Here is a 288358-nt window from a genome sequence, read left to right as displayed (position 1 = left end):
TCTGTTTTGGGGATTCTTTTGACTTTTTTTTTCCAGGCAAAAGTCAGAAGAGTTTCTCCTGACTATCCTCAAGCAAATTTCTCCACTTTAATGACTTCAATAAATGTAAATCTGATAACCTATAAGTATTTGTTTTCTATTTATAACCCTCATCTAACTAACACACAAATATCCAACTGCTTCTATCTATACACCTCTTCAAACTCAATAAAGCTCAAACTATATTAGTAATTTAGTGACTCCCAATGCCTCCACAAATAAAGCATACACCCTGACCATTCTGCAGTGTTTTATACTTCAAAACCAGAACACTTATCCATGCACTTGAACAAGACTTGAAACAGAGATTATCTTTTCATTTTTTATCTTTCTGTCATTGCTGTTATTGCAAACTCCTACTGAGTCTCTCTCATACTGTAGAGTCTCCCTCAGAAATAGGTCTCAGATACGTCCACTTTCCTCTATTGCTGTTGCCACTACACTAGTTGAGGTCATCACTTTTTCTCATCTGTATTACTTTAATGCTCTGTATTTGGTGTTCTTGTTTTCTGTCTTTTTCCCATTGTCCTTCTCCACTATGTATCTCTAGGGATCTTTTACTATGTAAATGACTTGGTATCCTTCTCCCAAACAAGCAAACACACCAACAACAATAGGGGTTTCATATTTCCTTTAAGATAAAATCCAAACTCTTTAAGCTGCCTGGTGCTGCCTGGTATATATCTTTACTCCACTAACCTTTGTTGCTTTAAGTACTCAGAAGAATTAATGATTGAATCTTAGGTAATTTTCCTTATATTATACTTTTCTCAGTGGAACTAAAGCTATAAAAAATTTAGATTATATTCCCCAATAAGGACTTCATTGCATTTTTTTCATATTAATAATTGAGGATAGATTATTAAACTTTGAAAACAGAGGAATATTGTAGGATTATACTTTAGCATATACTATATGCTAAAGATATATTCCTTAAAATGAAAATAACTACAAAGAGATACTAGCAAGCAAAGCTTAGAATTTTTCTTAAGAATCATATTTGGATATCATTCCATACATGAACACACAGTTTTCAGAGAGTATTGAAAGGCCAAATAACTTTTTTGTTTAGAAAATTTTCAAAGCACTTATCGTGTCCAATTATAGCTATAAAAGTATGTCAATAATACCCTCAAGCATATTCTTATTTTGATATCACTTAATGCCTTTTAGTAAGTGACATATATTCATATTGTCTTCCAACCCACTCCAAACTTTTTTTCTGCAATGATTTTTTGTTTGTTTTGTTTTGTTTTAAAGTAAAAATGCATTAGCTGGTTCTCATGAACAAAAGCAATCCTCTTCTTTTCCTACCCAATTATTTGGATAGTCAATCAGGTCTGCTGTTTGAGCAAACAGTTTAAATGTTTGAAAAACTTTAATCCTTGTATTGTGTAAAGTGTGAATCCTGCATATATGTTAAACTTATTTAAAATAGTTACCTTCATCTTCTTTTCTTCTTTTACAGTTGGAGCATATTGCAATTGCCTTCTTTCTTCACCATTATTAACTTTGCCCCTTTTATCAGAAAAAAGATCTTGCTTTCTTTGATTCTCTTGCTGATATTTTAAAAGAACTTTTTTCCCTCTCTTGCTGTCTCTCTAATGCAAGTCACATCTCAATTGTACTTTGTCACTCATTGTCAGTCTTTGTGTCCATTCTCTTATCCCAGCCTGGTTTTTTCCTTTTTCTCTTTTTGCCAGGAGGGTTGACACTGGTGTTGGGAGTTTTATATCAGTTTCAGACTTTAAGCAAAATGCATTTATTTCAAATGGAAATTGCAGTTTGAATAAAAAAGCAAGATTTATTTGTTTCAGTAAAATGGAGTCTTATGCAACACATATTCATCTAAAGAAATTTCAGTGTAGCACTTCTAAATAACTAATAACTGAAAAAGTTCTTATCTTGGGTGTTAGTTACTGAAGATAAGGAAAGGCATCTGCTTCGATACCCCCATCTGGCTTTTGCACAGGCATTTAAGACTCAGTATCCTCTTGCTCTTTCTTTTATCTGTGCCCATCTGCTTTATGCTGCGTTCTTACCCTAACATATTTTCAGACCCTTGCCATAGGGCAGAAGTGCCAAGCAATTATTTGTTGAGATAGAGAGTCCACATAATACTGTAAGTGACATCTGTTCTGTAAGAAATCCCTCCCTTGTGGTGGGAGTGTCATATTAGCAGCTCATAGGAATATTGGAATTGATATACAGGAACAATTGAATGTTTTATCTTATCCTGAATTCTCACTCAGAGAGTATCTAATACCAGATGTTATAGAGAGTTGTGTAAACCCTTGACTGTTTCTCTTGTTCTCTTTACATCTATGTTAATTGGCAACACTATACTATAGGGAAAATTTCTTCCTGACCCAGCTGGTAGCCAAATTATGCCCTAAAGCATAGAGATTGACATATTTTAAAGTTTGCTGTAGTTAAGATTTTTCAAAATGGGATGTTTTTTATACTAATGTGCTTACTGGATTGTTTGATCTAAATGATAGCTTGAATAATATATTTCTACAAATTGTTCTTAATACCGTATTACTTGGCAAAATTAAAATGACAGATGAACATTTAATCTTTTAAGAATGGTGATCCCCATGTCGGACAGTTGGTTCTTTAAAAGATTTCAAACAGATGATAAGAAAAATAGTTCATAGTACATAATGATTCAAGTCTTGAATCTTTGTATAAAGATGTATTTGGCAAAACATTAATTGTTTCTGAGTAAACTCTTAAGTTACTGATTTTCACCATTTGATATTAAGAAGGCAGAGAAAATTTGGAAACAAAATTATTACTGGCAAACTTAAAATATAATATGAAAGGTATGTTCCAAATAAATTCACACATAAGTCAAACTTCTAAATCTACATTTATGCTGTTAATGAAGTTGGTCTTGGGACACCAACACCAACTTCAGATTTAAAATAGATAGAATGGGTTCTTCGTATATTTTGGAGATTAAACCTTTGTCTGAGGTATCATTGGCAAATATGTTTTCCCATACAGTTGGTTGTCTTTTTATTTTAATGCTATTTTCTTTAGCCACACAGAAGCTTTTTATTTTGATGAGATCCCATTTGTTTATTCTTTCCTTTATATTCCTTGCTCTAGGGAATATATCAGTAAAAATGTTGCTGCGTGAAATATCTGATAGTTTCCTGCCAATGTTCTCCAAAATATACAAAGAAGTCACAGAACTTCACTCTAAGAAGACAACTAACCCAATTAAAAAATGGGGAAAGGACTTGAACAGACACTTCTCCAAGGAGGACATACAGAGGATCCAGAGACACATGAAAAGATGCTCAATATCTCTTGCTATCAGAGAGATGCAAATTAAAACCACAATGAGATACCACTTTACACTGGTGAGAATGGCTATCATAAACAAAGCAATAAACAACAAATGTTGGAGAGGGTGTGGGGAAAAGGGGACTCTAGACCACTGTTGGTGGGATTGCAGACTGGTACAACCATTATGGAAAACAGTATGGAATTTTCTCAGAAAACTAAAATTGGACTTGCCTTTTGACCCAGCAATTCCACTGCTGGGATTGTATCCTAAGAACCCTAAAACTCTAATCCCAAAAAACATATGCACCCCAATGTTCATAGCAGCACAGTTTACAATAGCCAAGAGTTGGAAGCAACCTAGGTACTGGTCAGTAAATGAATGGATCCAAAAACTATGGTACATATACACAACGGAATTTTATGCAGCAGAAAGAAAGAAGGAGCTCTTACCTTTTGCAACAGCATGGATGGAACTGGAAAGATTTATACTGAGTGAAATAAGCCAGGTGTTGAAGGACAAATACCTTATGATCTCACCTTTAACAGGAAGCTAAACAACAAAACAAACAAGCAAGCAAAATACAACCAATGACACTGAAATAGAGAACAGGGGGACAGTGACCAGAGGGGAGAGGGGAGGGAATTTCAGGGGAAATAAGGGAATGATTTAGAGGAACCTATATAAAGGGTACATGGACAACAACTAAGAAGAGTGGAAATGGGAGGGAGGGAGGGAGCACGGGGGAGGGTGGGATGGGATGGGATTAATAGACAGAAAACTAATTGAAAAATAATTAAATAAATTAAAAAATATAATGGTATGATTATTATATTAAAGGTTTTAAAAATTAGAATTGAGATGATACTCAACTATATAATTCAACCCATTTAATTAATATCTAGTGATATTAAGCTGTATAGTTATGCTTTGTTGCAATGCCTACTACTATGAAAATTAGTGACCTAATATACCAACTTTTTTACTTCTTTATGATATGGGCTGGAGTTATTCTAGTGGTTCTTTTGCTGCTCATTGTAAATACTGTGATCACTGTCCTGGAGATTGAGGGTCTAAAATAGCGTCATTCAGAAGCCTGATTTGTGTTGGCTACCTGCTAGACCATTTGCCTTTAATAGGATAATTCAGCTTCTTCATATGTAGCAAGGATCTAAAAGCAAAAAGGAAAGGGACCAACATTAATGTGGAAATTACTTTAAATTTCTGCCTGTAAGATGTACCATTGGTCAAGCCAAACTGACAAAGCCCAGAGACAATGTAGGAAAAGACTATGTAATGGATGAATGCAGAGAAGTATGATATTTTTTGGCTTTTCTAACTGTAATAATCTATTGCATTTTACTAACAGGATTATCCATTAGCAGAACCTTATCTTCCAGAATACCCATCAATAGAATTTTGGGCTACGTTCTATAAATCTACAAGAAAAAATAATTGGTTAAATAACATAAAAATCAAACTAATTTCTTTGCTTGTCCCTCTTTTAATATATTTTAGACACAAGTCCATTTTTATGTGTGTGGTTTGCAAATATTTTCTGCAAATCTATAGTTTATTTTGTTATCCTTTTAATAAGATGCTTCACAGGATAAAAATTTTAATTTTAATAAAATCCAATATATTTATTTTTTAAAAAAAATATCGTTGAAGTACAGTTTTCTGTCATTTACTCCAATCCCAACCCTCCACCCAGAGTACTCCCCACCTCCCTCCCATTTCCACCCCTCTTAGTTGTCATCCATGTGTTCTTTATACTAGTTTCTGTGAATCCTTCCCCTTTTCCCCTGAAATTCTCTCCCCTCTCCCCTCTGGTCACTGTCAGCCTGTTCTGTATTTTAGTATGTTTGGTTATATTTTGCTTACTTGTTTGGTTGTTGAGGTTCCTGTTAAAAGTGAGATCATATGGTATTTGTCTTTCACCGCCTGGCTTATTTCACTCAGCATAATGCTTTCCAGTTCTATCCAAGCTGTTGCAAAGGGTAATGGCTCCTTCTTTCTTTCTGCTGCATAGAATTCCATTGTGTAAATGTACCATAGTTTTTTTTTATTTAATTATTTTTCAAGTACAATTTTCTGTCTATTACTCCCATCCCATCCCACCCCCCATGCTCTCCCCTCCCTCCCATTTCCACTCTTCTAAGTTGTTGTCCATGTATCCTTTATATAGGTTCCTCTAAATCATTCCCTTATTTCCCCTGAAATTCATCCCCCTCTCCCCTCTGGTCACTGTCCCCCTGTTCTCTATTTCAGTGTCATTGGTTGTATTTTGCTTGCTTGTTTGTTTTGTTGTTTAGCTTCCTGTTAAAGGTGAGATCATATGGTATTTGTCCTTCAACACCTGGCTTATTTCACTCAGCATAATGCTTTCCAGTTCCATCCATGATGTTACAAAAGGTAGGAGCTCCTTCTTTCTTTCTGCTGCATAAAATTCCGTTGTGTATATGTACCATAGTTTTTTCATCCATTCATTTACTGACGGTCACCTAGGTTGCTTCCAACACTTGGCTATTGTAAATTGTGCTGCTATGCACATTGGTGTGCATACATTCTTTTGGATTGGTGTTTCAGGGTTCTTAGGATATACTCCTAACAGTGGAATAGCTGGGTCAAAAGGCACGTTCATTTATAGTTTTCTGAGAAAATTCCATAATGCTTTCCATAATGGTTGTACCAGTCTGCAATCCCACAAACAGTGAACTAGGGTCCCCCTTTCCCCACAACCTCTCCAACACTTTTTGTCTGTTGCTTTGTTTACGATGGCCATTCTGACCAGTGTAAAGTGGTATCTCATTGTGGTTTTAATTTGCATCTCTCTGATAACTAGTGATATTAAGCATCTTTTCATGTGTCTCTGGACACTCTGTATGTCCTCTCTGAAGAAGTGTCTGTTCAAATCCTTTGCCCATTTTTTAATTAGGTTTCTTGTCTTAGAGTGGAGTCGTGTGGGTTCTTTGTATATTTTGGAGATTAAACCTATGTCTGAGGTATCATTGGCAAATATGTTTTCCCAAAAAGTTGCCTCTTTTTTATCTTAATACTGTTTTCTTTAGCCATGCAGAAGCTTTTAAGTTTGATGAGATCCCATTTGTTTATTCTTTCCTTTACATCCCTTGCTCTAGGGGACATATCAGTAAAAATATTGCTGTATGAAATATCTGAGATTTTCCTGCCAATGTTCTCCTCTAGGACTTTAATGGTGTCGTGGCTTATATTTAAGTCTTTTATCCTCCTTGATTTTATTTTGGTGTATGGTGTAAGTTGGTGCTCAAGTTTCATTTTTTTGCATGTAGCTGTCCAGTTCTCCCAACACCATTTGTTGAAAAGGCTGTCTTTACTCCATTTTATGGTGCTGCCACCTTTCTTGAATATTAATTGACTGAAAAGAGTTGGGTTTATTTCTGAGCTCTCTGTTCTATTCCATTGGTCTATGTGCCTGTTTTTGTGCCAGTACCAGGCTGTTTTGATTACAGTAGTCTTGTAATTCACTTTGGTATCAGGTATTGTGATCCCTCCTACTTTGTTCCTCTTTCTCAAAATTGTGGCTGCTATTTTGGGTGGTTTATAGTTCCATATACATTTTTGAAGTGTTTGTTCTATGTCTGTGAAATATGCCATTGGCACTTTAATAGGTATTGCATTGAATCTGTAAGTTGCTTTGGGTAGTATAGACATTTTGATGATGTTAATTCTTCCAATCCATGAATGGGGTATATATTTCCATTTGTTTGTGTCTTCCTTGATTTCTTTCTTCAGTGTTGCATAGTTTTCTGCATAAAGATCTTTTACCTCCTTGATTAGGTTTCTTTCCAGATATTTTATTTTTGCTTTTGCTGTATTAAATGGGATTTTTTTCTTGATTTCTCCTTCTGCTGATTCACTGTTAGTATGTAAAAATGCCTTTAATTTCTGGATATTGACTTTGTATCCCACTGTTTTGCCAAATTCATTTATTAGTTCCAGCAGTTTTTTGGTAGAGTATATAGGATTTTCCATGTACACTATCATGTCATCTGCAAACAATGACCATTTTGTTTCCTCCCTTCTGATTTGGATGCCTTTTATTTCCTTTTCTTGTCTGATGGCCGTGCCTAAAACTGCCAATACTATATTAGATAGAAGTGGTGAAAGTGGACAACCTTGTCTCATTCCTGATCTTAGTGGAAAAGCTTTTAGTTTTTGCCCATTGAGTATGATGTTGACTGTAGGTCTTTCATATATGGCCTTTATTATATTGAGGGATGCTCCCTCTATTCCCACTTTGTTGAGTACCTTTATTATAAATGGGTGTTGAACCTTATCAAAATCTTTTTCTGCATCTGTTGATATGATCATGCGGTTTTTGTGTTTGCTTTTGTTTATGTGATGTATTACGTTTATTGATTTGCGAATATTGAACCATCCTTGCATCCCTGGGATGAATCCTGCTTGGTCATGGTGTATGCTCTTTTTATTGTATTGTTGGATTTCATTTGCCAATATTTTGTTGAGAATTTTAGCGTCTATGTTCATCAGCAACATTGGCCTAAAGTTTTCTTTCTTTGTTGTGTCTCTATCTGGCTTTGGAATAAGGTTGATGCTGGCTTCATAAAAAGAGTTTGGGGGGTCTTCCATCCTTTTGGATTTTTTGGATTATTCTGTTAAAAATAGGGGTTAGCTCTTCCTTAATTGCTTTGAAGAATTCTCCTGTGAAACCGTCTGGTCCAGGACTTTTGTGTGATGGGAATTTTTTGATTACTGCTTCAATTTCATTCTTCTGTTATTTGTCTGTTCAGGCTTTCTGCTTCTTTTTCATTGAGTTTTGGAAGATTATATTTTTCTAGAAATTTGTCCATTTCACCCAGGTTTTCAAATTTCTTAGCATACAATTCTTCATAGTAATTTCTTACAATCCTTTCTATTTCTGTGGTATCAGTTGTAATCCCTCCTCTTTCATTTCTGATTGTGTTTATTCGTGTCCTCTCTCTTCTTTTCTTAATGAGCCTACTTAAAGGTTTGTCTATTTTGTTTATCTTTTCAAAAAACCAACTCCTGGATTCATTAATCTTTAGAATTGTGCTTTTAGTCTCTATGTCATTTAATTCTGCTCTGATATTGGTTATTTCCTTCCTTCTACTTGCTCTGGGCTGTCTTTGTTGTTGTTCCTCGAGTTCTTGCAGGCGTCAGGTTAGGTTGTTTGTTTGAAATGTTTCTATTTCCGTTAGGTAAGCCTGTATTGCTATGAACTTCCCTCTCAGGACTGCCTTCACTGTGTCCCATAAGTTTTGGGTTGTGGTGAGTTCATTTTCATTAGTTTCAAGGAGTTTTTTGATTTCATCCCTAATTTCAATCTTGACCCATTCATTGTTTAATAGCCTACCATTCAGTCTCCATGATTTTGGGTGTTTTGGGTTTTTTCCTGTGGGGTTGGTTTCCAATTTTAGTCCCTTGTGATCAGAGAAGATGCTTGGTATGATTTCTATTTTCCTGAAGTTGTTGAGACTGGTTTTGTGTCCTATCATGTGATCTATCTTTGAAAATGTTCCTTGTGCGTTTGAAAAGAAAGTGTATTTAGTTTCTTTGGGATGGATGGCTCTATATATATCAATTAGGTCCATTTCTTCTAGAGTGTCGTTTAATGCTGCTATGTCTTTGTTGATATTTTGTTTGGAAGATCTGTCCATTTTTGACAGTGGGGTGTTAAAATCCCCTACTATAATTGTGTTGCTGTCAATATTTTTCTTGAGGTCCTCTAGGATTTTCTTTATATATTTGGGTGCTCCTGTGTTGGGTGCATATATATTTATGATGTTAATGTCTTCTTGGTGGATTCTTCCCTTGAGTATTATGAAGTGACCTTCTGGGTCTCTCTTTATAGCCTTTTTTTTGAAGTCTATTTTGTCTGATATGAGGATTGCTACCCCGGCTTTTTTTTCATGTCCATTTGCTTGGAAAATTTGTTTCCATCCTTTCACTTTCAGTCTGTGGTGGTCTTTTGTCCTCAGGTGAGTCTCTTGTAGGCAGCATATGTGTGGGTCATGCTTTCTTATCCATTCAGCTATTCTATGTCTCTTAATTGGTGCATTTAATCCATTTACGTTTAAAGTTATTATCGAAAGGTACTTATTCATTGCCATTTATGTACCTGTGTTCCTCTCTGTCTCTCTCTTTTCCTTCCTTTCCTTAAAGCAGCCCTTTTAGTAATTCTTGTAGAGCAGGTTTTGTGGAGGCGTATTCTTTTAGACTTCTTTTGTCTTGGAAGCTCTTTATTTGGCCTTCTATCTTGATTGAGAGCCTTGCTGGATAAAGCAGTCTCGGTTGTAGGCCTCTGTTTCTCATTACTTGGAATATTTCCTGCCATTCTTTTCTTGCTTGGAATGTTTCCGTTGAGAAGTCATTAGCCAACCTTATTGGGACCCCCTTGTATGTTACTTCCTTTTTCTCCCTTGCTGCCTTTAGGATTCTCTCTTTGTCCTGGAGTTTTGCCATTTTAATGATGATGTGTCTTGCAGTAGGCCTCTTTGGGTTCCACCTGCCTGGGACTCTCTGCGATTCCTGGATTCGTGTGACTTTCTCTCCCCTCATCTTAGGAAAATTTTCTGTTATTACTCTTTCAAGTAGGTTTTCTATCCCTTGTTCTTCTTCTTCCCCTTCTGGTATTCCTATTATTCGGATATTATTACGTTTCATATTGTCTTGTATTTCTCTTAGACTCTCCTCATTTTTTCTGATTCTCTTTTCCATTACCTCGTCTGTCTGGGAGATTCTTTCCACCTTGTCTTCGAGCTCGCTTATGCGGTCCTCCGCCTCATCAATCCTACTCTTCATACCTTCTACTGTGTTCTTCAATTCAGAAATTGTATTTTTCATTTCCTCTTGGCCTTTGCTGATGGCTTCTATTTCCTTTTTCATGCTGGTATAATTTGTGGAGAGTTCATTGTAGCTCCCCTGTAGTTTCTGGTAGTTCGTTGTAAGCTCTTTGAATTTCCTGATAACCAGTGCTTTGAATTCCACATCTGATAGTTGACTGGCCTCTATTTCATCTAACATTCTTTCTGTGGCTTCCTCCTTTTCTTTCATTTGGGGATTGTTTCTTTGTCTCCCCATTGTTTGTGCTGCTCTTCTCGTTGGCCTCAGCTTCTTAGATTGATCTGTTCTGGTACCCTGAGTTTATGGCGTGAACTCCTGTGGTAGGATACCTGTGGAATTCAGTGGTGCAGTCTCCTGTAGGTATCTTGGTCTTCTCTGCTCTCTCTACTCCTCCGGTTGGTGTCCAGCGAGTCAACCCGTTTGGTCTCACTAACTGCAGCAGCCTGAGGGGCTGTTATTGTGGCTCTTCTCGCGCCTTGGTACACTCAACTCGTCTTGCCAGTACCCCCCAAGATCCAGACTGGCGCCTCTCACCCGCACCCTACTGAGAGCAGATTTTCTCCCAGGCTTCCCAGCCCTGGTCTGACATGAGGGTGCACGCTCCCAGCCTGGCTTTCTTGTTCTCGTAGGCTTGGGTGTGGACCTTTCCCTGTGTTGTGGCTGAATACACAGGGCAACTCACAATTCTCCCAAACCCAACAGCAACAGCCCGACTCCCTGTGTTTCCCTGTCTGCGCCGACTGAGTAGGGGTGAAGCTGGTGACTGGCTCTCTTCCAGGGGCCCAGCCAGCAGCCAGAGACTCCCCGAATTTATTTGCCAGCCAGTGCAGGTCCTGTGCCACAGGGATCACCTGGGCGACTCTCAATTCCCCAAGCTGAGGGTCGGCACAGACCCCGCCCCACCGGAAAAGCACGGGCGACTGGAAGTTCCCCGAGTAGACGGCCTGCTCGGGGCCCCTCGGGGGGCGGGAAGGCACGTGAGACCCAAGGCCGATGAAGCCGGGGGCCGGGGAGGCGCGCACGGCTGTAGGAGCCCAAGCCGGCGATGGCGCGGGCCATTCGGGGACGGGGAGGTGTGAGCGACTTGCAGCTGGTCAAGCGGAAGATCAATGCATGACTCACAGTGTCTCCTAGTCTTCGGCAGCTGAGCAAGGATGCAGGCAGTCTGCGCAGCCTCGCCGCCAGCGAGCAGGGATGGAGCTGGTCTGTGCCGGCTGAGTAGGGATGGAGCTCGAAACTGACCCACTTCTGGAGGCCCTGACAGCAGTCCGAGATTCCCTGGGACTGCTCGCAGGCAGGCACGGGCCCCTCGAAGCAGGGAGTGCTCTGGCAACTCTCAGTTCTCCCAAGCCAGCAACCTGACTCCACGGGTTATCGGAGCTTGCTTCCGAATGCTCACTCCTCTCTCTGCCACTACTGGAAGACTGATCTCTTATGGTGTTTTCCAATCTGCACCCTGCCAGACAGGGGTGGTGCTGGTGACCAGTTCTCTCCCAGAGACGGTGTTGCCCACCCTCGGCTCTCAGAGACCTGGGCGGCCAGCCCGGGCCCTGGCTTGGCCTGGCAGGGGGCCCCGCCACCGCCTCTGTGCTGCTCCCTCGTACCTTGTTGATCTGTGGTCGTCTCCTCTCCTCAACCTCTGGTCATTCAGTGTCCGCTACAGTCTCTGGAGTCCTGCCTTCTTATATGCTGAGTCCCAGTTTAGCATCTGCTGTGTTCTTCTGCAGATCAGCCAGGTCCTTCTCCGGCATGTGGAGAGAAGCGAAATCCTTTGTCCTACTCCGCCGCCATCTTCCCCGATCTCGGTTTTCAAATTTCTTAGCATACAATTCTTCATAGTAATTTCTTACAATCCCTTCTATTTCTGTGGTGTCAGTTGTAACCTCTCCTCTTTCATTTCTGATTGTGTTTATTCAGGTCCTTTCTCTTCTTTTCTTGATGAGCCTACTTAAAGGCTTGTCGATTTTGTTTATCTTTTTAAAAAAGTAGCTCCTGGATTCATTGATCCTTACAATTGTGCTTCTTGTCTCCATGTCATTTAATTCTGCTCTGATCTTGGTTATTTCCTTCCTTCTAGTTGCTGTGGGCTATGTTTGTTATTGTTCCTCGAGTACTTGTAGGCATAAGGTTATGTTGTTTGTTTGAAATGTTTCTGTCTTTTCTAAATAGGCCTGTATTGCTCTGAATTTCCCTCTCAGGACTGCCTTCACTCTGTCCCATAACTTTTGGGTTGTTGTGAGTTCATTTTCATTTGTTTCCAGAAACTTTTTGATTTCTTCCCTAATTTCATTCTTGACCCATTCGTTGTTTCATAGCATGCCATTTTATCTCCATGATGTTGGGTGTTTTGGGTTTTGTTGTTTGAGGTTGGTTTCCAGTTTCAGTCCCTTGTGGTCAGAAAAATGCTTGGTATGATTTCAATTTTCTTGAATTTGTTGTGGCTTGTCTTATGTGGTATCATATGGTCTATCTTTGAAAAGATTCCATGTGCATTTGAAAAGAATGTATATTTAGCTTCTTTGGGATGAAGGGCTCTATATATATCAGTTAAGTCCATTTCATCTAGGGCATTGTTCAATGTCACAATATCTTTATTGACATTTTGTTTGGAAGATCTGTCCATTTTTGAGAGTGCGGTGTTAAAATCCCGTACTATAATTGTGTTGCTGTAAATATCTTTCTTGAAGTCCTCTAAGATTTTCTTCATATATTTGGGTGCTCCTATGTTGGGTACATATATATTTACAATGTTAATGTCTTCTTGGTGGATTCTTCCTTTGAGCATTATGAAGTGACTGTCTGGGTCTCTCTTTATGGCCCTTTTTTTGAAGTCTATTTTGTCTGATATGAGGATTGCTACCCCGGCTTTTTTTTCTTGTCCATTTGCTTGGAAAATTTGTTTTCAGCCCTTTACTTTTAGTGTGTGTAGGTCTTTTGTCCTGAGGTGGGTCTCTTGGAGGCAGCACATTTGTGGGTCATGTTTACTTATCTACTCAGCTGTTGTATGTCTTTTGATTGGAGCATTTAATTCATTTGCATTTAATGTTATTATTGATAGGTTCTTTGCCATTTTTGTACCTGTGTTGCTCTCTGTCTCTCTCTTTTACTTTCTTTCTTTAAAACAGTCATTTTAGCATTTTTTTGCCAATCTAGTTTGGTGGAGGCGTATTGTTTCAAATTTCTTTCATCTTGAAAGCTCTTTATTTGGCCTACCATCTTGATTGAGAGCCTTGCTGGGTAAAGTAGCCTTGGTTGCAGGCCCCTGGTTCTCATGACTTGAAATATTTCTTGCCATTCTCTTCTTGCTTGGAGTGTTTCCATTGAGAAGTCAGTAGCTAACCTTATTGGGGCACCCTTGTATGTTATGTCCTTTTTCTCCCTTGCTGCCTTTAAGATTCTCTCTTTGTCTTGGAATTTTGCCATTTTAATGATGATGTGTCTTGAAATGGGCCTCTTTATGTTCCTCTTGATTGGGACTCTCTGTGATTCCTGGATTTGTGTGACTTTTTCTCTCATCAAATTAGGAATGTTTTTCTTCATTAATTTTTTCAAATAGGTTTTCTATCCCTTGTTTTTCTTCTTCTCCTTCTGGTATCCTTATTATCCCAATATTATTAAGTTTCATATTGTCTTGCATTTCTCTTAATCCCTCTTCTTTCTTTCTGAGCCTTTTTTTCTTACTCTTCCTGGGAGTGTTTTTCTACTTTGTTCTCCAAGTTGCTGATTTGATCTTCTTCATTGATCCTGCTTTTGATTCTTACTACTTTGTTCTTCAGTTCAGAAATTGTATTCTTCATTTCCTCTTGACCTTTGCTGGTAGTTTCCATATCCTTTTTCATGTTGATATAATTTGCAGTTAGTTCATTGTAGCTCCCCTGTAGTTTCTGGTAGCTTAGTGAGATTTTTGAACTTCCTGATAACCAGTGCTTTAAATTTAATATCTGATAGTTGACGTGCCTCTATTTAATCTAACATTCTTTCTAAGGCTTCCTCCTTTTCTTTCATCTGGGGATTGTTTCTTTGTCTTCCTATTGTTTCTGAGACCTTCTTGTTAGCCTCAGCTTCTTAAATTGATCTGTTCTGACTCCTTGGGTTTATGGTGTGAATTTCTGTGGTAGAATACCTGTGAAATTCAATGGTGCAGTCTCCTTCAGGTATCCTGATGTTTTATGCTTCCACCTACTCTTTGTGTGTGTGTATGTGTGTGATCAGTTGAAGGGGGAGGCAAAATGGTTTATGACAGCAGGATTTTATGATATTTACAGTCACAGCCAGTAGAGAAGAGATAGAAGATCTTTAGGCTATATATAGTGTTAACCATAATCTTCAACCCAAGTTGCCACTTTTAAGAAAGGATGGACAGAGAATAAGTCTCTTGTTGGGGAAGGAAGGCTTGGGAGTTGTATCTAGAAAGCAGTGAGGTTGTGGGAGGTAAGGTGAAAGTAAAGGATAGTAAATAGTTGTAGTGTGTAAGCAAATAGAGTTAATCACCAAAGTAATAGAATTCAGGAACATGTAAAGTGGGCTAAGATCCAGGAGATGTGTTGTGATGTATTTACAGTTGTATAGAACAGCTCTTATTTATGATAATAGTAGAGCAACAATCATATGATGGAGTCTATGTGATCTGGATAACATGAATAGGGGGTATAGAACTTTGGGTAGTGTGCTAAAGAAAAATAAGTGGTGTTAAAATAGAAAATTAGAAATACACAGTGGAGAAGAACAGGAGAAACCTGTTAAATGATATGATATAACCAGCCAAGGGTAAGAAGCCTATACAGAAAGAGGAAGAATACAAAGATACTATTAAAATATAAAAGAATTGAGAATAATGAAAAAATTATAATAATTCAAATATGCAGCAACTTGTGGCTTCTCTGTTATAGCAAAGTGAAATTTTTCTCTCTGTCTCTCCTGTTGGGATGCCCCCTCTTTGGGTCCAACTCTGGTGTTTTTGCAGTTCCAAGTTGTTTGTGTCCCTTGTGGGTGGGTAAAAGAAAAGAAAACAAACAAACAAAAAAAGTCAGGAGAAGGGAGAAAAAGTGATCAGTTTGGAAAGAAAGGAAGAAGGAATAAAAGAGGAAAGAAGAAAAGAGGAAAAAATATTGAAAGATAAAACAATAATAAAATTTAAAAGATACAAGATTACTAGATAAAATTACTTAGAACAAACAAACAAACACCAAAAGTCATCTGTTGTTGGTTTCAAACTGGCCAAACCAGTTTTTGTGGCTGTAGCAGGCTGAGGGTCGATTGGTGTGGTCTTTCTGCTAGTGCTCTCCCAAGAGCTAAGCCTATACCTCTCCCCAGTTCCCCATGAAGGCTATCTAGGTTTTTCTCAGAGCACTTTCCCCAGGGGTCCTCTCTGTGGGCTGGTGTAGGGGCATCCGTGCTGGCCAGTCAGGTTGTCTGGGACCCGCAGGATCTGGCACATACCTTCCCAGTTCTGTGGGGGAACTCAAGGGCTTCTGCCCATCCTCTGGATCACTGCCAGGCTGGGTGGGGAGCAGGCCAAGCTGCTGTTACAGGAGAATCCTTCAGTTTACTTTCCAAAAAAACTTCTCCAGAAAGTCTGCCTCTCAGCCCAGCCTAATCCCCCAGGCAGACTGGTGACTATCGGAATCAGAGCTCGACAATGCACCTCTCAATTCTCCCAGGCTGATGACCACAGAGTCCATGGTTGAACGTGGCCCTTTTTTCTTATTATCCTCTCTGTAAACTGAAGTAGAGAGGTCTCTGCCTGGCATTGCTCAACCTTGCTTAGACGGGGAAGGAGGGAACTGGTGACCTGGCTCCCTCCCAAGGATCCTGCAGGAGGTCCAAGGCTCCCAAAGAGTCTGCCATAGACGTTCTGGGTGCTGGGGCTCCTAAAGTGTCCATGGCAGACACTCCCGGTGCTGGCCACCAGCTGAGGCTGCTGGGCACCAAGGCTCCTTTGGCAGATGCACCGGGCGCTGGCCACCGGCCAAATCCGCTGGTCCCTGAACTAGGCCACTGGTCTCCAACTGAGGCCACTAGGCCCCCGCCAATGCTGCTGCTGCTCTTGTCTTTGTAGACCCTGTTGACCTGCAGCAGTCTCCTTACTGTCTGGTCCTTCAGTGTCCGTCATAATCTCTGGTCTCTTATTTTTATAAATGCTGGGGAACTGTTGGCTGTTTGTGCTGTTCCTCCATAGATCTTTCAGGATTTTCTTCCATGTGTGTGGGAAATGGAATCTTCTCCGTCCTACTCTGTGGCCATCTTCCTTCCTCCCTCTGGTGTTTCTTTTGAGAAGTCAGCTGCTAGCCTTGTTGGAGTTCTCTTGTGTGTTACTATCTGTTTCTCCCTTGCTGCTTTAATATTCTCTCATTGTCTTTAAAATTTGGCATTTTAATTATTATGTGTCTTGGAGTAGACCTCTTTGGGTTCCTCTTGATTGGGATCCTCTGTGCTTCTGGAATTTTCATGGCTTTCCCCCTCTTAGATAAGTTTTCTGTCATTTTTTCAAACAGGTTTTGTATCTCTTGCTCCTTTTCTTCTCCTTCTGGTATCCCTGTGATTCTTATGTTATTATGTTTCATGTTGTCCTGAAATTTTGGTAAGCTATCTTCATACTTTTTGATACTTTTTCATGCTGTTGCTCTACCTGGGTATTTCTTTCTAGCTTGTCTTTCAGCTCAGTAATTCAGTCCTCTGCTTCATCCAGCCTGATTTTAATTCCCTGTAGTGTATTTTTTATTTCAAATACTGTATTCTTCATTTCTTCCTGGCTCTTGTTTATAGTTTCTATTTTCTCTTTTATGCTGTTGCAATTCCCAGTCAGTTCTTTGTAGTTGTTACAGAGTTCCTTGAGCATCGTTATAAACATATTTTTGCATTCTGTATCTGATAGCTTGCTTTCTTCAATTTCATTTAGCTCTTTTGCTGGGGATTCTTCCATTCCTTTTGATTGTAGATTCTTTCTTTGTTGCCCTATTTTAGGTGCCTCTTTTTGTTTTTTTTTCTGCATCTCAGGCTACTCTGCTTTGCCTGCCTTTCTTTGTGGGTTGAATTTCTATGGTAGGAGTTCTATAGAACTGAGTGTTGCAGTCTCTTTGATCTCTTTGTCTGGTTGTTCTAGGGTTGCCTTTTCTCCCATTTGTGTGGGCTGTCTTGTTTGTACTTGGTCTTTACTCATTAGTGGTGTATTTATTGGTGGGTTCTTCCCTCCAGCAGGCTTACTGGTAGTCACAACTCCCACCTTGTCTTCTATGCACTTATTTTGACATATCCTCTGTACACTTTGGCTTCCAAACTTCATATCACCCAAGATTCTGTTGGCTGTTCATTTTGTTTTTTGGAAGATAATTTAAGTGTCCCAGTTGGAGGTATGAGCAAGTTAGCTCAGCTCCCACCTACTTGGCTGCCATCTTCTCTCCTCCAAATATTCCTTTTACTCTCCATGTTTTCTTTTACTTGCATTTCTTAAGGCAAATATATTTTCTAAAATGCACCGCAGAGTTTATGTGGATGTCACATCTTTCCTCTTCTAGAAAATTTTCTCTTGAGGACAAGGTCAAGTCTATATCTTTGTTTGAAATTTCAATGTGTTCAGTCTGCTGACATGTTAACTTGTTACTCAGTAAATACTAACTGGTTGAATGAATGAGCCAACTAAAGCAGTGCAAATTTTTGTCTTTTTAAAGAATTGTTAATCTACTCTTTCTTTGGACTGGTTTTAATTGTTTTCAGGGCATTTGTTGGAGCTGTTTGTGTACTTAGTTGCTTTCTGTTGTATAGTCTGTGGAAGGTGGCTGGTTTTCTGGTAATGACCATACTTAAATCTGGCAATTACTTTGTGATTCTTGAAGTGACCTACATTTTTTACATTAAAAGAAATATATATGTAAAGGAAGCAGTAGTGATCATCATGGAAATCTGCCTTGTTTACTTGGTAGATTTTTAAATATATTAATGTGGTATTAGCTTTAGCCATGCCTTGATGTTAAGTTGGAAGAATATTACCAAGAATGTGTGTATGTTGAATCTAACTTTAATTCACACCCACAGACACACACATACACACACCTGTCACTCTTTCTTTTTTAACTTTAGGTTTTAAAACTTCACCACAATGAGAAGTCATACCTTAGTTAAAATGTACAGTGTTTCAAATATCTGATTATTTTACCTCAGATAAAATAATAATAAATAACATAACATATTTATTTTTGAATTAATGGGTACATGAAAGATGTATTTGCTGAGTTTTGTCTATTTAAGTCTGCAGTTCCAAGGCAGTGTTTTAATCCTCTTAAAACTAATTGAATGGAGCTTGTAGGCTTTGTCAGTTAGGCAAGTTCCATTTATAACTAGTATTAAATGAAGTAAAATGTAAGAACCAAACAGTAACATCTAACTTGTAATTTTTTCTTTCCACTTGGATCTTAGGGTAATGTGAAAGAGTGCTTTCAGAATTCACGGGAAATTCACTGGAGACATTGGGATGAGCTCTTCTTATCTTTGAAAAGAGAATTAACAGTTAAAAAGGTCCCTGTGGTATTGGGAGGTTTACATTATGTCTTTATGGGGCATCTCCTAACTTTATTGGACAAAAGATCCGACAATGTTTCCATTAAGACACCTTTTACAGACTAAACAATGTCAGTGTAAAAATTTGCTCTAGGCTAATGCTGGCATCAAGATTCTAGGCTTGAAGCTATTTTGTTACAGAAATTCAGTTGTGCCAGTTTAGCTTATTAAAGAGGATAAATATATGTGTCTAATTGCTTTTTACTTTTTCAGTTAGTTAAGAATTTTTTAATGTTTTTTTCAAATGTACAATTTTTCCTATACAACTAAACAGACACATGTTTATAATTTGGGGCTGAGGCACATTTTTAGTCTTGCATGACTTTGGAATTTGAGTTAAGGATTAGAGTTCTTGCTTATTTTTATTTTAAAAAATCATGTTGGAGATGTTTCTCCACTAGAAAAAATTGCCAATCAATTTTGACATCCATTTGGAAGCCATATATTTGTTGTAGGGTCTTGCATCTTTTTTCTTATTCTCCCCTTGAAAGATATTGTTAATATAAAATGCTGATTATCTGATGGCAGGGACACTATAAACGTTAATGAATTGACTATATAAAGGCTCTCCTGTTAATGATGAGTTAAATGGAAGAAAAACAAATGGAGAAACTACCATCCTAAACTTTTGTATGAATGGCAGTCCCAAAATCTTAATTTAACATTTTCCCAGTATTTGCTTTTATTAAGAATCTTCATCATTTTATACATTTTGTAAAAAAAATAAAGCTCTGTGTATTTTAACCTGTGAGATTTTAGAAATAAAACTATTCTTGATCTTGAAGCTCTCTCCTACTATATTCAGTGTTTTTCACACAATTCTCATCTATAAAATGAATTTTTCTAGAGAATTTCTTATGCATAAGGAATTGGAAGAAAGAGTATTTTCTGTGTATTCTCTTTTAAGTCCCCAGCTCAGATCTCTAGAATGCCCAATCTTTGTAAATGTGTTTTATGACATTTTAAAATTTATACTCATAATATTATACTATTTTAACTTTTCTAATTGTTACTAATTATTTTTCAAATAAGAAAGTTTTATCTTTGTAGAAAAAATAAACAGTAGAATATTTCTAGTAGCTTCTCTTTTCATTTCAGTGGTAAGACTTCATTTTAGAGACCAGCATCCTCGATATTGGCTGCCACTCTGTGTGATAATTTGATCCATCTGGGATAAGCCATGTAGTCCTCTGGGGTTAGGAATCTCTGCAACTATATATCCCAAACCTTGACATCTTGGGCCTCTGAACAAAGGAAAAGTTCCAGATACTGGTTAGGATTGCAGAAGGAAGAATTTATACTCTTAATTTTAAAATAAGCTTCTCCATACATTCCTGTTTATGTATGACCGTCCTCCATAGCTAGTGAGTGACATAAGCTCAGCTTTAAGGTTCTTTTTCAGAGAAATTTCCTAAGTTTTTCCACCCTCGGTAAGAATTAATATTTCTTTTTTAAATCATCTTTTGAATTTCTATTTTGAGTGGTCATAGATGCAGTATATTAGTTTTAAAATATATATGCATATGCATATATATATGCATATATACACACACATATATATTTCTGAAACTTATGTTTGTTTTTTAGTTTATAAGGCTAGTATATATTTCATCAATATATCCCCAACAATGTTAATGGTTGTCATTTGTATCTGAGAGTTATTCAGTAAACATTTTTGGCCAATCTCTTGCTCAAGCTAACACAAAAACTATTAACTGACCTCCTTGCTTAAGAGTCAACCCCTTTCCATAATTTTTCGTATTTTGACATATTATGTTCCTGAAGTATATCTCTATTTGTATAATTCTCCCACTGAAAAACATTCATTAGTTAGTCTTCTAATTAAGTGTACACTGTTCATCTTTGTATTCAAGGCCTTAAATAATCTAACCCACCCCCCACCTTTCCAATGTTCCTTCTTTACTATGTTTTATGTACTACATTTTCAGGTCTCAATATGATATCCTCCATTTCTCAGATATATTCCATGCTCCTCTGTGATAAATGTTATGAGCAAGTATAGGTTCAAAGGATAAAGATATTTTTGCTATAGATTTAAATAAATATATGACAAAGGTATTGTAATATATTGATCTGGTGATGAGGTGCTGTGATGAATTTATAGTTAACTGAATATCCATACACAGGGAGATTAATAGCAGAAAAGAGTAAGCAACTTTTCCAAGTTTGTACAATCAGGAGGTACAAGGAACTGAGATTTAGAAATAAGGTTGACTGTGTCCAAAGTTTTTATAATTGATTAATAAATTTCCCTCTCTATCTGCTCCTTTTCATCCCTTCCTTTCCACCCTGATCTCTCTGTCAATGTTTCTCTTTGTGTGTGTGTGTGTGTGTGTGTGTGTGTGTGTATATATATATATATATATATATTATCTTTGAGAAAAAATACAGTAGTAAAATAGTGAGTATTTTCTACTTTCACCTCAGTGAAGAGACTTCACACACATACTTAAATATATAAAACATACACTATGTGTATATAATATATATATATGTATGTCACTTATTCATATCTTAGGTGAAAATATTAAAGACATTCATGTATGTCATCTGGAATAACTAAAATGAAAAGTAACAAATATAAATGTTAAGGTCTTCATTTATATTTTAAAAATTAACATTCTAAATAGAAAAATGTGTGGACATAGTTTAAAACTAGCTTATATGAAAACAAGAGATGTTTTAGTTGACCATAAAAAATAATAACCGAGATTTAAAAAAACAATATAGTAGAAACTTTTCTTAGAGTTTTATATATGTTGATTCAATTACAGTATGCCATAACCACAAGAGTTTATATTATTCTCATTTCTATTTTATATACAACTGAAGGACATAGTTGTTCATCATCCTGCCTTATTCTTAGGTTTTCCAATTATTTCACAAATATTTATATGCCTTCTATCATGTGCTCAGTTTTGGAAATATTTCAATGATTAAGACACTTCCTGTCATCAGTGAGTTGGGAGTGTAGTTGAAAAGACAGAATAAAAGGAGAGAATTACAATACACTATGAAAAATTACATGATTTTTCAGCACCCAATTCTATAGCGACACTTAAGGTAGAGGTAGGAGTGTTTGTCTAATGTATTCTTTTAGAGCCTTAGAAAAGGTTTTCCAAAGAAATTTACCTCTAGGATAAGATCTGGTGAATGATAATCATTCTGGAGCAGTAAGAGGCCAAGAAATAGTGCTTCAGTCAAAGGAACAGTAGGTGTAAAAAATGAGATGAAAGAGATCCTGAAAAGCTTGACAACAAAGTCATATAAATAATAATAAAGGGGACTTCTGCCAAGATGGAGGCATAGGTGAAAACACTGTGCCTTCTCCCACAACTGAGTTTAAAGACAACAAAGTTTTAGTAAACAAAAACGCAGCCAAAACACAGAAAATTAACTATACAGAACTCTGACAGCAACGAACCATTCAGCCAGACTGGTAAGAGGGGTGGAGCCAGCAGCTGAGCAGGGTTGGGCAGGAAAGATCCCCTGACCCAGGCACACAGGCAGCTGTTGGCAGATCCCAGGTGTGGGGTAGCAACGGGTGGACCCAATGAGGGCGTAAGGCAACTGGCTGACTGTGGTCACACATTCGCCTGCAGATAAACAAGTGAAGGAGCGAGCAGTGAGACAGACTGCTCAGGCCCCAGCAGCGAGAAGCAGCAGAGGGGACCCCCATGCCCCTCTTTGACCCCGCCCCCACATAGAGCATCACAACCCAGTGACTGGGTCGCCCAGCCCTGGTGAACACCCAGGGCTCTGCTCCTCATACGTAACAGGCACAAACAGACCAAAACATGGCTCAAGAACTCAAAGCCCCAGAGCCAATAACTCTAAGTGACCAAGAAATAGCCAACCTCTCAGATGCACAGTTCAAACCAATAGTGATGGAAAGGAAACTGGGACTCATATCAAGGGAGTGGATCAGAAGGAAGAAAAAAATGACCCAACAGAAAAGAGTTAAGAAACAAGAATTCAAAAAAATGAGGAGAGGCTTAGGAACCTCCAGGACATCTTTAAACATTCCAACATCCGAATTATAGGGGTACCACAAGGGGAAGAGGAACAGCCATGAGTGGAAACCTTATTTGAACAAATAATAAAGGAGAACTTCCCCAGTCTGGCAAAGGAAATAGACTTCCAGGAAATCCAGGAAGCTCAGAGAGTCCCAAAGAAGCTGGACCCAAGAAGGAACACACCAAGGCACATCATAATTACATCAGCCAAGATGAAAATGAAGGAGAGAATCCTAGAAGCAGCAAGACATAAGGGGACAGTCACCTACAAAGGAGTACCCATCAGACTGGCAGCAGATTTCTCAAAAGAGACCTTATAGGCAAGAAGGAGCTGGAAAGAAGTATTCCAAGTCATGAAATCCAAAGACCTACAGCCAAGATTGCTCTATTCAGCAAAGCTTTCATTTAGAATGGGAGGACAGATAAAATGCTTCTCAGATAAGATCAAATTCAAGGAGTTCATCATCACCAAGCCCTTATTATATGAAATATTAAAGGGACTTGTCTAAGAAAAAGAAGATAAAAATATAAACAGTGAAAGGACAGTAAACTCACAGTTACTAATAACCACACCTAAAACAAAAGCAAACCAAGAGGACAGCTAGATCAGGAGCGGAACCATAGAAATGAAGATCACATGGAGGGTTAGCAACAGAGGAGTGGGAGGAGGAGAAGGGGGGAGAAAGTACAGAAAATAGTATAGACAATAGGTAGAAAATAGATAGGGGGAGGGCAAGAATAGTGGGGGAAATATAGAATCTAAAAAACTTGAGACACGTGGTCATAAACTAAATTGGGGGAATGGTGGGGGAGGGGTGTGCAGGGTGGAGGGGAATGAAGGGGGGAATAGAACAACTCTAATGGCATCATCAATAAACTATATTAAAAATAAGAAAAGAAGTAAGCTATGAGAAAAAATAATAATAAAGGGATAAGTACATACATCAGAAATTGGGTTTAAGAAAATTGTAATAGCAAGTGTTTTTCTTTTTGAAGGATTGCTATATAGAGAAAATAATCTTATTTTATGTTATTTCAGAAGGAAGAATGACTAACAGAAATGAACATTAGCATGTTAGAATGTAGTTATTTACAGTTAAATATTAAAAATGAACACTTAGGCTCTTAGATTGATACAACAATAGAATGGTTTTTGAGATTTGTGTTACTGGAGGCACTTAATTACAGGTTGGAAGACATTTCTTTTTCATGAACACTGGCAGATTATTTTTTTCTTTCCCTCATTGGAAAGGAACTTTTGTTTGCAGAGATACCTTTCAACTCACCTATCCCTGAAACCACCTACTAGATTGCAAAGGATGATTTTAAGAATAGATGAGAAGTGAATGTAGCACTCTAATTTGCTGAGTTTAGGATTTGTAGAGAAGCAGATATATCTGATAACATTTGAAGTTCAGTTTGTGAGGAATTTTTAAATCATTTTTTATTGTTATTCTATTACAGTTGTCTCAGGTTTTCCCCCTTTGCCCTCCTCTGCCTATCCCACCCCCTGTTTCCACAGTGAATTCCCACAAGTGTGGAAACATGAAGCAGAGTGAATTTTATAGTTCATAGGCCAAAACTGCATGCACTTTAGAGAAATAGTGAGGAATATAAAATTATGGTCTTTGTTATAGCTATTTTCAGTTTAGATATGAAGAGTAGGACAAAACACAGGCAATAATAATCTATGCTTCTTAGTATCCTAGACATTCTATTTTTGTAAGATACATGTTTTAGAGGCCCTAAGCATTATTGCAATGATTTTTATTTTTAACCTTTACCTGAAAAAATCTCTTAAAAGAGAAATACTTTTATTGGATATATAAGTTTTAGTAAAATATTTAACACAGTTTTTAATATAGTTTATTCTAAATAAGTGTAATTTAAGCACAGTTTCATTGGGATAAAATTATGGAAAGGAGTTGGTGGCATCTAGGGTTTAGTTGGAAGTTTTTAACATTGACTGAAACATCTTCTCCTCCCTGATCTTTAACTGATTGTGAATCTACCAATTTTACCATAAAATTCCCAGTAATTATCCAAATAGTGGCAGATTGAGCCATAGGGTTAATAAATTTACCAATGAAAAAAATAACTCCACTATTGTTGGTATGGCTGCTCTAAGGACATCACTTCACTTCTTTTATAATATTTCGCAGATTCAGAATTATTTCACCTATAGATCCAGAAGGAAATCTGTAGGAGGCATAATTGTATGAGATGTGAAGAAGCAAATATGGGAGCAGAAAGTACATAATTATATAATTTCCATTCTATTTCAGTGTAAGCAGTTTACCAGTAGTTTACAAATAGAGGATAGGAGTTTAAAATCATGACTTGGCTAAACATTCCACTTTCTTTTCTGTTGAATGCTGAATTACCAGTCTTCTGGAATTTGACCCCTAGAGATAAGGTTGAAATTGCTCAAAGTATTGATATTGTCACTTTCCATTTGCTAGCAATTCATTAGGGTATAGACAGTGTCCTGTAACATTACAACTTGAGAAAGAGTGGGAAAAACAATGATAAAGAAACAATCAAAATATTAAAAAGTGAGTATAACAATTGAATCATAATTTTGAGTTGGACTTCACAGAGTTCCTGGTCCTAAATATAGCATTATTTTGGGAAAGTACCTATTACACGACAAACCAGAATAGAGAGAGAGAAATAGATAGTTTGATAAACTGGGCCTAAAGAGATGAAGAGGATTGGAATGAAGCAATAAGACCTTTGAATTCAGGGTGTTAGGGGCTAACATCAATCTAGAGCACCCCTCTTTACTTTAAACACTTTGTGTTTAAAGAGAAAAATAATTAGAACAAAACTATTTTTTATAATGATCATTTATCTTTTACTTATATAAAGAATAGCTTAATATCTTCCTAAATCATATGTGAGAAAAGTTAAATTTAGAAAAGAATAATTGGTATTCTAAAAATAAGAAATAGGTAAGCCACAGGTCTGAAAGATGTATTTTTGCAGATGTTGTATAAGAGTTAATTCATGAACCTATTTTTGCCATCCTAATATTAAGTTAAGGCATCTTATAAAAGAGAGGTTAAAAGGATACATTTAATAACTTTAGAATCACAGTTGGTTATTTTTGTGTTGGCTTTATCAAAAAGTCAAAATGGAAAGTTCTGTCATTGATGATTCTATGAACTAAACAAATGCATTTAATATACAGTTTTAGCCAAAGATGATATCTGTCGAACTTTGAATGAATAGTTCAGCTTCACTAGAGCTAATAATTTTATTTTAGCTTTATATTAGACTTATTTTATTCTTATACCATTTAATGAACTCTGTAAATGAACTTTAAAAATCTTATTCAGCAATTGTGTAATTTCGGATTTTAAACATATTTTTATTTAAGCCAAAAGATTATTAGACTGTTCTTCTGACACAGCTGCTGGTAGAGTATGGGGTTTTATCATGCACCTAATGGTTATTAACAAATACAATTCATGTGGTCAAACTAGTTCTACAAATTAAACTTTAAAAAAAATTTTATGCCTATGTTCAAACAACACTCTCTACCACAGAACTAATTAGAAGATTTATGGAATTCCTACTTAAAAACTGATCACTGGCTTAATTTCTTTCTTAAATTTAAAAGCTATTTCACATATTCTTCTCAGCAGTACAAAATAAGTCACATAACATGTCTTGTTCCTTAAATAAAATAATTTCTTATCACTATCTAAATGTCCTGCATAATCTAGTTCTTATCTATCTTTCTAATTTAGTCCCCAACTGTTATTTTCTCTCACTATACTGCAAACAACCTTAATTCAGTTTCTCAAACTCAGCTTGCTTACTTATTTTTTGTATCTTATTATTTTTCTAATTTTTACTTTGTTTAAATTACAGTTTATATTCAATATTATTTTGCATTAGTTTCAGGTGTACAGCATAGTGGTTAGAGAATCACATACTTCACAAAGTGTTTCCCCTGATATTTCTAGTACTCAACTGACACCATACATAATTATTACAATATTATTGACTATATTCCCTGTTGTACTTTACATCCCCATGACTATTTTGTAACTTCCAATCTGTACCTCTCAATTCCTTCAGTTTTCACCCAGAACCCCAACCTCCCTCCCCTCTGGCAACTATCAGTCTGTTCTCTATGGGCTTGTCTCTGTTTTGTTTGCTTATATTGTTCTTTAGATTCCACATATAAATGAAATTATACAGTATTTGACTAACTTATTTCGCTTAGGTTAATACCCTCTAGGTCCATCCATGCTATCACAAGTGGTAATTTTCTTTTTTTATGGTTGAATAATATTCCATTATATATATATATATATATATATATATATATATATATATATATGTAAAAGTAATGGTATATATATATATACCATTTAGCCAACCATCTATTGATGGGCACTTGTGTTGCTTCTATAACTTAGCTATTGTAAATAATGCTGCAATGAACATAGGGGTGCATAATATTCTTTCAAATTAGTGTTTTGGGTTTATTCAGATATATATTGAGAAGTACAATCATTGGGTCATAATGTTACAGAACAGACCCAAGAGGGGTGTGCAAGAGGGGTATACTATTACTGAAAGGATGCCCTTTTTTTTATCCCCGAGGGTCCCACCCCTCACTAGGTTCACTATGCCCACCATCAGAGGAAAGACATTTCTCAATGCCAGAGACTTGTGCAAAGGAAAGGGATTATTTATTTAAAAGCTATACAGACTTAGAATCATGACTTAATGTCTTCATTAAAATACCAAAGTCCTTTAGAATACCCGCAGATGCACACAGTCCTTCCTTCTCTCTATGCCCTGGTCTGGGGTACCATCTCTCAGGAAAAGTCATAGAAGTCCGTGATTTGGGCTCCCACCACCATCCACTATGTCACTGCCACAATCTCCACCCTAGTTAATCCAAAGCCACGTGGCACCTTCTTGTGGAAAACTGGCAAGAGTCCTTTTACCTCTTTTCCTTTAGGCAAAGGGTTTTTTGCTTCCTAAGGCAAGTGGCAAAAGGGAGCACCCCAAATCCATGGGGTCCTCACTGCCAAAGCTACATGGTTCTTCTTGGTATGGCTGCCTTACCTGGGTTTTAAATCCCTGCACCAATCTTCCTCTGCAGTCCCATTTCTGACTCCTTCCATAATCAGTTACACCTGCCAGCGTTCCTGTATTCTTCCAGTTTTTCTGGGCTGCCATAGTAATTCTGGGCAGGTGTGGCCCCATGCATGGAGCCAGTCATCTCCAAGCTCTCTCACAGGTGCTGTGTCCAGGTGAGTTACCTCCCAGTTACATCTTGGATGGAAGTCACTCCCATCCCCTGGCTCAAAGCATGGCCACAGCTATTTAACATACCCATGAAACCAGTTAAAGGTTATAGATATGTTAAATGACCATGCCAGAGGTTAGCTGCAAAGATGTTGCTGTACAAAACAGCTCTGAATGGCCCTGCTCCATGTGTCCCATCCCCCATCTCAGACTTGTGGGGGATGGTGAGGGCATCCTATTTTTTTTCTAATATTTACTAATATTGAGTTCTGGACCCCATTACAAATCCCTATTTGGGATCCCCTCTTGGCTGCACCCTGTAACAATAAGGCAGTTTCATTTTAATTTTTTGAGTATCCTCCATTCTGCTTCCCTCAGTGGTTGCACTGATCTGCCTTCCCACCAACAGTGCACAAGGGTTCCCCATTCTCAGCATCCTCACCAACATTTGTTTGCTGATTTATTGATGGTAGCCATTCTGACATGTTGAAGTAATATTTCATTGTGGTTTTAATTTGCATTTCTCTGATGATTATTGATCACTTTTCATATGTCTATTGACCATTTGTCTGTCTTCCTTGGAGAAATATCTATTCAGTCCTTTGCCTATTTTTCAATTGGAATGTTTGTGTTTGGTGTTGAAATTTAAAAGTTCTTTATAAATTTTGGATATTAACCCCATACGGGTGAATATGTTCTCCCATTCAGAAAGTTTGCCTTTTCATTTTGTTTCCTTTGCTGTGCAAAAAGTTTTTAGTCTGATATAGTCCCATTTGTTTCTATTTTCTTTTGTTTTTCCTTGCCCAATGAGACATATCAGAAAACAAATAACTAAGAGAAATGTGAGGTATGTTATTGCCTGCATTTTCTCCTAGGATTTTTATGCTATCAAGTCTTACATTTAATCTTCAATTCATTTTGAGTTTATTCTTGTATATGGTATAAGAAGGTGGTATGGTTCTTTCTTTTTTTTCTCTCTCTCTACCTTTCTTTCTTTCTTTTTTTTCTTTCTTTCTTCTCCTCTTCCTCTCTTCTCTTCTTTCATTTTTTTGCATGTATCTGTCTGTTGGGAACCGCTCTGCCTAGTTTCAGGAGTTGTAACTGCCCCTCATGGCTAAGGCTGAGTGAGCAACCTCTGGAACACGAGCCACTAAGGAGACAAAGCTTGTCCCCTGCCCCCAGTGCTTGGTCTGTTAGTCTATGACAGGTACAACCCCTCAAAGGGGGGGGGGCAAACTAAGCCAGACACAATCACTTGGGAGGCCATCATGGAAGAGCTCGGGGCTTTGAGAAAGAGGGTGTGATAGACCCTCATCCTCTGGCTATTCTGACATAGCCTGAGTGCCCATTTCCATCTGGGAGAAGCGCTTCCTGGCTCTAATCCACATAAGCCTAAAAACCTATGACTGGGAAGAAGGTGCAGCCCTTTGCCAGCTAGAGCAGGTCCCAGGGTGATCAGGCCTAAGAAAGAATATGTAAAATCCTATGAAACCTGCTTTGTTTAGAATGCTCTCATTTAAATGATAAGGGTCCAAGCAAGAAGTTTGTTCCTCAAAGTTTTATGGCTCTTTAGCTATCTGACCCTGACTGAGAATAAGCCCTCATAGTTCTTTGAAGGCTATCTATTGTTTGATCCTTACCTGTATTCTTGTGCAAATAAACCCAATAAAAGCCCCTTGAGGAAGGGGCTCTTGGCCCTTCTCCTTTGAGGGATCAGCCACCTTTCCTCCAGAAGCAAATCATGTCTTGATAGTTTCACTTTCATCTGTGGTGGACAGGAGGACTTTGTGGGCAAATTGCCCCCATATCTGTCCAATTTTCCCAGCACTGTTTATTGAATAGACTGTCTACCCCATTGTTTGTTCTTGCCTCTTTTGTTAAATATTAATTGACCCATGGACAGGACAATGGTGAGGGGATTGACTGTGAAAATGGGGCAGTGGGATAGATTGAAGGGGGTGAGGGAGGAAAATTGGGACATAAATAATAAAATATTTAAAAGGAGAAAATTTAATGGGCCTCCTTCTTCTTCAGTTAGCATTTAACATTTTTTATCTTTCGACAACCCCATTAGTCTAAAGTTCTGTGAAAGCAGAGACTCTGATTTACTCATCCTTCATCCACAGCAGTTAGCAAATGCTTGATATGTAGTAACTTCAATAATTTTCTAATCAATGAAAATACCACTGCAATAACAAATAAAGTACTTAATTTGTGCTTAGCTCTGAAATAGATGACTTCAAACTATTAGCAGATACTTGTAAAAACTGAATCTTCTTAGTTCCGATCTTTGCTAACAAATGTTCTAAAAGTAATCTTAATTAGAATAGGCTGTGACTCAGTGTAGGACAGCAGAATGAACAACTTAATATTGCTAAATGTTCAGCAATTGGTTAGTTAAGATATTTTATTTATTATAGATAATGTATTTATGAAGTAATTGTCATAGAAAAAATAGAATTATATCATTAGAAGTTTAGGAAACATTATATCATGATATAAGGTTTAACCAAATCTTAAACTTTCATGGTTTATTCTGTAGGTTACCCTGGGAAGTGATTTTAGGCAAAATTAAAAAAAATGCTAGAAGGCCAAGCAAAAAATGTCAAGAAGTGGGTTAATTGGCATAATGCAAAGTGGTTGGGCACAGTTGGGGAAAGTGTCAAAGTAAGGAGAATCCTTACTAAGAAAGATGGTTTGTGCAATTAGTTCTCTGAACTTTAACCCTTCCAGAATAATTAATGACTAACAGAGGGGATCAAGACAAAGACACAAAGTGATATGTTGGGTACTAGCATATAATACATCAGAGAATGCCCATAATTGGCCCTGTGGCTTTCATTCTTTACTTATTTCTTTCAATTCACTGATTCAAAATAATGGGTTCAGGTTCATTATCAACAGGCTTTTAACTGTAAGAATACAATGTGACAACAAAGTTTGGATTGTGGCAATGTTGATGGCTGAGTAAAAAGTTGTAGCTGATAACCACTCTCTGAGGAAGGAAAATAGGTTTCTTCTGAGTGAACCAACAGCTTTTATATACATATTTGGAATCTTGAAAGCTTTGTATTATTTAACTCTGCAATGCTGGAATATGGTTGGTGTGGGCAGGTATGTATATTTCCATTTGAATGATGCTGGAAGTTGTGGTGAAAGATTTATACTTCATATGGTATTTTAAAGGATTGAATTACTGCCATATGACACCAAGAGTTTTGTCACTCCAAGCATGAAACTGTAGATTAAGTCATGTAGTTTTTAATTATATAGTTTTTTAGATGTTTTTATTCCTTTTTATTATTTACTTTAGTTCATACTTAAAGAAAACATGGAAACTATTCTGATAAATTTAAAGGCAATTTTTCTAAATTCTTTTGATTTAGTAAGCTAAATTTGTTTTATAAATGGAAGTTTTCATAGCAACTGCTGCAGGAAATATGCAAATGTTTTCAAGTTTCATGCTTTGTTTTTTAATTTTCTGTGGCCATTATGTAAGACAGTATAAATTTTCTTTCTGCACATAGGTACCTGAAAACTATCTCTATTTTTATTAATTACTCTAAAGTCTTTAGAAGATAGAATGCAGTTATTAATCTACATTTTCATACTAGTACAGGTAATTCAATTTTAGAAATTACATATAATAATGCAATTGCAAACATAAGTACAAAAATAACTAAAGCACCTGTTTAACATTTAAAATTCTAAATATCTTCATAGAACTTAATGAGTTATTTATTATCCACTTAATTAAAAACTTAACTGTATATTTTAAACTAGCATTTTATTGAAAGCTTCTATATTTTTGGTTATATTTGTTTTTCAAAAGCATACTGTATATTTGTAAATAAGCTATATATTTGTTTTAATGTTTCAATCAAATTTCCCTCAAACTTTAGAGACAAATAGGAATCAAATACAAAGTATGAAGTTAATCGAGTTAGACATTTACTTTTGGGATTCTCATTAAACAGATATTAAAATGTATTGAAGATTATTAATGGGAATGAGACTAATTTGAAACATACACACACACACATATATTTTAGGATGTATTTACTGAAAATATAATTTGCCAACAAAAAATAAAATTTTTGATATACTAATTTATGTAAGCATACTGTTGAAAATCATTATGATTCAATATAAATACATGAATCTACAAATTTAGCTTTTATATATATTGGTTTAACTTTGCATATTTTCTTTTGTTTTAGATCATAATGGTGCCTTAAATTTTAAATAAGTAAACTTACTTTTTTTCCTCTTCTTTATATGTAATGGAAAGCACCTTTTAATTTTGGTTAATAAATAATTTGTCAATACATAATATTGACCAAATTTTCTCATGGTGAGTTAAAATATTTTGTACTTAAAATTTTAAAGTTAAAAAATTTTTAGATGACACCTTTTGACTTTAGTTCATTAAGTTAAACTAGTAAAAAGTCCTTCTAGCTCCAATATGCTATGTTAAATCTGGGTGAAGTAGAAAAATTTAGCAGTAAAGTTTTTGAAGGATGTGTTTCCTGTGTTAAAGTTTTCATTCATTCTGAAGTAAATGCATATGTATACACATTTATTGCTCCTGTATATATTCCTTGCTTTAATAAGTATTAACTAAGTATTTTCTAATCTAACAAGGGTTTTAATAGATGGACTAGAAAATCAAAGATGAATAAAAATATCATTACTAAGCTCACAGTCTATTTGTGTGTAAACACATAATATCATTATAATAATGATTAACACTATAATGAAGATATGAATAAAATTCTTCCCAAGTGGAAGAAATGAGTCACTAAATATGCCTGAAGGGAATCCTAGAAGACTTCAAAAAGGTCCTGAGAGAAACAATCAGGCAGTTAAGGTAAAAGATGCAAGGGATGTATTAGAATAAGTTATGGAGGTATAAAGAGCACGTGCAGAGTGTTAAAAAAAAGCAAGCTAGGTTGCTTAAAACACTACCTTGAGTACTGAGTACTCATTGGAAGTTGCAGGGATATCGCGTAGGGTCAAGTTGGAAAGTACTTTGTATTGATGATAAAGACTTGAACTTAATTATGGGAGTTATTGGGGAACTTTGAAACATCTTTAAAAGTGTGCGCATTAGGAAGACAAGAGAGTAGGCAGTGAATAAGCTGATATGAAGAGAGCAGAGAATGGTGGCTTGGAGCAAGAACTTCTGGGAAGTTGTGATTATTTAGACAGTAAACTATCACCTACTCAACAAGGCAGGGGCAGTGGACATGGAGCAGAGTACAGCTGATATTAAGAAGACAACTGTGAGAGAGTCCATAGGATTTGATATTGCCAAATAAAGAATTTGCTGTGGTGGAGGGAAGTCCCAAGATTTACATTTTTGGTGTTTGGAACATTGAAGGTGTAATATATCTTTGTAGCAAGATAATGGGAAGCACATTTTAAAAATAGCGTCATTGAGATATTACTTACATACCATTCAGTCCATTCACAAGGTGAAATTTAATGTTTTTTAAAACACATTCACAGAGTTGTGCAAATATCAAAATTTAACTTTAAAATGTTTTCATCATATGCCCCCCAAAACACCATACCAATTAGCAATCATTCTGTGTTACTCCCATTTTCCCCAATTCTGGGCAACCAATGCTATGCTTTCCATTTTTACCTATTCTGACCAGTTCATATAAATAAAATAAGTAATCTTTTCTGACTAAATTTTTTGACCCAGCATAATGTTTTCAAGGTTCATCCATGTTGTAGTATGTATTAGAACTTCATTCTTCTTTATTGGCAAGTAATGTTTCATTGTATAGTCATATTTTATTCACCCATTAATGGGTTAATAGATATTTTGGATTCTTCTATTTTTTGATAATTGTGAATAATGCTACTATAATATACATGCATAAATTTTGTGTGGAAGAACGTTTTATTTCATTTGGAGATATATACAAGGTCTGTCTGGAAAAGGTCCAGCCATTGTTGATCTAACAAGAATGATTTGGGTGACATCGGTGTAACCTGGAAGCCAAGGGGAGTACTGGTGTGTGCATGCATGAATAATTATGACTTCACTGCACTAGTCAGTGGGGGCATAGATGCTATTGATTGAGCTTGTGTACTGTGTGGTCATTGCATTCAAAATGACTAAGTGAGTAGATCAAAAGATTTGACTCCAATTTTGTGTTAAGCTTGAACACTCTTTGACAAAAAACTATTCAGATAATTCATAAGGCTTTCAGGGATGATACAATGAGTGTAGCACAAATAAAAGTGTAGTACAAATACTTCAAAGATGGCCAAGAATATGTTGAAAGAGATCTATGTTCTGGAACATCTGCAACAAGCAGAACACCTGAGAATGTGTACAGCCTGAGATCAACAAAGATCATTGATCCAGGTGACTAAGCCACCCTGTAGCCCAGAGTTGGTCCCCTGTGACTTCTGGCTTTTCCCAAAACTAAAATCTCCTTTGAAAGGGAAGAGATTTCAGACTGTTGATGAGATTCAGGAAAGTAGGACAGTCAGCTGATGGCAATTCCAACAAAGGAACTTGCAGTGTTCTGAACAGTGAAAGAGACACTGGGAGAACTGTGTGAGGTCCCACGATTCCTACCTTGAAGGAGACTGAGGCATCAATGTTCTATGTACAATGTTTTTTTTTTTGTATCTTATATCTTCTTCAATAAATGTGTCTATTTTTCATAGTACATGGTTGGATATTTTCTGTATAGATCATGTATATATTATATATACAGAATATAATTATGCCATAGCTGCTATGATAAGCTTGAATTTCATAGAATCTCTAAACTTTAATAATAACATTTGAAGCTTTGTATTGGGAGTAATTTTAGTTTCACTGAGCTGTCTTATTTTAGCATCACCTAAATATAGTAAAAATGTTAACTTGTTGATCAGCAAAGTATTTTATTTTACAAATTCCCTTTCTAATACAGTAATCACATAAAATAGTTTTTTTGGATATTAATTTTTTATTTTCTTTTTCCAATTTTTTAATTTAATTATTTTTCAAGTACAGTTTTCTGTCTATTACTCCCATCCCATCCCAACCCCATACTCCCTCCCATTTCCACCCTTCTCAGTTGTTGTTCATGTATCCTTTATATATGTTCCTCCAAATCCTTCCCCTATTTCCCCTGAAATTCCCTCCCCTCTCTCCTCTGGTCACTGTCAGCCTATTCTCTATTTCAGTGTCTTTGGTTATATTTTGCTTGCTTGTTTGTTTTGTTGTCTAGCTTCCTGTTAAAGGTGAGATCATATGGTATTTGTCCTTCAACCCTGGCTTATTTCACTAAGCATAATGCTTTCCAGTTCCATTCATGATGTTGCAAAAGGTAGGAGCTCCTTCTTTCTTTCTGCAGCATAAAATTCCATTGTGTAAATGTACCATAGCTTTTTGATCCAGTCATTTACTGATGGGCATCTAGGTTGCTTCCAACTCTTGGCTATCATAAATTGTGCTGCTATGAACATTGAGGTGCATAGGTTCTTTGGGATTGGTGTTTTAGGGTTCTTAGGATACAATCTAAGCAGTGGAATTACTGAGTCAAAAGGCAAGTCCAATTTTAGTTTTCTGAGAAAATTCCATACTGTTTTCCATAATGGTTGTACCAGTCTGCAATCCCATCAACAGTGGACCAGAGTCCCCCTTTCCCCACACCCTCTCCAACATTTGTTGTTTCTTGCTTTGTTTATGATAGCCATTCTCACAGGTGTAAAGTGGTACCTCATTGTGGTTTTAATTTGCATCTCTCTGATAGCAAGCGATACTGAGCATCTCTTCATGTGTCTCTGGATCCTCTGTATGTTCTCCTTGGAGAAGTGTCTGTTCAAGTCCTTTCCCCATTTTTTAATTGGGATGGCTGTCTTCTTAGAGTGAAGTCATGTGAGTTCTTTGTATATTTTGGAGATTAAACCTTTGTCTGAGGTATCATTGGCAAATATGTTTTCCCATACAGTTGATTGTCTTTTTATTTTAATGCTGCTTTCATTAGCTGTACAGAAGCTATTTATTTTGATGAGAGCGCATTTGTTTATTCTTTCCTTTATATTCCTTGCTCTAGGGGACATATCAGTAAAAATCTTGCTGTGTGAAATATCTGAGATTTTCCTGCCAATGTTCTCCTCTAGGACTTTAATGGTGTCACGGCTTATATTTAAGTCTTTTATCCACCTTGAATTTATTTTGATGTATGATGTAATTTTGTGCTCGAGTTTCATTCTTTTGCATGTAGCTGTCCAGTTCTCCCAAAACCATTTGTTGAAGAGGCTATCTTTACCCCATTTTATGTTACTGCCCCCTTTGTTGAATATTAATTGACTGTAGAGAGTTGGGTCTATTTCTGGGTTCTCTATTCTGTTCCATTGGTCTATGTGCCTGTTTTGATGCCAGAGCCAGGCTGTTTTGATTACAGTGGCCTTGTAACACAGTTTGATATCAGGTATTGTGATCCTTCCTACTTTGTTCCTCTTTCTTAACATTGCAGCTGCTATTCGGGGTCTTTTATGGTTCCATATAAATATTTGAAGTGTTTGTTCTATGTTTGTGAAATATGCCATTGGTACTTTAATAGGTATTGCACTGAATCTGTAAATTGCTTTGGGTAGTATGGACATTTTGATGATGTTAATTCTTCCAATCCATGGACACGGTATATGTTTCCATTTGTTTGTGTCTTCCTTGATTTCTTTCTTCAGTGTTGTGTAGTTTTCTGCATAGAGGTCTTTTACCTCCTTGGTTAGATTTATTCCCAGATATTTTATTTTTGTTTTTGCTATATCGAATGGGATTTTTTTCTTGGTTTCTGCTTCTGCTGATTCATTGTTAGTATACAGAAATGCCTTTGACTTCTGGATATTGACTTTGTATCCCGCTGTGTTGCCAGATTCATTTATTAGTTTGAGCAGTTTTTTGGTAGAGTATATAGGATTTTCCATGTACACTATCATGTCATCTGCAAACAATGACTGTTTTGTTTCCTCCTTTCCGATTTGGATGCCTTTTATTTCCTTTTCTTGTCTGATTGCTGTGGCTAGAACTTCTAATACTATATTGAATAGAAGTGGTGAAAGTGGACAACCTTGTCTTGTTCCTGATCCTAGTGGAAAAGCTTCTGGTTTTTGCCCATTGAGTATGATATTGGCTTTAGGTCTTTCATATATGGCCTTAATTATATTGAGGAATGCTCCCTCTATTCCCACTTTGCTGAGTACCTTTATCATAAATGTGTGTTGTACCTTATCAAAAGCTTTTTCCGTGTCTATTGATATGACCATGTGGTTTTTATCTTTGCCTTTTTTATGTGGTGTATTACATTTACTGATTTGTGGATATTGAACCATCCTTGCATCTCTGGGATGAATCCCACTTGGTCGTGGTGTATGATCTTTTTGATGTACTGTTGGATGCGATTTGCCAATATTTTATTGAGGATTTTAGCGTTTATGTTCATCAGCGATATTTGCCTAAAGTTTTCTTTCTTTGTTGTGTCTTTATCTGGTTTTGGAAGTAGGATGATGCTGGCTTCATAAAAAGAGTTTGGGAGTTTCCCATCATTTTGGATTTTTTGGAATAGTCTGTGAAGAATAGGGGTTAGCTCTTCTTTAAACGCTTTGTAGAATTCTCCTGTGAAACCATCTGGTCCGGGACTTTTGTGTGATGGGAGTTTTTTGATTACTGCTTCAATTTCATGTACTGTTGTTGGTCTGTTCAGGCTTTCTACTTCTTCTTCATTGAGTTTTGGAAGATTATATTTTTCTAGAAATTTGTCCATTTCACCTAGGTTTTCAAATTTCTTGGCCTATAGCTCTGCATAGTAATTTCTTACAATCCCTTCTATTTCTGTGGTATCAGTTGTGATCTCTCCTCTTTCATTTCTGATTGTGTTTATTTGGGTACTTTCTCTTCTTTTCTTAATGAGCCTACTTAAAGGTTTGTCTATTTTGTTTATCTTTTCAAGAATCCAACTCCTGGATTCATTGATCCTTAGAATTGTGCTTTTAGTCTCTATGTCTTTTAGTTCTGCTCTGATCTTGGTTATTTCCTTCCTTCTACTTGCTCTGGGCTGTCTTTGTTGTTGGTCCTCGAGTTCTTGCAGGCGTCAGGTTAGGTTGTTTGTTTGAAATGTTTCTATTTTCTTTAGGTAAGTTGTATTGCTATGAACTTCCCTCTCAGGACTGCCTTCCCTGTGTCCCATAAGTTTTGGGTTGTTGTGAGTTCATTTTCATTTGTTTCCAGAAACTTTTTTTGTCAGCATTAAAAGTGAATTTAATTATTTATTTTTTAATATTTTTTATTGATTATACCATTACAGTTGTTCTATTCCCCACCTTCATTCCCCTCCACCCGCACACTCCCTCCCCTACCATTCTCCCCCCTTAGTTTATAACCACGTGTCTCAAGTTCTTTAGATTCTATATTTCCCACAGTATTCTTGCCCTCCCCCCTATTTTCTACCTACTGTCTATGCTATTTTCTGTACCTTCTCCCCCCTTCTCCTCCTCCCACTCCCCTGTTGCTAACCCTCCATGTGTTCTTCATTTCTATGGTTCCACTCCTGATCTAGTTGTCCTCTTGGTTTGCTTTTGTTTTAGGTGTGGTTCTTAATAACTGTGTGTTTGCTGTCCTTTCACTGTTAATATTTTTCATCTTCTTTTTCTTATATAAGTCCCTTTAGCATTTCATATAATAAGGGCTTGGTGATGATGAACTCCTTGAACTTGACCTTATCTGAGAAGCACTTTATCTGTCCATCCATTCTAAATGAAAGTTTTGCTGGATAAAGCAATCTTGGCTGTAGGTCTTTCGATTTCATGACTTGGAATACTTCTTTTTAGCCCGTTCTTGCCTGTAAGGTCTCTTTTGAGAAATCTGCTGACTGTCTGATGGGTACTCCTTTGTAGGTGACTGTCCCCTTATCTCTTGCTGCTTCTAGGATTCTCTCCTTCATTTTAGTCTTGGCTAATGTAGTTATGATGTGTCTAGGTGTGTTCCTTCTTGGGTCCAACTTCTTTGGGACTCTCTGAGCTTCCTGGATTTCCTGGAAGTCTATTTCCTTTGCCAGACTGGGGAAGTTCTCCTTTATTATTTGTTCAAATACATTTTCCACTCGTGGCTGTTTCTTTCCCCCTTCTGGTACCCCTATAATCCGGATGTTGGAACGTTTAAAGATGTCCTGGAGGTTCCTAAGCCTCTCCTCATTTTTTTGAATTCTCATTTCTTCATTCCTTTCCGGTTGTATGTTTCATTCATCCTTCTCGTCCATTCCATTGATTTGAGTCCCAGTTTCCTTTCCATCGCTATTGGATTCCTGAACATCTCCCTTCATTTCAATTAGTTTAGACTTCATATGTTCCTCTAATTTGTGACTATAATCAACCAGTTCTGTTGGAATCCTGATAAACAGTGTCTTGAACTGTGCTTCTGAGAGGCTGGCAATTTCTCGGTCGCTGAGAATTATTGGCTCTGGGACTTTGAGTTCTTCTTGCACCATCTTTTGGGCTGTTTGTGCCTGTTCCGTAGCAGGATCGGAGCCCTAAGGTGTTCACTAGCGCAGGGCAACTCAGTCCCTGGGTTGTGATGTTGTATGTGGGGGCGGGGTCAAAGAGGTACTATGGCGACCTGTCTGCCCCCTGCCGCCTCGCCCCTCACCAGTGCCGCAGCTGTTGCCATCACCGGGCCCCTGTTTTTCGTCCCACTGCATGCGAGTGTGCCACCACCGTCAGCCCTCGCCCCCTGAGGCCCTCGTGGTCTGTCTCACTGTGCGAAAATTTGTGACCGCGGTCAGTCTGCCCCGCACCACAACAGGTTCTGGGCTGCCTGCGTGCCTAGGTCGGGGGACCTGTCCTGCCCGACCCTGCTCGCTGCTGGCCCCGCGCCTCTTACCGTCCCCATTGAACGGTTAGATGTAGTCGGACTTCCGTACAATTCAACTTTATGTCCTTTGGTTGTGTCTTTGTTTCTCCAAACCTTTGTTGTATTCAAACTTGGTTGTGGGAGAAGGCACAGTGTTTCCACCTATGCCTACATCTTGGCAGAAGTCCTCCAGAAACTTTTTGATTTCTTCCCTAATTTCAATCTAGACCCATTCGTTGTTTAATAGCATACCATTCAGTCTCCATGCTTTTGGGTGTTTTGGTTTTTTTCCTGTGGGGTTGGTTTCTAATTTCAGTCCCTTGTGGTCAGAGAAAATGCTTGGCATGATTTCAATTTTCTTGAATTTGTTGAGGCTCATTTTGTGTCCTATCATGTGGTCTATCTTTGAAAATGTTCCATGTGCATTTGAAAAAAATGTGTATTTAGCTTCTTTGGGATGAAGGGCCCTATATATATAGGGCTGATATATATATCAGTCAAGTCCATTTCATCTAGGGTGTTGCTTAGTGCAGCTATATCTTTCTTGATCTTTTGTTTGGAAGATGTGTCCATTTTTGACAGTGGGGTGTTAAAATCCCCTACTATAATTGTGTTGCTGTCAATATCTTTCTTGAAGTCCTCTGGGATTTTCTTTATACATTGGGTGCTCTTATGTTGGGTGCATATTTATTTATGATGTTAATGTCTTCTTGGTGGATTCTTCCTTTGAGCATTATGAAGTGACTGTCTGGGTCTCTCTTTATGGCCCTTTTTTTGAAGTCTATTTTGTCTGATATGAGGATTGCTACCCCGGCTTTTTTTTTCTTGTCCATTTGCTTGGAAAATTTGTTTTCAGCCCTTTACTTTTAGTGTGTGTAGGTCTTTTGTCCTGAGGTGGGTCTCTTGGAGGCAGCACATGTGTGGGTCATGTTTACTTATCTACTCAGCTGTTGTATGTCTTTTGATTGGAGCATTTAATTCATTTGCATTTATGTTATTATTGATAGGTTCTTTGCCATTTTTGTACCTGTGTTGCTCTCTGTCTCTCTCTTTTACTTTCTTTCTTTAAAACAGTCATTTTAGCATTTCTTGTAGAGATGGTTTGGTAGAAGCATGTTCTTTTAGACTTCTTTTGTCTTGGAAGCTCTTTATTTGGCCTTCCATCTTGATTGAGAGCCTTGCTGGTAAAGTAGCCTTGGTTGTAGGCCTCTGGTTCTCATGACTTGAAATATTTCTTGCCATTTTTTTCTTGCTTGGAGTGTTTCCATTGAGATGTCAGTAGCTAACCTTATTGGGGCTCCCTTCTATGTTACTTCCTCTTTCTCCCTTGCTGCCTTTAAGATTCTCTCTTTGTCTTGGGATTTTGCCATTTTAATGATGATGTGTCTTGAAGTGGGCCTCTTTGGGTTCCTCTTGAATGGGACTCTCTGTGATTCCTGGATTCGTGTAACTTTTTCTCTCATCAAATTAGGAAAATTTTCCACCAATACTCTTTCAAATAGGTTTTTTATCCTTTGTTCTTCTTCTCCTTCTTCTGGTATTCCTATTATTCCGATATTATTATGTTTCATTTTATCTTGCATTTCTCTTAGTCCCTCTTCATTCTTTTTGAGCCTCTTTTCCCTTTCTTGCTCTTTCTGGGAGATTCTTTCTACTGTGTCCTCCCACTAGCTGATACAATCTTCTGCCTCATCAATCCTGCTCTTCATCCCTTCTACTGTGTTCTTTAGTTCAGAAATTGTATTTTAATTTCGTCTTGGCCTTTGCTGATAGTTTCTATTTCCTTTTTCATGTTGATATAGTTTGCGGAGAGCTCATTGTAGCTCCCCTCTAGTTTCTGGTAGCTCCCCTCTAGTTTCTGGTAGCTCATTGTGAGCTCTTTGAATTTCCTGATAACTAGTGCTTTGAATTCAATATCTGATAGCTGACTTGCCTCTTTTTCATCTGACATTATTTCTGAGACTTCCACCTTTTTTTTCATTTCGGCATTGATTCTTTGTCTTCCCATTGCCTACGAGACTGTTCTTTTTAGCTGCAGCTTCTTAAATTGATCTGTTCTGTCCTGTTGGCAGCATATGTGTGTGTAATGTTTTTTTATCCATTCAGCTATTCTGTGTCTTTTGATTGGAGCATTTAATCCATTTACGTTTAAGGTTTATGGTGTGAACTTCTGTGGTAGAATACCTGTAAAATTCAGTGGTGCAGTCTCCTGCAGGTATCTTGATGTTCTCCACTCCGACCTACTCCTTTCTTTGCGTGTGTGTGATCAGCTGGAGGGGGAGGCAAAATGGTTTATGCCAGCAGGAGAGTACTTTATGATATTTACTGTCAGAGCTGGTAGAGAAGAGATAGAAGGTCTTTGGGATATATATAGTGTTAACTGTAATCTTCAACCCAATTTGCCACTTATAAGAAAGGATAGACCAAAGATAAATCTCTTGTTGGGGACGGAAGGCTTGTGAGTTGTATCTAGAAAGCAGTGAGGTTGTGGGTGGTCAGATTTTGAGGTAAGGTGAGAGTAAAGAATAGTAAATAGATGTAGCGTGTGAGCAAGTAGAGTTAATCACTACAGTAACAGAATTCAGGAAACTGTAAAGTGGGCTAAGACCCAAGAGATGTGTTGTGAAATATTTACAGTGGTATAGAAAGCAACAAACAAACAAACAAACACACACAAAAAAGGGCAAGAGAAGTGAGGAAAAAGCAATAAGTTTGGGGTGAAAGGAAGAAGGACTAAAACAGGAAAAAAGAAAGGAGAGGAACAGGGTACTGAAAGATACAGCAACAATAAAATAAAAAAAATATACGATTACTGAAAAAAGTTTAAAAAAAAAGTTAAAAAAAAAAAACCTCCTTCCTTGTTGGTTTCAAACTGTCCAATCCAGTTTTTCTGGTTTCTGCAGGACCCTTCTGTGGGCTGGGTTGTAGGCCCAGGTGAACACCTGACTGCCAGCCAGGCTACCAGACTGGGGTGCGGGCGCCACCCACCCGACAGGCTGCCTGGGTCCCATGGGATCTGGTACTGGTCCTTCCCCTTCCTGTGGCTGGGTGAGAAGCAAGTCAAGCTGCTTTCACAAGAGAACACCTCAATGCACTTTCCAGTAAAAACTTCTCCAGAAAGCCTGCCTCTTAGCCCAGCCCGATCCCCAACCCTACTGGATAGGACAATGCTCCTCTCAAATTTCCTGGGCTGGCAGGCTGGTGGGCTGGCGACCACAGAGATCGCACCTGAACATGGCCCCCTGTCCTTGCCACCCTCCCTGCACACCCAGGCAGACAGGTCTCTGCCACCCAGCCCCACCTAGATGGTGATGGAGGTAGCCAGCTCTTCCAAGGACCCCGCAGCCAGCCCAATGCTCCACTGGGTGCTGGGCTCTCTATGAGTCCTCCGTGGCACTGGCCGCAGATGGAATCCTCTACACCCCTAATGCAGCGATAGCTCCTCTACACCCCTAACGCAGCAGCTGCGGCTCTGAGGCGTTTTGGGCTGGCCGAGGGCAGCCGGCCCAGCCGCTGCCGCTTTTGTCTTTACTCACAGGTGCTGGGCTTCCGGTGAGTCCTCTGTGGCAGACGTCCGGACGCTGGCCGTAGACAGAAGCCTCTGGGCCCTGGAAGCTGCAGCAGCAGCATCTCCGAGGTCTTTACGCACCAGCCAATGGCTGCTGGTCCCGCTGCTACTGCTTTGACTTTACTCTGGGGTGCCTGGCTCCCAAAGGCAGCCGGCCCTGCTGCTGCTGCTTTTGTCTTTACTCACAGGCGCTGGGCTCCTGATGAGTCCTCTGCAGCAGACGCCCTGATGCTGGCTTAGACAGAAGCCTCTGGGCCCCAACTGCTACAGCAGCAGCTGCTCCAAGGTCTTAACTTGCCGGCCAATGGCTGCAGTCCCGCTGCTGCTGCCGCCGCTGCCGCCCGGTGGCCCCTGACTCCACTCAGGGCCCCCGGGCTCCCGACGAGTTCCCCGTGGCAGACGACCCTGTCGCTTGGCATAGACGGAAGGAACTTCAAGGTTCCCACTGCTGCAGCAGCCGCGACCCCGAGGTCTCCAAGCACAGGCCAATGGCCGCCACGGGCCTGGCCGATCTTGTCCTCACTTGTGTCCCCGAGACCCCAATGACCCGCAGCTGTCTGGTTCGTCACTGTCTCTGGTCTCTTATTTTCATAAATGCTGGGGAATTGTTGGTTGGGGGATTGATTGCGCTGTTCTTCAGTAAGTCTGCCAGGATTTTCTGCCAGGATTTTCTCCCAGGGGTACGAGAACTGGAGTTGCTCCATCCTACTCCGCTGCCATTTTCAGGACCTTGCCCCTAAAATAGTTTTAATATGTGTTTATGTATTTTGTTACTTGACTCTTTTTTTCATTCTTTATTCTGCTTTAAGAATATAGACTGTATAGCTTAGAGGAATATTTTAAGTCAGTTTCATTGTGCATAACTTGAGAGAGTAAGTGTGTATCTGTGTGTTACTTTGGGGTTTGTGCTTGTTTTGTTGTCTTGCTCTCAGAGGATTGTTTTTTCAACATAGATAGTCACGTTGGTAAGTTTGATTTTAACTACATGATTAAGATATTTCAAGTGTTCCATAATTTATTATAAGAAAATCTTATTCCTTAAAAACTAAACACTGTCATTGAAACTTAAATTTAGATTTAACAGATATTGGTGCTTATTGTGACATATATTGAAAGATGATGTTTTAATCAACTACCAAGTAGGATGTGCATATTGAATGTGTTTTCTTTTATTTCCAGTGTGTTTACATTTACATTTTCTTCAGTTATATCTCCTAATACAGTGATACTAATTTCTGAAAGTATAACACTATATTTTTAATCGTCAAAATACTAAAATGCCTAATACTATAATTTTATATTAGGTGACCTGAGAGAATTTATTAGTTCAATATTCCCTCATAAATATTAGATTTAAACATCATTCTTTCAAATAAATACTGTTAAAGTATTTTTGTACAAATAAATAAAATTGATCCATTTGTTTGCTTTAGGGATCGATTTGATCTCTTGCTTTATCTGATGACAAAGAAGTGACATTGAATTGTATAGGTTTTATGAAGCATTAACAGGGTCAAAATTCTCTTTTGAAAATTTTGAAATGACTATATATTCTAGATTAGTAATCCGAGAATTTCTACAAATATTTTTAAGTTGATATGTAGGAAGATTAATTGTGACTGAAAAAAGACCATTTGGGAAGCTTTTATAATTTTTCAGACAAGAAATAATGAGCCCATCAACTAATTCAGGGGCAGTGAGAAGGAGAAAAGTGAAAAATTTTAAACCACTGATTAATACATTAGTGATTTAAGATTAACCATTAATTATGGCTTCTTTGGAAGAAGAGGCAATGCTTACTAAAAACCTGCATGAATAAATCATATTAATCTAAAATTATAGTTAGGAATCATGATTACTAACTATTACATTGTTGATTAATAATGTTCTATCAATTTGGAAGTAAGGCTCTAGCAGTATTTCAGAGAATATAGTCTAATCTCTTCATCTTCCAGGTTTCTGTCATGAGCATGAAGTGGAAAAATGAATTAAGTAAGTACATAAGTACTCAAGCTCTTCATTTCTGATCAAGTCAATTCTTTCAAGACATGTATTTTAAGAATTTATAAATTTGTTTTCCAAATCGAAGCCTATAGGTATTGACAATATTCTCATACCTTTTTAAATCTCTTCTTTATAGGTGATTATGTCCCTTTTTATATTCATTCTATTGTTTGAGTCTTCTCTATTTTTTAAAATCAGTTTTGTCAGAGATTCATCTGTTTTGTTAGACTTTCTTCTTCAACTTCAGCTTTATTGATCTTCTCTATAGTACTTCTTGTTTCTGTTTCAATGAATTTGAAAAATAATCATTTTTTTCTACAAATGAGAGCTCAGCATGTTAGCCAAGAATCAAGCATGGAGAAATATAATATTTATAAATCCCAAATCAACAAATCTTAACAAATTAGATTTACATATTTTTCCTATTTTCTAAAAGTTGTCTTCTTATTTCTCTTATTTCTTAGTGTTTAGTTTGTATTTATTTTTATTATTTTGCTCTATTCAAGTTCAGTATATTGTATTTTTGGAAATAACCTTGGAAAATATAAATGTTATTTTAAAAATGAGAAAGTAGATCTTTGTTAAATAGCCTGCTGATAAGTTAATGAACTAGCTACAGTAAATAGCATTTCTGCTTTTTTAAGTGACTTATTGCTCTTTAGGTTAGAAATTAGACTAGAGCTCCTCCCTTTCCTTATTTTCTCAGGGAATTTATTTACCAAAGAGCAGTTTGACAGCAAATATATTTTACTGCAGGCTAATGGCCAAGCATTAGTAAGTGGAGGAGGAATATAGACCAAGTAGAAGAAAATTTCCCATGGTCAATTTTGAGGATTATGTAAAAGTGAGTTTGAAAATAGTAACTATATACCACATAATAGATCTTAAAATATATTTGCTAAATTAATGAATAAATGCATGATAAGAGTGTAGAGCAGTAATTGAGATGGAACAATGCTATTACTTAATGTGTACAACACAGAAAATTGCCCTGTGCACTGATCTACACAATACAAAATGAATCTCAGTCAAGCTGAATGCTCATAGTTGTGCTTGCAACCAAAATTTTTTGTCTAGTGACAACAGTTTCTCTGTATTTCTCTTGTCCTGTTTATCATTTTCAGATTCTGTTCTATAATCCACAGCTAAAATTGGTCAACATCACACTGGAGTCATTGCATTTTTGCTGAAATCAGAGACATTGCAGATATTTGCAAATTAACCCTGAAAAAATGATTGATTGATCTCTGCCATACACTTGAAAATACCTATGAAAATTATGTCTTGCATAATCATCTTAAACAAATAAAACAGAGTGTGTAAAATGTGGGAATCTTGATTAATATAAGCTATGAAAAATAAAGAGCCTTTTTCAGGCCCTGTCTGTGTTTTATGGCCTTGCCTTTCGGAGCTAGAGCAGTTGTCCCAAGGATCCTTTTAATTCTCCCTTTCAAGAAACTCAATATGCAATAATTAAAATCTAAGAAATGTTAGCAGACAAGTAAGATTTTGAATGTTCATTTAAAATGTATTTTACATTTTCATAAAGATCTCAAGGCTCATGATATCATTTTAATTGTTTTTTAAATACAAATAATTCTTAGGTGAATTATTGAATTAATATTTTACTTGAAATCTCCAGTTGGCCAAAATGAATTATAGTCTTTATATAAATTGTACTCTGACTTAAATAGGTCATGTACTCTTACTGTGTAAACTGTGCTTGGGGAATAATTTAGCAAATTGTAAATTGCATCATTTTTTTAAGACTACTAGGGCACTTCTCAGCTTCCTGAAGAGGTGATTTATACAGGAGGCATAATCCATGTTATATATTTAGGTCTGGATGTATAATTTAAAAAATTTCTAAGTGTAGTTTTTAAACATGTTACTGAACCAAAGTGGCACTGGACACTAAAAGGCAAATTCTGGAGGCAAAAGCTGGTGAAAAAGAAAAAAGGATTTTATTTTGATGCTGAATGATATGGGAGAATGGGCAAATCCCCAACTCAAAGCTCATCTCTTTTGCAAAACCCAGACAAAACTCAGGTGTTCTCAGAAAGATCAAAATAAAGGACAATGACCAGAATTCCTGCTCTATTTTAAAGTATCACCCTTCAGAACCTGAGGCAGCTGCTAAGTGGTTATTCAAGTAGCTTAGTTTGTTTCCAGCTATCCAGCTTCAGGCTCTCTCCTACAGGCCACACTTGGAGCCTACACCACCACTGGCTATGCACCTTCTAGGGCCACAGGGTCCTCATGCTACTGGGCTGGATAGCATGCAAGGGCACAGGTGAATACTCTACTAAGTCAGTAAGAGACAGAGACTCCCTCCTGGAGGCCATGAACCACTTGACCTTATCAGTCAAGTCGCCCATGGAGAAGACAGGCCAGTGCACTTTCTGAGTGCAGGTCTCAAAGAGTGAATCTTGAAAGAGAGATTTCTTTGATTCCCTGAGATTATATTAGTTTCTACCCACTGTGTGGGTTAGACCAAGGTGCTTTCATAGAATGACCAATTAACTTCCTAAACTTTGGTATGCTTTGGGTGGGTCCATTTCCCAAACAATCCTTATTTTTGCCTAGCTAGACTGACAGGCCTCTGGTCTAGCACCTTCCTCTGTGGCCAGTTTACCTTTATTATGCATGTGTCTCCCTTCTTATGGTACCATCCCTAATCTGATACTGGAAGCAGGTAGGAGGGTTTTCCCCCTCTTATCCAATTATTTTGCTAGTTTTGCAGATGCTCAGTGTAAGAACTTCATCTTGCTGCTCTCTTGCCTGGGGTGAGGGAGCATGCACTTGGTTACCTGGGTGATATGGCCCCACCCAGGAGAACTTGTAGTTGCCTGCCATGGCACCAGGTGGTTTGAGATCTCCCCTGGAGGTCCATCCTGTTCCTTGCTCTCAGCCTACTCCCAGCAGTCCAGACAGCCTATCCATCAGCATCAAACACACAAAACAAACACTTCCTCAGTTAAGTTCAAGGCTCTCAAGAATTTTAAGCTTTTCCGAGGTTCATTACAATTCAGAGAAAGAAAATTTTTATTCTCAAAAGTAATTTGATATTTTAAAATTAGAAGAAATGTTGCTCTTCAAATTTATCTCATATGCATATTCTCTGAAAGTTTTTAAAACATGATTTCCTGTTTCATGTGTACAAACCCAAAATTGCAAAATGGGGAAAAAAACCTTATTTTGTAGCATATTAAATGTTGACCAGTCTCTTGGTGAAAAACCTACATTAGCCTAGATAAAAAAAACATGTAAATTATATTAATTTTTAATGAGAAATGAAATTATCATATTTATGTCTTCTGAAAAGTACAGACAATCTTTATAATTTTGTGATGGGTCTGGAATCAGAATAAGGGGAGTTGGTTAAAGTGACTCAAATATTTAATGGCAACAAGCAATGGAAGATGAGAGAATTTATTCCCTCAAAAGGAACAGAAGAGCTACTAGGAATATCAGTCTGATTTATATAAACAGGGCATCTTGTGCTTGGACTGACTTGAATGGATGTTGCCAGCATTTACCAGGAAGATGCCAATTTTACTTTGTTTCCTTGCTGACCAAGATTCCTTGCATTTGATGCATTTTTTCTTTAGGTGAAATAATAACCTCAACTGGCTAAATTCAATTTTTTAAAATCTGGTTATCAAGCCCTTTTTCCTCTCGAAGATAATACTGTGTAACTTAAGTGTGATCTATTATCTCAGTTTTGTTGCAGAGGATAATCTTATGTTGCTAGGGAAATATCAACCATATCAAATATGTCTATAAATACGCACATTTGTATAGACACTTTTGTATTAGCCACTATCATACAGTAAGTGATGAAGACTTTAGGAACTCTAAATGGTGAAATATTCCTTGCTTTAACAATCAATTTATAATCCATGCTATAGTAAGTTAATGTGATATTATTAAAAGTCTGTGATAAATATAAATCCTTTGGTTGGTTTTCATTTTTATAGAAGTTATACATACTCAACTAATTCAACATGGCTTTTATGAATATCACTAATGTACCACCCTAACCCTCTTCCTCCATTTTCTCTGCCCCAGAAGCAACTCCATTCACAATTTAGTTGACTTTGTGGGTATTATTCAAGTCTCTAAATAACACAGTTAAAATTATATGTTTTGGTTTATCAGGATCATACATTATCAACTGACTTTCCAGTCCAAAGGGTTAGGAATTAATTCTTTCTTTTCCCCAACCCATAATGCTTAAAGACTCTTTCCATTCCTCCACTCCCTACATAATTCATGACTGTGTTGTTATTTTGGTTAGATCAATATTATGTGTTAATGTTATTTTGACCATGTAAGCACTATTTGGAACTGAATGATATGGTAAGCCATGAGTAGTTTCCTCTACTGTTCAATGTTTTTTTTTCCCTAGAGTTAATTTTCCTCACTCCTTTTTTAAATTAGTTTTTATGTATTTATTACTAACCAGTGCCAAAGACTCTCCAAAATTGTCTGTATCTTCTTTTAAGATGTTTAAATACATCAGTATATTATCAATTTCATCTTTTTTTGAAGAAGTTTGATATTCTCCAATACAAACAAGTTGCACTTTATATCTGGTTTATAGCAATCCTATGGGATCTCGTTCCTATCACCCTGGGGACTTTCATGTTCTTCCTTGTGTTCTACACCACATCATCCTTTCAGGTGTAATTCCTTATATTATATATGAAACAAGTTGAATTCTATTATGTCTACAAATACTTCTCACTTGGAAATAATTTTGTCTCAGAATTTATTTGAGCCAATTCTTGTTTCAGTGATGAAACTCTTTCTTTATTAAGAAGAAAGAGGCCATTTTAATACTTGATCTCTTATACATGTTATTTTTCTTCCCCCCTCCTCTCTGGAAAGTTGTAAGATCTTATTTTAGTCCCATTATTGCCAGTTGGGGGTGGGGTATATCTCAATATGTTGTCATCAGTGGACCATTTTAATGTTTAAACTCATGTCCTTAAATTCTTGTAAATTTCCATAAATTATTTTTTGATTCTTTTCTTTGACCTCAGTCAGCACTTCTTTTCCCTTTTATTGGAATAGTGATTTCCTGAACTGATTCTCTAATTTAAAAAATCTTTCTTTCCTATTTTATATTTCTCAATTCCCCAATTGAGATAATTGGGGGATTATCTCAATTCTACATTCTAAAACTTTCATTAAATTTTTTGCTTCTAATTTCTTTTTTAATCACCAATAACTTTTTATTTTTAAAATATATTTAATCACCAAGAATGAGTTATATGTAATATAATTATAACTTTAATTTCTAATTTGCTTTCTGTTCTATGCAATATTCCTTTAATAGAAATCCTTTTCTAGTTTTGTGCTTGTAATATATTCTCATTTTCCTCTGGAGTTGTTAATAATAATAGTTTTCTTGAAATCTTCATTCTCTGTTTTCTTAATGTTATTTGTGTGCGTGTGTGTGTGTAAGTTTATTTTATTCTCTCCTAGGGGCTTCCCTAAGGTTTTTATGCTCGTATTTAATCCTATGTTCTGTGCTCATATTCAGGGCTGGGAATACAAGACAGAAAACTGTACTTGAACAAGAATTAAAGAATAAAAAAATAATAAAAAAAGAACAAGAGGCTCAAAAGATGATTGGAAACCAAAGTGAGTGTCTGGGGCTTGTTGATCATTAACTGCATTGTAGGATGATCAGATCGAACCATTTCATTCTTTTATCTTTAGGTTTTTCCTCTTGTCTCTGTCTGATTTCCCAGAAAGACCATTTAATTTTCCTACCCAGATAGAAGAGGCCAGGCTGTGAGGGTTTTGGGTAGTCTAGAAAAATGACCTGGTGGACATATGTTCACTTCGTCCTTCTGTTTTCAGTGGAATAGTTCACTCTTATCTGAGTGCAGTATATAGATAGGATATATTTTGTTTTCTTCAGGGGATTAATATCCAGTCTCTTCCATTGAGGTAGTGTAATATACTAGGATCTAACAAATTCCTAAATAACTAACCTTTCTATATTTTTAACTAACCTATCTATATTAGCACTTCCTGTCTCATTTTATTTTCAAGTGTAACTGGATCAGCAATTTCTGAAGCTTGTTTTAAAGCCAAGAGCTTATTATTTTTTGTTTTGTTTTGATGCTTGCTTAAAATCCAGATTTCTCAATATTTATAAGTTGCTTCCCTTTTAGCTGCTTTTTGGTTTCCCAAACTTGTTTTTCCTCTTTGCTTTTCCCCCTGTTCTTGTGAGTTTACATTGCTTTTCCTTTATTGAGGTAAAATTGATATAAAATATGCTACATAAAAAGAATGCATTCTGCATATTAAACTTCAGCCATTGTTAATATAACGAAAATGGTTTGTGTGACATTGATGTAACCTGGTAGCCAAGGAGAGTGGACTGGAATGCACATGTATGAACAATTGTGGAGGTGGTAGACACCCATTGAATGAACATGTGTAGTGGGTGGCCATCACATTCAAAATGACTGAGCTAAGAGAGCAATGAATCTGCCTCAAATTTCACATGAAGCTGGAACATTCCTCAGTGGAAACTATTTGGATGATACAGGAGTCCACAGCTATGGGCATCTGGTGACTGGCAGCTTCATCACAATAACGCACTTGCTTATGCATCACATTTCATACAGAGCTTTTGGTGAAACATCAAATCTGTCAGGTGACTCAGCCCCACTATAGCCCAGATTTGCTGCTCTGTGACTTTGGCTTTTCCCCAAACTAAAATTACCTTTGAAAGGGAAGAGATTTCAGACCATCAGTGAGATTCAGGAAAATACAATGGTGTAGCTGATGGTGATTGGGAAAACTGTGTGAGGTCCCAAGGTGCTTACTTTGAAGGGGACTGAGAACCCATTGTCTTATGTACAATGTTTCCTGTATCTTTTTCAATAAATGTCTCTATTTTTAATATTACATACCTGGGTGCCATCTGGAGACAATATAGATAGATATTGTGTGTGTGTAGCCTATGACACTAAAGCCACAACCCAGATAATGAATATATCATAATTTCCCAAAAGATTTCTCTTGTTTCTTCATAAACATGTCTTCATGACTCTTTCCACTTTCCTCTACTGCCATTTGCAGGGAATCTCTGATCTGATTTCTATCACTATATATTAGCTGGCATTTTCTAGAATTTTATGTAAACAGAATTCAACAGTATGAACTGTCTTTTTCTGTTTTAGAAAAACTTCATTCAGTATCATTATTTTGAGATCCTTTCATATTGAAGCATATACTAATTGTACATTCCTGTTTTATTGCTGAGTAGCATTTCCTAATATAAATAGATCTATTGATGGACATTTGTTTGCACTGTTTCCAACTTTAGGTTTCTACAAATAAAGATATTATGAATATTGTTATATACATCTTTATATGAACATATGCTTTCATTGCACCAGAATAAATACCTAGAAATGAATGGCTCTGTCATATAGTTGATGAATGTTTACCCTTTTATAAACTCTGACAAACATTTTTTTTATAGTGATTGTACAATTTTAAAATCTGTTAACACTCAGTATGATCCGTCTTTTCCATTTCCGCTATCCTAACATGGGCACAGTGGTAGATGCATAGTGGTATCTCATTGTGGTTTTAAATTACATTTTCCTTAAACACTATTGATATTGAACATTCTTTCTTTGGCTGGTTGAAGTGTCTGTTTACATAGTTTTCATTTGTTCTGATTATCATGACTTTACAAGTTTTGAAGTAAATCAGTGTTATTATTTTAAACTTTATCTTTCTCAGTTATTTTGGTAATTTTGTATCTTTTGTATTTCCATATGAATCTTATAATCAACTTGGCAATTTCTATAAATACCCTGAGTGGAGTTTAATTAATATTGTATTGAAGCGAAGAAAAACTTGGGAGCTATTTGACATCTTAAATACTGAGTCTTTTGCTTCATGATTCCAGTGTACCTCATTAATCGTTTAGGTCTTTAACTTTTTAAAATAATTTGTGTAGTATTAATGTACTAGTTCACACATTTTGTCAGATTATTCCTAAACATTAATTTTTTTAAAAAAATATTTATTTAATTGTCCTTCAAGTATAGTTTTCTGTTTTTTACTCCCATCCCGCACCCCCCTGCCCCCAGTGCTCCCAACCTCCCTCCCATTTCCAACCTTCTTAGTTGTTGTCCATGTGTCCTTTATACTAATTCCTGTAAATCCTTCCCTTTTCCCCCCTGAAATTCCTTCCCCTCTCCCCTTTAGTCACTGTCAATCTATTCTCTATTTAGATGTCTTTGGTTATATGTTTCTTGCTTGTTTGTTTTGTTTAGGTTCCTGTTAAAGGTGAGATCATATGGTATTTGTCTTTCACCACCTGGTTTATTTCACTCAGCATAATACTTTCCAGTTCCATCCATGATGTTGCAAAAGGTAGGACCTTCTTCTTTCTTTCTGCTGCATAGAATTCAATTGTGTAACTGTACCATAGTTTTTTTATCCATTCATTTACTGATGGGCACCTAGGTTGCTTCCAACTCTTGGCTATTGTAAATTGTGCTGCTATGAACATTGGGGTGCATAGATTCTTTTGCATTGGTGTTTCAGGATTCTTAGGATATAATCCCAGCAGTGGAATTGCATCATCATAAGGCAGATTCATTTTTAGTTTTCTCAGAAAATTCCATACTGTTTTCCATAGTCATTGTACCAGTCTGCAATCCCACCAACAGTGAACTAGGGTCCCCTTTTCCCCACAACCTCTTCTTGTTGCCTTGTTTATGATGGCCATTCTGACCTGTGTAAAGTGGTATCTCATTGTGGTTTTAATTTTTATCTCCCTGATAGCTAACAATACTGAGCATCTTTTCATGTGTCTCTAGATCCTCTGTATGTCCTCCTTGGAGAAGTGTCTGTTCAAGTTCTTTACCCACTTTTAATTAGGTTGCTTGTCTTCTTAGAGTGGAGTTATGTCAGTTCTTTCTATATTTTGGAGATTAAACCTTTGTCTGAGGTATCAATGGCAAATATGTTTTCTCAGAGAGTTGGTTGTCTTTTTATTTTAATACTGTTTTCTTTAGCCATGCAGAAGCTTTTTATTTTGATAAGATCCCATTTGTTTATTCTTTCCTTTATGTCCCTTGCTCTAGGAGACATATCAGTAAAAATGTTGCTGTGTGAAAAACTGAGATTTTCCTGCCAATGTTCTCCTCTAGGATTATGATGGTGTCATGGCTTATATTTAAGTCTTTTATCCACCTTGAATTTATTTTAGTGTATGGTGTAAGCTGGTGCTCAAGTTTCATTTTTTTTTGCATGTAGCTGTCCAGTTCTCCCAGCACCATTTGTTGAAGAGGCTATTTTTACTCCATTTTATGTTACTGCCCCCTTTGTTGAATATTAGTTGCCCATAGAGACTTGGGTTTATTTCTGGGCTCTCTGTTCTGTTCCATTGGTCTATATGCCTGTGCCTGTGCCTTTTTATGCCAGTACCAGACTGTGTTGATTACAGTGGCTTTGTAGTACAATTTGGTATTGGGTATTGTGATCCCTTCTACTTTGTTCTTCTTTCTCAAAATCGCAGCTGCTATTCGGGGTAACTTATGGTTCCATATGAGTTTTTAAATATTTTTTCTATATCTGTGAAATATGCCATTAGTATTTTAATAGAAATTGTGTTGAATCTATAAATTGCTTTGGGTAGTATCGAGATTTTGATGATGTTAATTCTTCCAATTCATGAGCACGGTACATTCTTCCGTTTGTTTGTGTCTTCCTTAATTTCTTTCTGCAGTGTTGTATAGTTTTCTGAGTGCAGATCTTTTACCTTCTTGGTTGGGTTTATTCCTAGGTACTTTATTTTTATTGTTGCTATATCAAACGGATTTTTTTTCTGATTTCTGTTTCTGGTGTTTCATTGTTCGTATACAAAAATGCCTTTGATTTCTTGTGGTGGACCGGTTTGTCTTGGCCTGGCAAATGTGACTCAGCTCTGTATGGAAAACCTACAGATGTGAAGTGGTGCGCAGGAGCCAGATCTTCAAACCGAGTTTTCCCATGGGAATGAGGCCTAGAAAATGCATACAGATTGTTATGGCTTGCTCTTGCTAAAACTCCATCACACTGGTCTAAAACAACAAATATGTATTGTCTATCTTCAAGATAATATCCAAAGCGTGTATGAGTTCTCCCAAGGACAGAGCTAATGAGCTCATCGTCATTACCCTCTGCATGTTATTTTCATTTTCTTGATTGTACCTAGAATGTAGACAATAATATTCTATGTGACAGATAATAAATCTTTCTATGATGTAAGACCCCAGGAAAACAATAAAAGCCTGTCTAGGCAAGGGTCGAGGTGCTCCCCTCTTGAGGGAGTGGCTGAGGCACCATAGGCACTCTCCCCTTGAGAGAGTAGTTGTTTCTGTTCCCTTTTTCCAAACAGCATTGTTGTCGCTTGTGCATTCCACAGCAGGCAGGCTTTGTGGGCCGGGGTCTGCAACAATTTCTGAGTATTGACTTTATATCTGGCTGTTTTCCCTAATTCATTTATTAGGTCAAGTAGTTTTTTCGTGGTGTCTATAGGATACTTTATGTACACTATTATGTCATCTGCAAACAGTGACAGTTTCATTTTGTTTTTTTCCTATTTGGATGCCTTTTATTTCTTTTTCTTGTCTGATTGCTATGGCTATGACTTTCATTACTATGTTGAATAGGAGTGGTGAAAGTGGGCATCCTGGTCTTGTTCCTGTTCTTAGTGGGAAAACTCTAAGTTTTTGCCCATTGAGTATGATGTTGGCTGTAGGTGTCTTATCTATGGTATTTATTATGTTGAGGAATGTCCCTTCTATTCTCACTTTGCTGAGTGTTTTAATCATAAATGGGTGCTGTACTTTATGAAATGCTTTTGTGCACCCTGGCTTGTGTAGCTCAGTGGATTGATTGTGGGCCTGCAAACTAGAGGGTCGTGGTTCAATTCCCAGTCACGGCACATGCCTGGCTTGTAGGCCAGTTCCCAGCAGGGGATCTACAAGAGGCAACCATGCATTGATATTTCTCTCCTTCCCTTCCCCTATAAAGATAAATAAATAAAATCTTTAAAAATTTTTAAAAAGTGCTTGTTTGCATCTCTTGATATGATCATGTGATTTTTGTCTTTTGTTTTGTTTATGTGATGTATTATGTTTATTGATTTGTGAATATTGTGCTAGCCTTGCATCCCTGGGATGAATCTCACTTGTTCATGGTGTATGTTCTTTTTAATGTATTGCTGGATGCGGTCTGCCAATATTTTGTTGAGGATTTTAGCATCTATGTTCATCAGAGTTATTGGCCTGAAGTTTTCTTTCTTTGTTGTGTCTCTATCTGGTTTTGGAATTAGGATGATGCTGGCTTCATAAAAAGAGTTTGGGAGTTTTCCATAATTTTGGATATTTTGAAAGAATGTATGGAGCATGGGGGTTAACTCTCCCTTAAATGCTTTGTAAAATTCTCCTGTGAACCCATCTGATCTAGGGGGGCGGTTTGTGTGTCTGAAGCTTTTTAATTACTGTTTCAATTTCATCAGGTGTTATGGGTCTGTTCAGGCTTTCTGTTTCTTCTTTATTGAGTTTTGGTAGATTATATTTTTCTAGAAATTTGTCCATTTCACCTGGGTTTTCAAATTTCTTGGCATACAGTTCTTCATAGCAATTTCTTACAATCCTTTGTATTTCTGTGATATCAGTTGTAATCTCTCTTTCATTTCTGATTGTGTTTATTTGGGTCCTCTCTTTTTTTCTTGATGAGCCTACTTAAAGGCTTGTCAATTTTGTTTATCTTTTCAAAGAATCAGCTCCTGGATTCATTGATTCTTAGAATTGTGCTTTTAGTTTCTGTGTCATTTACTTTTGCTTTGATCTTGGTTATTTTTTTAATTGCTCTGGGTTTTCTCTGTTATCATTCCTCAAGTTCTTGGAGGCATAGAGTTAAGTTGTTTATTTCAAATGTTTCTATCTTTTTTAGGTAGGCCTGTATTACTATGAACTTCCCTCTCAGGACTGCCTTCCCTGTGTCCCATAAGTTGGGGGTTGTTGTGAGTTCATTTTCATTTGTTTCCAGAAACTTTGATTTCTTCCCTAATCTCATTCTTGACCCATTCATTATTTCGTAGCATGCTATTCAATCTCTATGATTTTCAGTGCTTTGGGGTTTTTCCCTTGAGGTTGGTTTTTTGTTTCTGTCCCTTGTGGTCAGAGAAAATGCTTGGTATGATTTCAGTTTTCTTAAAATTTTTGAGGCTTGTTTTGTGTCCTATCATGTGGTCTATCTTGGAAAATATTCTATGTGCATTTGAAAGGAATGTGTATTTTGCTTCTTTGGGATGAAAGGTTCTATGTGTAACAGTTAAGTCCATTTAATCTAGGGCATTGTTCAATGCCAGAATATCTTTGCTGATATTTTGTTTGGAAGATCTGTTCATTTTCAACAGTTGGGTGTTAAAATCTCCTACTATAATTGGGTTGCTGTCAATATGTTTCTTGAAGTCTTCCAAAATTTTTTTTATGTGTTTGGGTGCTCCTATATTGGGTACATATGTATTTGCTATGTTCTTGTCTTCTTGATGGATTCTTCCCTTGAGTATTATGAAGTGACCTTCTGGGCCTCTTTTTATGGTTCTTTTTTGAGTTCTATTTTGAACTCTGATATGAGTATCACTACCCCACCTTTTTTTTCCTGTCCATTTCCTAGGAATTTTTGTTTCTTGCCCTTCGCTTTCAGTATGTGTAGGTCTTTTTCTTATGTGGTGGGTATCCTGTAGGCAGCATATGTGTGGGTCGTATTTTCTTATCCATTCTGCTATTCTCTGTCTTTCAATTGTGGCATTTGCTCCATTCACATTTAATGTTATTATTGATACGTACTTATTCATTGCTATTTTTTTTTGTACTTGTGTTCCTTTCTCTTTCTCTCTCTTTTTCTTTCTTTCCATAAAGCAGTTCTTTTAGCATCTCTTGCAGAGCTGGTTTGGTGGAGGCATATTCTTTTAGATTTCTTTTGTCTTGAAAGCTCTTTATTTGGCCTTCTATCTTGATTGAGAGCCTTGCTGGGTAAAGTAGCGTCAGTTGCAGGCCTTTGGTTCTCATTACTTGGAATATTTCTTGCCATTCTCTTCTTGCTTGGAATGTTTTCATTGAGAAGTCAATAGCTAACCTTATTGGGGCTCCCTTGTATGTTACTTCCTTTTTCTCCCTTGCTGCCTTTAAGATTCTCTCTTTATCTTGGAATTTTGCCATTTTAATGATGATGTGTCTTGAAGTGGGCCTCTTTGGGTTCCTCTTGATTGGGACTCCGTTTTGTGGATTTGTGTGAACTTTTCTCTCATCAAATTAGGGAAGTTTTCCCTCATTACTTTTTCAAACAGGTTTTCTATCCCTTGCTCTTCTTCTTCTCCTTCTGGTATCCCTATTATATGGATGTTATTACATTTTGTGTTGTCCTGAATTTCCTTATACCCACTTCATTGTTTCTGAGCTTCTTTTCCTTTTCTTGCCTTTTCTGGTTTTTTTTTCTACCGTGTCCTCCACCTCTCTGATCTGATCCCTTGCTTCATCGAGCCTGCTTTTGATTCTTTCTACTATGTTCTTAAGTTCAGAAATTGTATTCTTCCTTTCCTCTTGGGCATTGATGATATTTTCTATTTCCTTTTTCATGTTGACATAGTTTGCAGTGAGTACATTGTAGTTCCCCTATAGTTTTTGGTAATCCTCTGTGAGCTCACTGAGATTCCTTATAATGATTGCTTTGAACTTAATATCTGATAGTGGACTTGCCTCTTGCCTCTATTTCATTTAGCGTTTTTTTCTGAGACTTTCTCCTTCCCTTTTATTTGTTTCTTTGTCTTTCCATTGTTTGTGAGACTCTTCTTGTTAACATCAGCTTTTTAAATTGATCTGTTCTGACTCCCTGGGTTTATGGCGTGAACTTCTATGGTAGAACACCTGTGAGATTCAGTGGTGCTGTCTCCTTGAACTCCCAAACTCACTGGTGTTGGGCTGTTGTTTATGTTGGCTCTCTGTATGTCTTTGGTTTTTGATTGCCATTGGTTCTTCCTTTGGTGGTTCCTTCCCACCTGAAGTTTAACTGAGGGTCACTCTATCCACCACCTCTTGTATTCTGTTGTGCAGGTGTGGGCAGGTTGTGTTGAAGCTGGTTCTTCTGTGTGTACAAGGTTTTGAGGATTCTCTGTCATTCTTGTTCAGTTGTTTGTTGTGGGTAATTTCTCCGCTATTGAGTTGTATTTTCAGATAGGTCCTGGATTGAGTTAGTGTGACTTCCACTCCAACTTCTTCTGTTGTTATCTGTTGGTGGTTCCTTTGTGGGTGTGTTTCTTCTTCCAGCAGGTATCCTGGTGTTCACAGCTTCCATCTTCTGAGATCAGCTTGGGATATGGTATCCCTCTTGGGTAGGAAGTCAAGAGTCATTTAAGGTTGTCCTGCTCCCCTCTGTATAAGGCCATTTCTCAAATACAGATTTCTTCGCTTTTGTGGGATCTCTTAGGCCCACTGGATAAGTAGATTTTGTTTGCAAAATGCCCAGGTTGTGCCAGCAGATAAACTGTCATGACCACCCACAAGCCACCAGCCCGCACCCTCAGAAAGGCACCCCAGCTGTGCCCCACCTCTGCCACAGCTTCAGAGCACATGAAGTTTTCTTATGTTTTTAAGATTTCTTTTAGATGGGACCAGAGCAACACTAGATTTAGCAGTAAGTATCCTCATAATTGGGGCAAGATCCTTCTGTGTTATCAATGTCTTTGAACCATGTGTTTTTCCAGTATGGCTGTTACGTTTTTTCACTTAAGGTGGTTCTTTTTCTGGTTTGAGATGTTTCCCCCAGACAGATGCACTGATAAGTACTTAGCTGGATATTCTGAGTGGGATACCTAATGATATCTAGAGTTCTTTCTCTGCAGCCCTCCCCCATCCCCTTGGCCCCAGTATACTGCATTGAGAACTTTAGCCACCTTGGTCTTTTGGGAACTCATATCAGCTTTCTGCACTCTTGGAGTGTGCCAGTTTCTGCCTGGGTTTACTTTTTTTGTACCACAACTTGGAAACCCGAAGCTAGGGAAATAAGCTAAGGAAATAATTGAGCTAATTTTCCTCTTGAATGTTTCTTATCTCTCAGGAATCATTCTCTTTGATTGTTTGATGTCCAGTCTCTTCAAAGCTTGTGTTTCAAATATATTCAAGTATATTCAAATATATTGCTTGTGTTAGGAAGGTAAATGGTCCTTTTTCTCTGTCTTGGTCAACTTTAGTAACATTCAGTTTGTGCTTTCTTAACAATATTTTTACTACTGTTTTAGTGAGATTTCAACTATGTACAAGAAATAATTATAAAGTGAAATTTATAGCTATTAATTATAGTATCTAAAATAACAGAAACAAAATGCTTCAATAAGTATTAGATAGGAGCGTCTGAGGATGTAGGTTATTACAGTAAAAAAATTAAAGAAACAGTAATAAAGATATCTAATCTTTGAGTTAAATTTGTTATTTGTTAGTTTGTCAGGTTTTAAGCTTTCTGTTAATACTTGATTTTCTTACTTGCAAAAAGAGAGTATTATAGTTATATTATCATCTTCATAGAATTGTAGAATCATTAAGATAGTCTGTAAAATTACTTTGAAAAATAAATATTTTATGTAAATACAAGATCTCTTTAAAAGTTTTGAATTTTACTTTTATATAACATTTATTACAAATATTTTTGCATTATATAATGAATGTATATTTCCTATATTACTTATGTTTTGCAGAAAAAAATGCATAATATCAAATCTCTAAAAAACCTAATACACTATAAACTAGCATATAGAAAAGTATTTTAAAATATTTGTATGTTTAATTCTTTGGGGATTATTTAGATTTCTATTCTTTTTATACACATATCTTCCTATATCTTTTAAATTTTGTTGACATAACTGAATAAAGATTTAAATTAATGATAAAATAGCGTGACATGATATTGAAAAAAGAAAAAAAAGCCACATTTAAATAAATGATATTACTATAGCATTGATTCCAAACTGTGAGGCCTCTTGCTTGTAACAGCATAACTTCAACCACAATGCTAAATTTGTTTTAGATATAACTATAGAATTACTGAGAGGAATCTTTTTTAATTTATGTCAAAGATATAAGGTCATTTGTGATAATACATAACTATTTTCCTGTCATCATAATTGGCTTTACTTGCTAAACTAAATTAACAAAAGACATAATTGGGGAACTAGGCCATTGAGATCTTATTGTACATATAACTGGTGATAAAAAATTGAGTATGAAGTTTACGTTTTTGAAATACTTTTGGTTTTATAAAGTGCCATGCATGCTTATTTATTCATATAAATAGAATATGTTAAGATCATGAAATGCATTTACTCTCATTTAGTAAAGTAGGAGTATAATATTTACTTGGTAAGATTTATTCATTATTTGCTTAAATTAATACTAGTGATAAAGTATATCAAGCTTAGGAAATCAGTCTGTGAGTAAAACAAATCTAAATTTAGATGCGGATCATTTAGTAGGTTTGCCAGATAGAATATATGATGCCTAACTGCATTTGAGCTTTATTTTTGTTTTTTGTTTTTAAAGATTTTATTTATTTATCTTTAGAGGGGAAGGGAAGGAGAGAAGGAGAGAAGTATCAATGTATGGTTGCCTCTCATGAGTCCCTTGCTGGCAACTGGCCTGCAACCCAGGCATGTGCCCTGACTGGGAATTGAATCGCGATCGTGTGGTTCGCAGGCCCACGCTCAATCCACTGAGCTATGCCAGCCAGGGCCTGCATTTGAGCTTTAGATGAACACATATAATTTGTTTGGTTTACATATGTATCATATAATATTTGGAACTTACTAAAAATTTAGTTTTTATTTAAAATTTTGATGTCTCTGGGGATCCTATGTTTTTATTTTTTTAATTGGGCAAGTTTATTCATCAGTCACCATCTCAGTGTCAATCCCCTTTATTCTCTACATTTAGCCCCTGGACCCATGTCATTCTTTCTACAACTGGTTCTGTCTTGGTGATTTCAATACCTCTGCAGATCATATGTCCACTAGTTTGGTCTCTTATTTTCTTGATCTTTTTTTTCCTCCAGGGTTATTGGTCACTACTACATTAATCATACTTCCATGTGATTATATTTTAGACCCACTGCAAATATAGTCACATCATTCATTATGTTAAATTTTAACAATTCCACTTTACAACTAACACTATGTATTTTTATTTTGCATCATCAAAGACCCTCAACTCTAGCATTTGTTCTTTCTCCTCCACTGGGATCTATGGTCCACTGATCCTTCCATCATTTTATTACCTTTACTTTCAAGCTCTTAATTCTCTCAGAATGTACAAGAATCAATGGATTATTTAACAGATTGTACATTCCTCATGGAAATATAGAACTATTGTTTCAGGGAGCCAGAACACCTGGAGTTAAATCCTGCCTTCACTATTTACTAGCTAGTCTTTGATAATTTACTTAATCTTTCTGCCTCAGTTACCTGATTTATAAAATGGTAATAATAAAACACATGCACATCAGGTTATTGTGAATAAAAACAGTTTATATAATGTGCTTAGAACCTCTTTAGAACCTTAGCTCCTATTGGTACATAGCATGCAATAAGATTAGCTTTTGTTATCATTGTCACCGTCATTAACATTATCACCATTGGCAATATCATAATGCTCTTATTCACACTCTCAAATCCTTTGTCCATCTCTTTCTTCACCTTTCTTGTTTGGCAAAACCTCAATGTTATTTAAATTCAACTGCATTTTGTACATGCACATAGGAAGTAGATAGAAAACTATGGTACATATACACAATGGAATTTTATGTTGCAGAAAGAAAGAAGGAGCTCCTACCTTTTGCAACATCATGGATGGAACTGGAAAGCATTATGCTTAGTGAAATAAGCCAGGTGTTGAAGGACAAATACCATATGATCTCACCTTTAACAGAAGCTAAACAACAAAACAAACAAGCAAGCAAAATATAACCAAAGACACTGAAATAGAGAACAGGCTGACAGTGACCAGAGGGGAGAGGGGAGGGAATTTCAGGGGAAATAGGGAAGGGATTTAGAGGAACATATATAAAGGATACATGGACAACAACTGAGAAGGGTGGAAGTGGGAGGGAGGGGGGAGCACGGGGGTGGGATGGGATGGGAGTAATAGACAGAAAACTGTACTTGAAAAATAATTAAATAAAAAAATTGGGAAAAAAAGAAAATGCTCCGGAAAAAAAAAGGCTGTCTAGTTTCACTTTAAATTAGTTACTGTGAACTTTAAATGGGCCCTGGTTGCTGTCCAGAAATCCAATTACATGTTCAAGACTCATTCCATCCCTGTCTTACACCTCTCCTTTCTCACTAACCTGGAATGCCTCTTCTTACTCTTAAATTTTACTTCACTAAGGAAATCTGAGTCATCAGGAGAGAATGTTCAAAAACTCAAAAACTCTTCACAGCCATGTTTCCAGGCTTTCTGAGTCTGTCTGTACACTTTGGCTTTCCTCCTTTCACTGTGACTCTCAGTGCCACTGGCCATGAGCAAGCGCCCCCATTTGTGCACTGCATCTCCTACCCTCATGTTTATTTGTATCTGGATATATAGTAGGCACCAAAAAGTTAACATGTCCATGCTGCTAATTTCTCCAACAGATTATCCCATCACAGAAAACAGCAGCTCCAACCTGACAGTTTCTCAGCATAAACCACTTGGCTCCTCCCTTCCTCTCATACCAGACATCCTTTGCATGGGCTCCAAAGATTGCCTGATGTTTCAAAAAATTAATTTCCTGATTATTAGTTTTATAATCTGGAAAAAGTAGAGGATAACAAATAGTAGCACCTGTCAAAAATGAGGGGGAATTAAACCAATAATGCATGAAAAATGCTGAACACAGTGTATGGTGTGTAGTAAATAGTCAATAAAGGTTTTCAGTTATTTTTACTATTATTAATATTGCTCCATTTTGTATTTCTCCTCCTCTCGGTTATATTAATGTAGATAACTACACACTCATGCACCTGAATATAAAACACCATGGGCTTAATTGCCATCAGCTACATATTAATACAAAATATGCTATTTGCCCAAGCTCTTAAAATACCAATTCCTTTGAATGGCTTATACAGGTTTAGCTTGAGAGGTATCCCCCAAAATCTCATTACTAGAAGTTATGTTGTGTAATCTTAAGAATTCAGCTTGATGCAGATTTTTGAGCTTGAATTTTGCCTCCAGTATTACTCTGGTTACTGACTAGAATTTTATGCCTCAGTTCTCTCATCTGTGTGGGGAGTATAACAAAACCTCCTCATAAGCTTTTAAAATTTCTTCTTACTTGTGCAGTACTTAGCACAGTTATTGATACATAAGTGAGAGTTTTCACCACTTTTGTTTTTATTGCAATAAAGGGGTCTTTTATGTAAGAAAGTTCTGAGACATAAATTTGAAGAATTGTGTTATTGTTTATTTCCTTTACAGATGTGAAAGTCTATGCTTATGACAACAGTTTTCCACAACCTCCAAAATACAAATCACAGCAAGATTTGGCCCTGGATTCTTTAATTTTTTTGTATATATATCTTTCTGGAACAAAAATGGACAATTTTAGCTGTACTTTATGAGGAACATAATCAATATCAAATGTTGATTCAAATTTCCTCCATTCAATGGAGAGCTATTAAGCACTAATTAAATGTTATGCACAAAGTTTGTAATGGGGTACAATGGTGATTAAGCTGAAAACCTTTCTGCCCTCTTTGAACTTATGAAATCAGAAATAATTTTCACATAAATTACCATAAGCACAATGATTTCTCCTCTTTTTGATATGTGTGTTGGATTGAGGATCCAACCAACTTTGCAGCATCATAGGGTGCTAGTTTATAGGCAATACTGCAGCAACACTGGGATATGTTGGAACTGGGTTGCTAGCTTGCTCGGGTTTCTCCCACTCAATTCCTTACAAATTGGTAGGATCTAATTTGGTCTACTCTCCACTGAAATAAACAGTGCTTCCCAGCAGAAATAAATTTGAAAAAAAAAACCCCACAAACCTCTTCACAGTTTCTGGTCTGTCCCAGTTGAGTATTTTGCATTTTACATAGGCAGGTTCCAGGTGGAACTACAGATTATGTCTCTAAGACTAAAACCAGACAGCTGTCAGATGCCTGAAAAGAGTAGGTGAAGCAGTGAAAATGCTCAAGGAGGGAATGATGCTCAGCATCCAGCTGTTTACCAGGAACCAGCGATTCAACTTATCACTTAATCGTTAACCCTTAAATATACTTCCCAAATATTGTTGCAAAAAACAAAAAACAAACAATGAGAGAACACAAAACCACTTAAGAAGTTGAAAGATATTTTGCTGATATAGTAGCCAGAAGACCATAAACTTACATTTGTGTGTTTTTTATTACATAATAAGTGTAAGTTAGTCACATCTATTGTTGATGATTGTGAAAGAAAATAATATTCCAAGTATTTTAAATTTTATGTTCAGAGCATGTAATCAGTATGTTATTTTGACTAAAAAGAGTTATACTATGAGTACTAATTAAGAGTAAAGCCTACTCTCATTAAATAGATTTTTTAATGAATACCTTAAAATATCAGTCAGAAGGATTGAACACATTATTAGCCTGTGTGATAGCACATAAGACTTTCTATGGCTGTGACAAAGAATGTGTATAGGAGAACTTTAGAATATTTAATGAATTCTATTTCTGTCTTCTTTGGGGCAAGTCACTCTTTTGTTTAATGTTCACAGGCCCAAGTTCACAACTCCTGTGTAAAACTTTTACATCATTCACGTTGGATGACAGATTCTAATTGTGCCATAAATTTAAATGATATAATTTTAGAGATTGTAGAGTACCTTTTTATTTTTGAGAAATAAGCATTATGTGTTAGCTGAGCATCCTGAAAATGGAATACTAGTGGCTTTGTAGTCACATTTCCAGGACAGATCTTTATAGAACCCAGAAGAGTCTTCCTTTACAGCATTACCATTCCCACTCATGCATTCTGCTTCATTACCCAAAGAGCTCAATAGTGATTGAGTTATAAAATAATCCCCAAGGAGACTGACTATGCATAAGAAGTTAACCTTGCATTTGCCAGTATATGAGAGAATTCCTTGGTAACCTCCCATAATATTTCTTATTAGTAGTGTCTGAAATGGTCACACTACATTAAATATTAAGATACAAATTTTCATTTAGGTTCCCTTTCCTTTTACCTAGTATTTGCAGGTAAGATTATATTTTAATACATTTTTAAGAACAACAAGTGGTTTATTTTTAACACATTTTGATAACTGTGAATAGATATCTCATTTGTATTTTTTACATTTATTTATGCACATTCATTTTCTTACATTCATTTTCTCTCTGTTGTGTAGTTTGCATTTATTTTCTTTTTTCTCCTTTCTTTGTTTTTTTGTTGTTCAAGTACAGTTGTCTCTATTACCTCCAATTTCTGCCCCCAGCCATACCCATGTCCCTCCCTTGATTCACCCCCTTTGCTTTTGTCCATGTGTGCTTTATACTTGTTCCTTGATAATCCTTTCCCTTCTTTCCCCCCATTATCTCCTCCCACCTCACCTCTGGTTACTGTCAGTTTGTTCTTAATTTCAATGTCTCTTTTGCTTGCTTGTTTGTTTTGTTGATTAGATTCCTCTTAAAGGTGAGAGCATATGGTATTTGCCTTTCATGGACTGGCTTAATTCACTCCAGATTCATTATTAAGCATAATTTTCTCCAGATCCTTCCATACTTTTGCAAAGGGTAGGTGCTCCTTCTTTCTTTCTTCTTCATAGTGTTCCATTGTGTAAGTAAACCATAGTTTTTTGATCCCTTCATTTACTGATGGGCAATTAGGTTGCTTCCAGCACTTGGCTATTGTAAATGGTGCTTCTATGAACATTGAGGTGCATAGGTTCTTTTGCATTTGCATTTCAGTGTTCTTAGGGTATAATCCCAGCAATGAAATTGCTGGGTCCATTTTAGTTTAGTTAAGTTTACTTCCATTTTTAGTTTCTTGAGGAAATTCCATACTGTTTTCCACAATGGCTACACCAGTCTGCATTCCCACTAACAGTGCACCAGGGTTCCCTTTTCACCAGCATACCACAACCTCTCCAACACTTGTTTGTTGCTTTGTTTATGATGGCCATTCATAAACAAAGCAACTGATGTGAAGTGGTATCTCATTGTGGTTCTAATTTGCATTGCTCTGATGGCTAGTGATGCTAAGCATCCTTTCATATGTCTCTGGGCCTTTTGTATGTCCTTCCTGGAGACGTGTCTATTTAGGTGCTTTGCCCATTTTTTAATGGGATTGTCTGTTTTCTTGGGGTGGAGTCGTGTGAGTTTTTTATATATTTTGGAGATTAAATCCTTGTCTGAGGTATCATCGGCAAATATGTTTTCCTATAAGCTTGGTTCTCTTTTCATTTTAATGCTATTTTCTTTAGCAATGTAGAAGCTTTTTATTTGGTGAGATCCAATTTATTTATTCTCTTCTTTATGTCCCTTCCTCTAGGGGACATATTGTGAAACCATTGGTTAATGGAATACCTAAGATTTTCCTGCCTATGTTCTCCTGAAAGACTTTTATGGTCTCATGATTTACATTTAAGTCTTTTATCCACCTTAAATTTATTTTTGTGTATGGTATATGTTGGTGATTGAGTTTCTTTCTTTCTTTTTTTTTTTTTGCATATAGCTGTTTAGATCTCCCAATACAATTTGTTGAAGGGGCTATTTTTACTCCATTTTGTGCTTCTGCCCCCTTTTAATTATAGCTTGCCTGTCAAGATTTGTTAAACAAGAGCTCCCTATTTTTACTCAAACCCTTATGTGTTATGACTCAGTTTTAAAAATGTATGTTTTATCCCCACCATTTTTTTTCATAGGAATTTGATGAGGGATTTTTTAAATGACTTTTTTTTCATTTATATGTTTTTTCCTCTTTGTATAACCTTCACCTACACTGCATATAGCTTTTCAAACATTTTGGTTTTCTGTTTGTAGTGTGTGGTACATCTATTATTAATGAAATATTGGTGTTTTTTCTGAATTGTCTTGAAAGAATAATGTTCTTATACTCAGAAAAAGTCTTTTAGAATGAGGTATTCTTATAAAAATCATTATATGCATGTATGTCCATAAGACACTGTGTTAAACTTATTAGATCCATCACATGTAAGATTCATATATTGTTGATTTAATGCATCCCCTCTCTACTTTGATAAAAGTCTTAAGATGCTGCCACTAGTTCTTTAATGATTTTCTCAGATGTTATCATATCTTTATTTTTTCCTCCAAAAAATCTGTTTTGCATAAGCATGAGAAGGCAAGGCAGTGTGAGTTAACGAATAAAAAGATTCAAGTTTTAGTAACAAAGTAGTTATCAATGTCACCAATTCTCTCATATATTATAGTGTTCTCTCTAATTATAAGAAAAGTATATTTTGGATTTCTGAACAATATGAATTGTTAACTTTAAAAGAAGCCAAAATATGTTATTCATATTATCATTTTAAGGTTTATACAGCAACTTCTACATTGAACAGAATGGGGAAAGAATTCCCCATCAATGAAATTTGGAGGGAGAAGAGTCATTGCATAGATATTGATTTGTTCTTATTCACTTTCTTCATCATTTCTGCTTGACTTCTGAATGAGTCTTGCATTCTTTTAAATTCATGTGTGTGTGCGCACACACACATATATGCCTCTAAATGATTTTGTGTCAATTATATTTAATAAAAAGCCATTGTAGATTACTAATATCCAGACTCAAGTTTAATATTCTTGTAGGGGTGAACTATTAGCAGATTAATAATGAAGTTAAATTCTGCTTTCAACTAGACTACAGCTATAATATGGTATCATGTACTTGAAATCTGCTGAAACTAGATCTTGTGTCATCACCATAAAAAAGAAAATTAATTTTGTGACATGATGCGTTAATTGTATTAATTGTGATAATCATTTTACAATGTATATGTCTACTGAATCATTATGTTGTACACTAAAAAATACAATTATATTTGTCAGTTATTCCTCAATAAACCTGAAAAACAAAATAAAAACCCTTAACAATCAGAAATAAATTATATTAGTCATAAAACTCCAAACTTACTTGTGGTATGGAAGAGTGCCTATTGCATATTACCTCTCTTTTTGTCAATATCTGGACAAACTTGTCTATACTGTGAATGTTTCCCAGAGCCCATGTAACCCATTTAGTTGTTTGTTCTTCATAAGCAATGCTATGTTATCTATATTCTGTGAATTGATAACATGTACCTCTAAAATCTAACTGCTGTTTCTGACACTTCACTCTGTATTTTCTTGTCTTTAAAATTAAGATTACTATGTACCACTATCCCTATTGTTCCTTGCTTGTCACACGTGTTGTGCTTCTCCAATAATATATGAGCTTGCCAGTGGGTGATGAGTTGTAGGTGTACATATTGCATGAGAGATGCATCTCTTGCCCTTTCTTTCAGGAACTGGCTGATCAAGAAGCTCTACCTAGGGAGTCAGATTCACCAACATACATATATATGTGTGCATGCATACCTGTGTGTCTAAGTTTGCTTCAGAATTGTCATTCTGAACAGGGAGAATATAACAGAAAACATAAAGCCTCTGAGATTTTGGACTTTTAAAAAAGATTTTATTTATTTATTTTTAAAGAGTGGGGAGGAAGAGAGAGAGAGAGGGAAGAAAACATTGGCGTGTGAGGGAAACATCAATTGATTGCATTTGATAGGAGCCCCATGCAGGTATGTGCCCTGACCAGGAATAGAACTGTGGACATTTTTCTTTGTGGGATTATGCCCAACCAACTGAACCACACTGATCAGAGCAGATTTTGGGGTTTTTCAGAACTCAGCTCTTCCTGCTTTCAGTTGCAACAAGACAGTTTTCTCCATGATTAGCAAGATCTACACATAGGAGAAAGTAATCACTTCTGAGCACATCATTCCTTGTCATAGATTTTCAGATATACCAACTTGATCACTGCCATTTACCAGCTTCCTGTTTTTTATTAAACATAAAAAGGTTTTAAGAGGTTTAATTTTACAATCTTCTAACTTTATATTTATTTTAAAAAATCACTGCATTCCATTATGTATGCAAGTAAACACATATACACTCCTGGCACATAATACACAGACTCTAAATTATCTGAATTCTAGATCTGATATGTGACTAGAGTTGTGTTTGTATTTTATAATAGTTGGCCATCTCTAGCATTTAGTTGGATATCTTCTCAATTCTTTTTTAAAATTTTTTCTTTTTCCTAATTAGTTGATAGCACAATGAAAGAGACCATTATGTGGGACATGTAATACTTATGAATGTTATATTAAAAGATAAGAAAATTTACACCCATGTCATTAGTATGTTTACATGCTAGTCTAGTTATTTATAGTCTCAGAAATATTTCAGTAGTAAATACAACAGATTCTTCTCATTTCAGTGTCATGACAGGAGACAGATATTCAAGCAACATAACCTAAGTATTCTGGGAAATTCAATATTAACATTTCCTTGGAGGAAACCTCTATCTACCAGGAATGTATTCCGTTCTAAATTTACTAAGCCATGATAGTGTATTGTTGGGTGGGGGGCACTGCCTATAGAGCCATCCGTCTGCCATGGATGAGAATAAGTCTACCAAGACATGATTTGCTTGGAGAGGAAATGTGGCCAATATCTCAAAGGAGAAGGGCCTTGAGCCTGTTCCTCAATGGGCTTTTATTGGGTTTAATTGGCATAGGAATACAGGGCATATACGTAAAGCTCAATCATTGTCAGGCAGTAATGATCAAACAATAAATAACAATCAAGGAATTATGATGGCTTATTCTGAGTCAGGGTCAGATAGCCAAAGCTCCATAAAACTTTGGGAAGCAAACTCATTTTATGCTTGGACTCTTGCCATTTAAATTGGTTGTATTAGCAAAGCAGGTTTCACAGGATTTTTTGCATTCTTTTTTAGGCATGATAGCCCAGGGAACCCCTCATTTTCAGCATAGGGCTGTTCCCACCTCCACCATTGTTCCAGGCTTAAGTCAGGTGGGGAATGCCAGCAGCCAAGAGATTAGGAGACTTCTTACAGGTAGAATGAGGACTCAGGGTATGTCAAAGCTGAGGGCTGAGGGTCCGTTACTCCCTTTTTCTATAGTCCACAAGTCCTTCCCTGATGGCCCTTTCATGACCATGCCTGTCTTAGGTCACCCCTCCCTTGAGAAATATGACCCATCATTGGCTAACCAGTCATCTGCCCAGGGCCAAGCAAGGTGAAATAAAAGGGGAAGAGGTGGTGTCTCTGCTGGGAAGATAAGCTTTGTCTCTTTAGTGGCTTTTTTTTTGTTCCAAGGTCTTTTTACTCAGCCTTAGCCATGGGGGGTTATAGCTTCTGATCCCAGGCAGGGCTGTTCCCAACAGTGTATCTAACTTATGTTGTTATTTGAACTCTGTCAAAATAAAATTAAATAATCCAATGTTAATTCCTTTCCATTTGGTATAAAAATCAGAATTCTCCCAAATGCAGAGGCCATTCATGGAGTATAGTATATCTCGGTTAAATCATATCAGGTTAGTTTCAATGGCAAAAAAGAAGTTGCAAAAGTTTAGAAAGTGAAGGAGTGTTTTTATTTGTCTTCTATTATTTTTACCGAAGTTTAAATACAGTTGTCTCCATTTTCCCACCACCACTTTCCCCCACCCTACCCATGCCCACCTTCCACCCTCAATCCCACCCCACCTTGGTTCCCATCCATGGGTACCTCGTACATGCTCATTTATGTTCCTTTCCCTTCTTTCCTGTGATATTTCCCTTTTCCCTCTCCTCTGGTTATTGTCAAATTGTTGTTGATTTTAATGTCTCTGGTTATATTTTGCTTGCTTGTTTGTTTTGTTGATTAGGTTTTACTTAAAGGTGAGATTATATGGTATTTGCCTTTCACTGCCTGGCTTATTTCACTTAGCATAATGCTCTCCAGTTCCATCTATGCCATCTCAAAGGGGAGGAGCTTCTTCTTTCTTTCTAGAAAGTATTCTAGAAAGAATTCCACTGTACAAATGTACCATAGTTTTTGATCCACTCATTTACCAACGAGCACCTAGGTGGCTTCCAGCAGTTGGCTATTATAAATTGTGCTTCTATGAACATTGGTGTGCCTAGGTTCTTTTGAATTAGTATTTCAGAATTCTTAGGGTATAAACCCAGCAGTGGAATTACTGGGTCACAAGGCAGGTCCATTTTTAGTTTTCTGAGGAAATTCCATACTGTTTTCCACAGTGGTTGCATCAGTCTGCATTCCCACCAACAGTGCCCTAAGGTTCACTTTTCTTTACCACCCTGCCAACACTTATTGTTTGTTAGTTTGTTTATGATGGCCAGACCTCACCAGTGTGAAGTGGTATCTCATTGTGGTTCTAATATCCATCTCTCTGTTGGCTAGTGATGATGAGCACCCTTTCATATGTCTCTGGGCCTTTTGCATGTCCTCCTTAGTGAAGTGTCTGTTCAGACATTTTTTCCACTGTTTAATCACATTGTTTGTCTTCCTGGAGTGGAGTCCAATTAGTTCTTTATATTGGAGATCAAACCCTTGTTCGAGGTATCATTGGTAAATGTGTTTTCACATACAGTAGGTTCTCTGTTTCGTTTTGTTGATGTTTTCTTAAAGCAGTCCCTTTAGCACATCTTGCAGTGCTCTTTGTTGGAGGTGTATTCTTTGGGCCTTCTTTTGTTTGGGAAGATCCTTATTTGTCATTCCATTTTAACTGAGAGCCCTGCTGGATAGAGTAGTCCCAGTTGCAGGCCTTTGTTTTTCATTACTTGGAATATTTCTTGCCATTCTTTTCTAGATTGTAGCATTTCTGTTGAGAAGTCAGCTGCTAGCTTTATTGGGGAGTCCTTTTATGTTACTTCCTGTTTCTCCCTTGCTGCTGTTAAGATTCTCTGTTTGTCTTGAAATTTTGCCATTTTAATTATGATGTGTCTTGGAGTGGGACTCTTTGGGTTCCTCTTAATTGGGACCCTGCCTGCTTCCTGGACTTTGTGGCTTGTTCTCTCATCCAATTAGGGAAGTTTTGATTATTACTTTTTCAAACAGGTCTGTCCTTCTTGTCCTTCTGGTATCCCTACTATACAGATATTGTCCTGTTTCATGCTATCCTGCATTTCCCTTAACTGCTCTTCATTCCTTTTCAGTATTTTTCTTTTTCTTGCTCTTTTTTGGGAGGTTTTCCTCTACTTCGTCCTCCAGCTTGCTGATTGATCCTCTGCTTCATCTAGCCTGCTTTTGATTCCTTCTAGTGTATTTTTCAATTCAGAAATTATATTCTCCAATTCTTCTTGGCCCTTGTTGATTCTTTCTATGTCATTTTTTATGCTGATATAGTTTTCAGTAGGTTCCTTGTAATTTCGTGTAGTTTTTGGTAGTTCACACAGACTTCATTGAGCTTCCTTATAATCATTGTTTTGAACTCAATATCTGATATTTGACTGGCCTCTATTTCATTTAGCATTTTTTTCTGAGGATTCTTCTTTTCCTTTAGATTGGGGATTGTTTCTTTGTCTTCCCATTGTTTGTGGGACTCTTCTTGTTTGCTTCTGTTTTTTAAATTGATGTTTTGACTTTCTGACTCTGTATTGTGAACGTCTATGGTGGGAGGCCTGTGAGATACAGTGGTGCAGTCTCCTTGATCACCTGAACTTGGTGTTCTTGGGATGTCCTTTATGCATTTTATGCTGGTTTCCTGCATGTAATTGGGTTTTGATTGTTGTTGGGCCATTCTTTTGAGTGTCCTTCTCTGCCGCTATTTGACTGAGGGTCACTTTGCCCTTCCGGTCTTGTGTGCTGTTGTGCAGGCACTGCCTGAACAAAACCACAGAGCCCAAAAAACAAACCCACACCCACAAGTATAACTTCCTTCCACAATACCAGTATTAATAGCAAATGAGACAGTATTAATAAGCATGTAATGAGATTAAGACTATTATAAGTAGAGAAAGTAGATATGAGATGACCTACTGAAAGAGAAATGAGTGTGAGAAGGTAGAGGGGAGGAACAGTAATAAAAGTTGGGCGGTGGAGCAATGGAAGGAGAAAAGGTAAAGTTTACCTCATGAATAAACAAAGGGAATAAAGAGTGTGGAAATGGAGGATGAGAAGGGAAGTATATAATATTAGGTTTAAACAGAAATTGAAATAGTATGAAAGAAAATAAAGTGAGAGAAAGTAAAAGAAGGGAAAGTATTAAATAATTAATATTGGTAAACCGCATCTAGTAATACATTAAAAAGATCATAAACCATGACCAAGTGGGATTCAACTCAGGGATAAAAGAAAGGTAAAATGTTCACAAATCAATAAACATAATATATCACATAAACAAAAGCAAAGATAAAAATAACATGATCATATCAATAAATGCTAAAAAGATTTGATAAGGTACAACACCTATTTATATTAAAAACACTCAGCAAAGTGGGAATAGAGGGAGCAAAACTGTCATTGTTTGCAGATGACATGATGGAGTACATAGAAAATGCTATAGACTCTACCAAACAATTGTTTGACCTAACAAATGAATTTGGCAAAATAGCGGGAAACAAAGTCAATATTCAGAAATCAGAGGCATTTTTGTGTACTAGCAATGAAATCAGGAAAAAGTCCCATTTGATACAGCAACAAGACAAATAAAATACCTCAGAGCAAACCTAACACACAATGTAAAAGACCTGTATGCAGAAAACTATACAACACTGAAAAAAGAAATTTAGGAAGACACAAACAAATGGAAACATAAATCATATTCATGTACCAGAATAACTAATATCATCAAAATGTCCATACTATCCAAAGTAATTTGTACATTCAGTGCAAAATACCTATTAAAACACCAATGGTGTATTTCACAGATATAGAACAAACACTTCAACAATTTATATGTAACCATAAACAACCCCAAATAGCTGCATCGATTTTGAGAAAGAAGAACAAAGTAGGAGGAATCACAATACCTGACATCAAACTGTATTACAAGGCCACTGTAATCAAAACAGACTGGTTCTGGCATTAAGAACAGACACATAAACAAATGGAACCAAATAGAGAGCCCAGAAATACACCAAGTCTCTACAGTCAATTATTATTTGACAAAGTGGCAGCAGCATAAAATGTAGCAAAAATAGCCTCTTCAACAAATGGTGTTGGGAGATCTGGACAGCTACATGCAACAAAATGAAACTTGAGCACCAACTTATACCATACACCAAAATAAATTCAAGGTGTATAAAAGACTTAAATATAACTCATGAGATCATAAAAGTCCTTCAGGAGAACATAGGCAGGAAATCTCAGATATTCCACATAGCAATATTTTCACTATAGGTCCCCTAGAGAAAAGGGACACAAAGGAAAGAATAAATAGATGGGATCTCACCAAAATAAAGAAGCTTCTGCTCTCCTACAGAAAACAACATTAAAATGAAAAGAGAACCAACCAAACATATTTGCCAATGATACCTCAGACAAGGGTTTGTTTCTCCAAAATATATAAAGAACTCATATAACTTCACTCTAGGAAGACAAACAACCCAATTAAAAAATGGGCAAGAAATTTGAACAGACAATTCTCCAAGGAGCAGCTACAGAGGGTCCAGGGACATATGAAAAGATGCTTAGTGTCACTGGCCATCAGAGCAATGCAAATTAGAACCACAATGAGATACCACTTCACATCAGTTGCTTTGTTTATGAATGGCCATCATAAACAAAGCAACAAACAACAAGTGGAGAGGTTTTGGAAAAAAGGAACCCTAGTGCACTGTTGGTGGGATTGCAGAGTGTTGCAACCACTATGAGAAACAGTATGGAATTAGGAAACTAAAAATGGAACTGCCTTTTGACCAGGTAAATCCATTGCTAGGATTATATCCCAAGGACCCTGAAACAGCAGTTCAAAAGAACCTGTGCACCCCCATATTAATAGCAGCACCATTTACATTAGCCAACTGCTGGAAGCTGCCTAGGTGCTCATTGGTAAGTGAGTGGATCAAAAATCTATGGCACATTTATTTTTTAAAATTTTTTATTTAATTCTTGTTCAGGTACAGTTTTCTGTCTTGTATTCCCAGCCCTGCCCCCCCCCCAGTGCTCCCCACCTCCCTCCCATCTCCACTTCCCACCTTAGTTATGGTTCATGTGTCCTTTATACTTGTTCATCTCAGTCGTTCCCCTTTTCCCCTGTGATTCTCTCCTCTCTCCATTTCAGTGTCCCCTCTGCATTTCAGTGTCTTTGGTTACATTTTGCTTGCTTGTTTGTTTTGTTGTTTAGATTCTTGTTAACAGTGAGATCATATGGTATTTGTCTTTCACTGCCTGGCTTATTTCACTAGGCATAATGCTTTCCAGTCCCATCCATGATGTTGCAAAGGGTAGGAATTCCTTCTTCCTTTCTGCAGCATAGAATTCCATTCTGTAAATGTACCATAGTTTTTTGATCCAGTCATTGACTGATGGGCATCTAGGTTGCTTCCAACTCTTGGCTATCGTAAATTGTGCTGCTATGAACATCAGGGTGCATAGGTTCTTTTGGATTGGTGCTTCAGGGTTCTTAGGGTATAATCCTAACAGTGGAATTGCTGGGTCAAAAGGCATATTCATTTTGAGTTTCCTTAGAAAGTTCCATACTGTTTTCCATAGTGGTTGTACCAGTCTGCAATCCCACCAACAGTGAACTAGGGTGCCCTTTTCCCCACAGCCTCTCCAGCACTTGTTGTTTGTTTCTTTGTTTATGATAGCCATTCTGACTGGTGTTAAGTGGTATCTCACTGTGGTTTTGATTTGCATCTCTCTGATAACTAGTGATATTAAGCATCTTTTCATGTGTCTCTGGATCCTCTGTGTGTCCTCCTTGGAGAAATGTCTGTTCAAGTCCTCTGCCCATTTTTTGATCAGGTTGCTTGTCTTCTTTGAGTGGAGTCGAGTGAGTTCTTTGTATATTTTGGAGATTAAACCTTTGTCTGAGGTATCAATGGCAAATATGTTTTCCCAATCTGTTCCTTCTCTTTTTATCTTGATACTGTTTTCCTAAGCCATACAGAAGCTTTTAAGTTTGATGAGATCCCATTTGTTTATTCTTTCCTTCATATTCCTTGCTTTAGGGGACGTATCAGTAAAAATGTTGCTGCATGGAATATCTGAGATTTTCCTGTTAATGCTCTCCTCTAGGGCTTTAATGGTTTCACGGCTTATATTTAAGTCTTTTTTCCACCTTGAATTTATTTTGGTGTATTTTGTAAGTTGGTGCTCGAGTTTCATTTTTTTTTGCATATAGCTGTCCAGTTCTCCCAACATCATTTGTTGAGGAGGCTATCTTTACTCCATTTTATGTTACTGCCCCCTTTGTCAAATATTAATTGACTGTAGAGAGTTGGGTTTAATTCTGGGTCTCTGTTCTGTTCCATTGGTCTATGTGCCTGTTTTGATGCCAGTACCAGGCTGTTTTGATTACTGTGGCCTTGTAATACACTTTGATATCAGGTATTGTGATCCCTCCTACTTTGTTCTTCTTTCTCAACATTGCAGCTGCTACTTGGGGTCATTGATGGTTCCATATAAATTTTTCGAAGTGTTTGTTCTATTTCTGTGAAATATGCCATTGGAACTTTAATAAGTATTGCATTGAATCTATAAATTACTTTGGGTAGTATGGACATTTTGATGATGTTAATTCTTCCAATCCATGAACACGGTATATGTTTCCATTTGTTTGTGTCTTCCTTGATTTCTTTCTTCAGTGTTGTGTACTTTTCTGCATACAGGTCTTTTATCTCCTTGGTTAGGTTTATTCCCAGATATTTTATTTTTGTTTTTGCTATATCAAAAGGGATTTCTCATTGATTTCTGCTTCTGCTGTTTCATTGTTGGTATACAAAAATGCCTTTGATTTCTGGGTATTGACTTTGTATCCTGCTGTTTTGCCAAATTCATTTATTAACTTGAGCAGTTTTTTGGTAGAGTCTATAGGATTTTTCATGTACACTATCATGTCATCTGCAAACAATGACCATTTTGTTTCCTCCTTTCCAATTTGGATGCCTTTTATTTCCTTTTCTTGTCTGATTGCTGTGGCTAGAACTTCCAATACTATATTAAATAGAAGTGGTGAAAGTGGACAACCTTGTCTTGTTCCTGATCTTAGTGGGAAAGCTTTTAGTTTTTGCCCATTGAGTATGATGTTGGCGGTAGGTCTTTCATATATGGCCTTTATTATATTGAGGAATGCTCCCTCTATTCCCACTTTGCTGAGTACCTTTATCATAAATGGGTGTTGTACCTTATCAAAACCTTTTCCCATGTCTATTGATATGATCATGTAATTTTTGTCTTTGCTTTCGTTTATGTGGTGTATTACATTTACTGATTTATGAATATTGAACCATCCTTGCATCCCTGGGATGAATCCCACTTGGTTGTGGTGTATGATCTTTTTGATGTATTGTTGGATGCGATTTGCCAATATTTTATTGAGGATTTTAGCGTCTATGTTCATCAGCGATATTTGCCTGAAGTTTTCTTTCTTTCTTGCGTCTCTATCTTATTTTAAAATTAAGATGATGCTGGCTTCATAAAAAGAGTTGGCGAGTTTTCCCTCCTTTTGGATTTTTTGGAATAGTCAGTGCAGAATAGGTGTTTGCTTTTCCTTAAATGCTTTGTAGAATTTTCCTGGGAAACCATCTGGTCCAGGGCTTTTGTGTGACGGGAGTTTTTTGGTTACTGCTTCAATTTCATGTACTGTTGTTGGTCTGTCCAGGCTTTCTGCTTCCTCCTCATTGAGTTTTGGAAGATTATGTTTTTCTAGAAATGTGTCCACTTCACCTAGGTTTTCAAATTTCTTGGCATATAATTCTGCATAGTAATTTCTTACAATCCCTTCTATTTCTGTGGTATCAGTTGTGATCTCTCCTCTTTCATTTCTGAATGTGTTTATTTGGGTCCTCTCTTTTCTTAATGAGCCTACTTAAAGGCTTGTCTATTTTCTTTATCTTTTCAAAGAACCAACTCCTGGATTCATTCGATCCTTAGATTTGTACTTTTAGTCTCTATGTCATTTAATTCTGCTCTGATCTTGGTTATGTCCTTCCTTCTACTTGCTCTGGGCTGTCTTTGTTGTTGTTCCTCGAGTTCTTGCAGGCGTTGGGTTAGGTTGTTTGTTTGAAACATTTCTGTCTTCTTTAGGTAAGCCTGTATTGCTATGAACTTCCCTCTCAGGATTGCCTTCACTGTGTCCCATAAGTTTTGGGTTATTGTGAGTTTATTTTCATTTGTTTCCAGGAATGTTTTGATTTCTTCCCTGATTTCTATCTTGACCCATTTGTTGTTTAATAGCATACCATTCAGTCTCCATGATTTTGGGTGTTTTGTTTTTTTTCCTGTGGGGTTAGTTTCCCATTTCAGTCCCTTGTGATCAGAGAAGGTGTTTGGTATGATTTCTATTTTTCTAAATTTGTTGAGTCTCATTTTGTGTCCTATCATGTAGTCTATCTTGGAAAATGTTCCATGTGCATTTGAAAAGAATGTGTATTTAGCTTCTTTGGGATGAAGGGCTCTATGTATATCAATTAGGTCCATTTCATCTAGAGTGTCATTTAATGCTGCAATATCTTTGTTGATATTTTGTTTGGAAGATCTGTCCATTTTTGACAGTAGGGTGTTAAAATCCCCTACTATAATTTTGTCAATATGTATCTTGAGGTCCTCTAGGATTTTCTTTATATATTTGGGTATTCCTGTGTTGGGTGCATATATATTTATGATGTTAATGTCTTCTTGGTGGATTCTTCCCTTGAGCAATATGAAGGGACCTTCTGGGTCTCTTTTTATGGCCCTGTTTTTTGAAGTTTATTTTGTCTGATATGAAAATTGCTACCCTGGCTTTTTTTTCTTGTCCATTTGCTTGGAAAATCTGTTTCCATTCTTTAACTTTTAGTCTGTGATGGTCTTTTGTCCTGAGGTGGGTCTCCTGTAGGCAGCATATGTGTGGGTCATGCTTTCTTATTCATTCAGCTATTCTATGTCTTTTAATGGTGTATTTTTTAAAATTTTTTAAAAAAGATTTTATTTATTTATTTATCTTTAGAGGGGGAAGAGAGAAACATCAATGTATGGTTGCCTTTCGTGTGTCCCCTGCTGGGAGTTGGCCTTCAGGGAACCAGCCTGCAACCCAGGCATGTGCCCTGACTGGGAATCGAACCGCGATTCTCTGGTTCGCAGGCCCGCGCTCAATCCACTGAGCTACACCAGCCAGGGCTCTGATTGGTGCATTTAATCCATTTACGTTTAAGGTTATTATTGAAAGATACTTATTCATTGCCATTTTTGTACCACAGTTCCTCTCATCTCTCTCTTTTCCTTCCTTTCCTTAAAGCAGTCCTTCTAGTAATTCTTATAGAGCTGATTTGTTGGAAGGGTATTCTTTTAGACTTCTTTTGTCTTGCAAGCTCTTTATTTGGCCTATCTTGATTGAGAGCCTTGCTGGTTAAAGTAGCCTTGGTTGTAGGCCTCTGTTTCTCATTACTTGGAATATTTCCTGCCATTCTCTTCTTGCTTGGAATGTTTCCATTGAGAAGTCAGTAGCCAACCTAATTGGGACCCCTTTGTATGTTACTTCCTTTTTCTCCCTTGCTGCCTTTAGGATTTTCTCTTTGTTTTGGAGATTTGCCATTTTAATGATGCTGTGTCTTACAGCAGGCCTCTTTGGGTTCCTCTTGATTGGGACTCTCTGCCATTCCTGGATCCGTGTGACTTTATCTCTCCTTAACTTAGGAAAATTTTCCGTAATTACTCTTTCAAGGAGGTTTTCTATCCCTTCTTCCTCTTTCTCTCCTTCTGGTGTTCCTGTTATTAGGATATTATTACGTTTCATGTTGTCTTGCATTTCTCTTAAATTCTCCTCATTTTTTCTGATTCTCTTTTCTCTTATTTGGTCTGCCTGGGAGATTCTTTCTATCCTGTCTTCGATCTCACTTATGCGATCTTCTGCCATGTCGATTCTATTCTTCATACCTTCTACTGTGTTCTTCAGTTCATAAATTGTATTCTTCATTTCCTCTTGGCCTTTACTGATGGTTTCTATTTCCTTTTTCATGTTGGTATAGTTTGCTGAGAGTTCATTGTAGGTCCCCTGTAGTTTCTGGTAGCTCCTTGTAAGCTCTTTGAATTTCCTGATAATCAGTGCTTTGAATTCCACATCTGATAGTTTACTTGCCTCTATTTCATCTAACATTCTTTCTAAGGCTTCCTCCTTTTCTTTCATTTGGGGATTGTTTCTTTGTCTTCCCATTGATTGGGATACTCTTCTTGTTGGCCTCAGCTTCTTAAGTTGATCTGTACTGGTTCCCTGGATTTATGGTGTGAACTTCTGTGGTAGGATACCTGTGAAATTCAGTGGTGCAGTCTCCTGCAGTTATCTTGGTATTCTCTGCTTCCAGCTACTTCTTTCTTTATTGTGCGTGTGTGATCAGTTGGAGGGGGAGGCAAAATGGTTTATGATAGAAGAAGATTATTTTATGCTATTTAGTGACACATTTGGCAGAGAAGAAATAGACAATCTTTAGGATATGTATAGAGTTAACCGTGGTCTTCGACCCAGCTTGCCACTTTTAGGAAAGGATGGACATAAGTTAAGTCTCTCGTTGGGAAGGAGAGGCTTGTGAGTTGTATCTAGAAAGCAGTGTGGTTGCGGGTGGTCAGATTTTGTTGTAAGGTGAGAGTACAGGTTAGTAACTGGGTGTAGCATGTGAGTAAATAGAGTAATAGAATTCAGGAATCTGTAAGGTGGTCTAAGGTCGGAGAGATGTGCCATGAAGTATTATCGTTGTATAGAACAGCTCTTATTTACAATAATAGAGCAACACTCATGTGATAGACTTTATGTGATCTGCCTAAATGGTGGTATAGAGCTTGGGTAGTATGGCAAAGGAAAACAAGTGAGGTATAAAAGATGAGCAGTACACTGTGGAGGAAAGAGCAGTGGGAACCTATCAGGTAGTACAATATAACCGGCCAGGACTAAGAAACCTGTACAGAAAGAGGAGGGATACAAAGATATTCTTAAAATTAAAAAAAGAAGTAAGAATAATGTAAAGAAATAATAGTACACCTAAAAGAAAACTAAGCAACACACAAACAAACAATCCAACACACACACACACACACACACACACACACACACACAGAGTATGGAGAAAAGAGGAATAAGCGGAAAATTTGGGAAGAATGGAAGGAGTAAAACTGGACAAAAAGAAAAAGAAATAAGGGAGAGAGTATTAAAAGATAGAGCAACAGTACAGTTTAAAAGATACAAGATTACTTAAAAAAGAAGTTGAGAGAGAAAAAAAAGGGGAAGGGAAAAAACCACACATGCATACACACACACACACACATACACACACACACACATTAAAAACAGAAAACAAAAGACCACCCTTTCTTTGTTCAGTTTCATACTGTCCAAGCCAGTTCTTTTGGTTGCGGCCTCTCTGAGGGCAGGTATGCAGGTGTGCATGAGCCAGACTACCGGGTTGAGATGTGGGCGCCCACACCCCTGGGAGGCTGCCTGTGTTCCTCAGTATCTGGCATTGTCCTTCTCAGTCCTGTGGAGGGACCCAGGTGTTCCCACCCCTTCCCTGGATGGCTGCTGGGTGGTTGGGCCATGAGGCAAGCTGCTGTCGCAGAGCACCTCAGTTCACTTACCAATAGAGACTTCTCCACAAAGCCTGCCTCTCAGCCCAGCCCAATCCCAAAAGATCGGCAACCAGCGTCCTTCTTAAATCCCCGGGGCTGGTGGGCTGGTGGGCTGGTGGGCTGGTGACCACAAAGTCCGCAGTTGAATAGGGTCCTCCACCCTTGCCACCCTTTATGTTAACTTAACCCCCCAGTCTCTGCCTGGTATTAACCTGCTTGCCTAGACGGGGAGGGAGGGAATCAGTTCTCTCCCATGGACCCTTTAGCAGGCCCATGGCTCCCATAGAGTCTGTTGCCTGAAGTTCCCTTCGCCACAGGTGCCCCGGCCCTGGATTCAGACCAGGCGGCCTCTGTTTCCCACTTATAGTGCTGGCCCAGATTGCCCGCGCTTCTCGTCAGTACTCACACTCCTCCGGAGGTCACCTGCCTTGGGTGCGCGGAGGGCGCAGCCACTTTTGTCCTCACTCGCCTTCTGGAGTCCTCACTGACCTGCAGCTATCTGGTTCCTCTGTCACACTCTCTGGTCCCTTATTTTCATAAATGTTGGGGAATTGTTGATTGATTATGCTATTCTTCGGTAGATCCTCCTGGATTTTCTACCAGATGCACAGGAGTTGGGTTCCCTCCATGCTACTCTGTCACCGTCTTCCCGACTTCCCTATGGTACATTTATACAGTAGAATACTACATGGAAGGAAGAAAGAAAAAAGGAGCTCCTATCCTTTGGGACAGCATGAATGAAACTGGAGAGCATTGTTTTAAGTGAAATAAGTCAGGCAGTGAATGGCAAGTAGTATATGATCTCACCTTTAAGTGGAACCTAATCAATAAAACAAACAAGCAAGCAATATATAACCAAAGACATTGAAATTAAGAACAAACTGACAGTAACCACAGGAGAGGGGGGATGGAATAATGGATGAAAAGAGTCAAGGGTTTTTAGGAACAATTATAAAGGACACATGGATAATAAAAAGTGGGGTTGGAAACAGGGGAGAGAGGTGGGCAAGGCTGGGGTGGTGGGGAAGGGTGGGGGGGGGAAAGGCAGAAAACTGTACTTGAACAACAATAAAAATCCAAAGTATGTAATTAAAAATATATAGGAACCAAATTGGAAATATCCACTAGAGCACTATCAACAACAAACAAATTAAAATTAATATTGGTGGTATGGAAATAAGAGGGAAAAAGAAACAAAGAAAACTCTAAGAGATGTTTAGAGGAATGGGAAGTGATTTTGTAATGATAGAGGGAATACTGAGAGTGAGGAATAAAACCTAGACAGTGGGATAAATTAAAATTTGGGATGTAAAGAAAAAGAAGAAAAAATAAGAGAAATAAAAGGGCAGGATGAAAGAGAAAAAGAAAGACAAAAGGGGAAAAGAAAAAAAACAGGCTAAGATGGCATAATTAAAATTTGAGTTAAAAAACCTGTAGGAGAGGGGGCTGGGAAATTTTTTATTCAACATGCAGAATCAGTGCAGCTCTAGAGATAACAACAATTAAATAATTCTTTAAGAATTACAAATTAGAATAAGAAGTGCTCATTGAAGATTTTTATGTATGCATGGGTATTTTTTAAACTTCTAAGTGAGTAAAAAACAACATGAAAGATATTGCACATATTTCTTTATTTTGTATCTCTGATTCCATTATTCTTTCCAAATTTTCTTCCTTTAAAAAAACTGTATTTACCCTGGACAGGAGGCACAGTTGGTTAGAGTATTGTCCTGTACACCAAAATGTTGCAAGTTTGATCCCTCGTCATGACACATATGTACATTGCAAGTTCTGTCCCCTGGTGGGGATGCATATGGGAGGAAATCAATCAATGTTTCTCCCTAGGGTTGATGCGTCTCTCTCTCCCTCCCTCTCTTTCTTAAAAAAAAAATCAATAAACATAGTCTTAGGTGAGAATTTAAAAATAATTAAAAAATAATAAAAGTAATTGTTATTTTTCATATAATTTTCTCAGGAAAACTTTGCTTGTAGCAAAATTCAAATTTGTGAAATGTCTCTCTCAAATTTTTATGCTCCTCTGAAAGATGCTCCAGTTGCAAATAAATTATACTCCCCTTGCAGATAAATTCTGAAAGGTATGTTAAATGTAGATCTTAAGAACAAAAATTGTAACACTGTTAAGCCCATATACTCTTACCTAGAAGTTGTCTTCTAGTTTAATTTTTGTCTCCCTAAATTATGATAATCCAAATTATCCTCTTCTATTGTTTATCTGCTCTTTCTCTTATCTCTATGCCTACTGCCCCTTCTTGTTTGTATTTATAGTAGAATCATTGAATAAAGCTCAGAGCTTATCATTGCATGGACTGAATTTGCTTCTTAGGTGACATTATGGAAGAACTGATCTTTACTAAGGAGTAAAAGAGTGTTGTAATCATTGGTTTTAATAACAAATATCTTAGTTCTCACTTCTCAACACATACTAGAATTGTAGGTTAACTTATTTTGATGCAGATATGGCCATTAACAGTGTTAACTGATGAATGATGAACAGAATTTATGAGTATCACTTTCTGCAAAAGCTTTATGAACCTGTATGCAGTTTTCCTTTTCCTGTTTCCCTGCCTCAGTGATGTGGAGATGGGGCCTTCAGATCCGGGTCCTTGAGTAACTACGTGGAACAGAGCTTTCCTACCAATCCATACTGGATGTGTAGAGTATGAAATAACATTTTTGTTTTTAATATTTTGTGTTTTTTACAAGTGGTTTGTTATGACAGCATAGCCTATCCTCCCCTGTCTGACGGAGAGCAACTGTACAATTCTGGCAGACTGTAGAAGTCTTGTCATTTTTCTAATCTTTAGGGAGTTGCAGTGTCAATCATGGGACATGCCATCTCATTTGGAAGATCCTAACATTGCAAAGGAAAAAGCTTTATACTTTTATATATGTTATGGATAATGCACCATCTAGTCTGAGTATAGCAGTGCTCAGATTAGATGACAGTCTCCATGGAATATTTTTGATTTCCCAAATTTTTTATATAATAATCCCTTCCCAATTTTAAATATATCTTCCCTTCTTTACCTTAAACATTCATGACCTTTCAAATGCAAACGTGCTTAGGAGGGAGAGTATTTTATGTCTCATCAGTCATTTATATTTTAGTGAATAAAGTATATAATGAATTAATTATAGAGTTTTCTAAAAATAGTTGTAGACAGTGGCAAAGTGAGGAGATGATATGACATCATGGCACCTGTCTGGCAAAAGAGAAAAGGACATAGACAGTGCATGCTAAAGACAAATTTTGCCTACTTCATAAATTTCAGAAGGGCTGACTGTTTAATACTCTAGTGTATGCCAAGATTAAACATAAATTCTAGAGAATTCTTAAAGCCCTTGACATCATTGAATAATTAAATTACATTAATGTATTTAAGGTTTCTAGGGACTCCTACTTCTTCAAAACTGCGTTTGGGACAAACTTAGGAAAGTCATTTGATTCTCTTGATTGAATTTACCCTTTTCTCATAGAGCAATTTTAAGTCCATGCATTGCTGCTGACACAGGTGGGTTAATGGGTTGAGATTTCTTAAGGCCACTGAGGTAGATAAAGAACATTTCAGAAGTGAAAAAGTACTACTATTACAACTATATAGTGATGTGCACATTTTACTTGTGTTCCACAGCCCTCACACTTGGTGAGCTTCTTGTTAAGGACATATTAATTTTGATAGAATAAAACTTAAATGCAGTTTTAAAATATATTTTAAAAGTTTACAAATACTATAGGGTGCTAGTGAAATAGTTGTAATCTAGGTAAGTTTCAATGTTAGTATTTTAGTGAGATCAGCTCCTATATGTTAGATATATGTAGTTCTTAAATGATGCTGTAATTTAAGATCAGACTGGACATTCAGTGTTTACCATAAAGTACTATTTAGGCAGAGTCTGCAGTTATGCAAAAACAGGGAACATTCACTTTCTAACTTCTGAACTTCCCAAAACTGGTAATGAAACCAGACTTTTGAATAATCAATATCAATTATTTGCCAAGTGACTTTATTGTAATATAATCTCTAAAAGTATGATTCATATCCATGAGTGGCATATAAATTATATGTTCATATCTGATTTTATTTGCTTGTTTTCTTTGGTACTGTTGATTTGGGATTTCCTTTACAAACTTCTTAAAAGAGAAGTATCTTTTCGTTTGACTGACTTATTTGATTGTTTTTTAAAAAAAAGTTGGATTTTTCCAGTTTTATCAGATTGAAAGTTTTTTTTAAATTAATGATTATCTTTACTTTGGCTACTTGTTGGTAAGATTAAAAACATAGTTATGGGCATAAAGACTTAAAATCGCAGGTGTGTAAGTATAAAATCAATCGCCAATAAAGCATTTTAATAATAACCTTTTGTATTGAGATGTCTATAAAAGCGAACTGAATAACAACAAGTTTATTGTTTTTCCTTTTCGAAGGGCTAATATTCTACATTGTGGTCTGCTTTTTACTTACTTGTAGAACTACTTTTTAAATCAATTTTGAAAAGTGTGTTAGCTGCCATTTTGCAAGCAGCAATTTTTTCCTATATGAACTGTTAATATTTTTAACTTAAACATTATTTTACTTAGACATTAGTTATTATTTATTACTTTAGTGGCTACAAATTGTTTGACTTTAGAAACCAAACAACCCCTACTTTCATGGCATTTCCTATTTCAATATCTTTTTTCCCTAAAGTCATATGTAAGAAAATAATCCTTTTATTCCTTATATTATTTTTGTTATTTCATATATTACCCATTATATTACTATTTTTCTCTCTTTAACTAATTCAAACCATAGGTAATTTATCTTCCAAATTCTATTAGATTTTAATATCCTTCAGGGTAATAACCATAACTGTTTGTCTTAGTCTCCTGGTGCCTGATATGTGGTTGATATTCAATAGAAGTTTATTAATAAATGAATGAATGAATGAATAAATAAATATGATATTAGTTCTGATGGAGAGGTTAATCTAAAAAACATTAAGACTTAGTATTTAATGTGCACTGTCTACTGTGTGACAGGATTAATTCTAAGTACTTGGAGAAGATGCTATTGGTGCTCTGACTGTATTTCCACATCTCTCATCATTTCAGCAAATGAGAGTTTGTCTTCCAACAGTCTGCAGTGGAAGGTTTGTAAGAGGGCTGCCCTCAGCATGGCAGAATCCACTCTGCTCATGTGTAACTTGGGTAGGATGATCAATGTTTTAAAACAAAAAGGCAAGAGAAGTTTTGCATGAAACTTTAGTAATTAACATGAATGCTTTGCTTCACATATATTGTTTTTAAATGTTTTTAAATATGGGTAAAGTAAACATGATGTAATATTACAGAATGAAGGCAGATTTTCACAGCACAAATTATAGTTTGGGAAAAAATTTATATCTTTAGATTTTATAAGTTTATGCAGGTAACTGTATGTAAAATGAAACTTCTAAAGAAACTTCATAAGTAAAGGCAGTGAGTAAATAGGTGTTCACATTCATTTAAAATATGGCATTATGAAAATAAAAATTATAAAATTTATAAGCTGAATTGTATAGCTTCCATCTACATAGGAAAATAAAATATTCTTGGACAAGATAAATATTATCCTGGGGTCACATTGAGAGCAAAAGTACATGTAAGGAAAATGTGATGATATGAACCATGGGAAATTAGATGGTCTTCAATAAAAACTCAAAATCTAATACTACTCTAGGTAAAATTAAAGTTCTTAAAAAGTTTTTGAAAAGGTGCAGGTCAGTTTGTTAAAAAAATATTAAATGTGAGACTGAACATGCTGCAATAAATGTGGGATTTTAAGTCCTTTTTGATAAAAACCACATAATGCTTGTTTATATCCTGGGAGAAATGTTATTTATGGGGTAATAAATGAAACGAGAGCTTTTACTGTGGTCACAGTACTGTGGTGGGGTAGTTTTGTTGGAGTGCTTTTTCTCAAATTGGTAACATGTTTTAGATAAAGAAAGGAAGTTCCCTACTTGAAACTGCTGTGTCATTTCTTCTTCCTTAACTGAAATTCCAGACGAGGTTCAGGAAATGCTCTAGCAAGTCACTTCTCTGTTCTCTTCCCTCTAATAAGTGGGTTTCAACCAGCCCAAGTTGTTCATGGTCAGATCTTTTACTCTGATTATCTCTTTGGCTGGTGCTTATGTTATGGGAAGAGAGATTATTCTATGGTGCTGTTTGTAGAGGTGATAACACTGATAGAATCCAATCATTGCTGGTAGGTAACTAAACTGGCAGGTTAATCTTCTGTACTTTAAACAAATTGTGAATTTAATCAATGCCTATTTTACTTTGATATGTGTGGCTTGCTTATAATTATGGTTTTATTTTGCATGATCACTAGGTATCAAGATATTAAAGTAGTCAACTGTGATTTGCTATAATTTGGGTAAAGTACATCTAAAACTAAGCATCTTATTTTAATAAAGGTAGAGAAATCATTGTTTTAGTTCATGATAACCAAAGCTATTTCTTCTTCCAGTGTAATATTCTCAAATATTTACTAAATGGAAACATGATTTAACATTTTGTTGCATTTTATGTGTTATTTTGAGTAAGTATTAATTTCTGTTTATATTTGAGCAAAATATATGCCATGGGCTTTTATTTTTTATTATTGTTTATTTTTTTATTGTTCAAATAGTGTTGTCTCCATTTTCCTGCCACCACTTTTCCCTGCCCCTCCCACCCTCATCTCCCACACTCAATCCTACCCTTCTTTGGCTTTGCCCATGTGTCCTTTATACATGTTCCTTGATGACCCTTCCCTTCTTTCCCCTGCTTTCTCCCTTTCCACTCCCCTCTGGTTACTGTCAGTTTGTTTTTTATTTCAATGTCTCTGGTTATATTTTACTTGCTTGTTTGTTTTGTTGATTAGATTCCATATATAGGTGAGATCATATGGTATTTGTCTTTGAAACAGAAATGTCATTGGCTTTTAAATGTAGGAAAATATTATTGTTCATAGCAGAAATAACACAAGATAGTACCTTAGCATATGTTATTTATCCAGGCCTAACACTCTTGAGTTTCTTAATGAAGTTTTGAATCCAGATAGTTTGTTTAGGTGATGCCAAGTATCCCAAAGCAATAATTTTTATAGTAATAGATTTTAATTGCAATAATTAGAGCTGGAATAGGGACTTGAGTTATGTATCTGAAAACATCATACATCTATCTGCACATGTATTATATATATGTATTTGTTTATATGAGTTGTAATCTCATAATATCGATATTATCTTAAAATATTTAATCAGAAATAATGTTTTGAGAAAAATAAACCTGAGGTGACCTTTAATTTATTTCAGGGAACTTATTAGTAACTTATTTACTAGTAACTGCATTTAACATTTAAGAGACTAAAATAAACTTCACAGTTCTTCCCTATTCAGAGACTGTGTCAACAAAGAAAAGTGAAACAGAATGTAAAATTCATTATCAAGGTTATTTATATAATTTTGGTTTACTTCTATTTTAGATGAATCTGATGATAGTTTTATACACTTTTGTAGCTTTCAAATTAATATTAAATATTTTACTCTTTTGGGTGGAAACTGTCTTAAAGAAGACTAATTTTTGTGATATCCATTTTCAGTATAAAAATAATCTATAAAATAAATGAAACCCATATGATTTTCATTGTATATATTTCTTTGGTTTTAGTTATTTTTATTATTTTTAATTTTCAGTTTCATTTCAAAGCAGTAGAATTTTGTTGAACTGAAACTTGGAGATGAAATGAAAAATAAAACAAGCTGAGAAATGCCTTTTAAAAGTCAGATTAATTTTAATATCTGTGACATAATTTTAATTTTAAGTTCTAGATAGCCAAAATAATTATGAGCACTTTAAATATGATGTACATTTCTAGCATAAGTAACATTTTTAGAAATTATGGTAATTAACACAGTAGAAGTGAAAAATAATTTTGAAAACAGTGGTTTGAATGGCTAGAAAGGAGAAATAAGAAAAGAAGAAACTGAAAAAAAATTTTTACACAAAAATTTCAAATAAGCTAATAAAATATGGTTCAAGGAATATTGATGGCTACAGATAAATAGTAAATGTGTGCATATGTAAATGCAATCATTCAATCTTTATTAATTAATTTACAAGTAAAATTAAACAAAATCAGCTAGGCATGCCAGATTTTTCACAGAGATAAACTTAATTAATTCTTACAATAAACAAATTTAAATTAAGCAATGGAGTAATAACAAATCCAGAGGTAATGTTTACAAATAGCAGATTGCAAATTTTGCCATGTGGCAAAATAAAAAATATATAATCCAAAATATAGTTCCTGTGTAGGTTTTACTGATTATGTTTACTAAGTTCAAAAAGAAGAGTCTGTGAGGCATAGAGCAGAAGATGTATAAGGAAAACTGTTAAGAATCATGTCTTCAAAAAACATAATCTTTGAGAGAGAGCTTAACAGTTTTTGTAGAAGCAAGAAAGTAATGTGTACAGAAGCATTTATTTTATATAATTATGAATTACCATCAAGTTAATTGGTTTGGGGTACAGGTGCTTGGAGATATTCAACATTTGACAGATATTATTTTGCCTATGAGAACTTAGTGGATGGTAGATAATTTTGTAATTTTATTAAATTGCATTTATTGGAGCTTAAAAAGGCTTGGCCACTTATTGACAAAAATAGAATGACATGAATATGTATTACAGGTGATGTATGTTAAACTTTAGGAAAATTGGGGGAATTAATATTATTGAAAGGTGAAATAGTAAGGTATATTGTGGAATTTCCTCAGGTGAAATCTCTTGTTCCCAATTTTATAGTTGTTCTCAGGATAGAGTGAGAGATTGAGCTTAATGACCTTAAAGACCCATTAGGTTGCTCTTTTTCTTTTTACAATATCTCTTCAGCTTTGAAAGACTGAGAATTCAAAAACAGAATTTAAAAAGCAATTGATGCAAATGAGGAAATAACGACTGAGTTTTAATAAGGATTCCCAGGCCTCCTTTATATTTACTCCTAAGAGTTACCATGGAAGAATATTTCCAAATCAACTCTTGCCTTTTCTGAAATGCTCCTGCTGAGTTTGCATACTAGAACAGAGTGCGATTCACTTTCTAGCTTCTTCCACTGGGCCAGAGAATCCTTTCATTCCTCTGTTTCTTTTCTTTATTTCTTATTGTATGAACATGTTTCCAATACAAAAGTTTATGTGTACGTGAACAAGTTCTGAAAGACATTCAGCTTCCTTAGTTGTGTTTCCAACCACGAAATGTTTGAGCCAGAACTTTCTATCTGTTTAGTCAGATGCTTTGCTATATTCTTTCCCCATTTAGCCAAAAGTCATTCTCTCAAACACCTTTCCTCACTCCCCACAAATTTAAACCAGTGTCTATTACATTGAAAATCTGGCCGGTAATAATCTCAGTGAGTGTCCGTAGGGCATTTTTCATCAGATAAGATATTTACAGTCTCTGCTCCTTTTGATCCTGTGCAAGTTCAAATGAATTTGACTCTACTAAACAATCTGAGGTCTGCAACCGTTTTGGAAGCAGCATTTTTTTTTACCATCAGACTTTAAATTCTAGTAAACTTTCATGTTTCTTAATCTTAGTGTAAGAGACATCTAATCTATAACTAAGAGTTATTCTCTCGGAGGTTTCTCTCCATTTATCAGTTTTCCTCTCCTGTAGCTTATTATTGTTCAAATGTGCAAGGCACTTTCCACATGATGGATAATTTTCTCGTTCCATCAGAATTATACCTACCATTAAATGTTCTTCCCATATCAACCTTCTATACTTTCTGCTCTCAAATATTAAAACATCCATCACTTTTATTTGAAAAATTTTGCCTTTGAATGCTTATTGTGGACATGTGAGGTTATAGTGTTTGGCAAACTCTGATGATATCCACTCTTAAGAGTAGAAACAAGACAGGAATTGAGTCAGCACAGTAAGATGATTGCAACACCATCCTCTGGAGAATGTAGAAAATTTGTGATTTTGCCATGATCATTTGCTTAGTTAATAACTACATAAGTTTGCTTAAGTTGAAGATGTATATGTAGAGGAATGTACCAGGTAGTTCACTAGATATGTAAAATATGTTACCTGCCCATGAACAACTGCATTTCAAAAATTAATTACACTGGAAAGTGATATAATGAAAGTATATATGAATTTGTTATGGGTCTCTATTTTTGCAAAGTGTTCAAAGATATGATGGTTGAAGTACATCTTGAAAAATAATTAGCTATTCTCTAGGCAGACACAGGGTAGCAGAAAAGCATCAAACCCACAACTAGCATGTGCAGAGAGTTCAGAAAGCATGGCACATTCAGGAGTCTTTTATCTTGGTATCTTCTTGGTATCTTTAGCTTGGTCTGATTGTGTTTTAGCAGGATATCTCTGGCCATTCAGAACACATACTGGAGGGATGAAAGACTAGAGTCATTAGTTTTAGGTTTGACTGTACCTGCTTTAAGAAAGCAAGGACAAGTATGTGTCCCTGGATAATACTTTGCAAAGTGTATGTATTTTGGCAAGAACAAAAACATCTATTTTGCTAAAAATATGGTGTACTATAACATTTTTTATTGTGCAAATAAGCATTTAAGCATTTAGCTCCTAAAGCAGTGGGCCAAAAAATATTTGTAAGTGATTCAGTGATTTCTTTGTGGTTGCTTGGTTTAGTGCTGATATAACACACTGTGAAATAGGAAGTCAGTTCAGCATTTTTAGCTTGCTACTAACTTGCCATGTGATTTTGAGTAAGCCTCTTTCTTTCTCTCTGTCTCTGTATCTCTCTTGTGTGTTTACTGAATTTTAAGTTAAATTAATATCCAATATCTAGTGTGGTGAGTGAGGGAGTGGACTGAATGTGAAGAAGGGGTCTGACGGTGTCCAAGTTTAGGTCCCCTGTGCCTATACAGTGATTCTGATTTTATTCCTAGGATACTAAACTTACAGTGGATGTGGGAACTCTAAAATTAGAAATCCAGTTCAGAGCCTAAATGTAGAACCTCCTTTTTCTTTAGGATCCATGATCTCACATTTCATATAGATTTTCAGAGCATGAAAAATATCCAGGAGCTACTATTTCATGTGTCTGGCCTTTCTTCCTCCAATATCCTCTCCTGAAAACAGTGTCTGACAATTTTGTCTTCAGACAGAACTCTCAGGGCAAAATGAAGTATTGAATGAGGCAATTTTTTGCATAATTTGGCAAGTAACCTATAATTTGTTTTTCTTCATAAGTTATCTCTACTTTCTCATAATTTCTAAAAAGTTGTTGCCAATTAATTGCATTTCTATTTGTTTCAACATGAAGCCCAGGTTGTACCAATTTGCATCTAAGTTCAATTATATTTAGTCCTACTGAATACAGTGAAATGTATGCAAAACTTCATCAGTTGCTTAAGATGTATTTGTCTAAAGACAAAACAAACACCACCACCACAACAAAATAGCAAGCAAAGATATTTCAGAATATATTAGTTGAAAAAAATTTATAAAATAAATACATTAGCTAAAATATTAAGTCCTTTACTGAGGGATAAGTGGGAATCAGTAAATGTTAACTATTCTGCTCGAGTAGCAGTCATCTTAGAAGAGTTGTAATGAGTATCAATATGAGCTCTATTACATGAAATCCTATCTCTTCTCTTCACCAGTTGATAGCTAACATTAACTGGGCTCTCATCAGGTACTAAAAGATTTTACATATACCACCTGATTTGAGCCTGACAATAACCTTCAGGCAAAATCTCTTATGTTTATTGTTCAGAAAAGTGAGGTTTTTGAAGGATAGGTAACTTTCCCAAGGTGATCAGTGAATAAGTAATGGGGCAGGGACTCAGATCTTAGCATGTTTGGTATTAGACACAGGAAATTGCACAATCTTTTTTTGACCACTTTTAAATTTAAACTTTTTCTTTGTTGTTCTGTTTCACTCATTTTGAACAAGAGCCTATCTTTATAGCACAGAAGGGAAAACAGTTCAAGAAAGAAGGTTTGCAGAAAATCAGAAAGCACTATTATGTTAAAAATGGTTTCTAGGCTTATATATGGATAATGAGGTCTTTGACTATGTTACATTCGCAAAAATAGCAATTGCAGATATAACAAAGGACCAGGATAGATGGCTCTATTTCATAAAAGAAAGGGGTGAAGTGAAGAGACTCATTAATGTTGAAGGAGTAGATGGATAACCAGTGACAAATACCAAGTAAATTTGCTTCAGTTTGGTCAGAGAAAGGTCATTGATTATTTTTGGTTAAACTGGTTCACAGAGGCCAGGTCTCCAGTAAAAAAGAGAATTAATTGCTTCCATTTTCAACTAATTGCCTCAACATTTCCCTTTGCTTTGTCTTTGGAGATTTGGTCAGAGAGGCAAAAAGTCAAAAGTCAGAGTTTGATGGAATCTACATAAAAAGGGAATCTGAGGAGACCAAATTATGGCATTTGTTGTAATAATGATAATGATAGTTAGCATTTTTCCCTGGGAATGCTGTAGATTTTTAGAGACCTTTTCAATCTTTAATCAGGTCGTAGGGCACATTTAAGAGAGTTCACTGTTTTTATTTCCATCTAGAGGATAAGGCATCACAGAGAGATGAACTGACCTAGGGCAAGTCTCCTGAGATGTTAATCCTGTATGTTGGATTATAACCTTCTATGTTGAGTTTTAGCTGGAAGCCTGGGCTCTTCCCATAGGCATCATTTGTTCATGCTCCTTTGGAGTTTTTAGGCTTTTTAATGTTATTGTCTGAGATTACAACCTCTATCAATGACAGAATAATCAACCAAGAAACTGCATGAACCATTTGATGTCATAACAGTTGTGTCACTTGTAAGCTATTGATGCTTCAGCTATCTTCAGTTAGTGAGACATTGTACTTTTTATAGTCTGAATTAACCAGTCTTTGAGGTCTTGTTCATCTCCACCCATGTCTTTCGAAATATGTGAGTCTTATATTTTAGACATTTTGCTTTATTCTTTTGGAATAAAAAATAGCAATATAGGCAGAGGAAAGAACATGTGCTCTGGATATGATAGGTCAATGTACAATCATTTGGCTTCTGTGATTTACTTGTAATACCTTCAGAGACCCTATAGACAAGTTCTTTTTGGGAAGTCCCAAATCTGCAGTATCAACTACTCTTTGCTGGAAAAAACAGAAATGTAAGTTCTTATTAATTAGATATTTGTTACATTATAGGCTCTTAGAAACATAAATCAGAATAGACATAGGTTTTAAAGCAAGATGGTTAAGTTTTAAAACAAGCTCTGTCAGAACCAGTTGTTTGATCTCAGACAGCTCATGTAATCTGAAACTCAGTTTCTTTATGTTAACCTGATATACCTCACGGGTTTTATGGTTATTAAATGTGAAAGTGAAAGTAAAACATGTAGCTCAATGCCTGCATACATGGTGTCCTAGAAACTTTAGCCATATGCCTTAATGTTGTTATTATAAATTGTATGGTTATTAAATGATAACACTATTAACTGGAACAAGGCCAGACAAACATAAGATGCTGGTATAGAAGAAGTTTAGTACTTTCTATAAAATACTTTATTAACACTGTAGTGATAGTAGAGGGGAGAGGGAGTAGGTAGGGGTAGAAAAGGGTATAGGGTGTATAAATGGCAATGGAAAAAGTACAATAAAAATGAACTATTCAAATAATACGCTCTGACAGTTATGGTGAACTTGACCTGGACCATCTTTCTGCAGTCAGATACCTCTGTACAGCAAATCCCCCTTACCCTCCCTTATTAAGAAGTGCTGTATTCTCATGAAGTTATTTACTAATCAGAACAATCCTAGGAATTGAATAGTATTATTGCCCTCATTGTAAGGGTATTTACATCACATGAGGAAAATATTTGGCCTAAAGACACTCAGGTTTTAAGCTAGGTGGACTAATTCCCAAACCTGCAATCCCAATTGCTGCTCTACCAATGCTTTTGAAATATCAAACTGCAATTCAAGGTTATCATTTGTGTAAGCCGAGACATGAAATCACTGTCACCCTCATTCTAAATCAATTAAGGGGATTCTTAAAGCTTATCTTTCTGCTGACAAAAATGATTATTCATACTAAGAACAAAAACCCATTATCAACAGAGATATCTATGTCACCAAACCTTACACTGAGTTCTTTCTAAGGGTTTTAATCTAATCTCAAACAGTACAACTAGCCCACTTCCTTGTCAAGACACAAGTCTCAGTCCTCTCACAATGAACTGTTAGGAACTGGGCCTATGGCTCCTTCCTGCTCCCATGGTTTTCTCTTGTCTGCCTCTCCCCCTTGCTTCCCTTCTGTAAAACTCAGGAAGGCCCAGTGAGCCCTTTCTCCCCAGTGTTGAAGCTGAGAATCAATGATGAAGAGAGACCCAATTATCACACTAGTTGCTCATAACTGATTTGTATCTCTTAAACAATGCAATTTTAAAATTTTTTAAAAGATTTTATTTATTTATCTTTAGAGGGGAAGGGAAGGAGAGAGGGAGAGAAATATCAATGTCAATGTATGGTTGCCTCTCGTGTGTTCCCTGCCAGGAACTGGCCTGCAACCCAGGCATGTGCCCTGACTGGGAATTGAACCTCCGTACTCTGGTTTGCAGGCCTGTGCTCAATCCACTGAGCTACACCAGCCAGGGCTCTTAAACAATGTAATTTAATCAAACACATATATAAACAGGGCACGCGTACCAAGACAGGAAGAGCTTAGACTGTGTATACATGGGAAATCTGGTTTGACTGTTTTGATGCACTTGACTGCTCAGTCACTCAAAAAGTAATCACTAGTTAAGTAAACCATTTTGACAGATTTTTGGCCCATTGTGACTGCTTATTTGACTGTCTTGCCTGTCAGGTGTAAGTGGTCAGATTGACTGGAGACAACCTACCCGGGAAATTTAACTTTGGAGGATGTGGGTGTCTGTATACCAGAATCTACTTTAAATAACTTTATTTGAAACTGAACCTATTTTCTTGGGACCAGTAAGAAGCTCGAAACTGACATATTGCAGCATTTGAATTTTAAGAGTAAGATGTCTTTACACTTGCTAGGGCTCACAATATATTTATAGGCTACAAAACAATCACATTTTCTCTGTGCACATATAGAGTTCAATAAGACTGAAACTCTACCCTAACTTGGCCAAGTACTAAAAGGCATCATATTTTCTTACCCTTCTGAAGGTTTGATGATAGATGTGTGGCAACAAATGACTTCTCTGATATCAGGTTACTAATTCAGTCATTAATGACTTGTGGTAAGGAAAAGTTGACCTTGCTACTAATAGTAGTTCTACTAAAAATTTTTTTTGAAATGAAAAGATCCACTAAAACAAAACACCAAACAAAACCTTTGATGAGGCAAGAGAATCTGGTTGCTACTATTATTTGAGCAGCTTTTTAAAAGCAAACCCCTTTCTATATATCCATGCTTATGTTCCTTTAGGAAATTTACTTTGAAACGAGCTCCCAGGATCAGGCAAGATAAAAACACCACTATAAAGATAGACATAATGATTTATTCTCACATTTATAGGGAGAATATACCAAGGTTACTGCTTGCTGTAAGCACATTGTTGTAAGGTTTGACATGCATTGGTTGAGTATTCTACTGCATTTACATCAATAATTTGAAATACCCTGTTATTGCTTGAAAGACATCCATGAACTGCTTTCTAACACTCCTAAAATTTTATCTTTTTCCATGATAGTATTTTGTAAATATTCAGGACTTAGATGCTATTTCATTTACTTTTATTAAATGAGTTCAATGGAAAGATAGGGCCAATGTCAGTAATGAATAAAATGATGACACTTATCTCAAAATAGCTTATTTAATAGTCATAGCTTCTCTTGTATTAGAGTCATTTAAGGTGTCATTCATTTAAAAATTTTTTTGAATAGTGGAAGGAAAGAAAATTAGTCTTGCTTTCAAAGTTTTTGCTTTTAGTCATTTATGATTGTTTTTAGCAATAAAGCCCTTTGACCTGGGTAAAAGTAAGAAGTAAGTTAAATCTCATAGTTTGAAGACTGCTATAAATACACCAGCAGGATATATACTATTTAAAATTTATATGTTCTCTACATTGTGGAATCATTAATAAGGTTTCAGGGATCATCTTAATGCTTCAAACCTTGTACACATTGAGGATTATTTCCTTAGGCTATAAAAATATCTGAATTTAACTGCCTAGCAGCAACTCTTGCTGGTGCCTGTAGCATTGTTCCTTCTTCAGCACCAGGTATTATCATTTAAAAGTATTTGTTAATTTGAGAGACAAACAGCTTCATTTTAATTATCATCTTGGTGAAGGAACAAAACTCAGTAGTGAGACTGGTAAGGATTTGAAATCTCACTTTGCCTCAGAGCTCTTTCACCTACGCCTTATCTGCATCTTTTCAGGTGAAATAAATCGAGAATAAGGCTGGTCTCCTCACTGGCTTGTTGTGGCAGCTACAGTGCTTCAATCTCTGGGCCTGACATAAAGCAGTTTTTCCATACTTACCAGCAGTGTGTGCCATTGTTGACACTATGATTGTTAACATAGATTTGATTTTATTTTTAAAAGATTTTATTTATTTTTAGAGGGGGAAGGGAAGGAGAGAGACATCAATGTGGTTTTCTCTTCTGTGCTCCCCACTGGGCACCTGGCCTACAACCCAAGCATGTGCCCTGACTGGGAATTGAACCATCACCCCTTTGGTGTACAGGCTGGCACTCAATCCACTGAGCCACACCAGACAGGGCACATAGATTTTACTTTAAAAAGAGCACCATAACAGAGATAAGCAGGCTTGGATGGATTAATTTTTAACTTTGTGCTACTTTAATAAGTTGATTAATATCTCTGAGGTCATCAATAAAATGTGTCAAATAGGGATGGGGTCATATCATAAGAGATCAAACAAGAGATCACAAAAGGAATCAATGGATAAGAAAATGCTGTGTAAATTGTAAAATACTGTATAAAATACACTATTCTATAAGTCTTATTCATTTTAATCTCTGGATTCCACGCCAATTGTCTACTTTCCGTATAATTTTGTGGCTGCATATTTTAAAAAATGAATTCCAGTGACAGAGAAAACACAAAGTCCGTGACACTGATGGTGAAAATTATTAAAATAGGACTTCCACCAAGATGGAGGCATAGGTGGAAACACTGTGCCTTCTCCCACAACCAAGTTTGAATACAACAAAGGTTTGGAGAAACAAAGACACAACCAAAGGACAGAAAATTGAATTATACGGAAGTCTGACTACATCTAAGTGTTCAACGGGGACGGTAAGAGGGGCAGAGCCAGCAGCGAGCAGGGTCGGGCAGGACAGGGCCCCCGACCCAGGCGCGCAGGCAGCCCGGAACCAATTGGGGTGCGGGGCAGACTGACCGCGGTCACACATTCGCGCACAGTGAGACAGACCACGCAGGCCCCAGGGGGCGAGGGCTGATGGCGGTGGCATACTCGCATGCAGTGGGACAAAACACGTGGGCCCGGTGATGGCGGCAACTGCGGCACCGGTGAGGGCCTAGGTGGCAGGCGGCAGACAGGATGCCATAGTCCCTCTTTGACCCCACCCCCACATACAGCGTCACAACCCAGCGACTTAGTTGCCCTGTTCTAGTGAACATTTTAGGGCTCTGATCCTGCTATGGAACAGGCATGAACAGCCCAAAAGATGGTGCAAGAAGAACTCAAAGTCCCAGAGCCAATAACTCTAAGCAACCGAGAAATTGCCAGCCTCTCAGAAGCACAATTCAAGACACTATTTATCAGGATGCTCACAGAACTGGTAGATTATAGTCACAAATTAGAGGAACATAGTCACAAATTAGAGGAACATATGAAGGCGAAACTAATTGAAATGAAGGGAGCTGCACAGGAAACCAATAGTGATGGAAAGGAAACTGGGACTCAAATCAATGGAATGGACCAGAAGGAAGAACAAAACATCCCACCAGAAAGGAAGGAAAAAATGAGAATTCAAAAAAATGAGGAGAGGCTTAGGAACCTCCAGGACATCTTGAAACGTTCCAATATCCGAATTATAGGGGTACCAGAAGGGGGAAAGAAACAGCCATGAGAGGAAAACTTATTTGAACAAATAATAAAGGAGAACTTCCCCAGTCTGGCAAAGGAAATAGACTTCCAGGAAATCCAGGAAGCTCAGAGAGTGCCAAAGAAGTTGGACCCAAGAAGGAACACACCAAGGCACATCATAATTACATTAGCCAAGACCAAAATGAAGGAGAGAATCCTAGAAGCAGCAAGGGATAAGGGGACAGTCACCTACAAAGGAGTACCCATCAGACTGTCAGCGGATTTCTCAAAAGAGACCTTACAGGCAAGAAGGGGCTGGAAAGAAGTATTCCAAGTCATGAAATCCAAAGACCTACAGCCAAGATTGCTTTATCCAGCAAAACTTTCATTTAGAATGGAAGGACAGATAAAGTGCTTCTCAGATAAGGTCAAGTTCAAGGAGTTCATCATCACCAAGCCCTTATTATATGAAATGCTAAAGGGACTTATATAAGAAAAAGAAGATGAAAAATATGAACAGTGAAAGGACAGCAAACACACAGTTATTAACAACCACACCTAAAACAAAAGCAAACCAAGAGGACAGCTAGATCAGGAGTGGAACCATAGAAATGAAGAACACATGGAGGGTTAGAAACAGGGGGGTGGAAGGGGGAGAAGGAGGGAGAAGGCACAGAAAATAGCATAGATGGTAGGTAGAAAATAGATAGGGGGAGGGTGAGAATAGTGGGGGAAATATAGAATCTAAAGAACTTGAGACACGTGGTTATAAACTAAGGGGGGGGGGAGAATGGTGGAGGGGAATGAAGGTGGGGAATAGAACAACTGTAATGGTATAATCAATAAAATATATGAAAAAAAGAAAATTATTAAAATAGTGGAAATGTCTAAAAATTAAATTGTTTATGCCATCTTCACTGTTTTTCTTTAGTGTTCATAACATTTTATTGTGAATATTGTGCTTACTTTTATAGAATTTACATTGAACTTTGCTAACTGTTATAGCTTCTTATTTATTTCTTAATGTCAATTTCTTGAATTTAGGTCCATATCTTATTTTATTTATTTTATTCTTTAATATTTTTAATTTGAATCCCAATTTTCCCCCTTTGCCCTCCTTTGCCTGTCCCATCCGCCTGCCCCAACAGTCAATCCTTATACTGTTGTATATGTCCATGGGTCATTCATACATGTTCTTTGACCTTTCCCTTTCCCTTCTTTCCATATTATCACTCTGTCTCCTCCCCTCTGGTCACTGTCAGTCTGTTCCACGTTTTCATGCTTCTAGATGTATTTTTCTCATTAGATATTTTGTTCATTAGATTCCTCTTATAGGTGAGATCATTTAGTATTTGTCTTTCATAGAATGGCTTGTTTCACTCAGGACAATATTCTCCAGGTCCATCCATGATATCATGATATTGCAAAAGGTAGGAGTTTCTTCTCACTTTCTGCTACATAGTATTCCATTGTGTATATGTACCACATTTTTTTTTATCCACTGATGAATCGAAGGGCACTTAAGCTGTTTCCATTACTTGGCTATATTAAATAGTGCTGCTATGAACATAAAAGGTACATAAGTTCTTTAGAGCAGGTGATTTGGGATATATTCCCAGCAGTGGAATTGCTGTCAAAAGGCAGTTCCATCTTTAATTTTTTGAGAAAATTTCATACTGCTTTCCACAGTGGCTGCATCCCCACTAACAGTGCACTAAGATTCCCTTTTCTCCACATCCTTGCCAGCACTTGTTTGTTGATTAATGAGTGACAGCCATTCTGACAGGTGTGAAGTGATATCTCATTTTGGTTTTAATTTGCAACTTTCTGATGTCTAGTGATGCTCAGAATCTCTTCATATGTCTATGGGTCATGTGTATATCCTTCTTGGAGAAGGGTCTAGTCATGTCCTTTGCTAACTTTTTAATTGAATTGTTTGTTGTACTATTGTTGAGTCATATGAATTCTTTATGCATATTGGTGATCAAACCCTTGTCCAATGTATTATTGGCAAATATGATCTCCCATATACTCAGTTTCCTCTTCATTTTGATGATTGTTTCTTTGGCCATAAGAAGTTTTTTAATTTTATGTAGTCCCATTTGTTTATTCTTGCCTTAGGAGATATATCAGCAAAAATATGTATCTCCTTGCCTTAGGAGATATATCAGCAAGAATATTGCCACATGAGATATCTGAAATTTTACTTCCTGTTTCCCCTAGGACTTTTATGCTGTTACAACTTATTTTTAAGTCTTCTATTCCTTTTGAGTTTATGGCATATGGTGTAAGTTGGTGGTATAATTTCATTTTTTGCATGTACCTCTACAGTTCTCCCAATACCATTTATTGAGGAAGTTATTTTTACTCCATTCAGGGGTCTGTACCCCCTTTGTGATTCATTAATTAATCATAGAGACATGGGTTCATTTCTGGGCTCTCTATTCTGTTCCATTGATCTATATCTCTGTTCTTATGCCAACACCAGGACATTTTGATTACAGCGGGCTTCTAGTATAGTTTGATATGAGGTATTATGATCCCTCCTGCTTTGTTCTTTATTCTCAAGATTCCTGAAGATATTTGGGATCTTTTTGGTTCCATAAAATTTTTGAAATATTTGTTTTAGTTCTGTGAAATATACCATTGGTGTTTTAATAGGAATTACATTGGGTCTATAAATTGCTTTGAGTATTATTGACATTTAAAGATGTTAATTCTTCCAATCCATGAACAGGGTATATTTATTTGTATAAATGGAAGTTTAAAAACTTTTATAAATGGAAGATACATTTATTTGTATCTTCCTCAATTTCTTTCCTTAGTGCTCTGTAGTTTTCCAAGTACAGGTCATTTACTTACTTGGTTAAATTTATTCCAAGGTACTTTATTTTTCTTATAGCTACAGTAAATGGGATTTTCCTCTAGTTTCAGTTTCTGATTATTGCTGGAGTATAAAAATGCCATTAATTTGTGAATATGGACATTGTATCCTGCTATTTTTCCTGATTCACTTATTAGGTTAAATAGTTTTCTGGTGGAAACTATGAGGTTGTCTATGTACACTATCATGCCATCTGCAAACAATGACAGTTTTACTTCCTCCTTTTTAATTTGGATACCTTTAATTTCTTTTTCTTGTCTGATTGTTGTGGCTAGACCTTCCAGAGCTATGCTGAATAAGAGTTGTAATAGTGGACACAGTTGTCTTGTTCCTGTTCTTAAGGAGAAAGCTTTCTGTTTTTGCCCTTTAGGTATTATTTTGTCAGTAGGTTTCTTGTATATGGCTTTTATTATGCTGAGGAATGATCTCTCTATTCCCACTTTGATGAGTGTTCTTTTTTATCATAAATGAGTAATTTAAATTATCTAATGATTTTCAGCATCTATTGATATGATGTGGTATTTTACTTTTATTTTGTTTATGTGGTGTATTACATTTATTGATTTGTAAATATTGTACCATCCTTGCACCCCTGGGTTAAATCTCACTTGATCATGGTGTATGAGCTTTTTAATGTATTTTGTATGCAGTTTGCTAATATTTTGTAACATATATATTCATTAGAAATATTGGCCCGTGTTTTTTTTCTTTGCTGTGTCTTTACCTGTTTTTGGAATTTGGGTAACACTGGCCTCTTAAAAAGAGTGTGGGAGGCTTCCCTCTTTGAATTTTTTGAAATAGCTTGAGAAGGATACGAGTTAGTTGTTTTTTAAATGTTTAGTAAAATTTTCCTGTGGAGCCATCAGGACTGAGGCTTTTGTGCGCCTGGAGGTTTTTGATTACTGCTTCATTTTCATAGTTGTTATCAGTCTATTCAGGCTTTCTGCTTCTTTTTGATTTAGCTTTGGAAGGTTGTATATTTCTAGAAATTTATCCAGTTTTCCCAAGTTGTCCAATTTCTTGGCATGTAGGTGTTCATAGTAATTTTGTACAATCATTATTAGCTCACTCATTATTTTACAAAATTTTATTTAGTCTCCATGTATTGAATGTTTTTGAGTTTTTTCCTTGAAATTGGTTTCTAGTTTCAGGCCTTTGTGATCTGAGATACTTGATATGATTTCAAGTTTCTTGAATTTGTTGAGGTGGGTTTTTTTGTCTTATCATGTGGTCTGTCTTTGAAGAGGTTCTATATGTGCTTGAAAATAATGTACATCTTGCTTTTTGGGGTGAAATGCCCTATATATATCAAGTCTATTTAATCTAGAGTGTAATTCAATGCCACAGAATCCTTGTTGATTCTTTGTTTGGAAGATTCATTTTGACAGTAGGTATTAAAATACTCCATGATGACCATTGCTGTTGATTCCTTCTTAAAGTCTGCTAGATTTTCCTTATGTATTTACATGTTTCTATGTTGGGTGCATATAATTTACAAGGATTATAAACTTCTTATTGGACTACTGCCTTAAGTATTATGTAATTACCATCTTTGTCTCTTGTTATGGCCTTTTTTAGAAATCTATTGTGTCTGATATAAGTATTGCTACCCCAGATTTTTTTTTCATGTCTATTTACTTGGAATATTTTTTCCAACCATTCATTTTAATCCTGTGTAGATCTTTTGTTCTGAAGTGGGTCTGTTGTGGACAGAATATTGTGGGTGATATTTTCTTATCCATTCAGATACCCTATATCTTTTGATTACAATATTTAATCTATTTACATTTAAGGTTATTATTGATAGGTACTTATTCCATTGGCATTTTCCCCTTTGTATCTGTATTCCTCTCTCTCTCTCTCTTTCTTTCTATTCTTAGTGCAGTCCCTTTAGCATCTCTTGCAATGATGGTTTAGTGGAAATGTACTCTTTTAACCTTTTTTATCTGGGAAGTTCCTTATTTTGCTTTCTATTCTAAATGAGAGCTTTTCTGCATAGAATAGTCTTGGTTGCAGGCTGTTGCTTTTTTTATTTGGAATATATTGTGCCATTCCCTTCTGGCTTGAAGAAATATTGTGCCATTCCCTTCTGTTGAGAAATCAGTTGCTAGCCTTAACAGAGCTCCCTTGTATGTTACTATCTGTTTCTCCTTTGCTGCCTTTACGATTCTCTCTTTGTCTTTGAATTTTGCCATTTTAATTATGATGTGTATTGGAGTTGGCTTCTTTGGGTTTATCTTGATTGGGGCCCTCTGTGCTTCCTGGACTTGTGCGAATTTTTCCTTCACTAAATTAAGGAATTTTTTTGTTATTAGTTTTTAAAACAGGTTTTCTATCCCTTGCTCTTCTTCTTCTCCTTCTGGTATCCCTATGATGTAAATATCATAATGTTTTATGTTTTCATACATATCCCTTAAACTGTCTTTGTTCTTTTTGAGTCTTTTTTGTTTGTTTTGTTTTGCTTTGTTGCTCTGTCTGGGATTTTTTTCTGCCTTGTAATCCAGCTTGCTGATTTGATATTCTATTTGATCTAGCCTTCTTTTAATTTATTCTTGTGTATTTTTCATTTCAGATATTATATTCATTTTTTCTGGCTCTTATTTCTTTTTTCTATGCCTTTTTAATGCTGTTATAGTTCCCACTATGTTCCTTGTAGCTCCCATAGAGTTCCTTACAGTCTTCACTGAGCTCCTTGAGCATTCTTATAACCATTATTTTGAACTCTATGTCTGGTATATTGCTTGCCTCACTCATTTCATTTAGCACTCTTTCTAGGGATTCCTTCTTTCCTTTCACTTGGGGTTTATTTCCTTGTCTCCCCATTGTAGGTGAGTTTTTATTTGTTTTTGCATACTAGATTGACCTGCTTTGATTCCCTTTCTTCATGGGGTGGGTTTCTATGGTAGGAGACCTGTAGGACTCAGTGGAGCAGTGTCTTTGATCTCCCGAGGTGGATGTTATTGGGATTCCCCTTATGCTGTTTTTTTTGGAGGCTATCTGGGTGTAATTGGGTTTTGGTTGTTGTTGGATCATACTTCAGTTGGTTCTTCCCTGCAGCTGATTGACTGAGACTCACACCACCCACCACCTCTTTTAGGCTATTGTACAGGTGTTGCTGGGAGAAAACAAAACAACCTAGTAAGTAAATACATATCCCCCAAATTAACCCCAGCCACACCACATTATCGACAACAAATGAGCAAATCTTAGTAAGAGTGGAAAGAGATTAAGATTATTATAAGAAAGGCAAAACAAATGTGAGATGACTAATAGAAAGAAAAAATGATTTGAGAGGATAAAGGGAGGAGAAATAATAAGAGTAGAGAATAGAAACAAGGTGAAGAATTAAAGAAAATAAAATTTACATTGTAAATAGAAAAGAGAAGGAAGAAGGAAAAATGGAATAGAAGAAGTGAATAGTAAAATTTTAGATTTGAAATACAAATTAGTGAAACTCTAGGATTATAATGGAAGAAATTCAACAGTAGCCACCATATAAGCAACTAAACAAGCAAAAATTAATAAAGGTGGAGAGAAAATAAGTATATTACATGAAAGGGAAAAAGGGAAAAAGAAAAATTAGTTATTCTGAGATAACTAATCACAGGAAAAATGCTTTTGAGAGGCTTGAGGGAGGAGAAATAGCTAGAGTACAATATAAACAAGGTACAAAAAGGTAAAATATAAAATAAAAGAAATAAGAGGAAAGAAGATGGCAAAAGGTAGTAAGAGAAGGAAGGAGTAAAATATGAGATTTGAAATAAACTAAAATAAAAACATAGTGATGTATTAAGTATAAACTTCAAGAAAAAGAAAAAAATGTTGAAAAGCTATGCTGGAGAAAAAATAATGGAAATCACGAAGAAGATCATGGTGGAATTCATCTCAGCTGAGTCTAGCATTTGCCACTGTCTTCTCTTTCTGAATTCGCTCCTGGTTATGCCATTCATCAGATGTTATCATAGTCTTGCCCTACCAGCCTGTTTGAAACTACAAGCAATCCACAATCTGTGACTGTCTCCTTTAGGCTTGTCTGGGCCTCACTGTTCTTCTCTGCCAGCTTTCCATAAGCACAAGGCGCAGGACTGGTTCATCTAAAGTCTGAGTGTGTTGCCAGTACCACCTTCCCCTGCCCAAGAGGGGGTCTCTGATGCTATCAGGAGAGTGGAATCCCTGGATCACCCTCAGTATCTACTGTTAAGTCTTCAGGGAAGATGGTGAGAGTGTTTTCCCACCTCGCGATCCCCCACAATTTGTCTTGGTCTGTCCCAGATTATTTTCAGTAATATACCATTTGTAATGAATTAGCTGTCCATTTCCTATGAGAGGCCAATCTTTGTAAAAGGAGCAACTCTTTTCTGCTTGGCACTGATGGCAGTTCTGTATAAGAGCTGAGGCTGGGCAGGGCCCTGAACACCCCTTGCATGTAGTCTCTCTGCTCTGCTGGTTTCAGTGGATCAGGGCCTGAGAAACCAGCATAGCTCATAGCATCTAACAGAAGTTCAGAAAGGGCCCTTTTAGATCTTCTCCTTCTTTCCCTTGTGTATATCTACTGAGCATGGGGATACTAGCCTGGCCTCACTGATCTGCAGAACCTGCAATCCCACAGAGGGAGTTTGGGCACACCTGCCTGTGAAGCACCAGCCTGGCTACAACGAATCTCAGGCATTTGGGTCCTGGCTGTCTAGTCCCTAGCCTGTCACTCTTGCAGGAAACTCAGGCCTGACTCTCTGATTGCTTTGTGCAGCCCTCTTCTCACCAGCCATGTCACACCAGGTCCTACAATCTCTTTGCCATGCCACCTTCTGTTCTTCCTGTGCAGCTGGACTCAGTGGCACTGAACTGAGCTTTCACTATGGTTTATTTGTTGGCTGATTGATTGCACATGTGTGTGAGTACAGGGTCCCTGCCAAGGCTCACCTCAGTTCCCCTTTTAAAGAGTCTCTATTTGACCACCACACTGTAGCACTGAGTCATGGCCAGTTCTCCATGTGCTCCACCTCCCCCCAAAGCACAAATTCTCTCTCAGTCAGGGCTGCCAAAAGGTTTCCCAGTGCCTCCGACAGTTTTAGGGATGGAATTTCTCTCTGAAACTCTTTTGGTTGGTGTTGCAGCTATGGACATGTTGCTCACTCTGTGTAGTCCAAGTGTCCCAGACTTTGTATGTCCTTCCATGTCTCCCCTGATTAGGGTTGGTGGTTTCCCTTAGTGGGACCACGACCCTACTCCAGCAGGGGAGGAAGCCAGTAAGCTATGTTTTCTGCCTGTTCTCTCCCCTCCTGCATTCAGCTCACACAGGGCATTTCCCCTTCAATGTGCAAAATCTCCTACTGGATGGTGCAAAGCATCTTCTGTACTCCTTGGTTTCAAAAATTCATGTCAGTTGAGATTCCGTTGACTATTCACATTACTTGTTGGAAAATCATCTGAGAATCCTTGCTGAGGGCATAAGCAAATGGGCTCAGCTTCCACCCATTCAGCTGCCCTCTTCCGAATCCGTTTTTTGATTAAGTCTCATGAAAACATTATATTTAAAGTTAAGAAAATGCCTACCATTTTGTCATTGTAAAATTTTCCACAAACAGTAAGAAGAGTACTAAAAACATGTTTGATGCTGCAATATTTGGAGATAATTTTTCATTGAGAAGAGGAAGCCTGGTGAATAGACAAGTATGTGTTGTCAATAAATCTTTTATGGTAAATTTTTTTCCACCACCAAGCAAGTGGTCAAGTTAACATGCATGAATATTTATGAGAATTGTGAATGGTTTTCTAAGGCAGAGGATTAGTGAGCAATAAAAGGGAAGGATAAAAATATAAAAGTCAATGGGAGATGGGTTGTGTAGTACCTTGTGTCCCAGGGTCAGGAAGTTTTAGAGTATGAGCCAATGTCCTGGACAGAGACCACAGCTCTCAGCCCTCCAGTCCTTTTGCTCTTGCAATCTTTATACTTTCTCATTGGTCTGAGTGTTCTTATTCATTTTTTAATCAATTTACTCGCCTTTTGGTCTTTGTGTCTTTGTTGCTTCCATATTCAGCTTTTACCCCATTTGTTTCACTCAGTTCTCACAAGTAAAGTTATTTCTTGACCCATTGTTTTTCTGTTATACCTGACTATTATTGACCAGTGCAGCCTCTTAGCTCAGGCTCCAGGCAGCTGTCAAGGATAACAATCCAGGAGAATATGTGGATTGAGGCCTTTACAACTTAGTGATCTTCAGTCTTAGCTGGACCTTCCATTTCTCTTCCATTCCATTTAGTAGATTTTGTACACTTTATTTCTCTCAACAAAACGTACACTTCATCACCTCTGCCCACAATTCCCAGCAGATGCATTTGACTACAACTTTACTAAGAAACTCTAATTTAAAAAGAATTTTTCAAATCTCTTCCCAGAAATCTAAAAATAGTTTTATTAAAGCACATTCATTTTCTTCCTGTTTCATAGAAAGATAACGTTGTTTTTTGTTTTTTTTTGCCAAAATAGGTCCCTTGCTTTATATCCCACTCAACACCTGTTTTGTCAATCACCTGCTTAATCAGTTGTTCTTTCTTGCTTGTATCTTCTACCTCTCCTTAATAAAATGTTAGCCTCTACATGTAAATATGGTGAAGTCTCTCCACATATGCACATACATGCAAACACACAAACATACAAACACTCCCATTTATTAACCCTAGAGTCAACTATAAGAGCTGACATCCCTCTAGATTTCTTTTTTTATGCTCAATCATTCTAAATTTTTAAAGCCAATTAAGTGTAAACTCTAGGATTAGACTTCCTAGTTCAAATCTTGGCACTACTAGCCGTGTGTCCTTTGGAATATTACTTACCTTTTCTTTGCTTCAGTGTTTTCATTATTGAAATTGGGATGTGAATAGTTCTTGCCCCCTAGGATTGGTGGGAAGATTAAAGAATTAATACATGTAAGATGATTGGAATAGTTCTTAGCATATAGTGAGCACCCAATATATGCTAATCATTATTACTTAAGGTTTTGTTCAAATTCACTGATTTGTTTATTTCAAAAGTATTTATTGGGAACCTACCATATACTCGGTGCTATGTGCAGTAATGGATGTCTAATGTTAAATGAAAGGGACAAAGTCTTTGTCCTAAAACAGCTTAGAATGTAGTTAAAACATAGGTAATAAAGAATTACGTGAAAGCCAGTGAGAAAAATACCAACACTATAAAGGATTTATAAATGGAACATATTAGGGACATATTAGGAAAATCATTTAAACAAAATGATCAGAATACATTAAAATCAAGTGTTGTGAGGTAAGACATCAATATTTTAAAGAATCCAAGAAAAAAACATTCCAAGTAGGAACAAAAGCATATCTGGAGGCTCTAAAAGTGAGAGGAGACAGTGCTTAGCTTGTTGCAATAACTAAAAGTAAAAGTCCATTGTGGCTAGACCAAAGTGAGCATACAGGAGAACAGCATGTGCTGAAGTTGAATAGGCCAGGAACCACCTATCCAATTGTAGGCCATAATAAGGAAACTGAATTGTATTCTAGATAAAATGAGAAGCAATTGAAAGATTTTAAGCAAGAGAGAGGATAATTCATTTTATGATTTTAAAAGGTATATGATTCTGAAGGTATATGAAGAATAATTAAGGAGAGCAATGAAGGAAGCAGGAAGATCAGTAGCAGAGGATTCAGTTGGCAATGATGGCTTCTTGGACTAGAGCTCTGGTAGTAAAGATAAAAGTAGGTCTATTTGAAATACATTTGAGATCTAGCATGTACAGTATTGATCATATGTTGTGGATAAGGAAAATGAAAGATGCAAGGAAGACTATTCAGTTTCTGAATTCAAAAATTAGATGAATAATGATGCCATTGATTGACTTGGAGAAGATTGGGGAAAAACAAGTTTGGGGGGTATTTAGAGATGAAATTTAAATTTTGAGATATTTGTAAGTTATCTCTCTTTCTCTGCCTCTGGCTTTCTTTCCCTCTCCCTCTAATATATATATCCTACAGAGAGAGAAAATTTAGGATTTATATTCTGTTAGTATGTAAATGATATTATAACTGTGGGAATAGATGATAACATCCACATAATCAAGAGGAGAAGATGCCTAGTATAGAGTCTTGTGGCACCTCCAATTCACTTCTTAAGTCACTGCATTCTGGGGTCTATCCTCACAGGTCAACTGGAACAGAAATGCAAATTTGGGAGTCAGGGATGTAGGTAGTATTTGAAACCATGAGAACAGATGCTTCCTTTGAGAGAGTGTAAAGAGAGAAGAAAAAGTGCCAAATGCTGAGCCCTAAGGTCTCATGTACAATTCACAATGTACTTCTTGTCCCTAAAGAATGACTTCCCTTCTAAGTCTCTGAGATCACTCTCATGAGGAACTGGACCAGTGACCCAGTTACTTCCTAGTCTGCCAGCAATATCTTCTGCTCTTTCTCTTCCCACATCCCTGTGACATCGAACTTTAACCACTTTTTTTTCCTTGAAACTCTGTTTGGCACTGTCCTTATCATGTCACTCTGTACTAATTTTTTAAATACTTTTTTGAGATTCCTTTAGTCTTTCCTGTGTATTCTATGTTGATGGTCCTCAGAGGTCTTGACTTAGTATTTTGTCTTTTTAATTTTAATTCGTCATCCTGTGTGGTTTTATCTAAAATCCTGATTCAATGCTTCTAAGCTGGCAACCAAATATAATTTCTAAACCCACACATCTCTTTATCAGGTCTCCTTCTTAGGAGGTACTCAGATTTCATTAAAATTACTTTCTTCATTAAAACTTTCTCTCTCCACTTCCTATTTTGGTAAATACCATCTTCTCCAGAACTTCCCCTCTCAGACTGAAGGATCACATACGCACATTCCTTCCTTTTTACTATATTATAAATCAATCAGAAGTCCTATACATGTTTTGGGTTTAATTCCTCTATAATTAGAAGTAATATTTGATCTATCTTTCCAGTATCAAATACTATTGCCTTAGCTTGGGCCCTCTAATTCTTCTCTCCTGTAATATTACTGAAAACTCCTAAGTCTTCTTGTGCCCTATATGGTTTTTCCATGATTCAATCTTCATATTGCTACCTGAGAGATATTTTAAAATTAGTAGTTGATCATGTTACTATCCTACTAAAAGCATCTTATGGCACATCAGGGCTATAAGTTTAGGGTGATATTTATTCCTCTTTATAAACTTGGCTTCAGTTTAGTTTTCTATTTTCATCTGTCCTTAGCTATATTTTCTTCAGATCATTCTGAGAAAGAAAAAGAAAGCAAGGAAAGGGAAGAAAGAAAGAGAAGGGAGGAAGAAAGAAAGGAATAATATTTTGCTTTTATAACATCTATTACTGGAGCATTTTAGTAACATTGGCAGTTAATTAAAGGTGTTAGATTAGGACTTCATTTAGGTTTTTCCTCAAGTGAATTCAACTATGAGAGGGAAATCCCATATTATTAGCATTTCAATGCAGGGTGTTTCTTAAAAGCCACCAGCAAAATTCTCACAAGAACTGAGACAACTGTACTTGAACAACAATTTTTAAAAAATGAAAAAATAAAAATTTGAATTAAATTAAAAGGAGTACATATTAGTTCCATATCTTTGCTGTAATAAAAATCCACAAACTTAGAGATTTGTAGATCACACACTTATTATTCTATAGTTTCAGAGGAAATCATTTTCATTAAGCTAAAATCAAAGCACCATCAGGGCTTAGTTTCTTTCTAGAGGCGCCAGGGGAGAATCTGTTTCCTTGCCTTTTCCAGCTTCTAGAGGCTATTTGCATTTTTTGGCTCATTGTTTATCGCTGTGACATTTACTTCCAGAGTCACATCTCCTTCTTTTGAATTTTGACCCTTTTGTCTCCCTCTAATAAGAACACTCCCTGGAGATTACATTGCCCTTCTAGAAAATCTGAAATAATCTCCTCACCTACAACTCTTTATTTTAATCACATCTAAAAAGTCCCTTTTATAATGTAAGCTTACATATCCAAGGTTCTGGGGATTAATATGTAGATATCTTTGGTGAGGAAGGCGATATTTTACATATCACAAAATAATTACAAATAATTGATAAATATTTAAAAGGCTAAAAACAATATATTTTCTAATAAATTTTCATTTTCTCCTTTTATTTTTCAATGAAAAAAATCGATTTTAATTGGTTAGTCTACTTAAAATAAAATGGAAAATATAATCCTGGATCATCTTCTCTGGAGTGACAGTAAAATATTTTTCACATATTTCAAAGCTATATTATTAACTACCATGTTGATTTTTTCTTTATTTCTCAAAAGTAATTGACATAAAAGAACTTTTTGTTATTTTATTTTTTCCTTTTTCTTGAATTTATTGGAGTAACACTGGTTGACAAAATTATACAGGTTTCAGATGCATAATTTTATAACACATTATCTGTACAATGTATTGTGTATTCACCACCCCAGGTCAAGTCTCCATATAGCACCGTTTATTTCCCCTATACCCTTCTATACCCTCATCCACTTTCCTTTACCTCTCTCTCTCCCTGGCAATCACTACACCATTGCTTGTATCTGTGAGTTTTTCTCTTTTTTGCTCAATCCTCCACATCCCCACTTGTTCCCCTATCCCATGAGAGCTGTCAGCCTGTTCTCTGTGAGCCTCTCTCTATTTTGTTGTTAGCTGTGTTTTGTTCATTAGATTACACACATGAGTCAAATCATATGGTACTTATTTTTCTCTAACTGGCTTATTTCACTTAGCATAATGCTCTCCAGGTCCATCCTTGCTGTCTAAAAGGGTAAAAACTGTTGTTGTTTTTGTTTTTTTTTGTATGACCAAGTATTATTCCATTGTGTAAATGTACCACAGATTTCTTACCCACTCATGTACTGATAGATGCTTGGGCTGTTTCCAAATTTTGGCCATTGTAAATAATGCTGCAGTGAACATAGCGGGGCATATCTTCTTTCAAATTACTATTTCAGGTTTCTTTGGATATTTTCCCAGGAGCAACATCCCTGGGTTGTAAAGAAGTTCTATTTTTAATTTTTTGAGGTGAGTTCATACTGCTTTCTACAGTGGTTTCACCAATCTGTATCCACCAACAGTGAATAAAAGTTCCCTTTTTTCCACATCCTTGCCAAAAGGTGTTATTTGTTGATTTATTTATAATAGGTTTTCTGACAGGAGTGAGGTGTTATCTCATTGTGGTTTTAACTTGCATTTCTTGGATTATTGATGTTGAACATCTTTTCCTATGCCTATTGGCTATCTCTATGTCCTCTTTGGAGAAGTGTCTCTTGCAGGACTTTTGCCCATTTTTTAAATTGGATCATTTATTTTTTTGGTGTTGAGTTTTGTAAGGTCTTTATACATTTTGGACATTGACCTATTATCAGATGCATTGATGAATATGTTCTCCCATTTAATGGATTGTCTTTTAATTTTGTTGATGGGTTTCCTTTGCTATGCGGAAAGCATTTTAGTTTGATGTAGTCCCAGACACGTTGTTTCTTTGTTTGCTTGCCTTGCCCAAGAAGATACATCAGAAAAAATATTGCAACATGAAATCTTTAGATTTTACTGCCTATGTTTGCCTCTATAAGTTTTATGGTTTCAAATTTAATATGCAAATCTTTAATTCATTTTGAGTTTGTTCTTGTGTGTGTGTGTGTGTATATGTGTATATATATATATATATATATATATATATATATATATATATAATCTTGCTTTCTTACCTATCTAGTTACCTTATGTTTTTTGATTGGAACACTTAAGTCAATTACATTTAAAGTGAGTATTGATAGGTATATGTTTATTGCCATTTATTTTTTTAGCTATCATTCTTTGTTTCTTCTTCTTCTTCTTGTTCTTCTTTTTCTTCAACCAGGTTTTTAAAAATTTCTTGTACTACTGCCTTGCTGGTAACAATCTCTTTTAGCTTTTCCTTGTCTGGAAAGCTCTTTATTTCTCCTTCAATTTTAAATAATAACCCTGCTTGGTAAAGTAGTCTTGGTTGTAGGTCTTTGCTTTTCACTACTTTCAATGTTTCATGACAATCCCCCCCCCCCCCAATCTGAAATATTTCTGTTGTGAAATCAGTGGACATTTTTATAGGAGCTGCCTTGCAGGTAACTAACCATCTTTTCCTTGTGGTTTTAAGATTCTCTTTGTCTTTAAACCTTGCCATTTTAATTATGATGTTTCTTGAGGTAAGCCTCTTTGTACCCATCTTGTTTTGGACTCTGCACTTCCTGGACATGTGTGTTCTTCTCACCAATTTAGGGAAGTTTTCAGTCATTATCTTTCCTACCAGGTTCTTGGTCCCTTGCTCTCTGTCTTCCCCTTATAGTACCATATGATTCAGATGTCACAAGCTTAATGCTGTCTCAAAGTTTCCTTAAACTATCCTTATTTTTTAAACTATTTTTTCCTTTTTGTTGCACTGATTAGGTGTGTTTTATATCTGTCTTCCATATTGCTGATTCAATCCTGTGCTTCATTCAACAAACTGTTTTTTCCTTCTAGTCTATTCTTCATTTCAGATATTGCATTATTCATTTCTGAGTGGTCCCTTTTTATTGTTTCTATGTCCCTTTATTGCTATTGAGTATCCTTATATCTATTATTTTGACCTCTATGTCTGATAAAGTATTTGCCTCCATTTTATTTACCGATTTTTCTGGAATTTTCTCTTTTCTTTTTTTGGTATTTTATTTTATTATTATTTTTATTATTGTTAAAACACAGTTGTCTCCATTTTTCTCCCACCATTTCTCCCCAACCCAGGCATCCCCACTTCCCACCCTTGATCTGACACTACTTTGATTTTGTCCTTTATAAATATTCCTGAAAACCCTTTCCCCTTTGGCCCCCATTATCACCTCCAACTCCCATCTGGTTACTGTCAGTTTGTTCTTAATTTGAATATCTCTGGTTATATTTTGCTTGCTTGTTTGTTTTGATTAGGTTCCACTTATAGGTAAGATCAGATGGTATTTGTCTTTCCCCACCTGGCTTATTTCACTTAGCATAATACTCTCCAGTTTCACCCATGCTGTCACAAACAGAAGGAGCTCCTTATTTCTTTCTGCTGTATAGTAAGTATTTCATTATATAAATGTACCATAGTTTTTTTTGATTTATTCATTTACTTATGGGCAATTAGGTTGCTTTTAGCACTTGGCTTTGTAAATGGTGCTGCTATGAACATGGGGGTGCACAGGTTCTTTTGAACTGCTCTTTCAGGGTCCTTGGGATATAATCCTAGCAATGGGATTACCTGGTCAAAAGGCAGTTCCATTTTTCGTTTTCTGAGGAAATTCCATACTGTTTCTCATAGTGGTTGCAACACTCTGCAATCCCACCAAGAGTGCACTAGGGTTCCCTTTTCTCCAAAACCTCTCCAACACTTGTTGTTTGTTGCTTTGTTTATGATGGCCATTCATAAACAAAGCAACTGATGTGAAGTGGTATCTCATTGTAGTTCTAATTTGCATTTCTCTGATGGCCAGTGACACTGAACATCTTTTCATATGTCTCTGGACCCTCTGTAGCTCCTCCTTGGAGAATTGTCTGTTCAAATTTCTTGCCCATTTTTTAATTGGGTTGTTTGTGTTCCTAGAGTGGAGCCACATGAGTTCTTTATATATTTTGGAGAAACAAACCCTTGTCTGAGGTGTCATTGACAAATATGTTTTCCTGTATGGTTGGTTCTCTTTTCATTTTAATGCTGTTTTCTGTAGGAGAGCAGAAGCTTTTTATTTTGATGAGATCCTATCTGTTTATTCTTTCCTTCATGTCCCTTGCTCTAGGGGACCTATAGAGAAAATATTGCTATGTGGAATATCTGAGATTTTCCTGCCTATGTTCTCCTGAAGGACTTTTATGGTCTCATGACTTATATTTAAGTCTTTTATCCACCTTGAATTTACTTTTGTGTATGGTGTAAGTTGGTGGTCAAGTTTAGTTTTTTTCACATGTAGCTATCCAGACCTCCCAAAACCACTTATTGAAGGGGCTATCTTCACTGTACTTTGTGCTTCTGACCACTTTATCAAGTATTACATGACTGTAGAGACTGTTTTTTTCTGGTTTCTGTATTGTGTTCTGTTGGCCTATGTGTCTGTTCTTATGCCAGTACCAGCCATTTTTGATTACAGTGGTCTTGTAATACAATTTGATATCAGGTATTGTGATTCCTCCTACTTTGTTCTTTTTTTCTCAAAATTGCTGTGGCCATTTGGGGTCAATCATGGTTCCATATAAATTGTTGAAGTGTTTGTTCTATATCTGTGAAATACAACATTGGTATTTTAACAAGGATTATGTTGAATATATAGATTGCTTGGAGTAGTATGGACATTTTGATGATGTTAATATTTCCAATCCATGAACATGGTACATGTTTCCACTAATTTATAGTGTCTTCCTTAATTTATTTCTTTAGTTCTGTGTAGTTTCCTGAGTACAGGTCTTTTACCTCCTTGGTTAAGTTTATTCCTAGGTTCTTTATTTTTCTTGTTTCTATATGAGATGGGATTTATTCCTGATTTCTGTTTCTGATATTTCATTGTTGTTGTGAAAATACCTTCTATTTCTGAATATTGACTTTGTATCCTGCTATTTTGCCAAATTTACTTATTAGGTAGGGTAGTTTTTCGGTGGAGTCTATAGGATTTTCTATGTACACTATCCTGTCATCTGCAACAATGACAGTTTTGCTTCCCTCTTTCCAATTTGGATGCCTTTTATTTCTTTTTCTTGTCTGATTTATGTGGCTTGAAATTCCAAATTATGTTGAATAGAAATTATGAAAGTGAGCATCCTTGTCTTGTTCCTGATCTTAGTGGGAAAGGTTTTAGTGTTTGCTCATTGAGTATGATGTTGGTTCTAGGTCTCTCATATGTGGCCTTTATTATGTTTAAGAATGCTCCTTCTGTTCCCACTTTGCTGAGTGTTTTTGTCATAAGTGGGTGCTGTACCTTATCAAATGCTTTTTCTGCATCTATTGATATGATCATGTGATTTTTGTCTCTCCTTTTATTTATGTGATGTATTACATTTATTGATTTGCTTATATTGTACCATCCTTGCATCCCTGGAATGAATGCCACCCTGGTCATGGTGTATGATCTTTTTAACATATTGCTGGATGTGATTTGCCAGTATTTTGTTGAGGATTTTAGCATCAGTGTTCATCATTGATATTGGCCAGTGGTTTTTTCTTTGTTGTGTCTTTATCTGGTTTTGGGATTAGGATGATGCTGACTTGACAAAAAGAGTTTGGGAGTTTTCCATCCTTTTCGTTTTTTTTTTGTTATAGTCTGTGAAGGATATGGGGCTAGCTCTTCTTTAAATGTTTTGTAAAATTTTCCTATGAAACTGCCCAGTCCAGGGTGTTTGTATACCCATAATTTTTTGATTATTGGTTTTATTTCATTAGTTATTATTGGTTTATTCAAGCTTTCTGCCTCTTCGTTCAGTTTGGAAGATTATATTTTTTCTAGATTTGTCCATTTCACCTAGGTTTTCAAATTTCTTGGCACATAATTCCTGGTAGTAATTTCCTACAATCCTTTGTCTCTCTGTGTCATTTATAAACTCTCTTCTTTTTTTTCTGACTGTTTATTTCTTGATGAGTCTGTTTAAAGGCTTGTTGATTTTGTTTATCTTTTCAAAGAACCAGCTTCTAGATTAATTGATCCTTACTTAGAATTGATTCTTTAGTCTCATTGTTGTTTTATTCTGCCCTGATCTTGATTATTTCCTTCCTTCTACTTGCTCTGGGCTATCGTTGTTGTTGTGCCTCCAGTTCTTGTAGATGTAGGGTTAAGTTGTTACTTTCAAGTGTTTCTATCTTTTTTAGTTAGGCTTGTATCACTATGAACTTCCCTCTCATGACTACCTGATGAGCAACTATATCATCAGTTTTGGGGTGTTGTGAGTTCATTTTCATTTGTTACCAGAAAATTTTTTATTTCTTCCTTGATCTTATTTTTAATCCATTCATTGTTTAATAGCATGGTATTTCATTTCCATGAATTTGAGTGTTTTTGAGTTTTTTTCTTGGGGTTGGTTTCTAGTTTTAGTCCTTTGTGGTCTGGGAAAAAATGCTTGATATGATTTCAATTTTCTTGAATTTGTTGAGGCTTGTTTTGTGTACTATCATGTGGTCATTTTGAAAATGTTCCATTTGGATTTGAAAAGAATGTGTGTTTTGCTTCTTTGGGATGAAAGGTTCCATATATAACAGTTAAGTCCATTTGATCTAGTACATTGTTGAAAGCCACTATATCTTCATTGATATTTTATTTGGAAGTTACATTCATCTTTGACAGTGGGGTATTAAAATCCCTCACTATAATTGTGTTGCTGTCAATATATTTCTTGAGGTCCTCCAATATTTTCCTTATGTATTTGGGTGCTCCTATGTTGGGTGCATATATGTTTATAGTATTTATATCTTCTTGATGGATTCTTCCCTTGAGTATTATGAAGTGTCCTTCTGGGTCTTTTTTATGGCTTTTGTCTTGAAGTCTGTTTTGTTTGTTATGAATGTTGCTACCCTGGCTTTTTTCTTGTTGATTTTCTTGAAATAACTTTTTCAATCCTTCACTTTCCATCTGTGTTGGTCTTTTGTTCTGTGGTGCTGTTACCGAACAAAGGGCACACATACAGGGCCAAGGGGGTCACTGTATACTATTACCAAAAGGACCCCCCAGGTTCGTTATGTCCACTGCCTTATAGGAAAGACATCTCTCAATGCCAGAGATTTGTGAAAAGGAAAGGAAATGTTTATTTAATGCCATACAAACTTAATGTAGAGACCTAATGTCTTCATTAAAATATCAAAGTCCTTTAGGATACCCCTGGATACCCCCAGTGCTTCCTTCTCCTCCTGCCCTAATTTGGTGTACCATAACTCAAAAAGAAGCAGACATCTGTGTTTCAGGACCCTGGCACTGTCAGCTGTGTTGCCATCCAGGCAGGACCTCTAATTAACCCAAAGCCCTCTGGCACCTTCTCATGGCCTACTGGTAAGAGTTCTTTCACCCTTCTTCCAGGCAAAGTCTCTCCTGCTTCCCAGGCCAAACAGCCAAAGGGAGCACCCCAAAGCCACGTGGTCCTCTTCTACCAAAGCTTCAGGGGTTCCCACTCTGGCCGAATGCATGTGGCTCTCCTCTCCTCCAAAGCTGTGGGGAGCAGGGGGTTGCCCCTCTGCCAAAGCTGAGTGGTGGTTCTCTACTAAAGTTGCATGGTGATTTTCTCTACCCCAGCTTCTGAGGTCCCCATTCTGGTCAAAAGCATGTGGCTCTCTCTGCAGTGCTGTGTGGCTCTCTCTCCCATCAATGCCACGAGGCTCCTGCACCAGTATTTCTCTCTTTGTCTTGGAGTTTTAGCATTTTAATTATGATGTGTCTTGAAGTGGGCCTCTTGGGGTTCCTCTTGATTGGAACCCTCGGTGCTTCCTGGATTTGTACACCTTTTTCTCTCATGAAATTAGGGAAGTTTTCCATCATTTTTCATACAGGTTTTATATCTCTTACTCTTCTTTTTCTGATAGCTCTATATTATTTTTGATATTATTATGTTTTGTGTTGTCCTGCAATTCCCTTAACACCACTTCATTCTTTTTGAGTCTTTTTTCCTTTTATTGATCTTTCTGGGTGTTTTTTTCCTCTTTGTACCCCAGCTTGCTGAGTCGATCGTCTGCTTCATCTAGCCTACTTTTGATTCCTTCCCCTGTGTTCTTCAGATCAGAAATTGTATTCTTCATTTCCTCTTGGACCTCATTGATAGTTTCTATTTCCTTTTTCATGTTGATATAGTTTGCAGTGAGTTCATTGTAGTTTCTCTGTAGTTTTTGGTAATTGTCTGTGAGCTCTTTGAGCTTCCTTATAACCATTGGTTTGAACTCAGTATCTGATAGTAGACTTACCTTTATTTCATTTAGCATTCTTTCTGAGGCTTCTTCCTTTCCTTTCATTTTGGGTTTGTTTCTTTGTCTTCCCCTTGTTCGTGAGACTCTTTTTGCTAGCCTCTGCTTCTTAAATTGATCTGTTCTGACTCTCTGAGTTTGTGGTGTGAACATCTATGGTAGGATATCCGTGGGTTTCCATAGTGCAGTTTCCTTGATCTCCTGAACTTAATGTTCTTGGGGGGCCCTTTATGCCATCTATTTTTGGCTCTCTGGATGTGATTGGGTTTTGACTATTGTTGGGTTATACTTTGGTTGGTCTTTCCCTCTGGCTGGTTGACTGAGGGTCACTCCGCCCACCAGGTCTTGTATGCTCTTATGCAGGTGCTGCCAGAAGAAAACCACAAAGCCCAGGGCACAAACCCACATCTGCAGAAATATCTCCTCCCTGCAATTCCAATATAAACAGCAAATGAACCAGTATTAATAAGGGTGTAAAGAGATTAAGACAATTATAAGAAAGAATGAAATAAATTATCATATAACTTCTAGTGGCTTAGTATGCCCAAACTTGCTGGACAAAAAAATGAATGTTAAAAAGCTATGCAGGAAAGAAAAATATTGCTAATCATGGGGAAGACCACAGTGGATTTTGTCTTGGTAGTCTCTCATATTTACCACTGCTTTTTATTTCTGTATCTGCTTCTGGTGATACCAGATATTGCTTCCATCTGACTTTAGGCATCCTCCTTTGAGACTGTCAAGGATCTGCTGTCTATGTTTGTTTCCTTTAGTTGTTAATCTAATCACTTTGCTAGATTAGATGGGATCAGGGTTAAGCTCCATGGGGTGGGGCAGAATTCTTGCTTCCTTTGGGGCTATTGTTTCCCCTTAAGCTGCTGCTGCTCAGTGGAGAGTGGTCTGCCCCAGCAGGATGGCTTCTACTGTTTGGGGAATGACTCCGCACTGGGATCACAGGGGCTGCTCTCTCAGTTCTCTCGCAAGCCGCCATCCCCAGTCTCTTTTCAAGCCTCTTTAGTCTACTCTGCCCCACCTCTTTGCCAGGGATATATGTCTGTGGCTGTCTCCTTCAGTTATTCACCTAGTCACTCTGCACTCAGCAGTCAGGGTTAAGCACCACAGAGCTGGGGCAGAGTCTCTTTTGGGGGCAGGGCTGTTGTTTCCCTTCAGGTGCTGCCACTCGGAGGGGAGTGATGTGCTTGAGCACGATGGCTGCCACTGTTTGGGGGATGACTAGCACCAGGATCCCTGAGGTTACTCTCTCTGCTCTCTCCCTAAAGCTTCCATCCCCAGTCTCTCCTCAGGCTTTTCCAGCCCACTCTGTTCCCACCTTTGCCAGAACCTCAGGTAAGTGATTTCAAATTAAATTTGTGTGTTGGCCCTTTAAATGACTCTTTGCTTCTCCAGGTGTCTGTCTCTGGCAGAGAGCAAACCTGTGGCTGCTGCTGGTTGTTATCTGTGAACTTTTTTGGGTTTGGTGTTCTAGGCTGGGGGTCCCAGCTTATTGTTTAGACCCCATTTTTCTCAGGGGGATCCAATGTGCTGCTTAATTATCCCTCTGGCTCTGCCACCTGTGGGTGCCCAGCCAGCTCTCTTGAGTCTCTACCGGACTCTTTGCCAGACAGGTTGTGCCTAAGTTGGTTGTTCTGTATGTCCGAGGTCATAAGGCTTCTCTTTCGCTATTGTTCAGTTGTTTTTTTCTGGGCAATTTCTCCACAATTTAGCTGCAATTCCATATTGGTCCTGGGTGGAGGTTAATGTGGCTTCCACTCACTCCTCTGCCATTGTCCTGGCCTTTGAATGTCCTATTTGTTTTTCTTTTGAGGCTTATTTTTCTGTCTCCCCAGTTGGGCTGTTTCTTTGTATTTGTTTCTATGTATTAGATCCATAATAGATCTATGTATTAGATCTATGACACCCAGTCTTTTGTGGGTGGCCTTATGAAGTAGTTTTCATGTGGGTTCCAGAGTTTGGTTTCCTTAATTATCTCAACTGGGTGAACCAGGGGTATCTCTTGTTTGTGTTATGTGGGCCTTCTTATTGTAATTAAGTATTGATTGCTATTATCTCATTTGTGTTTGGGATCAACCTACAGGTCAGATGATTGTGAGGCTCAACCTCAATCACACAGTGTGAGCTGCTGTGCAGGTCCTGACCACATGAAGTGACATTTGCTTTAGCAGGGTTTTGTGTCACTACAATCTGCCTTTGGATATGTGAGTTTCAACCTCATTGGATCCTGATCTGCTGTTGTCTGAAGCTAGCCACTAGGTGTGTTCTTTTTTGTTTTTTGGGGGGAGGGACCATGGTGCAGGCGAATATAAGATGCTGTGACTGCCCTATAGCAACCTGTTTGGAGCTACAAGTGACCCACAGTTTGTGGCTGCCTCTGCTGGGCCTGAGTGCATGCAAGAAGGACCAGGTTTCACTCCAATGGTGACTTTTACCAGTACCAGGTCTGTGGGCAGTTCTGTAGCATACCCAAGGCAACCCAAGATCCACCCCTGCTGGCTTCCTGTTAGGCTCTGTCGCTGAAAAAAACTGTGGCTGTACTTGTCATCAGGATATAAGCTTCATATGGTTGGGTGAGAGGCAGTCCAGACTGTAGGGCTATTGCCTTCCACTAGTTTTATGCCTCATGGAACAGAGTGCTCCATCCAAGAAAAATGGCATCTGTAGTGTGGTAGAATGTCTCAGCACAGGAATCATGCCAAGTGTCCCTTAAATTGTCTCTTCATAGCCATAAATCCCAGACTCTTTTCATGTGACCCTACTCCTCTGCACCCTCCCTTCACCAGAGATCAGGGTAAGTAGCTGTGAACAAAATGTTGTGCCTTGACTCTTTACAACAGTGCATGTGCCTCTAGTGGATTCCTGTTTCTTTTTGGTGAACAGAAACCCAAGCTAGATTTCATGTGGACACTGGCTCTGGTGCTCTGGGCTTGGGAGCCTGGTTTGGGGTTTAGACTATGTTTCTCAGGGGGAACCCTCCACAGGTGAGATATCCTTCTGGAAACTTAGTGGCTGTTCCTAGTAACAGGACCAGCCATTTTTCACTTCTGCCCTTCCTACCAGTCTTGATGTGACCACTTTTGTACTTCCTTGGCTATAAGATTTCTTTTTAGTTAGTCTTCAGTTGGTTATTTAGGATGATTGTTCTATAATTCAGTTTTAATTCCAGAAGATGAATATAGCTTCTACTTACTCCAACACTATCTTGGATTTCCCTATGCTTAAATAGACAATGGCATGTATATTCACATACTATATGTTTTAATAAGCTGATAAAAGATTGGATTCACTGTTTTGTATTTTCAGAATCCTGTCCTAATTGTGGTTTTGACTTTCACAAGAAATGTAATCTTAATCAACAAGTTTAAAATTTTCTTCTGGGTCTATTTCAATTCTTGCCAAATTTTATATGCATTTGTTCATTTCTTAAGTTTATTCCTCAAAGCAAGAAGTTAAAAATACTAAATATTATAAACATGATATATTTAGAACAAGCCAATCTGAAAATAATAATCTCTGCCTTTACCTCCCTCCCTATCCAAACTTTCTCTCATATAAAAAGCAGTTAGAGATTCTTAGGAAAGAATCATGAAGGTAATAGTAAAGAAGGTATAGGAAACTAAAATTTTTTCTTGGTAAGAGGACAAGAGCTCTTCAGAATAGTGTCTATTTAATAAATAGATCTAGAAACTAATGTGGAACAAAGCACCTTAAAGTAAGACTCATCTAGAGTTAATATTTGCTGATGGTAGATTTTTATTACAGCATTGTCTCACACTGTATGGACAACCCAGATCTTGCAGCATATAATGGTTACCATACAGATGAAATAAAACAGAAAATAAAACAAAAATTTATAAGTTAATCAAATCAAACTCTATTAAGAGCATGGAAGAAACTCCAAAAGTTTTTTTGTCAGGGAGTAGAGGTGATTATTTCATATTTGTGTTTGGATATAGGACAGTTTTTTTTTTTTTGCAATAGTGTTGATTGGAGTAAACTTAAAATATTTTTTTTTGTGAGCTGGTAATAAATAACTTGCAGTCAGACTTATTTGTAATCAAAAGATGAGAAGTTGAGTCCACTATTTTTGCCTGTATGATTGTGAGTATGTCTAATAATCTTTTTGAGTTTCAGTATTCATCTATACAGTGAAGATAAAAGTCCATATACAAGTCATTGGAATGTTTGATTCAACTTGTTATTTTTCATTCTGAGATTTCAACTAGTCTATGAAGTCCCTGTTAATAGTTTTCTTGATGAATTAATGTTTCATGGTAATGTGCTTTCTGTAACAATAAAAAAATTAAGTATGTTTACTTGATTCTAAAAAAGTATTATTCTTCAGTGTCAAAGGTAAGGTAAATCTACAACTATATAACTGAAGGGCTTTTCTACAAGAAGGCATACTTACTTAAGGGATTTGATTAATGTAGATAATGTAATAACAGGTATATTTAAGACATAGATCCCCAAATATCATGATATTTTCCAGTTAAGTAAACGAAGACAATATAAATTTTATATTCCCACCTCAAAAGGTAGTAATACCTCAAAAAATTGAGTGATATATATGTACTTGTTAAACAAAGCCAATTTCTTCTGTCAATCAAAGTGAATCATTTCAGTCTCATTTTCAGCTATATTATTTTAATATTTAACTACCTAAAATGCTGCAATCATATTCTTTAGAAACGGTTAGACTACACTACTGCATCTCTAATGATAATATTTTGTTATGATAAAATGACTTTATTAATTGATGATCATATATCAACTCATAAGGTCAATAACTTTTTTTTTAATTTTTAAAGTTTTCAAGTATAAGTTAGTATGAAATCATTTGGACTGTTTGGAACTTTTTGAGGAATAAACATTTATGATGCTTTTATTTTGACAAAGTTGTATGAATTTCTTTGTTATAAATTTAACTATATTAAGTGACCAGTTTCTTTCTCTTACAAGGTGTGCATATATTGATAATCTATTGGCATTATTCCTGGAGTAACCATTAAGATAATTAAAAATAGAAATGTAATATAATTCTAATAAAATGATACAAGAAATGACAATTATTGTTGAAAGGCTTGGATTTTTACTCCAGATGTTTTATTTATGGCTTTGGTTCTATTCTATAACATGTAAATTTTTTAAAAAGTGCAATTGATGACTCTCTAATATATTTGAAATGGGACCTTTTAAAGAAGTCACTCTTGCATCTCTATTATCTGCATCCTTGAAGGAACACTCACATCTTTATAATGAAAATAATATGAAAATGTTACTATACCAAATATCACTATACCAGGGATGAAAACTAATACATTTAAGCATTAAATGAGAGGTTTGTTTTAAGTTGAAAGTAACTATGAAGTATAAAACATCATTTAAACACAATCGTTGATTTCTGAAGCAACATCTCCTTTGTCTATAAAATCTTCCGAATAAATATTAATCACCTTGCATTCAGTTAGATAATCATTTTTTATGAAAAGAAACTTAAGATATTTTACTGAATCTAGCTTAAGTATTTAACATGTATATTTCCATTCTTACAGGAAAAATTGAATTGTATAGGGAAGTTCTAAAAAGCATACAAACTGTAGTGCTAATTTATTTAAATATAGCCATAAGCATTAAATACAAATGTGCCTAATAATACAAATATGATGTTATACTTGGAAAATTCATTCTAATTAATGTAAGAATACACCTCTCATTCATTGAATTGGTGTGTTGAATTGGAAAGGACATAACTCATTAGTTTTTTTTTTTAAGATTTTATTTATTTATCTTTAGAGGGGAAGGGAAGGCGAGAGGTAGAGAAATATCAATGTACGGTTGCCTCTCATGTATCCCGTGCTGGGAACTGGCCTGCAACCCAGGCCTGTGCCCTGACTGGGAATTGAACCATGATCCTTTGGTTTGCAGGCCTGTGCTCAGTCCACTGAGCTACACCAGCCAGGGCTCATTAGTTTTTTTATTCTATCAAGAGATAGAATGTGCTCAATTTAAATTTGAGTTTTGAATACATAATAATTTTTGAAAAGAAAACAAATATTGTAGTGGCTTTTTAAAAACTAATTGTGAAAGCCCATTTCAATTGTATTATGGTATTGTGATTTAAATGAAATAACATATGCAAAGCATATAGCATAGTCTTTTGTACATGACATTCACCCAATAAATAATGAGTTATAAAATTTATTATTAAAACCCTAGGTCTAGCTGACTTCAGAATTCACAATATTTCTGATGTTAAAAGGTAATATGGAACAATTTTAAATGACTTACATCATTTTATGAGCTTCAAATAAACCATTGTTGTATGTATGTATATATACACATATGATTTATTCTTATTATTTGGAAAACAAATCTATTTTCATTATTATATAATATATAATTTAATAACTATATCACAACTTATTTTGCTTTCAAGTTTTTGTTATTACAAATAAAACATCAATGAATATTCTTATACATGTATTTTTGTAAGCCATATGATTGCCTATAGGGGAAGGGTAAGTTAGAAAAGAAATTACCTTTGATTATTCTTTAAAGATCTTTTTCCCTCGACACAACAACAAAGAATATGTGAGAAATGAGAAATATCTGAATTGTAGAAAACTTAAATCATATTTGAAGCTTCATCTGATTACTGGAGTAACTAAAACAATATTAGAATAAACTGTTTTTTCCTATTGCCTCATTATATTGCAAAAAATATTATTAAAACAAAAAATAAAATAAAGGTGAAGAAAAGCTAATGTAGTACCTATACAGTTTATTCCTTGACACTGCCATGGAGGTTCCAAAAACAGCATTCCAAATCAAATACATTAATATATCTACAGCAATGCATAGGGGTACCTAGTGTAAGTAGGATAAGGCTGTATAAATAGCTTTACTTCATTTTGGATCTGATTTTGCCACCATTTAGGTGTGCAGTAATTTCTAAAATCTTTTTATATGTTGATTTGAGATAGAGAGATTTGTTGTTTCACTTATTTTTTCATTCTTGTATGAAGAAAGCATTGGTTGCTTCTTGTATGTGCCTTTGACCACAGATTAAACTGCAACCTTGGTGTATTGGGATGACGCTCTAACCAACTGATATACCTGGCCAGGAACTACACCAATTTTTTTTAAATCTGATTTTTAGAGCTTTTTGGATTTTGGAACTGCAGTGAAGAAGTTGAGGACTGGTAATGTGAGAGTTGTAATGTAGTTGAACTAGGAAAATACTGCTGTATCTATATCAGAGGAATGAATAAATAATTTTGGAAACAAGGAAAACTAATAATTATTTAATTAAGGAGGATTTACCTGACAATGTAACAACAAATAAGCATTTGAAAAATGTGTGAAAGAAATCAGTGGGACCTAAGGGAATACAGTATGTAGAATCAGAGTAAATTTCATGTGTAATTAGAAATTGAGAGTCGAACCTTTTCAGATCTAGGCCCTCTCCTCATAGAATTCTGCACATCCTCTAATGATAATCTTATAAGTTATCACCTAAGTATATGTGTCATATCAATTTTATTGATAGCACATACCTTACTTCTGAGTTGCAGACCCATATGTCCAACTGCATATTTCGTATACCCTCTTGAATATCTTGAAAACAAAATTTATGATTCTATGCCCCCTCCAAAACACAACCAAGTTTTCTCTGTGAAGTGCATCACTATCCATTCAATCACTTAAGCCAGAAACTCAAGTAACAGTCTTAAGTCAATTTCTAATGTCCCTGGAATCCAGCTATACTAACCCTAGTACAGCAGCCCTTGTTTCCTGGACTCTCATTTTATACCTCTAAAATTCATCCAACCGAACTACTATGTCTGCTTCCTGTGATAAAGAAAATAAGATGCTTTTATATACCTAAAGGATTTCATAAACTGGTTCTATTGGCTTCCCCAACCTCATAACATACTCTAAGCTCTCTGCTCTCAGTTATTTCCTTTCAGTGCACTTATTTTTCATCTTGCTTCCTCCCACCAGGATTTTTGTGCATGCTGTTTCATCTCCCTACAGTGTTTTTTTTCTGTGCTCTTCCTCTAGTTTCTTCTTATCATCCTCCAGATTCAGTCCTGCCATTCCTTCTTCAGAGAAATTATCCCTAATTTCTGTCTAATCCTTTTGTACCTGCTCATAGTCATGTGTATCTATCCTTCCTATCACTTATAGCACTTGAAAATTTACAGTCATCATACTCTGGTTTTTCTTCAGATTGTATAAATCTTTCACCTTTTACTAAAGATTTCTGTGTAAAATTTACAGTCATTTGTGTGATGGTTTGATTAAAAATATGTCTCTTTCACCTTTCCATGAACTCCTAAGGAGAGAGACTTTGCTTACCATATTTACAAATCCAGGTAGCAAGGCTATACAAGCATACATATATTTGTTAAGTGAATGAATTAGTGAAATTAGTAACAGAAACTGTCTTTCTTTCATTCATTTTTTTCCAGAAACTGACTTTCATTTGAATGATTTGTTCCCATTTGTATGTGGGTCTTTATGCTTGATTTTGTGACAACTTCTTATTTTATAAGACTTATTATATCATGTTATAATTATATGTTATCTATCTCTGTTAGTAGACCATGAACTCTTTGGAGATTGGGTTATGACTGTTTTGTTAATAACTTTATTCCTAGAATTTAGTAGCATGAATCCTAATGTGCGGGAAACACTAGAAAATAGGAGAGATCAGAATAAATAAACCACAGTTATATAGCTGGTTTATGTAATTCTTTTAAATATATAAATTTTACTGAAATACTAAAATAAAATAAATCAGTGCAGTAGATGGAGCTGGATTAATTGTAAGGGATTTGTAAAGGAATCATAGACTTTATAGTGCAAATATGAGTGCTTGTGGAGTATAAGCATTTTTACTGCTAGATTATTATTGAATTAGAAAAACTTTGATTAATAGTATTCATGCCTCTTAAAGTCTTTTAAGTGTGGGTATTTTCTCAAAGATGTACCATTGGTATTATTCAAATTCAATGATTACAACTGAAGGGCATATGTTACATTCATATTTTATATTATTATCCATCAGATAACTTTGGATTATATAATACTCAGTTGAAATATGCTGATATTTATTCAGAAACCTAAGTAAAACTTTTGATGAACTGTGCCCTACTTTGTTCTCAATAGTTATATCTCAATCAGACAAGCTCAACTATATAATCTTAGGTGTAGTCAAGATGAGATTTATGTGTATATCATATCCAAAGACTGCTATAAAAAAGATTTGAAGAAGTGAGCTATTAATCTTTATTACAGAATCTTAACAAATGTCATATGGCTTTTATGAGAAGATAGCTGGGAGGTAGTAGATTCATAAGTCCCCCAAAATAGATTTTCTATTACGTACCTGTGATATAGAATGTAATTAATGGTAACCTATTACTCACATATAAAGTCCAAGCCTTTACTTCATTTATTAAATTCAAGCTTAGTACAAATTTAACAAATTTAAACACTGTTGCAGTGAATGGGATTGTCTTTTTTTTTGATGTGTGTATGTGTTTAATGCCAGTGTATATGTATTTATTTACTATCATCTCATAATATATTTAGAAGAAATTTATTTCTGGCTGAATACATTTCATTTATGTCCTTGCAGATAGTTTATACACTCTTATTAAGCAGGTGCCCATGTTTGTTTAATTTGTTTGGCTAATCAAATTAATGATAATAGAGGGCAAGAACAAAACTGCCCTAGGTGACCTTTTCTAGGTGACCTGGGAATAGCTTTCTCCTGGCCAAACCTTGAGGCTCTGACCACTGAGGTCCTATGTTATGAGCTGAGAACAAAAAATAAATGAAGAAGTAATACCTTACCTTAAAGGGTCTATCTAAAACCTTGAGGAGAGGGAGGAAAGATGGTGAAGGAGTAGCACAGAGCAGATTCCATTTCCTCATACACATGGGAGAAAATCCTGGCCTATCTATGGAGGAACAGAGCAAACAGCCAAAAGTTCCCCAACATATATGAAAAGAAGAGACAAGAAATTGTAATTGACACTGAAAAACCAGACTGTAAAGAGATGGCTGCAGGACAGTAGGGTCTCAGGGACCAGAGCAAAGACAGGAGCAGCAGTGGCTTTGGCCAGTGCCCAGTGCTCAGTGCCCTGTGCGTCTACCACAGACTCTTCGGGAGCCCTGGACCTGCCAAGAGTCCGTGGTAGGGTCTTTGGGAGAGAGCTGGGTCATCAGCTCCATCCCTCCCTGGCCAAGCAAGGTTGGGCAACACCAGGAGGGACCTGTTTGCTTTAGTTTACAGAGAGGGTACTAAGGACTCTGTGGTCACCAGCTCAGGAGAATTGAGAAGCATAGTGTTGGGCTCTGACTCTGATCGTCACCAGTCTGGCTGGGGGATTAGGCTGACAGGCAGGCTTTTTTAATAAGAAATTTTTTGGAAAGTAAACTGAAGGATTCTCCTGTGACAGCAGCGTGGCCTGCTCCCTACTCAGCCTGGCAGTGATCCAGAGGTTGGGCGGAAGCCCTTGAGTTCCCCCACAGAACTGGGAATTGTCCATGCCAGATCACGCGGGACCCAGGCACCCCACCCCATAGCGAGGACCCCCGTGAAAAGAGCTCTGAAAAGGACCTAGATCCCCTTCAAGGGGTGCTTGGGAGTACCAGGTTAGCTCTTGGGAGGCCACTCACAGAAAGAACACACCAATTGACCCTCAACCTGCTGCAGCCAGAAAAACCGGTTTGGCCAGTTTTAAACCAAAAAGAGAGGTGTGTTTTTATTTTAAGCAATCCTTAATATTTTACGTTTTATTATTGTTTTATCTTTCAATACTTCCCCCCTCTCTTTTCTTCATTCTTGTTTTATTCCTTCTTCCTTTCTTTCAAAACTGATCACTTTTTCCTCCCTTCTCCTGCCTTTTTTTTGTTTACTCACAAGAGACACAAACAACTTGGAACTGCAAAAAGACCAGAGTTGGACACAAAGAGGGGGCATCCCAACAGTAGAAACAAAGACAAATTCCACTTTGCTATAGCTGAGAAGCCACAAGTTGCTGCATATTTGTATGATTATTTTTTCAATATTCTCACTTCTTTTTTATTTTAATAGTATCTTTGTGTTCCTCCTCTTTCTGCATAGGCTTCATGGCCTTGGCTGGTTATATTGTATCATTTAACATGTTTCCCCCATTCTCTCCTCCATGGTGTATTGCTAATTTTCTATACTTCATGCCACTTGTTTTGGTTTAGCACACTACCCAGAGTTCTATAGGCCCTATTCATGTTATCCAGATCACACAGAGTCAGCCATATGATTGTTGCTTTAATATTATTGTAAATAATAGCTGTTCCATACAACTGTAAATACTTCACAACACATCTCCTGGATCTCAGCCCACTTCACATTTTCCTGAACACTATTATGGTAGTGATTAACTCTATTTGCTCACACACTACACCTATTTACTATACTTTACTCTCACCGTACCCCAGAATCCAACCTCCTGCAACATCACTGCTTTAGATATAGTTAGATATAGTCTAACTCACAAGCCTTCCTTCCCCAACAAGAGACTTATCTTTTGTTCATCCTTTCTTAAAAGTGGCAAGTTGTGTTAAAGATTATGGTTAACACCATATATAGCCTAAAGATCTTCTATCTCTTCTCTACCGGCTGTGACTGTAAATATCATAAAATACTCTCCTGCTGTCATAAACCATTTTGCCTCCCCCTCCAACCAATCACATACACACACACAAAAAGTAGGTGGAAGTGGAGAATACCAGGATACCTGAAGGAGACTGCACCATTGAATTTCACAGGTATTCTACCTGTGAAGTTCACACAGAAGTTCACACCATAAACCCAGGAAGTCAGAACAGATCAATTTAAGAAGCTGAGGCTAACAAGAAGAGTCTCACAAACAATGGAAAGACAAAGAAACAATCACCAAATGAAAGGAAAAAGAGGAAGCCTCAGAAAGAATGTTAGATGAAATAGAAGCAAGTCAACTATCAAATATTGAATTCAAAGCACTGGTTATCAGGAAATTCAAAGAGCTCACAACCAGCTACCAGAAACTAGAGGGGAGCTACAGTGAATTCACTGCAGACTATACCAACATAAAAAATAAAATAGAACCTATCAGCAAGGGCCAAGAGAAAATGAAGAATACAATTTCTGAACTAAACAACACAGTAGAAGGAATCAAAAGCAGGATCCATGAAGCAATAGATAGGATCAGTGAATTGGAAAATAAAAAAGAAAAAAACTCACAGAAAGAGCAAGAAAAAGAAAAGAGGCTCAGAAAGAATGAAGCAAGATTAAGAGAAATGCAAGACAATGTGAAACTAAATAATATTCAAATAATAGGAATGCCAGAGGAGAAGAAGAAGAACAAGAGCTAGAAAACCTATTTGAAAATGTAATAAGGGAAAACTTCCCTAATTTGATGACAGAAAAAGTCACACAAATCCAGGAATCACAGAGAGGCCCAATCAAGAGGAACCCAAAGAGGCCCACTTCAAGATACATCATCATTAAAGTGGCAAAATTCCAATGTAAAGAGAGACTCTTAAAGGCAGCAAGGGAGAAAAAGGAAGTAACATAAAAGGGAGCCCAAATAAGGCTAGCTGCTGACTTCTCAATGGAAACACTCTAAGCAAGAAGAGAATGGCAAGAAATATTTCAAGTCATGAGAACCAGAGGCCTACAACCAAGGCTACTTTACCCAGCAAGGCTCTCAATCAAGATAGAAGGCCAAATAAAGAGCTTCCAAGACAAAAGAAGTCTAAAAGAATATGCCTAAACCAAACCAGCTATGCAAGAATTACTAAAAGGATTGCTTTAAGGAAAGGAAGGAAAAGAGAGAGACAGAGAGGGACACAGGTACAAAAATGGCAATGAATAAGTACCTTTCAATAATAACCTTAAATGTAAATGGATTAAATGCTCCAATTAAAAGACATAGAATAGCTTAATGGATAAGAAAGCATGACCTACACATATGCTGCCTACAAGAGACCACCTCAGGTCAAAAGACCATCACAGACTAAAAGTGAAAGGCTGGAAACAAATTTTCCAAGCAAATGGTCAAGAAAAAAAAAGCCGGGGTAGCAATTCTCATATCAGACAAAATAGACTTCAAAAAAAAAAGGGCCATAAAGAGACACCCAGAAGGTCACTTCCTAATACTCTAGGGAAGAATCTGCCAAGAAGACATTAACATCATAAATACATATGCACCCAACATAGGAGTACCCATATATATAAAGAAAATGTTAGAGGACTTCAAGAAAGATATTGACAGCAACAAAATTATACTAGGGGATTTTAACACCCCACTGTAAAAAATGAACAGATCTTCCAAACAAAATTTTAATGAATTATGGCATTGAACAAAGCCCTAGAAGGAACTCCCTAGATGACATATACAGAGCTCTCCATCCCAAAGAAGCTAAATACGCATTCTTTTCAAATGTACATGCAACATTTTCAAAGATAGACCATATGATAGGTCACAAAACAAGCCTCAAAAAATTTAAGGAAATTGAAATCATACCAAGCATTTTTTCTGATCACAAGGAACTGAAACTAGAAACCAACTCCAAGGGAAAAGACCCAACACACTCAAAATCATGGAGATTGAATGGCATGCTATTAAACAACGAATGGGTCAAGAATGAAATTAGGGAAGAAATCAAAATGTTTCTGGAAACAAATGAAAATGGATGCACAGCAACCCAAAACTTATGGGACACAGTGAAGGCAGTCCTGAAAGGGAAGTTCAGAGCAATACAGGCTTACCTATAAAAGCTAGAAACATTTCAAACAAAACAACATAACCCTATGCCTACAAGAATGCCAGGAACAACTACAAAGACAGCCCAGAGCAAGTAGAAGGAAGGAAATAACCAAGATTAGAGCACAATTAAATGACATGGAGACTAAAATCTCAATTCTAAGGATCAATGAATCCAGGAGCTGGTTTTTTGAAGATAAACAAAATCGACAAGCCTTTAAGTGGGCTCATCAAGAGAAGAAGAGAGAGGACCCAAATAAACACAATCAGAAATGAAAGAGGAAAGATTACAACTGACAGCACGGAAATACAAGGAATTGTAAGAAATTACTATGAAGAACTGTATGCCAAGAAATTTGAAAACCTAGGTGAAATGGACAAATTTCTAGAAAAATATAATCTTCTAAAACTCAATGAAGAAGTAGCACAAAGCCTGAACAGATAAATAACAGCAGATGAAATTGAAGCAGTAATCAAAAAACTCCCATCACACAAAAGCCCTGGACCAGATGGTTTCACAGGAGAATTCTACAAAGCTTTGAAGGAAGAGCTAACCCCTATTCTTCACAGAATATTCCAAAAAATCTAAAAGGATGGAAGAGCCCCAAACTCTTTTTATGAAGCCACCATCATCTTAATTCCAAAACCAAATTAAGACACAACAAAGAAAGAAAACTTCAGGCTAATATTGCTGATGAACATAGATGCTAAAATCCTCAACAAAATATTGGCAAATCAAATTCAACAATACATTAAAAAGATCATATACCATGACCAAACAAGATTCATCCTAGGGACGCAAGGATGGCTCAGTATTCACTAATCAGTAAATGTAATACATCATATAAACAAAAGCAAGGACAAAATCACATGATCATATCAATAGACATGGGAAAAGCTTTTGATAAGGTAAACACCCATTTATGATAAAAACACTCAGCAAAGTGTGAATAGAGGGAGCATTCCTCAATATAATAAGGGCCATATGAGTGAGATCTACAGCCAACATCATACTCAATGGGCAAAAACTAAAATCTTTTCCACTAAGATCAGGAACAAGACAAAGTTGTCCACTTTCACCACTTGTATTCAGTATAGTACTGGAAGTTTTAGCCACAGTGATCAGACAAGAAAAGGAAACAAAAGGCATCCAAATTGAAAAGTAGGAAAGAAAACTGTCATTGTTTGCAGATGACATGATAGTGTACATGGAAAATCCTATGGACTCTACCCCAAAACTATTCGACCTAATAAATGAATTTGGCAAAACAGCAGGATACAAAGTAAATATCCAGAAATCAAAGGCATTTTTGTATACCAACAATGAAACAGCAGAGGCAGAAATGAAGAAAAATCCCATTTAATATAGCAAAAAGAAAAATAAAATACCTAGGAATAAACCTAACTAAGGAGGTTAAAGACCTGTATACAGAAAACTATACAACACTGAAGAAAGAAATCAAGGAAGACACAAAGAAATGGAAACATATACCATGTTCATGGATTAGAAAAATTAACAATCAAAATGTCCATACTACCCAAAGTAATTTACAGATTCAATACAATACCCATTAATGTACCAATGGCATATTTCACAAACATAGAACAAACACTTCAAAAATTTATATGGAACCATAAATGACTCCATATAGGAGCTGCAATTTTGAGAAAGAGGAACAAAGTAGGAGGGATCACAATATCTGATATCAAACTGTATTACAAGGCCACTGTAATCAAAACAGCCTGATACTGGCATAAAAACAGGTACATAGACCAATGAAGAAGAACAAAGAGCCGAGAAAGAAACCAAAGTCTCTATGGGCAATTAATATTCAGCAAAGGGGGCAGTAACCTAAAATGGACTAAAAATTGCCTCTTCAACAAATGGTGTTGGGAGAACTGGACAGCTACATGCAGAAAAATGAAACTTGAGCACCAACTTATACTGTATACCAAAATAATTCAAGATGAATAAAATACTTAAATATAAGCCATGACACCATTAAAGTCTTAGAGGAGAATATTGGCAGGAAAATCTCAAATATTTCACACAGCAACATGTTTATTGATATGTCCCCTAGAGCAAGGGACATTAAGGAAAGAATAAACAAATGAGATCTCATCAAAAGAAAAAGCTTCTGCATGCCTAAAGAAAACAGTATTAAAATCAAAAGAAAACCAACTGTTTGGGAAAACATATTTGCCAATGATACCTCAGACAAAGGTTTAGTCTCCAAAATATTCAAAGAACTCAGACGACTCCACTCTCAGACAAGCAACCCAATTAAAAAATGGAGAAAGGACTTGAAGAGACACTTCTCCAAGGAGGACATATAGAGGATCCAGAGACACATGAAAAGATGCTCAATATCACTAGCTATCAGAGAGATGCAAATTAAAACCACAATGAGATACCACATTACATTGGTCAGAATGGCCATCATAAACAAAGAAACAAACAACAAGTGCTGGAGAGGTTGTGGGGAAAAGGGGACCCTAGTTCACTGTTGGTGAGATTGCAGACTGGTACAACCACTATCTAAAACAGTATGGAATTTGCTCAGAAAACTAAGAATGGATCTGCCTTTTGACCCAGCAATTCCACTTTTAGGAGTATTGGAATACCAGTCCAAAAGAACCTATGCACACCAATGTTCATAGAAGCAAAATTTACAATAGCCAAGAGCTAGAAGCAACCTAGGTGCCCATCAGTAAATGAATGGATCAAAAAACTATGGTACATTTACACAATGGAATTCTATGCAGCAGAAAGAAAGAAGGAGCTATTACCTTTTGGAACGCTTAGATGGAACTGGAAAGCATTATGCTGAGTGAAATAAGCCAGGCGGTGAAAGATAAATACCATATGATCTCACCTTTAACAGGAACCTAAACAACAAAACAAACAAAGGAGCAGAATATAACCAAAGACACTCAAATAGAGAACGGGCAGACAGTGACCAGAGAAGAGAGGGGAGGGAATTTCAGGCGAAGGTGGGAAGGGTTTCCAGGAACAAGTATAAAGGTCACATGGACAACTAAGGGGACTGGAAGTGGGAGGGAGGTGGGGAGCACTGGGTAGGGGGGGTGAGCTTGGATGGGAGTTAAATGCAGAAAACTGTACTTGAACAATGATTAAATGAAATTGACAATAGGGTCTTTTTATTGCTTATGTGATGTTCGCCATTGCTTTTTAGTTTTGAGTTTCAAAAGGTTAGTACGAGAGGTTGTCTCATCTCCTCCCAGGTTCTGTGCCCTCAGTTTAGATGAATGTCCTTCAGGTGGATGGTGACACATGGGTCACACACTGGCTTTCTGGAAAGAAATGAATTTCCCTTAGAACTGGCTTTAAGAAAGAGCAAACTATTATTAATTGTTTACTGAGTGAATATTGAAAGAATTACCTGAGAGCTTTACCATAATCTTACACTTTCTTTAGCAGAAGATAACATTTTAAAAGAAGACAAAAATATGTACGAGCCTGCATAAACATTAATGTATAACAATATTTAAGGAGATGTAATAAAAATTTTAAATATGATATGTACAACCTTATACATGGAGAATCACAGGTTTGGTGGAGTCCTGCAAGTTTTTATTTTAAGTACAATTATCTATTTGTCTTGAAAATTTTCTTGTACAATGTACTTTCTTCCTGTTGTTATCCAATGGATGGGATCTGAAACCCATGTAAGAATTATATGAGAAGATTAAAATGTAGAACACCATAAAGTAAATTGGAGGAATGAGTTCATGAATCTAGGAGCATAATTTGAAAACCACTATGTGAAAATCATTCCACATGAACACTTTGAGGTCTTTCTAGTTAGCACTGCTTGGCTGGTGCACATTACTCCTCAACTCTTTTACCTAACAGGAAATTTTAAATCCAAATGCAAATAGGACCACATAATATTTTGTTAGTATGAATTAACTTCTAATTAAATATTGGCCATTTTATAGAGTAGAAAATTTCTAAGACTGATCTAAACTCTAGGATTAAAAAACATCATCAAATATCTGTTACTCTAAGTTGTATTCTGTTGCTTCAACTGCTATTGTCAGAGAATGAGATCTGACTTTTCTCTGTAGTATGATGCTGCTTTCTCATGGAGCTCCATCAAATATCTCAAAAGGCAGAATTCCTATATCTAGTCTAGTCCAAAACCAAGAATAGAAAAATGAAAACAATAAAAACCACCATACGTACATTTTGTATTTGTGATTGTGATTTTCCAATGATTATGTTTTCTGTACTCTTGAAAATGATATTTTTCTTCCTGACCAACTCCTTTTCTTTAGCACTTGATACTTGCAGGAGTTTGTGTGATTCTAATTTTTTTTTAAAAAGTACTTTAGATTACCTGTTAAGCATTGAGAAGTGGAACCCATTGTCTCAGTTCTCTTATTAAAGGATCTAAGCATTTTAATAGCTCACCAATACATATATTTCTTTTTTATTAAATTTATTAGGGTAACATTGATTAAGAAGATTGTGTACAGTTCAGATATACAATATTACAATATATAATTTGTATATTACATTAATCCTCTTCTGTTACCATATATTTGACCCTGTTTATCATCTTAAATCTGCCCGCACCTCCTTCTGCCTCTGGTATCTACAACTGTATTTCTAATTTTTAAAAAATCAAAATCTCTGCCCTGGCTGGTGTAGCCCAGTGGATTGAGCACAGGCCTGCAAACCACACGATCGTGATTGATTCTCAGTCAGGGCACATGCCTGGGTTGCAGGCCAGTTCCCAGCAGGGGACTCAGGAGAGGCAACCAAACATTGATATTTCTCTCCTTCATAGTTTTTAAAAACACTTTTTAAAAAGGGGTTTTAAGATAGAGATATAGGTAGGACAACCAAAAGAAGGACAACAACAAATTTAAAAACAAAAAGGAACCAGAACTGCCAGAAAATCAAACCATAGGGAAATCTGACAACCAAGGAGTAAAGAAGAAATATTCACCCAGGCCAATAGGATGGGTGCATATGGGCATCCCAGGTGGAGAGGATTTGTGGCAAGGTGGAGGCGGCTGGTGGAGTGGGAGGTCCCATGTTTTTATTCGGATAAACCAGGAGGAACAGCTGGGGGGCGAAACAGACTGCACAATCCAGGGTTCTATTGTGGGGAAATAAAACCTCAAACCTCTGACTGAAAAAGCCTGTGGCAGTTGTGGTTGGGGGAGAAATTCCCAGCCTCACAGGAAAGTTCATTGGAGAGATCCACAGAGTACTAGAACCTACACAAACTCATCCACCCAGGAATCAGCAACAGAAGGGCCCAATTTGCTTGTGGGTAGCAGAGGAAGTGATTGAAAGCTAGCAGAGAGTCCAGCTAGCTTCATTGTTTTCTTTTAGATCCCTCCCCCATATACATCACCACAGTGCCGTGACATAGGTTGCCCAGCCCTGGTGAATATCTAAGGCTCCACTGCTTACTATGTAATAGGCATACTGAGACAAAAAAATGGCCCAAATAAAAGAACAGATCAAAGTTCCAGAAAAAAATACAACTAAGCAATGGAGAGATAGTCAGTCTATCAGATGCACAATTCAAAATACTTATAATCAGGATGCTCACAGAAATGGTTGAGTATGGATGCAAAATAGAAGAGTGAAGGCTATGAAAAGTGCATTAAAGAAAAGTGCATAGGTAACCAAAAGCAAAGGAAAGAAAAGTAGGACTCAAATCAATGGTTTGGAGCATAAGGAGGAGCTAAATATTCAACCAGAATAGAATGAAGAAATAAGCATTTAAAAATATGAGGAGAGGATTAGGAACTTTCAGGAAAACTTTAAATGATTCAAAATCTGAATCATAAGGGTGCCAGAAGGAGAAAAAGAAGAGTAAGAAATTGAAAATTTATTTGAAAAATAATGTTTGTTCAAAATAAACATTTGAACAAACTGGCAAAGGAAATAGACTTCCAGGAAGTCCAGGAAGCTCAGAGAGTCCCAAAGAAGTTAGACCCAAAGACAAACACACCAAGGCATAAAATAATTACATTACCCAAGATTAAAGAAGGAGAGAATCTTAAAAGCAGCAAGAGAAAAGGACACAGTTACCTACAAAGAAGTTCCCCAAAGGCTATCAGCTGATTTCTCAAAAGAAACTTTACAAACAACAAGGGGCTGGAAAGAAGTGTTCCAAGTCATGAAAGGCAAAGACCTACAGCCAAGATTAGTCTACCCAGAACTGCTATCATTTAGAATGGAAGGGCAGATAAAGTACTTCCTAAATAACATCAAATTAAAGGAGTTCATCATCACCAAGCCCTTATAATATGAAATATTAAATGAAGTTATCTAAGGAAAAGAAGATAAAAAACTATGAACAGTACAATGACAGCAAACTCACAACTATCAACAACTGAACCTACAAAAAACAAAAAAACTAAGCAAACAACTAGAACAGGAACAGAATCACAGAAATGGAGATCACATGGAGGCTATCAGCATGGAGCAGGTGGAACAAGAATGGGGGAAAAGATACAGGAAATAAGAATCATAAATAGTAACTACAAAATAGACAGGGGGAGGTCAAGAATAGTGTATGAAATGTAGAAGCCAAAGAACTTGTATGTATGACCCATGGATATGAACTAAGGGGAAGGAATTGCAGGTGGGAGGGAGGATGCAGGGACAGAGGGAAATAAAGTGGGGGAATGGGACAAATATAATAGCATAATCAATAAAATATATTTAAACAATAAATAAAAAAGGATTTTTAAAATTTATTTTTAGAGAAAGAGGAAGAGAGGGAGAGAAGTTGATATGCAAGAGAAACATTGATCAGTTGCCTCTTACCCACCCCCAGCTGGGGATCTGGCCCAAAACCCAGGCATGTGCTCTACCTAGGAATTGAATCTGCAGTTTTTCAGTTCACAGGCTGGCACTGAATCTACTGAGCCATACTAGCCAGTGCATAAAAAATTAAACTTTTTAAGCTCAGTTTTTTATTTTTGTAACTTAAAATAATGGATCTTTAAGTTAAAAAGATGTGATTTTCTCTAAAGTCTAGTTTGAGACAATTGATAATGAGGTAATGGTCTAACCAGGTGATCTCTTGGGTTTGTATATACAAATACAGAATCTGCATAATAATTTGGCTTGGAAAACACTGCTGTCTCTGCCTGTGTAAGTACTATCAAAGAATCAGTCAGACCAGAACCAAATTATGTATTTAGACTTTTTACTTGAGCTGACTTACATTATTCTTTGGGCCTTTGATCAAGAGTAAATATAATGGATGTTATAGTGCATGGCCTAGATTATCCTCTTCATGACTGAACCACCCTTGCCTTTGCCTGTGTAATCTTTCTTTCTTCATCCTACTGTGGCTCGGGTTCTGACAGCACCAGTACCTGCTAATAAAGTCAGAGTACATTTCCTAGATCACCTAACTTATGACAATGAATGTATATTTTTATATTTAAAAATATGGGCACATGAAGAATGTCATTGCATATTTGTAAAAGTTGTTGAAATTTTGTTCCTATGTCATTGAAAACATTAAAACACCTAGTTCATAAATTCTGATACTATCCTTAAAAATATTTTTCTCTCCTTAGAACTGGTATAATAAATCATCAGTAAGATATATATTAGATTGAATCAGATGGAACTGATATGTGGATCAAAAATGGCCAAATATCTGCCATTTCACAAGTTCTAACCTAATAATTTAAAAAATTTTTTTCTTTGGCTGACAGGATGCTCATGGGTAAATTGTATACACAGTTATAAATTAAATTTTCTACCTACATTTTCTGGTAAAATAACTCTCACCATATTCACCCTTCTTATTTATTTACAATGTTTCAGAAAATAGGGAGACTAAAAATAAATTATTTCAAGTGAAATAAAACAGATTTCTGCACCTAGAAAAAATCTTGGACTTCAATTGACCACCATTATATTTAGTTTCCAGTAGCAGAGTGATAATGTTGAGACATAATTCAGAGTTCTGGAAGTACTGCTTCAGTCTTCTAGGTTAAGACTGATATTTTTTATTACAGTCATCTGTTTCTCTTGTAGANAAAAAATTTTTTTCTTTGGCTGACAGGATGCTCATGGGTAAATTGTATACACAATTATAAATTAAATTTTCTACCTACATTTTCTGGTAAAATAACTCTCACCATATTCACCTAGAAAAAATCTTGGACTTCAATTGACCACCATTATATTTAGTTTCCAGTAGCAGAGTGATAATGTTGAGACATAATTCAGAGTTCTGGAAGTACTGCTTCAGTCTTCTAGGTTAAGACTGATATTTTTTATTACAGTCATCTGTTTCTCTTGTAGATTCCCAAAGCACTTTGTGGTCACTATAGTCAGTCTGTACTTTGATGACTCATTCATTCAATCATTCATTGAATATATACAGACGCATATTTAAAAATGTTTATGTATTGATTTTACAGAGAGTGGAAAGGAGAGGCGAGGAGAGGAGAGAGAGAGAGAGAGAGATTTGTTGTTCCACTTATTTATGCATTCATTGATTGATTCTTGTATGTGCCCTGACTGCAGGGGGATTGAACTTGCAACCTTAGTGTCTCTGGACAACGCTCTAACCAACTGAACTACCCAAACAGGGCTTAGATACATATTTTAAAAAGCGTTCTCTGTACCATTATCTGGGGTATGCATAGAAAATAATGGCAGTATAGCAGCCAGCAAGATAAACATAGTGCTCGCTCTTGGAAATCACATAAGTTTCTTCCATGTCTAGACTATGACAACACCGCAAGTTCTCTGAAACCATACATTACACTTTTCTCCTTTCTATGTTAAGTGTATCGCTCTGCAAAAATGCTGGGCACTCAAAACATATTTCTTATATAAGTGACTAAATGAACAATAACAGCCTTCAATTTCATTTAATTTATCCAACCAAATACTAGGTCCTTCAGTAAACAAATGCAATGAATAATTTTATGAATGCATCTTTAAATATCAGACAATTTAAAAGTATTTTAAAATTGGCTGCATATGATTTTAAGTGATATTTACACTTAGTTGTCTCATTTTTCTGATATTGGTTCATGATTGGAAAAGAACAGAAGTTTTTCTGGGGAGTAGTTTAAATACATTCCATTGATTTTTTTTTCTCTGTTTCACTAAGCTTTTAGACTCTTTTTGTTTAGTTTCCAGGTGCTATATAGGTTGGGCCCAAGACACTCTTTACCTTTGCCTGCTAAACATTTGGGATTCCCTATAAATAACCAATAATTTAGGTAGAATTAGAGCTGGTTTTGGCTTATATTTCAGTTTGTTTCTGTATAGAGTGATTTAAAGAGGTGATGGTAGTCTTCCTATGAGAAAAGAAGGTATTTGTGTAAGTTCCTTTTCATAACTAACTCTGTCACTAACTCTGTCTCCCAACTTTTTGTCTTCTTTCTTTTTTTATCTTTTGTTAGCCAAACTCAATTAGATAATATTTTTTAAACTTTTATTATTGTTGTTCAATTACAGTTGTCTCCATTTTCTTTCCATTACTCCCCCTTCCCTACCCATCCCTATCTCCCACATTCAATCCTCTACCCACCTGCTGGTGTCTGTCCATGGGCCTTTCATACATGTTTCTTGATGATCCTTCCCCTACTTTCCCCAAAACATCTCTCCCCCCTCCCCTCTGGTTACTATCCGATTACTTGTTTTTTATTTCCATGTCTCTAATTCTGTTTTGCTCATTTGTTTATTTTGTTCATTAGGTTCCACTTATAGATCAGATCATATGGCATTTGTCTTTCACCACCTGGTTTAGTTCACTTAGCATAACGCTGTATGTTTGCATCCATGCTGTCATGAAGGGTAGGAGCTCCTTCTTTCTTTCTACTGTGTAGTATTCCATTGTGTAAATGTACCATAGTTTTTTGATCCATTCATTTACTGATGGGCGCTCAGGCTGTTTCCAACACTTGGCTATTGTAAATAACACTGCTATGAACAATGGGGTGCATAGGTTCTTTTGAATTGGTGGTTTAGGATTCTTAGGGTATAACCCAGCAGTGGAATTGCTGGGTCAAAAGGCAATTCCATTTTTAGCTTTTTGAGGAAATTCCATATTGTTTTCCAGAGTGGCTACACCAGTCTGCAGACACTAGGGTTCCCTTTTCTCTACAACCTTGCCATGTTGTTTGTTAATTTGTTTATAATGGCCATTCTGACTGGTGTGAAGTGATATCTCATTGTTGTTTTAATTTTTATCTCTCTGATGACTACTGATGCTGAGCATCCTTTCATTCATCTATGGGCACTCTGTGTGTCCTTCTTGGAGAAGTATCTGTCCAGGTGCTTTGCCAATTTTTAAAAAATGACTTTATTTATTTATTTTTATAAAGAAGGGAAGTGGGGGAAAGGAAAGGAGAGAAACTTCAATGTGTGATTGCCTCCTGTGTGCCCTCTACTGGAGACCTGGGCCATAACCTAAACATGTGCCCTGACTGGGAATTGAACAGGTGGCCCTTTGGGTCACAGGCAGGTACTCAATCCACTGAGACACACAAGCAAGCGCCCTTTGCCCATTATTTAATTGGATTATTTGTCTTCCTGGTATGGAGTCGTGAGTTTTTTATGTATTTTGGTGATCAAACCTTTGTCCAAGGTATTACTGGCAAATACAATTTTTCCATATGTTTCATTCCCTTTTTATTTTGCTGATGTTTTCTTTAGCTGTGCAGAAGGTTTTTAATTTGATGAAGTCCCATTTGTTTATTTTCCTGTATGTCCCTTGTTCTATGGGACATATCAGTGAAAATATTGCTGTATGGAATATCTTAGATTTTCTTGCCTGTGTTCTCCTCTAGGACTTTTATGGTGTCATGACTTATATTTAAGTCTTTTATTCATCTTGATATTATTTTTGTGTATGGTGCAAGTTGTTGGTTGAATTTCTTTTTTTTTTTTTTGCATGTAGCTGTCCAGAACTCTCAATACCACTTGTTTTTACTCCATTTTATGCTCCTGCCACCTTTGTCAAATATTAATTGACCCTAGAGACATGGGTTTATTTCTTGGCTCTTTATTCTGTTCCATTTTTCTATGTCTGTTCTTATGCCAGTACCAGACTGTTTTGATTACAGAGGCCTTGTAATATAGTTTTATATAAGATATTGTGATCCTTCCTACTTTTTTCTTTCTCAAAATTTCTGTGTTTACCAGTCAGAATGGCTATCATAAACAAAGCAACAAACAAGTGTTGGAGAGGTTGTGGGGAAAAGGGGTCCCTAGTTCACTGTTGGTGGGATTGCAGACTGGTACAAACACTATGGAAAACAGTATGGAATTTCCTTAGAAAACTAAAAATGGACCTGCCTCTTGACCCAGCAATTCCACTGCTGGGATTATATCCTAAGAACCCTAAAACACCAATCCAAAATAACCTATGCACACCAATGTTCATAGCAGCACAATTTACAATAGCCAAGAGTTGGAAGCAACCTAGATGCCCATCGATAAATGAATGGTACATCAAAAAACTATGGTACATTTACACAATGGAATTCTATGCAGCAGAAAGAAAGAAGGAGCTACTACCCTTTGCAACAACATGGATGGAACTGGAAAACATTATGCTGAGTGAAATAAGCCAGGCAGTGAAAGACAAATACCATATGATCTCACCTTTAACAGGAACTTAAACAACAAAACAAGCAAGTAAGCAAAATATGATCAAAGACACTGAAATTCAGAACAGGCTGACAGGGACCAGAGGGAAGAGGGGAGAGAATTTCAGGGGAAAGGGGGAAGAATTCACAGAAACTAGTATAAAGGAAACATGGAGAACAACTACGGGGGGTGGAAATGGGAGGGAGGTGGGGAGCACTGGGGGGTGGGCTGGGATGGGAGTGGGGGATGGAAAACTGTACTTGAATAATAATTAAATTAAAAAAAATGTCTGTGTTTATGTGGGGTCTTCTTTTGTTCCATATAAATTTCTGACATGTTTGTTCTATATCTGTGAAATATGTCATTGGTATTTTTAATAGGAATTACATGGAATCTCTAAATTGCTTTGAGTAATATGGACATTTTAATGATGTTAGTTCTTCCAATCCACAAGCATGGTGTATGCCTCCATTTGTTTAGTTCTGCTAAGTGTCCCAGTTGGATGCATGAGCAAGTGGGCTCAGCTCCCACCTACATTGCTGCCATCTTCTCTCTTTCCTTTTAACTTTCTTTTTACTGTTTGACACTTATTTTTATTAAAGTAAAATGTCCTCATTTTAATTTTTTTTCATTTGAGATTTCCTTCTCCTTGTCTCCATGCATAGGTCCATCTCCTTCCAACACCTGATTTATAACCATTTTCTCTTCTAATTATTTTTTAAGCTCTTGTTTTGTGAAAGAAATCAAATTTTTAATTTGTTATATATATATTACTGTGCCAGTATGTGTAATGTTTAGGAAGGCAGACTCTGTATTCTGGATTCACCCCTACTGAGGAGTGACAATTGTCATGACACTTAACCTCTAAGTCTCAGTGGCTTCATCTATGTGCTGCAATGGATATACTAGTGATACCCATCTCCTAAGGATTTAACAAGGATAAAATGAAGTAATGTGGGTAAATTGTTCAGCACAGTGTCTGGTACCTGTTGCATAGTTTTATCATGTTTGTTGCTTTTGCTGTAGTTGTTATTAATACTGCCATAGATGGAAAACTTCTCAGGCCCTGGGATCACATCTATAACTTCTTTTGTACTCTTGATTTAACACAAAATACAAGTACTCTAATGAAGGCTTTTACAGTTGGTGGATGAAAAGTGAAAAATGTATTAACTAATGTTATAAATTCTAACTTAACATACTTTTCTTATAAGAGATACTTGCCATTTGTAGATACAACATATATTTTAGTATTCATTTACATTGTATAAATGATACAGATTTGTGAATATAAAAATGTATGTATAATGTATGTTTTTAAGTGTATATAGGTTAAGAAGTATTAATTAAAATTTAGGCTAATTGAAATAGCTACCCTAGAAATACCCATGGCATTTTAATGCAATGTTATTTTATAACTGTGAAGTTTACAGCACTACAATTAATAATATATATAATATCTATTACCAATCTTAATTTTTTATGACTGAAAATTTATGTTATAGTAGTAAAATTAAAATAATGATAAAACTGTCAGCATAGAAGAATTAAGCTAAAATAACTGCTATAATATCATACCCCAAACCAGCTAATTTAAGTGCAAAATACTTTGTAAATGCCATTTATCTGGTCTATTGCATGTTAAGGACTTTAAAGAGTAGTTTATGTAGTGGGAATAAGAAAAATAGGCACTGTGCAGCAATCTTTACTATTGTTTAACATGAGAAAAATATTAAATAGGTTTATATATAGGTCCCTTGAGGAAAATGTATTCACATCACAGCATAGTTGATATAAACAGGACTGGCAGACAATAATACTTTCAGATGTTTTTAAAGGGAAAGCTTGAAAATGCTTATAATTGTCTTCATATAAATAATGGTATATTGTTAACTATGATAGCTAGACTGAAGATTCCCAGCATTTTAAGTCTATGTTTTGAAAAAGGAGTTTCAAAATAGCAGACAATTGTTTAGTTGATTACATTATTTTTCCGAATGCTTTTTTGCCATTCATGATGACTCTGCCAAAATGTTGTTGTTATATGATTTCACTAGTAGATGGAATCTATTGAACAAGCTAAACTAAGGAGCAAAATAGAGACAGACTCAGAGAAGAGGCTGATAGCTCTTGGTGGGTGTTGGGATTGGAAGGATCAAGCAGAAAGGAAAAAGGACTCATGGACATAGACAACAATGTGGTGATTGTGTGGCAGAGCAGGGCACGGGGAGTACATGGTACTTTAAAAGTTATAACACAAAATAAATTAAAAAAAAGAAATATGGAAGGTTTTAGCAATAATATTATTAAAATATTAAAATAAACTTAGTATAGATACTTTGGAAAATGTAGAAAAGTGAAAACAATCACCTAGATTTTCACCACCTGTAAAGAATCACATGTAATACTTCGTGTATATATATGAGATCTATCTAGAAGCTATCCAGCCATGTAATGTGAAAAATAGAGACATCTACTGAAGAAGATACAAGATATAAGAAACAATGTACATAGAACAATGATGCCTCAGTCCTCTTTAAAGAAGGCACTTTGGGACCTCACAGTTCTCCCGATTGCCATCAGCTGCCTTATAATAATTTTCCTGAATCTCATCAATGCTCTGAAAGGTTTTCTCTTTCAGAGGTGATTTTAGTTTTGGGAAAAGTCAGAAGTCACAGAGTACCAGGTCTGGGCTGTGGGGTGCCTGGGTTAACTGGATGACTTGATGTTCCACCAAAAAACTCTGCACAAGACATGATGCATGAGCAGGCACGTTGTCATGATGAAGCTGCCAGTCACCAGTTGCCCATAGCAGAGGCCTCCTGAATCATTTGAATAGTTTCTGCAGAGGAATGTTCAAGCTTAACACAAAATTTGATTCAGATTTGTTGCTCTACTCACTCAGTCATTTTGAATGCAATGGCCACACAGTACACATGCTCACTCAACAGTATGTACAGCCCCCACTGATTAGTACAGTGAAGTTGTTATTGTTCATGCATGTACATCCCAGACCACTCTCCCTGGCTGCACGGTTTCACCTTTCACCAATGTTGTGCAAATCATTCCCATTATATTAGCAATGATTAGACTTTTTCCAGAAAGAAAATATGTATATTCTTTTTGTTCCCTCCTGGATAACTTTTAAATTTTTTGACTAAAAGATAGTTGTGATTATACCCCATAGAATATTTAGATTTGTAATATAAAAGAATCTAAAAATATGTAAAAATTACTAATAATAATGAATTGGCTATAACTTTCCTGGTATTATTTCAGTATTTCCTTTTTAGATCCTGAAAAAAGTATCACTAATATATTTATTCCAAACTTTGTTTTAGTTGCATGTAATTTTGGAGGTTACATGGTAAAAAACATGGTTAGCACTTAATATATTTTAGTAAACTTTAGATCATACATTTGAGAGCAACTATATGTTATAGTGATTATTGTCTTAATTGTTGAAAACAGAATTTTAAAATACAATATGATGCTACATTTTGCAATATATTGGTTTCTATTTTTAGGTTGCCCAATATCTGGAAGCTCCTGGGAGGACTCAGGTACAGCAAGTCCAGAGACAACAAGTAAAACCCTTCATGACCCTTGACCACCAGATTGTCAACCAGACTTTTAAACAGTCCAACCCTCCAACACAAAGAAGTGTGCTTGTGGCACATCCTGGACACTTATCTCCCAAAGGTGACACTGTCCTGGCTGGAGATCCACTCACCAAATTGCTAACTCTTGGGAAAGAAGATGACAATGTGGAATGGCATGTATGTCTAATAGCTGCATATGAAAATATATAATGAGTTTTTGAAAAAGAGGCATTCAAAGAAATTGAAGTAGATATTTTTATAGTAAAAATCCAAATACAATTTCATTTAACAAAAGAAATGAAATTTCATTAAATTTCATTTAATGTTAATTTCATTTAACATACCTTAATTTTTAAAATTTGTAATAATTATTTATATACATATTAATTATACATAATAAGATATAAAAATTCATTTCAATACTTATTTCAGTTATGTATCAGTATAAGACAAAATAATCACTAACAGTAATATATGTTAAGATTTAGCTTTTAGGTGTGGCATGGAAAGATGTTTGTTATAAAAAATAATAATTAAAAAAATTATTTTATAGAACAAACTTCAGCTGAAAGTCAAGCACTGTTCTTCTCAAGTAGAGCATTCAGTAACCACGGCATGACTTATGGGTTCATTGCCCATACTGGAACTGACTCTCACCACTTTATTGACAATAAATCAAAAATTTATTCTGAAGTTATTTGGGTTTTATTGATATGAATGAAATACTAAGTTATGGGACTTACATATAAACCCTTTATGGTGATCATCTTCATTAATAAAGTTTTTTTTCTTTAGTTTCAGGTGTACAACACAGTGGTTAGACAATTTTATAATTTAAAAATTGTTCCTGCTAGTATTTCCAGTACTCATCTGCCTCTATGCATAGTTATTTATTATATCCCCTATGCTGTAATTTATATTCCTGTGACTATATTGTGATTAACAATTTGTAGTTCTTAATCTCTTTACATTTTTTAACCAATCTTCTATCCCACATCTCCTCTGGAAACAAATATTTTGTTTTCTGTACCTGTGAGTCTGTTTCTGTTTTGTTTATTTATTTTGTTCTTTAGATTAATATGTAAGTGAAATAATATGATATTTACATTTTTCTGACTGACTTATTATATTTAGCATAGTACCCTTTAGGTCCAACTATGCTATGGCAAATGATTCCATTGTATATATTTATCACTACTTCTTTAGCCAATCATCTATTGGTGGGCACTTGGGTTGCTTCCCTATTTTAGCTATGGTAAATAATGCTGCAGTGAACATGGGGGGTACATATGTTCTTTCAAAGTAGTGTTTTGGGATTTTTTGATATATACCCAGAAATGGAATAACTGGGTAATAAGGCAGTTCCATTTTAAATTTTTTGAGGAACCTCCACACTGTTTTTTATAGTGGCTGCACTAGTCTGCATTGCCACCAACAGTACATGAGGGTTCTTTTTTCTCTACATCCTCAGCAACACTTGTTTGTTGATTTATTAATGACAGCCATTCTGCCATGGCTGGTGTGACTTGGTTGGAGCATAGACCCATAAACAGAAAAGTTGCAGGTTCATTTCCAGTCGGGGCACATGCCTGGATTGCCAGTTTGGTCACTGGTCAAGTCATGTGAGAGGCAGCTGATTGGTGTTTCTCTCTCACATCAGTGTTTTTTCCCCTCTATCTCTCTCTCCTTTTTCCTATCTCTAAAATCAATAAGCATGTCCTTTGGTGAGGGTAAAAAAATAACCATTTTTACAGGTGTGAGGAAATAATCTCATTGTGATTTTAATTTTCAGTGATGTTGATTGTCTTTTTGTATATCTATTAGCCAGCTGTATATCCTTTTTGGAGAAGTGTTTATTCAGGTTCTCTGCTCATAGTTAATTGATTAAGTTTTTTATTTTTGGTGTTGAATTGTATGAGTTAACCTGAGTTTTTTATATTAACCCTTTATCGAATGTATCATGGGGAAATATCTTCCCCTCATTCAGTATTTTTTTTTTGCATTTTGTTTATGGTTTCCTTTGCTGGACAAAAACTTTTCAGTTTGTTATAGTTCCATTTGTTTCTATTTTCTTTTGTTTTCCTTGTCTGACCCAATATATCAGAAAAACTGTTGCTGAGGGAAATGTCACAGATTTTACTATGTTTTCTTCTAGGAGTTTTACAATTTTGATTCTTACATTTAAGTCTATAATTCATTTTGAGGTTTCTCTTGTATATGTTGTAAGAAAGTGGTCTGGTTTCACTTTTATTGCATATATTTGTCCAATTTTCCCAAAACCATTTATCAAATAGACTGCTTTTACCCATGTATGTTCTTGCTTCCTTTGTTAAATATGTATTAATTAACCATTTGGTGTAAATTTATTCCAGGGCTCTCTATTCTATTGCGTTGATCTATGTGGCTCTTTTTCTGACATTATCAAACTATTTTGATTACTAGCCTTGTGGTATGGTTTGATATCAGGTGACATGATACTGCCACTTTGTTCTCTTTCTCAAGTTTACTGTAGCCATTTGAAGTCTTTTGTGGTTCCACTTAAATTTGGGGGTTATTTATTCTAGTTCTGTCATATACATCATTGGTATTTTGATAGAAATTGTGTTAATCTAAAGACTGCTTTAGGTTATATTACATTATAATGATATTAATTCTTTCTATGTAAGTACACGATATATGCTTTCATTTATTTTATCTTATTTGATTGTAATCTTCAAATCTGATAATTTTTTGAGTACAAGTTTTTTACTTCCTTTTTAAAATTTTATTCCTAGGTATTTTTTTCTTTTTTGACACAATTCTAAATGAAATTGCTTTCTTAGTTTTCCTATTTGATAGTTTATTGTCTAAGAAATAGAAGATCAAAAACTATGAACAGTAAAATGACAACAAACTCATAACTATCAACAACTGTACCTAAAAAACAAAAACTAAGCAAATAACTAGAACAGGAACAGAAGCAGAAATGGAGATCTCGTGAAGGGTTTTCAATGGGGTGGGGGAGGAGAAGAATGGGGGGGTACAGAGAATAAGAAGCATAATTGATAGGCATAAAATAGACAGAGGGAGGTTAAGAATGGTATAAGAAACAGAGAAGCCAAAGAACTTAACATGTACAACCCATGGACATGAACTCAGTGGTGGGGGGGCGGGGATTCTGGAGTGTAAGGAGTGGTGCAGGGTAGAGGAGGGATAAAGGGAAGAAAAAATTGGGAAAATGTTATAGCATAATCAATAAAATATACTTAAAATAAAATAAAACACAAATAATATCTGAATACTTATGTTTTATCCTACTGCATTACTAAATTCATCAATTTTAGTTTTTTGGTGTAATCTTTAGGGTTCTTTATATAAAGTATCATGTTACCTGCAAATGATGACAGTTTTACCTCTTGCTTTCCAGTTTGGATGCCTTTTATTTCTTCTACTCACCTGATTTCTGTGGCCAGAACTTCCAGTGGTCTATGAAAGTGAACATGTTGTATAGTTTATCATTTTAATGGAAACACTTTTAGTTTTTCCTCATTAAATATAATGTTAGCTGTGGATTTGACATATAGCTTTTATTATGTTGAAGCATGTTTCCTGTATTCCCACTTTAGTGATAGTTTTTATCATAAATAGGTGTTGAGTTTTGTCAAGTGATTTTTTACATCTATTGATACAATCATATGATTTTTGTCCTTTAATTTTGTATGTGTTGTATCACATCAATTGACTCATGGATATTGTACCAACCTTGCATCCCAGGAATAAATTCTTTTTGATCATGGTTTTTGATCTTTTTGATGCACTGCTGAATTCAGTTTGCCAGTATTTTGTTGAGGATTTTAGCATCTATGATCATCAGGGATATTGGTCTATTATTTTCTTTGTTAATAGTGTCCACAGGTGGTTTTGGAATTAGGATAATGCTGACATTGTAAAATGGCCTTGGGAATATTGTTTTCTCCTGAGCTTTTCAGAATAGTTTGAGAAGGAGAGGTGTTCTTTGAGTGTTTGGTAATATTCACCTGTGAAGATATCTGGTCTAGAACTCTTCTTTGTTGGGAGTTTTTTAAAAAAAAATGTTTTATTTATTTTTAGACAGAGGGGATGGAAGGAGAAAGAGAGGGAGAGAAACATCAATGTGTGGTTGCCTCTCCTATGTTTCCTACTAGGGACCTGGCATGCAACCCAGGCATGTGCCCTGACTGGTAATCAAATCAGCTAACCTTTGCTTTACAGGCCCGTGCTCAATCCACTGAGCTACAGTCAGGGCAAATGTTGGGAGTTTTTTTTTCTTCTTATTATCCCTATGATTTTGTTTAATAAAATAGGTCTATTCAGCTTTTTTGCTTTTTTTCTTGATTCATTTTGGAAGATTGTATGTTTCTAGGAATTGATCCATTTCATCCAAATTGTTCAATTTGTTGCCATATGATTGTTTATAGTATTTTGTTATAATTCTCTGTATTTCTATGGTGTCAATTGTTACTGTTCCTTTCCTTTTTTATTTTATTTGGGTGCCCCCTGCCTCACTTTTTTATGTCTGATTATAGGTTTACCAATCTATTTATCTTTTCAAAGAACCAGCTCCTGGTTTGATGAGTTTGTATTGTTTTTTAGACTCTATTTTGTTTATTTTTACACTCTGATCTTTATTACTTCCTGACTTCTACTTACTTTGGGCTTTGTTTCTTGTTATTTTTCTAGTTCTTTAGGTATAAAATTACATTATTTATTTGAAATTTTTCTTGTTCAGGTAGGCTTGTACTGATATGAATTTTCTCTTAGGACTGATTTTCCTGGGCCCCATAACTTTTTGGATTGTTGTATTTTCAATTTTGTCTCAACATATCTTTGATTCCCTTTTTGATTTCATTATTAACCCATTCATTGTTTAGTAACATGTTATTTAGCCTACATATGTTTGTATGTTTTTTAGTTTTGTTCCCTTTAGATAATACAATTTTATTTTATTTTTCTGTTATTCTATTATAGTTGTCCCAGTTTTTCCTCATTGTTCTCCCCTAGCCCTAACCTACCCTCCCAATCCCACAGTCAGCCCCCATCCTGTTGTCCATGTCCATGGGTCCTTTATATATGTTCCTGGACTGGACCCTTGATTTCTAGTTTTCTACTATTGTGGTCTGAGTAGTTGTTTGATATAATTTGTCTCCTTAAATTTATTGAAACTTGTTTTGTATCCTACCATATGGTCTATCTTGGAAAATGATTAATGTGCATTTTAAAAGAATGCATATTCTGATGGTTTGGGGTAAAATACCCTGTAGGTATCATTTAAATCCATCTGATCTGGTGTGCCATTTAAGGTCATTGTTTATTTATTCTCTTTCTAGAAGTTCTATCATTTGATGTCAATAGGGTGTCAAAATCCCCTACTGTAACTGTATTACTGGCAGTCTGTCCCTTTATGTCCATCAAATTTTGCTCTACATATTTAGGTGTTCTTTTGTTGGGTGCATAAATATTTACAATCTTGTTGGATTGATTCCTTCATCATTATGTAATGGCTTTCCTTGTGTATTTTTATAACCTCTGTTTTAAAGTCTATTTTGGTTGATATAATCATTGTTACCTCAGCTTTATTTTCATTTCCATATTCATGAAGTACCTTTTTCTATCCCTTTACTTTCAGTCTGTACATATCTTGTGTTCTGTAGTAGGTCTCTTGTAGGTAGCATATGTGTGGATCTATTTTCTTTTTCATTCAGCCACCTATGTTATTTTGATTAGAGCATTTAACCCATTTATATTTAAAGTGATTGCTGATAAGTACATGTTTATTGCTATTCTATTCTTTTAAACTATGTTCCTTTTTTTCTTGCATGGGAAGCTCATTATTTCTCCTTTAATTTTAAATGACAGCCTTGCTTGGAGACTAATCTTGATTGTAGATCCTTGCTTTTCTTCACTTTGAATATTTGTTGGTGTGGGCCTCCTTGGGTTAATCCTGTTTGGGACCCTCTGTGCTTTCTGAACATGTGTTTATTTTTTTCACCAGGCTGATAAGGTTTTCAGTTATTATTTCTTCAAATAGTTTCTCAAGCCTTTGATCTCTCTCTTTTCCTTCTGGAATTCCTATTATGTGGGTGTTGTTTAGCTTCATGTTCTTCCAAAGGTCCTTTACACTATCCTCATTTATTTATTGATTTTTCTTTTTGCTGCTCTGATTTTTCTTTTGCTACTTGGTCTTCCAAATCACTGATTCGGTCTTCTGTTTCATCTTGTTTGCTTTTGATTCTTTATTCTTTATTTTAGATATTCAATTTTTTATTTCTTGATGGTTCATTTTTTATGGTTGCTGTCTTTTTATTATGCTTACTTAATATATATCATTTATATTATTCTGTTCTGATTCATTCTGTTCTTTCATTTGGGGCCTGTTTATTTGTCTCTTCATTGTGGATATCTCTGTATTTGTTTCTATGTATCATGTACATCTGGTATGTTTCTCAGTCTTGGTATGGTTATCTTAGGTAGTAGGCACCCTGTAGGGGCTCATTCATACAGTCTTTCTGGTCCCCTGAGCTAGGTAGGTACTTTCAGAATATCTTTTGTGTGGGTTATGCGAGCCCTTCTGTGGTAGTTGTGTTGGTTGGTAGTTGATTGTTTTTGGTATGTCTCTGAATTGGGTTTTCCCTCAGGCTGGCTGACTGTGAAGATTGATCTGAATCACATTGTATAAGCTGCTATGTAGAGTAGAGTAGCCTCTACTCCACATAGAGTGAAATGAACCCCAGCAGATACCCCAGTCTGGTATCTGCTGACGTTTTCCCTTTGTATGTGCCACTTGTGGAGCTGATTGGGTGGTGCTCTGATGTGATCTGAAGTCTGCCTGATGGTGCATGTGTAGGTTCTGGGGACTCTTGGGAGGGACAATGGTGGAGGTTAAGTCAGATACTTGCCTGTGACTGGCCCTGGGCTACCTGTTAGAAGCTGCAAAGCAATTTACAGTTTTTAGCTAACTTTGCTGTGCCTGGTTACACATGGGAAGAGCCAAGATTCATACCATGGCTGGCTTCAACCAGCCCTGAGTCCAGGCCAGCCCAGCAAAAAGCTCAAGGTACCTCAAGATCCACCTCTGCCTGCTAGCGGCCTGTTAGGCTCAGTCCTTAAAGAGCTTCTGGTGGTATGTGTGCCTATGGTAGGTTCTAAATGAATTACCAGGTAGGGGCTAGTGGAGCTCACCAGGTTGATACAGATTCAAACTTAGGTCTGAGGCCATTTGGCAATTATTGCAGGGTACAGTATGGCTAGCTCCCACCCACGTGGTGCCCAAAGACCTTTGTGCTAGGACTGGGTCTCAGGGATTGATCACAGTGAAGCCAACAGGGTTTATCAGGATAAAACAGACCAAAATGTGGTAGTGTGGAGGAAAGGTTCTGGATGGCACCTGTCAGGCAGGAAAGGAAAAAAAGGGCCCTTACCCTAGATCCATACAACTCAGTCTCTAATAGTCCCTGAGTTTGCCCAGACCTTCTTAAGGGCCCTCCAATAATGTCTTTATTGTAGGCCCAAGATGGCTGCAGCCTGCAGACTCTCCCAATGGACACAAGGTTGACAGACCGGGGCCACAGGGATTCAGGAGGGTGGAGCTAGTTTGTTTCCCCAGGCTTATGTTGTACGAAGGGGTGTGCTTGCAGTAAATATGGCATCTCTGGGTGGTGTAGGACAGAGTCTCAGCACAGGGACCCTGGCTGCTGTTCCATCAGCCTTCTCTGCAAAGCCAATGTACCAGTTTCTCCCTGTCTGACTCCAGTTTGATTTTAATTGCTTTCCCTTTCCTCACCCAGAGTGAGTGGTTGGGAATGAGACTTTGTGCTTATCCTTTTAAGAGGGCACTTGGGCTTCCAGCAGGCTGTCATCTCTTCCTGGCTAATGGAATCCCTATTTATTTTCAGAGCCAGATGTTATACGAGCTTCTCTTCCTGGCTCTAGTTCCTCTGACTAGAAAGTCTTGTGGGATTGGGAATTCTCACTCCTGAAGGGAGACCTTAACAGCTAAGCTATCCCTCTAGAGTTTGAACCATTTTATGTGTTTGCCTTTTTTGGTTTGGCTCTACCTACAAATCTTGATGTGTCTTCTTCTATAAATCTTTTGTCATAAGACTTCTGTTAAGCTAGTCTTCATTGCTTATTTAGGTTGATTATTCCATAATTCAGTTGTAATTTTTCTTTAATGAAGAGGTGAGTGTAAACTTCAACCTACACTGCCACCATCTTGGATCCTCTCTCAAGAATATTTAGCTTTAATTTTAAAGGTTTACTAATAAATTGGTAAAATATTTATCATAGTTATATATCTTAAATACACATTAAAATGAAATAGGCAGATGGTGTTTAAATAGTAGTAAGTATGTGCTCTAGAAATATTAATTAAAATAAGACTAATAATCTTGTACTTAATATTTTATGGAGTTATATATGGGAATTTTACTATTATTATTTTTTCAAAATGTACTTGCCTCTGTTTACTAAATAAGAGGAAGTTAGAGTCACTGACAATATAAAATAAATGAGATTATGTAGCTTCATGGAATTTATATTTTTTGTGACTGACTTGTACATAAGCCTTCAAAAAATGATGAAGAATGAATAGAACAGGGAAAACTCTAGAACTGGGTAAATGACTTCCTTTACTATCACAGTGTAGAAAAGGCACATTAATCACTGAGCTTTCTATTTTCTTTTCACTTGATTTGTTAGATGGAGCTATGGTCCTATGATCCCCCAAGTCCAATCTACCAATCTACATTCCTGATGGATATTACTGATTTTGGGTCACTGCTTTTTAGTTATTAAGTCTGTAGCTTCCAGGTAAAAAAAGAGTAATGCTCAGTATCTCATTATTTGTATTTGAAGTGATAGAAGAAGATTCTTTCATGTGTACAAGTTTTGCATTAATCTGAAAAAAGAAAAAGAAGAAAGATCTAGTAAATTGTTTAACAAAATATAAAACAACCACAAAATGAGACTCGTTGAAATACAAAATGGAATATAAATCTCTACATGTATATTTACTTAAAAATTTCAATAGTGGGTATATAAAAATCCCCCCTTTAAAAATATAAACTATAATTTCTATTCATTCTGTGAATATAATAAAATATATGTAGGACAAAAACCATCTGTACAGTAAATATTAGATGTACTCAATACAATTTATTTTATAACCACCTTCTTTCAAATTTCATTTTTTTTGTGTGTGGAAGAGTGATTTCTAAAGGAAAAAGATAAATCCCAAAGGATATGCATATGCCAGTCAATTCTAGGCAAAACTCAGAAAATGATATTGTATTTCTTAAGATACATGTATTCTAAAAACAAGAAAGGATAATTAACATATATCAGTCTTCTCAGTTTTTCTTAGCAAGTATTTTTATTCCTTAGGTACACAGTTTACCTTTTAAAAAATAATAAGTTTGTACATTGTACAAACATTGTAATTTCTTAACATTGTACAGGAAATTAATGTGATCCTTGTGGCCTTTTAGGTTTTATCACTCACAAGGAATTGCGTGACTTGGAAGGATTGAAAGTCCCTAGAGTAGTCTAAAGGCAATGAGCACAAATTTTTTTTAAAAAATCATTTTACTACAAAGCATGTATATAAAAGTCCCTTCCTTCATTGATGTCCTTTACGTCATAATTCAAATCAATCTGTTATAGCTTTAATCATTGTATGTTCTTTTTGGATTTGACTTGTAACTTGCACATTTTCACATACTGCCATCATTTACACTCTTGTTATCTTTAATAGCTAAAATGTATTCTATGATTTGCAAGTTTTCAATATTCTTTGATTGGTGCTAGGAGTCCATGTAACTAAGCAGAAATTGTGCATTCTTTAGTGTCACACAGCATGAGGGTACTGCTACCACTTCCTAGCTGTGGGGTAGCAATTCTTAGCCTCACTCATCAACATTTCTATATCTTGAAGAATTGTTTTGATGCTTACATTAAAAGAATTCCTAATACAAGGGCAATATGGTGGCCTAGGTGATGTTGGATATTGTCACTTTGGTGTTTCTTTCTCCTAAGCTTGTCTTCCTGTGCCATTAGGAGCATTTTGTGAATTTAAGGAACACCCCAGAAGTCATAGCTATCACAAAATAAGTCTGTGAGAGTATCATTAAGTTCAGGATCTGGGAGTTGGAATTAGGATTATCTTGGTGATTAAAGGTTTCTGAGACAATGAAACATAAAATCAAAGGAAGCATTTTATAACACGATCTTTCCAGGATAATTCAAATTTGTATTCATGGCACACAGGACCCTTCCACCCTTAACCCTTGCCTTTTGACCCAGACTTATAATGGTGCTCTGTGTTTTAGCCCTTTTGGCTTCAGCCATATGATTCTCACAGTGTTTCCTCTATTAATACCTGTTCTCCAACTACTCATTCATAGTCCATCATTTGTCTGGAAAATCCCAAATCACTTGAGAATTCATTTTAGATTTCTTCTCTATGGTGCTTTTCTTGGTGGTTCTCTGAGTGTAATTAAGTGCCTATTCTCTGAGTTTTTATAGTTACAGCGATATCATCACATGTGTAAAAATTGCACTTATAGCATTTTCAGATCATGTCCTACATTTATTATTCATTGTCCCTTTTTATCTTCTGTACCTTCTAGGTGCTCCAAGTTAAGGGGGAGAGAACAAATAAGTGAATAGTTATAATATTATATAGAAAGGGCAATGATATATATATATATATCATTGATATATATGCTATATATATCATTCATATATATATATATATATGAATATAGAAGTGCTATTCTTATCAGAAGTATATCAACAATAAGAAATGTAGGAAAATGGCTAGTGCAATATTGAGCCAGGTGAGATAGCATGAGCCAAGAAAAGAGATGGGAAACAGCATGAGGTGAGTGGAAAGTGAGAAGCAGATGTTGTTTAAAAGAGATACCAGAGAGGTAGGCAATAGACAAATCACAGAAAGCCTGGTACTTTATGTTAAACAACACCAAATCATTAAATGGATTAAATGTGGGGGCCTTAATGACATAATCATATTTGAGTTTCATATCACTCTGTCAGCTTTGTAGGGCAAGAGGGCTGGAGTTGAGAGTTTTTTTTTTTTCTATAGTGCAGTGAGAGATGATAAGACCCTCTACTTGAATATGTTAGGGCTGAGGTATCTGTGAGACCACCTTGTGAAGATGCTGGTGATAGATGGATATCCAAGTTTGCCTTGAGGACAAATAATCTAGACTGGAGGAGGAGATTTGGAAGTAGTCAGCATGCAGGTGGTACTCGAAAATTGAAATTAGAGAGTCCTTGGAGAGCGTGAACCTAGTTAAGAGAATAGTGAACCATGTATGGGATTGAGGATATCACCACCATTTAAGGATGGTCAGAGGAGAGAGGCCATAAAGACAAAGTAAAAAGATAACCAGTGTGGTGTCACTGAAGCCAAAGAAAGAGTTAAAGAAGGAGAGAATCATCCACACACTCAAATGTAGCAATTGACTCTTTTTTAAAAATTTATTTAATTATTTTTTAAGTACAGTTTTCTGTCTTTTACTCCCAACCCAACCCAGCCCCCGTGCTCCCCCCTCCCTCCCATTTCCACCCTTCTCAGTTGTTGTCCATGTATCCTTTATATTTGTTCCTCTAAATCCCTCCCCTATTTACCCTGAAATTCCCTCCCCTCTCCCCTCTGGTCACTGTCAGCCTGTTCTCTATTTCAGTGTCTTTGGTTATATATTGCTTGCTTGTTTGTTTTGTTGTTTAGCTTCCTGTTAAAGGTGAGATTATATGGTATTTGAAATAAGCCAACACCTGGCTTATTTCACTCAGCAGAAGTGATGAATATACATTGAATTTGAAAGTCAGGGGGAAAAAGGCAGAAAACTGTACTTGAACAACAATAAAATTAAAAAAAATAAATTCACTAAAAAAAAAGAAGTCAAATAAAATAGCAACAAAAGGAATTTCAATGGGATGGTAGTCAAGAGCCATCCCACCCTGTATTCAGAGTTAACAGGATGGGGAGAGATTGAATCTGTAGATATTTGGGGTGGTTATAGCAAAAGATAATAGAGAAAAGGCATGGAGAATCATAAAATGAAAATTGTGAAGTTTATCCAATTTATCTGCTAGAGGGTCTAGATTAGATCTAACTATAAGATTACATTTGATGAGTGAAAAATAAAACTTAAGATTTCAGAAATAGAGTGATTTAGAAGATGACAAGACCCAAGTCATAGCCTAGAGAATAGGTGAAGAGAAGTTTAAATTGAGATTTATAACTTTGTGAGTGGTGAGCTAAAATATTCATCTAAAGGGTTGCTTTATATATTGAGTTCTGACAGTTGTTTACTACAAGTATTTTTAGGTGCATGTGCATTTCTAATAATATGGTATTTTGTTCTTTAAAGTTTAACTTTGAATTTTATATGGCTTTATAGTAAAACTGCTACTGCAGCTTTCCTTTTGTTCGTTTGTCGTTAAACTTTTCACTATGTTTTCAGTTTTCTCTATTGTTTTATTTTTAATATGTCTCTTATAGATATACTATGCAATAACTTTTTTAAAAATCAAATTTAAGACAGATTCTTGAATAGTATGTTAACTCTTTTACAGTCTTACAATTAGGTTACTATTAATATTTAATAGTTTTCTTTTCTCATGTCTTCTTTAAATACTATACTGTTTTCTTATTTACAATCTTTTTCCTATACACCTTTGGACAGGTTAAGTTTTTCTCTTTTTCTCTCTCATGACTCCTAACCTTTTAAGAAACATAGTTATATGTTTTCTATCTATATCATTGTTTAGAAATATCTATATCATATCCTTAAGGAAAAAGTTATCTGAGTCTGATTGTGTGGTCCCATCTCCTTCTTGATCTCATATATAAAGTCTTTCCAGAAGGTATCTAGGCATATAATATGAAAATTAGAGACATTTATGGAAGAAGATAACAAGATACAAAAACATTGTATACAGGACAATGATGCCTTAGTCTCCTTCAAAGTAGGCACGTTGGGGCCTCACACAGTTCTCCCAGTCACCATCAGCTGCCCCATTGTGTTTTTCTGAGTATCATTAACAGTCTGAAATTTCTTCCCTTTCAAAGGTCATTTTAGTTTTGGGAGAAGCCAGAAATCACAGGGCATCAAATTGGGCTATGCAGGGGCTGATCACCTGGGTGATTTGATGTTTCACCCAAAACTCTGCATTCGAAGTGATGCATGAGCAAGCATGTTATTTTGATGAAGCTGCTGATCACAAGTTGCCCATAGTTGTGGCTTTCTGAATCATCTGAATACTTCCTGTGGAGGAATGTTTGTGCCTAATGCAAAATTTGATGCAGATTCATTGATCTCCTCTCTCAGTCATTTTAAATGAGATGGCCACAGAGTACACATGCTAACTCAGCAGGTATTACCACCTCCACTGACTAGTACAGTGAAAGCATCATTGTTTATGCATGCACATTCCAGTCCATTCTCCTTGGCTGCCATGTTACATTGATGCCATGCAAACCATTCTCATTATATTAACAATGGCTGGACTTTTTCTGGACAGACCTCATGGTATGTACTTGTTATTTAGATCCCAAAATCTTTACTGTAGCTTAGTCATTCTTTTTATATTTTGTATTTATTTCATAATTGTATTTATCACCTGACTAAATTGCCTTCTGAAAGAATGTTTTTAAAATGTTTTTTGCTTTAAAACTTCACAATTTCTATGCCTAAGAAAAATTTTATAACACCATATACTTAAAGGCTATATTATTGGTTGTAAATGTTGAGGTTCAAATCCTTTACCTTTAATATTTAAAATGTTATCCCATTGTTATTTTGCACCCTGTGATGTTGAAAGTCTTGATTGTTGGTGTTTGTAGGCCTTTTAAAAAATCATTTGAACCTTGTAAACATTTTCTTTTGTCCTTGAACCTCATACTTTCTGTGTCTATTTTTGACATTTTGATTTTTGTCAAAATCGTATGTTCTTTTTCTGTGTATTTCATTATCTTCGTTTATTACTTTGAGGGTGGTTATTCTGCAGATTTGTGATTGTGCTTTTGTCTAAGCTGTTAATCATTTCATCTGATACAAAATGTTGCATGTGTTGTCTTTTTTAAAATATCAAATGGATTCCAAAATGATTAATTATGAAGATTCTTGGAAGATGTGAAACAAAATTTTGGACTGTATTTTAGAACTTTAAATCAATTTAGGATAATAGAAGAACCAGCTTCTTCAGTAAATTAGGCGAAAAGTCATGTTGGTGGATAACAGAAATAAGAGATAGAGGTGTGAAAAGCAAAGACAGAGACTCTTAGTTGGATGAACTATCACATGTAGGGAAGGAAGGTTTCCCTCTGAAATAGGAGAAACCTAAACATGTTTATAGGCAAGAGAAAAATTAGAAATGCAAGAGGTTGAGTTATTTATGCTCTCAGTTTACAGGAAACATAAAAGGTTGAATGACCTTTTTTGTAATTGTTTGTGAAACAATCAGCAGTACCTCAAAGAAAAATATTTAACATAAGTTATTCTTACCATCCTTCTCTCTTCATGTCTTCTTCATATCTGTTCAGAAAAAAAAATTGTTGTCCTCTTAATGGCATTAAGTGAATAAAAGAAATGTTATGAAATTAAAACTTTAGTAACAATAAATAACATACTGTAAAACTTAGAGATTGGACTAACCAAAAGAAACAAAACACATATTTATTATCCTAGATGGTTGGAACATGTTTCAAAGCACATAGAATAACATCTAAAGTTTAGACAGTGTTCTAGAGTTACACTATTGAATGCAGTACCACTATCCAGATGTGGCTCTTTAAATTAATTTTATTTTTAATTTTTTTTATTTAATTGTTCAAGTAGAATTTTCTGTCTTTTACTCACATCCCACCCCTCCCCCCAGTGCTCCCCACCTCCCTCCCATTTACACCCTTCTTAGTTGTTGTCCATGTGTCCTTTATCCTAGGTCCTGTAAATCCTTCCCCTTTACCCCTGAAATTCCCTCTCCTCTCCTCTCTGGTCACTGTCCCCTGTTCTCTATTTCAGTGTCTTTGGTTATATCTTGCTTGTTTGTTTTGTTGTTTCGGTGAGATAATATGGTATTTGTCTTTCACCACCTGGCTTATTTCACTCAGCATAATGCTTTCCAGTTCCATCCATGCTGTTGCATAGGTTAGGAGCTCCTTCTTTCTTTCTGCTGCACAGAATTCCATTGTGTAAACGTACCACAGTTTTTTGATCCATTCATTTACTGATGGGCACCTAGGTTGCTTCCAGCTCTTGGCTGTTGTAAATTGTGCTGCTATGAACATTGGGGTGCATAGGTTCTTTATGATTGGTGTTCCAGGATATACTCTTAGGATACAATCGTAGCAGTGGAATTGCTGGGTCAAAAGGCAGGTCCATTTTTAGTTTTCTGAAAAAATTCCATACTGTTTTCCACAATGGTTGTACCAGTCTGCAATCGCACCAGTGAACTAGGGTTCCCTTTTCCTCACAGCCTCTCCAACATTTGTTGTTTGTTGCTTTGTTTATGATGGCCATTCTGACCAGTGTAAAGTGGTATCTCATTGTGGTTTTAATTTGCATCTCTCTGATAGCTAGTGATATTGAGCATCTTTTCATGTGTCTCTGGATCTTCTGTATGTCCTCCTTGGAGAACTATCTGTTCAAGTCCTTTGCCCACTTTTAAATTGGTTTGCTTGTCTTCTTAGAGTGGAGTTGTGTAAGTTCTTTGTATGTTTTGCAGATTAAACCTTGGTTAGAGGTATCATTGGCAAATATGTTTTCCCAAATAGTTGCTTCTCTTTTTATTTTAATACTGTTTTCCTTAGCCAGCAGAGGCTTTTAATTGTGATGAGATCCAATTTGTTTATTCTTATTTTTTTATGTCCCTTGCTCTAGGGGACATATTAGTAGAAATATTGCTGTGTGAAATATCTGAGATTTTTCCTGCCAGTGTTCTTCTCTGGGATTTTAATGGTGTCATAGCTTATATTTAAGTCTTTTATCCACCTTGAATTTATTTTTGTGTACAGTATAAGTTGGTGCTCGAGTTTCATTTTTTTGCACGTAGCTGTCCAGATCTGCCAACACCATTTTTTTAAAGAGGCTATTTTTACTCCATTTTATGCTGCTGCCCCCTTTGTCAAATAATAATTACCTGTAGAGACTTGGGTTCATTTCTGGACTCTGTGCTCTATTCTGTTGGTCTATATGCCTGTTTTTATGCCAGTACCAGGCTGTTTTGATGACAGTGGCCTTGTAATACAGTTTAGTATAGGGTATTTTTACCCCTCCTCCTTTGTTCTTCTTTCTCAAAATTGCAGCTGCTATTCAGGTTCATTTCTGGTTCCATACAAATTTTTGAAGTGTTTGTTCCATGTCTGTGAAGTATGCCATTGGCACTTTAATAGGTATTGCATTGAATCTGTAAATTGCTTCAGGTAGTATGGACATTTTGATGATGTTAATTCTTCCAATCCATGAACATGGTATATGTTTCCATTTGTTTGTGTCTTCCTTGATTTCTTTCTTCAGTGTTGTGTAGTTTTCTGTATATAGGTCTTTTACCTCCTTGGTTAGGTTTGTTCCCAGATATTTTATTTTTGTTTTTGCTATATTGAGTGGAATTTTTTCTTGATTTCTGCTTTTTCTGTTTCATTGTTGGTATACAAAAATGCCTTTGATTTCTGAGTATTGACTTTGTATCCTGCTGTTTTGCCAAATTCATGTATTAGTTCCAACAGTTTTTTGGTAGAGTCTATAGGATTTCCATGTACACTATCATGTCATCTGCAAACAATGCCAGTTTTGTTTTCTTCTTTCTCATTTGGGTGTCTTTTGTTTCCTTTTCTTCTCTGATTGCTGTGGCTAAAACTTCCAATACCATATTGAACAGAAGTTGTGAAAGTGGACAACCTTGTCTTGTTCCTGATCTTAGTAGAAAAGATTTTAGTTTTTGCTCATTGAGTATCATGTTGGCTGTAGGTCTCTCATATATGGCTTTTATTATATTGAGGAATGCTCCCTCTAGTCCCACTTTGCTGAGTGTTTATATGATAAATGGGTGTTGAACCTTATCAAAAGCTTTTTCCATGTCTATTGATATGATCATGTGATTTTTGTCTTAGCTTTTGTTTATGTGATGTATTACATTTATTGATTTGTGAATATTGAGCCATCCTTGCATCCTGGGATGAATCCAGCTTGGTTATGGTGTATGATCTTTTTTAATGTACTGTTGGATGTGATTCACCAATATTATATTGAGGATTTTAGTGTCTATGTTCATCAGTGATATTGGCCTGAAATTTTCTTTTTTTTGTTGTGTCTTTATCTGGTTTTGGAATTAGGATGATGTTGGCTAAATAAAAAGAGTTTGGGGGTCTTCCATCCATTTGGATTTTTTGGAATATTCTGTGAAGAATAGGGGTTAGCTCTTCCTTAAATGCTGTGTAGAATTCTCCTGTGAAACCATCTGATCCAGAGCTTTTGTGTGACGAGAGTTTTTTGATTACTTCTTCAGTTTCATCTGGGGTTATTGGCCTGTTCAGGTTTTCTGATTCCTCTTCATTGAGTTTTGGAAGATTATATTCTTCTAGAAATTAGTGCATGTCACCTAGGTTTTCAAATTTCTTGACATACAGTTCTTCATAGTAATTTCTTACAATTCCTTCTATTTCTGTGGTGTCAGTTGTAATCTCTCTGTTTTCTTTTTCTTTTTTTAATATACTTTATTGATTATACCATTACAGTTGTTCTATTCCCCACCCTTCATTCCCCTCCACCCACACACTTCCACCTCCACCATTCTCCCCCCCCCTCTTATTTTATAACCACATGTCTCAAGTTCTTTAGATTCTATATTTCCCCTACTATTCTTGCCCTCCCCCTATCTATTTTACACCTACTGTCTATACTATTTTCTGTACCTTCTCCCCCCTTCTACTCCTCCCACTCCCCTGTTGCTGAGCCTCCATGTGTTCTTCATTTCTATGGTTCCACTCCTGGTCTAGCTGTCCTCTTGGTTTGCTTTTGTTTTAGGTGTGGTTATTAGTAACTGTGAGTTTACTGTCCTTTCACTGTTTATATTTTTATCTTCTTTTTCTTAGACAAGTCCCTTTAATATTTCATATAATAAGGGCTTGGTGATGATGAACTCCTTGAATTTGATCTTATCTGAGAAGCATTTTATCTGTCCTCCCATTCTAAATGAAAGTTTTGCTGAATAGAGCAATCTTGGCTGTAGGTCTTTGGATTTCATGACTTGGAATACTTCTTTCCAGCTCCTTCTTGCCTATAAGGTCTCTTTTGAGAAATCTGCTGCCAGTCTGATGGGTACTCCTTTGTAGGTGACTGTCCCCTTATGTCTTGCTGCTTCTAGGATTCTCTCCTTCATTTTAATCTTGGCTAATGTAATTATGATGTGCCTAGGTGTGTTCCTTCTTGGGTCCAACTTCTTTGGGACTCTCTGAGCTTCCTGGATTTCCTGGAAGTCTATTTCTTTTGCTAGACTGGGGAAGTTCTCCTTTATTATTTGTTCAAATAAGTTTTCCTCTCATGGCTGTTTCTTTCCCCCTTCTTGTACCCCTATAATCCAGATGTTGGAATGTTTAAGGATGTCCTGGAGGTTCCTAAGTCTCTCCTCATTTTTTTTTTGAATTCTCATTTCTTCATTCCTTTCCGGTTGGATGTTTTGTTCTTCCTTCTGGTCCATTCCTTTGATTTGAGTCCCAGTTTCCTTTCCATCACTATTGGTTTCCTGTGCATCTCCCTTCATTTCAATTATTTTAGCCTTCATATGTTCCTCTAATTTGTGACTATAATCAACCAGTTCTGTTAGCATCCTGATAAACAGTGTCTTGAACTGTGCTTCTGAGAGTCTGGCAATCTCTTGGTCGCTTAGAGTTATCAGCTCTGGACCTTTGAGTTCTTCTTGTGCCAATTTTTGGGCTGTTTGTGCCTGTTACATAGCAGGATCGGAGCCTTAGGTGTTCACCAAAGCAGGGCAACTCAGTCACTGGGTTGTGACGCTGTATGTCGGGGCGGGGTCAAAGAGGAGCAATGGCATCCTTCTGCCGCCTCCCTCCGAGGCCCCCACAGGTGCCACAGCTGCCAATGTTGCTGGGGCCCTTGCTGGGGCCCTCGCTGGGTTCGCCCCCTGAGGCGTGCGTGGTCCGTTTCACTGTGAGCGAATGTGCGACTGCAGTCAGTCTGCCCGACACCCTGACTGGGTCCTGGCTACTTGAGAGCCTGGGTCGGGGGATCTTTCCTGCCCGACCCTGCTCCACTGCTGGCTCTGCCCCTCTTACGATCCCAGTTGAACGGTTCGTTGTTGTTGGACTTCTGTATAATTCAATTTTCTGTTCTTTGGCTGTGTTTTTGTTCTCCAGACCTTTGCTGTATTCAAACTTGGTTGTGGGAGAAGGCACAGTGTTTCCACTTATGCCTCCATCTTCGCAGAAGTCCCTGTACTCTCTCCTTTTTCATTTCTGATTGTGTTTCTTCGGGTCCTCTCTCTTCTTTTCTTGATGAGCCTGCTTAAAGGTTTGTCAATTTTGTTTATCTTTTCAAAAAATCAGTTCCTGGATTCAGTGATCCTTATAATTGTGCTTTTAGTCTGTATGTCTTTTAATTCTGCTCTTATCTTGGTTATTTTCTTCCTTCTCCTAGCTCCGGGCCATCCTTGCTCTAGTTTCTCAAATTCTTGTAGGTGTAAGATTAGGTTTTTTTGTTTAAAATGTTTCTACCTTTTTTAGGTAGGCCTGTACTGCTATGAACTTCCCTCTCAGGACTGCCTTCACTATGTTCCATAAGTTTTTGGTTTGTTGTGAGTTCATTTTCATTTGTTTCCAGAAACTTTTTGATCTCTTCCATAATTTCATTCTTGACCTATTTGTTGTTTAATAACATGCTATTCAATGTCCAGGATTTAGAGTGTGTTTGTTGTTTTCCCTTGGGGTGAGTTTCCAGTTTCAGTCCCTTGTGGTCAGAGAAAATGCTTGGTATGATTTCAATTTTCTTGAATTTGTTGATAGGACACAATTCATTTTGTGTCCTATCATGTGGTCTATCTTTGAAAATGTTCCATGTGCATTTGAAATTAATGTGTATTTAGCTTCTTTGGGATGAAGGGCTCTATATATATCAGTTAATTCCATTTTATCTGGGGCATTGTTCAATGCCACAATATCTTTGTTGATATTTTGTTTAGAAGATCTGTCCATTTTTGATAGTGGGGTGTTAAAATCCCCTACTATAATTGTGTTGCTGTCAATATCTCTCTTGAAGTCCTCTAAGATTTTCTTTATATATTTGGGTGCTTCTATGTTGGGTGCATATATATTTACAATGTTTACGTCTTCTTGGTGGATTCTTCCCTTGAGTATTAGGAAGTGACCTTCCGGGTTTCTTTTTATGGCCCTTTTTTAAAGAGTATTTTGTCTGATATGAGTATTGCTATCCTGGCTTCTTTTTTTGGCCATTTGCTTAGAAAATTTGTTTTTAGCACTTCACTTTTGGTCTGTGTAGGTCTTTTGTCCTCAGGTGGGTCTCTTGTAGGCAGTGTATGTAGGGGTCATGCTTTCTTATCCATTCAGGTATTCTATGTCTTTTGATTGGAGTATTTAATCCATTTATGTTTAATGTTGTTACTGATAGGTACTTATTCATTGTCGTTTTTATACCTGTGTTTTTCTTTGTCTTTCTCTTTTCCTTTCTTTCTTTAAAGCAGTCCTTTTGGAAAGCATTATGCTGAGTGAAATAAGCCAGGTGTTGAAGGACAAATACCATATGATCTCACCTTTAACAGGAAGCTAAACAACAAAGCAAACAAGCAAGCAAAATATAACCAAAGACACTGAAATAGAGAACAGGCTGACAGTGACCAGAGGGGAGAGGGGAGGGAATTTCAGGGGAAATAAGGGAGGGATTTAGAGGAACCTATATAAAGGATACATGGACAACAACTGAGAAGGGTGGAAATGGGAGGGAGGGTGGAGGATGGGGGGTGGGATGGGATGGGAGTAATAGACAGAAAACTGTACTTGAAAAATAATTAAATAAAAAAAATTGGAAAAAAAAAGCAGTCCTTTTAGTATTTCTTGCAGAGCTGGTTTTGTGAAGGTGTATTCTATTGGACTTCTTTTGTCTTGGAAGCTCTTTATTTGGCCTTCTATCTTGATTGAGAGCCTTGGTGGATAAAATATCCTTGGTTGCAGGCCTTTGGTTCTTATTACTTGGAATATTTCTTGCCATTCTCTTCTTGCTTGGAGTATTTCCATTGAGAAGTCAGCAGCTAACCTTTTTTGGGGCTCCATTGTATCCTACTTCTTTTTCCTCCCTTTCTGACTTTAAGATTCTTTATCTTGGAATTTTGCCATTTTAATGATGATGTGTCTTGAAGTGGGCCTCTTTGGGTTCCTCTTAATTGGAACTCTCTGTGTTTTCTGAACTTTTGTGACTTTTGCTCTCATCAAATTAGGAAAGTTTTCCTCATTACTTTTTCAAATAGGTTTTCTATCCCTTGTTCTTCTTCTTCTCCTTCTGGTATTTGTATTATTTGGATATTATTATGTTTCTTATTGTCTTACATTTTTCTTAATCTCTCTTCTTTTTTTCTGAGTGTCTCTTCCTTTTCTTGCTCTTTCTGGGAGTTTTTTTCTACTTGTCCTCCAACTTGCTGATCTGGTCTTCTGCTTCATGAATCCTGCTTTTGGTTCCTTCTACTGTGTTCTTCAGTTCCAAAATTGTATTCTTCATTTCCTCTTGGTCCTTGCTGATAGTTTCTATTTCCTTTTTCATGTTGATAAATTTTGCAGTGTGTTCACCGTAGCTCTTCTGTCATTTCTGGTAGCTCTTTGTGAGCTCTTTGAACTTCTTGATAACCAGTTCTTTGAATTCAATATCTGATAGCTGACTGGCCTCTATTTCATCTAGCATTCTTTTTGATGCTTCCTCCTTTCCTTTCATTGGGGGGTCGTTTCTTTGTCTTCCCATTGTTTGTTGGCTCCAGCTTCTTAAATTGATTTGTTCTGGCTTCCTGGGTTTATGGTGTGAACTTCTGTGATATAATACATGTTAGATTTAGTGGTGTAGTCTCCTTGATCTCCCCAGCTCACTAGTCTCAGGCTGTTTTTTATGTTGGCTCTGAGTTTGTCTTTGGGTTTTTGTTGTTTTGGTGTCTTTATTTTATGGGTCCTTCCCACCAGGTTGTTAACTGATGGTTCCTCTCTCTACTACCTGTTTTAATTTGTTGTGCTGGTGGGGGTGGGTTGTGTTGAATCTAGTTCTTCTGTGTGTACAAGGCTTTGAGGATTCTATTTTGCTCTTTTCCAGTTGTTTGTACTGGGTAGTTTCTCCACTATTTAGTTGTGTTTCCAGATAGGTCTTGGATTAAGGTTTGTTTGATTTCCACTCTCTCCTTCACTGTCTTCTGTTGGTTGTTCCTTTGTTGTTGGGTTTCCTCTTCCAGTGGGTATCCTGGTGTTCACCACTTCCACCTACTCTTTTTTTTGTGTGTGTGTGATCAGTTAGAGGGGAAGGCAAAATGATTTATGACAGCAGGAGAGTGTTCTATGATATTTACACAAGCAGCTGGGAGAGAAGAGATAGGAGATCCTTTGTCTATCTATAGTGATAAGTAATTTTCCACCCAATTAGCCTTTTTTAGAAAGGATGGAAAGGAAATAAGGCTTTTGTTGGGGAGGGAATGTTTGTGAGTGGGATCTGGAAAGCAGTAAGGTTGAGGGAGGTCAGATTCTGAGGTAAGGTAAGAATATAGGATGGTAAATCGGTGTAGTGTGAGAGAGAATAGAGTTAACCACTACAGTATTATAGTTCAGGAAATAATGAAGAGAACGAAGATCTGCGGTGTGTTGTGTAGTATTTACAATAGTATGGAATAGCTATTATTTACAACAATATTAGAGCAACAATCATATGACAGAATCTATGATACACCAGGATGAGGGAGTATTGGACCTTCAATAGTGTGGTAACGGAGCAAGGTGAAGTAAAGGACAGTAAATTAGCAATACATTATGATTGAGGGGACAGAGGAAACCTGTCAAGTGATGCAATGTATCCAGCCAAGGTAAAGAAGACTATTCATATAGAGGAGGAACACAAAGATATTAGTAAAATAAAAGATGTAAGAATAATTAAAAAATAATGAACAAATAATACAAATATCCAGTAACTTGAACAAAAACTACAAATATGTAGTTTTTCTGCTACAGGAAAGTGAAACTTGTTTCTCTGTCTCTACTCTTGGGATGCCCCCTCTTTGGGTCCATCTTTGGTCTTTTCCCAGTTACAAGTTTTTTGTCTCATTTGTGTGTTGGGGGGAGAAAAAAAAGGCAACAGAAGGAAGGAAAAAGTGAGAAGTTTGGAAAGAAAAGAAGAAGGGATAGAACTAGAAAGAAGGAAAGAGAGGGTAAAAGTATTGAAAGATAAAACAATAATAAAGTTAAAAAATGAAATATTATGAAAAACAAACAAACAAACAAAAACCTCTTGTTGGTTTCCAGCGGGCCAAATCAGTTTTTCTGGTCTCACTGGCTGCAGCTGTCTGAGGGGTGATTGGTGTGGCCTTTCTCCCTTCTTGGTGCACTCAGCCAGTTTCACGAGTGCTCTCCCAAGATCCAGACAGGCGCCTCTACCCGGTCCCCCCCTGAGAGCAGTCTTTCCCCAGGAGTCACCGTCTTAGGCTGGAGTGTGGGTGCGCACTCCCAGCCAGGCTTCCCTGGTTTTGCAGGCTTGGGCATGACCCTTTCCCATTCCTACAGGGAATGCAAGGGTGACTCTCAAATCTCCCAAGCCAGGGACCACAGACTCCATGGGTGATCAAGGCCCCCATGTTTGCCTCCTCATGCTCATTCCTCTGTCTGACACTTGAAGCAAACAGATCTCTCCCAGCGTTTTTCAAACTGTGCCCTGCAGGGTAGGGAGGGAACTGATGACCCAGCTCTCTCCCAAGGACCCTGCTGTTGGCCCTTGGTTTCCAAAGTGTCCGAGGCAGACCTGGTGTGGCCAGGTGGTGGCAGCAGCCACAGCCTGCGGTCTCTGTGCTGTTCCCTCAGACCTTATTGACCTGCAGCTATCTGCTCACCGTCTGGTCTTTCAGTGTCCACTCCAATTTCTGGAGTCCTATTTTCCCATATGCTGGGTCACTGTTGGCTGTTTGCTGTGTTCCTCCGCAGATCGGCCAGGTTTTTCCCTCCATGCATGGAGGGAAGCGGAATCCTTTGTCCTACTCCACCGCCATCTTCTCCTAAATTAATTTTAAATTAATTCAAATTCAATGAAATCTTTAAAATTTAATGCAATTAAAATTCATTTCATCGGTTACACTAGCCACATTTCAAGTCTCAGTAGCCATATGTGATTAGTTGCTGCTATATAAGCAACAAATTGTAGGACATTCCCATCATGGCAGAGATTTTTGTAGGATAGCACTGGACTACAGATTTCTACAATGTAGGTTTCTTGCCTACTTTTTGACTCTGAAACCTCAGTTACTCTTGTTCATGCCACTCCATTCACGTTCTCAAACAGCCTGAGCTTGTTCCTACTTTAGGGTCTTTGTATTTTTTAAATTTATTTCCAAAGGCTATTCTTCCTCATGTTATTCATGCCTGTGTTCAAATATCAGTAAATCCTTCTGTGACAATCTTCTCAAACAACATTTCTTCCCATTAAAACTATATTGACTTCCTTCTTTGTTTTCAAAGTACTTTTTGCTATTAACTGCTTATTTTCTGTTTCCTCAAAAGAGTTTGAACTTCATGAGAACAGAGACTTTGTGTTGCTTGTTTTTTAGCTCCAGTATTTAAAAGATCTTGAAATAAATATTATTCAATAAATATTTGTTAAATTAACATATAAATAGTGTTCTATTTTTTGGCATATGACCTCTGAAAATATCTTAGTGGATGTCTCTGAACATTTAGTGCCCTAAATTCTCAGAAATTTGGTTTAGAAGATAACAAATTCATAAAATACTTTTGTATATCTCCCAGAGTTTATTCTTGATTGTTTATACACATCATGGAAATTAACAATATTACAGTTATATAAATCAGTATTTTCACACTCATTGTATTTACATCATATTTTCAAATTTCACCAAAGAGAACATAAGGAGAGAGAAAATAGCTAGTAAAGCTAAAGAAAAATGAAGGGGGCTGGCAAGCATGGATATTTTAACACAGCTTTGTAAATCTTCAGCTAAGTTATTTCTACAACTTAGAAATAAATCAGTTTTAGAAAGAGTTGAGAAAGGGAGTAGAATTTTTCATCTGCTCTGTTTTAAACTGCAATGCTTTTTTAAAAAGTGATTGCTGGTTCATTGCTCTGATGGGCTTGTAGGAGTACTAGACATAATTTTAAAGAATAAGATCTTTATTTCCTCACTGGGTTAACATCATGAAGAGCTGAGAATATTTGACAAATATTTTGATCTCTTCACAACTTGGGTCCTTGTACTTGAGGTATATGTTATAGGATACATGACTAAAGTCACAGACTACCTATCACATGACAGTAAAGTATAAACCTTGAGACTTTAAGAAACAACTAACCACAAAATCAGATACATCTGTTTTTGTATTGTTTTCTGGAAGAACATAGGAAAAAGCAGTAAAAAAAAAGAACTTTGCATAAAATCAATAAATAAATCAGGACTATAGATCCAAATTTCCAGGGTTTCAGTCCTGCCTCTGTCATTAACTAACTACATATTTTGAAACATATTATTAAACTTCCTTTTCTTTCAGTTTCTCATCTCACAATGGAGATGATGATAGTATCCACTTCAAAGGGCTAATATGAAGAGTAAATAAACTGATGTATGCAAAGTATATAGAACAGTGCCCAACACATCGCCAACACTATATAAATGTTTGTTACTGTTACAGTTTAACGTATCTATGATTATTTTTATTATTTTTTAATTATTATTGATCATTTTGGAAAGTTCGATGTGTTTCCAGTTAGTTGTACTTGTATTTGACCACTTATATTTGTATGCCTGTAAGATGCATTCAAAACATTTTTTCTTTTCTAATGATTTTATTGCATTGACACTGGTTAGAAAAACTATACAGGTTTTAGGTGCACAATTCCACAACATATCATCTGTACACTGTATTCTGTGTTCACCACTCTAAATCAAATCTCCTTTCATTACCATTCATCACCCTTACACTCCCCTCCTAACCCCTCACCTAGCAGCACCACACTGTTTTCCATGTCCATTAATTTTTTCTTCTCTTTTGTTTTTTGCTCAATCCCTCCACCCCCCTAACCCAGCCACCCAACTCCCCAACAGTTTTCAGCTTACTCTTCATCTATGAGTCTTTCTTTATTTTGCTCATTAGTTCATTTTGTTCATTAGATTCCACACATGAGTGAGATCATATGATACTTGTCTTTATCTGACTGGCTTATTTCACTTACCATAATACTCTCCAGATACCTCCCTGCTGTTGCAAAGGATAAGAATTCCTTCCTTTTGATAGCTGAGCAGAATTTCATTGTGTGAAAGTATCACACTTTTTATCCATTCATCTACTAATAGGCACTTAGACTGCTTCCAAATCTTGGTTATTGTAAATAACATTGCAATAGATATAGGATTGCATATATCCATTTGAATTAGTTTTAAATTTCTTCAGATAAATTCCCAGAAGAAGAATCACTGGGACATAAAGCAGTTCAATTTTAATTTTTGAGGTAACTCCATAATGCTTTCCCACAGTGGCTGCGGCAATTTTGCATTCCCACCAACAGTGCACGAGGGTTCCCTTTTCTCTATGTCTTCAACACTTACTGTTTGTTGATTCAATGATGGTAGTCATTCTGACCGGTATAAGGTGATACTTTATTATGGTTGTGATTTGCATTTCTCTGATGATTAGTGACATTTGACATGTTTTTATATATCTATTGGCCTTCTCTGTGTCCTCTCTGGGAAGTGTCTGTTCAGGCCCTTTGCTCATATTTTAATTGAATTATTTTTTTGGTGTTGAGTTTTGTAGGGTTTTTTAAAAAGATTTTATTTATTTATCTTTAGAGAGGAAGGGAAGGAGAGAAGGAGAGAATTTTCAATGTATGGTTGTCTCTCATGAGTCCCCTGCTGGGAACTGGCCTGAAACCCAGGCATGCGCCCTGACTGGGAATCGAACCACGATCGTGTGGTTCGCAGGCCTGCACTCAGTCCACTGAGCTACACCAGCCAGGGCGAGTTTTGTAAGTTTTTTAGTTAATTTTGGATATTAACCTCCTATCAGAAATATTGTCAAATATGTTCTCAAATGTCTGTCTTTTTATTTTGTTGATGGTTTCCTTTGCTGTGCAAAAGCTTTTAGTTGATGTGGTCCCATTTGTTTATTTTTTCTTTAGATTTTCTTACCCAAAGTGGTATATCAGAAAAAATATTGCTATAAGGTATATCCTAGATTTTACTGCCTATGTTTTCTTTTAGAAGTTTTATTGTTTCAAGTCTAACATGGAAGTTAGAACTCAAAACTCATAAACTCATTTTGAGTTTTGAGTTTTATTGTTTCAAGTCTAACATGGAAGTTAAAACTCAAAACTCATTTTGAGTTTCTCTTCTGTATGGTTAAGAAGGTGGTCTAGTTTCACTTTTTGCATGTTTCTGTCCAAATTTCCAAACATGATTTATTCAACAGACTCTCTTTACCCCATTGTTTGTTATTATCTCCTTTGTCAAATATTAATTGACCATAAAGTTGTGGGTTTATTTATTGGCTCTCTAATCTGTTCCATTCAACTGTATGTCTGTTTTTATGCCAATATCATGCTGTTTTGGTTACTATGATTTTTTAGTATAGTTGCACATCAGGTAGCATAATTTCTCCAGTTTTTCTTTCTTAACATTGGTATGACTATTCAAGCTCTTTTAGGTGTTCCATATACATTTTTGGAATATTTGTAGTCATTTTGAAAAATATACCATTAGTATCTTGATTGATATTGCACTGAATCTATAGATTGCTTTGGGCAGTATGGACATTTTAATGATGTCATTTCTTCCTATCATGAACACAATATATGCTTCCACTCATGGTATCTTTTTCAGTTTGTCTCTTCAGTGTCTTATAATTTTCTGAATACAGGTATTTTACATCCTTGGTTAATTTTTTAAAAAATATTTTATTTATTTATCTTTGGAGAGGAAGGGAAAGAGAGATGGAGAGAAATATCAATGTATGGTTGCCTCTCGTGAGTCCCCTGCTGGGAACTGGCCTGCAACCCAGGCATGTACGCTGACTGGGAATTGAATTGCAATCGTGTAGTTCGCAGGCCCGCACTCAATCCACTGAGTTACACCAGCCAGGGCCATCCTTGGTTAAATTTATTTCTAGGTGTTTATTACATTTGAAGCAATTGTGAATGGGGTTGTTTTCTTAGTTTTCCTTTCAGAAAGTTCATCATTGGTGTTGCAACTTATTTCTGGATATTTATTTTGTATCCTGCTACTTTAATATATTCAGTTCTAGTAAGCTTTTGGTAGAGTCTTTAGGGTTCACTATAGACAGTATCACGTCACCTGCAAATAGTGACAGTTTTACTTCTTCCTTTCCAATTTGGATGCCTTTTATTTCTTCTTCTTGTCTGATTCCTGTGGCTAGAGCTTCAACTATTATGTTGAATAAGAAGGCAAAATCAGACAACCTTGTCTTATTCCCAATCTTAAGGGGAACAGTTGCAGTTTTTGTCCATTGAGTATGATATTGGCTGTGGGTTTGTCATACATAACCTTTATTACATTAAGTTTGTTCTATTTCCACTTTGCTGAATTTTTTTTAAGTCATAAATGGGAGCTGTATTTTATCAAATACTTTATCTTCATCTGTTAATATGATTATGTGCTTTTATACAACATTTTGTTTATGTGGTATAACACATTTATTGTTTTGTAGTTATTATACCAACCTTGCACCCTGGAATAAATTCCACTTGATTGTAGTGTATGATTTTTTTGATTTATTGCTGTTTTTAGTTTGCTAATATTTGTTGAAGATTTTAGCATCTATGTTCATCAGGGATATTGGCCGATAATTTTTTTCTGTGTAGTTTCTTTATCTGCTTTTGAGATTCAGATAATGCTGGCTTCATAAAATGAGCTTAGAAGTCTTACCTGATCTTGAAATTTTTGGAATTGTCTGAGAAGAATAAGTGTTAGCTTGTCTTTGAATGTTTGGTAAAATTTACATGTATATTCATTCAGTCCAGGACTTTTGGTTTGTTAGGAATGTTTTGATTACTACTTTAACTTCACTAGTTTCAGTCTTTCTATTCAGATTCTCTGATTCTTCCTGATTCAGTTTTGGAAGATTGTGTGTTGCTAGGAATTTATTCATTTTTTTTACAGGTTGCCCATTTTGCTGGAATGTTATTGTTCATAATATTTTCTTACAATTTTTGTATTTTGTTGGTGTCATTTGTTGTTTCTCTTTCATTTCTTATTTTATTTATTCAGGTCCTCTTTTTTAAGTTAATTTTTATTGAATTTATTGTGATTACATTGTATAAAAATTATGTAGGTTTAAAGTGTACACTTCTGTAATATATCATCTGTATATTGTATTGTGTGTTCACCACCCCAAGAGTTGTCTCTTTCCGTCATTGTTTATCCCTCATTTACACACTTCTGACCCTACCATTCCCTTTTTTTCTTTCTGATTATGACCATACTGGTGTTCGTCTATGAGTATTGTTTTTTTTCTGCTCAATCCCTTTACCAATTGGTCCTCAGTAGATGTGTGGATAAAAAATATTGCCAGTATATTTACACAATAGAATACTACTCAGCCATAAAAAAGGAAGAAAATCTTGCCTTTTGCAACAACATGGATGCACCTGGACACTATTATGCTAAGTTAAATAAGCCAGTGGGAAAAAGGCAAATACCATATGGTTTCACAAATATGTGGAATCTAATGAACAAAAACTCTCTCTTTTTTTCTTGAAGAGTCTGGTTAAAAGTTTATCAATCTTGATTATCTTTTCAAAGAACTAGCCTTTGTTTTTCAAATATGGCCATACCACCTTGAATGTACCTGATCTGATCTGATATCAAAGTTAACCAGAGTCAGGCCTGGTTAGTACTTAGATTTCAATTGAAACATTTTAAAAGAAAAGTTCTCTTCCTACAATTTAAAGATATGGGCTGTGGCTTGAGTTACTTCATGAAAAGCACTGTATTTATGGTGATAGTGATTTCTAAGGAACTAGCCCAGGATCATTTGCCCAGCTATTATCTGCCAGTAGGTAGAAATAAATGCAAGAAAAAGTAACAAAAATCATAGTGTGTGAAGATTACATAGTTTTATTTTTTCTAACTTTAAAAAAAAATTTAATTGTTGTTCAAGTACAGTTTTCTGTCTTTTACTCCCATCCCATCCCATCCACCCACCCCTCCCTACCTCCCTCCCATTTCCACCCAGCCTAGTTTTTGTCTATGTGTCTTTTATACTTGTTCCTGTAAACCCTTGCCCTTTTCCCCTGAAATTCCCTCCCCTCTCTCCTCTGGACACTGTCAGCCTGTTCTCTATTTCAGTGTCTTTGGTTCTATATTGCCTGCTTGTTTGTTTGTTGTTTAGGTTCCCGTTAAGGGTGAGATCATATGGTATTTGTGTTTTACCACCTGGCTTATTTTGCTTAGCATAATGCTTTCCAGTTCCATCCATGTTGTTGCAAAGGGTAGGAGCTCCTTCTTTCTTTCTGCTGCATAGAATTCCTTTGTGTAAATATACCATATTTACACAGTTTTTTGATCCATTCATTTACTGATGGGCACTGAGGTTGCTTCCAGCACCTGGCTATTGTAAATTGTGCTGCTATGAACGTGGGGTTGCATAGGTTCTTTTGGATTAGTTTCAGGATTCTTAGGATATAATCCTAGCAGTGGAATTGCTGGGTCAAAAGGCAGGTCCATTTTTAGTTTTCTGAGAAAATTCTATACTGTTCTCCTTAGTGGTTGTAGCAGTCTGCAAACCCACCAACAGTGCACTAGGGTTACTTTTCTCTACAACCTCTCCAATACTTGTTGTTTGTTGCTTCGTTTATGATGGCCATTCTGACCCGTGTGAAATGGTATTTAATTGTGGTTTTAATTTGCAACTCTCTGATAGCTAGCAATATTGAGCATCTTTTCATGTGTCTCTGGATCTTCTGTATTTCCTCCTTGGAGACATGTCTGTTCAAGTCCTCTGCCCATTTTTTAATTGGTTTGCTTGTCTTCTTAGAGTGGAGTTTTGTAAGTTCTTTGTATATTTTGGAGATTAAGCCCTTGTCTGAGGTATCATTGGCAAAGATGTTTTCCCATACAGTTGGTTGTTTTTTTATTTTAATACTGTTTTCTTTAACCACGCAGAAGCTTTTTATTTTAATGAGATCCAATTTGTTTATTCTTATTTTTTTATGTCCCTTGCTGTAGGGGCCATATCAGGAAAAATGTTGCTGTGTGAAATATCTGAAATTTTCTTGCCAGTGTTCTTCTCTAGGACTTTAATGGTGTCATGGCTTATATTTAAGTGTTTTATCCACCTTGAATTTATTTGGTGTATGGTGTAAGTTCGTGCTTGAGTTTCATTTCTTTTGCTCAAAGCTGTCCAATTCCCCCAACACCATTTGTTGGAGAGGCTATTTTTGCTACGTTTTATGCTGCTGCCACTTTGTCAAATAGTAACTGACTGTAGAGACTTGGTGTATTTCTGGGCTCTCTATTCTGTTCCATTTGTTTATGTGTCTGTTCTTAATGTGAGTACCAGGCTGTTTTGATTACAGTGACCTTGTAATACAGTTTGATATCAGGTATTGTGATCCCTCCTACTCTGCTCTTCTTTCTCAAAATTGCGTCTGCTATTCGGGGTCTTTTATTGTTCCATATACATTTTTGAAGTGTTTGTTCTATGTCAGTGAAGTATGTCATTGGCACTTTAATAGATATTGCATTGAATCTGTAAATTGCTTTGGGTCGTATGGGCATTTTGATGATGTTAATTCTTCCAATCCGTGAACACAGTTTATGTTTCCATTTGTTTGTGTCTTCCTTGATTTTTTTCTTCAGTGTTGTGTAGTTTTCTGCATACAGGTCTTTTACTTCCTTGGTTAGGTTTATTCCTAGGTATTTTATTTTTCTTTTCTGTTTCTGATGTTTCATTGTTGGTATACAAAAATGCCTTTGATTTCTGAGTATTGACTTTGTGTCCTGCTGTTTTGCTGAATTCATTTATTAGGTCAAGCAGTTTCGGGGTAGAGTCTGTAGAATTTTCCTTGTACACTATCATGTCATCTGTAAACAATGACAGTTTTGTTTCCTCCTTTCTAATTTGGATGCCTTTTGTTTCCTTTTCTTGTCTGATCACTGCGGCTAACACTTCCAATATTATATTGAATAGAAGTGGCGAAAGTGGACAACCTTGCCTTGTTCCTGATTTTAGTGGAAAGGATTTTAGTTTTTGCCCATTGAGTATGATGTTGACTGTAGGTCCCTTCTGCATGGCCTTTATTATATTGAGGAATGCTCCCTCTATTCCCACTTTGCTGAGTGTTTTTATCATGAATGGGTACTGTACCTTATGAAATGTGTTTTCCACATCTATTGATAAGATGACATCGTTTTAAGTTCTAAAATACTGTAGGTTTTTATATACATATAACTTTGAATATTTAAAAAAAATAATAGTTACTAAAATGTTTGTCTTTAAATTCAGGATGAAGCACAACTTTTATCATTATACACATTATTCTAAATGTACTATATTTTGCTAGATGGAAGATGCTATTGAGGATATAAGCAGTATGGAATCAAATTTTAAAGAGGAAGGAACAGAGTCTCCTCTGCTAATGCAAAGAAGAGTAAGTATTTCTAGACCTGAGAAGGTCAATGTGATTTAAATAAATAATAGCTTCTGATTACCAAAAAATGTCTTAGGAGATAGTAAAATTATTTCCCTAAGATCTTTTAAATTCAATTTATTGGGAAAAATAAAATGTTTTCATTCTTTTGTGGATTAGATTTACCAAAGGATAATTTAAGTATCAGGAAAGAAGAATGCACATTATTTAAACTGCATCCTGAAATGCTACAATCCTTTCTGCACAATAGAATAGTTAATGAAATATTAGTCAAATAATCATGTATAAAATTACCCAAATTAACATATGTAAACATGATTTAATAAATGTGTGCATTTAGAATTTAAATAACTCACTCGACTACTATATTCTCTATATAATAATAAAAAGGAATACAAAGTTCTATTTATATGTTTTCAAAATAAAATGTGAAATAAAAAACTTCAGATTGTAAGAATAAATTTAAATTGCTTAGTAAATGGTGCTTTCTTCTGAGTTTTTGAAACAGACAAGATAATGGATGAATATTAGAAAATATTTCTTGATGAAGAAAAGATTATATAATATTATTGAGGAAGCTAGGTAATAAGGCTTTAACTATTCTATCTACCTATCATCTATCTTTCTAATGTCTATAAACACTCATTTAATTATATGTCTAATCTTCTATAACATTTTTTATGAGTGATTTAATCTCCAGATTTTCTGTTTGAAGCTCCACACATAATCAGACACCCTCATAAGCTCACGACTGGGTTTTGCTTAATTTACCAATAAGTATTACATTCAGATGCTCTATACCTTGTAGAATAAAAAAAAAGATTGTTACCACAAAAAATATATAACTTTACTCTGAGAGAATAACTAGAAGTTAAAGATGAACTGAAGAAAGACAGAATGTTCCTTTAAGGCAATGGATAGACATCTATGTTGAAATTAGTACATATTCCTGAAATAATAGTCAATGAGGAGATAATACCTTATTCCCTACTTTATTGCTGTTGCCCTCACATTGCTCATTTATCAACCACTAAAATTGTTATCTGTAAAGAGTGTGTAAGTTCTTCTCACACATTTTGAAAAGTTATATTTGGTTTATTATTGCTTTAGATTTTGCAGACAATATGAGAAAATATGAAACATTTTAGTTGAAGTGTGACTTTAAACTTTTACTTAAAGAAAGTGAATACTGATATTATTGCATAGTGTGGATACTGTTCATCAGTAAATCAGTGAACTGGGGTATGTTAATAATGGATGTCTTAAATTTAAGTCTTTAAAAATTAGAGAAAGGGTCCCTTTTTTCTTTATTAACTCCCAAATAGACTATTTAAACAGAAGTATTTCTTTTCTTTTTTTCTGATATGCAGAACCTCTACTTTATAAAAAGTCACTAATACTAATTTTATCTGACAAAGATGAAATGAAGTTTAAAGCCTAGCTTTCTGAGGCTAATTTCACAGAATAAGGATGGTATTTTCTTAAACAGTATTTAACTCTGGGTTAGAGAAAATTATATTTATTTCCTGCTAACTTATTTTCCATGGACGTAGTACTTACTTCATTGAAACTGTATGTTGAAAACTTTTATTTGCCAATTATCTTGTTTTCCAGAGACTGCATAGAATAACTTAGTACAATTTGTTGCCAATGATTATTGGGGATTTGCTTTTAATATTCAGAATACATTTTTAATCCTCACTTGAGCATATATTTATTAATATTTTTAGAGAGAGAGGAAAGGAAAAAGAGAGAGCAGGGGTGGGGACTTCAATATGTAAGAGAAACATCCCTCAGTTGCATCTCACATGAACCCTGAGTGGAGATTGAACCCTATACCTAGGTAACTGCTCTAATTGGGAATCAAACCCACAACCTTTTTGTGAATGGGATGATGCTCCAAAAGACGGAGCCACCTGGCCAGGGCCAGATTGTTTAAAAGTTAGATAATACTGACCTATCTGTATTTATATAAGGAGATACCTACTGTTAACCAGTCAGTAATCATTGATATTTTAATTTTATTTTTTAATTTAATTCTTATTCAAGTACAATGTTAAGTTTTATATTACCTGCCCTGCCCCCCCAGTGCTCCCCACCTCCCTCCCATTTCTGCCCCCCACCTTAATGATTGTCCATGTGTCCTTTATACTTATTCATGTGAGTCCCTCCCCTTTTCCCCTATGATTCTCTCCCCTCTCCTCTCCGGACCCTGTCAGCCTGTTCCGTATTTGTCATTGGTCATATTTTGCTTGCTTGTTTGTTTTGTTGTTGAGATTCCTGTTAAAGGTGAGATCATATGGTATTTGTCTTTCACTGCCTGGCTTATTTTGCTCAACATAATGTTCTCCAGTTCCATCCATGATGTTGCAAAGGGTAGTAGTTCCTTCTTCCTTTCTGCAGCATAGAATTACATTGTGTAAATGTACCATAGTTTTTTGATCCAGTCATTTACCAATGGGCATCTAGGTTGCTTCCAACTCTTGGCTATGCTGAATTGTGCTGCTATGAACATCGGGGTGCATAGGTTCTTTTGGATTGGTGTTTCAGGGTTCTTAGGGTATAATCCTAAGAGTGGAATTGCTGGGTCAAAAGGCACATTCATTTTTAGTTTTCTTAGAAAGTTCCATACTGTTTTCCATAGTGATTGTACCAGTCTGCAATCCCACCAACAGTGAACTAGAGTCCCCTTTTCCCCACAACCTCTTCAGCACTTGTGGTTTGTTCCTTTGTTTATGATAGCCATTCTGACTGGTGTTAAGTGGTATCTCATTGTGGTTTTAATTTGCATCTCTCTGATAGCTAGTGATATTGAGCATCTTTTCATGTGTCTCTGGATCCTCTGTATATCCTCCTTGGTGAAGTGTCTGTTCAAGTCCTTTGCCCATTTTTTAATTGGGTTGCTCGTCTTCTTTGAGTGGAGTCGAGTGAGTTCTTTGTATATTTTGGAGATTAAAACTTTGTCTGAAGTATCATTGGCAAATATGTTTTCCCAAACAGTTGGTTCTCTTTTTATCTTGATACTGTTTTGCTTGGCCATGCAGAAGCTTTTAATTTTGATGAGATCCCATTTGTTTATTCTTTCCTTTATAACCCTTGCTCTAGGGGACGTATCAGTAAAAATATTGCTGTGTGGAATATCTGAGATTTTCTTGCCAATGCTCTCCTCTAGGGCTTTAATGGTTTCACGGCTTATATTTAAGTCTTTTATCCACCTTGAATTTATTTTGGTGTGTGGTGTAAGTTGGTGCTCAAGTTTCATCTTTTTGCATCTAGCTGTCCAGTTCTCCCAACACCATTTGTTGAAAAGGCTATCTTTACTCCATTTTATCTTACTGCCCCCTTTGTCAAATATTAATTGACTGTAGAGAGTTGGGTTTAGTTCTGGGCTCTCTGTTCTGTTCCATTGGTCTATGTGCCTGTTTTTGTGCCAGTACCAGGCTGTTTTGATTACAGTGGCCTTGTAATACAGTTTGATATCAGGTATTGTGATCCCTCTTACTTTGTTCTTCTTTCTCAAAATTGCAGCTGCTATTCAGGGTCATTTCTGGTTCCATACAAATTTTTTAAGTGTTTGTTCTATGTCTGTGAAATATGCCATTGGTACTTTAATTAGTATTGCATTGAATCTGTAAATTGCTTTGGGTAGTATGGACATTTTGATGATGTTAATTCTTCCAATCCATGAACACAGTATATATGTTTGCATTTGTTTGTGTCTTCTTTGATTTCTTTCTTCAGTGTTGTGTAGTTTTCTGCATACAGGTCTTTTACCTCCTTGGTTAGGTTTATTCCCAGATATTTTATTTTTGCTTTTGCTATATCAAAAGGGATTTTTTTCCTGATTTCTGCTTCTTCTGTTTCATTGTTGGTATACAAAAATGCCTTTGATTTCTGGATACTGACTTTGTATCCTGCTGTTTTGCCAAATTCATTTATTAGTTCCAGCAGTTTTTTGGTAGAGGCTATAGGGTTTTCCATGTACACTATCATGTCATCTGCAAACAATGCCAGTTTTGTTTCCTCCTTTCCGATTTGGATGCCTTTTATTTCCTTTTCTTCTCTGATCGCTGTGGCTAGAACTTCTAATACTATATTGAATAGAAGTGGTGATAGTGGGCAACCTTGTCTTGTTCCTGATCTTAGTAGGAAAGCTTTTAGTTTTTGCCCATTGAGTATGATGTTGGCGGTAGGTCTTTCATATATGGCCTTTATTATATTGAGGAATGTTCCCTCTATTCCCATTTTTCTGAGTACCTTTATCATAAATGGGTGCTGTACCTTATCAAAAGCTTTTTCTGCATCTGTTGATATGATCATGTGGTTTTTGTCATTGCTTTTGTTTATGTGGTGTACTACATTTACTGATTTTCGAATATTGAACCATCCTGGCATCCCTGGGATGAATCCCACTTGGTCATGGTGTATGATCTTTTTGATGTATTGTTGGATGCGATCTGCCAATATTTTATTGAGGATTTTAGCATCTATGTTCATCAGTGATATTGGCCTGTAGTTTTCTTTCTTTGTTGTGTCTCTATTTAGCTTTGGAATAAGGATGATCCTGGCTTCATAAAAAGAGTTTGGGAGTTTTCCTTCCTTTAGGATTTTTTGGAATAGTCTGTGAAGAATAGGGGTTAGCTCTTCCTTAAAAGCTTTGTAGAATTCTCCTGTGACACCATCTGATCCAGGGCTTTTGTGTGATGGGAATTTTTTTATTACTTCTTTAATTTCATCTGCTGTTATTGGCCTGTTCAGGTTTTCTGCTTCTTTTTCATTGAGTTTTGGAAGATTATATTTTTCTAGAAATTTGTTCTTTTCACCTAGGTTTTCAAATTTCTTGGCATACAATTCTTAATAATAATTTCTTACAATTCCTTCTATTTTTTTGGTATCAGTTGTAATCTCTCCTCTTTCATTTCTGATTGTACTTATTTGTGTCCTCTCTCTTCTTTTCTTGATGAGCTTACTCAAAGGTTTGTCTATTTTGTTTATCTTTTCAAAAAACCATCTCCTAGATTCATCAGTTCTTAGAATTGTGCTTTTAGTCTCTATGTCATTTAATACTGCTCTGATCCTGGTTATGTCCTTCCTTCTACTTGCTCTGGGCTGTCTTTGTTGTTGTTCCTCGAGTTCTTGGAGGCATCAGGTTAGGTTGTTTGTTTGAAATGTTTCTGTCTTCTTTAGGTGAGCCTGTATTGCTATGAACTTCCCTCTCAGGACTGACTTCACTGTGTCCCATAAGCTTTGGGTTGTTGTGAGTTCATTTTCATTAGTTTTGAGAAGTTTTTTTGATTTCTTCCCTAATTTCAATCTTGATCCATTCATTGTTTAATAGCATACCATTCAATCTCTATGCTTTTGGGTGTTTTGGGGTTTTTCCTGTGGGGTTGGTTTCCAATTTCAGTTGGTTTTCACTTCTGTTGTGATCAGAGAAGATGCTTGGTATGATTTCTATTTTCCTGAAGTTATTTAGACTTGTTTTGTGTCCTATCGTGTGGTCTATGTTTGAAAATGTTCCATGTGCCCTTGAAAAGAATGTGTATTTAGCCTCTTTGTGATAGAGGGCTCTATATATATCAATTAGGTCCATTTCTTCTGGATTGTTGTTTAATGCTGCTATATCTTTGTTGATATTTTGTTTGGAAGATCTGTCTATTTTTGACAGTGGGGTGTTAAAATCCCCTACTATAATTGTGTTGCTGTCAATATCATTCTTGAGGTCCTCTAGGATTTTCTTTATATATTTGGGTGCTCCTATGTTGGGTGCATATATATTTATGATGTTAATGTCCTCTTGGTGTATTCTTCCCTTTAGTAATATGAAGTGACCTTCTGGGTCTCTCTTTATAGCCCTATTTTTGAAGTCTATTTTGTCTGATATGAGGATTGCCACCCAGGCTTTTTTTTCTTGTCCATTTGCTTGGAAAATTTGTTTCCATCCTTTCACTTTTAGTCTGTGGTGGTCTTTTGACCTAAGGTGGGTCTCTTGTAGGCAGCATATGTGTGGGTCATGCTTTCCTATCCATTCAGCGATTCTATGTCTTTTAATTGGTGCATTTAATCCATTTACGTTTAAGGTTATTATTGAAAGGTACTTATTCATTGCCATTTGTGTACCTGTGGTCCTCTCTATCTCTCTCTTTTCCTTCCTTTCCTTAAAGCAGCCCTTTTAGTAATTCTTGTAGAGCTGGTTTTGTGGAGGCATATTGTTTTAGACTTCTTTTGTCTTAGAAGCTCTTTATTTGGCCTTCTATCTTGATTGAGAGCCTTGCTGGGTAAAATAGCGTCAGTTGCAGGCCTTTGGTTCTCATTACTTGGAATATTTTTTGCCATTCTCTTCTTGCTTGGAATGTTTCCATTGAGAAGTCAGTAGCCAACCTTATTGGGACCCCCTTGTATGTTCCTTCCTTTTTCTCCCTTGCTGCCTTTAGGATTCTCTCTTTGTCTTTTTGGAGTTTTGCCATTTTAATGATGATGTGTCTTGCAGTAGGCCTCTTTGTGTTCCACCTGCCTGGGATTCTCTGTGATTCCTGGATTTGTGTGACTTTCTCTCTCCTCAACTTAGGAAAATTTTCCATTATTACTCTTTCAAGTAGGTTTTCTATCCCTTGTTCTTCTTCTTCTCCTTCTGGTATTCCTATTATTCGGATATTATTACGTTTCATATTGTCTTGCATTTCTCTGAGACTCTCCTCATTTTTTTGATTCTCTTTTCCATTACCTGGTCTGTCTGGGAGATTCTTTCCACCCTGTCTTCTAGCTCGCTATGTGGTCTTCCGCCTCATCAGTCCTACTATTCATACCTTCTACTGTGTTCTTCAGTTCAGAAACTGTATTTTTCATTTCCTCTTGGCCTTTGCTGATGGTTTCTATTTCCCTTTTCATGTTGGTATAGTTTGCAGAGAGTTCATTGTAACTCCCCTGTAGTTTCTGGTAGCTTGTTGTAAGCTCTTTGAATTTCCTGATAACCAGTGCTTTAAATTCAATATCTGATTGTTGACTTGCCTCTATTTCATCTAACATTCTTTCTGAGACTTTCTCCTTTTCTTTCATTTGGGGATTGTTTCTTTGTCTTCCCATTTTTTGTAATTCTCTTCTTGTTGACCTCGGCTTCTTAAATTGATCTGTTCTGGTACCCTGAGTTTATGGTGTGAACTTCTGTTTTAGGATACCTGTGAAATTCAGTGGTGCCATCTCCTGTAGGTATTTTGGTGTTCTCTGCTTCCACTACTCCTCTGGTTGGTTTTCCAGCTAGTCAAACCTTTTCTTCTGGTGTCACTAGCTGCAGCAGCCTGAGGGGCTGTTAGTGTGGCTGTTCTCGCGCCTCGGTAAGCTCACCTGGTCTCACCAGTGCCCCCCCCCCCCAAGATCCAGACTGGCCCCGCTCCCCCTTGCCCTACTGAGAGCAGATTTTCTCCCAGGCTTTCCAACCCTGGTCTTCCGTGAGGGGGTGCGCTCCTAGCCAGGCTTTCCTGTTCTCGTAGGCTTGGTCATGGACCTTTCCCTGTGTTGTGGCAGAACACACAGGGAAACTCACAATTCTCTCAAACCAACAGCCACAGCCTGACTCCCTGTGTTTCCCTGTCTGCGCCTGCTGAGTAGGGATGGAGCTGGCGACTGGCTCTCTTCCAGGGGACCAGCCAGCATCCCGAGACTCCGGGAGACTGTTCGAGAGCCAGTGCAGATCCCAGGCCACAGGGATCGCCCGGGTGACTCTCAATTCCCGCAGCCGAGGGTTGGCGCAGGCTCTGCGCCTCCGGGAAAGCATGGGCGACTGGCGGTTCCCCAAGTCGAGGGCCTGCGCAGGCCCCGTGAGGCCGGGAAGTCATGGGCGACAGGCGGTTGGTTAAGACGGGGGCTGATAATTGTTAATTTATGTATCAAACCAAGCTGTTCAATTAACCAAATATTTATTTAATACTCATTATGTATAAAGCATAATACTTACACTGTAGAAAAGTTGAGTGAGATACAATGGACATGTCAAGAGACCACATGATAGTGGGGTGGTGCAGTGAGGCCCACCTGAGAAGCAGGGAGGGAAAGAGTATGAATCTTGATGTTAAACCCAGGTTCTAATTTAGACATTGGACAAGACACATAGCCTCTCTTTGCTTCTTTCTTCCATCTTATAAGAATGATTAAAATAATTATCTCCAAATCCATTTTATATCAAATCTTAGTAGATTACATGTGTATATTTTAAATGTTGGTCAGATAGTTGCTCTTCAGTTTAAGTGAAGAAGAAACCATTACCGAAATGAGATTTTTGGGGAAATGCTTTTATGAAAAGATGATATTTGAGATATAGTTATAAAGATGGTTAAGATGTTAAGGGTAGGTATAAAGATAGATAAGACCAGAGATAGGAAACCATGAAGGATTATTTTAGTTCATGTGGATAAATATAAAACATGCTAGGTTCAGAGGAATGCTTTGAGTTAGCATATTAGTCTGGGAATTATTGATTGGTGATGGCAGAACGTGGTTATAAGGGGCTTAAGCATGAAAGGAACCACCTAAAATACGAGGTCTTACAGAAAAAGCCCAGCCATTGTTAATATAATGAAAATGGTTTGCACAACATTGATGTAAACTGGAAGCCAAGGAGAGTGGACTAAATGTGTGCACATGAACAATTATGCCTTCACTGTACTAGCTGATGGAGGTGGTGATGCCTGTTGAGTGAGCATGTGTATTGTGTGGTCATCTCATTTGAAATGACTGAGTGAGGAGATCAATGAATCTGCATCAAATTTTGCATTAAGCATGAACATTCCTCCAAGAAACTTTTCAGATGATTCAGAAAGCCACAGCTATGGGTAAAGTCGTTATTGGCAGCTTCATTATGACAACACAACTGCTCATACATCATATCTCATGCAGGGTTTTTGGTGCAACATCAAATCACCCAGGTGACTCAGCCTCCTTTCAGTCCAGATTTGGCATCCTGTGACATCTGGCTTTTTTTGGTATAAACTCATGCATCATTGTTCTATGTACAATGTTTTTTGTATCTTGTATCTTCAATAAATATCTCTGTTTTTCATATTAAATGGCTGGATACCTTCTGGACAGACCTCATGTATGAGAACAGGAAGGAGATGAGATCATACAACCAGACTCAGATAATTTTTTCCTTAAAGGTTGCAGCTGTGGGCAACTGGTATTTGGCAACTTCATAATGACAACATGCCCACTCATGCATCACATCTCATGGAAAATTTTTTGGTGAAACATCAAATCACCCAGGTGACTCAGCCCCACTACAACCCAGATTTGCTGCACTATGATTTCTGGCTTTTTCAACTAAAGTTACTTTTGAAGGGGGTCTTATGTATAATGTGTCTTGTATCTTCTATCTTCTTCAATAAATATCTCTATTTTTTCACATCACTCTTTACATGGCTAGATACATTCTGGATAGACCCTGTATGTATGTGGGCATTCCTCCATAAGTTTGCCTTTGCTTTCTTGTATGCTGTCTTTATTCCCAGCTGTTGAGTAGACACTGTCATAGCCTATCCTTAGCTATGGACACAGTTTGTCCTTCCAGCCATTTTTTCCTTTTTTTAAACTTATTTTTGTGTCATTTTTAAATTTTTTTATTGTTGGTCAAGTACAGTTGTCTCCATTTTTACCCCACCTTGGCCCTCTGCCCCACCCATTCCCACCTCTTACCCTTGAACCTATTCCCTTTGGCTTTTTCCATGTGCCATTTGTACATGTTCCTTGATGGACCTTCCCCTATTTTCTGTCATTATCTCTCTTCCTCATCCCCTCTGGTTACTGTCAGTTTGTTCTTTATTTCAATGTCTCTGGTTATATTTTGCTTGCTTTCTTATTTTGTTGATTAGGTTCCACTTATAGGTGAGATGGTATGGTATTTGTCCTTCACTGCCTGAATCATTTTACTCAGCATGATGCTCTCCAGTTCCATTCAAGCTGTCCTGAAGGGTAGGAGCTCTTTCTTTTTTTTTTTCCTGCTGTGTACTATTACATTGTGTAAATATACAATGGTTTTTTGCCTACTAGTAAATAAGTATATTAAAAGACTATGGTACATTTTTTTCTTCAGACACCCACTCCTTCACAAAGAAGATATAGTGTTTGATTAACAACATAAGCTAATTCTGGTGGCTCCATTTTTTTTTGCCAGATATTATTTTAAGAATGGGCTTGTGCTGTAATTCTGGAATTTTGAGCAGGCTACTGGGCCTTCTGGGAAGTTCTCTTCAGTCCTTAAACAAGACACAAGAGAGTGAAGGACTTTTTGCCTCTTTATAATGTTGTAGGATAATGGAACTTAGCTACTTATTGCTCAGAAGGTAAATTGAGGAAAAACGTAAACAAATTGTTTTTTTTTAAGATTTTATTTATTTATTTATCTTTAGAGGGGAAGGAGAGAGGGAGAGAAACAATGTATGGTTGCCTTTCGAGTGTCCCCTGCTGGGAGTTGGCCTGCAGGGAACCAGCCTGCAACCCAGGCATGTGACCTGACTGGGAATCGAACTGCGATCCTCTGGTTCGCAGGCCTGTGCTCAATCCACTGAGCTACACCAGCCAGGGCAACGTAAACAAATTGTGAAGAAATGTGAAAAAATGCTAAGAGATGCTTATGTGTCCCTGGCAGTATTTTTTTTTACTTATGGATTTTATATTATGTAAGATTTTTTCTTTATTTTATGAGCTAATTGTGTCAGGATTTTCTGTTTATCACAACTAATGGATACATTCAGCTAGGCTTGGCAACCAAAGAGAAGTAGAATTCTACCCCCCACCTCCATAGTTCTAGTTAAATAACTTGGATAATTCTTATTGGAGCAACTTTATAAATTATTTATACTTAATCCAACTTCTCTGGTCTTAGGCCCACCCTAGAGCTGTGGATTGAGCAGCCCCACATACCAAATTACTTAGATTGAGTCAGAACTAGGAGCACAGGGGTTGTTACAAAATAAATGTGAATGAATTATAATGTCATATGGACAACAGCTGTCCATTATGGTAAGCTTCAGACTTCAAAAGTGAGATTTACTACAAATAATTATGACTAATTTTCACCTACTTTTGAGAGTTTTCTAAGTATACATTCTCTAGTTCTCACAGAAATATGCAACGTCTCTGGGGCTGCTTATTGCATGTGTTCTTAGACACTTTTTTTTGCTCCCTTGCTGTGTGCCCTAAGCATAAAACCTAAAATATCACTTAGCTAAGATTTATCCCAGACCACTGTACATAGGCTTAACTCAAAGTCATGTTGTAACTTCTGTTGGTGGGAGACTTTGAAGCTGTTGACTTGTAGCTTGGATCACCTGTGGTGGTTCTTCCTGTTAATCTAGGTTGAATAAAATAGTTCAAAACTTTCATAGATCAATTCAGCCCAGGCATTTCTGCCTGAGAAATGAATTGAATAGATTAGTGACTAGACTCAGAATAATTAAGGGACAGTTACCTCTCAATTTTATTTGATCAACAGAGTTAGCCACCTGTCAATTAGTTCTTACTGAAACAACTAGCAAACAGGATTGAAAAGAGTCAAAGAGCAAGAAGTATTTAAGTAACTTAGTTGTGCTTTTATCAACATCTTGCTTAAGCATTCAGTCTTTCAGTCTCCTTAGTGTGAATGGTATTTTTCTTTTTCCCTGTTTAGTCATCCCTTATATGATGGTATCCTAGATCTCATTATAACCAATTTCTCTATCCTATAACAATTTTATTTTATATTTTGATTGTTACATTCTATTTTTCCTAGTCTTCTAAATTCACCAATTGTACAAGGTGTGGATACTCTATCACTGTTTTCAGTAGCTATTACTTCCAGTCACAGAATTTTGAAACTTTCTTCTTTAACCTGTCTAGAGATTTTGGTCAAGCACTATAACCAGTTCTCTTACAGACACTCTTGACATGTTTTCTGTTTTCCTCATTTATTCTCCTGACAAAACCCCAACCCAAGCTAAACTTATTATTTATCTTATTCCATATCCTCACTTAAGCAGTGAATGGATAAAATTTTAACTCATTTCTCATATTACTCATCACAAATACATCACCAGAATTTCATTGGGGTTTTCGCCTCAAATGCATCACCAAAATTTCACAGATAATACTAATGGTGAATGATAATTCACCATTCCTTGGACTAAAATTTCCATGAATTAAGATAACTTTGAAGTACCTTCTCTTCTCTCCTCAAGTCTCCATGATCCCTCATCCATTCTCCATTTTTTAGCTAATTTCTCTTTCACCACATATTTCAGAGAGAAAATATATGTAATCAGATTAGCACTGATTCGTTAGCTTTTCATTACCAATTCTATCAAAGCACTTGTATATGTTTTCATTTTTTCTGGCACATCTCTTCTATAATAACAGGTTAGTTATCCCAGCTTAGAATCTAAAACCAGCTCAATTGTATGTGTCCTAGATCCCACTCATTCTTGCCTTCTCAAGAAGTTTCCTTCTTTAAACAGCAGCTCCTCCTGTGTTACCAGTCTGTTCAGATTTATTAGATTATAAATAGCAGCATTACACTAGTCTTTAATAAGACTCCCCCAAAATAAAACCAAATCAAACAAATCCCTTTGGATACATTTTCTCTGGTCACTGCACAATTTATCTCATGACTTTCCTTCCCTTAAAAAAACCTCATTGCTTCGATTTTCACCCTGCCTCCATTTCCTCATTGCCCACTTTCTACTCCCCTATGGAGCTATTGTCCTCACAATTTTAAAAGGGCTCTTAAAACCAAGGGGGACAGAAGCCAATAGTAAATTCTTCATTCTCACTTGAATTGGCTTCTTAGTGGCATTTGTCATGTCTGACTACTGTCTCCTGCAAGTAGTATCTGTGATGGCTTTACATCATCTGGGTTTACACAATCTTGTGAGTTCTTTCTCCTGTAAGATATGTCTAATTGCTAAAGTGCCTCCAAGCTCAGACTTTAGACTTTTTTCTCATGTATTTGTACATCCTATAGGTGATCCCAACCTGTTCCAGACTAGATTCTCCCCTATATGCTAGACTCATATATCCTACTCCTTACTTGACATCTTTTGTCCTTCTAACATCATCTCATATGACTGAAAATCTTTGTCTTCTCCCAACCTGCCTTTTGCTAATTCCAAATGCTCCCAAAGCCATTTGTTTTCTCCTCTCTCTTACTTCTACATCTATTCAATATGCCCTTCAGTATGCCCTATCATGTCTAACTTAAATTTCAGAAACAAACTCCAACCTAACTTTCCTGCTACTTCTCAACAGTAACCAGAATGACATTCACAAAGCAAAAATAAGATCCTGTTTCTCCCTGTTTAAAAATTTATTAACTCCCTGAAATGCTTGAATATAATCCAGGTACATTATCATAGTCAGCACTTCCCTTTAACTTTTGGCTCTAGCCTTGATAGTCTTTTCCTGCTCCTTGAACATGATGGCATATCATCATTTTAGGATTACTTAACTTCCTTTTTTGTCTTGAAATACTTTTGTTCTAGATCTTTGCATGGAAGCTTCTTTATGCTTCAGATACTTAGCTAATATCACCTTGTCAGAGAATCTATCCACAGTCACCCTTGCTAGAAAACATTAGCCCATCACTGTTTAAATCAGTATCTCATTTTAATTTCCTCTGACATTTATGATTTGATTACCAAAATACTGTCATTCTTATTATTTTATTTACATATGTATTGTGTGTTCCCATCCCTAGAATATAAAATCTTTGAAAATAGCTATTTTTGTCTGTCTTGTTCACTGCTGTTTCTGGAGCCTAGAACAGTGACCTGTTCATTATTTTATTTTCAGCAACCAGCCAGTGCCTAGTCCATCATAGATGCTAAGCAAGTATATATTAAATACATGCTATAAAATTCACATGGATTATTTAAAAAGTTTCCTCATTATATGTTATTATTTCATAATTATTTTAATGGAAAAAAGTAGTAGCAACAAGGGTAACAACAGTAATAATTCCCACTATGTCTTAGGAAGTTGTTATGTGACAAGGATTGTGCGAAGATCTTTCGGTGTGAAAAAACTGCATTTAATCACCACAACCGACTTATGAGATAAAGACTATGATCACCTAGTATAATTTATAAAGAAGGAAACAGGCTTAGAAATGTTTAGCAGCTTACTCAAGTTCATATAGTTAGTGAATGGCAGGGAAGGGGTTTGAATCCAGCCCTGTATGATTCCATATGCAGCAATCCTAACCACTGTGCTGTGCCTGCAGCTTCAGAATGAAGCCATTTAATTACATTATAGAACCTTAGTATTTGTAGAGACGTTAGACTGATCCAGTTCTTTGACTCTAGTTGAATGATTGTTTAACCTCTGAGTTTAGATATGTTTCCCTATAATCTTCACCAATTGGTATAGTTTCACCCCTTTCTTTCAATGACATGGTAGTGCATAGTAACTCATTTCTTTTATCATAAATATGTATTTTTCAATCAGGTGTCTATAAATGCTGGTGGCAATTGCCAATCTCAGTAAACTATTATAGTTCAAGATCATTGGAGAGATGAGGACTGAGTAAATATTAACAACCCATGTGCTTGGTTGGAACTTGGAAGGACTGCATACCATCAACAAGCAACCTTTTCTCAATCACAATCTAGACTAGATTAGTAGTAAAGTCCAAGAAAGAACCAAAGTTCACCTTAGTGCAGACATTTTTGTGCAGCTCTTCTGGTTATTGTTTGCAAGTTTAAGAAAAAGAAAATGATGAAGGAGATTGAGAAAACCATTGCTATCATGGAGTTTATAGATACTTCAAAGTTAAAACTGGTGAGCAAGTGCATTTTGCCATTGTTTCAATGTTTGGAGATGAAACCACCTTAAATACTGACATAAAACTTTACAAATTAATAGTTAATAAAATATGGAATATAGAAATTGAGCTTTGAAATATCTCATATATAATCTGCTGTATTAAAAAGTCGCTTAATGACAAGGTAGTTTTTAGTGGTCATGATGTAGTGAGCCTTTTTAAAAAACAGTATATTTAGTAAAAAATAATGTTAAAAGTAAAATAATGTTTTATTGTAACTATTTTATCAAAAAGTGAGAGTTCCACTAATTATTTACTGGAAGTGTATGCAGTGTATACATTAAATTAAAAACTTTTATTAGTTTAATACTAAATGGATTATATGCCTCTAAAGTATATGATGCAAAAGATTTTATAAATTAACATTCTCTGTTTTGGATTTTATCTTTGTCTATTTGAGTTATAAGCCAGTCAAGAGCAAGGGGTCTCCCATTTCTGCTCCACACATTACTTTTGTTTGCTCAAAATAGAACAAAAGTAATAATAATAACTCAGTAGGACCTCTCTGTTCTATGTTTATCATTTAAACCTCATAGTTTTACTTTAGCAACCCAAGTAAAGTTAGACAGAGATCAGTTGCATGTGTCTTATAACTGGAAAAATCTAGTTTACTACATTTAAATGAATGAATACATGAAAGGACAGAAAACAATAGTTAAATGTCAGTGTTTCAAGTATTCATACATTTGTTATATAAGCTCCTCTATAGTGCTCCCTCTTCATGTCTTGAGTTTATTTACTTTTTTGTCTACAATTATTTTATCTAATAGTTTTATGCTTATTTTGAACATTTTAGGTTCATGATGAATGTCTTCACATAAAACCAAAGTAGAGGATCCAAACAATGCAAAATCTTTTCTCTCGGTTTCCCATAGAACTCACTGAATATCTAATATAGATATATAAATGCGGCATATAAACATATGTATGTAAGAGTTCAGGATTTTTATTTTCTTTTTGCTATTTATATTGAGAAATTATCTGAACATATAATATATAATGTATGTCTATTAAATTTTTTATTGTATGTATTTATAATGAGATTATCTGGGAGATAGCTATATCAGACACATTCACAAATACAAAATATATAAAACATATGTATATATACATATATACACACATTATGTCAAAAAATTCTCAGGATTTGAGATAAACAATAAATTTTCAGGAACATAGTGAGTACATACTCTGGTACCTTCTCTCTTGCTGAGTGAATAAAAATAAATAGGGGTAAAACAGTAAATATACAAATTAAATTCTTTTTTAATTTTTTAAAGTTTATATTTTTAAGATTTTTAAAATTTAATTATTGTTCAAGTACAGTTCTCTTTCTTTTACTCCCATCCGAGCCCACCCACCCAGTGTTCCCCACCTCCATCCAATTTCCCAAACGCCTTAGTTTTTCTTCATGTGTCCTTTATACTTGTTCCTTTGAATCTTTCCCCTTTTCCCCTGGAATTCTCTCCCTTCTCCCCTCTGGACACTGTCACCCTGTTCTGTATTTCAGTATCTTCAGTTATATTTTGCTTCCTTGTTTGTTTTGTTGTTTAGGTACCTGTTAAAGGTGAGATAATATGGTATTTGTCTTTCACTGCCTGGCTTATTTCACTCAGCATAATGCTTTCCAGTTCCATCCAAGCTATTGCAAAGGGTGATAGCTACTTCTTTCTTTCTGCTGCATAGAATTCCATTGTGTAAATGTACTATAGTTTTTTTTCTTTCTCAGTGATTTTCTTTTTTTTAAATAATTTTTTATTTAATTCTTGTTCAAGTACAGCTTTCTGTTTTATATTCCCAACCCTGCCCGCCCCCTGCCCCATGCTCCCCACCTCCCTCCCATTTCCACCCCCCACCCTTAGTTATTGTCCATGTGTCCTTTATACTTGTTCATGTGAGTCCATCCCTTTTCCCCTATGATTCTCTCCCCTCTCCCCTCTGGATGCTGTCAGCTTGTTTTGTATTTGAGTGTCATTGGTCATATTCTGCTTTCTTGTTTGTTTTTTTTAGATCCCTGTTAATGGTGATATCATATGGTATTTGTCTTTCACCGCCTGGCTTATTTCGCTCAGCATAATGCTTTCCAGTTCCATCCATGATGTTGCAAAGGGTAGTAGTTCCTTCTTCCTTTCTGCAGCATAGAATTACATTGTGTAAATGTACCATAGTTTTTTGATCCAGTCATTTACCAATGGGCATCTAGGTTGCTTCCAACTCTTGGCTATCCTGAATTGTGCTGCTATGAACATCGGGGTGCATAGGTTCTTTTGGATTGGTGTTTAAGGGTTCTTAGGATATACTCCCAAGAGTGGAATTGCTGGGTCAAAAGGCACATTCATTTTTAGTTTTCTTAGAAAGTTCCATACTGTTTTCCATAATGGATGTACCAGTCTGCAATCCCACCAACAGTGAACTAGAGTCCCCTTTTCCCCACAACCTCTACAGCACTTGTTGTTTGTTCCTTTGTTTATGATAGCCATTCTGACTGGTGTTAAGTGGTATCTCATTGTGGTTTTAATTTGCATCTCTCTGATAGCTAGTGATATTGAGCATCTTTTCATGTGTCTCTGGACCCTCTGTATGTCCTCCTTGGAGAAATGTCTGTTCAAGTCCTTTGACCATTTTTTAATTGTGTTTCTCATCTTCTTTGAGTGGAGTCAAGTGAGTTCTTTGTATATTTTGGAAATGAAACCTTTGTCTGAGGTATCATTGGCAAATATGTTTTCCCAAACAGTTGGTTCTCTTTTTATCTTGATACTGTTTTGCTTGGCCATGCAGAAGCTTTTAATTGTGATGAGATCCCATTTGTTTATTCTTTCCTTTATGTCCCTTGCTCTAGGGGACATATCAGTAAAAATATTGCTGCGTGGAATATCTGAGATTTTCTTGCCAATGCTCTCCTCTAGGGCTTTAATGGTTTCATGGCTTATATTTAAGTCTTTTTTCCACCTTGAATTTATTTTGGTGTGTGGTGTAAGTTGGTGCTCAAGTTTCATTTTTTTGACTGTAGCTGTCCAGTTCTCCCAACACCATTTGTTGAAAAGGCTATCTTCACTCCATTTTATGTTACTGCCCCCTTTGTCAAATATTAATTGGCTGTAGAGAGTTGGGTTTAGTTCTGGGCTCTCTGTTCTATTCCATTGGTCTATGTGCCTGTTTTTGTGCCAGTACCATGCTGTTTTGAGTATAGTGGCCTTGTAATACAGTTTGATATCAGGTATTGTGATCCCTCCTACTTTGTTCTTCTTTCTCAAAATTGTGGCTAATATTCGTGGTCTTTTATGGTTCCATATAAATTTTTGAAGTGTTTCTTCTATGTCTGTGAAATATGCCATTGGTACTTTAATTGGTATTGCATTGAATCTGTAAATTGCTTTGGGTAGTATGGACATTTTGATGATGTTAATTCTTCCAATCCATGAACACGGTATATGTTTGCATTTGTTTGTGTCTTCCTTGATTTCTTTCTTCAGTGTTGTGTAGTTTTCAGCATACGGATCTTTTACCTCCTTGGTTAGGTTTATTCCCAGATATTTTATTTTTGTTTTTGCTATATCGAATGGGTTTTTTTTTCTTGATTTCTGCTTCTGCTGCTTCATTGTTGGTATACAAAAATGCCTTTGATTTCTGGATATTGACTTTGTATCCTGCTGTTTTGCCAAATTCATTTATTAATTCCAACAGTTTTTTGGTAGAGGCTATAGGGTTTTCCATGTACACTATCATGTCATCTGCAAACAATGCCAGTTTTGTTTCCTCCTTTCCGATTTGGATGACTTTTATTTCCTTTTCTTCTCTGATCGCTGTGGCTAGAACTTCTAATACTATATTGAATAGAAGTGGTGATAGTGGACAACCTTGTCTTGTTCCTAATCTTAGTGGAAAAGATTTTAGTTTTTGCCCATGTACTATAATTTTTTGATCCAGTCATTTGCTAATGGGCACCTAGGTTGCTTCCAACTCTTGGCTATTATAAATTTTGCTTCTATGAACATTGGTGTGCATAAGTTCATTTGGATTGGTGTTCCAGGGTTCTTAGGATATACTCCTAAGAGTGGAATTGCTGGGTCAAAAGGCACATTCATTTTTAGTTTTCTGAGAAAATTCCATACTGTTTTCCATAATGGTTGTACCAGTCTGCAATCCTACCAACAGTGAACTAGAGTCCCTTTTTCCCCACAACCCCTCCAACATTTGTTGTTTGTTGCTTTGTTTATGATGGCCATTCTGACTGTTGTTAAGTGGTATCTCATTGTGGTTTTAATATGCATCTCTCTGATAGCTAGTGATATTGAGCATCTTTTCATGTGTCTTTGGATGTTCTGTATGTCCTCCCTGGAGAAGTGTCTGTTCAAGTCCTTGGCCAATTTTCTTAATTGGATTGCTTGTCTTGTTAGAGTGGTGTCATGTGAGTTCTTTGTATATTTTGGAAATTAAACCTTTGTCTGAGGTATCATTGGCAAATATGTTTTCCCAAACAGTTGGTTCTCTTTTTATCTTGATACTGTTTTGCTTGGCCATGCAGAAGCTTTTAATTTTGATGAGATCCCATTTGTTTATTCTTTCCTTTATGTCCCTTGCTCTAGGGGACGTATCAGTAAAAATATTGCTGCGTGAAATATCTGAGATATTCCTGCCAATGTTCTCTAGGATTTTAATGATGTCACACTTATATTTAAGTCTTTTTTCCACCTTGAATTTATTTTGGTGTATGGTGTAAGTTGGTGCTCAAGTTTCATTTTTTTGGCATGTAGCTGTCCAGTTCTCCCAACACCATTGCTGAAGAGGCTATCTTTACTCCATTTTATGTTGCTGCCCCCTTCGTCGAATATTAATTGACTGTAGAGAGTTGGGTTTAATTCTGGGCTCTCTGTTCTGTTCCATTAGTCTATGTGCCTGTTTTGATGCCAGTACCAGGCTGTTTTGATTACAGTGGCCTTGTAATACAGTTTGATATCAGGTACTGTGATCCCTCCTACTTTTTTCTTCTTTCCCAAAACTGCAGCTGCTATTCAGGGTCAGTTATGATTCCATTAAACTTTTGAAATGTTCTTTCTGTGTCTGTGAAATATGCCATTGGTACTTTAATTGGTATTGCATTGAATCTGTGAATTGATTTGAGTAGTATGGATATTTTGATGATGCTAATTCTTCCAGTCCATGAGCACGGTATATGTTTCCATTTGTTTGTGTCTTCCTTGATTTCTTTCTTCAGTGTTGTGTACTTTTCTGCATACAGGTCTTTTACCTACTTGGTTAGGTTTATTCCGAGGAATTTTATTTTCTTTTTGCTATATCAAATAGGATTTTTTTCTTGATTTCTGCCTGTGCTGTTTCAATGTTAGTATACAAAAATGCCTTTGATTTCTGGATATTGACTTTGTATCCTACTGTTTTGCCAAATGCATTTATTAGGATGAGCAGTTTTAGGGTAGAGTCTATAGGATTTTCCATGTATACTATCATGCCATCTGCAAACAATGACAGTTTTTTTTCTTCTTTTTGATTTGGATGCCTTTTATTTCCATTTCTTATCTGATCGCTGTGGCTAAAACTTCTAATACTATAATGAATAGAAATGGTGAAAGTCAACAAGTTTTCTTGTTCCTGATCTTAGTGAAAAAGCTTTTAGTTTTTACCCATTGAGTATGATGTTGGCTATAGGTCTGTCATTTGTAGCCCTTATCATATTGAGAAATGCTCCTTCTATTCCCACTTTGCTGACTGTTTTTATGATAAATGGGTGTTGTACCTTATCAAACGCTTTTTCCATTTCTATTGATATGATGATGTGATTTTTGTCTTTTCTTTTGTTTATGTGATGTATTACATTTACTGATTTGCAAATATTGGACCATCCTTGCATCCCTGGAATGAATCCCACTTGGTCATGGTGTATGATCTTTTTCATGTATTGTTGGATGCAATTCTTCAATATTTTATTGAGGATTTTAGTGTCTATGTTCATCAGTGATATTGGCCTCAAGTTTTTGTTCTTTGTTGTATCTTTATCTGGTTTTGGAATTAGGATGATGCTGGCTTCATAAAAAGACTTTGGGGGTCTTCCATCCTTTTGGATTTTTTGGAATAGTCTGTGAAAAATAGGGATTAGCTCTTCCTTGAATGCTATGTAGAATTCTCCTGTGAAACCATCTGGTCCAGGGCTTTTGTGTGATGGGAGGTTTTTTATTACTTGATTTAATTTCATCTGAAGTTATTGGTCTATTCAGGCTTTCTGCTTCTTATTCATTGAATTTTGGAAGATTATATTTTTCTAGAAATTTGTTCATTTCACCTAGGGTTTCAAATTTCTTGGCATACAATTCTTCATTGTAATTTCTTACAATTCCTTCTATTTCTGTGGTGTCAGTTGTAATCTCATCTCTTTCATTTCTGATTGTGTTTATTTGTGTCCTCTCTCTTCTTTTCTTGATGAGCCTACTTAAAGGCCTTTTGATTTTGTTTATCTTTTCAGCAGCTCCTGGATTCATTGATTTTTAGACTTGTGCTTTTAGTCTCTATGTCATTTAATTCTGCTCTGATCTTGGTTATTTCCTTCCTCCTACTTCTCTGTGTTGTCTTTGTTGTTGTTCCTAGAGTTCTTGTAGGCATAGGGTTAGGTTGTTCGCTTAAAAAATTTCTCTCTTTTTAGATAGGCCTGTATTACTATGAACTTCCCTCTCAGGACTGCTTTCACTGTGTCCCATAACTTTTGGGTTGCTGTGCATCCATTTTCATTTGTTTCCAGAGACTTTTTGATTTCTTCCCTAATTTTATTCTTGACCCATTGATTGTTTAATAGCATACAATCTAGTTTCCATGATTTTGGGTGTTGGTTTTTTTCTTTGGGGTTGGTTTCCAGTTTCAGTCCCTTGTGGTCAGAGAAAATGCTTGGTATGATTTCAATTTTCTTGAATTTGTTCAGGCTCATTTTGTGTCCCATTATGTGGTCTATCTTTGCAAACGTTCCTTGTGCACTTGAAAAGAATGTGTATTTAGCTTCTTTGGGATGAACGGCTTTATATATATATCAGTTAAGTGCATTTCATCTAGGGTGTTGTTCAATGCCACAATATCTTTGTTGATATTTTCTTTGGAATATTTGTCCACTTTTGATAGTGGGGTGTTAAAATCCCCTACTATAATTGCGTTGTTGGCAATATCTTTCTTGAAGTTCTCTAAGATTTTCTTTATATATTTGGGTGCTCCTATGTTAGGTGCATACATATTTACAATGTTATTGTCTTCTTGGTGGATTCTTCCTTGGAGCATTATGAAATGACCTTCTGGGTCTCTCTCTATGGACTGTTTTTTGAAGTCTATTTTGTGTGATATTAGCATTGCTACCGTGGCTTTTTTTTCTTGTCCATTTGCTTGGAAAATTTGTTTCTAGCCCTTCACTTTTAGTCTGTGTTGGTCTTTTGTCTTGAGAAGGGTCTCTTGTAGGCCGCCTGTGTGTGGGCCACCTATTTCTTATCCATTCAGCTGTTCTTTATCTTTTGATTGGAGCATTTAGTCCATTTACATTTAATGTTATTATTGATAAGTACTTATTCATTGCCATTTTTGTACCTGTGTTCCTTTTTGTCTCTCTTCCATCCTTTCCTTAAAGCAGCACTTTTAGCATCTCTTGCAGAGCTGGTTTGGTGGAGGCATATTCTTTTAGACTTCTTTTGTCCTGGAAGCTCTTTATTTGGCCTATCTTTATTGAGAGCCTTGTTGGGTAAAGAATCCTTGGTTGCAGGCCTCTGGTTTTCATTACTTGGAATATTTCTTGCCATTCTCTTCTTGGAGAATGGTATTTCTTAGAGTACTTCCATTGAGAAGTCGGTAGCTAACCTTATTGGGGCCCCCTTGTAATTAGTTCCTTTTTCTCCTGTGCTGCCTTTAATATTCTTTCTTTATTTTGGAATTTTGCCATTTTAATGATGAAATGTCCTGAATTGGGTCTCTTTGTGTTCCTCTTGTTTGGGACTCTGTGATTCCTGGATTTGTGTGACTTTTTCTTTCATCCAATCTGAGAAGTTTTCCCTCATTACTTTTTAAAAATCTTCTTCTTTTTTAAAATAATTTTTTAATTTAATTCTTGTTCAAGTACAGCTTTCTGTCTTATGTTCCCAGCCCTGCCCACCCCCCACCCCGTGCTCCCCACTTTCGCATTTCCACCCCTCACCCTTAGTTATTATCCATGTGTCCTTTATACTTGTTCATGTGCGTCCATCCCCTTTCCCCCTATGATTCTCTCCCTTTTCCCCTCTGGACTTTTTCAAACAGGTTTTCTATTCCTTGTTCTTCTCCTTCTGGTATTCCTATTATTTGGATATTATTAAGTTTCGCATTGTCTTGCATTTCTCTTAATCCCTCTTCTTTCTTTCTGAGCATCTTTTTTTTCTTTCTCTTTCTGGGAGTTTTTTTCTACTTTGTCCTCCAACTTTCTGATTTGACCTTCTGCTTCATTGATCCTGCTTTTGATTCCTTCTACTGTGTTCTTCAGTTCAGAAATTGTATTATTCATTTCCTCTTGGCCTCTGCTGGTAGTTTATTGAATTTTTTATGTTGATATATTTTGCAGTGTGTTCACTGTAGCTCTTCTGTGGTTTCTGGTAGCTCGTCGTCAACTCTTTGAACTTCCTGATAACCAGTGCTTCGAATTCAGTATTTGAGAGTTGACTTGCCTCTATTTATTCTAACATTCTTTCTGAGGCTTCCTCCTTTCCTTTCATTTAGAGATCGTTTCTTTGTCTTCTCATTATTTGTGAGACTCTTCTTGTTAGCCTCAGCTTTTTAAATTGATCTATTATGACTTCTTGGGTTTATGGTGTGAACTTTTGTGGTAGAATACCTGTGAAATTCAGTTGTGCAGTCTCCTTCAGGTATCTTGATGTTTTCCACTTCCACCTATTCCTTATTTTTTTGTGATCAGTTGGAGGGGAGGCAAAATTGTTTATGACAGCAGGAGAGTATTTTATGATATTTACAGTCACAGGCAGTAGAGAAGAGATAGAAGATCTTTAGGCTATATATGGTGTTAACTGTAATCTTCAACCCAACTTTCCATTTTTAAGACAGGATGGACCAAAGATAAGTCTCTTGTTGGGGAGCGAAGGCTTGTGAGTTGGAACTACAAAGCAGTGAGGTTGTGGGAGGTCAGATTCTGTGGTCAGGTGAGGGTAAAGTATAGTAAATAGGTGTAATGTGTGAGTAAATAGAGTTAATCACTACCACCATAGAATTCTGGAAACTGTGAAGTGGGCTAAGATCTGGGAGATGTGTTGTGAAGTATTTACAGTTGTATAGTACAGCTATTATTTACAATAATATTAGAGCAACAATCATATGACAGACTCTATGTGATCTGGATAACATGAATAGGGGATATAGAACTTTGGGTAGTGTGCTAAAGGAAAACAAGTGGTGTGAAATATAGAAAATTAGCAATATACTGTGGAGGAGAGAACAGGGGGGAAACCTGTCAAATGATACAATATAACCAGCTAAGGCTAAGAAGCCTATACAGAAAGAGGAGGAATAAAAAGATACTATTAAAATATGTAAAAAGTGAGAATAATGAAAAAAATTATCATAGTACAAATATGCAGCAACTTGTGGCTTCTCAGCTATAGCAAAGTGAAATTTGTCCCTCTGTTTCTACTGTTGGGATGCCCTTCTCTTTGGGTTCAACTCTGGTCTATTCTCAGTTCCAAATTGTTTGTGTCCCTTGTGGGTAAAAGAAAAGAAAACAAATAAACAAAAAAAAGTCAGGAAAATGAAAGAAAAGGTGATAAGTTTGGAAAGAAAGGAAGAAGGAATAAAACAGGAAAGAAGAAAAGAGAGGAATAAAGTATTGAAAGATAAAACAATAATAAAATTGAAAAGATACAAGATTACTAAAAAAAATTACCAAAAAAATACACCAAAAAAACATCTCTTGGTTTAAAACTGGCCAAACCGGTTTTTGTGGCTGTAGCAGGCTGAGGGTCCATTGGTGTGGTCTTTCTGCTAGTGCTCTCTCAAGAGCTATGCCTGTACCTCTCCCCAGTGCCCCACGAAGGCTATCTATGTTCTTTTCAGAGCACTTTCCCCAGGGGTCCTCTCTGTGGGCTGGGGTACGGGCATGCGTGCCAGCCAGTCAGGCTGCCTGGGACCTGCAGGATCTGGCACAGACCTTCCCAGTTCTATGGGGGAACTCAAGGGCTTCCAGGCTGGGTGGGGAGCAGGCCAAGCTGCTGTTGCAGGAGAATTCTTCAGTTTACTTTCCAAAAAAATTTCTCCAGAAAACCTGCCTCTCAGCGCAGCCTAGCCCCTAGCCAGACTGGTGACTATCGGAGTCAGAGCCCGACAATGTGCCTCTCAATTCTCCCGGCCTGGTGACCACAGAGTGCGTGGTTGAACATGGCTCTTTTCCCTTATTACCCTCTCTGTAAACTCAAGCAGACAGGTCTCTGCCCAGCATTGCCCAACCTTGCTTAGACAAGGAGGGAGGGAGCTGATGACCTGGCTCTCTCCCAAGAACCCTGCAGCAGGCCTGGGGCTTCCAAAGAGTCTGTCATAGAACCCCTGGGTGCCGGGGCTCCTGAAGAGTCCATGGCAGATGCCCCCAGCACTGGTTGCCAGCCGAGGCTGTGGGTGCCTGGGCACTGGCCACTGACTGAGGCCACTGGTCCCTGGCAGAGGCCACTAGATGCCGGCCAATGCCACCGCTGCTCTTGTCTTTGCTCAGGTCCCCGAGACTCCACTGACCTGCAGCTGTCTGGTCCTTCAGCCTCCGTCACAATCTCTGGTCTCTTATTTTCATAAATGCTGGGGAACCGTTGGTTGGTTGGTTGGGCTGTTCCTCCATAGATCTTCCAGGATTTTCTCCCTTGTGTACAGGAAATGGAATCTGCTCAGTCCTACTCCATTGCCATCTTCCTTCCAAAATTAAATTCTTAAAAATATGAGCAAGTTTATTAGTCTTATAGTGTTTGGATAAAGAAAAATAAACCAGGCTGCCCTAAGGAATAGTGTTAGAGATGGTTTGGACCCTAAATTGAGTGTTAGAAGATAGGTTAGATTTTAATAATAATAAATTAATGAGGACATTTGAAGTACAGAAAATATCAATTGAAAAGAATAAAACAAAGAAAAATGTAGTCCAGTGGATTGCAACATTTTTGAGTATTCAAACAGTTCTTACCATCAAAAGTTTTAAAGCAAGGACCCTTCCACAATAGGGTTAGTAGTAAAAATTCCAGCCTTTGTGTCAGATAGATCTAAGATTATGGTAATACTTGTATTTCATATAATATTTTATTATGTTTAAATATTAATTTATAGATTCCTCATGGCAACACTCTTTTCTCCACTCTCCATCTCCAACTGGAGTCTGAAATCTGTTGTTGGAAGCCATGGCTTAGGGTATGTGTATATGGTGATGATAAGTCTTTCAAAACATGAGAATAGTGGTAAATAATGTTGGCTAGATAATGTAGGGACATTTAATAAGATTTTAAAAGCTAGACAAACATTTTTGACCTTAATATATGAGTTAAAGGTAAAATATGTTATGTTTTAGATTTTGAGCTGGATGAGAACAGAAGTTCTCCTTTTAAAACACCAGTTGGGCTGGGAGGGGCAGTTGGGAATTAACTGAGAAGAATGGATGGATATTAGATAAAGGGATATGAGTTAGGCTCAGGGCCTTGAGGTTATTGAGATATGAGAATAGAGAAGAAAATTTAAACTGATACATGATTTAAAAGAAAAAGAAATAACTGAGTGATAGGTTCAACATAGTATATAAGAGATGGAGTAGGCCAAAATAGTCAGAAAAATATGTAGAATTTAGGTCAGATTACTTATGCTGTCCTTTAGTATTTTGGCCTGTTAAGAATAAATGGATATATGAACATTTTCATAGTTTACTTAGATGTTTCTACAATAATTTTGAACCTAGATTTTATTTTCTCAGGGGAAAACAGTAATTTTAAAATAGGTAAAGCTGTATTTTTCTATAATTATGGAAAATTATAATCTCAAAAACTGAATTCTGTTATAAATGGGGTTGAATTTTATCAGATAATTCTTATGAATCTATTGAAATGATCATAAATTTCTTTTTCTCTTTTAATATCATAAAGTGTATTTATAGGAAACCCAACTTGATTATAGCAAATTATGTTGTGTACATTTTCTTGGATTCATATTGCTAATGCAATTTTCCTTCAAATTTATAGTTGAGTTAACAGGGTTTATAATTTTTTATATTTATAATGTCTTTTTATGACTCATTTTCAAGGAATTGGGACACATTCCCTCTGGTCTGTATTGTTTAAAAATATTTGTGCAAAATTGGGATAATATTTTTCTTGAACACTTTGGCTCATAAAACATCATTTTCAGATTGTTTGTGCAATGTGTTCAGAGTTTATTTTGATATCTTCAGTGATCAGAAGACTTTAAGCTATTATTTCTTCAGTTCTACTAAATAATATTTTTCAAAAATATTATGTATTTTGTCTAAAAAACATATATAATCATTGGCAATTATTGTTATATTTCACTACATTTTTAATTGTGGAAAATATATATACATTTGCCAATATATACAATTTAAAGTGTACAATGGTGATATTAAGAAATTTCACAATGTTCTGCAACCACCACCACTATTTCCCATGTCTTTTCATTATTGCAAACAGAGCTGCATCTGTTAAACAATAGGTACCCATTTTCCACTGCCCCTTAGTTCCTAGTAACTTCTTTTATACTTTCTGTCTATATGACTTGTGCCTAATTTGTACCTCTTATGAGTGGAATCATACAATATTTGCTTTTTTCTGTCAGTCTATTGCACTTAGCATAATGTTTTCTAGGTTCATCCGTGTAGTAGCATGTATCAGGAATTTATTTCTTTTTAAGGTTTTATAGTATTCTATTATATGAATATCCATATTTCATTTATTCACCCATCTATTAGTAGACACATTTTTTTCTACCTTCTGGCTACTGTGAAAAATGTTGGCACAAACATAGGTATGTAAGTATCTTTTTAAGTCTCCATTTTTAATTGTTTTTGGTATATAACTGCAGGTGGAATTGCTGGTCATATGGTAATTATAAGTTGAATTTTCTGAGAAAGTGTCATATTGATTTCCACCATGGCTATATAATTTCACACTCTCAATGGCAATGCATCAGGGTTCTGATTTTCACCAACACAATGTTGTTGTTGTTTTGATAAGCCATCTCCATAAGTGGGAAGTGTTATCTCATCGTGGCTTTGATTCATATCCCCCTAATGACTAGTGATGTTGAGCATCTTTTCATGTGCTTTTTTCCCATTTGTATAAGTTCTTTTAACAAATGTGTAGTCATGTCCTTTACCTTGTTTCTTTTTTTTTTAATTGAGTTGTTGTTGGTGGGTTAGTTGTAGAAGTTTTTTTTATAATATAGTTTGGATATTGATCTATTAGATATGTTATTTGTGAATAGTACCTCACATTCTATAGGTTGTGTTTTTCACTCCCTTGATAGTGTTTTTAATGTATAAAGTATTAAAATTTTATGTCCATTTTATCTTTTTCTTTGGTTGCCTATAATTTTGGTATCATACCCCCCAAATGATTGCTAACTCCAATATTTTCCTGTTTTTTTTTTAAGTTTTATTGTATTAGTTCTTCTTTTAAGTCTTTGATCCACTTTTGAATTAATTTTTGTATATTGTGTAAAATAAGAGTCTTTGTTCTTTTGCCTGTGAGTATCCAGCTTTTCCAATATTATTTGTTGAAAAGACTAAGCTTTTTTCCACTGAATGGTCTTGACATATCTGTATATTCAAGGGTTTATTTCTGGCTTCATTAAAAAAATTAACATTATTCTATTACAGTTGTCCCAATTTTCCTCCCTTAGCTCTCCTCTGCCCAGACCACTCCTTGCTCCCACAGTCAATCTCACTGTTGTCCATGTCCATGGGCCATTCATACATGCTCTTCGACTAGTCCTTTCCCCTGCTTTCCACCATTATTTTCTTTCCCACCCCTCTGGCCTATTTTTTCCAACTCCATCTGTCTATATGTTTGTCTTTATGCCACACTGCTCTTTTTTTTAAATTTTAAAATTTGGAATTACAAATTCTCTAATTTTGTTTATTTTTTAAGATTGGTTTTGCTATTTGGAGGTCCTTGAGATTCCATATAAATTTTACTATTAGTATGAGTTTTTCCTTTTTTGCAAAAACAGCTGTTAGAATTTTAATAGAGATTGATGTGACTCTGTGGATCACTATAGGTACTATTGTTATCTTAATGACATTAAGTCTTCTAATCTATGAATATGAGATGTCTTTTCACTTATTTATGTCTTTTTAAATTTTTTCAGCAAGGTCTTTTTAGAATCAGTATATACATTTTTTGCCTCCTTGGGAAACTTTATCACTATGTATTTACCTTTTTGATGTTATTGTAAGTGAAATTGATGTCTTAATTTTATTTTCAGATTGTTGATTGTTGGTGTAAAAAGATATAACTGACTCTTGCATGTTGGTTTCACATCCTGTAACTTTGCTCAATTCATTTATTAGCAGTAATAGCTGTGTATGTGCATACACTCATATGTTCACATGTGTGTAATTACAGGGTTTTCTAAATATAAGATTATACCATCTGTGGACAAATATCATTCAACTTATTCTTTTCCAGTTTGGATGACTTTCATTTTTTTCCCTTGCCTAGTTTCTCTGGCTAGAACTTCCATGCATCCTTGTTCCTGAACTTAGTAGGAAAAATATCTTTTAAATTTCAACTTGCACTCTAGTTATATTCTCCTTTAACTTAAAATACTATTTATTGCCCTGGCAGGTATGGCTTAGTGGATTGGGTGCGGGCCAGCAAACCAAAGGATTGCCAGTTTGATTCCCAGTCAGGGCACATGCCTGGGTTTCAGGCCAGGTCCCAGTAAGGGGCATGTGAGAGGCATCCACACACTGATACTTCTCTCCCTTTCTTCTTGCCTCCCTTCTCTTCTGTCTAAAAATAAAGAAATACAATCTTTAAAAATATATAAAATATTATTTTTTTCTTTTTTTAAATGAGTCTTGACAGAAGCATGTCAGCCTTGTTGGAATTGTGTACCTGAAACTTGTATAATTTTGTTAGCCAGTGTTACCCCAATAAATTCAATGCAAAATAAACAAAATAAAATCTTATGTAACATTATGATTATTTCAGCCCACTTGACTTCTCATAAATGAGAAGTGTTGAAATCTCCCACTACATTTCTGAATTTATTAGTTTCTCCCTGTAGTTCAAACAATTTTGTTTCATATATTTTGATGTTATTTTATTAGGTACATGGCAGACTTAATTGCTGTGCTTTTTTTTTGACAATTGAACTCTTTATTATTATATAATGATATTCTCTACCCCTAATGCTTTTTCTAATTTAAAAATCAATTTTTCTGATATTAATAGCTACATCAGTTTTACTATGGTTATTATTTGTTGGATATATATTTCCATTTTAACTTTTATTTATTTATTTATTGTTATTTTTCAGGTTCCGGAATGAATATTTTTGTATTTTATTCAATCTTTATTGTATTTTTTTTATTAACCTCTGTATTTCCTGTTACTATGCACGTGTTTGTTATAAGCTACATATATCTAAAGATTGTGTTTTTACCCAGACTTTCAACCTATTAGCTGAGGCATTACTGGTTACATTGATTGTTATTATTGATATATTTTTATCTGTTTCATCTTTATTATTTGTGTTCCATATTTTAAGGTTTCTTCATAGTCTTTTTTTTTTTTTTACCATTTTCACATCCATTAAGTTCCTTACTACTCTACCCAATCATATTGAAATTAATAGACTGATTTATATGGTTATATATTTCTCTTTATTTTTTTAAAGATTTTACTTACTTATTTTTAGAAAGAGGGGAAGGGAGGGAGAAAGGGAAACATCAATATGTGGTTGCAGCTCACATGGCCCCCACTGGGGACCTGACCCACAACCCAGGCATGTGCCCTGACTGGGAATCCAACTAGCAAACCTTTGGTTCACAGCCCACGCTAAATCCATTGAGCTACACCAGCCAGGTCACTTTAACTTTTTTTTTTCTTTTCAGAGTGAGAGTTTCATTTGCTTCTCAGCAAGTTTTAGACCAAGGGACCAATGAAACTTGGTTATTGTTTGCACAAGTTTTTGAGGCTTGTGTGCCTTGAATACATTTTTTCTTGTTCTGATCTGTTATTAGGACCAAAGGGATTTGTACCTGGAAAGTCCAGCTTGTCAAAGTTTGCCTGGAACTTTCCCTGTTTTACCATCAAAGCTTCTAATTCCCATCCTGGGAAACTCATCATTCCCAGGCCAACTGTGTTGCTTGTTCACTCCTTATACCTCTGGAGCTGACTCCATTGGAAATAGATTCTCAGTGCACCATCCCTTCATCAATATCCCTACACCTTGAAATTGTTCACAAACTTGTCTTTCAGTTATGCCAGCTCTCAAAGGCTCCTCATGTATCTACTGTGAGAAAGGCTGTCCCTTTGCAAACACATGTACAACTAGGCTCGTGGGAGCCCTGAAAGTAGCTGAAATATTCTAGTGTGCGTTTTCAACCTTCTTCACTGAGAGTGAACAGTTCTTTTTTCCTTGGTTTAATCTTTACAGTATGTTTTCCACCTACCACTTAATCCTCTTATAGTCCCCTCCCTCGAAAAGTCACCATAATGTTGCCTCTGTCCATGAGTTCTTTTTCCTTTTTGCTCAATCCCTCTACCCCCTCACTTGTCCCACTAATAGCTGTTATCCTGTTCTTCATCTTTGAGTCTGTCTCCCTTTTTCTTATTACTTCAGTTTGTACATTCCACATATGAGCGAAATGATATGGTATTTGTCTTTCTCTGACTGGCTTATTTCACTTTATCTTTGAATGTGGTTCTTCTGATCATTTTTTTTAGACCACAAGTACTTTACCAATATATTTGGTCATTTTATTTTATATTTTTCAAGATATCCTTTAAATATATCCTTCCATTTAGGTATTCATCCAAAATTGTTTTTAATGTTACTCTGTTTGGATAAATATTCTTAAGTATTTATGCCTCTAAGAATATTTTTATCATGGTCTAATATGTGAATGACATTTGAGCTGGATATAAAACTGTGTTTTAAGTTCTTTACTTTTAACCTTTTATTTTTTTTGAAATTCACTTGCTTTTATTATTTTTTATTGTTGTTCAAGTACAGTTGTCTCTATTTTCCTACCACCACTTTCCTCCACCTCACCCACACCCACCCTCAGTCCTTCTCCCCTTTAGCTTTGTCCATGGCTGCTTCATACATGGTCCTGGATGACCCTTCCCTTTCTTACCGATTCACTTTCTTCTTTCAACTAATTTTACGGTTGAAAAATCTTATGTAAACCAGATTCTTGTTATTTTGGACATAATATTTTTTTCTATTTAGTAATCATTGTATATGTATACATTTTTATAAAATATATCTAGGTTTATGTTTTTCTATATCATTTTTCCTTGTCATTCTTTATTTTAAATATTTGATGTATTTCTTTTTAGAAAGAGAGGAAGGAAGGGGGAAAAAAGGGAGTGAAACATGGATGTGTGACAGAAACATCAATATGTTGCCCCTTGGGCTTTCCCCGACTAGGTACCAGCTACAACCTAGGCATGTTCCCTGAACACGAATCAAAACAGTGACCTGGTAACCTTTCACTTTGGGTAAGACACCCAACCAACTGAGGCACATTGGTCAGGGCTCAATGTCAATCCTAAGTCCTTTGATTTTTTTAAATAAAAAATTAAGAAACAAAAAATAAAATAAAATAAAAAAAGACTTTAGGTTTTTACTTATTATTGATTCTCAGAAATGTATCTCCATTATTTATTAAAATATTATTTCTTCCCATTTTATTCTTCTTTCTCTGAGATGCTAATCTCTGTTTTTAATTCTAATGATTTGATCTCCTGTACTGATTATATTTTATTTTATATCTTCTTTATTTTATTTTATTTATTATTTTTTTATTCTTTTCTTAGTGTATACATTACACTATGCTTTTTTTCTTTTACAATTTTTAAAGTATATTTTCACACTTCTTATTTTTGCTTGATAATTTTGGAGAATTTTATTTTAATTGTGTATTATAAATTATTATAAATATATTTTAAAAGAATTTACATGCCTAATTTAAGAACTTTGTTTCATGAAATTTTAAATTTATTTTTATTGCTTCTTTTGATGTTATTTAAAAAATTATTTATTTTACTTTTAGAGAGGGGAAAGGAAAGAAATGTGTGGTTGTCTCTGGAATAGTACCTACTGGGGACTTAGGCTACAACCCAGGCATGTGCCCTGACTGGAATCCAAACCAGTGACCCTTTGGTTCACAGGCCCGCACACAATCCCCTGAACCATACAAGCTGGGGCATCTTTTGATGTTATTTTTAACAGAGCATGTTGTTATGATATTTGTGAGCTGTGAGCTCATTTTCTTCAGGGAATATTGGCTACTGTGAAAGGCAAGTATATGTGGAAAGGTCAGATCCCTACCTTTTTCATTCTCTATGATCTCAGTAGTGAAAACATGCATAAAATTTGGGGTGAAGAAATTTAGACAATGGGAACCACTGTCAATTATTTCTCTCCTCAAAGCAACTTCTTAGATAATGAGTTTATCTTTTTTACTAATAAGAAGTATTGTCTTGAGGAGAATGTTCTACCTTGTTGAAAGTATTTTATAATAAATTATTTTATATGTATTTAATTTTTAAAAAGATTTATTTTACTTATTTTTAGAGAGAAAAAGGAGAGAGAGAAACATTGATGTGTGAGAAAAACATCAATCCATTGCCCATTGATTAGTTTTTTTGTCAATAATATGTTCTACTATTTCAAGTCAAAGCTTTGGCTTTACTGAAAAGAATAATATTTATTATTCTTTTAAACCAGGATAGTGAATATTTCTTCATAAAATATCCATTTGCCAACTTATTTATAAAATAAACACTTAGACTTTATTGCCTAAGTGAATTATATCAATAATTTTGTGAAAACTAAATATAATTCTGCTTTGTAAGACCTTTCAGATGTGTACTTAATATCTAAATATTCCCTAACAGTATACTTGTATATATTTTAATGGAGAAAAGTCACGTTAGATTATATGAAATGTGTGATACTTGTGTAATGGTAATCAAAAAGTGATCAGCCATTTACATAAAATAGAGTACTACTTATAGCATAAAATTAAATAGGATATTAATTATTGTGTTTTATTGAATAAATTAGATAATAACTAAGGTCAGTAGAAGATGTAATATACCTATGGTGAAGCAAGATTGGATTCATTATCAGAATTTCAGCCCCATTTCTAAGACTAAAATCACTGATTAGGTATAGTTTGACTAGGTAATATGGACTCAGCAAAATAGTATGTTAAGAATCTATCATTTTATTGTTTCAGTGTATATGTAATATGATTCTTTTTCTTCTTAAACATTTTCACAATTTGCTGCTGCTGCTTTGAAATCCATCTGAATTCCAGCTTTTCAGAGAAAAAATGCCCTTTCTCTAATTCCTTTCCCCATCCTTCCCCCTTAGAATGCTTGTTTTCTTGTTTGGCACAACCATTCTATTTCTCAAAGGTAAAGTAGAAATGTACAATTTAGGATGGTGACACCTCAGCTTATAACCAATAGGGTTTTCCAAAAAGATCTTGGAAACACTTTTATTTTTATAAGTAAGATTAAATGACTCACAAGTTAATGAAATAACTGCTTTTAAAATTTCTCCCTAATTGTATTGTTCTTTTTTAAAAATTTATTTAATTATTTTCAAGTACAGTTTTCTGTCTATTTCTCCCAACCCACTCCACTCCCCCATGCTCCCCCCTTCCTCCCATTTCCACCTTTCTTAGTTGTTGTCCATGTATCCTTCATATTTGTTCCTCTAAATCCCTAATTGTATTGTTCTGATACTAACATTCATCATCTATCCAATATGATCAACTTTGTCCCTATTTTTCAGGTGAGAAAATTGAGAAGACTTTCCTGACTTAAATAGCTCCCTTCCAAGATGCATAAAGTGCAAATCCATTTTAAAATAATGAGTTTATATAAAACAAAGATAAAGATTCCTAATAGAGTAAACATGGAAAGAACTACCATATTTTTTGGACTATAAGACACCCCCCCCCACCCAGTTTGGGAGGAATAATGGTTGTTAATGTTGCCATTGAGTTCTGTTTACATTTACAGTGCTAAAATATTATGTTATTTATGTTATGAAATATTTTACCACATTTTTTGTTTCAAATTTTTTTTCCTATTTTCCTCCTCTAAAACCTAGATATGTTTTATGGTCCAAAATATGATAATACCTATATATACATCAGAATACATATGTATTCTATAGTGTCTTTATTGTTATGTACATGCACTTACAGATTAACCTAATTTCCACTGTATTTTTAACATTTTTCTCTAAGAAATGAATTCAGTTTTGAGTTGTATGGAAAACAGCTATCTAAAAAATTGTTCCCAACAGTACTTTAAGAATTGTAATGTTGCTATAATTAGATGTAATCTATATCTACTACAGGCAAAAATAGTTTTAGGCTACTTTTTGTTACCATCTGGAATAATTACAATAATCTAGAGTATTAAATGTACAATGAAAAAAGTATGCCTTCCTGTGAGAAAAGGGAGTTTCTCAATTAACAGTGTAAAACACTTCTTGACTGTGAGTGGCTGGTAGCATTGATAGTGTTAAGAAGTTTTCCAAAATGTTCAACCATTATACCTAATTTATGATGTTCTTAGCAGCTTTGCTAATATGTATATTGATTTTTGTTCAAGTGATATGTCTAACCTTATTCATTTATAACCAGGTAGTGTGGTAAAAATTTACCAGACAGTGTGGTAAACTTTTATAGATTTGTAAATTGTAATCAGAATTTTCCTTCATGAGTAAACTAATTTCTTTTTTTTTTGCTTACATACAAATAAATTTTTTTAACATTTACCCAAGCATCTAATATTGATTTTAAAGTCAATGCATATTCATTTTTATTTAAGATTAAAATATATATTATAATTTTTAAAGTGGCAAATTTAAAATATACAGCCAAATATATCAATGTCCACAGAAAGATTAATAGACCTTTTCTTTCTTTTTTCCCTAAAGTTATCTGGCAGTATTTTGGATGTGTATAGTGGTGAGCAGGGAATTTCATCAGTTAATATGGGCCTTACAAGTGCTTCCTGTACAAGGAGTCTATCAGTGAAAAGAGAAATTACAGGTAATGTTGCTTTTACCCTTTTATCCTTCTTTAGTCAATTACATAAGAAGTGAATAAGCATGTATTATCAAGATAAATAAAAAATTTTAAAAACCGAAATAGGGGGCATTTTAGGGATCAGTTAAAATAGGGGGCATTTAAGATTTAGAGTGTAACTTGTAGTTTAACTAAATTGATTTATTATTTTAGAAAATGGGCAAATATACATATATGTTCTCTCTTTCTATATATATACATATATATGCATATGAATATGTATATATATGCATATATAACACATATATGTATAAAACAGCTTGAGAAGTTATGTAACATAGGCTTATTATAATATTAAATGATGTAATTTATTAGCACGGTTATAAAAATATATATATATTAATAGATTGGGAGAAATTAGTCCTTTTGTATGTAAAATTTGATATAAAACAAACAGCTTAATTTTCTCTTTTTTAAATTTTATAACATTTTACAAAATTCAAAAAGAGAAAATCCAAAATATTTAAAAAACATTTTAAAAATGCTTGTTTTATGAATTTTATGATGGACTCACATTTCACTTTTGCAAGTGGGTAAAAACCTCTCAATTTTAATAATATATTCAAAAATTCTTACAACTCAGAGGCATTGTAGAGACATGGTAAAATTCCTACAATATATAGATGAGGAAATCAAGAGTCAGAGGAGTTATTTTCCTCTAGTCATAAAGCTGAGTAGGGAAAAATGGATAAAATAAAGATTTTTTGATTTATAAGTCAAGTTTTAGTTCCTTCATTTGCATAAAATAAAATTAAAGTGAAATGTATATCACATATTTTTAGTTTGGAGGCCTAACATTGGTTTTTTAATAATTTTTACACAGTCTAATCAACAATGCACAAATATTTATGCATTCAAATAATTTAGGCCAAAATTAATGCCTATAGCTGAAATGAACAAATTTAAATAAATGTATTTCTATATTACCTATTTAAAACACTAGAACAATTTAAGGGACACTGTATTAATTTATAAAAATTACCTGAAAACTTGATAGCTTGAAATAATACTTATCTCAAATAATCTTTATGGGTCAAAAATCCAGGGGTAGCTTAGAACATTGGTTCTAACTCAGAGTTTCTTATAAGGCTATAGTCAAGATGTTTGCTAAAGATACAGACATTTGACCCTTAATGGGCTGGAGCATGTGTTTCCAAGGTAGTTCACTTACAGGTCTTGAAAGTTAGTGCTGCTAGTTGGCAAATAACCTTGGTACTTAAAATGTGGACATTTGTAAGGCTACTCAAGTTTCATCATGACATGACAAGTGGTAATCCAAGACACCAAACTGATAGCTGAAAATGTCATTTATACCTGTTCTTGGAAGCAATACTAGTCATTTACACAATATTATATTGATTTCACAGGTCAACCTTATTCAATAAGAGAGGGAATTACCGAGTGTGTGAATATCATGAATAAGAATTATTGTGTGTCATATTAGAAGATGACTATCACAAATGCTCACAACCAAATAGCATATAATGTGTTATTTACTGGAATTAATTGTTTAATAGTAATATCTGAGTAATGTACTTAATTCCAAATTCTATAATTTATAAATAATAATTAGTTATGAAAAATATAGGTTGTTGCCTTGGCTGGGTGGCTCAGTTGGTAGGAGCACAAGAGGTTGTGGGTTTGGTTCCTGGTCATGGCTCATATCGAGGTCATGGATTCTATCCCCAGTCAGGGCACATATGTGAGACAACTGATTGATGTTTCTCTCTTGCATCAATGTTTTTCTCTCTGAAAAAATCAAAAACATATCCTCAGGTAAAGATTGTGTGTGTGTATGTTGTAAATATAGGTTGTAAAATTTAGGCTTAAATAATATTAAAGTGCTGAAAATAATAATAATTGAGCTGCTAAACACTTGTTGTGCACTGTTCCTCTTTTAATCATCAAAATATTATACCAATTTTACAGATGAAGAGACTGAAACTGAGAATTTACCTAATAAATCAGAGGGCTATTAAATGGAGGGCCAGAATACAAATCTAATATTTATTACTCGAAGTCTAAAGGGTTTGCCATTGCCTCCTACTCAAAAAGTATTTTTCTACTGATATCTAAATATTTGCATAAAAATACTATATTGCTTGGAGCAAGTAATATTGTATTTCTCTTAGTATTCTTGAATTATGTTGATTAAAGTGGTAAACAGTAGAACTAAGAATTGTTTTATCTTCCTTTTATCAGAAACTGATACTCGAGCTTTAGCAAAAGAGAGACAAAAAAAGGACAACCACAACCTCAGTGAGTACATTTTTCTTTTTTGTCTTTTCCAAATGAAACTAATATAAGAGAAAAATCATGGAGGTTAAAATGTGTTGTTATTTATTGTGTCTCCATAAGTATTTTGAGGTTATATGACCAAAATTAATAGTACATCTTACCAGTTGAGCTATTTGGAGACATTTAAATGATGTAAAATCTCAGAAAAGCTATACACTTCCACAAATTGAAACTTCTGAAATTCTCTCCTTGATCGTTCTCTCTTAAGAATGCTGCATGTGATGGAGATGATTTCACCTAGTTCAGGTTGTCAAACCCTCATTTTCACTGGGAACTACATCAGCCTCACAGTTGCCTTCAAGAGGCCAAATGTAATTTTAGGGCTGTATAAATGTAACTACTCCTTAAGCAGGGGCAAAGAGCCCAGCAGTGCCACTTCTGGATGGATAAAACAAGGTGGAGGGCCAGATTCGGCCCGAGGGCCTTGTGTTTGCCACCTGTGACTTAGTTACATTTGAACTCTATTGTGATTCATTGACTCAAAGGTTTGAAGTGACTTTAGAAATTGCACACCATTTATTTTTTAACTTTTTTTATTGTTGTTCAAGTACAGTTGTCTCCATTTACCTTCCCCCTACCCTGGCATCCCCACTCCCCACCCTTGATTATACCCACTTTGGTTTTTCCCATGTGTCCTTTATATATGATTGTGAAAACCCTTCCCCCTTTCCCCCCCCATTATCCCCTCCCACCTCCCCTCTGGTTACTGTCAGTTTGTTCTTAATTTCAATGTCTCTGGTTATATTTTGCTTGCTTCTTTCTTTTGTTGATTAGGTTCCACTTATAGGTGAGATCATACGATATTTGTCTTTCTCCACCTGGCTTATTTCACTCAGCAGAATGCTCTCCAGTTCCATCCATGCCATTGCAAAAGGGAGGAGCTCCTTCTTTCTTTCTGCTGCACAGTGTTCCATCATGTAAATGAATTGTGCACCATTTAAATAGCAAGAAACATAACTCCAGGTTTTTATCTTTCTGTCAATCTGTTCTTTCCTAATAAGTTATCTGAAAGGCATTGCTTATGTTGAATTGCTGAATTCCAACATAACAAAAGAAAATGACCCTGATGCCTTCCTATGGGTCAGTTTAACTTTGATAACAGGTCACATGAGATGAAGAAATATAGGCAAAGGAAGTTGTTTAGAAGAAATGTTGAGCTTGATAATGTTTGGTCATGTTTCAAGTGCTTAACTCTCAGGTGAGCTTGGCTAATTGACTGTGAAGCCTTTTTGTTCTGGGTGCCAAACCAAAAAATGAGAAAAGAATACAACAAAATAAAAGATTTAATGCTCTAAAATAAACTAGGAATTTCCTTACATGTAATTAGCTGAAATTGATTCTAGAAATCTTCATCTGTTCATACTCACTGGTGTATATCACAAAATAATTACAGTTTCCTATGTGACTCTGAGGAAACAGCTGACACAAGGTTATAACAGTCCTCAGGGTAGTTGTGGCGAGGAAAATGATCTGATTCTGATAGCCATTAGTGGTAGAGCCAAGAAGCTTTGATCCAGATTATAAGTAGAACATGAGTATGGAGAACTAATTATTGATAGCAAGAATTAATAATACACAGCAGAAAGAACGACAGAAATCCTACCCTTCATGACAGTGTGGATGGAACTGGAGAGCATTATGCCAAGTGAAATAAGACAGGCAGCGAAAGACAAATACCATATGGTCTCACCTATAAGTGGAACCTAATCAACAAAACAAGCAATCAAAATAGAACCAGAGACATGGAAATAAAGAACAAACTGACAGTCACCAGAGGGGAGGGGAGAAAGTAATAATGGGGAAAAAAGGGGTAATGTCATCAAAGAACATATATAAAGGACCCACGGACAAAGCCTAAGAGGGGTAGGATTGAATGTGGAAAGTGGGGTAGGTAGGGCAGGGGGAGAGTAGTGGGGAGGAAATTACAACTGTAATTGAACAACAATAAAAAAGAAAGAATTAATACAGTAAGGAACTATGGGCTTCTCTTTTATTTTAGACTGCTTATCATTATTCTCCTTGTTTCTTCTCTCTTCTATTTCTGCACCTTAAACAACAGGTCATTTAAGATTAAGTATGATAGGTACCTTGTATGTCCATTATTGAAGTGTTTTCTAATCTGGATTCCATTATTGAGTGATTTTGCTTTTTGGAGATATCATGGTTAAAAAATTAATATCACATTTTAAATATGTCAAATCTAGGATAACCACTAAAGTTTATGAAGATTTTGACAAGGCAGATAAAGTCTCACTTACCAGATGTCTAAATATTTAAAAGTTGTGACTCAAGTTATAAAGTGCTAAAATAAGTATGCTCTATCCTTCCTAAGGACTGGAAGGCCAGGTGTGAGTTTAAAATTCTCAGATCCTTGGAGTTCTGAATGGGATTATCAGAGTAGGGCAATACTAGCCCATGTCACTTATCTCTTCACCATGTATTTCATTCTGTATTGCCAGTGGTCTCAGGTATGAGTATAACCACGTGATCCGGTACATTCAAGCTCCATACACATCTCAGCAAATAGTTGCTCCTTGTCCATATCTTGGGTCTAGTGGTGAGCACACTGGTGTGATCTTGCTTCAAAAAGATGGACCTCAGAAGTGGCCTATGCAGGCTCTGGCAGTAGGCTCAGTGTATAGAGGATATCCCTTATGTGTGTATTTTAGAAGGGATCAGACTGACTCTGTGGCTGCCTTGCTCAGTGGAGATGGGTATGATGAGAGAAGGCAAGTGTGGTTCCTCTTAAATATGGGGTCCTAGATAGGAGCTCCTCTTGCCTGGATCTAAAGGCAAAAATGATTGAATATATCAACAACTTTGTGAAAAGTGAAATCACACATGGCATGAAGTGATCTTATAATTTTTTAAAATTGGCTTCTCTACAAATAACTAGTACTAGGTATGAAAATGTTGAGAAACCAAAACTCTCATTTTAATTAGTTGTATTGAGCACAACTTAAGAAGAGTAGAGTAGAAACGTCTGATATTTTACATGAGGCAATTTTTTATTTATATTTAAATAATAGATTTTGGGGAAATATTTTAGGACTAAAACAGCCCTTCATTTTCAGATAAGTTTCTGAATATACTTCATAGCTGTTCTTCATTTTATATTTAATTGAACATTTTATTTATTAATTTTTAGAGAGAGAGAGTGTGAGCAAGAGAGAGATCAGTTTGTTGTTCCACTTATTTATGTATTTGTTGGTTACTTCTTGTATGTGCCCTAACTGGAGATCGAACATGCAACCTTGGTATATTGGTATGATACTCTAACCAACTGTGCTACCCTTGCCTGGGCCTCATTTTATACTTAAAAGTCTTTTTATAATATAGGAGTTAGTATGTGTGAACATAAAATTATTAATACATTCTCACTGTGAAATATATGTATTTCTATCAGCTTTATGTTTATTTTCTTTTCAGTTTTTTTTAATGTGGTATCATGCTTTTTGAATCACATGCACAGGGGAAATAGAATTAATAAAGAAGGAAAATAAACCATTTCAAGAATCAATTATATTCTAATTTCAAAGGAATTCCAATGTATTTCTCCCAAAGGTTAAATCCATTCATATATTATAGGTTCACAAAGACCATTGATTGTCTTTCACATCTTTCCTTCTTTCTGGTAATGATCTTAATTTTCAAGCATAATCATTTTTAAAGAAAGTTTTAAATATGAATATCAGAATCACCTGCAAGCTTTTTATAAAGGCAAATATTGGGGCCCTGACCCAGACCTACTAAAATCAGAATCTCTACCAGTAGGGTACATATATATTCTAACAGTTCTTTCAGGCATGTCTGATATACACTAAAGTTTGAAAACCACTGTTCTATATATAATGGAAAATATTAAAAGAACATATTTACACTCTAATGGACATATGTTTATTTAGCTTCTCTTATATGCCAAGCCCTCTGGGGATACAAAAGTCAGGAGGAAATGGTTACTTCCCTCAAAAAGTTCATAGTTCACTTGGTTACACATACCTGCCATGTGCCAAACTTTGTGTTAGGCCTTCAGGGCTGTATATAAGGAGAGTTAAGTCTTCAGGTGTTTATAATCCTATGGACTGGCAGAATGCATATATATAAAACACATCTATATTTCAGCATGAGTAAATATTATATGGCATTTTAAACACTGAAAAACATGTATTCAGAAGGAAATATTTTAAGACATTGTGCGTATATTATTATTCTCTTAGAATAAAAATGTATTTGAATTTCTATTTTATTTTGAGAAATATTCTTTTTATTAAATGACATTTTTATTGTTCTTGAAAAATTATTAAGAAAGTTTACATCTATAAAAAAGTGAATTGTGCTTTAATGAGAATAATAAATATTTCTTTTTTTTTCAATAGTTGAAAGAAGAAGAAGGTATAATATTAATTACCGAATCAAGGAGCTTGGTACTCTTATTCCAAAGTCTAATGACCCGTGAGTTCAAATAACCACTTATATAATAAAGTTATGGTTTTAATACCCCACAAAATGGGTGGGAGGGAAGAAGGATAGAGGAGGACTAATAACTAGGAAACTAAGGAGCTTATGGTAAAGAGAAGTCTACTTTTGATTTTATTTTAAAATATTTATTAAAGGCTGAAAGCCATTAAAGCATCAAAGTTGTCACAGTCATCCTTTTGAGCTGTAAAAAAATAAGTAAATTATTTCTTTTTAGTTTATAGTGGGTCTTTCTGTATGACACCAATATTGACAGACTTATTGTTAGTGTCACATGATGTCTAAGACAGTACTATACTCAATTTATGGTTCTAACAATTCTTCAAATGTACAATTTGCGTGTGCGTGAACATTGGAATGTCAGATTTTTATAGGTTCCAACATTCTGGAGACATGCAAGTAAAAAATAAAATTATAAAAAAACATGCTTATGGATTTCAACCACTAATTGATTATTGTAATAAAATTTTTAGCCATTTTTGGTATTATACATACAAAACCAGTTAAACAAGATGTTTGAACTAAAATTAATATAGGTGGGATAAGAATAAGAGAGAAAAAGAAAGGAAGAATGGCTTAAGGGATGTCTAAGCCATTCTTAAAGGAAACAGAAGTGATTTTGAGATGACAGAGGGAGAGGGAATAGTAAGAGTGAGGAATAAAAACCAGGCTAAAACAGGAAAAAATTAATATTTGATATGAAAAGAAAAATAATTAAATTATATATATATATATATATATATATATATATAATGAAATGTTAAAAACAAGTATGGAGTCCTTGTCTTTAAAACATACATACTGACATATTTACAAAACTGTTTTGATATCAGGGATTTCCTTCAAAGTGGAGGGCTGTATAGATTAAACAAAATTGGCCATGAGTTAGTGATTTTTGAAGACGGATGTATGTACTATTCTGTCTACTTTTGAATATGTTTAACATTTCTTCATAATAAAAAGTTAATAAATCATGAAAAAAAGAAAAAGAAAAAATTTTTAAAAAGGGCAGCAGCCTAAGGCAACAAAATTAAAATTTGAGAAGAAAAGAGTAGGAGAGGGGAATGGTAAAATTTGAGATTTGAAATACAAAATTAGCGAAGATCTAAAGATAAAAATGAAAAAAAAAAAGATAGAACAACTACCCTATCCACAATCAATGAGCAAAGATTGATAAATGTAGAGATAGAATACAGGTATTTTAAGAGTGGCAAAAAGAAATGTGAGATGACCATCAACAAAAAATTGGCTTTGAGAGGCTGGGCAGGGGAGAAATAACAATAGTGCAGAATGGAAACAAGTCATAGCATGAGAGAAAATAAAATTTAAAATGAAAATAATAAGAGGAAAGAAGAAGGTAAGAATGAGGTAAGAGGAGAAAGGAGTAAAATATGTGAATTTAAATAAACTATAGTATAAAATCTAGTACCTTAATATGCACAAACTTGAAAGCCAAGAAATTCATGTTAAAAAGCTATACAGGAAAGAAAATATCACCAATCATAAAGAAGTCTACGGTGGATTTCATCTCAGTAATATCTAGTATTTACCACTGTCTTTTCTTTCTGTATCAGCCTCTGGTGATGTCATATGGTATCCCCATCTGACCTTAGGCAGACTGTTACAGACTTCCAGGGATCTACTGTCTGTGGCGGACTCCTTCAATTACTAATCTAGTTAATCTGCACTCAGGCTTAAGCACCACAGGGTGGGGGAGAATCGCCCCTGGGTCAGGCTATTGTTTCCCCTCAAGCTGCTTCCAGCTACTTTCTCAGTTCTCTCCCCAAAGCTTCTGACCCCAGTCTTTCTTCAAGTGTCTCTGGTCCACTCTTCCCCCCTCCCTTTTGCTAAAGCCCAGGGTAACTGCAAATGAAAATTTATGTGCTGGCCCTTTAAACAGCTCTTTGCTTCTCCAGCCATCCAACTGTGGCAGAGAGCAACCCTGTCGCTTTCTGAAGCTGGATGTTATCTGAGTACTTTTCAGGCTCTGTTGCTCTAGGCTGGGGATCCCAGCTTAGACCCCACACTTCTCTGGGGGATCCAACCACCTGCTTAACTGTCCCTGTGGCACTTCAACTGCCTCCTGTGGGTGCCCAGCCAGCCCTTTTGTGTCTCCACTGTACTCCCTACCAGTCACGTGGAGCTGAAGCTTATTCTTCTGCCTGTCCGAGGTTTTCAGGCTTCTCTCTCAATATCATTCAGTCATTTTTTTCTGGGTGGTTTTTCCACAATTTAGTTGTAATTCTAGTTTGGCCCTGGAAGGAGGTTAGTGTAACTTCCACTCACTCCTCAGTCATCTTGGATCAGCTCATTTGTTGTTGATAGTGCTGTGGTGGATCTTTCTCTCCAATACGGTTCCTATTTTTTGATCTATTTACTTTTTCTTCCTTTTTATTTCTGTCTCTCACTTTTTAATTTATTTTTATTTTATTTTATTTTCTGTTTAAATCTAATAGTATGTGCTTCCCTTCTCTTACTCCATTCTGCCTTCTTCATTCCTTTCTTATTTATGATGTAAATGTTACTTTCTCTCTTTGCATTGCTCAAATGTGCTACTCTTATTAGTTAGTGCTCCTCCCTCTAACCTCTCAAAACCATTTTTCTTTTGGTAGGTCATCTCATATTCACTTTCCTTGCTTATAATACCCTTAATCTCTTTACACCCTTATTTATACTGGTTTATTTGCTGTTGATAGTGGTATGGGGGTACAAGTTATTTTTGAGGGTATGGGTTTATTTCCTGGACTTTGCAGTTTTGTTCTGGCAGCACCTGCACAACAGTATATAAGACATGGTGGGTGGAGTGGCACTAAGTCAACCAGCAGGAGGGAAGGACCCACCAAAATTGACCCACAATAGTCAAAACCCAATTACATCCAGAGAGTCAACATAAACAGTATAAATTATGTACTACATGAAAAGGACTTAACTGATATATATAAAATCTTTCATCCCAGGAAGCAAAATATACATTCTTTTTAAATTCATATAGAACATGTTCAAAGATAGACCACATAATAGGACACGAAACAAGCCTCAACAAATTCAAGAAAAATGAAATCATGTCAAGCATTTTCTCAGACCACAAGCACTTGAAACTACAAACCAACCTCCAGGAAAAAACTCAAACTCAAATTCATAGAGACTGAATAGTATGCTATTAAATAATGAGTGGGCGAATGATGAGCAAAGGAAGAAATCAAAAAGTTTCTGAAAACAAATGAAAATGAATACACAATAGTCTGAAACCTATGGGACACGGCTAAGACAGTCCTGAGAGAGAAGCTCATAGGGATACAGGCCTACCTAAAAAAGGTAGGCATATTTAAAATAAACATCCTAACACTGCATCTAAAAAAAAAAACTAGAGGAACAACAATAAAGCCCCGAGTGAGTAGAAGGTAGGAAACAATCAAGATCAGAGCAAAATTAAATGACGTAAAGACTAAAACAACAATTCAAAGGATCAATAAATCTAGGAAAAGAAAAACAAAATAAAAACAAATGTTTTCTTCTTTAAATATATGAACAAAACTGACAAGCTTTTAAACAGTCTTGTCAAGAAAAAAAGTGAGAGGATGGACCCAAATAAGTAAAATCAGAGATGAAACAGGAGAAATTATAACTGATACCACAGAAATACAAAGGACTGTAGGAAATTATTACAAACAAGTATATGCCAAAAACTCTGAAAACCTGGGTGAAATGGACACATTTCTAGAAACATATAATTTTCTTAATCTGAGTCAAGGAGAAGCAGAAAGCTGAAATAGATGAGTAACAGCTAGTGAAATTAAAGCAGTAATAAAAAAAAACCCTCCTGGAACACAAAAGTCCTAGACTGGATGTTTTTACAGGAGAATTTAACAGAACATTTAAGAAAGAGTTAACCCCTATCCTTTTCAAACTATCCTAAAGAATCCAAGAAGAGGGAAGATTCTCAAACTTCTTTTATGAGGTCAGCATCATCCTGATCCCCAAACCATATAAAAACATACCAAAGAAAGAAAACTACAAGCTGATATTGCTGGCAAACGTTGACGCTAAATGTTTGGCAAGCATCAATGGCAAACATTGATGCTAAAATCCCGAACAAAATATTGACAAATCATATCCAGCACTACATTAAAAAGATCACATACCATGATCAAGTGGGATTCCTGACAGGAATGTAAGGACTGTACAATATTCACAAATCAATAAACATAATACATCACATAAACAAAAGGAAAAGCAAAAATCATATGATCATATCAATAGATGCAGAAAAAACATTCAATAAATTACACCATACATTCATGATAAAAACACTTAGTAAGTGGGAGTAAAGGGAGCATATCTCAACATAATAAAGTCCATATAAGAAAAATCTATTGACAACATAATGCTCAATGGTCAAATCTAAAAGCTTTCCCAAAAAGATCAGGGAAAGGTGTCCACTTTCACCACCTTTATTCAACATAGTATTGGAAGTTCTAGCCCCAGTGATCTGACAAGAAAAAGAAATAAAAGGCATCCAAATTGGAAAGGAAGAAGTGAAACTATCATTGTTTGCAATGACATAATAGTGTACATAGAAAATCCTATAGACACCACCAAAAAACTCAACATAATAGTGAATTTGGCAAAGCAGCAGGATATACAGTCGATATTCAGTAACTGAAGCCATTTTTGTACACCAACAATGAAATATAAGAAACAGAAACCAGGGAAACAAATCTCATTTGCTATAGCAACAAGAAAAATAAAGTGCCTAGAAATAAACCTAACCAAGAAGGTAAAAGACCTGTACTCAGAAAACTATAGAACGCTGAAGAAAGAAATTAAGGAAGACACAAATAAATGGAAGCATATACCATGTGGATTGGAAAAATGAACGTCATCAAAATGTCTATACTATCCAAAGCAATTTACAGATTCAATGCAATCCCTATTAAAATACTAAAGACATATTTTACAGATAAAGAACAAATATTTCAAAAGTCTATATGGAACTATGTAAACAACCCCAAGTAGCCTCAGCAATTCTGAGAAAGAACAAAGTAGAAGCTATCATAATACCTGACATCAAACTGTATTTACAAGGCCACCGTAATCAAAATACGCTGGTACTGACATAAAAACAGACACATAGTCTAATGGAATTGGAGAGAGAGCCTAGAAATAAACCCATGTATTTACTAGGTCAATTAATATTAGACAAATGGGGAGGAGCATAAAATAAAGTAAAAATAGACACTTCAACAAATGGCGTTGGGAGATCTGGACAGCTACATGCAAAAAAAATGAAACTTGACCACCAACTTACCCCATACACAAAAATGAACTCAAGATGGATAAAAGAGTTAAATATAAGACATGATACAATAAAAATCCTCTAATCTAGAATATGGAAAATCTATTTACCCTGAATGAGGCTACCAATTAGGAAAATTCACTGTAATCATTCTTAAGTGTGTTTCTCTTCTTTATTGATATCAGAAATAGTGATTAGTATTTACTTTAACTGTATTATTTTATATGTAGGCAAGTCATATTTATTTTTCATCTAATTAAAAACATTAGTCAGATGTTGAGTGTGTGTGTGTATGTGACTCTGTCCACATAGTACAGACAGAAGAGATAACTCCCTGACAGCTGTGACACTCCAGACATCCAATACCAATTCTGTTTCAATACATCTTATCTGTTGGATTGTTGTGGCCTGACCTGTCACTCTATGTCCCTCTATGGGGGTCACCAATGTAAGTCTCATGGTTGAATCCAGAATGTAGCCTCTTCAAACTGACTTAACTTGAGAAGTAGGGTCTGGGTATGTGGGCTTAAGTAGTCGCCATTTATTCTATGAAATTATTTTAATTTCATTTATTGAATTTTCAGATGCTACTATGGATAATATAAAAATTGCAGAAAATGGCTGTGGCTGGTGCAGCTCTGTGGATGGAATGCTGTCTTGCAAGCCAAAAGGTTGCTGGTTCAATTCCCAGCCAGGGCACATGATGGGTTGTGGTCCAGGTCCCCAGTAGGGGGTGGGTGAGAGGCATACACATTGATGTTTCTCTCCCTCACTTTCTCCCTTCCATTCCCTCTGTTTAAAAGTAAATAAATAACTAAATAAAATCTTTCTTAAAAGTTGCAGAAAATATATTAATGGGTGGTAGAGTGTGGGGATAAAATAAAGTGGGCAATTTTCACTTTGCTGTTTTTTTCATATTTATATTTTATTAGTATTTTTTAATTTAAAATATTTTTAAAATACAGTTGACCTACAATATTATATTAGTTTCAGTTTCAATGATTAGACATTGTATATTTTACTAAGTAATCATCTCAATGTATCTATTACCCAATTGACACCGTGCATACTTATTAGAGTATTATTGACTATATTCCATATGCTTTATTTTACACTTCTAAGAGTATTCTTCATCAACTCATTCATACTTGTTAATCCCTTCAACTTTTTCGACCATCCCTGCAAGCACCATCTCATCTAGTAACCATCAAAATATCTGCACCTATGTGTCTATTTCTGTTTTGCTTCTTTGGGTATTTATTTATTTTTTTAGATTCGTTTCATGTAATACTAGTTTGGTGGTGATGAACCCCTTTAGCTTTTCCTTGCCTGGCAGGCTCTTTACCTCTCCTTTGGTTCTAAATGATAACTTTGTTAGGTGGAGTAATCTTGGTTGTAGGTCCTTGCTTCTCATCACTTTGAATATTTCGTCAGAATCCCTCCAGCCTGCAAAGATGACAGTCTCATGGGAGCTTTCTTGTTGGTAACTAACTGCATTTCTCTTGTTGCTTTTAAGATTTTTTCTTTGTCCTTAACCTTTGGCATTTTAATTATGATGTATCTTCTTGTGGGCATCTTTGGATTCATCTTGCTTGTGACTCTGCTTCCTGGACTTGTATGTCTATTTCCTTCACCAAGTTAGGGAAATCTTCTGTCATTATTTTTCAAACAGATTGTCCTATTTCTTGCTCCTCTTCTCCTCAGGGCACCCCCATGATGTGAATGAAGTTGTCCAAAGAGGCTCTTTACACTACCCTCATTTTCTTGGATTCTTTTTTCTTTTTGCTATTCTGAGTGGGTGGTTTTGTTTTCTTTCTTTTTTTTTCAAATTTGGAAGTTATCTTTTTTATTTATTTATTTTTTAAAAATACTTTTTTATTTAATTCTTGTTCAAGTACAGCTTTCTGTCTTATATTCCCAACCCTGCCCGCCCCCCACCCCATGCTCCCCACCTCCCTCCCATTTCCACCCCCCACCCTTAGTTATTGTCCATGTGTCCTTTATACTTGTTCATGTGAGTCCATCCCCTTTTCCCCTATGATTCTCTCCCCTCTCCCCTCTGGACCCTGTCAGCCTGTTCCGTAATTGAGTGTCATTGGTCATATTTTGCTTGCTTGTTTGTTTTGTTTAGATCCCTGTTGGTTTTGTTTTCTTATATTTCAATTCACTGATTTGATTCTCAGCCTCATTTATCCTACTGTTTATACTCTGTAAATTATTTTTCATTTCAGTTAATGTATTCTTCATTTCTGACTGATTCTTTTTTATGGTTTTTATGTCCTTTATTATGTTGTTGAAGTTTCCTTTGAGTTCAACTATTTTTCTTCTCAGTTCATTGAGCATTCTCATAATTAATGTTTTGAATGCGATATCTATAGATTGCTTGTCTTCATTTTGTTTAGTTCTTTTTTGGAGTTTTATGTTCTTTCATTTGGGACATGTTTATTTGTCTCCTCATTTTACGAGCCTCCTTGTGCTTTTTTTCTTTAAAAAAGATTTTATTTATTTATTTTTAGAGAGAGGGGACAGGAAGGAGAAAGAGAGGGAGAGAAACATCAGTGTTTTGTTGCCCCCTACTGCGGACCTGGCCTGCAACCCAGGCATGTGCCCTGTTTGGGAATCAAACCAGCAATGCTTTGTTTTGCAGGCCTGTGCTCAATCCACTGAGCTACATCAGCCAGGGCTATTTCTACGCATTAGGTAGAACTACTACGTCTCCTAAGCTTGATAGAGTGTCCTAAGGTAGTAGGTGTCCTGAAGGTGTAGTAGTACAGCCTCCTCATGTGGGTTGTGTACACTTTCCTGTTGTAATTGAAACTTTCTTGCTGTTGGCACACCAATAAGAGTGATTTATTGCCAGGCCAGTAGGCTGACTGCATGGAATGATTGCGACCACCAACTATAGTGGAGGATCAGCTGTATAGGGTGCCCCACCATGGAGCAGGACTTACTTCACTAGGTCTGCCTCTGAGCTGTTTGTGGAAGTTGTTGCATGGTGCTTCAACATGGTCTGAAGTTATCCACTGTGTGTGCTGGCTCTGGGGCCTGGCAGGGAGTGCAGACTCAAGTCAGCAGCTACCTGCATTCTGCCCAGTGTCCACCCAGCTTGAAATACAAAGTGATCATGAAATGACTACTACCTGTGCTGGGCTTGGAAGTTCCAAGGAGAGGCTAAGCCACTTATGGAGAGGTATGGAACAATGAGGCCATATGCTGCTTGTGTGAGAGATTTTTAGGAAAACCTTAAGTGTGAGGCAAGATGGGCCACTGATATGAAAGTCACTAGAAAAAGCTTAGGTGGGCCTGAAATTTTGGTGGTGCATGGTCTTAGAAAATCACCAGGGTTGGGTGAATAGTGTGAGCCAAGCTGATGGAGACTTCTATATGGCACCAACCTGCTGGCTCTGTAGGGGCATGTCTCATCGAAGGTACAATGGTGTCTGCCGGCACTTTTGCCAGGCAGTGGGAACTCTGGCCTTAATTCCAGATAGTTAGTTCTGTTCTGCCTCATATATTCTTCGTGCCTTTCAAACCACTGCCCCAGCACTAGAGCTCATAGGGATTGAGTCCAAATAAGTGTGTTTTTTTTTTAAAGATTTTATTCTTTAGAGGGGAAGGAGAGAGGGAGAGAAACATCAATGTATGGTTGCCTTTCGTGCGTCCCCTGCTGGGAGTTGGCCTGCAAGGAACCAGCCTGCAACCCAGGCATGTGCCCTGACTGGGAATCGAACCGCGATTCTCTGCTTCGCAGGCCCGCGCTCAATCCATTGAGCTACGCCAGCCAGGGCTCAAATAAGTGTTTTTAGGCCCTTTAGGATGAACTGCCTAGGACTCCGAGGGCACTCCATCTCACTTGGCCTCAATTTCTGCTGTTTTTTTTTTTTTTTTTATGCCCAGAAGTTATGGGGACTTTTTTCCCCAGCACTAAAATCCAAGACTTGGGAGCCTGGTGTGAAGCTAGGACTCCTCATTCCTCAGGGGCACCTCTGCAGCTGAGATCCTCTCCTGATTTTTATCTGCTACACATGAGTGTGGGTTCACCTGTTTTTCAGCTCTGTTCCTCCTGTCATCTCAATATGGCTTCTTCAATTCTTTAGTTGTGGGACTGCCATTTAGCTAGATTTCAGGTGGTTTGTGATGATAGTTGTTTTGTAGTTTAGTTGTAATTTTGATGTGGTTGTGGAAAGTGTGAGTACCATCTTGCTACCATCTTGACCAGAAATCTAAGTTTCACATTGAAAAATTACCATGTTATGGCAGTGATGAAGTTAACCAAGAATGGGTCAAAAAATCAGAATAATTTGTTGAATAAATGACTGTAACCATTAAAATGCATAAGATCAGTTTTTCTTTTTTTAAAAGAAGGATATATATCAGATCACAAAATAATATAGAATGGAATTTTTCAAATTGTTTACCATAACTTATTAATAGCTCATGAAATCAATGAAAAGGGACAGATTGTGAATTTTTAAACAAAGAAGGAAAAATAGCATTGCAAACATCAAAAATATTACATATTGCACATAAAGAGGATAGTAATAACTTGTAAAATATTTGTGCAATTTTATGCACTCAGTCACAATGGAAAATATATTTCTATGGCAGATACTTTTGAAAAAGTAGAAAAGCCAGAGATTTGCAGAAAAATTACTAATTGAGTGAAGAGATCTGGGTTCATCTTCTAAACATCACATGCTCTTGGGCAAATAGCAGGAACTGTGAAGAAATTGAACTCTGAGGAACTTTCCAGCTCATGATTAGAATAAACTTATTGCTTTGTTTAGGAAATGAAGAACATATTCAGTTCTATCAAGTGGTCATTTTTATGTGTCAAAAAACTTCAGAAATTATTATTTCTTTGCTAGGTCAAAATAGTAAGGTCAGAAGAGGAAATAATATAGTGAAAATCTGTAGTTAAAATATATAGGTTGAAAAAATTAGATTAAAAAAACAACTATGAGGGGATGACAATCTCCTGACCATTGGTAAATAATACCCCCCCCCCCAAAAAAAAAACACACCTAACAAACACAAAAAACGAAGAGCTTCTACAGATAAGTGGTTGTGGTGTAATTTATATGTGGTTTTATGAATCATATTTACAAAATATTAGTAGAACTATAAATACCATCAGCATAAAGTATTATACTGATGCTATAAAATTGCTCTTCTCTTTCAAATTTTTAAATTATAAAACAGATTATAGGGTTTTTTTACTATTTTTCTATAGTTATAATTTTAACCTGCTTTTATGTACAAATGATGGCTGAAGTAGTACAAGAGACTTAATAAGACTTTTTAAATATTAATCTAAGCACGAAAAATTAAATCTGCCATGGCATCTTCTTTTTTGTTATGTTTTAATGTTTTTTAGCAGATGTGAACTCCTAAAATGTCAACAGACTGCATTTTAAATAGTTTTAAGCATGGCCACACTTCTACTACAATGTATGCATTTTTATTACTTGCTTTAAATCTAAATGCATTAAATCTCCTAAAAAATGTTAAGTTCTTCAAAGAAAAATATTTTGTAAAAAATGGCAAGTTAGTATAAACATTAATTCATTGGACATCCCTGTACATGTGTTGGTGTTACTGTCTTATATAATGTTTTAAATGCCTAGCTGCTTAAAATTGTCTCGGGAGAAAGGCTTACATCTCCTTAATGAGTTTAGAAAACTTAAAATATATTCAGAAGGAATTTTTATATATTTATTTATTTTATTATTTTTAAGATTTTAAGCGACCTTTATTTTGTTTTATTATTGAAAATTTTGAAAATATGCAAGCCATATTTTAAAACTAGGAAAAACACAATAAATCATTCTTTCCACTTTCATGTATAAGACTTCAAGTAAAAAAAACTCTTTCTTTATTATATCACACCCATAGTCTTGTTGATTCTTGTGATTCAGCTCCACTGGAAGTTAGTATACTTAGCTCCCCCCAGTACAATACAGAGTTTCCATTAATGAGTTCACCACCTTCTTTCTGCCCTGTTCACCCCTTCACCTGCCACAGAAGGACTCCTATCAGCTTGTTTGCAGAGCAAAGGGGACTTGAGAAGCTATTGAATTTCTTTCTCTCTTTGGAGAGCTCTGTGCATGGCTTCTCTTGGCATGCCCAGTCTGGGCTAGACCAGGTCCTTGGATGCTCTGTATTACCTTATTTGACTTGACTAAGCCTCTGTTGAATTTCTTATTGATGTTTTCAGGCATATAGTCCTAATTTTGAGAAAACCAGTTAATGAAAGTTTGAGCATGTGAAAGTATATATTAAAGTGAGTTTAAAATAGAGTGATCATTTAAAAAATTTTAAAATTACATCATGTAGGAATTGAAGAAAGACTCCTTGTGTGGTTTCTACTACCATTTTGAAGATTTATTTTTAGATATAATTAAACAGTGCTTTAAACTTGGAAGTTAGCTAGGGTTATATTTCTTCATATTAGTATTACTGTCCAACTTTTTCTTCTCATGAGAAGAAATGAAACAAAATTAGGGCCCAAAGGCTCCCTACTGGTTAGAGTTTAATTCAGAAGTTCACTATGCTTTTCAAATACAAGTACTTCCTTGATTTAGTGACAAAGTACCCTCTTTTTTTCTAGCCTTCTTACCATCAGATAAGTCACTGTGAGCTAAATGGAACCAAAAGCTATTTTAGCCTTAGACAATTGATGAAGCCTTTTTAGAGTTATGAGAGACACTGAATAGTTTGGTGTATTTCAGTAGAAGGCTTATCCAGTCCCTAATAAACACTTGCAACTGATGGTGGAAAAATGCAGCTACACTTAATTTGTTAAAGTTAAGGAAATTGTCATCTAACGTGAACTTCCAATGAGGCATATGCAGAGCAGATTTGTTTCTTAAAATATATGTTTCCACTTCTGATCATTTAATAAATATATACAGGGTCTGGTACAAATAATGTCCCCTTTTATCACAAAATCTTTTACTACAATATCATAAGCATGTAATTCTGTAACATAACCATATCACACTGAAGAAACCCATATGACATTTTAGGTGAAATATTCAAATTAAAACTATAAATTATTACACCCATATTATTACGGTACCAACCAACCACATTCAAGCAGGCATTATTTCTTCCAGACACTGTATATATTAAGTTCAATATATTTTACTAAGATCATGTAAAGTAAAAAATAGATGCAGTGCAATTCTTTTAAATTTGTCCTACATTCTTACTTTCTGCTGTATTTGAAACACCTCATGACTATACATTGAAAATTCTTCTAGGTTTTCCAATAGCTTAGCTTAAGTTTTAGCAAATAGTTTGGCTGCATTCCTAAAATATTATTAACTCTCATATAATATTAAATTTATTGATGTGTTTTTAGGTATTAAAATCAGTAGCCTATTCTCTAATTACAGATTATCATTCTCCTATCTCAAAAATAAGTTGTAATATTTTTCTGTACTATAGCCTGAAAGGCTATCTGATAAAGTTTAATTGTATTTACTTATATTCAACTTATTTAAAAATAGATATCTAGCCTTTTAAAAATATATTGATACATTATGTGCAGAAATATTTGCTTAATAATTCTAGAAAGTTTTGCTCTGTTGCATAACATAATATTGCCAAATTTGGTTTTGTTTCACAATGACTCAGGATCAACATTCAAGAGGGGAATTTTTTTTCCCTTAGAAGCATAAAAGCAACCTTATTAGAGAGTAGGTTAAAAGATTGGTACATTTGAAATGATCTTTAAAAATTTAGGCTTAAGTCCTCAGTAATGTACATTTTCCAGTTCATTAATGCAGAAATACAGCACATAGATTTTAATCTTGGAGTTAATAATAAAAGCAATTTTCACTAAAAATATAAAAACTGTAATGGTAGAATCATGATATTGTATTTAGCTCTCCCCACAAAAAGTCACTTTATTACTTTCTTTTGACACTTATTTTCATTCTGGGATTAATTTTACTATATAAGGGCTCCTTAACTATTCTATTAAAATTTCTATTCAGAAGCAATAATATCTAACAGTGAATAATAGTCATGTAAATCATTATTTCATATTAATGTAAAGGATTTTGTAAGTTCTTATGAATTCTGCTGACATGCACAATTGTGAAAAAGGTTATCTCTCCCTTCTACAGTGATATGCGCTGGAACAAAGGAACCATTCTAAAAGCATCAGTGGAGTACATCAAGTGGCTACAAAAAGAACAACAGAGAGCTCAAGAATTAGAACACAGACAGAAGAAATTAGAGCAGGCTAACAGGCGGCTTCTACTCCGGATTCAGGTTTTTATAAGACTGTTGCTACAAATCACGTAGCTTAAATATGACTTACCTGTCATCAGTTTTATTCATTGGTCTCATTTATTTTTTCTTATTAACAATTATTTTTCCTTCTGAATGATAAATTTGTTGCCTTTTAGACATTTATGAATTGGGTTGCTTCAATTAAGTTTTGATTGGAAATCTAGGATCAAGATGACTTAAAAAATACAGAATGAATGACAACAACTAATTGCAAAGTGCAAAACATTGAATCAATTTTGTAAACACATACAATATTATTTCAGACAAAAATAAAAAGTAGAACATATGTTTCTTTACATAATATTGGACACTAAATTCTCCTTTACCCCTTTTATTTCTTTAGTAACATTGCTATGGATTTCTTTGCCGCAAGGCATATTGTGCAAGTTTATATTAAGTCACTCCTCATCTGTTCATGTGACAAAATATTAAAATATGGACTTTCCTAATAAGTCTTTTTTATGTGAGTATGCTTATGGCCAGGTAAACCACTTACTTTGTTTCCACAAAATGGTAAATTATATTATCTGGAAGAATAAATGGAAGATTTTTCACTCTCTCCAAATGACTGTATTAGAGTCTGAGTCATTATGGGACCATAGTGTATTCCTTTAAAGGGCAAGGATATGGACTTTAATTTTGTTCATATTTTTCTAAATATTATTTTTAGGCAATAGAACATCATATTCTCTTATTTGCAAGAATATTTATAATTTGTATTACTTTTCATTTTGAATAATTGAAAATATTTGTTTTTATTTCTGATTTATTCTCTAGTGTTAAGTCCCCTTTCAAAATCATTATTTAATTATTCTTGTTTGAAATTGCAGGAACTAGAAATACAGGCTCGTGTTCATGGTCTGCCAACCCTGGTTTCACTGGACCGAGTTGATTTAGGTACTCACGCCACCAAAGAACACACCCATCTTGAGCAGAATTCAGTAGACTATTGTCAACAACTAACTCTGTCTCAGGGAACAAGCCCTGAACTCTGTGATCAAGCTATGGCTTTCTCTGATCCTTTATCACACTTCACAGATTTATCATTCAGTGCTGCTTTGAAAGAGGAACAAAGATTGGATGATGTGCTACTGGATGACACAATATCTCATTTAGGAACAGATCCTCTGCTCTCTGCCACTTCCTCTGCAGTTTCCAAAGAGAGCAGTAGGAGAAGCAGTTTTAGCTCAGATGATGGTGATGAGTTATAAAAAATAAACACAGTCCACTCATCAGCTAGGAAACAATTCTATTCTGGTGCTATGCAATTATAGTCTGTGTTTCATGTGTTGCTTTGGCTTAATTTTTTGAAAAGAATATGTTGTTCATGAAAAATTGGTGAATTAAAAACAACAGTAGAATAAATTCACAGGAAGAAGAAATATGGTATTAAGGAATTACTGAAGCCTTAAACATATTTTTCCTCTTTGACTATGGAACCTAAATCTACTTAAATTTTGTCTTCTGGAAAGAGGTGCAAAATAAGAAATAGCTCTTTACTGGATGTACTATTATAACCAACAGACTGCAAAGGGTAAACCTCTGAAATATACAAATATTTTCTTAGTTATTTGCATCCAACTCCTTCCTATTCAACTCTTAAAGCGGTTTGCAAGAATCTTGATCAATAGATTTGGAAGTTCATTTCCTTTCTCTACTGCCTGGTGACCATGTTGTTTAAAGTTCAACCTTCTAAGAAAAAGAATTATAAAGATAGATTATCTGTCAGTTGTTCATAATTAAAAAGTGAATCTACAATAAACGTTAAAATTTTTCAAAATAAAACTGGTTTCTAAAATTCATATGAACTGATTTCTAAAATTATATCCTAATTTTGCTAGTCTGTCTAATTACACACATTCTAAAAGTTTTTTTGCATATTTGTGGAAATACATCTTGTTCAGAATAACCTTTCTCAAGATTATAGATTAGAATTTTGTGGGTTCACACAGATATACCCCCACATACATGCACACAATGCGGGTAATATGTTTTTTTTCTTTCACTCTTCTGATTTTCTATTTTTCACGAGAAATCACATTCTAAATTAATATTTTTCATCAAGAAGAGATTTTGGATAATCATTTCAGCAAATGAACTATTTTTTTACAAAATCCTGCTATTATGACAGTGTGTCAGGTATTTAAAATTTATCACTATGTCAACTATTGAATGTAAAATAATTAGTTGTTGATACAGTCTCTCTTCAGATTTTCAAAAGGTTGAGAATTGTATTGCCAAGGGACAAAATAATTTGTGAAACAGAAGCTCTTATTACATCCAGTTCTGAATTAAATTAAAGTTCTTTTCTCGTAAGTACTTAGAGTACTCTATTGATTTTTGTTGTTTGTTAGTATTTATTAAGAGTATTTATGTTTATAATGCTTTACTCAAATTTTTCTCTTTTGAACTTATTTTAGGAATGGGAAATTACTTACTAAATATACTGCTCTGTTCTAGACCTTCATGAATGGTAATCTGATCCATGTGTATTTATTGAAGGATACTCAAAACTGCATTGTCCTGTGACAATATACAACAGAGAAGCAAGATGATATGGTCTTTCTCTACAGGGAGTTATTAAGGTGACATGAAAAAGAATGAAAATTATAGACAATATATTGAATTAAAGCCTACATGGAGCAACATAGGGTACAGATGCAGACAGAGAAAATGAAAATGAATAAAGTCTGGAGAATCATAAAAATCTATGTGAAGAACAGAATTTAACTAATTTGGAAGCATAAATTGAGTGAAAGGAAGGGAAGATAGAGCAAAAATATTAACTAAATGATAAAAATGAAAATAAGTGATATAAGTATCTTAATGTAGCATTATTAGAAAGAGAACATTCATCTGGCCACCCTAAAAGATGCCTGTTAGGGAGTTCTGAAAGGTAGTATTGGCAACAGATTGTGAGAGCCCTTGAAAACTAGAATAAAAATGACATAGTAGAAATAGATTTTTTTAATTAGGAAGAAGTCTAAAAAGTAAAATATTTCTGTATATTATTAATGTGATTGAAATGCAATCTTTCATGCATATCAACTTGGTGATAAATTTTTGGAGTGTTTAGTATTACATGGAAAATACACCATCACAAAGTTTGAGATAAATGCTTATGAAAGAAGAAAAAATTACATCCTTATGTTATAATAATTATCTCTGGCTTAGTTTACAGCATTACCTCAGAGTTTAGATAATCAATTTTCGTAATTTGACATGGAAAAATAATTCTTTTTTTTAAAGATTTTTATTTATTTATCTTTAGAGGGGAAGGGAAGGAGAGAGGGATAGAAATATCAATGTATGGTTGCCTTTGGTGTGTCCCCTGCTGGGAACTGGCCTGCAACCCAGGCATGTGCCCTGACTGGGAATCGAACCGCGCAAATCGTCTGGTTCGCAGGCCCACACTCAATCCACTGAGTTATGCCAGCCAGGGCGGAAAAATAATTCTTAATTTATACGAGCAGTCATTAAAGCCAGATAGAGGATTTATGGCATGTAAAATAGAGCAGTGAGACGTACTTCCTCATGAATTTTTAGGGGAAGTTTATATACTTTTAGCTTTATGATAAAATTCCACTTTACTATCTGAGTTGATAATTTAACATTGCAAATTATAGACCAACAATGTATTTCTTGGTCCATGGAAAACATATTATTCTGTATAGAATCTCATTTATGCTCTCATATGATCAATTATTTTCTTTTCTTTATAGTTTGAGAAGACTTATATTGATGATATCATTCCTTCATCATCATTTTCTATTTCAGATACTACTACCCAGTCCTGAAACCCAATTTTTATTATCATAGCTAATTGTAAGAACTTGACACAGGATATATTTTTAGTCTAGACAAAAGAGACCTGGAAAAAGAACAAATGTTTTTTGCTATTCTCAGATTATAATAATTATTAGAGGGTTGTAAAATGGATAATGGATTTTGAAAGGCAGAGTAAAGAGTGGTACAGTGTAACAAATAGACCCTCTCCCTAGAAAAACATAAAATTATATATACAGTCAAGAATTTTCATGCACCAAAAGGTTTTAAGAACCCCTTGAATGTCTCCCTGGATCCCAGGTGAAGAATCTCTTCATTGTCTGATACTTTCATAAATAGCGTTATGGCTATACAATTGTAGCTATATTCATCAAGAGCTAAGTGCACAGTTAATACTGTATATAATGATGGAGGAGGGACCCCTTGTTATCTGAATAACATTATCCCAATAACAATAGTGATGAAGTTGCATAGGAAATTGAAAGTGTACCAAACATTAGACAATCTACTGAGGGAGTTGTTCAATTATAAAATAGTCCCCTTTCAAACACCCCATTATACATGTATGACTCCTGCTATACATTTGTTAAATATTTATGGGTCAGTTTCTCTACGGCTACTAAATGTTGTAATCATCTGACAATAAAATTTTGAATGATACAAATAAATAACAGTAAAAACATATAAATTCAAAAGCAAAATTATTTGAGTAAATAGGATCATGAGTGATCCTTGGGAAAATTCATTGTCTAGAATATTTTTGCAGAAATTAGACATATTAACATGGAGAGAGTTATACTGTTTATCAAACAATTTTGTCAAGAAAAAGCATTGACTATTACTGGACTATTGACATACAATTAACCAAGCCTGTTCATTCAAATAATTAATGCATAATTGCAATGATAATAAAAACTTGGTGAAAAATAAGATTAATTAATTTTCTTTTCATTATTTTTAGGTATATTTTTAAGGTAATGTCACATCCAATCTAGTCTCTCTATTTATTATAAAACATTGGCCACCTTTACACTAAGCAACCTTTCCATTTCCCAATGATCTTAGCAAGGGCCTCCTATGATTTGAAATAGATCTTCATAATTTCTCTTTAATTCTTTCTTTTTGAACTTTCCCCATAACTGAAGAATATATAAACAGAACACATTTCTCAATATACAAATGTGATATCAGTGACTATAACTTTGTTTATGTGGGCACAGAAGCTCTGAATAATAAATAATGAGATGAGCTGTGGACATTGGGTAAATAGCCTTCCTGCTCCTTCTTTAACTCATATTTTCTCTCACATAACTGTAAATAAAATGTTTAATACCTCTTAAAAATTAGACACAATGAGGTTCTTAATTTGGTTTACTCATTTACCTTTATGTCAGATGAAAAGTTAGATTTTACAATGTAAAAAGTAATATATTTTTTCTGTTTTGATAGATGGAATCATATTGTCATTTTCTTGTACTTCAAAATATTATGAAAATTCTTTTTGCTGTTGATATTGTGGAATTTGGATATTTAAATAAATGTTTAAGTAATGTTTTCAATGTTTTTAGAATATCTCTAGGCTATTTACTGACCTTAAAATATCTAAGATATAGATGAAAACTGGAATAAATTAATCATTTTGCTGTGTTATCAGCACTAGATCAGCTATCTGTGTTTCTTGAAAACACCGGAAGAATTGAATTTTGATGTACCTGCAATATTGATGGTACAGCCTAGATGTGCCACATGAAATTACACCATTCGCCCCTCCAGGGCCCTGCATGTTGACAAGTATGATGTCAATCTGAGTTAGTACAAGTTAAATGTAGAGAGATTTTATTATATTTACTGAATAAACACTAAACACATTTAGAGTGTTGCTGATCTAATGTGTCATGTAAACTTCCTAGGATCATTATTCATTGCTTGTAACAATATTTCATCATCTCTATGATTTTAATTTTTAACAAAGAAACTATTTAAAAATTATATAGTTTTGTTCTACTTTTTTCTTCTCCAAAGTTCATAAAGAATTAATGTATAGAAGATTACTGGAAAATAGTTATCTTGATAAAAAAAAGAAAACTTCGTACTAGATTTAACCAATTTAATGCTGAACTACTACTATCTGCTGCTTTATACATAAAAGGGAACTGTTTATCTTCTTATAAAAGGTTATGTGCTTGTATTTCTGCATATGCAAATGATTTATATCGTGTTTTCTATTGATGGACTCCTCAGTAAAATGTCTTTTCTGCATTTATGCAGCAGGCTTCAAGAATAAATGTAAAGACTTTTGTGTCTGAAATGCTACCTCTCTCATTCCTGCAGTACCATTTTATTTAAAAATTTGGTATTTTTCAATTTATTTTTATTGTTTCCACTCTTACAGAAGCACCCCTTCACCTGCCCTTGCCTGCCTCTATCCAGACCCTGCCTCTCCACTTCCCTGTGGGCCTGACCACACTGTTGTCTGTGTCTCTGGGTTATTCGTATATGCTCTTTGGCTGATTCCTTCACCTGCTGTAGCCAGTCAACCCCCCTCCCCTCTGACAGCTGTCATCCTGTTCCATGTATTCATGCTTCTGTTTCTTTTTCCACAGAAATAAATTTTATTTAAGGCTGGTGGTTCTATAACAAAGAAAATAGAAAATATGCAAATGAAGGGGGATACTGTTACTTTACTGAATTATGTATTATTAAGAAGTTATATAATACATCATCCCTTAATACTTTACTACTAAAGTTTAAAAACTAGAATCAAAGATCTTATTTAACTGCATTGCAATTGCTTGTAGTATACAAGGATAAAATTAGTTCAATTATTTAATTATAAAAATAACAAACTAGTTTAAAATTTTTAAGTCAAATACTATTTTAAATATATGACTAGCTGAAGTAATATTAATATAATTTTAATCCAACATTGGTTAGATGAAGAGAATATTGTTAGCATAGTAAGATTGAAAGTTTGAAATTACTGCTATTTTTCCTTTTTTAATAACACTGTACATTGTCTTATTTTCTGAGAAAAAAGAGCACTAATTTAATACTTATATAAATCTTTGTACACATACTTTAAAAATTTTACCAACATTTCTTTGATTATATTAAATAAAAGCATAAAATAATTGAACATTTAGCATACTCTTGGTTCTGCCTTTGGGTATAGACTATACTAGAAAATACAGAATGTGGGTTAATCATCTGAAAGTATACTTAACAGCCATGAGACTTCACAACTGACAACTGCTCAATGCATAGCACATGCTGAAAATGATGACCCATTATTTTCCTATTCATGAAAACAATTGTTACATTTCTTAATATACTATCCTTCCATCTGCTTCTCCATTCTGTTATGGTTTTGATTTATGGAAAATATTTATGAAAATGTTGCAAAATTGCTAACAGGCATAATAGTAATAGTAAAATCATTAAGACACTCAACGAGATATTTCAGTACACTAGATGGTCCCCAGACAATCTGGGGTAAGTAGAATGATGTATTTTTATATGTAAAATATTTTATCGCCACTAATTGGTATTGATTTGACATATCCCTTGATAATTAAATTAATAAGAATTTCAGTGAAATGTTAAGACTTCCTTATATGTAATAACATATTTGTTAATTTTTCTATGTAGTTGCTTCAAAATTAATAAAACAGTACAACTCTGAGTTGACTAGAAAGATGGTACTCTATTTCAGACATGTGTTCTTTTTTTAAGTTATAACAGGCATATTTTTAAGGCATTGTTATTGTCAAAAATACTAATCCATAGAATAATTTCTCTGTGGAAAGAAATAACCAATCTGATACAGGTAAAAATAAGTCAGGATGATTTTTGACACAATATAGACTGAGAAGTTGGATGATTGGACAAATTTTATGTGTGATTGTTTACTGTGTGTGTGTGTACATGCCTTGTAGGCCCATGTAAGAGCTTATAAAAAATTTGCTAATCTCTTGATATTATAAAAGACTCTTTATATAAGAATATGTTATTCTTTGTTTGGATCTATGTCTAGGAAACATTGGAGCTATCCCAAAATCAATTGAATTAGAAACACACACACACCTGATACTGAGATTAGTTAAAAATATGAAAACAATAAAGAAAATTGTAACAGGTTTTAATATTTGTGTATAAATCACTTAAAATAAATGATTTATACAGCTATAAATAATTTATATATAACACAAGTATTGACCTCTGCTGTTATTATCACCTGCAGAGTTCTAGGTATTGGGTTGTGAAATAGAAAAATAAGGAAAACTTACTGGTTAAGTAATGGATAGCAATCTGGTTAAATATACATCAGTTTTATTAATTGGTCTGGGAGGCCAGTGTACAGCATTCTGGATGGTGATAATTTTGATAAAATCTATCACATTATGGTTAAGTATATAATTCATGTAATAAGAAAAAGGAGCCTGCAGGCTACTGTTTCTAGCATGGATTAAAATTTACATATTGCTTCTCTTTATTGTCAAAACATCTGGTGCATGCAAATACTAACATTTTGTTAAAAATTTTCACATGCCAGGAAAAATGGATTGGAAATACTGCATATGAAACAGTCAAGCATTATTATAGAATAAGTTATGTTCCAAAAAATTAAAGTACTGCAAACAATACTATAGTCAAGATTATATTTATTTGCTTACACAAGTGAAAAGTGATGCTGGGTATATCTGTGGAGAAAAATAATGTGTGAACTATGTGGTTTTCTCTTCCAAAATTCTTATTTTGTATAATTACATGGAACAAATAGGGTCTAAAGTTCTTCAAGACTATAATCATTCTATGTTAAAAGAGGTATGTAGTTTTATAAAAACCCCTTCTGATATTCCTAAGGAGAAGAAGATGGAGATATTTGAGACTTTATTTATTATGCTATTAAGTTCCTATTTATTCATTGGTGAATATGATAATAGATTAGAGATATAGATTAATTACATTTTTTACACATGTCCCTAAATCAATAAATTTAGTTAGGCCTTGCAACAACTAGCCTGCTGTTCTTTAGTCTAACAATCCTACTCAAGATTTTTCTCATCCACATCAACAGTTACCATCATTATGGTCCTTGCTGACTATAGCAGCTAGCTATTTTTTTAAATCTTTGTATTTCTGCTTTCGTAGCCATGCATAGATTACCTTCCTCATTGGATGGATGGGCATTGGACACCAAAATTATTCCTTAACTTTCTTTACATCCCACAATGCTTAACACTGTGTCTTACTTAACATGTTTTTTGCTTAATAAATGATTACATGATTAATTACAGGTAAAAGAAATGTGAATTCTCAAATTCTTCAGATAATACAATAGTGCTCACTGCAGGATATGAACATTCATTGAAATGAATCTCCTCTTATCTCTTCTTGTTGGTTATTTCAACTGCAGTAGGATAAGTATTTGTGCCTTCTTTGGCTTATCTAAATGAAAATAATATTAAATGTTGCAAGAATGAATGTAGAGACATCTTTTACTCTAGAATTAATTCTTTAATTCATTCACTATTTTCCTCAAAGAACAGCGATTGTTGCTTAGGATAATGTAAAACATGATCTTTTAATCAATTGCAGTAAGTGCTATGCTAGCAGAATCAGGGTGGTATGGAAGTACATATCAGGGCATCTGGACCAGTCTCAGGTAACTCATATCCTAAGGCAAGTAGGGCTAGCCTGGTGGAAGATGAGGATGTGAGACAGAGAGAAGGGAGAGTATTATTTAAGCAAAGGCAACCAGTCAGATTGTAACTGTGCAGAGGCTTGGCCACTTGGTGCCTTGGATCTACATGACTCAATAATTAGTGTTGAAGAAAACAGGTTTTTATTAATAGGGTTCCAGCCTTGGGGGAGGCTGAGAGTGCTCAACCATGCTCAGAACTTCCCCCTATCTATCTGTCCATAAGCTGGTCATGCAAATAGGTTTCCATCCTCTCTGGAATGTGCACTTGTTGGTTTCAGAGAAGCCATCCTCTCACAGCAGTGCCCTCCTTCAGGATCTGGGGTGACTTCTCTGTATGGCCTTCAGAGAAGCAGAAGACTGCAACTCAGAATTCCCAGTCATAGTTCAGCTCCAAACATCTTTCACATATCTGTGCGTGGCCTGGTGAGTCCTCAAAACTCCCTCAGCTCTGATGTCATTTTCTCCAGGCACACCTCCAGGCAGACAGACCTTGTGGCTCCCTCTTCATCTTTAGCCTAACCTAATTTAAATGCTCAGCTTGGAACTTCCTATGTGACCTCAAAACCAGCTCTTCCTATGCTGTGTTAGTTAGTGTCCATAGTTTTTGTCAGTTTCCCAGTGTCTTTGATCATCTTTCAGCTGCTATCTTTAGTCAGGGCAAGAGTTCCCAGTGATGCACAGGCATCTGGGGAGGAGATCTGACTGATGGCTATGTTATGAGTCACTGCATATTCTCACAGTCACATACACAATCTGCTATGGGCAGTAGCCTTCTGTCCTTCAGGAAGGTATGGCTGCTAATTTGGACTTTGTTATGCAAGGTGTCTTTAAACATTGTATTTTCTGATGTCCCTTGCTCCCATCCTGCCTACAGGCATTCCCCTATTATCAGGGAACCCATGTTCTGTATCTTATTACAAGATGTCTATTACTAATTCAGGAGGTTCATCAATGCTTTCAGTATATGAAATGTAACTTTTTGCAGTCAGAAAATTTAGATTTATTTGGAGTAATTTGTCTAAAATCTCATTTATCACACAAAACCCATGTTATTCAGGCCCTTTGTCAGAGGTACTTGGTGTCAATTCTTTTATACCTGGAGTAAGAAAGCATATATTTCAGTATGTATATGTGTGCATGAATGCATGTGTGTGGGGGGTGTGAGGAGAGAAGGAAGGGGAGAAGAAGGAGGAATTATATTTGTATGGTGAAAAAATGTACTATTCTCAAATAGCTCTGCCATTACTCACCTCTCCTTTCCAAACAGGGGATAAGTTTTTTTTTTTTTAAGTGTTAAGCATGTAGTTTAAACCTTATGCTTACAGCTAGTAGACCCCTCTATTAAGTACCCTTTCCTCACTGTCTGTGAATGTGGAACAGTGACCAAAACACCTTGACTCTTTTATTAATTTTCTATATACCTTATTTAAGGAACTTAATGTGAAATGGAAACTGAATAAGTAGAAAACTATTCTAGATTGGCAAAAGAGTGGAGGAGTGAATGGAAACCACACTAACCTTCTCCCAGAAACAATCTGGGATTACAACTAAATTGTGAAGAAATTGCCCAGAACAAACAACTGAACAATATATAGAGAGAAGACTTATAACCATGGATAGACAGAAGAGTCACCTTCAGCACAACCTGACTGGTAAGGAGTGTGGTGGAGAATCAAGAAGGCTGTATAGGCAACCACAAGTAGCTGAAGTGCTAGGGAAATAATTAAACAACAGTTGGATCTCCCTGAGAAGTATGGAATCTAAACCTTAAGCTGGGATTCACAGCATAAAGCACCAGAGCCTGAAAAGTTCACAGATAACAAATAGTAGCAAAAAGTGGCAGGGTTGCTCTCTGCCAGAGATAGACAGCTGAAGATGCAAAGACCCATTTAAAGAGCCAACACGCAAATTTTTGTTTACAGCCATTTACTCTGGGCTCCCTGCAAAGGTGGGGGGAGAGTGGGCTAGAGACCCCTGAGGAGACACTGGGATGGAAGCTTTGGGAAGAGAGCTCAGAAAGTAGACACAAGGATCTTGGTGCTGAGTTATTATCCATTTGGCAGCAGCCATTGTGCTCAGGCAGACCACTCCCCTCCAAGGGGCAGCACCTGAGGGGAAATAATAGCCCTCACCCCAGGAGGGACTCTACCCTGGCTCTGTGGTGCTTAAGCCTGACTTCTGAGTGCACAGTGACTAGGTTAACAACCATAGGAGTCAGCCACAGACAGTAGATCCCTGAAAAAGGTGGGAGGGGGGGTGTTGCCAGAGTGGACTAGAGATGCTTGAGGGGAGATTGGGGACAGATGCTTTGGGGAGAGAACTGAAACAATAGCCAACAGGATCTGAGTGCTGATCATCACCCATATGGCAGCAGTCATCTTGCTCAGGCAGACCACTCCCCTCTGAGCAGCAGCAGCCTGATAAAAAACAATAGCCACAACCCCAAGAGGGATTCTGTACCACTGTATGGGGCCTAAGCCCTACTGCTGAGTGCAGAGTGACTAGATTAACAAATGAAGAAAATAGCTACAGACAGTAGATCCCTGGCAGTCTCAAAGCATGCTGCTAAGGTCAGATGGAGTCAATATCTGATATCACCAGAGGAGGATCCAGAAAGAGAAATAGTGCTAAATACTAGGGGATACTTAGACAAAATCCACCATGGTCTTCTCCTTGACTTGCAATATTGTCTTTCTGGCATAGCTTTTAAACATTTGTTTCTTTCTCATAAAGTTTGTGCATATTAAGTCACTGTATTTATACTATGGTTTATTCCTTTATTTAAATATGATACTCTTAATCTCCTAACACCCTTATTAATTCTGGTCCATTTGCTGTTGATAGTGGAACTGCAGGGGGAATTATTGGGGATGTTGGTTTGTTCCATGGGCTATGTGGTTTTTCTTCTGGCAGTACCTGCACAACAGCATACAAGACCTGGTGGGCAAAGTGACCCCCAGTCAACAAGCTGGAGGGAATGACCCACCGAATAATGAGGCAACAACAATCAAAACCCAATTACATCAAAAGAGCCAAAATAAATGGCATAAAGGGCACCCCAAGAGCATCAAGTTCAGGAGATCAAGGGGACTGTACCACTGAATCTCATCACAGTTCTCCTACCATAGAAATTCACCCCACAAACTCAGAGAGTCAAAAGAGATCAATTTAAGAAGCAGAAGCAAACAAAAACAGTTTCACAAATAATGGAAAGACAAAGAAAAAACCCCAATTGAAAAGAAAAGGTGAATTCATTTTTAGCACTCAAAAAGTGCTAAATGAGGACCTGGCTGGTGTAGCTTAGTGGACTGAGTGCGGGCTCGCAGTTCGATTCCCAGTCAGGGCACATGCCTGGGTTGCAGGCCAGTTCCCCGCAGGGGCCAGTTCCCAGCAGGGGATGCACGAGAAGCAACCATACAGTGATGTTTCTCTTCCTCTCTCCTTCCCTTCCCCTCTAAAGATAAATAAATAAAATATTTTTGAAAAGTTCTAAATGCAATAGAGGCAAGTCAAATATGAGATGTTGAGTTCAAAACAATGGTTATAAGGCAGTTCAATGAGCTTGGTGAGAATTACCAAAAACTCCATTGAAGATACAAGGAACTAACTGGAATCTATATCACCATGAAAAAAGACATAGAAAGTATCAAAAACAGCCAAGAGGAAATGAAGAATACAATTTCTGAGTTGAAGAATACAAGAGAAGAAATCAAAAGCAAGACAGATGAAGCAGAGGTTTCAATCAGTGAGCAGGAGGACAAGGTAGAAATACAACTTCCAAAAAAAGCAAGAAAAGGAAAAGAGACTGAAAAAGAATAAAGAGGAGCTAAAGGTACTGCAGGACAACATGAAATGTAATATTATCCACATAATAGGGATACCAGAAGGAGTAGAAGAGGAGGAAGTGATAGGAAACCTGTTTGAAAAAGTAATAATGGAAAATTTTCCTAATTTGATGAGAGAAAATGTAACACAAATCCAGGAAGCACAGAGGGATGCAAACAGGAGGAACCCAAAGAGGCCCACTCCATGACACATCATAATTAAAATGGCAAAATTCAAACACAAAGGAAGAATCTTAAAATCAGCAAGGAAGAAACAGGAAGTAACATATAAGGAAGCCCTAATAAGGTAGCAGCTGACTTCTCAAGAACAACACTATAAACCAGAAGGGAATGGCAAAAATACTTTAAGTAATGAAAAACAAAAGCCTGCAACCGAGACTACTCTACTGAGTGAGACTCTCAATTGCCGCTGCCCGCAGCAGCAAGGGTGGTCGCGAGGTGAGGCGAGGGACTTAAAAGAATGGAGAGGACCAAGTGCTCTGCTGGCAAATGGCAACTTTATTCAAGGAACTGCTGGCTTATATGCAGAACTGCAGTGGCCTGAGAACAATGTTGTTTTACAAAAGTTTGTACACTCCTGAAAGCTATCAAGAGGGCAAGATGTTCTCATATCCTGAGAACATTAGCCCAAAGATAGCAGTGTCCTCATGACTATCACTTTCTTGGAACATGACGCATATGCCAAGATCTTGTTCTTTCCTTCAAGGCTGAGAAGGAGAAGGTCCGGAAGATGTCAAGATACCCGCCGGCTCCAGGGACCAGAAACCAAGTCCCTCCACCATTTTCACAGTGGGGGACTCTGTCCTTGGTCCCCTGCGGCCTGGCGGACTCCCACACTCAATTATATTGGAAGGTGAAATAAAGAGTTTCCCAGATGAAAGAAGGCTGAAAAATACACCTCCACCAAATCAGCAGTGCAAGATATGCTAAATGGACAACTTTAAGAAAAAGAAAAGAAAAGAGTGAGAGAGGGAGGAATACACACAGAATGAAATGGCAACGAATAAGTACTTGTCAATAATAACCTTAAATTTAAATGAACTAAATGCTCCAATCAAAAGACATAAGGTAGCTGCATGGATAACAAAATATGACCTGCATATATTCTGCTTATAAGAGATGCACCTCAGAACAAAAGACCTACAAGAGTGAAAGTGAAAGGTTGGAAAAAATATTTCAAGCAAAAGGACATGAAAAAAAAACTGGTATAGCAATATTTTTATCAGTCAAAGTAGACTTCAAAACAAAGGTCATAAAAAGAGACCCAGAAGGGCAGTTAATAATACTCAAGAGAAGAATTCGTCAAGAAGACATAAACATTATAAACATATATGCACCCAACATAAGAGCACCTGAATATGTAAGGAAAATCTTGATGGACTTCAAGAAAGATATACACAGCAACACACATATATTAGGGGATTTTTAACACCTCACTTTTGAATATGGTTAGATGTTCCAAACAAAATATCAACAAAGATATTGTGGCATTGAACAATGCCTTAGATCAAATGGACTTAACTCATGTATATAGAACTTTTCATCCCAAAGTAGCAAAATACACATTCTTTTCAAATACACGTGGAACATTTTGAAAGATAGACCACATGATAGGACACAAAACAAGTCTCAACAAATGAAAGATAATTAAAATCATACCAAGTACTTTCTCAGACCACAAGGGCCTGAAATTGAAAACCATTAAAAGAAAAACTCAAAAACATACAAATTCATGGAGATTGAATAGCATGCTATTAAACTATGAATGAGATCAAGGAAGAAATAAAAAAGTTTTTGGAAACAAATGTATATGAACACATGAGTCCAATACTTATGAGACACAGAAAAAGCAGTCCATAGAGGAAAGTTCATAGCAATATATGCCTGCCTGAAAAAGACAAAAACATTTCAAATAAACAAGCTAACCCAACATCTTCAAAAACTGGAGGAACAAAAACAAACAAATCAAGGAGGGAGTAGAAGGAAGGAAATAATAAGATCAGAGCATAATTAAATGACATACAGACTAAAAGAACAATTTAAAGATCATTAAATCCAGGATCTGGCTCTTTGAAAAGACAAACAAAATTGACAAGCCTTTAACCAGTCCCATCAAGAAAAAAAAAGAGGACCCAAATAAACAAAATCATAAATGAAGGAAGAGAGATAACAACTAACACCCCAGAAATACAAAGGATTCTAAAGCATTAATATGAACTATATGCCAGAAATTTGAAAACCTGGGTGAAAGGAAAACTTTATAGAAAAATATAATCTTCTAAAACTCAATGACAAAGGATCAGGAAGCCTCAACAGGCAGATAACAGCTGGCAAAATTGAAGCGGTAATAAAAAAATTCCTGTAACACAAAAGCCCTGGACCAGATGGTAGTGCAGGAGAATTTTACAAAACATTTAAGGAAGACCTGCCCTCTATACTTTTTAGACTGTTCCAAAATACCCAAGAAGAGGGAAGACTCTCAGTCTCTTTTTATGAGGCCAGCATCATCCTAATCCAAAAACCAGATAAAGATACAACAAGGAAATAAAACTACAGGCCTATTTGCTGATGAACATGGACACTAAATTCTTAACAAAATATTGGCAAACTACATCCAGCAATCTATTAAAAAGATTATACAGCATGACTGAGTGGGATTCATGCCAGGAATTCAATGATGGTACAATATTTACAAATTAATAAGTGTACTACATCACATATAAAGAGGTAAGAAAAAATAACATGATCATATCAATAGATGTTGTTATGAAAATTTTATAAGACACAGCACCCATTTATGATAAAATGCTCAGCAAAGTGGGAATAGAGGGAGTGTACCTCAACATAACAAAGGCCATATATAGAAGCCTTACAGCCAATATCATAGTCAATGGGCAAATAATAAAAGCTAACATCAGGAGCAAAAAAAGGATGTCTGCTTTGACCACTTCTATTCACCATTGTATTGGAAGTCTTAGCCACAGCAATCAGACAAGAAAAAAGAAATAAAAAGCATCTAAATTGGAAAGAAAAAAGTAAAACTGTCATTGTTTACAGGTGAGATGACATTGTACATAGAACACCCTATAGGCACCACCAAAAACTTGACATTATATTGAATGTGGCAAGGCAGCAGGATACACAGTCAATATTCAATAACCGAGGCCATTTTTGTACATTAACAATAAAATATCAGAAGCAAAAACTAGAGAAACAAATCTCACTCTCTATAGCAGCAAGAAAAATAAAATGCCTAGAAATAAATCTAACCAAGAAGATAAAAGACCTGTACTTAGAAAACTACAGAACACCGTGGAAAGAAATTAAAAAAGACACAAGCAAATGAAATCATATACCATGTTCATGGATTGGAAGAATGAACATCATCAAAATGTCCATACTATCCAAAGCAACTTATAAATTTAACACAATCTTTATTAAAATACCAATGACATATTTCAGAGATATAGAACAAACACGTTAAAAATTTATATGGAACCATAAGTGACTCCAAATAGCTGCAGCAATTTTGAGAAAAAAGAACAAAGTAGGGGGGATCACAATACTTAAAACATCAAACTATATTAAAAGGCCATGGTAAGCAAAACACTCTGGTACTAGCAAAAGAACAGACACATAATTCAGTGGAGCGGGATAGAGACCCCAGAAATAAACCTATGTCTCTATGGTCAACTAATATCCAAAAAAGAGGGCAGAACCATAAAATAGAGTAAAAATGGCCTTGTCAGCAAATGGTGTTGGGAGAGCTGGACAGTTACATGAAAAATAATGAAACTTGATCAGCAACTTACACCATACTAAAGATATTGTGAAGATGGAGAAAAGACTTAAATGTAAGTCACAACACCATAAATCACAACACCATAAATATCCTAGAGGAAAACACAGGCAAGAAAATTGGAGATATTCCACACAGCAATATTTTCACCAAAGGACATAAAGAAGGGAATAAACAAATGGAAATTTATAAAAATAAAAATCGTCTGAACAGCTAAAGAAAACATCAGCAAAATGACAAGGAAAACAACCATATTAGAAAATATATTTGCCAATGATATCTCAGACAAGGGTTTGATTTCCAAAGTACAGAAAGAACTAGCAGGACTCAACTCCAGGAAAACAAAAAACCCAATTACACATGGGCCCGAACAGACACTTCTCCAAGAAGAACCTATAGAGTGTCCAGAGACATGTGAAAGGTTGCTCAGCATCTCTAGCCATTAGAGAGATGCAAATTAAAATGTTAATGAGACACACCTTCACACCATTCAGAATGTCCACCATAAACAAAGCAACAAACAAGTGCTGTCAAGGTTGTGAAGAAAAAAGAACCTTAGTACACTGTTGGTGGGCATGCATACTGGTGTAGCTACTGTGGAAAACAGTATGAAATTTCCTCAAAAACTAAAAATGGAACTGCTTTTTGACCCAGCAATTCTACTTCTTGGATTATACTCTAAGAATTCCGAAACACCAATTCAAAACTACCTATGCACCCCAATGTTTATAGCAGCACCATTTACAATGGCCAAGTGTTGGAAGCAACCTGAGTGCCCACCAGTAAATGAGTGGATACAAAAACTGTGGTGCATTTATACAATAGCATACTACACAGCAGGAAGAAAGGAGGAGGATTTCCTACTCTTCAGAACAACATGGATGGATCTGGAGAGCATTATGCTAAGGGAAATAAGCCAGGCAGTGAAAGACAAATTCCACCTAATAAGTGATCCCACCTAATAATATGATCTCACCTATAAGTGAAACCTAGTGAACAAAACAAACAAACAAGCAAAATGTAACCAGAGACATTGAAATAAAGAACAAACTGACAGTAATCAGAGGGGAGAGAGAAAGAGATAAGGGTTAGAAAAAGGGGAAGAGTCATCAAAAACATGTATAAAGGACACATGGAAAAAGCCAAAGGAGTGTTGGAATGAGGATGGGAGGCATGCATAGGTGGAAGTGGTGGGGGAAAATAGAGACATGTGTACTTGAACAACAATTAAAAAAAAAAGAAAAAAGAAGGTATAGTATGTCCCTGAATGAGAAGACTCAATATAATAATGATTTCAATTCTCCCTAAATTAACTTTTAAATTTTATAAATATTAATAATTTCATAAATCAGACAAGTTGTTATTAAATTGTATAAGGAAAGATAAATAAATTGAAAATGAAATGTCTGAAAAAGAAGAGCAATTAAGGAAGACAAGGGCTACCAGATTAAAACTTATCTTAAAGTCTTACTAATTAAATCTGAGGTATGGGTCATGAATAAGCAGTCCAAAGGACAGAATTAAGCACACATGCATATTGGAATTAAACATAAAGGAAGCACTGCAAATCATAGTGAAGAGCCTATTCCATAAATAATGGTGTTGGAATTATACAAAATGTTCATCTGCATGGGAATTATGGTATAGCTATCAAATGGAATACTGTGTCCCTGTAATGAGACATGAAGTGGAAGAAAACTCAGTGTTTTGATTTGGAAAATCCTTCATAAATTTTTCTTTTTACTAAGTAATAATATAGAGTATTGAGTTGTATTTTTATGACAGTTCCTTTTGGGTAGTAAGGAAAAATAGAAACATGTACATATACTTGCTATATATGCAAAAATAAAGTGTTGACAGATACAAAAGGACATTATACTTGTTTTACAGAGGGAGTAGACTTGAAATATTTTCACTAATTATCATTCTATTCTTTTATTAATTTTAAAGCACATAATATGCCAAAGAAAAAATTAAAATGAACATTATGTTTATACGGTAGTCTCCCTTATTCATAGTTTTACTTTTTGCTATTTCAGTTACTATTGTCAATTGTAATTAAAAAATGTTAAATGGAAAATTCCAGAAATAAAAAAATTATAAGCTTTAAATTGTACACTATTCTGAGTAGTGTATGAGTATCATGTAGGCTGGCCCCATCTCATGTAGAAGTGAATTGTCTTTGTCCAGTGTCTCCATGCCATATACATACTCTTCTTGATATAAATCTATCTATCTATCTATCTATCTATCTATCTCAGAGACAATAGATATATGTGTATATAAACATATGCACATATTTAAATACATGTACACATTTACATACACATATATACATAAATTTATATATACATGTGTGTATGTGCACATATATGCATGTGTGCATGCATGTATGCATGCATGTGTGTATGTATGTGTATGTGTGTATATATATATATATATATATACGTGTGTGTGTGTATATATATATATATAAAATACACTGAAGTAATATTGGTCCTAGAAAGAAAATAAAGGACACTAATATGATGGACAACAATAAGAGAGGAGCTACATGCTTTGAACATGTCATCAGGAAGAATATCACAGATAGGTGACATTTTAACAGGGGTACAAAGCTATGAGTGAACAACTGTGCAAAGGACCAGGCCAGCAGTAGAGAAAGCAAATATTTAAAAGGCCTCACTGCAAAAACAACTTCACCTGTCTGAGGAATAGAAAGATGTGGGTAGAGACGGGTAGAGTCTTCTAATTCTACAGGTATCACCTGCATTTCTTCCTGCTACAGCTTAATCTTCCAAACTCATCTCATAATAAGAAATTACTGCTTGTGTTTACTTGTGGGCTAGAATTATGGCCATGTGTGTTTGGCAATATTAAACCATATATTTTCCAATTTCACTATGGCTAGATTATTACCAGTTAGGATATAGGCAAGTTATTAGTCACCACTTCCTTTTTCCTGTACTAATTGAAGTAGTATGGTTAGCACTTGGTGCTAAAGATAATTGCTGACTCAGTCATTTTTACGTATTGAATGTCTTTGTCTGCAACATACCTTTTTGCAGGTAGAGATTACTCAAAAATAGAAGGCTTTTATTATTAATATATCAAAAGAATACTCTAAAACATTTGAATGCTGGCAGAATCATTTGGGCCTTCTTCAACAGTATGGAAATGACACAGACCATGTTTTTTTCCAGTCCTTTTCCCCATGGGAAGCAGCTGTATCCATTTGGTAGCATTGATTCCATACCAAGTTTCAAGTGTGGTTGCTGCAGTAGAGATCGGTTCAGGTAATCCAGTTAAGCCAGTTTCTGGCTTTTCTTGGTAACATAATTGGTTCAAAGATAGTCAAGTTCAGGAGACTCAGAATTTTTGTTTAATATTTTTGATAAATTGATTTATTTGCTATCTCTCCATGTTTGTGCATAGGGCAGCATATGGTACAAGTTACTGTTGGCAGCCATCTAGTCATCGGCAGGAATGTCAGCCTGAGGACAAAGCTGACATATGTGAAGAGAGAGGAGATTTCAGAATTCTAGAGAAATATGCCTGGATTGCTAACCCAATGTCACCTAAATCCTGCATAATTGCATGCCTTTTAAAGTTCTGTGGTTTTAAAAGTCTCCTTAAGTATTTGAAACAGTTTGGGTGGGAATTTCTATCACTGGTAGGTGAAAGCATATGACCAGATACACCAGAACTGAGGGACCTAATTTTCTGACAGACTTTGCCATGTTTGTGAAACCCAGTCACCTGCAGCAGATCATGACTCCCATGTGTTAATGTTTAAGACAGGAGCAGGAGATTGAGAGATTCTCCATAGGAAATGCCCTGGTTCCATGTCTTAGGGACTCATAATAAATGTGCTACATTCCTTCAGTTTGAGATCTGTGCATGAAGAAACTTCCATGTAAGAGGGACAGCTCTTCTTTATTTTCAGACATAGAATTTGGTTACACTTCTTTGTGCATCCCCCTTAAATGTAAGTAGATTCCTTCTCCTATTAGTAAGAACAATTTGACTTACATAATTTTAAAAGTTGTTCACTTGATATTCACAGAAATGCAAGTGATTCTGAATGACAGAATTGAGAGGATCACTGGGAAAATGGAGCTTCTTATATTTGCCCATTTATCAAACATCTCCAAGTTTCCTGTCAATTGTCCAATATTTACATTCTATCAATACTTGACAGAAAAAAAAGATTTCCTGAGTTCTTATCCTTAAAGAACTAACTCATCGGTGGAGAAGATAAATCAGTGCACCCACAATTAAATAAGGATCACATAGGAGGCCTGAGTAACCAAGACACAGGAGATCAGGAGAGGATTCTTCTTGGAAATGCTTCCTGCCCTGACTTTGTGGTCAGTGCTGCTATTCTAAGTCACTGAAAGCAGGTTTCATAAAAGTTTTAGTAATTTTTATTTTTTTAAATTTATTAAATTTATTCAGGTGATATTTATTATTAGGATCATACAGGTTTGAGTACACACCTCTATAATTAAATACTCAAAGTCAGTCAAAGTCAAATCATCTTCCATCACCATATATTATTAGGCTCTCTCTATCCCTTACCACCTCCTACCTCCACACCCTCTTCCATCTGGTAATCACCACACTGCTGTCTGTGTTCACAAATCTCAGTTTTATATCCCACATATGAGTGAAATCTTATGATTCTTAGCTTCTTCTTGACTGACTTATTTCACTTAGCATGATATTCTCAAGGTCTGTCCATGTTGTTGCAACTGGAAGTATTTCATTTTTCTTATAGCTGAGCAGTATTCCACTATATATTTGTACCATATCTTTGTCCAATGCCCTATTCAAGGAAACTTTGGTTGTCTTCACATCTTGGCCACTGTGAATAATGTTGCAATGAAAATAGAAATGCATATATGTTTGCATATATAGGTTTTTGAGATTGTCAGGTACATACCCAGGAGAGGGATTGTTGGGTCATATGTTAGCTATATTCTGATCTTTTTAAGGATCGACATACTGTTTTCCATAGTGGCTGTGCCAGTCTACATTCATACCAACAGGGAACAAGAATTCCCTTTTGTCTACAACCTGTCCAGCACTTATTATTACATGGGTTGTTGATAATAGCCATTCTAACAAGTGTGAGGTAGCATATCACTGCAGTTTGGGTTTGCATTTCCCTAAAAGCTATCTTAGATTAACATCTTTTTATATATCTTTTGATCATTTTAGTGTCTTCTTGAGAGAGGTATCCATTCACATCTTTCATCTATTTTTAATTACACTGTTCATTTGATGTTGAGTTTTATTATTTCTTAATATATTTTGGATAGTAAACCTTTGTCAGAGCTGTTGTTTGCAAATGTTTGTCTCTCATTTGATTGTTGCCTTTTTGTTATTGGTTTCTTTTGCCACACAGAAACTTTTTAGTTTACTGTAGTCTTGTTTATTTATTTTTACCTTTGCTTCCCTTACCTTTGGAGTCAAATTCATGAAAACTTTGCTACAACCAAGGTCCATAACTTTAGTACCAATTTTCTTCTATGTAATTTATTGTTTTAGATCTTATATTTACCTCTTTGATCTATTTTGAATTGATTTTTGTGCACAGGGACAAATTTTAATCTAGTTTAATTCTTTTGCGTGTGGCTTTCCAGTTTTCCCAGCACTATTTATTGAAGAGATTTTCATTCCTCCCATCTTTCTGGATCCTTTGTTGAAAATTATATGCCCATATACATCATCTTTTCCCCCCCTGGGTTCTCAATTTTGTTCCACTGATCTTGTGTGTCTATTTTTTCTGACAACATTATGTTTCTTTATTATTGTTATTATTATTATTATTATTATTATTATTATTATTATTGTAGCCCTGTAGTATAATTTGAAGTCAAGTATTGTGATACCTTTGGCTTTGTTCTTTTTTCTCAGAATTGCTTTGGCTGTTCAGATATTTTGCATTTCCATACAAATTTGATTATTTCTTTAAAAATGAGATTAGGGTTTTGATGAGGATTGCATTAAATATTCATATTGCTTTAGGTAATATGTTCATTTTAACTATGTTGGTTTTTCTAATGAATGAACATGGAGTATCTTTCCATTTTGTGTGTCTTTGTTAAATCTCTTTTTAAAATGCTTTGTATTTTTCAGTATACAGGTTTTTCACACCCTTTGTTAAGTCTATTTCTATTTTCAGATATTTTACTTTTTTGGTTGCAATTGCAAAAGGAGTTTTTTTTTTCATTTAATTTTCTGAAGTCTCATTGTTAGTATATAGGAAGGCAATACATTTCTGTACCATGATTTTATAACATGCTACTTGTTTATTGTTTCTAACATTTTTTATAGAGTCTTTAAGGTTTTCCAGGTACAGAATTATCTCATCTGCAAAAATTGACATTTTTACTTCTTCCCCAATTTGGTTGCCTTTTATTTCTTTCTCTTTCCTGATTGCTCTGGCTAGGACTTTCAGTTTCATGTTAAATAGCAATCATGAGAGTGGTCATCCTTGTCTTGCTCCTAATTTTAGAAGAAAAGCTTTCAGTTTTTCACCATTGAGTATGATATTGGCTAAGAGTTTGTCATATACAACCTTCATTATGTTGAGGTACTTTCCTTCTATACTTCTTGTATTGAGTATTTCATTCATGAGTGTATATTGTATCCTATCAAATGCTTTTTCTGTATCTATTGATATGATCATAATATTTTAATCTTTTCTTGAGGTGGGGTATTACATTGATCTATTTGTGTATGTTGAACTATCCCTGTGCTCATGGAATAAACTCCAGTTGATCCTGCTGCATTATTTTTAATGTATTGTGGTATTTAGTTTGCTGCTATTTTGTTTAGGATTGTTTTCATCTGTAGTCATCAGAATTATTGGTCTGTAGTTTTCTTTTCTTTTTTTTTTTTTGGTTATTCTTGCCAGGCTTTAGTATAAAGGTTATGTTGGCTTCATAAAATGTGTTAGGATGTATTGCCTTTTCAATTTTTTGAAAAAACTTGAGAAGGATAAGTTTCAAATATTTAAATGTTTGGTAGAATTCACTAGTGAAGCCATCCAGTTCTGGAACTTTACTTTTTGTGAAGTTTTTGCTAGTTGTTTCCAATTTCCTGATTGGAATAGACCAATAGATTAGTCTATTTAGATTTTCCAGTTCTTCGTGATTCAGTCTAATAAGGTTACATATCTCTAGGAGTTTACCCATTTTTCTAGTTTGTTGAATTTGATGGCGTATATTCTTTCACAGTATTCTATGTAGTATAATCCTTTGCATATCTTCAATGTCTATACTAACTTCTCCACTTTTATTTCTAATTTTGTTTATGTGGTTCTTTTCTCTTTTGTGTAATATATATAATATAATATACAACATATAATAAATCAATATATCATTATATAGTAATAATGCATTGTATGTCATTATAACATACCATTTATTGATATATGAAAAATTAATATATGACACTGTGATAATGAATTATTACATATTGTGTGTCATTCAGTGTAAAATATTTATTTATATAATATATAATTCCCTTTTCTCTTTTCTCATATACATCTATATACTTCTTTATCCATTTATTTATTGATGGATAGTTAAGCTGCTTCCACATATTGGCTATTGTAAATAATGCTGCAATGAATAATATAGAATTAGTGTTTTGCATTTCTTTAGATAAGTATCCAGAAATGGAATTACTGGTTCATTCTTTCTGTCTTGTTACAACCTATTTTTAAATATATTTTGTTTGATATATAGATACTGCTACCTCAGCTATTTCTTCCATTAGCATAATTTTTTTCCTTACCTTTTCTTTCAGTCTGTATTGTCTTTCAAACCAAAGTGGCAGGATAAGTAAAGGTCTTGTTATACTATCCACTTGGCCACACTGTGGTTTTTTAGTAGAACATTTAATCCACTTACAATCAGAGTAAATATTAATCGGTATGTAGTTATTGCTGTTTGATTATTTCTACCTTTTAGTGTTTTTATTTTCTTCTTAAAAAAGTCCCCTTAACAGCTTTTGTAATACTGGTTTGATGGTGATTAATGACTTTAGATTTTTCTTATATATGAAGCTGTTTATCTGCCCTTCAATTCTAAATGTTAGTTTTGCTGGGGAGAGTAATCTTGGTTGTATGTTCTTGATTCTCATTTTTTGAATATTTCTTGCCATATCTCCTTTCTTGCAAAGTTTATGTTAAGATACCAGCTGACATTCTTATGAGAGAAAACTTGTAAGTAAACAATTGCTTTTTTCTTCTTGCTTTTAATATTCTCTGTTTTTCTTTAGCCTTTGGCATTTTAATTATTGTGTGTGTTAGTTTTGGCATTTTTGAGCTTATATTGTTTGGAATTATCTTTGCTTCATGGGTGTGTGTGTGTGTCTATTACCTTTTCCAAATTACGAAAAATTTTCATCATTATTTTTTCAAATACGTTTTCTTTTTTAAAAAATTTAAATTTAGTTATTATTCAAGTACAGTTTTCTGTGTCTCACTCTCATCCCAGCCCACCCCCTCCATGCTCCCCACTTCCCTCCCATTTTTACTCCCCTTAGTTATTCTCCATGTGTCCTTTATACTAGTTTCTGTGAATCCTTCCCCTTTTCCCCTGAAGTTCTCTCCCCTCTCCCCTCTGGTCCCTGTCAGCCTGTTCTTTATTTCAGTGCCTTTGGTCATATTTTGCTTGCTTGTTTGTTTTGTTGTTTAGGTTCCTGTTAAAGGTGAGATCATATGGTATTTGTCTTTCACCACCTAGCTTATTTCACTCAGCATAATGCTTTCCAGTTCCATCCATGCTGTTGCAAAGGGTAGGAGCTCCTTCTTTCTTTCTGCTGCATAGAATTCCATTGTATAAATGTACCATAGTTTTTTGATCCATTCATTTATTGATGGGCATCTAGGTTGCTTCCAACTGTTGGCTATTGTAAATTGTGCTGCTATGAACATTGGTGTGCATAGGTTCTTTGGGATTGGTGTTTTAGGGTTCTTAGGATATAATCCCAGCAGTGGAATTTCTGGGTCAAAAGGCAGGTCCATTTTTAGTTTTCTGAGAAAATTCCATACTGTTTTCCATAGTGTTTGTACCAGTCTGCAATCCCACCAACAGTGGACCAGAGTCCCCTTTTCCCCACAACCTCTCCAACATTTGTTGTTTGTTGCTTTGTTTATGATGGCCATTCTGACCGGTGTAAAGTGGTATCTCATTGTGGTTTTAATTTGCATCTCTCAATTCATTTCTATCTCTCTTCTTTTTCTGGTACCCCTATGATGGAAATGTTGATGTGGTAGTTTTTTTTTTCCCAGAGGCCCCTTAAAATACTATTTTTGATACCATTTTTCTTTTTTGCTGTCCTGTGTGTGTTTTTTTTATTACCTTGTCTTCCAAATTGCTGATATGATATTTTGTTTCACCTACTTTATTGTTGATATCCTCTTATGTATTTTGTATTGTAGTTATTTTATTCTAAATATCTTACTGGTTATTATTATTTTTTACCTCCAGTTTTTTTGTTTATCTCTTTGTTGAAGTTCTCACTGAAATCATTGACCATCTTTATAACTAGTGCTTCAACCTCTGCATCTGGTACATTGCTTGTCTAGATGTTGTTTAGAACTTTTTCTGGAGTTTTATTCTGCTATTTTATTTAGGACATGTTTCTTTGTCTTTTGATTTTCCTGACTCCCTGTGTTTTTTCCCACATATTAGGTAGATTTGCTACATCTCTCAGTCTTGTTAGAGTAGACTTCTGTCATAGGAGTTGCAGTCTTCTTGGTCACCTGAGCCAGGTACTCCAGGTGTGTCCCTTGTGTGAGTTGTGTGTTCCCACCTTTGGTAGTTAAACCTTCATTCTGTTGGCATTTCAATGAGAGGGATTGCCCCACAGGCTGATTGATTGTGACAAATGGCCGAGATTACAGCAGAGATGCTGTTGTGCAGGGGCTGACTCCATAGAGTAGGATTCACTTTTTGGGGGCTCTCATGCCTGCTGCACCTGCCTCTTGGATATGCTATTTGTGGAGGTGGTTGGGAGGTCTCTGGTGTCATCTGAATCTAGCCATCTGGTGTGCTGGTTTTGGTGCCTTTTAGAAAAGTCTAAATGCAGGTCAAGATTGGCTGCTACCTGTGTCCAGCCCAGGGTCAGCTGGTATGAGCTACAAAGTGATCTGCAGAAGGATGCCACTTGTTCTGGGCTTGGAGATGCCTTAGAGAAGCTAAGCTGAGAACAAAAGTGGCCTGCCTCTAGTTCTGGACTTGGAGCCACTTAGTAAGAGGTACAGACCATGGTGAGGCCAGATTCTACTTCTTTGTGATTTGTGAACATTTGAGAAATTTTAGGAAAGTCCCCAGTGTGAACCTAGACAGTCTGTTGGTATGGAAAAGCCAATGGAAGGGGCTCAGGTTAACGCACAAGCTGTGTTGGGTGAAGTCTCAGCAAAGCACCAAAGTGAGTCAAACAGAGTTAGTTTAGCCAGGTTGATAGATACTCAAACTTGGAGTGGGCCTGCACCTGCAGGCTGTGTGGGGTCTGGTACTAACCAAAAAACAATGAAATCTATCAGCACTTCTGTCTGAAAGAAAGCTGCCCTTCCAACCCTTGCCCTGAATCCAGACAATTCAGTTTCTTTACGTATGTCCAGGTGTTTTTTTAGATGCTTCCTTGACACTGGAGCTCACAGTAAATGAGTCCATCTTCAGTGAGTAAATCTTTGTGAGGACTGTAAGAACACCGGAGACTCCAGGAGCCCTCCTTCTGACTAAGACACAATCCCTGCTGGATTTTACAGCCATAAATTATGGGAACATCTCTTTCTGATACTGGAGTCTTTGTGGGACTATGATCCCTTGCTCCCAGAAGGGACCCCATCAGCTGAGATATCTTTCCCATTTTTTACCCAGCACTCTGATAGTGTGGGGCCTGCTTTTTCTGGGTCTCCACCCCTCCCATCAGTCTCAACATGGCTTTTTATGTATATATGTAGTTATAGGATTGCTGTTTATCTAGTCCTCAGGTGGTTTGTAATGATGGTTTTTCTGTAGTACAGTTGTAATTTTGATGTGTTCATGCGAGGAGGCAAGCACAGCTTTTACTCACAGCACCTATTTGACTGAAAGTCTAAAACTATTTTTTGATTGATTATAAGGATTATGAACATATTCTGGATGTCAATTCTTTCCTGGTTATACTATAGTAGATATGCTTTTTTAGTAGTAGATATGTAGATATAGTAGATATGTTTTTTTAATTTTTTCTTTTATCTTTAAAACAAACTTTAAACTTTGATATAGTCAAATTTTTCAATTATCCTTTCTGAGTTGTGTTTTAAATATCTTGTCTACAAAATTTTTGTACTCTTGCTGAAGATATTTTACATATTATTTTTAATAGCATAAATTTTAATTTATACATTTAAATCAAATTATTTTATGCTTATTCTTGTATATCTAATAAGGTCATGATCAAACCTTTTTATCCCAATTTAACCCAATATCACTTATTAAGTAATAACTGCTTTCCAAAATGACTGCAATGCACTATGTTGTGATAAATACTCGAGTATTTGTCTATGTACTATTCTCTATTTTATTTTTCTGTTAAATATGTTTGCCAGTTCCACACTGCTTTGCCCCTAAGTTTAAAATAATCATTAATATTCAAAGGCATACATTCCTATTCCCTTTCATGAAAATTTTATTTGCTTTGTGAATCTAAAGAACTATTTTCTGGTTTTGTAAATCATGTACAAATTTTTACTAAAATTGCATTTATATTTATTTTATATGATTATTGTATTTTTTAAAAAAAATTATGGTTACACTATGGTAGATGTCCCCATTTCTAACCCTTTGCCCCTCTCCTTTCAGTACCCACTCCTCCTTCCCTTTGACAATCACCACACAGTTATCTGTGTTCATGGGTTATACATATATATTCTTTGGCTAATCCCTTCATTCTATTTCATCCAGTCCCATATCCACCCTCTCATCCAATGACTCAGCCTGCTCCATGTATCCATGCCTTGATTTTTATTTGATTTGTCAGTTTATTTTGTTCATTTTATTTCATATATAAGTGAGATCATATAGTATTGATCTTTATAGTATTAGTCTTTCTCTGACTGGCTTATTTAACTTAGCATAATAAATCCAGGTCCACCAATGCTGTTGCAAAAGGTATATTTTCTTCTTTTTTATGGCCACATAGTATTCCATTGTGTAAATATACCACATCCTTTTTATCCACTCATCTACTAATGAGCACTTGAGCAATTTCTAAATCTTCACTTTTATAAATAATGTTGATGTGAACATAGGGGTGTATATATTCTTGTGAACTGATATTTCAGGATTTTTAGGGTATTATCCAGAAGTGGGATCAGTGAATCAAAGGCAGTTAAATTTTTAATTTTTTGAGGAAACTCCATATTTTTTCACAGTGACTATGCCAGTCTTCATTCTCACCAATAGTGCAGTAAGTTTCCATTTTATTCACATTCTCTCTAGCACCTGTTGTCTGTTGATTTATTGATGTTGGCCATTCTTTTGGTATGAGGTGATATATCATTGTGTTTTTTATTTATTTCTTTTTATCCTTATATGAGGACATTTTTTCATTGCTTTTTGAGAGAGAGAGAGAAACATCAATGCAAGAGAGAAGCATATATTAACTGTCTCCTGTTCATGCCCAGACCAGAGTTTGTACACACCTGGTTGGTGGACTGAACCTACCATCCAGGCACGTGCCCTGACTTGGAGTTGGACCTGCAGCCCTCTCACTACAAGACAATGCTCCAGACAACTGGGCCATACCACCCAGGTTTCACTGTGGTTTTAAATAGCATTTTTCGTATGATTAGTGATTTTGAGCATTTTTATATGTCTCTTGGCCATCTGCATGCCCTCTTTGGAGAAGTGCTTCTTCAGGTGCTTTGCTCATTTTTCAATTGGATTCTTTGGTTTTGGTGTTAAGTTGTATAAATTCTTTGTATATTTTGGAGATTAATCCCTTATCAGATATATTATTAGAAAAAATTGTTCTCCCATACATTGGATTCCCTTTTTATTTTGTTGACAGTTTCTTTTGCTATGCTGAAGTTTTATAGTTTGATGTAGTCACATTTGTCAATTTTTATTCTATTTCACTTGCCCAAGGATATAAAATAGAATATATAATGCCCAGAGAAATGTCTGAGATTTTACTGCCTATCTTTTTTTCTAGAATTTTTATAGTTTCATGACTTAGATTTGTCTTTTATCTATCTCAAGTTTTTTCTTGTGTATGGCATAGGTTGCCAGTGTAGTTTTATATTTTTTTGCATATATCTATCAAATTTTTCCATCACCTTGTATTGAAGAAATTGTTTTTATCCCATTTTTAGTTCTTGCCTCCTTTGTCAAATATTAATTGACCATATTGGTGCTTGATTTCTGGACTCTGTGTTCTTTTCCACTGATGTATGTGCCTGTTGTAATGCCAGTACCAGGCTGTTTTGATTACAGTGGACTGATGTGTCAGGTATTGTGATACTTTCAACTTTATTCTTATTTCTCAAGGTTGGTGAGTGTATTTAGGGTCTTTTTGGCTCCAATAAAAGTTTTGAAATATTTGTCTTAGGTATGTGAAATATGCCATTGGTATTTTAATATGAATTGCATTGAATATGTAGGTTGCTTTGGGTAGTATGGACATTTTAATGATGTTAATTCTTCCAATCCATGAACACAGCATATGCTTCAACTTATTTGTTATTTTTATCAAATCATTTTTTATTGTTATGTTGTCCCAATTTTTCCCCCTTTGCCCTCCTCTGCCCATCCCATCCCTTACTCCCTATCTTCCTCAATTTCTTTCTTTAATGTTCTATAGTTTTCCAAGTATAGGTTTTTTTACCTTAGTAGTTAAATTTATTCTTAAGTAACTTATTTTTATTGTTGATTTTGCAAAATACAGTCTTAACTCTTTTGTAGGTAATTAACTGATTTTCTCTTGCTGCTTTAAAGACTCCCTGTGTCTTTAACCTTTGTCATTTTAACTATGGTGTCTCATGGTCCAGTACTCTTTGGGTTTTTCTTGTCTGAGACTCTCTGCACTTCCTGGACTTTTTTTTTTTCTTTACCAGGATAGGGACTATGTCAGTTATTATTTCTTCAAACATGTTCTCTATTTCTTTCTCTTTCTTTCTCTCCTCCTTGTTATGCTGATGGTGAGGATGTTATTACATTTCATGTTGTCCAAATGTTTCCCTAAACTATCCCCATTACTTTTTATTATTATGATGATTATTTTTTTTTTTTGCTGTACTGACTGGCTGGGTTTTTTTTCTATTTTGCCTTCCTAATTGCTGATTTGATCCTCTGTTTCATCCAACCTACATTTTATTCCTTCCAATGTATTTGTGATGGCAGATATGTGATTTTTCATTTCCAACTTGTCCTTTTTTCATGATTTCTATGTCCTCTTTGATGCTGTTGAACATGCTTATAACCATAACTTGTTTAATCTTTACCCCTGGATTTTAAAGAGAAGGAAAGGGAAGGCAAAAGGAAGGGAGATAAACATCGATGTGAGATCAGCTGCCTTTCTCATATGCATCCCAACTGGAAACTGAACCTGCAACCTAGGCATGTGCCCTGACTGGGAATATAATTCTATACTTATTGGTTTATGGGTGATGCTCAATCAACTGATCCAAACCAGCTATGACATTATAACCATAACTTTGGATGTTGTATCTGATAAATTGCTTGTCTCCATTTTATTTAGCCCTCTTCCTGGAGTTTTTCCTATTCTTTTATTTGGGACTTTTTAATTTGTATCCCCATTTTGGCTGTCTCTTTGTATTTATTTCTATGTATTAGAAATAACTGCTATGACTCCCAGTCTTAGTTGGGTGACATATGTGGTCATCCCCCATTCTGGGGTATCCAGCGGTGTAGTCACCCTGATCTCCTGAATAATGTATTCTAGAATTGTACTTTGTATGGGTCATATAGGTCTTCCTTTTATAATTGGGTGTTGATTGCTGTTGATCTATTCATGGTAGGATTCTATTTTCAGGCTGGCTGACTTAAGGCTCAAACCCAACCATGGCATGTAAACTGCTATACAAAGGCCAACACAACAAAGCAATATGTAACAAAACAGAACAAAACACAAAACCAAAGAACAACAGCAAAAAAAAGAATAAAAAAGAAAAAATGAATAAGAAGAAAAATGAATAAGACAAATAGAATAAGAGAAGAAAAACATGAAAGAAAAATATAAAAAGAAATAAAGAAAATAAAATATAATAAGAATAGAAAGATGAAAAAATAAGAAGAAAAGATAGAAAAATAAAATAAGAAAAAAGATAAAAGTAGAAAAGAAAAAAGCAAGTAAAAGAATAAAAAACAAGTGTGGAATTTACCTCAGCAAACGTTAGTACCTGCTGCAATCTTCTTTTCCATATGCTGTTTGTGAAGCTTGTTGTATTCTTCTCTGATGTTGTTTGAAATTGGCTACTTGGTATGTTGGTTGTGGGTCTCTTGGGAGGGACTCTGATGTAAGCCAGTGACAGATACTGTCTATGCTTCACCTTCAGCAACTTGTTTGAAGCTACAAGCAATTTACAGTTTTTGGCTGCTTCTGCTGGGCTTAGCTGCATCTGGGGAGGTTCAAGCCGCACTTCAAAGCTGGCTTTTATCAGCACCAGATCCCAGTGGCTGGTGAGCAAATATCACAATACACCCAGGGATCTGCCTCCTGCCTGCACCTGCCAGCTGGCTCTTAGGATTAGTCAATGAAAAAGCTCATTCACTGAAAGAACCTCTCATAGGATGAGGAGAATGAGGTTTTTCAATATCCTCTGAAGTGGAGGTACCATTCAGATTTCCAGGAATATGGTGTGTGTGATTCTTTGCCCCAGAACCATAGTCTGAGTGTTTCTCGATTTTTTCCATGACCTTGGAAGGGAGGAACCCCTACTAATCAAGCAGATGGGGCCTCCAGAGCACAGAATTTGGTTCTGCTAGAAGCTGGGAGGTTGTTTCTATCTTATTTTCCATATGGGGAAAGTACCTGTCAGGTTCATGGGAAAGTGGAGGGAATGGCCCAACCCAAAGCTTGTCACTGACACCTCCTGAGTCTTCCTAGACTTCTACACCCCAGCCTATGCTGCTGATTCCTCAGTAGGGTTTTCTAACCACACAAGGGAAATTTCAGAGAATGGGATAATTGCTTTTTCCCAGATTGATGCTGCGTGGAAGAAATTGCTTGGCCCTAGAAAGATGGCTGCTGTGGTATTAAAGGATGACTCAATACTGGAACTCTGATGGCTGTTCTCCTACATCTCTCCCCAAAGCCACAAACCCCAGACTCCCCTCATGCAAGTCCAATCTCCACTGCCTTCCCCCTAACAAAGCACAGGAGAGAGTCTGCAAATAAAATTTTGTACATTGGCCCTTTAAGAAAGTGCCTTTGTTTCCATCAGGCTATGCCTCTTCTTGGTGGACAGAAACCCCACCACTTTTTATGGCCATACATTAGGTGGGTACTTTTTCCAGACACTGTTACTTTGGGCAAGGCAGAATGACCTGGGGAGACTGGCCTGGTGTTTAAGCATCACACCTTTCATGGGGAACCTGCTGCAACTAAGATATTCTTCCTTTATCTCAGCTGCCTTCCCATGGGAGCTGAGCGATTCCTTTTCATGTCTCCACTCTTCCTACCAGTCTTGAGGTGACTTCTTCTGCTTTTATTTGGTTATAAGTCTCCTCTTCTGAAGTATTTAGTTGGTAATTCAAGGCCAGTGTTCCACAATTTAGTTGTATTTACAATTTGGTTTTGGAAGGAGGTGGGAGTAAGATTAACCTACTCTGCTGCTTTCTTAAAAAACTCATAAAATTGCATTTAATTTGAAGATTAATTTGGGCTAGAAATCTCTAAGCCCAGCATAAGTAGCAGCCATCTCAGATTTCTTGAAAGCTCAGACAGGGTGATTCTGGGCAAAATACATCTTGAGGGCTGACCTTGCCTGTGCCATGGGGGAGAGCCTAGGGGCTGTGCAACCAGTGGACAGATTACTGACCATGTTGGAGAACCACCACCCTGCCTTTGCACAGCTGATCCTCCACAGAGGGCAGAGATTGGTGGTAAGTGGTTGACACTTGCAGCTGACTGGTCTGGGTAAATCCCTCCCATTGATCTGCCAATAGCCACCATGGCTCATGTTTCCAAGCCTTGTTTATTAGACCATGTTACTAATAAAGGGAGTCATAGTAGCTCTACCTAATACATAGAAACAAACACAGGAAAGTTGCCAAAATTAAGAGACAAAGAAACATGGCCCACATAAAATAAAATATCAGAACTCTAGAAAAAAATGAAATAAAATGGAGATAGGCAATCTATCAGATTCAGAGTTCAAAACACTGGTTCTAAGGATACTCAAGGAACTCAGTGAGACCCTCATAGCATAAAAAAGATCCAGTCAGAAATGAAGGATACATTAACTTAAATAAAGAATAATTTATAAAAAAACATCAGGAGACTGGATGAAGCCAAGAATCAAATCAATTATATAGAACACAAGAAAGCAGAAAACAACCAAGCAGGACCACAAGATGAAAAAAGTATCTCCCCAAACAAGGATAATATAAGCAACCTCTGGGACAACTTCAAGTTTTCTGACATTCACATCATAGGAATGCCAGAAAGAGAAGAAAAATGGAAAGACATTAGGAATCTATTTGAAAAAATAATGAAAGAAAACTTCCCTAATTTGGGGAAGTAAATAGACATGCAAGTTTAGGAATCACAGAGAGTCCTAAACAAGATGGATGCCAAGAAGCCCACTCAAAGACACATCATAATTAAATTGCCAGTGATTAAAGATAAAGAAAGAATCTTAAAAACAGCAAGAAAAAAAACAGGTAGTTAACTACAGGGTTAATCCCATAAAGCTGTCATTTGATTTCTTAAAAGAAACTTTGCAGGCTAGAAGGGATTGGCAAGAAATACTCAAAGTCTTAAAAATCAGGGACCTACAGCCAAGATTGCTCTACACGGCAAAATTATCACTTATAATTGAGGGCAGATAAAGAGCTTCCCAGACAAGAAAAAAAAAACTAAAGGGGCTCATCATCATCAAACCATTATCATAAGTTAAAGGGACTTATTTAAGATAAAGATCATATATGAACAGTAAAATGGCAATAAATACATATCTATGAACAATTGAATCTAAAAACAGACTAAGCAAACAAGAAGAGAGACAGAATCATAGATACAAAGAGGATTTTGATGTTTGCCAGATGAGAGGGGGATAAGGGGAAATGGGTGAAGAGTGAGGGGTTGAAGAAGTACAAATAGGTAGTTATAGAATAGCCATAAGGATGTAAAGTACAGTATAGGACATGGAGTAGCCAAAGAACCTGTATGCAAGACACTTGGACATGAACAATGCTGCAGGGATTGCCTAAGGGAGTAGGAGGTGCTCAGTGAAGAGGGTCAAAGGGAAAGAAATTGGCTCAACTATAGTGCCCTCATCAATAAAATATAATTAAAAATATAAAAATAAGCTTACAATGACACCCACTCCTACTTTGTACTTGATTAGCTCATCAAAAGAGAAATTTCATGTGACTTCTTTAAGAATCAGTTGTCCAGAGTTTTGAATTAAAAAAATAAAGAGTAATTTGGAAAAATTTATATCTTTAATATGTGAAATCATGCCCTCTATGAAAGATTTTGTGCCTTAAAATGTTTTGTAATATTTTTCTAGATCTTGTACATCTGTATTAGGTTTATACCTTTGTTTTAAAATTTTCTCCTCAGTTACAGATGCAATTTTTACATTATTGATTTCTGCAATTCTTGGAATTTGTCCATTTAATCTAAGTTTCCTAACTAGTTAGTCCACAGTTGTTCAAAGTATTCTTTTAAAATTTATTTTAGTTTTCTAATATTTTTGATAATTTCTCTCCATTGCTCCTGATTTCAGTAATATAAGTATTTTCTCTTTATTTTTTTGGCCAGCCTAATTAATTGATTTTTGTATATTGACATTTATACCAGAAATCTTGCTGTATTTTTTTTAGTTATAATAATAATACCTTTGTAGATTTTTTGGATTTTCTGTATAGACAACCTCTGAAAATATTTTTCTTCCTTTGTAATGCTAATGTATTTTAGTTCACTTTACAAATATAAATTTACTAGCTAGTACAATGTTAAAGTAGCAATGATGGGGGCATTTCGATTTTGGTAGTCATTAAAATTAACCACTCAGGAAAAAAGTATTCAAAATTGGAAAAATGTAAAAGGAAAAACTTGGTGCTTTTCTATTGCTTGTAACTTTGATTGACTTTGTATCAACTAAATGATTATAAAATTCTTTTTTAATATATTTTATTGATTATGCCATTACAGTTGTTCTAATTCCCCCCTTCATTTCCCTCCACCCTGCACACCCCTCCCCACCATTCCCCCCCTTTAGTTTATGTCCATGTGTCTCAAGTCCTTTAGATTCTATATTTCCCCTACTATTCTTGCCCTCCGCCCGTGTCTATTTTATACCTACGGTCTATGCTACTTATTTTCTGTACCTTCTCCCACCCCTCCTCCTCCTCCCATTTCCCTGTTGCTAACCTTCCATGTGTTCTTCATTTCTATGGTTTCCTCCTGATCTAGCTGTCCTCTTGGTTTGCTTTTGTTTTAGGTGTGGTTGTTAATAACTGTGTTTGTTAATAACTGTGTTAATAACTGAGTTTGCTGTCCTTTCACTGTTCATATTTTTTATCTTCTTTTTCTTAGATAAGTCCTTTTAACATTTCATATAATAAGGGCTTGGTGATGATGAACTCCTTGAATTTGATCCTACTTGAGAAGCACTTTATCCGTCCTTCCATTCTAAATGAAAGCTTTGCTGGATAGAGCAATATTGGTTGTAGGTCTTTGGATTTCATGACTTGGAATACTTCTTTCCAGCCCCTTCTTGCCTGTAAGGTCTCTTTTGAGAAATACACTGAGAGTCTGATGGGTACTCCTTTGTAGGTGACTGTCCCCTTATCTCTTGTTGCTTCTAGGATTCTCTCCTTCATTTTTATCTTGGCTAATGTAATTATGATGTGCCTTTGTGTGTTCCTTCTTGGGTCCAACTTTTGGGGGACTCTCTGAGCTTCCTGGATTTCCTGGAAGTCTATTTCCTTTGCCAGACTGGGGAAGTTCTCCTTTATTATTTGTTCAAATAAGTTTTCCACTTGCTGTTTCACTTCCCCTTCTGGTTCCCCTATAATTTGGATGTTGGAGCATTTAAAGATGTCCTGGAGGTTCCTAAGCCTCTCCTCATTTTTTTGAATTCTTGTTTCTTCATATTTTTCTGTTTGGTCATTTTTTTCTTCCTTCTGGTCCACTCCCTTGATTTGAGTCCCAGTTTCCATCACTATTGATTTCCTGTGCATTTCCTTTCATTTCAATTAGTCTAGCCTTCATTTGTTCCTCTAATTTGTGACTAAAATCAACAAGTTCTGTGAGCATCCTGATCACCAGTGTTTTGAACTGTGCATCTGTTTGGTTGGCTATTTCTTGGTCACTTAGAGTTATTGGCTCTGGGGCTTTGAGTTCTTCTTGAGCCATATTTTGGTCTGTTCACACCTGTTACATAGCAGGATCGGAGCCCTAGGTGTTCACCAGGGCAGGGCAACTCAGTCACTGGGTTGTGATGCTGTATGGGTGGGGGTGGGGTGGGGGGGGTGGCTCAGAGAGGGGCAATGGCAGTCCCCTCTGCTGCTTCCCGCCACTGGGGCCTCCACAGTCTGTCTCATAATCTGTCTAACTGCTCGCTCTTTGCTGGTTTATCTGCATGAGAATGTGTGACCTTGGTCGGCCTGCCATCTTGCACCCTCACTGGGTCTGCCTGTTGCTGCCCCACATCTGGGATCCACCCACCACAGCCTCTGTGCCTGACCAGGCACAGAGGATCAGGAGATCTTTCCTGCCTGATCCTGCTCTGCTGCTGGCTCTGCCCCTCTTACCCACCCATTTGAAAGGTTCATTACTGTCGGACTTCCGTATAGTTCAATTTTCTGTGTTTTGGCTGCGTTTTTGTTAATGAAAATTTATTGACTTTAAACTTGGTTGTGGGAGGAGGCACAGTGTTTCCACCTATGCCTCCATCTTGGCAGAAGTCTGATTATAAAATTCTTAAGTGGTTGAAGTGAACTGGAAGAAAATTAATTGCAATGAAAATTATTCATGCATTACAGAAAAGCAAATGATCCCATAGGATTACAAAGAAATTTTGTTTGGTGGTCTTTTTTCAGTAATTTACTGCACTGATTTGTCTTTGCACTTTGTTGAAAATCAACTGTCCATATATTTTTAGGTGTGTTTATAGACCTCTATTATGTACTATCGACCTCTTTGACTAACTTACATCAATACCACACTAACTGGTTTACCATACCTTTATAACATTTTGTGAAAGCACAGTGTATGTTTGAGAATTTTTTCTCTTACATTTTTATATGAATTTCAGGATTAGCTTGTCAGTTTTTACAAATAATAAGCTGAGTTTAATTGGGGTTGCTCTGAATGTATAAATCAATTATTGGAGAAATGGAATCTTAATGATATTAAGCCTTCAGACCCATAAATATGCTATCGTTTCCACTTATTTAAGTCCTCTGTAATTTCTCAGTTTTGCAGTTCACAATGTATAAATCTTACACATATTTTGTCATATATATCCCTAATTATTTTTTATTTTAATGTTATTATGAATGATATGTTTTCTTTCTAATACATAAAAATATAATTTTTGTAAATTTGTTTTATATAAATTTTCTAATCTCACCATTAGTCCTAGTAGCTTATTTTGTAGAATCCATCAGATTTTCTACACATTTGATTATGTTTTTTGTGAATAAAGACAGGTTGACTTATCTTTTTCAATGTGGATTTATTTATTTATTTATTTACTTACTTATTTATTTTTGCCTGACTGATTCACTGGCTAGAGCTCACAGTGGAACTTGAACAAAGTAGTGAAAGTTATATGTTCCTGATCTTTCAGGGAGAAATGATTTAGTATTTTACCATTAAATAAGTTTGACAGATATGTTTCAATTATGCCCTTTTTTAGGTTATAGAAGTTTCCTTCTGTATTAGTTATCTATTACTACATGAAAAAAATACCAGAAGTTAATGGTTTAAACAACAACATTTATTATCCTACAGTATCTGTGGGTCAAGAATCCAGACACTAGCAGTATCTTTGGACTCTGAGGCTGTAGTCATTTTATGAGTCAACTGGAAAGAGCAACTTTCCAGCTCACTCATCTGCATGTCTCTTCTGACATTTAGTTGAATTACTTGGAAATAGTTTGATTCTTTTAAGTCTTACTTATAGTTTTTGGAAAGATGGAATTATGGTCACCCAGGGTAAATATTTCTCAGATAGAGGCAAGATCTTCCTAAGTACATTACACAATCCTATGATGAATATTTTTTCCAATCTGTTTCAGAAAGCAGAGTATCAACAGAAATTAAAGTTTGGACTCAGTTAAAGTGGACAGTTCTTGGCAACATCTTATGTTTTACACTGAGAATGTTTATTTCCTGTGAGTAAGGACTATGTTCTAAAAGTCATAAATATGCCTTTGGTACAGTAGCAAAGTTGAATCATACTCATTTTAATAAAGCCTAAAACCAAGTCTTGACAGCTGCAATTTACCTTCTGATAATTTAATATTTTACCAAATTATTTTTACTTTCCAGAGGAAAATAACATAATCCAGAGGTTTTTTCTAGTATATATTTAAAATGTTTAGAATATAAATCATTATTGTTATACATGTGAGGAAGCAGGAAAAATTTACTGATAAACAGGAGATTTTTGAAAAGTCAATATGAGCCAATCCAAGGATAGTCCAGAGTTTGGTTTAGCAGAAAATGACTCCAAAAATAATGTTCCAAATATTTTTATTTCTGCAAAAATACATACATTTTGAATTTAGAAGGTAGTTAAAAACAACTTTGTTTTTTTTTTCCTGTGCTAACAATTCTACACTCTCATAGGTAAATACATAAACTTATAAGGGCAGAGTGAGAATCAGAAAATAAAAAGGAGAAACATCAAAGTACTGTTAAATAATGTGTTATCCTTGTTCAAATTTCAATTTTAAAAATAAATGAAATACAATTTTATGCCTGTTAAATTAAGAAAGAAGAAAATAGGTATTAAGATGACCCTCAGTATTAGTTGAGTGTTCACATTCTTATACTCAAGCAACATAGCATTTTATCAGAAATATTTAAAATCCTTAACATAGTTGACACTGATTTCATTTAAAGAACTATAGCTTAAAAAACCATGTTCAATTTCAGCAAAGCTTTATATGTAAGTATGTTTATTCTAAACTTCTTAGTAGGAGCAAACTGTATGGAAAACATGCAATTTATATGAAGATCAAATATTTATTAGTCATTATAATCATAAAAATTATATAGCCACTTAAATATTTAATTATTTAGGCCCTGGCTGGTGTAGCTCAGGGATTGAGCATAGGCCTGAAAACCAAGCATCCTTGGTTTGATTCCCAGTCAGGGCACCTTCCTGGGTTGCAGGCCATATCCCCAGTATGGGGTGTGCTAGAGGCAACCGTACATTGGTGTTTAACTCCCTCTGTTTCTCCCTCCCTTCCCCATCTAAATAAATAAATAAATAAACTTAATTAAATAAATAAATATTTAATTATTTAAAATAAAATACATACAATTATATATATAATTCATACACATGCAAACATGCATATAATTGCATATGTGTATAATTTACTATATGCACACATGTATGTGATAATATATATCATATACAGTACTTTCTCAAATATTAAAATAAAATTACATGGAAAAAACTAGAAACACACAAATACTGATTATTTTTAGTTTGAAGACTATAATTCAGAATAATTATTTTCTTGTATACATGTTTTTGGATTTCTAAACATGTCCACAATACTAGAGTGTTTTATAGTCCTCTTTTCACACACAGAGAATTTCTCACTTTTCCACATATATGCCTTAATTAAGCTCCTCCACAATGATCACCTTTCTTATTTCTGTAAGCTGATTAATCTTCATGGATGAGTTCAAATTTCATCACCTCCAAGAAGCTTTCTATGGAACTTGTAGCTGGAAGTTATTTTTACTATATAAACTGTCATAAACCTTATCACTACTTTTTTATGGCCTTATCACTTTCCATCTTGTATTATAAGTAAATATATATACACACATAATATATATGTATGTATAAAATATATATTCCAGAGAGTATCCAGTCATGTAACATGAAAAGTAGAGACGTTTATTGAAAAGCACACAAGACACAAGATACAAGATGCAAGAAACATTGTATACAGGGCAATGATGCCTCAGTCCCCTTCAAAGAAGTTCTCCCAGTTGCCACCAGCTGCCCAATCATATTTTCCTGAACCTCATCTATGATCTGAAATCTTTTCCTTTTCAATGGTGATTTTTATTTTGAGGAAAGTCAGAATTCTGGGCTGTGGGGGGTACCGATTCACCTGGGTGATTTGATGTTTTGCAAAAAAAAATTCTGCATGAGATATGATGCATGAGTGGGTGTGTTTTTGTGATGAAGCTGCTAAACACCAGCTGCCCACAGCTGTAGTCTTCTGAATCATTTGAATGGTTTCTTCTGAGGAATGTTCAAGCTTAATGCAAAATTGGATGGGGATTCTTTGCTCTACTTGCTCAGTTGTTTTAAATGAGATGGCCACAGAGTACACATGTTCACTCAACAGCATCTACTGCCACCACTAATTACTAGTGAAGTCATCATCATTGTCCAAATGCACATTCCAGCCCACTTTCTCTGGCTGCCAGGTTACAGTAATGTCATGCAAACCATTCTTGTTATATTAACAATGGTTGGACATTTTCTTGACAGACCTCATCTACTTTATTATTTAATAAATAGTAGATTTTAAGTTTGTTGAGAAAAAAAGGTTTTAAAATGCTTTTGTGTGTATGAGGGAGTGCCCAAATAACCTGGAATTTATTTGTTAAAAATTGTGTATTTATTCTTACATGTTTAAACTTCAGTCACCTTCAATAGATTTCCATTTCATGCAATACACCTATCAAGACATTTTTCCACTGCTCAAATCAGTTTTTGTACTCATCAGTTTTGGTGTCTTTTACTGTTTCTGCCCTTTTTTGTTTCACCTTTCCCACATTGGCAAAACATGTCCTTTTGAGATCATTTTTCATCTGGGGAAATAAGTCATTCAGGGTGAGATCTAGTGAATAGAGAGGGTAGGGAGTGGTGGTCATCTCATTTTTGGTCAAAAACTGCTGAACACTCAGCATGGTATGGGCTAGTGTGCTCACTCATCTGTCCCCCATAACAAAATGGGGATACACATTGAATTTTCAAAAGGTTCACTAAAACCAAACGCAGCCTATTACAGCAATGCCAGCTGGTACACTGATACAGATGGGTTCCTCGAAAACTCACCTAGTGGCAGAAGCCTGTACTACAAGGGTTCCACCTCCCAAAATACAATTCCCCTTTTGGGGGCCCCCCTTGTATTTCATATCATCTAGCATTGCACATAGCATATGGGTGTTTAAAAATCAGTTGAATGAAACATTTATGAAAAATGGATAACATTTAAAATGAATAATGTAGTAAACTAGAATTTGCTTTGTAAAAATTTGTGCACTTATTTAAAGTGCACAAATAAAACTCTGGCTAATAAAACTCTGTCTTAAAGAACATTACTATCTTAAAGGCAAGCATATGATACTATTCCCTTCTCAGGCATTTCTGTGAGCACTTTATATAAATTAATTACTAAACCTTCTCAATGATTTTATGAGGAAACTTAGATATGAAGAAGTTAAGAAACGACAAAAGTCACACAGTTCACAGGAGTTGGAACCTAGGTAACCTGATTTATGAAATCTTGTTCTTAGTGACATTACAGTGTCACTGTATAAATTTTCCTTTTCTTATCTGAAATGTGGTATGACTCTAGAAATTAATACTATAAAACTCTTTCTTCTGAGTGGTATTAAGATATTAAGATTTGAGGATAAATTACATACATATGTACATTTACATTTGTATTATATATAGGTAATATTTGTTCGTATAATATACACATTATATATATATACATATATATATATATATATATATATAAACATACTCACCATATATGCACATGTATATGCATATATACATGTGCATGTGTGTGTGTATATTTATTTAGAGTAATGGACTTCAATGACCCACAATTCAAATTAAATGCTAACGATAGTTTGCTACAGTATCAACTGCCCATTTTACTTGCCTTCATGTCCAAACTTTTGGATTAATTGAATCTAAACTTATTCCCAGGAAGTCACTTGAAAATAAATCTACTCATAGTAAATACTGCCTTTGCAAATAAATACAAATAGTTTATTAGTCAATTAATTATTATTATTGTTCTGAAGAAATAAGATTAAAACAAATTTCTTTCTGCCTAAAGGGAAATATGGCAGCAACAAGCCTAAAATGATGGGACATGGTTCTGAGAGGTAATAATTTGATGAATAATTCTGGAGTGCCTTGTTTGGCTCTTGGGAAAGAAGGGGTAAATTGGGGATTGGTGGCCATTTCTAGTAAATGCCTGAGAGAGAAAGATAGGTGATGCTCAGACCTCAACCTATTTTATAATATTGCTTGGGAATGACTTCATTTGTGGAAATAAATTAAAAAAAAACAAAGACTTACCTACAATATTACTTGTAATAGCCCAATAGATGATATTTTAGTTTCTTTGAGGGAAAAAAAAAAACATCAGATGAAAGAACTGTTTGGCATCAATCCAGGCCACCTGGTTTAGTCATGCAGAAACATCCACCAGAACAATTTGTTCATAATAAGAGAAGGGTACAGTTAAACATGTTAGAATGCTAGATTTCCTCTTCATCATAAAAATGTGACCAGAATTTTTGAAGTACTGCCATTGTCATTTTAGTTTCCCAGGAAGGACACTTGTAATTTAAGATTATTTCAGAGCTTCAGAATGCCTGTATGTCTAAAAAAACAAAACAGAACAAAACAAAACAGTCAATTCATCAGAAAAATAAGTTCATTATAGTTATAATTTCTTTGTGGATTACTACCAGGTTGACTGATCTTTTACTCTCTTAAACTCATACTATCATACTGTCATAGTCATTGTGGTGCTGCTATATCTCCTTGATTATGTACTAATTAACCTTATCAAGTTCTCTGGTAGCCCATATGAAGATAGTCTTTTGTGCTTCTAGTAATTGTGTTATATATGATATATGGCCTGTCAGAATATTTTAACTATTATAGTCTACTCTCAGAGCACACTGATGCTTTCTCAAGAATGACAGACATTCTACAACCCTGGATTTCTTATTTTAGCCAAAACTTTCAGGAGTCTGAAAATACCAAGAAAAACACCATTTCCATATATGTGTTTTGTAATACTTTATTCCCAATTACAGATAATAATATCTGCATATGGTACATAATTCTAATGATATGATCCAGACTTAGTATTTTACTGCTATTCATAAACTGCTTTAGCAGAACTGCTTGTGATTTATAGCATCAATAGAATCCTTTGAATTACATCTTATATTATGTTGTAGGGTATGTATTGTCCTATGGTCTTTCATGCAATGTCAAAGACAGAGGGAATAAGAAATGGAGAACTGTGATTTCACTGTGAATCAAAACAGCTAAGTGTTGTTTATGAGCACTGGGGTTTTAGCACATTATATTATTTCAGTTTTGTTTTTCTTAAAACAGCTAACCTGATGTGGGGCAAAACTAAATTCAACCAAATTTTATTTATACTTTAATGTTTTTAGCATCAAAAAGCAAAGGGAGGCACTAAACATATAATTTATTTGCCTAGTCTTTTATTTTAAAAATTGCCTGGATTTTTACTGTAAGAATTGAAATAACATTGAAAATGTATATACTTATCTGAAGCTATGTATACATTGTATGCATTGTAGGCACTATGTAAACAGTTGTTGAATTTTCTATTAGTTTTAAAAATAAAATTTTCAAACCAAGCTAATTTATTGTTTTATTTAACAAAGAAGATAAAAGAATGAACGTTACTCTTGACTTGTAATCTACAGTTACCAATGGATTTGTTTATATTTTTAATTTGCTTAATTCCTTTTAACAAGTGAAGGCACAGACATCCAAAAACAAAAGATGGATTCAGAGGACAGAATAAATTCACTTCATTTTGAATCATTCAAATCATATTTAGAGACTTATTTTAAGACTCAGGATAACAACTGTTCTTTATCAAAGCATTTGATAGGGCAGCTTGACCTTGATTTTTTACAGAATAAACATGACTTTAGACATCAGTTTTTCCACAAAGTCTGAGACTAGTAATAATCCAGAGTAGAGATAAGAAAAGTAATAATTTCTTGTGTAAAGGCAAGCATTTCATTTGAGCATAATCAGACTTACTTCCTTGGGTAAAATAGTATGAGATAGACAAAACCAGAATAAAAAGGCAGAAAAAAAACCCCAATACTTTTGGTATTCTAACAATTACTTACCCCTAGGACAAATATAAGGAGCTGTGCTTGCTTCCTTGTAAACATTCTATTGTATCTTTCACTTGTGCTTTTATGTCTTCAAATCCTATCTATACCATAAGCAGCACCTTTGTGAAATTTCCATAAAAAATAATATGTACACAGATTAAAAACATCATTTGAAATATAGATTCTCAAACCTATTTAGATTTAGTTCATCTCTAAAAAGGATGGCTAAAAAATTAAATGGGGTTATTTCTATATTCTATGTGTCTACTATTTACTTGCAGGCATATATGAAATAATTCTAAAATAACTATGGCTACTTAAAATTTACAGAATTGAACCTACATAGTGAATAGTTGATCTTAAACTGACATAAACCAGGCAGTCTCTTAATGTTACTCTAAGGAATTGTAAAGTGACTCTGTTAAAGCTGAGGTTATTTGCCTTGGGGATGCCTCATGGAGGGGTTATTATAACACTGTCCACAAATAGGGGCCTTGAGAGAGTCAGGCCATAGTACTCCATTGACAGCTAATACACTGGGCCATTGCCATGTCACAGGGATCTTCAAGGCTAAAGGTCATATTTCACCCTTAATATTTAAATGAAGATATATTATACAAGCAGAAAACACTTTATTGCCAATAATGGCTGTTGCTCAATTCATAAAAACCTTTCCAAAGTCATGCTAATTCTTGGCCTTCTTAGAATGCATGGTAACCTTTCATAAATCCATCTTTTTTAGATGTCCTTGGAACTGACAGGTATAAAACTAAAAATGATTTGTAATGCAAAATTGGACTGACAGACTTAAAGATTAGGGATTGATGTACTAAAATGACTAAGATTGTAGCTAACAAAAGGCATAAAATGCATCGATAAATCATTGCTGAGGTAGCTCAAGATTATTTTAAACATCTTTGGTAAATGCTAAAAAAATGCTATTATTGTTACAATATTATGAGAGCAGTTTACTTCATGAAGACAATGGACGAGAATTCCTCTGTGTGGGTCAGCTGGAAGACAGATAGCAAAGCAGTAATGCTTTGATTTATTCCAGGCAGTGCAATTTTTTCTGTCATTTTTGTACATGTGAACATGTGAACTTAATTTTCTAAATCTTTAAGGAACAGTAAGTGAGTTGAACTTAATTATATGGGGTTGGCCAAAAAGTCAATTTAATGTTTTTTTCCATAAAATAAAAGACGTATTTTACATTTTCACCAATAACTTTATCAATTTGTGTATTTTAAGTATGTTGGCTATTTCCTGCATGGTAGAATACTGATTCTTCTCAATAAATGTCTCAATTTGATCATTGTCAACTTCAGCTGGTCTACCTGGCCTTGAAGCACCATCCAGTGAGAAATCTCTCCAGGATGAAACTTTTTTGTAAACCATTTTTGATGCATTCAGTGAGTCACAGCACTTTCTCCATACACTGCATAACCTTTCTTTGCATCAGTTGCATTTTTACTTTTCTTGAAATAATAAAGCATAATAGGCTGAAACTCTCATTTGTTTTCTTCCATCTTCAATATTAAAATGGCTACACAAAAATTGAACAGTTTTGATACTTTTTTAATACACACTGATATGATATCTGTCACAATGCAATCTAACAAAATTGTTTTGAGGGGAGTTATAGACTATCAAGCGCTACTAGAGCCATCATACAGAAAAATACCAAATGAACTTTTTGATTAACCCAATATATTCTTTTTCATTAACTTTTAAAAAACAAGTCAACTAAATGTTATTACAAATTAAAGCCTGATGATGAGGAGGGGAAGGAGAGGAAGATGAAGACAAAGACTCATGGAACACTAACTAATGGAATCCAATTTCCTTT

At 35.7% G+C, this 288358-nt stretch overlaps 1 protein-coding gene across 1 annotated transcript; it reads left to right on the top strand.

Annotated features, from left to right (window-relative positions):
- Positions 1-89494: 89494 nt before the first annotated feature.
- On the top strand, positions 89495-242751 carry TFEC (transcription factor EC). The gene is made up of 8 exons (XM_037039555.1): positions 89495-89599; positions 151213-151464; positions 184113-184199; positions 220234-220348; positions 222587-222643; positions 227059-227134; positions 240590-240737; positions 241589-242751. The coding sequence occupies exons 1-8, from the start codon at positions 89525-89527 to the stop codon at positions 241967-241969; spliced, it is 1191 nt and encodes a 396-aa protein (XP_036895450.1). The 5' UTR covers positions 89495-89524; the 3' UTR covers positions 241970-242751.
- Positions 242752-288358: the final 45607 nt, after the last annotated feature.

This window comes from Sturnira hondurensis, unplaced genomic scaffold (genome assembly GCF_014824575.4).
Source record: "Sturnira hondurensis isolate 20B ecotype Veracruz unplaced genomic scaffold, ASM1482457v3 Scaffold0025379, whole genome shotgun sequence".
NCBI classification, from domain to species: domain Eukaryota; kingdom Metazoa; phylum Chordata; class Mammalia; order Chiroptera; family Phyllostomidae; genus Sturnira; species Sturnira hondurensis.
This window is presented reverse-complemented; position numbering and strand designations above follow the sequence as displayed.

Coding starts and splice junctions, on each gene's coding strand:
- TFEC (XM_037039555.1), top strand. CDS start 89,525: ATGTTATGGGAAGAGAGATTATTCTATGGTGCTGTTTGTAGAGGTGAT. Junction 89,600..151,212: donor ATAGAATCCAATCATTGCTG/GTAGGTAACTAA, acceptor TTCTATTTTTAG/GTTGCCCAATATCTGGAAGC. Junction 222,644..227,058: donor AAAGGACAACCACAACCTCA/GTGAGTACATTT, acceptor TTTTTTCAATAG/TTGAAAGAAGAAGAAGGTAT.